General features: G+C 43.3%; 3 protein-coding genes, 1 long non-coding RNA gene, 3 other non-coding genes and 1 pseudogene across 18 annotated transcripts in view; 6 read left to right on the plus strand and 2 right to left on the minus strand.

Annotated features, from left to right (window-relative positions):
- The first annotated feature begins 30706 nt into the window (after positions 1-30706).
- On the plus strand, positions 30707-35136 carry LOC128125692 (uncharacterized). Its single transcript, XR_008223214.1, has 2 exons — positions 30707-30850; positions 34703-35136. It is a non-coding gene; the product is annotated as an uncharacterized LOC128125692 (long non-coding RNA).
- A 7567-nt stretch (positions 35137-42703) lies between these two features.
- Positions 42704-155328, plus strand: Pik3c2a (phosphatidylinositol-4-phosphate 3-kinase catalytic subunit type 2 alpha). 3 transcript variants are annotated; one of them, XM_052763112.1, is made up of 35 exons: positions 42704-42869; positions 43491-43581; positions 62845-62946; positions 65880-66989; positions 90480-90583; positions 97337-97494; positions 101572-101692; positions 102583-102694; positions 104976-105055; positions 105176-105239; positions 114480-114623; positions 117041-117086; positions 117162-117372; positions 118697-118819; positions 119598-119765; positions 122227-122338; positions 123962-124107; positions 127369-127557; positions 128306-128399; positions 129280-129374; positions 129714-129894; positions 132106-132210; positions 133001-133093; positions 135829-135958; positions 137857-137993; positions 141092-141261; positions 141806-141962; positions 142613-142722; positions 144857-145064; positions 146808-146932; positions 149314-149431; positions 149519-149591; positions 150162-150271; positions 150356-150481; positions 152399-155328. In XM_052763112.1, exons 4-35 carry the CDS (start codon positions 65940-65942, stop codon positions 152579-152581), a joined length of 5043 nt encoding a protein of 1680 aa, XP_052619072.1. In that variant the 5' UTR covers positions 42704-42869; positions 43491-43581; positions 62845-62946; positions 65880-65939; the 3' UTR covers positions 152582-155328. The 3 variants fall into 3 exon arrangements, with proteins under 3 accessions (XP_052619072.1, XP_052619071.1, XP_052619073.1); XM_052763111.1 differs by lacking the exon at positions 62845-62946; XM_052763113.1 differs by lacking the exons at positions 43491-43581; positions 62845-62946.
- LOC128125576 (40S ribosomal protein S13-like) lies at positions 61956-62603 on the minus strand (annotated as a pseudogene).
- On the plus strand, positions 148371-148534 carry LOC128095871 (U1 spliceosomal RNA). The gene has a single exon (XR_008213465.1). It is a non-coding gene; the product is annotated as a U1 spliceosomal RNA (small nuclear RNA).
- A 4070-nt stretch (positions 155329-159398) lies between the features above and the next one.
- On the plus strand, positions 159399-173141 carry Rps13 (ribosomal protein S13). Of its 2 annotated transcripts, none has more exons than XM_052763127.1 (6): positions 159399-159511; positions 159655-159703; positions 159829-159907; positions 160557-160726; positions 161014-161114; positions 173123-173141. In XM_052763127.1, coding segments are annotated over exons 1-6 (423 nt in total). In that variant the 5' UTR covers positions 159399-159488; the 3' UTR covers positions 173124-173141. The 2 variants fall into 2 exon arrangements, with proteins under 2 accessions (XP_052619087.1, XP_052619086.1); XM_052763126.1 differs by lacking the exon at positions 173123-173141 and adding an exon at positions 161750-161838.
- On the plus strand, positions 160361-160449 carry LOC128095701 (small nucleolar RNA SNORD14). The gene has a single exon (XR_008213313.1). It is a non-coding gene; the product is annotated as a small nucleolar RNA SNORD14 (small nucleolar RNA).
- A 23310-nt stretch (positions 173142-196451) lies between the features above and the next one.
- Plekha7 (pleckstrin homology domain containing A7) overlaps positions 196452-288358 on the plus strand; it is a 191176-nt gene continuing 99269 nt past the window's right edge. For 7 of the 9 annotated variants that reach the window (XR_008223199.1, XM_052763114.1, XM_052763116.1 and 4 more), the window contains exons 1-3: positions 196452-196582; positions 196687-196763; positions 196858-196915. Coding sequence is in view for 8 of the 9 variants with exons in the window: in XM_052763114.1 (XP_052619074.1) it covers positions 196500-196582; positions 196687-196763; positions 196858-196915 (218 nt within the window). In the remaining variant the exon portion in view is untranslated. Of the gene's footprint in view, positions 196583-196686; positions 196764-196857; positions 196916-266753; positions 268223-288358 lie in introns of those variants that run through there. The other 2 variants (XM_052763119.1, XM_052763124.1) reach the window with 2 other exon arrangements.
- Positions 288261-288358, minus strand: part of LOC128095757 (U6 spliceosomal RNA) — a 110-nt gene continuing 12 nt past the window's right edge. The window contains exon 1 of the small nuclear RNA XR_008213367.1: positions 288261-288358. This exon is cut by the window's right edge and continues 12 nt beyond it. This is a non-coding gene — a small nuclear RNA (U6 spliceosomal RNA).

A 288358-nucleotide genomic window follows, 5' to 3' on the forward strand; every position in this document is an offset into this window, starting at 1 on the left:
CAAGTTGACAAAGGCTTATAAAGCCTAGCAGTGGTGGTGGGTACCTCTAATTTTGGTATTTGAGAGGTAAAGACAGGAAGAGTCTCCCTCTGCAAGTTCCAGACAGGCATGGTTTATATAGAGAGTTCAGGCCAGCTAACATGGCAAGGCCCTATCTCCAAATAAGGTTGATAAGAGGTTCCTAATGAAAATTTAGCTTTCCATCTAATAGAAGCAGTGACCATGTCAGGTGCCAGTTCAGGGGCCCGTAGACCCTTTCTTGATTTGGAGTTCTGGGGAAAAGGAGGTTGCATTTAAGAGATGGCCTCATATATCCAAGCTGGCCTCACACTCAGTATGTAGCTGAGGATGGCCTTAGACTCCTGGGATCACAGGTGTACACCACCTGTAGCTGGTCCCTACTGTGGGATGGTCTGTATGTCAAATGTGTTGCTGATTGGTCAATAAATAAATCACTGATTGGCCATTGGCTAGGCAGGAAGTATAGGCGGGACAAGGAGGAGAAGAGAGCGGGGAAGTGGAAGGCTGAGGAGGAGACACTGCCAGCCGCCATCAGGACAAGGAAGATGTAAAGTACCGGTAAGCCACAAGCCACGTGGCAAGGTATAGATTAATAGAAATGGATTAATTTAAGCTGTAAGAACAGTTAGCAAGAAGCCTGCCACGGCCATACAGTTTGTAACCAGTATAAGTCTCTGTGTTTACTTGATCGGGTTTGAGCGGCTTGGGACTGGCGGGTGAGAGAGATTTGTCCTGACTGTGGGCCAGGCAGAAAAACTCTAACAACAAATGGCGTCCAACGTGGTGGCAAGAGTTTCCACCTAAAACCTGAGAAAAAAGATTCTAAAACGGAGCTAAAAACAGTTCCTAATTGTCTCTCTCAAATGAGCGGCAGCTGCCGGTTTGAGCTACTGGCGGGTTGCTGGCGTGCGCGCTCCACCTGCAGTATGGCGGGAATGAAGTCTCTGCAAATGGCACATTAAGCTGCATTGTGGATTTAGCCTTTGCTAGTACAAAACAAAAAAAGAGGTTTCTGAGCTACATGCTGCTTGGATAAAAGCATAGACCCACGATAGCTCCCAGAGCTGGCGGTAAGCATACTGCCGCCATGTTGGGAAGCTGAGGTGGGCGGAGCCAGCAGCCACAGCTGCTACAGCTTAAAGCAACAGATTCATAATAAGACAGATTCAGATGTAATAGTTTAAAATGGGTGTAAAATATACGTAGGCTTAAAAGAGACAAAAAAAAAGGTGATATATACAGTATAGAAACAAATACATGGTTTAAAAAAAAAAATAAAGTCTTTAAAGAGACAGTAAAATTAATATAAAAAATAAGCCACGTAGAGATGACTATTACACAGAGAGTCTGGATTGTGTTGTCTTTGGGATTCTTAACTACAGAGAGATATTTGATTGTAAAGGAAGCTGAGTTAAACCAGTATGTATATTTTAAAGATACTTTGACTTCAAAATTTGGATGTAAGGATATGTTGCTTTGGAAAAGAGTCTCTTTTGTTTCCACAGAAAGCAAGAGGCTATGGATTTGTTCCAGAGTAAGATACATCAGGTTTGACCAGCCAAGACCCCCTGAAAGGTCTCCGATGACACCATGGCCCAGATGATCCAACATCCAGAACCGTTTCAAGACAACTGGCTCAGATGATACAGCCTCACGGACTACTCCATGATCCTAAAATTTTCTTTGTTTCCCCAGAAGATACAGCGCCCCCCTCCAGCAGGAAGTAGTAAGAGAAGCTACGCCCAAATTCCCAAATATACCAAGCTGACTTTGAAGATGTGTAAAGGTTAAAACCTTCCTTTTTAAGAAAAGAAAAGGGGAAGTACTGTGGGATGGTCTGTATGTCAAATGTGTTGCTGATTGGTCAATAAATAAATCACTGATTGGCCATTGGCTAGGCAGGAAGTATAGGCGGGACAAGGAGGAGAAGAGAGCGGGGAAGTGGAAGGCTGAGGAGGAGACACTGCCAGCCGCCATCAGGACAAGGAAGATGTAAAGTACCGGTAAGCCACAAGCCACGTGGCAAGGTATAGATTAATAGAAATGGATTAATTTAAGCTGTAAGAACAGTTAGCAAGAAGCCTGCCACGGCCATACAGTTTGTAACCAGTATAAGTCTCTGTGTTTACTTGATCGGGTTTGAGCGGCTTGGGACTGGCGGGTGAGAGAGATTTGTCCTGACTGTGGGCCAGGCAGAAAAACTCTAACAACAGGTCCCAGACCTTATCTTTCTAAACCAAAGAAGCAGACTTCTACTCATTCCAAAGCAACCACCCCCATTCCTAGGCACCGTTCCCACTCCCCTAGCTCCTGACCAGACTTTTCAACCAGTTTCCATTCAACCGCCCGGCTTTGCCTTTATGCCTTTCTCTCTTTCAGGACTGTGCTCAAGCATCTACCCACTCCATCACCCCCACCCTGCTTCCCTCTACCTTGGGCAGGATCTCCGGCTTAAGCAGCAGTAGCCAGTGCCCTTGCTTAATTAGCCTTGGACTAGAGAAAGGCAAACTGAGACAGACATCATTATCCTCTCCTGGCCTTGGTCTAGATACAGAAGACAAAGGAAGCAAATCCCTGGATATGGAGTGCTTGGAGAGCTAGCTAGGGTCTCAGCTGGAAGCTTAGGACAGTAAACACTGAAATTCCTATTGAGAGCAGATGTGAGCAGGGTGTGGTGGCACACACATATAATCCTAGCAATATGGAGCTGAGGCAGGAGGATCATTACAAGTTCCATGGGCTACATAAGGAGACCCTATTTAAATAAATAAATAGAAAAGGAGGAAGTGAGAAGAAAAAGCCTGCAGATGTAGAAGGGAGAAGTGGCAGTTGCTTATACTTCACACTTCCATTTGTGATCTCAGGAGCAGTGGCATTGGTGTCACACAGGAGTAGTTAGAAAGTCAAGTCACCCACCTCAGACCTAATAAATCTAAGTCTTCATGGAATTTTTTTTTAAATCTGTTTAAAGTTGTTTGTTTGAGAAATGGTTTTACTCTGTAGCTCAGGCTGGGCTTAATTAAACTCCTTGTATAGCCCAGCCTGGCCTTGAACTCACAGTAATCCTTCTACCTCAACCTCCCAAGTATTGGGATTTCAGGCATGCACTATCATGCCTGGCATAAGCCTACATTTTTATTACATTCATTTATTTATTTCATGCGCATGTGAGCACCCTCTGACCACAGTGTGCAGGTCCAGGTCAAAGGACAACTTTTGGGAGTTGATTCTCTCCTTCCACCGTGAGAATCCTTGGATCAAACTCAGGCCATCAGGCTTGGTGGCAAGCATCTTTGCCCACTGAGCTGTCTCAAAAGCCTAAATCTACATTTTCACATCCCCACCTCCGGGAATCCTGGGCAGGCATTTTATATTTGTCTCTAGGACTGTCACAGCAACATACCACAGAGTCAATTGTCAGGTCCAACTTCTGTCAGTTAGACAAAAGCCAGCATTCCTCAGGAATCTGGAAAGCTGGTTCCCCTCCCTGCATGGGAACAAACTAGGCCCTCTGAATGTGGGTGACAGTCGTGAGGTTTGGGCAGTATGTGAGGCCACTGGCATTGGGACCAGGATTCATCCCTAGTGCATGAACTGACTTTTTGGAGCCCATTCCCTATGGAGGGATAACTTGCTCAGCCTCAATATAGCGGGGGAGGGCCTTGGTCCTGCCTCAACTTGATATGCCAGACTTTGTTGATTTCCCCTGGGATGCCTTACCCTCTCTGAGGAGTGGATGGGGGGTGGGGGGAAGTTGGGGGTGAGCTGGAAGAAGGGGAAATTTGTTGGTATGTAAATTGGAAAAAAAACTTATGTTAAATAAATTTCTTTATTATGTATACAGTGTTCTTCTTGCATGTAAGAAAGAAAGAAAGAAAAAAAAAAAGCTGGTTCCCCTCTACCACAGGAGCGAGTTCTCTTATCACTGACAGAACTGACAAATGGCTGTCCTTGGTGCCTATTAGCATACCAAAGCACATGCTGACCTCCTGGCTTCCCCTGCTGGCCTCTGGGCTCCCTCAGTATCACAAGTACCTATTTATTACACGTTTCAGAGTCCATGCGAGCATCTTGGCTTTTCTCACCCAACCCCTACCCTAAACCCCAGCTCACAGGCTTCCCTCCCCTCAGCCTCTCGCGTCCTTATAGCCCTGCTGTTTCAGCTATGCGCTCTCTCTTGCTCCTCTCTCTTGGTTGTCTCTTTTTCTTCCTCCCTGGCTCTCCCTGCCCCACCCACTCATGGCCAAGTTCAATCTGATGGCCATGTTCAGGCTACTACTTTCTCTCTCTGCTCTGGACTCTTCCAGATGCCTCTGTCAGTTCTCTCCCTCATACATACATACCTACAATAAAAACCTTCCTCTTAACCATACCTTGGAGTGATCATGTCACCAATAACCTGAACAAGGAGAATTTTCTGGTGGGGGCTTGGAAGGCTGAAAAATCAAAGCTCAGAGCCCGCAGGTTCAGCCTCTCCTGAAGCTTCCCTCCGTGCTCGGTAGATGGCTTTCTCTTTGCTGTGTCTCATGTAGGTCTAAGCCCCTCTTCCATTAGGTCATCAGCCAGATTGGGTGAGTGGCCGCTGACAGCCTCATTTTATCCTAATCACATCCTTGAAGGTCTTTTTTCCAAATACAGATACCTGAGGAAAGGGCTTCAGCATGTGAACTTTGACGATGCTCCAGCACTCTGTCCACAACCACTAAGCTAAGTCTGGATTGATCTGTCAAAGGGGCCCATAGTAACCAGAGCCAAGGAGACAGGCTCAGTCTTTCCAAAATGCACAATCTAAGGCTGCGGAGATGGCTTAGTTGATAGAGTGCTTGCCTTGCAAGTGTGAGGACCTGAGTTCAATCCCTCTCACCTACGTAAAATACATTAGCCAGGTGTGGCAGCACACACCTTTAATTCCAGCACTTTGCAGACAGAAGCAGGTGGATCTCTGTAAGTTGGAGGCCAGCCTAGTCTACATAGTAAGTTCCAGGCCAGACAGGGTTACATAGTAAGAATCTGTCTCAAGAAATAAAGTCAAGGCCGGGCGGTGGTGGCGCACACCTTTAGTCCCAGCACTCGGAAGGCAGAGGCAGGCGGATCTCTGTGAGTTCGAGGCCAGCCTGGACTACCAAGTGAGTTCTAGGACAGCAAGGACTGTTACACAGAGAAACCCTGTCTCGAAAAATTAAAAAAAAAAAAAGAAAGAAAGTCAAATAAATAAAAAAATAAAAGCCAGGCGTGACGGCATGGATTTTTTTTAAGTTGAAATATAATTACATAATTTCCCCCTTCTCTTTCCTCCTTCCAACCCTTTCTATGTACCCCCCACACACACACATACACACTTGCTCTCTAACAAATGTATGGCCTCTGTGTCTTTAATTACTGATGTGTATGTGTGTGACATAATAATGCTATCTGTATGTATTATTTCAGGGCTGACCACTTGGCGTTGGATAACCAACTGTGGTGCTCTTCCCAGGGGAAGACTGTTTCTCCCACTCTCAACATTGCCTGTAGTTCTTTGTCCAGGGTTAAGGTTCCGTGATACCCAACTCCTTCCATGTCAGCATGTCTTTGGTGTCCTTGTTCTGGTCTTCTTTCGGCAGTCATGTTGATGAGCCGTCATGGATGTAGCTTCTCTGACATTTCTAGAAGACACAGTATCGCAGCAAACTTCCTATTACTCAGGTTCTAACAATCTTCCTACCCTCCTCTTCGATAATGATACCTGAGCCTTAGGTAGAGGAGCTGTGTTGTAGATGTGATCACCTGGGCCTGGACACCCATGATCGCTGCTTCTCTGCATTTTGATCAGTTGGAGTTTTCTATAATTGTCTCTATCTTTTACAAAGAGAAGTTTTCATGATGAGGGCTGAGAATTACATGTAACTGTGGATATAAGGACAAAGATTTAGAGTGTAGTTAGGACCTATACTGGTTTAGTAAAGTGCTGGTTATAGATTCTCATCTAAGACCCCTGACTTCACTAGCTCTGGGTTGTTGGCTAGGTTTCCAGTACCCAGATGGTTTCCCTCTTCTTGAGTTGGTCTTAAGTTCAATTAGAGAGTTGTTGGTTACTGTAAGGATTATGTCCTTAATTACATCACTAGCCTGTAAGGGTGTCCCAGCCTAAACAGCAGGTGTGCCCTCTCTCCTTTTCCGCACTCTCTCCTTCTGTATTCCCCCTTCCGCGTGATCTCTCTCTCTCTCTCTCTCTCTCTCTCTCTCTCTCTCTCTCTCTCTCTCTCTCACACTCTCTCTCTCTCTCTCTCACTCTCTCTCTCCCAATAAAGCTCTAAAAAGGTAACTATGGCTCATGATTTTTCCACCAACCAGCACTCTCCTCTGTTGGCAAGGCTGCCGCAGGCGGCAGCCAGTCACGAGCGCCGCCATGTAACCAACAGTTATCACCAAGGTATGAGTGCCACTCTTGCACCTTTGGTGATATTGTGCTGGGGGTGTGGATTTTTTACCCCAATTACTGTAGAGGCAGAGACAGGTAGACACCTGAGGCGTGCTGGCCAGTCAGCCTTGCCTAAGCAGCGGGCACTAGGCCAATGAGACACTTTAGTCTCAAGAAGAGTGTCTAAGGAACAATTCCAGAGTCTGTCAAGCAAACACACAGGTACACAGACAAGTGCTCATCCAGTCAGACAGGGAGCTGTCACTGTCACAGGGCTTATGCCCTGGAAGGCAGATGCCTCTGTTTCTCTGTCGCCTTCCTTACCCAGAAGTTTGGCTCTTCCTCAGGGTACCAAGTGTACCTGGAATGTTTCCCCACTCCTAAATGACCTCGTTTGCCTCTAGAGACTTAACGGAAGCTTTTGAAATATCTCCAACTCTTCAACCTCTGCTTCTGAAGAGCAATCATTTCTCCTGTTTTCCCGAGGCTGAGAACTACTAACTCCCAAATAATAGCTTATAACACAGGCCAGTCTCGTGATCTTATTCAGTCCTCATAATACGCCATAGACACATTATCCCCACTGTACAAATGAGGAAACAGAGCTGTAGTGGTGTTAGGTAACTTGTTCAATACAGAATATTTGGAAATAGGAGGTCTGAATTTGAGCTGGCTCAAAAGCCTGTGGTGTTAGTTCCAGCTATATGCAAATGACCTTTTCGGCTTTTTCCTCAGGCAAGCTCCAAAGCTGCCTTTCCCACTGTTGTCTGTGAACACAGGACTGACTTGTGTTCCTTCTCCTGTGTGTAGTTTATGGGTCACTCGTCAACCTCATCAGTATGATTGCTGTAAAATTTTGTCATCAATTAACTAACATTGAAAGCTCTACCGGTGCTGGGCGATTTAATCTTAACTCCCCACAAGCAATTGCTGCCCTCATAGTCTTCCTATAAATTACTAGGACTAAGCAGAGTGTGGTGGCACTCACCTGTAATCCCAACACTTGAGAGGTAGAAACAGAATGAGGAGTTCATGGTCATCCTTGGTCACATAGTGAGTTTGAGGCTAGCCTTAACTGCATGCAATGAGATTCTGTCTCAAAAGGGAAGCGGGGTTACATCATAATGAAAGAATTTTTGAAAGAAAGAGTGTGGTTAGTATTGTCAACTTTATAATGACTAGAATGCCCTGGGAAATGGGCCTATGGGCATTTGTGGAGATTATCATGATTATGTTAATTGAGGTGAGAAGTCTTGCCCACTGTGGGTTACGCCATTCCCTGGGCAGGGGATCCTGGATTGTACAAATGGAGATAGGGAGCTAAGCCTTAGCATACATGAACTCTTCTGACTGGACACAATGTGATCAGCTGCTCCTGATACTGTGACCTTCCCTCTATGACTGACTGTAACCTGGGACTTTGAGCAAAAGAAACTAAGACAAAAGAAATGTTTGTCACTAGAAAGCAGTCACAGGGTAGTCCCTTGAGATTCCTCATGCAAGGGGAAGTGAAAAGAAAAAAAGCAGCTGTTGCTCTTCTTAGTCAGCTCACTGTGTCAGACTATGGTCCTGAGGGAGCAACAGAGCGTTGGGACTTCCCCTGGTCATTTTGAATTTTAACATGAGGTTATCAGCCTTGACATTCTTATGACCTCTGACCCACCCAGCCTCCCAACACTACATGAGAAATATCCCTGGGTCGGACTGCAGTGGCACACGCCTTTAATCCCAGCACTCAGGAGGCAGAGCCCGACAGATGTCTGCAAGTTCGAGGCCAGGCTCGTCTACAGAGCAAGATCCAGGACAGGCACCAAAACTACACAGAGAAACCCTGTCTCGAAAAACCAAAAAAGAAAGAAGAAAGAAAGAAAGAAAGGAAGGAAGGAAGGAAGGAAGGAAGGAAGGAAGGAAGGAAGAAAGAAAGAAAGAAAGAAAGAAAGAAAGAAAGAAAGAAAGAAAGAAAGAAAGAAGAAAAGAAAAGAAAAAAGAAAAAAGAAATCGCCCTGGGACCACATGGTAGGAGGGGAGAACTGATATCCACATGTTAATCCCACCTGCAAGAATAAGACTACTCCCACAATTGTTAAACCAAATTTGAAGCAAACTTTATTAAATACTGGACAGAAAGATAGACCAGGGCCAGGTCCATACCCAAGATTCCCAGAGAATGGCCCCAAATTACATTAGCCAGAGGCTTATAAAGGCAAAACCTACAAAGTTACATACTTCCCACCGTTGCCCAATCAGGGGCAAGCATACATCCTGACATACTTCCTGTCTCTGTACCCTGCCTACATGTGATCAAGCACATCTTGTGCAGTTGAGACAACCAACTTTGTTTACTGAAGTGAAAACGCACGACTTGTTATCTTACAAGAGCAACAGCCCTCAGCATTCTAGAAAGGTATCTGTCTTTGGGCAAGGAGGGCATCCAGGAAAGAGGCATTTTGTTTTATAGATCTCTTAAGCACAGTAATTAAAGCACAACTTTAGCCCTCACATACACATGCACACTGTGGAGCATGCTGATACATGCACACATGTGAATTTGAGTGTACAAGCACACACACACAAACACACACACACACACACAACCAATCAATAAATAAAAATCAATGAATTTTTTTAGAAGATGGCTGGAGAGATGACTCAGAGGTTAAGAGCACTGACTGCTCTTCCAGAGGTCCTGAGTTCAATTCCCAGCAACCACATGGTGGCTCACAACCATCTGTAATGGGATCTGGTGCCCTCTTCTGGCCTGTAGTCATACATGCTATATACATAATAAATAAATAAATCTTTAAAAAAAAATTTTTTTTTTTTTAGAAGAAATCCCAATGCGGAGATAGAACTTCAGTATGGGCTGTGAAAATATTGCCTTTTGTACTGTTGACTTTAAGAACTTATAACTAGGACTGACACTATTGTCTCAAAGATGGGTGGTTAGTTTGGTTGGTTGATTGGCTGGTTACTCTTTAGCTAGGTTTTGTTTTGTTTTAGTTTTCTGAGACAGCATTTTCATGCAACCCAGGCTGCCTCAAACTCCTTAGGTACTATATAGCCAAAGATGACGCAGAACTTCTCATCTTCCTGCCTCCACCTCCAGTGCTGGCATTACAGGCATTGCCAACACATCCAATTTTATGTGGTGTTGGAGATTGAAGCCAGGGCACTCTGTGTGCTAGACAAGCACTCTATGAACTGAACCACATCCCACGGAGTCATTTTGAAGAAAGGAATGTGCTTAAGCCTCAGTCTCATGTTCTCTGAACTAACAGGAAGTTTAGAGTTGGTTCACTGGGCACTTCAAGCTCTTTCTTTCTTTGAGATCCTGTTTTTTCAGTTTATCTGTAGTTGTTTTCATGTGGAGCTTACTGTTTACTGAGCCCTTCAGCAATGATTGGAGGGCTGGTCTCGAGCAACAGCTAGCCATCTGGGAGTGGGCAGGGCAATCTTGAATTTGTGTCATTTCCTCCTTGGCCAATCTTGCTGTATCCTTGAGCGGAGACTGGGAGGAGATGATGTGCACTTATACACATACAGCTTTATGTGCTACCCTGCAAGTCCAGCAGATCTAAATAACCTCAAGAACACAAATATCTGGAGGTGGTGGCTCTGGCCTGTAATCCTACCACCCAAGATGCTGAGGCGGGAAGATTGGTCTAAGTTTAAGGATAGCCTGAGTTATCTAGTGAGTTCCAGGCCAATCTGGGCTACAAAATGAGACCCTATCTCAAAACACAAACAAACTTAGAGATAATAATAAATTTACCAAAATAATTAAGAAATGATAATGAACTTTTTTGTCTTTGTTCTTAATGTTACATATTTTAAAATCTTCTCAGTTAGTTTGTAACACTGATGTTTACTTAGCAGTGGGGTGACAAGTTTCTGAAAGTTAAGTAGTCAGCACTTATGAATAGATGAAAACCATCTCCAGCATTAATGCTGAAAACCACAGTGTCAGCATTCAGACCCACCTCTTGGAATCCTGGCCAATAAGCAGATAATACCCTGGCCCACCCACCATCCTACGGTCCCTGTCCCTTTAAGAAAGACTCCTCCCCTTTCTCTCTCTCTCTTCCCCCTCTCACTAAGAGGTAGTGCATACCTCCCCCTCCCCCCATCTCCCTCTATCTCTCTCTTTCTCTCTTCCCCCCACCAAATAAAACTCAAAAGTGCTGTCTGCACTGCATGGTGTCTCTGTCTCTCACCTGCCATGGGGCACCTTGGCTTCACCCACCAAGGCATGTCTCTCTCTCTCTCTCTCTCTCTCTCTCTCTCTCTCTCTCTCTCTCCATATCATAACAAGCCCTGCTTGTTGTTCTCTATTAGTTGAGCAACAGTGACAATAAGTGGTCACCGCCAGTGTACTTGTCAGCTTTCCATTACTGTAACAAATACCCCCAATAATAAAGCAACTTCAAAAGAAGAAAGGCTCATTTTGGTTCACATTTTGGAATTTTAGCTCATGATTATCTCTGTTGTATTGGAACCCAGCCTGTAGCAAGGGCATTGGCCGAAGAAGCAATTCATCTCATGTCTGGGAATGAATGAGAGAAAGTGACAATGGTCATAGAACCCCCTCAATATCATGTCCCTATGACCTACCTCCCACTGGATGCATTTCCTAATGTTTGCTTGGAGCCTCTGGCTCGCCCCTGCACAGTCCAGGAAGCCCCATTCCTCTCTCTCCCTCCCTCCCTGCCCCACCTCCCTTCAAACCATCCCCACCCAGAGAGTCTCCAAACAAAGGAAGGCCCCAAAGCCCAGTTCTGCTTCTTGGTGGCTATAGCTACTGCAGCTTCCTCCCTGATGCTGCCAGATGCCCAAGTCCCTGTCTAAGTGCTCGCTCAGCTTTTGACCAGACTTGGGCACAAACCCAGTGTGTGGCAGACATGTCATCACCCCTTGCCCACAATCTATAAAACTTTCCTTTCCTTTCAGGTGTGCGACTTCTCCATCTCTGAGACCGGTGAACCCACCTGGGAGTTGCTTTGCTCTCAATAAACCAGTTGCTATATTTTTTCAATTCGACTTGATCTGGCTTACCTCGGCAGCAGAGAAATGTATTATTTGAGGCAGAAAACCTATTACCTAAAGACTCCATCACTGTCCAGTAGTGCCATGGCTAAGGACCAGATCTTTAGCATATGACCTTTTGGGGGACATTCCATATTTAAACCAGAGCAGCCAGCAAACCTTATTGGCCTAAAAATTAGGAGTTGGTCAAAAATGATTTTGCTGTAGATGGCATTACATTCACAGCTTCCTAGACAAGCCACAAAAGATGATGAAGAAATACTATGCTGGGCGGTGGTGGCGCACATCTTTAATCCCACCACTTGAGAGGCAAAGGCAGGCGGATCTCTGTGAGTTCGAGGCCAGCCTGGTCTACAGAGTGAGATCCAGGAAAGGCACAAAGCTACACAGAGAAACCCTGTCTCGAAAAAAAAAAAAAAAAAAAAAAAAAAGAAAAAAAGAAATGCTATGCAAAAAACACAAAACTCTTTTTGTTGTTTTTTGTTGCTTTGCTGTTGTTGTTGTTCCCTGCCCCCCAGGCTGACCAGGAACTTGTCAAAATCCTTTTGCCTCACAAGCAAGCACCTGGATTACGTGCCTGCATCACACACCCAAGTCTGCTTTCTAAAGTCTGGAGTTCTTGGGTAAACTCCTTTTTCTCTAAACCCTCCCCTACATCCCCCAACACAGCTCAAGTCCTGACTGAGTCCCATAATAAAGTATTCTTAAACCAGGAGCTATGGTGCAGGCCTATAATCCTAGCGCCTGGGAGGTAAAAGCAGGAAGGTCAGGAATTCAAGGTCATCCTCAGTTCCAGAGTGAGTTCAAGCCAGCCTGGGCTACAAGATACCTTGTGTCAAAAACAAAAACAAACGACAGCAAAGGAGTTGTTTCTGAGCCGCCCTATTGTGTATGTCTCCTCCACAGTATGGAGGCCTTTGGCTGAAGAGCATCGACACTATGTGCAGCATATGAAGTCATTGCTGGCTCACTCTGGCGTTTAAACCTTAGGTTCTGCTGTGGCAAACCTGGGTTCAAATCTCTCCTACCCAACCCACCTCAGGCCACTGGGGACAAGCTGATGGGTGACAAGGTCAAGTTAACTAGCACCTCACAATGAGGTGAACTTGACACATCAGGAGCCCTGGGACAAAGCATTTGAGGAAGGGGTTGAATTCAGGTGTCACGGGGGAAGCACAGTTTTGACAGATTCAAAACGAAAGAGGCCTACCTACAGACACACTGAAGGAGGTTGAGATGAGTAGCAGACCGAGAGAACAGGTTCCTCAGATTGCAATGGTGAGGTGGACACGGGCTGTTATGTCCAGAACATACCTGGAAACTCTGAAACTGAAATCCAGGCAGCCTTTTTATTGCAAGTTGACTTAGGACTTCCTGGGGAAAGCAGACTGTTTCCTTTGTTCGTTTGATGGGTTGGGCTGGTTATCTGTTTTTTGAAACAGGGTCTCATATAGCCCAGGCTAGCCTCAGACTTAGAACCTAGTGGAAGATGATCTTGAACCTGACCCTCTTGCCTCTAGCCTGAGGACTAGGAATGGAGGTCGGAACCACCATAGACAGATGTTTCCTTTGATACAATTTCAAACAAATTTTCTAATGTCTATGATTTGAAAAGAAGTAGTCTAAGAAAGGAAAAAGTCAGTAGGAGCGTCCTTAGAACACTGCATGGCTGCATCACCCTTGAGAGAAGCATTAGCCCTTGTTGATGATGCAGATTCTCTCTATCCTCCCACATGTATGGATGACAGGACAGACTACTTTCTCACATCCAGTCTGTGCCTCTCACTGTATTTCCACATCAGCAGCTTGATCTCTTGTACTTCAGCTACCTTAACTGTGCATGAGGGGTGCTAATATCTACTATATAGAATTAGTGTAAGAACTCAATGGGAAATCATTTGTTAAGAGCCTAACATGGTACATAAATACTGTTGGGAATAGGCAAAAAAAAGTACCTTGTCCTAAGTACTACCATTTTGACTTCAGACTCCATTTTACCTGTAGAATGGAACAAAGATCAAGTTCCCAGGTCATTTGGGGAGCTGGGGACTTTCCAATAGCTAACCAACCTCCTCCTTAAACAATAGAAATAGTCTGTTATGCATCTTTAGTTCTCTAAAACATTATGGCTGTTCTTAACAATACAAAGAACAAATGAATCTGATTGGTTGAACTGAAAAGCTTGCATTCTGTGTCAGTTGCCAATGATGGGACACATAGGGAAAGTCCCTAATCTTTGGATTCTGATTGGTGGAAAAATGTAACTGTGACTTGGCACAGATGTTTGTGGGTTTTGTGTTTAAATACTTGCTGCAATGAACATCCGGGACATAGTCAACTCCCGAGTCTGTGCTGTGGTCTCTCTCTTTTTATTTTATTTTTTTTCTTCTTGCTATCCAATTCAATAAAATTTTGCTTTGCATGGACTCTGGTGCCTGATTGGGTTATTTAGGATTCTTGGGCCCTAACAATATAGTGAATTTTAAAAAACTAAACATATGGAAATTATGGAATCAAAATTCTGATTAGGAACACTTAAATATCTCCTGAGGTTCTACAGCTGTTAGAAGTCCCACATGAAGCAGGCATGGGGGCACACAGCAACACCTCTAGAGAAAACAAACAAACAAACAAACAAACAAACAAAAAACAAGCAGGGTATGATGGCACACAGCTACACCTCTAGCACTTTGGAGGTAGAAGCAGGAGGATCAGGAGTTCAAGGTCATCCTCAGACACATACAGAGTTTGAGGCCACCCTGTGCTATACAACTGTCTCAAGACAAAAAAAAAAAAAAAAAAAAAAAAACAAGAAGAATGTGGTGGCACACATGTTTAAAACTAGCACTTGGCAAAGGTAGGCAAATCTCTGTAAGTTCAAGGCCAACCTGGTCCACAGAGTAAGGTCCAAGTCAGCTAGGGATACACAATGAGACCCTGTCTCAAAAAAAGGGAGGGACTCCAATGCACTGCTGTAATGATGTGTAATGTGATGGCCCATTGTTGAGACAGAGACAGAGGCTGAGACCCAGAGCACAGGCTGTTCTCCTTGAGATATACCAGACAACAGCACTACTTACAGATAAGCACAGATCCGATCCTGCCTGTAGTACATCTGAACCTAGGCATCTTTATGTCTTTTCAGCTTAAGTTCATCTAAAGACTTTGTCTCTCCATCAGAATTGCAATATAGTTAAATCTAACTGACGAGCAACCTGATCCTCCTTTCTTGCTGGAGGTGGAGACCTGCCTCCAAATGCAACCCCACATTGCATCCTCTCCGTTAGTTATGAAATTTTCCATCTCTAACTCTGAAGACAAACTAGGCTTTGAAAAAAGTTCATAAACTTTGATTTCACAAAATTCTATCTGAAAGAAAGAATTGCAAATATGTAAAAAGTTTTATGAAAAACATTGATAGAAACATTTGTGTGTGTGTGTGTAGGGGCTGGAGATGGCTCAGCAGTTAAAGCATAGACTGCCCCCCAGAGAACCAGAATTCGAGTCCCAGGATTCATATTAGTAGGCTCACAATTACCTGTGACTCCAGCTCTGGGAAATCCTACTCCTCTGGCTTCTGCAGGCACCTGTACTCATGTGTGTGTGCAACACACACACACACACACACACACACACACACACACACACAGATTTATTAATTTAAAAGCTAGCTGGGTATAGTGGTGCTTGCCTTTAATCCCAGCACTCAGTAGACAGAGGCAGGCAGATCTCTGTGAGTTCAAGGCCAGCCTGGGCTACACAGCGAGTGCGAGTTCCAAGACAGCCAGGCTACATAGAGAGACCCTGTCTCAAAACAAACAAAAAACTAATAAATTCTTAACCAAAAGCAAAAACATTTTTTTTTCAGGTATAGTGGTTCACACCTTTGATTCCAGAACTTGGGAGGCAGAAGCAGGTAGATCCAGTAAGTTAGTGACTATCCTGATCTACACTGAGTGCTAGGCCAGCCAGATAACACAGTGATGAGACCCTGTCTCAAAAAAACAAAAACAAAACAAAACAAAAAATTATTGCTTTTTCTCAGGTAGGGTCTCATATAGCAAGGCTGGCCTTAAATTCCCTATGTAGCTGACGATGACCCGACACTCCTGATTCTCCTGCCTCTCCCTCCCAAGTGCTAGAATGATAGGCATGCACCCACAGAAACATCCGTGATGGAAAAGTTGTTAAGAAGCTTAAACTGCCATAGGGAAGGAACTACCAATGACGGCATTCTGCTGGATGGGCTATTACACAGTCATTTAAAGGCCATTTCTGAGTAACTTATAAGCCCCTAGAAACACACAGAACAATATTGTCAATGGGAGATAGAAAACTGGCTACACATGGTCATACAAGCATCCACAGACAGACACAGAGACACAAGACGAGAAGGAAGTAGATCAAAATGTTACAACAACAGAAAAGTAGCTAAGACATGCCTATGATTATAATACATGTTCTTCTACACGATACTCATTTTAATTTAATTTTTTTGGCTAAACTCAGCAGTGAGATTGCATATTTTAAAGTATACAGAGATGATAGCATAGCCCAAGAAGAGGCGGTATACTTTTCCTTTTAAGACTCATAGCTGGGCCTGGTGTAGCAGGCCTGTAATCCTAGCTACTGGGGAGGACAGGCTAAAAACCTGAAGTTCTAGGTCAACGTATCCAGATCCTATCTCAAAATTAAAATGTTTTAAAACAATATAAAAATGCTGTGTTGTGTGTGTGGGGGGGTGTGTGCTGAGGATATAGTTCAATGGTAGAGTACTTGCCAAGCATGCATGGGACTCTAGGGGCATATCCTAGAACCACACAAAAAGACTATATGTTATAAAAGGTTGATGAACACCTTTTATAACAAGTTTGTTTTTAAGATTCATTTTTTTCATTTTTAATTATGTGAAGGGGATAAGGAGATATGTGCACATGGGTGCAGATAACTGAAGAGGCCAGAAGAGGGCGTAAGATCTGCTGGAGCTGCAGTTACAGGAAGTTGTGAGCCACCCAACATGAGCGCTGGAGATCAAACTCCATTCTCTGTAAGAGCAAACAAGCACTGTAATCTGAGGCGTCTCTCCAGCCCATTTACAGCATCTTATCAGATTCAGAAAATTATAAAAAGTGAGCGGGGCGGTGGTGGCTCATGCCTTTAATCCCAGCATTTGGGAGGCAGAACCAGGTGGATCTCTGTGAGTTCAAGGCCAGCCTGGTCTACAGAGTGAGATCTAGGACAGGCACCAAAACTTCACGGAGAAACCCTGTCTCGAAAAAACAAAACAAACAAACAACAACAACGACAGCCAAAGTGAGCTGGAGCTGATACTGGTTCCTAGAAATAAGAGCTAGAGAAATGGCTCAGTTGGTAAAGTGCTTACAGTTCAAGAGTGAGGACCCGAGTTCTGATCCTCGGTGCACCTATTTAGTCCTGGTGTTCCTGCGGTGAGATGGAGAGAGAATTCCCAGGAACTCTCAGGCCTGTTATCCTGGCGTACACAGTGGTGAACAAGAGACTCTGTGAGAAACAAAACCTGAGGTTGTCCTCTGATCTTCACATGTACGCTTTGATATATGTATATCTGAACTCACACACGTGAGCCTGCACATGCACACGCACACACACATGCACGTGCACACATGTGAAAGAGAGAGATTTAAAAAGAAAAAGTCCTGCAGAATTAATGCCAGATTAGTAAATGTATACATATGCTCTCCAAATGCTAACTGAGCAGAGACCTGGAATTACCCTTGAACTCAAGAACAGAGTTTAAGAAGAAAGGGGGATTGAGTCAGAAAATCAGGGTCTTAGCACCCTTGAGGTGCGGCACCCCATGCCAGCTGTGCGTGTGTTGTCTCCACTGAAGCACTCGCCAGCCTGGAGAACCATGGTGTGTTCTTCAAAACGTGCCAAACTCTAAAGGAAGTTACTTTATAAAGTCAAATACCTTAAGTGTCCATATTTTTCCCCAGTTTACTCAGAATGATTCTGTCTGTTGCTTTTATTTTTAGTTTGGAGACAGGGTCTCCTGTTGTCTAAGCTGGCCTTGAACTTCTGATCCTCATGCCTCAGGGCTGGCATTGTAGGCATGCACCACCAGAGCTAGGAAATCTGTCTGTTATTAAAGAATGCATGTGTCAATGTGTTCTAGCTTTCAGACTGTATCCATTTTAATTATTTTCTCCTTGACACCTTCTACTGTGAGATCACATGTCCTTGCTATCAGTCTTCAGTCTTTTGAGACAGGGTTTCTCTGTGTAGCCCTGGCTGTCCTGGAACTCAGAGATCCACCTGCCTCTGCCTCCCAAGTGCTGGGATTATAGACATGCACCACCGCTGCCCAGCCTCTTTATTTACTTTTTTTAAAGATATATTTAATTTCATTTATGTCTCTGTGTGTGCAGGTGTCCATAGAAGCCAGAAGGGGGTCTTGGATCTCTTGGAGCTGGAGTTACAGGCATTTATAAGCTGCCCAGTATGGGTGCTAAGATCTGAACTCTGATAGAGAAGCAAGTTCTTTTTTGTTTTGTTTTTTTTTTTGTTTTTTGTTTTTTTGACATAGGGTTTCTCTGTGTAGCCCTGGCTGTCCTGGAACTCACTCTGTAGACCAGGCTGGCCTCGAACTCACAGAGATCCGCCTGGCTCTGCCTCCTGAGTGCTGCTGGGATTAAAGACGTGTGCCACCACTGCCGGTCGAAGTAAGTTCTCTCAACTGCTGAGCCACCTCTCCAGTCCTTCTTTGCTTAATTTTTAAATGCATTTTCCACTGTAAGATTTTGGAATCTCCTTTTTTTGTATTTCCCTGGGTTGTGGAGAGCGAAGGCTGATTCATTCATTCCAAGTATAAACTGGTCCCAGGAGTGAGGGTGCTCAGGACACAAAACCGCTTTAGAACTGCAAATGTCACAATAAAACCGAGACAGTCCCAGGCAAACTGAGTTTAACAAGGTGAACCTAAGTTCTGCGAAGTCTTTCATCTGAATTGGGTCATCTCTTTTGTTGTCGCCATTTGGTTTTGGTTGTACATAGCCCAGGCTGGCCTCAAATTCACTGTGAATGAGAAGATGTCCTTGAATCCTCGATCCTCTGCCTTCACCTCCCAAGTGCTGGGATTATAGGTGTGCGCCACTGTACATGGTCTAGGATAGTAGTCATTTGAAATCTTTGATTTTAAATCCTCTTCCCAACTGTGTCTGGATCTTACACACACACACACACACACACACACACACACACACACACACACACACACACACATACACACACACACACACACACACACACACACCCCATATAAATACTTATGAATATGTATCTAAATACCTACACATGTACATGTATACATAAAGGACTGAAGGACACTAAGCTACCAATTGCAGCAAGCCAGAAAAGAAAGTACCAGCCAAGCCTTTGTAATAATGTCAGAGGCTGAAGCCAGGGAAAGCTCTGACTTCCCCCTGAATCCTTCCCCACAAGAATGTCCAGTGGACCATCAAGGATCACGAGATCAGCACAGCCATGCAAGAGCTTGGAAAATATTGTCTTGCTGCCAAGGCACCCCTGGGCAAAAGGCTCTCACAGTTTTTGAGGACCCTCGTAGGGAAGCTTTGGGTAAGGAGCCAGGAGTGGAAAAGTACTAAGTCCAATGGAAAAGTACTGAGTACTAAGCCAGGGCTCAACAAAGGATCTCTAGGAACCCCTCTTTCCCCGTCCCTCCAACAAGGAGGTCTCCACAGACACTTTTGAAGAAATCCCCAGGGACCCTCAGAATGAAGGCTCATGGTCTAGGAATGCAGGCATGCTAAAGACCACAGCCAGCCAGGAAGCCTGAGTGAGTGAGACCTGAATCTCTGTCAGAAGCTCCCTCCAGCAACCACAGTGTGCTGGGCGTGCAAGTCAGGCAAGGGGAAGGACACATTCCGCTGTGACACCCGCCAGATAAAGCCTGTGTGATGGCCTAGAGTCATGCCTGACAAATCACACAAGTTTGGAGCAGGGGTTGAAATCCTTCATTACCTAAATATATCAACAGCCCAGTAGGATAATGGCCAAACACTGTCATTGAGTGGCTAGAGAAAATGAAATGGTAGTTACTTTTTATTACATTAATTTAAAAATAAACACATAAAAGTTATATCAATGTATTTTGTGTGTGTACAGACACTGGTGTGTTTGAGTGTGGATACACACGTACGTAGCACAGCACATGTGAAGAAAACAAAGGACTACTTGTGGGAGTAAGTTCTCTCGTCTCACTACGTGGTCCCAAGACTGAACTCAGGTCATCAGGCTTAGAAGCAAGCGCCTCTATGTCCTGAGCCAGCCATCTCGTTTTGTTTTTTTGTTTCGTTTTGTTTTACTTTTGAGACAGAGTCTCACATATTCCAGGCTAGTCTCAAACTTACTGTGTAGCCAATGATAACCTTGAACCCCTGATCCTCCTGCCTTGGCCTCCCACATGCTAAGATTACTGGTGTCCACAGTCATGCCCAGATTGGCATTCTCTCATACTGTGCCAGGGTGTATATTCAGTATTGGCTCTGCAGAATGCAAGTTAAAAAATCTTTACTAAAATTATATTCAGAACTGTGTCTTTGTTCAGCAAACACATCCTAGCAAATTGTCTTACAGATAGGCTTTCACATGTGAGAAATAACAGACCTGTCATAATCTTTAGTTATTGCTATCCATTGTCCAAATCGAGAGCAATCAGAAGCCACCTTTATAGTAAGCTACAGGTTAAACCACACATGGCATGCCCGTACACAAATAGAGTGCCTCCCTCCATTCAGAAGTTATGTCCTTAAGTTTGCAAAACAAATGCAGAACACTGTGTGTAGCAAGCATACTGCAGTTTGTGTGATAATAGGGAGATAACAGATGTGTGATGTTGTTGCATATAAAATGTACATAAGACATTAATAATTTACTTTGAGGGATAGAACAATGCATTGAGTAATAGAAGTAGAAAACAACTGTTCACTCTTTTTGACCTTTAAAATTCTGAACCATTAAAAAAATAGTAATAAGGGGCTGGAGAGATGGCTCAGCAGTTAAGAGCACCGACTGCTCTTCCAGAGGACCTGGATTCAATTCCCAGCACCCACATGGCAGCTTACAACTATCTGTGACTCCAGTTCCAGAGAATCTGACACCCTCACACAGATATACAGAAGGCAAAAATACCAATGCATATAAAATAAAAATGAATAAATTATTTTTAAAAACCCACAAAGCTGGATGTGGCCCCTCACATCTATAATGCCAGTGTGGAGGAGGCTGAAGCAGGAGGATTGCTGCCAAGTTCCAGGCTAGCCTGGGCTACATAACAAGTACTAAGCCATGAAGACTACATATCAAGACCCTATCCCAATAAGACCAAACAGAGGCCAGTGTGGTGCCTCACACCTGTAAACCCTGAAACACTTCAGGGACAAAGAGGTACTGTGGCAGGTTTTAGGATAGCCTGGGCCACATAGTGAGTTCGAGAACAGCTTGTGCTATATACAGCATGAAATCAGTCTCAAAACAGAGAAATTTTTCTTTGAAATAGTCAAGTTTTTTTGTTTGTGTTTCCTTACCACTCATGTATTAATTCAACGATCCTTGGGCCATGGAGATCTGCCCTGCCTCTGCCTCCCTAGTGCTAGGATTAAAGAGAGTGTACCACCATGCCTGGCTCTACAATAAAATCTGGAGGGAGCAGGGGAGTAACTAATACAGAAACCCTTGGAATAAATAATGAGGATGATAAGATGTCACGACATGAGAAACAGGACCTGGCCACTTATGTGACTCCCAATTCCTCTTTTTATCTCTTTGATCACCAGCAAAGAATACTACAAACAGAGAAGCCCAGCGCCCCCACCCCCAGCATTTTTGTTGTTTTGTTTCTTAATGTTGGTTTTTGTTCATTTTCTTTTTAATCAACACTGACCTGGCTCCCCCTGCTGGTTAGGAAACAATATTAAAAAAATAAATAAAAAATCACTTTATAAACTAACCCATAATACAGTGGTAAGGAAACAAAGCCTGTGGTAGCTTTGAGATTCTTACCAGAGATGCCATAGTGTGACATGGTTGTGACCATGCCATTCTGGAATCTCGATGATGACCGGCTACGTAACAATCAGTTGCCTCATGTATTTGGAGGCAGAGGTGTGGCTTTGAAACCCAAAGTCCGGGACTACAGGCCAGGAAACTTTGAGCATAAATTTAGCCCTGGTGACTGCTGCAAAAGTGAGTGGCCTCTGACAGTTCGGCTGTGCTGTCTCTTGACTATTTTTTAATTTAATGTCTGCATTGTGGGCACCAATATGCTGTCAGTTTCTCATTGCCATCGAATTACTTGAATTAGGCCAGGCATGAGTGGAGACTGGAGAATCTGCACAGTCTAGTGTGCCTCCCTTCCAGGATTTGGGGATGTTTGAGGGACTGTGGGGGATGTCTATGTTATTTAGCATGGTGCCTGACTTACTGTAAACTCTCAACAAATACTCAAACATTTCCTTTTTCCACTATTGAATCTACCGGGGACTGGAGGGTTTTTCAAATCCAGTCAAAGATATTTTTAGATGTTCAGCTTCCACTGGATTGTCCATAACAAGAGAAGAACTAACTTTTTTATTCATCCCTCATCCCAAGTTCTTACCAGTAGACCTAGCAAGCAAAACCTTGTATTCTCAAGGAAATTCATTCTACTCTTTAAAAAATTTTAAACTGAGCTGGGTGGTGGTGGCCCATGCCTTTAATCCCAGCACTCAGGAGGCGGAGGCAAGCAGATCTCTGTGAGTTCAATGCTAGCCTGGCCTACATAGAGTGAGTTCCAGGATAGCCAGGGCTACACAGAGAAACTCTGTCTCAAAACAAAAACAAAACCAAAAACAAGAACAAAAACAAAAACAAAACAAAACAGTCCAGTGTGGTGGTTTGTGCTTGTGATCCCAGCGCTGAGGAAGCAGAAGGGGCAGATCTCGGGGGCTTGCCAGCCAACCTAGCCAAATATGAGATCTCCAGGCCAATAAAGAGAAACAAGGTGGATGGCACATGGGGACACACCTAGGTACACATATACACTCACACACACAAAAATCGCACACACAGATATATACAAAAGTGTGCTGTGAAGCCAAGTATGGGGATATTACACATATTGTAATCCCAGTATGTGGTTGGGGGAGGCAGGAGGATCATGAATTCAAGACTAGTCTTATATAGAAAATGTGAGGCCAGCCTATTACACAAGACATTATCACACACACACACACACACACACACACACACACACACACACACACACACACACAAAAAAAAAAAAAAAAAAAAAAAGAGGAAGAGGAAAATATACTTCCTATGACTAAAAATCACTGGTTCCTAGCTTGCCTAATTGAAGATTACTGCCCAGCTAATAAAAGTTAGCTGTATCCTGCTAATTTTTCTGCACTGTTTCTTGCCCTTGGAGTAGAGGAGAAAAGGCTTCTGAATTCATAAAGAAAAAGAAAGTGTCTATGTGCAGCATGGGTACATACAGAAATGCCCAGTGATGAGTCTTTCAGAGGGTGGTAGACCTCTGTGAGCTTAAGGCCAGCCTGGTCAAATAGCAAGGCCCAGGCTTTCCAGTGCTTCATAGTGAGACCCGGTCTCAAAAAAAAAAAAAAAAAAAGGTGGGGAGCTGGAGGAGCTGAGGGAGCTGGGGGAGAGCTATGAGGGCTGCCAAAGCAAGAACATTCCAGCATTCCAGGCAGAGCAGCAAGTGCTGAGGTTCTTGGAAGATCTGGCAATGAGGAGCGGAAGGAGTGGGAAATAGCTTAGAAAGAGGCAGGAATGGGGCCTCCACTCGGGCGAAGCAATGTTGGCAGCTATACAAACACGAATTCCAACGTCAAACTGATTTTTATGAGACACTCAGTGATAGTATTTGAAACAAGTAGCTCAGTGTCTTTTGCTTAGAAGATCCCAACAGTTTACATGAACTAGATCAATTGGTTTAAGTAACTGGGGTGGAAGCAAGAAGACAAACAGAAGTGGGGCAAGGTGCTAGGTGTTGTGGTGACGCAGACATGTACCTTACACAGTCCTTAGCAATAGCTAGACCTAGGCAGTATATTCCATTCTGATCTTCCAGGGAGGATAAAAGTGGAAAATCCCAACAATAATGAAATTCAGTGAACCCATGACAACAATGAAGTCATTCTTAAGGGAAATGGAGCTTCCTGGTAATAAGATCTGAGAGAAATGGTCCCTAATTATGAGTCACTCTGACACAATGGCCAAAGACTCAAGAACATCCCTGTAATAAACACTACACTAATAAACCACTTTCAGCTCCAGGGATGAATGCTCTAGGATTCTGAGGGCCAACTCTTACAGCCAATTTCATGCATAAAGCCGCTGTGTAACAGAGCAAGCAATCCTACAGAGGCAAGCTAGCCACATGGCTTATTCTAGTAGCTATACGAGGAATAGTTTTCTGAATATCCAGCAAGATCCCTGGGTTAGCTACCCTTCAAACGACCCTCAAGGGATAGTGAAAAAAGTTCAGTAGAGAATCTGAACTTCTCTGTAAGAAAAGAGTGCAGGTGACCCTAGCTGCCAAATAACCCTTGGTTTGACAGTCCACAGAGCTGAAGGTGGGACTGACATCACTTCAGACCAATGACAAGCCTGACAGTCTGGTAGCTGGAAAGAAAAGCCATCCTACTGCCATTTGGACATAGGTATAAGTTGACAAGTACAGCTGGTATGGTGGCTCACTATAGGTGTGAAAAAACCTGAATGGCAATATGACATCAGTTGGGTGTGTAGCGTATGAGTGTCATTCCAGCAGTCAGGAATCAGAGACTAGGGGAATGCCTTAAGTTCAAGGCCAGTCTAGTCTGCATAGGTAGTTCTCCGTCAGACATAGTTATATAGCAAGACCTTGTCTCAAAACTAAAAACAAGTAAGTACTACCACTGCTATTAATAACAGAGAGAAAAGAAAGGAGTTTCACAGCATGTGTGAGGTGATCCGAGGGGTCCAGAAATACACTGAAGCCCGATAATGATAGGGGTGTGGGCCACAACACTGTAGATAGTAGCACAACAGTGAAATCATTTGAAGCTAGAGCTGGACCAGTCAGAAGAAACAAGTTATGTAGAACCCACCTGTGATCCCAGTGAGAGCTAACATGGGCTGAACCTGTTCACTTTGTGCCAGACACTGACTGAAGCACTTCCTGATCATTTTATTTATTTATTTATTTATTTACTTACTTACTTATTTCTTGGAGGCATGAGGCATGTACAATTAGCATTCCATTTCACAGGAAGGGTGAGGACCAGAATGGTAAAAGTGTCTTCTTGCATTCATTTTTGTTTGCATGTGGTGTTGGAGATTGAACCCAGAGCCTCTTGTAGGCTACACAAGCATTCACCCCCAGCCCCCAATATTTTCTTAACTCTATTGGTGTCCCGCTGTGTGCCAGCTACTCTAATGAAGCTCCGTAATCTCAGTGACTAGACACAACAGAGGTCTGTTTTTCTCACATAAGCCTAATAAAGTTAGACTCAGGTTGCTGTCTCTAGTACATTACATCACTCTGAGGTTTCTAGTTTCTATCCTAAAGGTGAAATATATCCAGTTCCACTGGCCAGAATCACCTGTCCACACCTTGGCTGAAAACCACAGATTCACTATGGGTCCACAGGAAAGAAAGATGGCTTTGTCACCAGCCAGACTGTTTCTGTCATGCCAAGTGATCAGCTAGCTCAGAATGTGCTCCTCAGTGAACTTAAAGCACCTTAAGATAGCTTTGTTCATGGCCTTTTGATAAAGGGGAAAGAGAATTATTTGTCCTTATAATAGAAGCATGGCATTATTTGCACTCAGCAGTTACTGTGTTCTTGTAATTACTGGCAGAATTCATGATGGGCCTTCGTTTTTGTTTTAGGGCTCCCCAACCCAGACAATGTATCCAAGGCTGCAGCTACACGCTTCTTATGTAGCTGAGGATGACCCTGAACTCTGTATTTTTAAAAAAATGGCAGCATGTATTACAATTATTTACTTGTCTGGTGTGTGTGTGTGTGCGTGTGTGTGTGTGTGTGTGTGTGTGTGTGTGTGTGTGTGTGTGTGTGTGTATGTGTGTTCATCTGTGTACATGCCTGTGCATCTTTGCCCACGTGTCCACTTTACTTGTGTTTTTATTTAGTTTTGAGACAGGGTTTCACTGAACTTAGTGCTCACCTATTGGCTAGACTGGCTGGCCAGTGAGTCCTAGGGATTCTTCTTTGTCCTCTTCCCCAGCACTGGGATTATAGACATATACTACCTGGCTTTTATTTGGGAACTGGGGATCTGAGTTCAGAACATGCTTGCACAGCACACATTTACCCACTGATTCATCTTCCCACCCTTGTTTGCTTTTGAGACAGGGTCTCTCCAGGAACCCAGACTACTAGCCTTGAAGTCACTATGTAACTGAGGATGACCTTGAATTCCTGATTTTCCTGAGTTTATCTCCTCGGTGCTAGAAAGCCACAGATGCCTGGTTTATCCATATATATATATACTGGTTTTTCAAGACAGGGTTTCTTTGTGTAGCTTTGGAGCCTGTCCTGGAACTTGCTTTGTAGATCAAGCTGGCAGGGCTGCATAGAGAGACCCTGTTTCAGAAAGGGGGAGGGAGGGATAGAACGAGAGAGAGAGAGAGAGAGAGAGAGAGAGAGAGAGAGAGAGAGAGAGAAGAGGAGAGAAGAGAGGGAGGGAGGGAGGGAGGGAGGGAGGGAGGGAGGGAGGGACAGAGAAAGAAAGAAAGAAAAACCAGGTTGATTTTGATTTGCAGATTTACTGGTTGGCCCTGCTGATTTTAGGACTGTGACAAGGCATATATTATGTTTGTAGCACATCATAGAACAAAGATACTCGCTCCAGGATGCTCAATAAAGGAAGACAAAAGGACTGGGGACCCATTATCCTCTCAAAGTAACTGAAGATACCCACCACTTGCTTTTTCAACACAGACTCTTAGGGGACACTAAAGAGCCAAACTTTGGCCCTGGCTTGTTGGATTTCCTACTTAGGTCCTGACCTCCATAGAGTTCTCCTGGTTCATCTTCCTCTGACGTCTCAAAGCACTAATTAGTGACAAATACTCATGCCCATTGAAATGTCATTCACTGGGACAGTGTGATAAGGTGATTCAGGGTTCAAGCAATGGCATCAGCTTGCCTGCTCCAATTGACTAGGTAATCTAAGAACCTTACTTAACTGCCTTGTGCCTCACATCTGTAAAACAACTATTACAATGACTCTTTATAAGGTTTTAATGAAGATAAAATGACTTAATCTAGAAAACTTGTAGTATCCAGCATGTAAGAAGCCTTCGGCAAGGGTTAGCTATTTTTCCAGGTGCCTCTTACAGTGTCTTTATGCTGTGTTGGGGTAGGGCAGTAGAAGAGAGAAAAGCAGGTGGCCTGGGTTAGCTGTTTCTCTTATGAGTCACACCCAGCACATATTGTTACCTCTTTTCTTTTTTGCTTCTATCATTTTGCTTTGTTTAAAGACAGCTAATTCTCTAAACGTGTAACTGCACATATAGTTTATTTTTCTTGTTGCTGTGAGTAAATACCAAGTTAAGAAAGGAAGGTTTAAAATAGATGAAGGAATTATTTATTTTATCTCATGACTTGATATGGTTCATCAAGATAGGGAAGGCATGGCAGTGGGAGTGGCCTGCATCTGTGGCGGCAGAAGCATGAGGATGCTTGTGCATGTTTGGGTAGATCAGGGAGCAGGGATGGATGGATAGCAGTACTCATCAGCCTTTTTTGTCTTCCTCTTTTGTTCAGTCTAGGACCCAGGAGGGTACCACTCATATTCAAGGTGGATCTCTCCTCCTCAGTTGAACCTCTCCAGAAACATACCCACAGACTCCCATCTACACCTATGTCTCCTGATTGTAAATCAAATCAATTTGTCAGTGAATAGTAACAATTACAAGACCATCCCTTCTCAACTTGACATCCAGACAGCTCTGGCTCTCAAAGTCTCTTGGTGAGCTCAGAACACAAAATGCATCTATGTATCCTAAGGAGTCCACTGAGTTGTTGTTGTTGTTGTTTTAAAGATTTACTTATTATACATACAGCATGTATGACTGCAGGCCAGAAGAGGGCACCAGATCTCATTATGGATGGTTGTGAGCCACCATGTGGTTGCTGGGAATTGAACTCAGGACCTATGGAAGAGCAGTCAGTGCTCTTAACCTCTGAGTCATCTCTCCAGTTCCCAAGTCCACTGAGTCTTAACAGTTTCAACACTGTTCAAAAGCCCAAGTTGAAAGTCTGCCCTCAGACTCAAAGTAACTTCTTAATTGTGAACTGTTGTAAAGTCAAAAACATTTTTCCAATATATAGTGGCATAGAACAAATATTTCCATTCCTAAAGGGAAGAATGGGGGTACAGAGAGGAAAGTTCAGACCAAAGCAAGACAAAACCCCAGGAGGGCAAGCCTGAAACGCTGTCATCCACAGCTAGGATCTGAGCTCCTTCCTCTCACCTCTGTAGTCTACAATATACATGGCTTCTCTCTAGTGCCGGCTTCACTCAGGGTCAGTAACTTCTTTGCTGGACATCTGTGTTTCTGACAGTTTCACTGTCCTGTGATCTTCACTATAACTTAGGCATCATCTCCACAGCTTGATATACAGCCCACTCAGGAGCACTATGCAGGGAATATAACCACAACCCTGGTCAATGTTGCCTCCTCCATGGCTCTCTAGAAGTTTGGCACAAGCTTCCATGACCCCCTCACTCTTGCCTCTTTCCTATTTGTAAAACCAGTATCATGTGGACAGTGTCAGGTTCTCCTGACAGCCTGAGGTACAGGCTGGTCCCTTTGGAGCACAGCTGCTACAGATTCTGTGTGCCTTCATAGCTAAACCTGGCTGAAACATTTCCCTAAGCAGCAGTTTTCCCTTTTAAAAAAATCAATTTGTGTGTGTGTGTGCGCGTGCGCGCGCGCAACCACAGTGTACATGTAGAGGTCAATGGGAGTCAGTTTTCAACTTCAACCTTGTTTTGAGGCAGGATCTCTTGTTTCTGCCATTGTGCTGTATACTGGCCCTTCAGCTTCCAGCTGATTATCCTGTCTGTCTGTCTGTCTGTCTTTCCTGGGTTTATCCAATGAGAATGATGGGATTACAGATATGAGACACTGAATCTGGCTTTTTACATGGGTCCCAGGGATACGAATTCTGGTCATAAGACTTGCACAGCAAGCACTCTAGGCTATTTCCCTTTTTTTTTTCTTTTCTCTTTTTTCCTTCCTTTCTTCCTTTCTTTTTTTTTTAAAGCGAAGTTTTACTATATAGCTCAGTCCGGCTTCAAACACAATTCTCCTGCCTCATCTTGAGTATTAGGATTACACCATACCTTACTCAACTTTTTGTTTTTTGTTTTGTTTTGAGACAGGGTCTTCATATGTAGCCTCTACATAGCAAGTTCCTGACTGATCTGGAACTCACGGCCATTCTCCTGCCTTTGCCTCTCATGGTTCTGAAATTACAAGTATATGAACTGTCATACCCAGCTCCATCGTTTTAGTTAGGAAAAAAATAAACTGAGTCAGGTTTGATGGTATAGGCTTGTAATCCCAGTATAATTCCAGTATTTGGAAAGAAGAAGCAGGAAAATCAGGAGTCCCAAGGTCATCCTCAGCTACATAGTAAGTTTGAGACCAGTCCAAACTACATGAGATCCTGTGTCTTTAAAAAAATGAAGCAAAATGGGTATGGTGGCACATGCCTTTAATCTCAACCTTCAGAGGTAGAGAGAGGTGTATCCCTGTGAGTTTGAGGCCACCCTGGTCTACATAGAGGGCTGCAGGCCAGAGCTACAGAGTAAGACTTTATCTCAAAATAAATAAATAAGAAAGAAAGAGCTGGAAAGATGGCTTAGAGGTTAAGAGCACTGGCTGCTCTTCCAGTGGGCCCTGATTCAATTCCTAGCATCTACTTAGTGACTAACAACTATCTGTATCTCCAGTTCTAGGAGAATCCAATGCCCTCATCTGGCCTCCTTGGATGCCAGGCACACATGTGGTGCACGGACACACATCAAGGCAAAACACCCATATACATAAGAATAAAGTAAATAGATCAGGCCTTGGGGTGCACAGCTTTAATCCCAGTCTGGTCTACCTAGAGTTCCAAGCCAGCCAGGGCAAGATAGGGAGGCTGTCTCAAAAAAGCAAAACCAAATGAAGTTAAAAATAAATAAATAAATAAATAAATAAATAAATAAATAAATAATAACACAGGCTGGTGAGATGGCTCAATAAAGGTGCTTGCCAAGCCTGAAACATAAACAGGCTGCCTTTAAAGGAGGCCCCCCCGCCCCTCCCCCAATAGTGCAATTCTTCCTGTTCCATTTCTTCCAGCTGTTCTTGAGCCTCACATGGTCTCCCTGCCCAGACAGAGAAAGCAGGACGCCATGGCCCCACAACCCACGTGCCCTCATGGTGACTCCGAACAAGAAAGCTGGCTGCAAGACCACTGCCAGGACGCTCTGTTGTCTGCATTTTGTCTTGTTCTCGACGAGGCTGCAGAAGCAGTCTGCCAGCTCTTCCTCCTCCTCTTCCTCCTCCTCGTCCTCCTCTTCCTCCTCCTCTGCCCCCTCCCCCTCCTCCTTGTCCCCGCACTCCTTCTTTGAGACAGGAGCTTGTTTTGTAGCCCAGGCTGGCCTTGAACTATGGCTGCTCCTGCCTCGGACTTCCCAAGGGTTACAGTTGCTGCCGGTGGCCCTCCCCCACCACTTTCATGACGCACAGAGTTGATATCCTCTCCTGAAGCACACCAACAGTTGACAGTTCCCAACTTAACTTTATGCTTTATGTAGTAACTCAACTTTTTTCCTTTTTTAATATTTCAATTCCAATACAGAGGCTTCCCACAACTGGCTTACAAAGTAACTCTTTGTGATTCTGACTGGGGGGGGGGGGGGGTGTTAAATAGAAAGAATTTATTTCATTTCTTCATTCAAGTATCAAGCTTTTAACTGAGTATGGTTTCTCTTACCTGTATTGTAATTCCAGCACTTGGGAGGCAGAGGCAGGAGGATTGCTGAGAATCTGAGACCACTCTGGGTTACAGAGTTAAGTTGCAGACCAACCAGCCTTGGCTAGAGAGAGCAAGCAAATAGCTTGTGCTCTGTGCCAGGCACTGCCCTAAATACTGAGGAAGTGGTGAGGAACAAGACAAAGTCCCTGTTGTCACTGAGTTTACTTTCCCATGTAGAAAGAAAAACGACTGAAATTAGAAAACTACAAGGGAATAGTTCTTCCCAGAGTACTGAAGTGATGTTGCACAGATGGGTATTCGATGACTGTTCCACAGTGGTCAGGTGAGTTCTCAGGAAGGAACATTTAGGCAGAGATCTGAAGGATAAAAACGGAGCCAAGAAAACTCAAGGGAACAGCATTCCAGGCAAGGGACTTACTAATACCAAACCGTTACAGCAGGGATGGGAAGGAGGCTGCTCTGGCTAGGACACGGTGGCCAGAGGTAAACCAGCTCTGTTTGCAAAAGGCTTTGGGAACAAAGGGGAGGTTACTGTAGGCAGGATGGGCAGGTTCTGGAGAGTTTGTCTTGTTTCTGTTTTTGTTTGAGACTGTGTCTTGCTAAGTAGCCCAGGCTGGCCTCAAATTCACAGCAATCCTCCTTCCTCAGTACTGCCATGCTCACATTCTCAGTTTATTAGAGACTTTTAATCAGCTGGTGAGAAGATTTGATTTGCTGTTTGGTGGTTTTTTGTTTGTTTGTTTGTTTTGTCATTGTTTTTGAAACTAGATCTCATGTAGCCTGGCTTCCAGCTCACAGCAATCTCAAGCTCACAGCTATCTTTGTGTTTTACTCTTCTGAGTGCTGGGATTACAGGCATGTACCACTACACCCACCTTTTCTGAATTCTGAGTTGCCAAGCATTCAAATACAAATACAGAGTGGACAGTTACAGAAAGGAGTTCAGAGATGTTAGGGACTGGTTACACAGATTTTAGCATCATTGATCCAGGTGTGGTACTTAAAACCATGGGACTTGATGTGGAAAAAAGAGTTTCAACTTGTCTTTAGAGCCCACCTACCATCAAAGGTTTGATGAAGAAGAAGGAGCTGACAAATGACACAGGGAAGCAGAGAAGCTTGGTATGGTGGTGAATGCCTATAACCTCAGCTACCCAAGAGAGTAGCTGAAAATCATGAGTTCAAGGACAACCTGGGACATATAGAAAGACTCTGTCTCAACATTTCAAAAAGGAGAGCTGGGCTAGCTCATTGGCTGACTTCTCTAGCATATGTGTCTCAGTCAATCCCTAGTACTAAAAAACAAAACAGAATTAACTAGCCAGTATATGAGGAAGAGGAGGAGCAGGAACAGCTAGGTGACCCTAGAATCCTTGAAGCCCCCAGAAGTGGTCACAAAATCAAAAGTTGCTGAGTGGTCCAGAAAGACAGGGTCTTAAAAGACATCTCAGGATGTGTAGGGGATGAGGCCCACTCGGGTGAGAAAGCAGTCAGCAAGCATAGGTGATCAGGGGATCAAACACCCTTCACTGGCCTCCACCTGCATCTGCATATATGTGGCATATACTAATACAGACACTTATACATAAATAAAAATGAAAACAAAAACATTTTCAAGAGAGGTTGTGGGGGCTGGTGAGATGACTCAGCAGGTAAGGGTGCTTGCCACAGATCTGACAATCCTGAATTTGATCCCCAGGACCCAAATGGTGGAAGGAGAGAAGCAACTCCCACAAGCTGTTCTCTTACCTTCCGTTAGCACCATGGCTAAAATGCAAAAAGGAAATGGGATGACATATGTGCATGCAGGGTTTTGAATGGAGAGGAGGGTGAATTAGGAAGCTGTGAGATGGGAAGAGTTTTGAATTTTGGTTCCTACTTTCAGAGAGGTTATGATCATGTCTGGCAGAAACAATACTAATGACAAAAACCTTATGGTTGGCTAGGGCTGCTGTAATTCCAGCATTAGGGAGGTGGAGTCAGAAGTTCAGGACACCTAGATGTAGCTCAGTTGGTAGAGTGCTTGCTTAGCATATAAGGTCCTGGGTTTGAACCCTAGCACCATATAAAAACTGGGCATGATGGCACATGCCTATAATCATAGCACTAGGGTAGTAGAGGCAGGAAGATCAGGGGTTCATCCTTGGCTATATAATGAGGAGTTTGGGGCCAGCCTGGGAAATAGGAGATCCTATCTATAAATAAATTTACAAAGTTCAGACATTCAAGGTCATCCATGGCTATATGAAGAAAGCAAGGCCAGCCTGAGCTACATCACACAGTCTCAAAATAAAAACAATTAAGCTTTGAATGGAATCTGTATATATATATGATGGTGAACAGTCAGAACTCACTAGACAGAGGGAACTATAAGTATAAAATTAATTGAAAACATTAAGAATGGAGTAACAGGGCTAGAGAGATAGTTCAGCAGGTAAGAGTGCTGGCTCTCTTCCAGAGTCCTGGGTTTAGTTCCCAGCACCCACATAATGACTTGCAACTAGAACTCCAGTTACAGGAGACTGATGCCCTCTTCGGGCCTGGACACAGGCATGCAAGTAGTGCACCAACAAGCATGCCAGCGAAACACCCATTCATATTTTTTAAAAGATGGGAGTTTTTTTTTTTTTTAAATTTCAGGGCTGAGAATTGAACCCAGGGCCTTGGCAAGCGCTCTACCATTAAGCTAAATCCCCAACCCCAAGATGGGAGGTTTTTAAAGATTAAGCCAAGGAAACAGAATCAGGACTTGAGAAAATGGAGAGATTATAGTCAACCACAGTGACTGTACCTTGCCATTAAAAATTAGAACTATGGTGATGTATTGTGTCCCCAATATATTCTTCACCCTAATAAAGTTTATCTGAGGATCAGAGGAAAAAGCCAGCCACTATAGTAAACATAGAGGTCAGGCAATGTTAGCACATGCCTTTAATCCTATTACTTGGAAGGCAGAGATCCATCTGGATCTCTGTGAGTTCAAGGCCACACTGGGAACAGAGCCAGGCATAGTGGTACATACCTTTAAGCACTAACCATAAAGATCTGGAGGTCTGTACAGACAGACAGGAAGTGACAGAACTGGGCAGCAAGAGGAAATGATGTAGCTGGGTAGAGAGAGGAAGTGGGATGCAGAACAGAAAGACATAGGCGTGGGTATACAGGAAGTAGGTCTCTTTGGCTGAGGAGCTCCAAGTGGTGAGAACGTGGCTGGCTTCTTTCTTCTTTTCTGATCTCTCAGGTTTTAACCCAATATCTGGCTCTGGGTTTTTTTTTTATTAATAAGACCGTTTAGCAATTCGTCTTACATAGGACCCATCATATGGGTTAAATTCTATTAATACAATCATGTGAGAAGTCTACAAACTTCAAGAGCTTTAACTAACTCAGGGGTAGAACACTTGCCTAGCATGCACAAGGCTCAGAAAATTTCTTGTCATTAATGAAAGAGGAGTTTGCCATTTAGTTCAGACTGGCCTGGTGCTTGCTTAATACAGGCTGGCCTTGAACTCATGGTAGTCTTGCCTCAGCCTTCTAAGGATTAAGGCTCTAGTTTGACCAACAGTACCACAAAACCACTAAACAAACAAAAAACTATTCATCACAAATATTTAAATTAAAAAAAACCTATTCATTTTATTGTATGTGTGATTGTTTTGCCTGCAAGCCTGTATGTTATAAGGATGTTAGAAGACCCCCTGGAACTGGAGGTATGAATGGTTGTGAGCTACCATGTGGTGCTGGGAATCAAACCTGAGTCCTCTGAAAGAACAAGTGCTGTTAACCTCTGAGTCATCTCTCCAGCCCTCTATCAATAACTCATAACCTCAACCCTCGGTTAGCAATTACTGAACTCAGTTGAATTTAACAGCAGGACTTCGTTGGAAACAAGTCCTTGAAGGACTGATAAAAATCCCACTGCAACCTTGTATCAGGTCTGGCACATGAGAGTCCTGCACTGTTGGTGTTTTATCTTCATTTTTGTTGATCATTGAGCTTGTAGACAAACACGTCCTCTGTAATCTAAATATACTTCATGCCTCAATTACCAACCTCCCAGACTTTAAAATTTAAAAATGTGTGTGTGTGTGTGTGTGTGTTGCACATGCCATTGCACATGTGTGAAGTCAGAGAACAACTCTGTGGATTCATTTCTTTCCCTCCCTTTACATAGCCTTCAGGGTTTGAACTCAAATCTTCAGGCATGTGCTGCAAGCACCTTTACCTGAGAAAGCTATCTCATCAGTCTGATAAGTGCATCCTTTTAACATTATGTCATATTATTCTATTTCACAGTAGAGTATAACTGATTCAATCCATTTCCCTGTTGATAGACATTAAATTTGTGTATTAATCAGGGCTCTCTAGATGAACAAAACCAAGAGAATACATTTATCCTATATAACATACATATATTAAAAGGGGGATTTGGACCAATGAGATGGCTCATTGGGAAAAGGCACTTGCTGCCAAGCTTGATAACCTGAGATTGAGCTCCAGGACTCACACATTGTCCTCTGACTTCCACACATGCACTATACATGTGTGGGCACACATACATACAAACACCCACCCACATACACAGTAAAAATGTTTCCTAAAACTTTTTTTTTTTTTTTTTTTTTGGTTTTTCGAGACAGGGTTTCTCTGTGTAGCTTTGCGCCTCTCCTGGAACTCACTCTGTAGCCCAGGCTGGCCTCGAACTCACAGAGATCCGCCTGGCTCTGCCTCCCGAGTGCTGGGGGATTAAAGGCGTGCGCCACCACCGCCCGGCATTTTTTTTTTTGTTCCTAAAACTTTTAAAATAAAAGGTTATTTATTAGATTGGCTTAAACGATATGGTTTGGGCAATCCAACAACTTATCGGGGAGGCTGAGACACTGGATGTTTCATCAGTCCCAGACTAATGCTGAAAGCCAAGAGGCTTCCTAAAGAGCCACTGGTCTTCAGTCTGTGTTGGAAGGCTGAAAAAGCTGGGTCCCAGTGTCTAGAAAGGATGGCCATGGCAGCAACAACAGCAGCAAGATGCACTGGGTAGATGAACTTGCCAGCATGGCAGGAAGGCAAAAAGACAAGCAGGAAAAATGCAAAGTTTTCCCCCAGGACCTCCTTTTATCTGGCTGACATCAGAAGGTACACCCCACATTTAAGGTGGGCCTTCACACTTCAAATACCCTAATCAAGAAAAATCCCTTACAGAGCCTAAAGAGATGGCTCAGCAGTTAAGAGCACATACTGGGGCTGGAGAGATGGCTCAGCGGTTAAGAGCACTGGCTGTTCTTCCAGAGGTCCTGAGTTCAATTCCCAGCAACCACATGGTGGCTCACAACCATCTGTAATGAGATCTGGTGCCCTCTTCTGGCCTGCAAGCATGCATGTAGGCAGAACACTGTATACATAATAAATAAATAAATCTTAAAAAAAAAAAAAAGAGCACATACTGTTCTTGCAGAGGACTCTGGTTCCATTCCCAGTACCCACATGGAAGCTCATTTACCATCTGAAACTCCAGTTCCAAGGGATCTGACCTCTGCAGGCAGCAAGCACACAGGTGGTGCACAGACATACATGCAGACAACACACACACAAAACCTGGGAGAGAGAGAGAGAGAGAGAGAGAGAGAGAGAGAGAGAGAGAGAGAGAGAGAGAGAAGAGAAAATCCCTTTGATATCCTTAAAAGAAGAAATTGGAGAGATGGCTCAGTGGTTCAGAACACTTGTTGAACCCCAGTGATCCGTACATAATCCCCTCCTGGTTTTCCCATCTTTGTGTGTTCTCTTTCCATTGAGTATGGACCATGCTTATCCACTCATAAGGAATACAGTATAGAAGAAGTGACAGGATATCACAAAAGTACTGGTTTCCTCACATAGTCTTGTTCTCTTATACTTCACTATTTTTGCGACAAAATATCTTGATAGGTATCCCTGGCTTTTCTAGAACTTGTTGAATAGTCCAGTGGCCTTAAACTTGCACTGATCCTAGGGGAGTCAGCACTCTGCAGAGGCCTTCTCACTGCCTCATGAAGTGAACTTTGATTTTGTCTCCCCCCATTTAAGCCACAAAATGAGACTGACAGCTGAAGCACCAATCTAAGCGATGCTTACCATCCTGACCCAAAGAAACTATGAATATGAAAGGCTTGTTCCTTTTATCTGCTTAGGTAGGGAGTAAATAGACACGAAGGCCACAGATAACTAACAAACCTCCATCTTCCCTGAGTATCTCTCTTGAGTTTCCAAGGTTATTTGCACAGATCTCTATTAATGTTCATCCCATGCTACCCATCTAAGTCACTCCCCGAAACTCGATTGTCTCCAAAAACAGGAACCCTGGCTCAGCCGGCTTAGTATTGACTGTGTCTTATGCAAAGTCCAAAGACAGATATTCTAATTCCCAAGGTAGGCTACTTGAACCTCTCCAGCTCCCAACTAGGGCCTTTTCCTACCACTCCATGAAGTCTTCAAAAAATACAACCCTGAGTATTTGAAAGCTTGAATTCTACAGGGTCTCACTATGCCTGGTTGGCTGGTAACTCACTATTTAGACTAGGCTGACTTAAAACTCCAAAATCCATCTGTTTCCGCTACCCTAGTGTTGAGATCAAAGGCTTATGCCACTACTCCCAGCTAATTTTTCAAAATTTCGCTTCATTTTTAAAAGCTTTAAATTACATGGTGTTTTGTTTTCTTTCTGCATGAGTCTATGCTCTGTGTGTATGGGTACCTAAAAAAGGCCAAAGGTATCGTATCTCCTGGAGCTTGAGTTACTGGCAATTGTGAGCTGTCTGACATGTGTACTGAGAACTGAACTCAAGTCCTCTGGAAGAGGAATACATACTCTTTTTTTTTAATTACACTCATGATATTCATTAATTACACTCATGATATTGATTACATTTGTGGTATTCATTGATTACATTCACAGTATTCATTCAATAACTATGATATTCATTACACTAATTGTATTAATTTATTACATTCATGATATTATGTCCTGATACTACTGTCGGTTTGTGGGGCTTTTCCATCACACAAAACAGAGATTCTGTACTTAGGAAATCATTGCTCTATATTCATTTCTTCTCCATCTTGAGATAATGCCTAATCTTTCTTTCTCTATGAATTTGTATATTCTATATATTTCATGTAATACAATTCTATTGTATTTGTCCTTTTTTTTTTTTTTTTTTTTTTTTTTTTTTGGTTTTTGTTTTTTCGAGACAGGGTTTCTCTGTGTAGCTTTGCACCTTTCCTGGAACTCACTTGGTAGCCCAGGCTGGCCTCAAACTCACAGAGATCCGCCTGGCTCTGCTTCCCGAGTGCTGGGATTAAAGGCATGCGCCACCACCGCCCGGCAGTATTTGTCCTTTTTTTTAATGTAAAAACATTCTATGTACAACTGCAGGAGAAATAATACACAGATAGCTTGGACATTAAAAACAGGTTATAATTCAAAAGTCTAGAGTTATTTGAAACTAGAAAATATTTTCTCTGTAGAAAATAGTAAAAATGATAACATTTCCCAATAAGTCCTTTTGAGCCAGATAATAGCCGAATTATACATATAAATATTGATTAGATTCTGGGATACAGAAGAAACCTATCTTCATCTGTTCAGAGAGCTGTGTTTTACTTAAGTTGTGTAAGTGAGATTCCTATTCATCTTCCCTTTCACTGTTTGATTTATGGCAGACATTTTTCTATAGGCTGGTCCATAATCTAAAAAGATTTTAGTCTCCCCCCGCCCCTGAAAGTACAGCCAACATTTTCTTTCATCAGCTTGATACAGTACAAATTATTATTCTTAGTGAAATGTTTCGCTAAAGCTTGCCCAGTGATTGGGCAAAACCAAAACTTATTATAAGCCACAGTCATCCTAGGGTCCCCCCTGCTAGGTAGCCTCCCTGGTTCTGTGGGTTGCAATCTGATTGTCCTTTGCTTTATATCTAGTATCCACTTATGAGTGAGTACATACCATGTTTGTCCTTCTGAGTCTGGGTTACCTCACTCAGGATGATATTTTCTAGTTCCATTTGCCTGCAAATTTCATGCTGTCATTGTTTTTTACTGCTGAGTAGTACTCCATTGTGTATATGTACCACTTTTTCTTAATCCATTCTTCAGTTGACGGCCATCGAGGTTGTTTCCAGGCTATTACGAATAATGCTGCTATGAACATAGTTGAGCATGTATCTTTGTGGTATGATTGAACAGAGGAATACATACTCTTAACCACTGAGCCACCTCTCCAGTCCCCAATTGTTTGTCTTGAGACAAAGTTGGTTGTAACCCAGGCTGGCCTTTAACTCCTCAGCCTTCTGCCTCCACTTCCCACGTGCTGAGATTACAGTGTATACTATCATTTGACAAGATCTCAAGTTTTAACACTGTCTCTGAGACCCAGCATGAGATGCTTGCTTGTCTCACCAGGGAAATGCCACTTCCCTCTTATTTCCATTGTAACAAGGACACTGGCCTTTCCGTTCCTCTGCTGACTCTCGCTCCCTCAGTGTCTTCGCACACAGTTCCCTCTGTGTAGGTTTCTCATTGTCCCCTTCAATTTCTTTCTCTCCCCTCTCACCTTTTGAGATAGGCTCTCAGGCTGGAGAGATGACCCAGTTGTGTTAAAGGCTAGGCTCACAACCCAAAACATGAGATCATGTCCCGGGTAACTCAGGCTGGTCTTATTTTGTAGCCAAGGCTGGCATGGAACTTCTGATTCTCCTGCCTCCATTTTCTAAGTGCTGAGATTACATGTGTGTGTCACCACGCCCAACCTCCTTAATTTCTACTGGGCCCAATGTCACTTCCTACAGAATGCCTTCCTGCTTTCCATTCTAAACCAAAGAACACTGTAATTTTCCTTCATACTGCTTATCACAATTGGGAGTAAATGATTGCTTAATTGGGTATTTAGTGTTTGTTTCCCATGTGCTCCAAACTCTGAAGACAGAGAAACACTGTCTTGTTGCCCAGTGGATCCTCAGCACAGAGCTGTGTTTGACATATAATATAGAAGGTAAGGGATCAGCATATCCTCCCTATGTTCTCTCACCCACCCACCTCCCCCTGCTTTTTTTTTTTAAATTAAGGCAAACATTTCTTATTACCTCGACAAACTTCATATACTTTTATTGTTTACAAATTTAATATTCTGAGTGTCATTTATCTGTGTCAATGTTATCTGCCATGGGCGATGATTTCTGAGTACAGATATAACTTTAAAAAAAATCGAGCTAGGATTGGAACCCAGGGTCTTATACATGCAAGGCAAGTGATATGCCACTGAGCTACATCTCCAGCCCTTTTTATTTTTATTTATTTATTTATTTTGAGGCTCAGTTTTACTGTGTAGCCTAGGTATTGAACTCTAGCCTCTATCTCTCAAGTACTGGGTTCATAGGTGTGGGTCACTATTGCCCAGCAGGGACCACAACTTAAAAATTTTACAGTACAGTCCCACAGTGGAATCTTCCCGTGTGGTTTGAATACAGCATTATGGAAGGAACAGGCAACAGAACTACTTATTAGTGGCCTTGTTTGTTTGAGGTAGAGTCTTGCTATGTAGCCCAGGCTGGTCAGAATCTTTATATATAGACAAGGGGGCTTCCAACTTGGGGATCCTTTTGCCTCTGTCTGCTGAGTGCTGGGCTTTGAGGTGTGCACCACCATGCCTGGCTATTAATGGCTTTTTAAAGCTCTTTGGTTAATTTTTAGGGGCAGTGAAAGGTTGAAGAGGTTGGACTATGTGGTAAGATCTGCATTTGGACTCTATTATTTAATAGCTGTGTGGCTTTGGGCAAGTTGCTTTTCTCTCTGGTCCTCAAAGTACTCCACTATAAATCAAGGCTATAATAATGGCCCCTTTTCATTCAGGTTGCAGGAGGGATTCAGTAAGATAATACAAAACACTAAAAACAGGGTCTGGTTTCAGGAAATGCTCAATAAATGTCAGCCATTCTTTTCACAGATGGTAAAAGAGAAAGGTTCCCCATTTCTCATTTGGTACTGGAAGAAGTTTGTGGGTGCTATAAAGTTCTCTGTGGGAAGTTAAGGTTGGAGCAGTTTAAAATGCAATGCTACCCCCCTCAGTTCTTTTTTCTTCCTACTTCCCAGTCTTAAAACTGAAACCAGGGGGAGAAAGCAGCTTCTAGCTAGTCTCTAACTGGTTTCAAATGACAGCAGCATGGGTTTGCACTTTCTTTCACCGGTCTGTGTTCACAATGTTTAACAACCGTCATCAGGTGCCATTGTCAGCCAGAGCAGGACGGCTAAGAGAGGGCTACTAGCTCAGCTTCTTGACACCTAGCAATTTGCAATTCTGCCTTTTTTGGAACCCACCTAAATCTTTGCCTTTTCAGTCTATTGGCACTTCCTAGGTGATCAGAGCCTACCAGTAGGACCACACGAAAGTCATAATAAACAAAAAAAAAAAAAGTCAGAACTTCAACAAGGATTTGACTCAGACCAGGGCCAGCTACTGGGATCCAGAGGAAAAATTTCTCCCTCCTTCCCTTCCAGAGAGAGAGGAGAAAGAGGGGAGAGGAGAGAGGAGAGAGGAGAGAGGAGAGAGGGGAGAGGGGGAGAGGGGGGGGAGAGGGGGAGGGAGAGAGGGGAGAGAGAGGAGAGGAAGAAAGAAGAAGAAGGAGGAGGAGGAGGAGAAGAGGAGGAGGAGGAGGAGGAGGAGGAGGAGAGAGAGAGAGAGAGAGAGAGAGAGAGAGAGAGAGAGAGAGAGAGAGAGAGAATGAGGAGGAGGAGAGAAGAGAGAGGACTCAGTGTTTTCTTTGCTAAAGGCACACTCCATTCTCCAGCAGAAGGTAGGAAGCCAGTCCTGAGAGAATTCCTTTTCCTCACCCTTTTAAATCTTGAGGAAGAGCTGCCAAGTGTATAAATTCCTCCTTTGATCAGAAGATAAAGCAGAACAATGCTGTAGAGCTGAGCAGATTCCTAAGGGACATTCTTCTGGGGTGTGTAAGCTTGCTTGGAAGTGCCCATGTACAGAGGAAGGTGGGGTTGGTGGAGAGTTAGGGACTGGGAAGGTGGTCCAGACAGAAGTTGCTCCCAGACTTCCCTGTAGAATAGCTTTTTGTTTTGCTTAGCTAGTACTAGAGATTGAACCTAGACCTCACACATGCTAGTTAGGAGCACCACCACTGAGCTAGTCTCAGTCCTATTTTTATTTTTTATTCGTTTTTGAGACAGGTTCTGAACTGCTGAGTTTAAGTAATCTCCTGCCTTAGCCTCAGCTTGGACTCAGATGCCACATTCTCTCTCTTGGTTTCCCCTTAAAGTAAAACTTCATCCAATCTCCAGAAGTGCAAGCATGTTTATTTAAACGAAACGATCAGAGGTCTCTCCTTCCCTACTATAGGAAAGGAGAAAACGTTGGGAATAAGCTTTTATATTTCAAACCCGAGGAGACACTGCCAGTTTATTTTGCCACCCCTCTCCTCAATAGTTACCGACTGTCCTCTTTTGCAACCTGTAAAACGGGAATAATTTTCTCATCTGCTTCAGTTTTGAACCAGACAGCAGAGGGCTAAACGCTTACAGGCACAATTCCATTCGCTGCTCACCAGAAAGGTATGATTACTATGGGGCTTGGGTGTGATGTCTGGCCGAGCGCTGTTATTATCAGGCTGCCTTCCTCACCTGGCCGAGGCAAGGCTGTCAGCAAACACGGACGAGGACGCGGCACCCATCCAGCCCTTTGCAGGTCCCACGTGATGAGCTGCTAATTACAAACTTCGAAGCACCTGAACGTCCGCGATAAATGCTGGAGGGAATGAAAGATTTCGTCTTGACTGTTCTTTTCTATCTTTCCAATCCAAACTCATCTCCGGGAGGCCTGGGGCCAAGATCGCAAATCAGGCAGCGGCAGGCAGGCCAGAGGTCGTCGGCGCGCAGTGCTGCGAGAGGGCCCGGGAACAAAGGGCGCTTGCGAGCCCAAGGCGGGCCGGGGGGGGGGGGGGGGGGGGGGGCGGGGGGTCCCAGGGTACCCTCTCCGAGAGGCCACAGGCCGCGACCAGACACCCATTCCCCGGGGCAACTACTCCAGCCCGCAACCTCCCCGCGGCTGCCTCGCGGGCCCCGCCTGCGCCCCGCCCACCACCTCAGGTAGGCCGTCCGCGTCAGCCAATCGCAAAGCTCCCAAGCATGGGGGGCGGTGCCTGTGCCATCGGAAGTGACGTGCAGTGCTCGGCTGGCCGCGGAGTCAGTCGAAGCTCTCCTCCGCGGCCGGCTGAGCCAGCTGAGGCGGGGGGGAAAAAACATGGCTCGGACCCTGGAAGGCGCGAAGGCTCGGGTTGCGGTGGAGACCGAGGCTCCCGCAGCGTGAGGTGAGGGGCGGCGGGTGCGTGTGGAGCGGGGCCTGGCGCTGCGCGGCCGCCGAGGGACCCAGAGGGGAGGGACCGCGGCCGCGGTGCCCCTTGGTCGCTCCATCCTCTCTGACTCGTTCCTCGGGCCCCCGTCCCCCACCCGGCGGTCGCCAGAGCCCCGCGCCAGGCCCCTTTGTCGTGAGCCGCAGGGCGCTGCTGTCCCTCAGGGGGAGGGGAAGCCACCCCACGGTCTCCGGGACAGTGAGGGAGCTGCGGCGGCGAGTCCCAGTCTCCGCTCCAGACTGTTCTGGAGAGTGGTTATTGAACTTCTGCTATGGCCTCTTCCTCCTCACTCAGCTCTGTCTTTGGAGCCTCGGGTGGTTCTTTTTCTTTTCCTGGGACCCTTCACCTCCTTACCTTAAAACAAAAATCCAGACTCTACTTGCTTTGGGAATGCAATAACATTTATGTGTATTTTAGCGCATCATCTTTCTGGGAAGGCATTAGAGTGAGAATATTTAACTCTTCCTAGGTGACTGGAGAACAAGAAATAATTGAAGAGGTGGAGAGTACACACGGTAGTTCTTTCCCTGTGTTGTCTTGATAGAAGGTGGAATTCTAATTATTTTATTTTTATTTTAGACAGTGGGTGTTTGAATTGAGTAACACGAAGAAGGAAGCTTCTCTGTTTGAACAAGATTACTTGTTAAAGAGTATCTCAAAATCTTTCCAGGTGGGTGTTAGGAGAAAAACTGCCTTGGGAAAAATTATTGAATGTATGGGAACATCACAGGAAAACAAAACAAAACAAACCAACTATTCTTAGAGGGTTGGTGAAATAGTGTATGGGAAGAGAGGCCGCACAGAGGTCCTGGAACACTGATTCCAAGGAAGACTTTGTACTCTTCCCTCCCTGATGATGGTTCAGTCTCCACAAGAAACTGTTCAGCAGCGCTGCTGTAGATGGAGTTGGTGTGGTTATTCAAGGTTACAAACTACCCTGAAGTGCCTTGGTTTAGATTTTCAAATTTTTGAAACTGTCTGCGTGCTTGACATTCAGTGTTTTGAACACTGGAAAGCACTGTAATTGATAAAGAGATATTTGTTAGCTTAAACTTAGTTCCAAAGTGATTTTAACATAGGTACAAAGTATATAGAGAGCTTCCACAAATTCCATCAGTGTTGACTAACTTAACTCAGAAGCAGTTTGTCTTGGGAAATCGTCCGCTGTCTTGGGCATGGTGGTGCACTCTGTAATTTGCAGTACTTGCCTGCATTGCAGAGCTATGGTAGGAGGGTCAAATTTAAGGCCAGCCGAGGCTACCTAGTGAGACACTGTCAATGAAATAATAATAGAAAGAAGAAAATGTTCTGTTATATTTGCTTTGTGTACATGTTGCTTGTAGTTTAATTTGCAGTCAGACTTTAATCGTCCCAGACTTTTTTCAGTTTCACAGAGCATAAAGGTTGGCATGTTTGCTTTCAGGATTTTAGAAACAACTAACTTTCTGAAAGTGTATTGAGTGTATGATTGTTGCTTCTTCTATTTAGGGTTTCAAATTTTCCATTCAGTTTAATGATGCTGTGTACATTTCTGTGCCCAGGAGTAAATCTGGCACATTGTTTTGTATGTAGTAAGTAGCACATTCAGTTAGTAAATTTGTACCTCAAGACAGTCTGATTTCTAAGAGCTCAGAGTTTTCTCTTATCAGAGATCAGACCAACCCCTGAGATCAGGAGAGGTGCGAAGCACTTCCTTAAAATCCTTTAGCATCACACCTGTAGAGATGAGCCTGAGCTATAGGAGACCCTGTCCCCAAACACAGAACCAAAGCAAAACAACAAAGCTTTGTGAGCTGAGTGTGTAGCTGAGAATTAGTGCTTGCCTACCACAAGGCCCCTGGGTTTGATTCTCAGTACTCTCAGAATGAAGTTGTAATTTGTCTTGCTTTGATAAGACAACAATCTGTTTTACTAATTTGTCATATTCCCAAAAGAAATTTAAGACAGGCAAATGATGTCCCTCCCACCCCCCCCTTAACCCCCCCCCCCCCCACCCCCGTACTAAGAAATGAACCCAGGGCTTAAGCAAAACACTCTTACCACTTAGTTTGGTGGTTTCATTTGACAGTTGTAACTGACTTGGGCCACAAACACACCCTCAGAAACTGGGGAATGAGGAGAAGAGAGAAAGAAAGCAAAGTAGAAGTTGTCCAGTCTACCTGGGAAGACAGTTTAGCAAGTTCTAACACTGTAGTTATAATGACAGTGGTGGATTCAAAGTGCTAAGAAGGATGTGATCTTCTGGGTGGGCTCTGATGAGAAAGATTATGCTCAAATTGAGGCTTACAGAATGAGTTTTCTATTAATGAAGGCAGGATGGGTAAAAGTGATCAGGTCCTAAATTCTTTTCCATTACCTCCAAGTGGTAAGGTAATTGAGCAAAGTGCTTAATAACTGGTATTTATTTGATAATATTCATATACAATGTTCTTTTAGTGGGAATCATGGTCTCACTTGGAAATACTGCCCCAAATAGGTGTCTTTTATGTTGTTCATAGGATTATGGTTGAGGCTAAAAGAAACCTCTTAGTTTTCCTTGCTTATGTAGGAGTCACATTTTTGTTTGCTTGCTTGCTTGCTTTTTTTTGTTGTTTTGAGACAGGCTCTCTCTGTGTATCCCTGGCTCTCCTAGAACTCACCATGTAGACCAGGCTGGCCTTGAACTCACAGAGAACCACCTGCCTCTGCCTCCTGTGTGCTGAGATTAAAGGCAGCATGCACCACCACATCTGGGCCGGTCGATATTTTGTATACTTGGTAATCTTTTTTTGCAATGTTATTTCTTGATTTAAAATTTCAATTTCATATATGTATGTAATATACTTTGATATTTCCACCCCTTCCCCTGTTATCCTCGTTTATCTCTTCCCTGTGAACCTCTTCTTCCTTCCAACTACTTTCATGTCCTCCTTTTTCCCTTTTGTAGAAAAATTTTAATTAGGGTGTTTGCATGAGCATGGATGGGTGGTTATTTACTTGAGTAAAGGCTGCTATCCAGGGGTTGCACCACTGAGGAATATGACTTCCCCAGCCCTAGAAACCATTCCTATAGCTCCTTGAGAGTGGGGTGGGCTTAAAGTTCCCTTCCCAATCTATGATGGAACATTAATGGGCCCAGTCTTATGCAGGTCTTGTGGCATTGCTTCTGTCCTTAATGGTTGCAGCAAGCCATGTCATGTCCTGAAGACTGTTTTACATCATTCTTTCCCATACTCTGGCTCTTATATTCTTTCAACCTCTCTTCCTCAGTATTACCTGAGTTTTGGAGGGATGCTACTGATGTCCTGTATAAGGCCAAGCCCTTAGCAGGGAGTTGTTTTCAGCACATTGACTAGTCATAAGTCTCATTATCTTACATCCTCTGCAAACAGAAGCCCTGATCTACACTGAGAATAGCACTAATTTATATAAACATAAATATCTAGAGGGCAGTTTAATACTGTCCACTTAGCAAAATAACAGTAATAGGTTCCTCTCCTTGGGCCTATGATCTCTATATATCTGCAGTACAAGACATGAATTTCTCTGTGGAGTGGGCCTCAAATCCAATTAGAAGCAGTTGGTTGCCCTCATAACATTTGTGCTAGCTAATTTATGTCAACTTGACACAGGCTGGAGTCATCTGAGAGGAGGGAACCCTAATTGAGAAAGTGCCTCCTCAAGATCTGGCTGTAGGCAAGCCTGTAGAGCATTTTCTTATTAGTGATTGATGTGGGAAGGTCCAGCCCATTGTGGGTGGGGCCACCCCTGGGCTGGTGGTCCTGGGTTCTATAAGAAAGCAGACTGAGCAAGCCAGTAAGCAGTACACATCTGTGGCCTCTGAATCTGCTTCTGCCTCCAAGTTCCTGCCCTGTTTGAGTTCCTGTCTTGTCTTCCTTCAATGATGAACAGTGATTTGCAAGCATAAGCCAAATAAACCCTTTCCTCTCCAATTTGCTTTTGGTCTTGGTGTTTCATCACAGCAATAGTACCCCTAACTAAGACAACAGCAATGCCACTATTGCACCAGTGGGCACATCTTAGCCAGGAGGTTAGTATTATAGCTTACAGGATTCATACCAGAGTAAGAGTGTTGATGACTTTTCCAGTAACCTGCATAATGCCTTCTGACATGGTAAAAAGTAGGTAGCAAGGAGGAAGTTTCCAGCTCAGCTGTAGCTTGATTTCTGTATGTCCTACAACCAGAAGTGTTTGGTGTCTTCAGCAATAGTGTCTTATTACCTTGTTCTGGTTGGCAACGGAGAGCAATAGCAATAGCCTGTATGGGGGGGGGGGGGGGGGGGGGCTTCGTTATCCAACAAACTTACTTACTAAGGGGTATCGTATACCATCCCTGACACTAGGATTTTTGTTTTAATTTTTTGGGACATTATCCACTCAGGGTCTTACTGTGTAGCCCTGGCCTGGAATTTGCCATGTAAAGAAGCCTTAAACTCACAGAGCTCTGCCTTCCCCTGCCTCTTGACTGCTGAGATTAAAGGCATGTGCCACCACACCCAGCCTATGTGTTGTTTCTGATGTGGTAGATTAAAAAAAAAATGAGATGTACACAGAGACATTTTTGACAGTTAAAACGGAAATAAATACAACTGTGAACTGCTTTCTGGATTTCTTTTTCCTTTTGTAGGTAGGGCCTCATGAAGCCTATGCTGGCTTCAGACTGTAGCTGAGGAGGACCATGAAGTCTAGCTCCTCCTGCTTCTATCTACCAAGTGCTAGGATGACAGGCACCACTATAACCCACCTTGGATTTCTTAAAAATTTAAATTCAGCTATTTGGATCTAAAATAAATGGAATTTTAAAAATACGTTTTAAATAAATTTAAAATCAATTTTTGTTGGCTTAGCTCTTGGTATTTATCTCTTAATTTTGAGAATACATTAAAATACTATTTAATCAACATCCTTACTGTTAAACAGTAATACTTTCTGTAAGTCTTACTGTGAGATGCGGTCTTATAATTTAGTTCAGATTGGCTCAGAACTGGAGTAGTCCTCCTGCTCCAGCCTTCCAAGTGCTGCATTATGGACATGAAGTACCATTATCTTATGCAATTCAGGCTGTCCTGGAACTTGTTGGCCTGCCTCAGCCTCCTAAGTGCATGAAATTACAGGCACACACATACCTAGCTTAACAGTTACGCTATAGAAACAATTAAGTAGTGTATAATATGTATCCACTATAATATTGAATCAAGTAGTGTATATTGAGATTTGTTAGAAACAAACACTAGAAGTAGATAGCTTAAACTGGTGGTTGTCAACCTATGGGTTGCAACCCCTTGGGGTGTTGAACAACCCTTTCACAGCATTCATCTAAGACAATCAGAGAACACAGATATTAACATTGTAATTCATAACAGTAGCAAAATTAGTTATGAAGTAGCAATGAAAATTTTATGGTTGGGGGTCACCTCAACATGAGGAACTGTATTAAAGGGTTACAGCATTGGGAACCACTGACTTAGACCAACAATAATAAAAGCCTGATGTTTGCATTGATTGCTGATTATAGCTTAACTAATGCTTCTATTCCTCAAGACCTTATTATTCAAATAAATAGTAAATATTCTTGTCTTCTTGGAGAAGAAAATGAGGCCTAAATATATTTTGACTTATGTAGCATAGTGTCTAGAAGGCACTGCTTGAATCCAGTGCTGGCCCAGTGTTCTTTTCACTGTGTTTTTTAAGTTGGTGTTTTAATGTTCACATGTAGCCTAGTTTTGGAGTGTTTATTAAAAGATGAGCAAGTTTATAGTCCAACCTGGAGAAACCAATTATAATCCATATGACAATATTTTTCTGAGATAGGGTCACAGAGCCTAGGCTGGATTTGAACTTGCTATATGGTCAAAGATGACCTTGAACTCTTGATTTTCCTGCTTCTACTTACCAAGTACTGGCATTGCAGGTATGCACACCTGACCGACCTTCCTTTCTTCCGTCCATCCCTCCCTCCCTCCCTCCCACCCACCCACCCAGCCACTCACTTACCTACCCACCCACCCACCCACCCACCCACCCACCCACCCACCCCACCTACCTACCTACCTACCTACCTACCTACCTACCTACCTACCTTTTTCTTCTTTCAAGAAATGGTCTCACAGTGTAGCCAGCCTGTGCTGGGCTTGAGCTTAGAGTAATCCTATTGTCTCTGCCTCATGAATGTTAGAGTTATATTGTGGGCCACATGTGTCTAAGAAATCATTATTAAAGTTCCACTGCGTAATGAGAGAACAAAGCAAAACCACAACCTTCTTTCCAGGTGAAAGTATATGAAAATGAATGAGAGGAGATCATGCTGATAATGCCTTCTGGTGATGAGGGACTAGAAAATGAGTGATGTTTCAAAAAATGCAGTCTAATTAGGAATCAGGAAAATGCTTTTTTCAAATGTTCTATTTTCAGTTTGGGAGAGTAAGTAAACATGTATGCTCTTCCTACAAGATAAGCTCTGAAGTAGACCTAACTATTCTTAGAAACAAAACCACAGTGCTGTGAGTGGCTGTAACTGCATTGGTTTATTTATTAAGTCACTCTATCTGTTCAGAGTAGAATTTATGACTGTTCTGATAAGCACTTTATAGTTTAATGCATAAATCTGTTTTACACTATTGTGCTAAGTGGAAAAGGGTGATTTTTTTTTTAGCTCCAGGGAATACACAATTTGTACTTTCTCTCTTTTTTTGGAGGGAAGATTCTCACTGGTAACTCAGGATAGACTTGAAGACTCCCCCCCCAATCCTTCTGTCTTGGTCTCTGAATGCTGGAATTACAGTTGTGTACCCCATACCTGGCTTGGAATGATCCACTTTTGTCTGACTAGACCTCCTCCCCTTCCCCTTTTGCATGCTAGAATACTAGATGAGTGCTCTGCCATGAAGTTCTTAGACTAAAAAATTCTGTGTGTATTGAAATGTTTGACAGTGGTTGCTCTTCTGTTATTGTTTTTGAGTTACGCATTCATTCTGTAGCCTAGGTTGGCCTTGAACTCATGGCACTCCTACTGCCCCAGCCTTTTAAGTGCTAGGGTTGCAGGTGTGAACCACCACACCCACTAACTGCAGTTGATTTTCTTTTTCCAGTCATAGCTATTGAGGTATGTTTTAATATATAAAACCCATACATTCATCTAACTAGACATCTGTGCTCCCAAAGAGCACTTCATGGAACATTGAAAACACCAGTCACAGAATTGGCACCACAGCAGCTAGACAGAGAAATGCAGGACTGGGGATCTGGCTTCATTGCTAATGTGCTTGCCTAGCTTTTGTGGAGCTCTGAGATCAAGTTTGGTGGCTCACACCTGTGGTCTTAGTGCTCAACAGATAGAGGCAAAAAGATCAGGAGTTCATGGTTATCCGTTGCTACTTAGTGTATTGAGTCTGGGGCAACCTGAGCTACTAGAGGACCCTGTCAGCAAAAAGGGAGTAGAAAAGAAAGAAAGATTGTGTTCGTTTTGAGTTAGATTCTAGTTTTGTAGATCAGGCTGGCCTTTAACTTCTTGATTCTCCTACCTTAGCCTTCTGAGAGCTAGGATTAAAAGCATGTGAACCTGGACCCAGTGGGTACATGATACTGGGACTTGAACCCAGGGCCCTGTACCTACTGGATAAGAACTCTGCTACTGAACTATACCCTCAAGTCAGTCTCAGTCTTAGATACTCTCTCTGTCTCTGTCTGTCTGTCTGTCTGTCTGTCTGTCTCTCTCTCTCTCTCTCACACACACACACACACACACACACACACACACACACACACACACACACAGAGAGAGAGAGAGAGAGAGAGAGAGAGAGAGAGAGAGAGAGAGAGAGATTTGCTCATTTATAGTTCAGTGGCATTAGTTACAATGCTGTCTATCACCACTGTCTATTTAAAAAAAACTTTTATCACTGCAAAATGAAACTCTGAACATTAAACTGTAACTATTCCATCTTACCAGCCTCTTCTTTCCTTGATAACCATTACTCTACTTTGTTTCTGAATTTCTTTTTTTTAAAATAATTTATTTATTTTTATTTTATGTGTGTTGATTGGTATTTTGCCTGCATGCATGTTTATGTGGAGTTACAGACAGTTGTGAACTGCCATGTGGGTGCTGGGAATTGAACCCAGGTCCTCTGGAGGAACAGCCAGTGCTCTTAACCAGTGAGCCATCTCTCCAGCCCTGTTTCTGAATTTCTTATTCTAGATATTTTCTATAAGTGGAATGATACCATATTTTGTTTGCTTTGTTTGGTTTATTTCATTTAGTATGTCTTTTTTTTTTTTTTTTTTGGTTTTTCAAGACAGGGTTTCTCTGTGTAGCTTTGCGCCTCTCCTGGAACTCACTTGGTAGCCCAGGCTGGCCTCGAACTCACAGAGATCCGCCTGGCTCTGCCTCCCGAGTGCTGGGATTAAAGGCGTGCGCCACCACCGCCCGGCCCATTTAGTATGTCTTTAAGGATCATCTATAGTATAGTATTTGTCATTATTTTTATGACTAGATAATATTCTGTTCTATGCATATACCATATTTTGTATATCAATTCATTGATGGATATTTGGTTATTTCATCTATTGGCTATTGTAAATAATGATGCTTATACTAAGATCGCACACTGTTTGGTCAGCACAGTGTCCTTAAACAGATTGATGTGTAAATATAAATGTCTGTTTTCAGTTCTTTTGAGTAGGAGTAGCATTGCTGGTTCAAACAACAATTATGTTTACATTCTAGAGGAAGCACACAAAAGTGTTTTTCAGAGTGGCTGCACCATTTTGCAACCCTTATCAGCAAAATATGAGAGTTTCAGTTTCTGCATATATGTGTCACTACTTCATATTTTCCATTAAAAAAATTATAGTCGTCGGCCAGGTGGTGGTGGCGCACGCCTTTAATCCCAGCACTCGGGAGGCAGAGCCAGGCGGATCTCTGTGAGTTCGAGGCCAGCCTGGTCTACAAAGTGAGTTCCAGGAAAGGCGCAAAGCTACACAGAGAAACCCTGTCTCGAAAAACCAAAAAAAAAAAAAAAAATTATAGTCGTCAAGTAGGTTTGAAGTGTGTCTGGTTGTGGTTTTGATTTGCATCTCCCTTCTGACTAATATTGCTCAGCATCTTTTCATGGGCTTGGACTTCTTTTTTTTTTTTAAAGATTTATTTATTTATTATATATGTATGCCTGCAGGCCAGAAGAGGGCACCAGATCTCACTACAGATCCTTGTGAGCCACCATGTGGTTGCTGGGAATTGAACTCAGGACCTCTGGAAGAGCAGCCAGTGCTCTTAACCTCTGAGCCATCTCTCCAGTCCAGGCTTGGACTTCTTAGTGTTGGAGCATATCGATGCTCATTTCAATGGTTGGACACCAATACACACACACATATATACAAATATATTCACGCATGCTAGTAAGCACTCTATATCAACTAAGCACATTCCCAGCTTGGCTCAGTTTTTTATTGTTTATTACTGTTCCTTACTTTGTGATTCTTAGTTGTGTTTCTCAGTTTTAATTTTTCTCCTCTTTTAAGCCATGTTGAAAATGGAGGCATATATCATAACATTTAGCACAAAAGGTTTACTGTTATTTGTCATGTTGAAATTTTGGTAATGTCAAGGTATATTTAATGATTCATGTCAAATGAATGAACAGAAAAGTAGTCCAAAGTTCAGCAATTATCTGCACTAAGTACTTCTGTTGGGAAACCAAGTTAGAGTGCAAACTTTGTGGTCAGCATGTTGCCTTTCAGAATAAGCTTCTTTCTGTGACTGTGTCTTCTCTTCCTTGACCCCTCCTACTCATATGCAATAAGACCCTTGTCTAGGCACAGAAGGTTGTTGTGGCTATATTCTGGATGTTCAAAATGTTGCTCTTAAGGGCTGAGAGTGGAACAATGATTAGTGCTTATTAGATTACTGTATAGCCATTGCTTGTTGCCAAGATAGAAGACTTAAGCTCTTTATTAATATACTTATACAAAACATTTTAAACTTTAAAAATATGGCCTGGCAAGATGAGTTAGTGGGTAAAGAAACTTAACCACCAAGCCTGACAACCTGAGTTGGATCCCTGGGATCCATGTAGTGGAAAGAGAGAACCAACTCACAAAGCATGAGCACCCCTACATACCTCATACACACATATGATTTAATTAAAATACAGGTAGGATTAGTTGCTTCCCACTCCATTCTTGAACTTCCATGCTCCTCTCTTTACAGTTTATGTGGCAAGCACTTTATCCACTGAGCCATCTCACTGTCTCTGACCTGGCAGGTACTGGAGTTCTGGAAGTCCTTACCTGCTTTTTCTTCCTTTTGAGACAGGGTTACACTATGTAGGCCTGGCTGGCCTAGAACTCTCTAGGTGGAGCAAGCTGACATTAAAATTATAGTGAACCTCCTGAGTACTAGAATTACAAGTGTGAGATACCATGCTGGCTTTCCCTGTCTTTAAGATCATGAAGAATCTTGGGGAAACTCTTCTTAGTTTTTCCCATGCTTCATTTCGTTTCAGTACTAAAAATAAAAATAACATCTACCTCCCCAGCTAAATGATTTTTTGTTTTTCCATTTCACTTACTGACTAAACTTAGCATGTTCTGTTTAAATCAAATGACTTCTACCATTTCCATTGCCAACATCCTTACTCCAAGTCATAGGTAGTTCCTTCATTTTATCTGCTTATTTGTCTCTTGTGTCTCCCTATTTCCCTCCCTCTTTTTGCCAAGCAACCCATAGCCCTTTCCACGCTAGGCAAAGCTCTCTTCTGTTGATCTATATCCCAAGCTATCCATTTTTGTTTTCATTTGTCCATTTTCTACAGAATAGTAGAGGTTTTTTAGACAGGGTAAATTCATGTGCATAAAGTCTATCTCTGTCTTCCTTGCCCAGGCTGACTTACAACTCTATATGTAAGCTTGTGGGTAGCCTTGAACTTGAACTGGCAGTCCTTTCTCAGTCTCCTCACTGCTGAGATTACAAGTGTGAGCCTCAATGCCAGTGATTCTCAACCTTCCTAATCCTGCAACCCTTTAATACTTTTCCTGTTATGGTGACCCCAAACATAAATTTATTTTTGTTGTTACTTCCTAACTGTTAGGTTGCTACTTTTATGAACTATAAGGTAAATATCCGTGTTTTCTAATGGCCTTAGGCGACCCCTGTGAAAGGGTTGTTTGACAACCCCCTCCCCCAAAAGGGTTGCTACCCACAGGTTGACAACAACTGCTCTATGCCCTGCTGTCAATTTTATTTGGTTCTTTGTAGTTGTCTATTACAAGGGTTATATAATATATGAGCTGATTTTGATTGATCTAGAGTATTTAAAACTTACATAGAGCTACTCAAACTGCAAATAAATAGATAAAATAACTTTGGAGAAGAACCATGACATCTCATCAGCAAAATATGGATTCTGAACACTAACATGATTCTATAGATCTATGTTGTCAGCCTCACTAACAAGCTTGTCCTGTCTCTAGGAAGTTCTTCAGTCCTGCTTCCTGTCTTTCTGTGTTTCAGATCTGCCTTATTGTCTTTATTATTACCTCACCTCTGAGGGCATAATGCCCATAAGACTACCCTCATGTCAAACATGAACTGCACACTGAAAGGCAGAGTTCTCCAAACCACCCTTAGGTTTGATAATCTGTTAGGATACATAAAACTTGCTGAACGCTGTTATACTTGTGGTTAATGGTTTATTACAGGGAAAGGATAGATTAAAATCAACCAAGGAAAAGAGCATGTAGAGCAAAGTCCAGGAGTGTTCCCAACGTGGAACTTCTGGTAGTTTTTTTCCCCATGAAGTCAGAATGTGTTATGCTCTCAGTATCTGTGTGTAATAGTATGCATGGAGTATCGGCAACCAGGGATTCTCACATGAATTTCAGGAACCAGATTCTTTTTCTCAGTATGTCTTCATTACATAGGCATGGTTGGTAGAGTGCCCATGTGGTTGAACTCAGTCTCCAGGTTGAATTTAGATCACACTATCACCCAGAGTTTTTCCTATCCCAAGTCATATAGTTGGTCGTTCTAGATGGCCAGTCCCACTAAGCAATGGCATTCCTATCAGGTATGTCAAAATAGACTTCTTTCTAGACAAGGCTAAATTATTTATACAGTATATAAAATTAAGCTTACTTCAGTCAAGCATGGGGACTAGTGCCTATAATCCATGCACTCAGGAAGTGAAGGCAGGAGAATCAGGAGTTCAAGACCAGCCTGAAATACATGAGATAAACACACAACTCTTCATAACCCTTTACTTTCTTAAAGAATGTACCATCTATGTAATAAATTGATTTGACACTAACTTCACACATCTTACTACAGGTAGTTGTAAACTATTTGACATAGATGCATTGGATATCATAATTTCTCTCTGGGAAGTGAACTCCGGTTGTTTTCAATAGCAGTGCAGACTCTTATGTACTAAGCCATCTCTCCAGTCCTGTGGATTTAATTTAATTTAATGAATTTTTTTTTGAGATAAGGAATCACTATATAGACCAGGTTGGTCTTGAATTTACAGAGCTCTGCCTCTGCCTCTGCCTCCTGAGTGCTGAGATCAATAGCATGTGCCATTACACCTGGTCTGAGTGAAATTTTTTTTGTTGTTGTTTTTGTGACAGGTTTTCATGTAGTCCTGGCTGTCTTGGAACTCCATATAGACTAGGCTATCCTCAAACTCACAGAGATCCTCCTGCTTCTGCCTCCAAAATGCTTTGATTAAGTGTGAACTTTTAGGAGAATGTATTTCAATAAGTCTGTTTCTCATAAAGTCACTGAGAAGCCTTTGGATTTCCCCATGTGTTTTTTTCCAGTCTTTATCTTGACTCTCTAGATTCTGATAATACTGACCATTAGAGCATTTTATTTCTCTATTTCACTATCATTCTTTTCCAGTTTCCTACTATTATTGGTTCTCTAGATTTCTCTTTTGCTTCTCTTTTCATTTTCTACATTCTATGAGGGCAGTATCAATTGCTTTCATGTCTTTAGGTCTTTAGATGCACATAGATGTCACCTAGGTTTTTTTTATCTCTAGCAAAATTGCTCTATTGAACTCAAGGCCCGTTATATCTACTTCCCAAGCAGACATGAAGTATACTTCTCACAGGAGTAATGTATTTTGATCCAACTAAAAGGGATCATATGGCTTTGAAAAACAGCGCATGCACATGATGTTCATGTGCACGAGAAGGAAATGGCTGGCTTACAGTTTGTCCCTTTAAGGTAGCTCCCAGGCTGGGATAGAGAGCTTGCCTAGCACATGTGAGGTCTCAAACTCAATCCCTAGTACTACTCCCAAATCTCTAAAGTTACCAAGATATTTGTTGGTTTACAGCAGACTTTGAGAGCCTGAGGGAGGTGGGTTGCCATGGATTCAAGACCAGCTTAAGCAATACAGTAAAATTTTGTCTCATAAAACAAAACAGTGAGAAGAAAAAATATACAGTTATATTTGTGCTTTGTATAAGGTGTATATTAAATATGTTCCTGTTTAGAACTTGGGTACATCTCAATATGCAAATATTCTAAAATGTGAAATAGTTCTTGTCTCAAGCATTTCAGATAGAGAATAGTCAACCAGTAGTTTGATTTTTCCTGTTTGATCCATTATTTCTTTTTCTTACCTTACTGTACTGTCTAGAACTGGTTAAAATGTTGAATTAAGGTGATAGTTGGCATTCTGCTTTTGTTTATGACCATAAGGAAAACTTCAAGGTTTCCCTTTAAGTATGAGTTGATACCTTCACTAGAGGAAGGAGCTTCCCTTCTGCTCATCACCAGTTAAGATAACTACCATAATAAGCACATATTTTATTTAAAATATGTATTTTGTTTTAAGTGTTTTGCTTTTGAGACAGGTTCTCATATAGCTCAGACTGACCTTGGACTCTGTTATATATAGCTGAGGATGCTGTGGTTTGAATCCCAGCCCCTACATGGCAGCTAACAACCGTTTGTAATTCCAGTACCAAGGGGATCTGATGCTTTCTTCTGGCTGGTATTGGCATTCCATGCATGTGGTACACAGACATACATACAGTCAAAATACTCATACGCATAAAATAAATACATAGCTGAGGGTGATCGTGAACTCCTGACCTTCTTCCCTCCACTTCCTGAGTTCTGGGGTTACAGGCTTGTGCTACCACACTGATTTTAATTTTTTTTTTTTGGCTTGACCATTATTGCCAGATACTTCAGTTTCCTGATGTATATTTATGTGTTACTGTTTTCTTCTCTGATCTTTATTAACCTCATCATCTATTTTACTGTAAATTTTTAAATTTCATAAAATAGTTTCTTAGTTCATTATTTTCTCATTCATGAATTGGAGATATAGTTTGATATGAAGGTTTAGTATAGTTTAATTGCTGTTGTCTCAATAAGAGCAAGTGTATTAGGCATCTTTACTTTTTTATGAACTGCATATTTAGACTCTTTCATTTTACTACATTGTTGTCAATTTTTTTCCCTAATGGTTCTCTGTTATATATTATGAAGATTAATTCCTGCTGTACATTGTAAGTAGAAAATTCTTTCTTCTTGGGTTATTGCTTTCCACAGACATTTTATAGTTAAGTTCTTTATTTTGCTTTTCATCACTGAGAACAGTGCAGGGTGCATATTATGCATCTAGGAAACATCATTGAGGAAGTGAACAAATTTCACGGTGCTTTCCTTTGTCACGTTATTTATTAAAATGTTTATATACCAGACTGGAGAGATGACTGAGTGGTTGAGAGTACTTAGTATTCTTGCAGAGAATTCAATTCAGTTTCCAGCATGTATGTGGAAGTTTACAACCATCTATAACTCCAGTGCTAGGAGATTTGAAATCCTCTTCTGGCCTCTGTGGATACCAGGCATACAAGCAGTATACATTCATGCATGTATGTTGCCAAACAGTGATGTACATGATTAAAAATAAATATTTTTCTTAATGTATGTACCCCAAACATTATGAAAATTTCATATGGGTTGTAGATTTTGAACCAAGCTAGGGAGGCCTTCTGTATGCAGTAGCTATACATAAACTCTGCTCTTATGACTTTTCTTACACCTAAATATATTTTAAAAAAATTTTTTTTGTTGTTGTTTTGTTTTTCCAGACAAGGTTTCTCTGTGTAGAGCCCTGACCATCCTTGAACTCAACTCTGTAGACCAAGCTGGTCTCAAACTCACAGAGATCTGCCTGCTTCTGCCTCCTGAGTCCTGGGACTAAAGGTGTGTGCCACCACCGCCCTGCTTAAAAAATTTTTTATGGCTATGAGTATTTTGCCTGCATGCATGCATGCATGTGCACCTGTTGCATGCCTGGTGCCCTCAGAGACCAAAAGAAAGCATTGGATCCCTTGGAACTAGCATTCGAGCTAGTTGTAAGTCACATGTGGGTTCTGGGAATCGAACCTAGGTCTTATGCAAAAGCAACTAGTGTTTTTAACTGCTAAATCATCTCTCCAGCCACCACCTATAGAATGCGTTGATTGTGAATGCATTCTTTGTGTGTGGGTGTGTATATTTGTGCATGCTTATACAGAGGTGTGTCATGAGCTGCTTTTCTTTTTCACTTTCCCACCTTATTTTGAGGGATAAAAGTTTTTACTGAGCCTGAATCAGGCTCCCTGTTTATGCTGGGTTGGCTGGTTAACAAACTTCTGGTGTCTGTTTATATCCACCCCAATGTTCTGGTTATAGGCATATGCTACCATGCTCAGTTTTGGTTTTTCAAGATGGTTTCTCTGTGTACCCCTGGCTGTCCTAGAACTCACTTTGTAGACCAAGCTAGCCTCAAACTCACAGAGATCTGCTTGCTTCTGCCTCACAAGTGCTGGGACTAAAGGCGTGTGCCACCATGCTCTGCTCCATGCTCAGTTTTTACGTGGATGCTAGGGATTTGAACTCGGGTCCTCTTTCTGAGCGAGTACTCTTACCCACTGAGCCATCTCTCCAGCCATAAATACATTGTTTATAGAATGTTAAGTTTATAATTCTAGAATATTGTTAATTAGAAGTTACATACTTTAAAACTACAAAGGTTATGAAGAGGGCTGGGTTTAGAGCTCAGTGGTAAAGCAGTTGCTTTACATGTCTTTGGTTTGATTTCTTGTGCTGCAAAAAAATAAAAATTATAATAAGTTACTAAAGATAAGATAGCTTTTATGTAGAGACCACAGATTATCTTTAGACTTAAATAAAAAGAAAATCTGTTCTCTTCCCAAATAATAAACATTTTAATTGCTTTTCTGGCTTGAGGAAAGAGTTAGCTGTTGGGAACTGTTTCATTATAATACATCCCATTAATGTGCAAAGGGTATGATGCTTGTTTGCCTTTTTCCCCCCTAAACCTTTCCTTTTAAACTATGATTCTGAACTCTGTGCACATGTGACTAGTTTGCTGGGTATGGTGATGCAGGGCTCTAATCCCAGTAGCACGGACCTGTAATCTCAGCACTTGGAAGAGAGAGGCAGGAGGATTAGAAATTAATCTTTAGCTACATAGTATGTTCAAGTCTGGCCTCTGCTAGGTGAAACTCTGTATCAAAGAACCTAAAACAAAGGTAAACTAGTTCACTTGTGATGAGTAAGTATAAAATAAACATAAAATTTCAAAGATTCAGTACTAAAAGAAGAAAAACCTCTACTCATTTTTATTTTGATTATTTGTAATGTGATAATTTAGATATATTATGTAGCTAGAGTTTTCCTCTCAGATTAACATCCCTCCAATCTCAGAAACAAATCATAAACTAGCACATGTTTCTGAGAGAAATATTAGAAGGCATTATTCTGAGTGGTCACCAGCCATCCATATTATACAAGAACAGGCACAACAACTGATGATCTTCCAAAGACACCAACAGCTCTACCTTTAAAATGGTTAACAGACAAGCCTGTATGGGTCCAGCAATGGCCTTTAACAACAGAGAAACTACAGGCTTTAGAAGAGCTGGTAGAAGAACAGTTAAATGCTCAGCATATTGAAGAATCAACCAGCCCTTGGAATTCTCCTGTATTTGTTATTAAAAAGAAATCTGGTAAATGGAGAATGGTAACAGACCTTAGAGCAATTAACAAAGTAATTCAGCCAAGAGAGCTCTCCGAAAAGGAGCCTACTTCCTGTCTGTTCATCTTTATATAGACTGTCTGTTCTGCCTTCTTATTGGTTGTAAACCCAAACACATGACTGCTTCGTCACGTCACTGCCTGTATGTACAGCCCTCCAGGTCCTTTATGGTATTGAGATTAAAGGCGTGTGTCTCCAGTGTTGGCTGTATCCTTGAACACAGAAATCTACCTGTCTACCAAGTGCTGGGATTAAAGGCGTGCGCCACCACCGCCATGCTTTTGCTATGGCTCTAATAGCTCTGACCCCCCAGGCAACTTTATTTATTAACATACAATTAAAATCACATTTCAGTACAAGTAAAATACCACCACAATATTAGAATAAAATATATTGTTAAAAATATTTCATCCACTTGTTTTTATTAATAAAATTGTTAAAAATATTAAAATGTCATTTAAATTCTGTGCATTCTGTGTCTTCCATTTTCTCTTTTTGTGACAAATTAGTGCTTAATGCCAAAGTCCTTGGCTTCCCTTTTAAATGAGTTCTCCCTTCCAATGAATCAGAGATAAAATATTCTCTTTTTATCTATTGGTATTTCAGTCTTTAACAGAGATGGAACAACTATTTTTAGTTCTCTGTTGCCATATTCCTTCTAGTTTTCAAGATAATTGCCTCTCCCTACTTATTCTAAACCCAACCATGTGATTTTTTTTTTCCCCAGTAAAAGGTGAATTGTTAATAAATGAGCTCTTTTTGCCTGATTTATGTTTTCTAGTTTGAGCTTCTCTTTAATAAAAGGAAGAGTATATCTGGTCATTAGAAATCTGATTGTAGAAGCAAGGGAAAATTCTTGCCCTCAGTGAAATTATGAATGTGCCTGTCATTTGTTTTTTTGATGGTAAATTAATTGATAAATTGTGAATATTATAACTAAATAGCAGTGTTAACTGACTCATGATAGGACTGAAGCAAAATTTACCAGTGCAGGAAAAAATAGTTCAAGAATGAGGAAGAAATTTGATATTTATGATGGATAGATTATGATGATTTAAGCCTATACTGGTTCCAAGTAATTTAAAAGTATATCATGTAAATTAGTAGTGCTTGGATTCATTCCACACTTGCTACCTGCTCTAAGTTTATTTTTATTTTACTTTTTAAATTTATTTATTTTATGAGTATGAATGCTTTGTCTGCATGTATGTATGCATACCATGTGTATGCCTGGTGCCTTGGAGATCAGAAGAGGGTGTTGGATCACCTGGAACTATAGCTATAGATGGTTGTGAATTCTGAAAACCAAACCCAGGTCTTCTGAAAGAACAAGTGCTCTTAACTGCTGTGCCATTTTTCCAGCACCTACCTGCTCTAACTTTAGGCATATTATGTAACTGTGCTTATGTTTCTTCATTTGTGAACCAGAAATATTAGCAATAGAACTTTGTAAATTTTGTGAGAATTACATTGCTTATATACTATGTGACAGATGGCATCTATGTATCTCTAGCTCTACATAGATAGAAATAATGTAGGTACTTAATATGATTTTTATCAAGCATTAGTACTTACAATTTCCATAAATGGGGGGGGGGGGGTGGAGACCAGAAGTCAACCTTGGGTAATCTTCCTCAAGTGCTCTTCATCTTCTTTTTGAGACAGGGTCACTCACTGGAAATTAGCTCTTTAGGCTAGGCTGGCTGACTAGTGAGCACTGGGGATCCATCTACCTGCAACCACCTCTTCAGTGCTGGGATCACAAGCCTGTGCAACCATGCTGGGTTTTTACATGGATGCTGGGGGTCAAACTTAGGCCCTTGTGGCAAGCACTTTACCGACTGAGCTGCCTTCCCAGATTCATAATTTTATTTCAAATAGTGGTATAATCGGTTCCATATCATTGTCATATTAGAATCATGTCTGGGTTTTTTTTTTTTTTTTTTTTTTTTTTTTTTTTTTTTTTTTTTTTTGGTTTTTCGAGACAGGGTTTCTCTGTGTAGCTTTGCGCCTTTCCTGGATCTTGCGCTGTAGACCAGGCTGGCCTCGAACTCACAGAGATCCGCCTGCCTCTGCCTCCCGAGTGCTGGGATTAAAGGCGTGCGCCACCACCGCCCGGCCATGTCTGGGTTTTTTAAGTGATTTTATTGCTTGAGTAGTTAAGACAGATTTATGCCACTAGTGCAGAGATCATGGATGACTCATACTTCCATTTGAAGGGAGGACCTGCTTAGTTTTATGATGACAAGCCAATGAAATTCATCTGTCTATCACAGTCAGGCAGAATTTAGCATCATCATCCTTTCTCATCCTCAAGATGCTTTCAGACAACAACTGCTTTCTTAATCAAATGGTACAGATCCTTAGGAAGATCAGGGGCAAGGCCTTTGAACTTGAGGATTCTTAAAATTTTATTACCAGTTACAAAACAGACCTCTGGCACACCATGAGCCCCTCATGATCACACCAGTTTCTGAGGCTGTCAGGCTTTTCTTGGCCAGTTTGTAAGTCTGATCTTACACTGTCAGATGTCACCTTCAGCTGGGTTGGGGATGTAGGCAGTAGAGCAGTAGAGCAGAGCCAACTGGGACAGGCCCTTCCAAGGAGCCTGCATGCAAATCATGATGGCAACTGACAGCAAAGAAAATTGTGTCTGTTGTTGAGCTACAACCATTGCTTCTTCATTTTCTTAGGTATCTTGTTTGTGTGTATATGACAGTTTAGAAGACAACCTGCAAGAATTGGCTTTCTCTTCAGGAACTGGCTTTTTCTTTCAACCATGTGGGTACTGAGAATTTAACTTGAGTTGGCAGGTTTGGCTGTAGGTACCTTAACCCACTGGCCCTGTTCTTGTTTTTTGACAGAGTCTTGCTATATAGTACAAGCTGGACTGGGAACTCATGGCTGGCCTCCTCTGGAGCTCTCTAGAACATCATCCTTGGTGTTCAGGGAACCACCCATGCTTGGCTAAGTATCTTGAATTGTTAAGATCAGAAAGCATTTAGATGAGTAACAAGACTGACTTGTTTTATTTTTCCTGAAGCTTAAATTTAAATTGTAAATGAATGTCTAGGAGCTTTTAAATTAATTCTTTTGTTTTAGAGTATACAAATAGTGTCAAAAAGTTGATTGACTGAGGCTGGGCGGTGGTGGCGCACGCCTTTAATCCCAGCACTCGGGAGTCAGAGCCAGGCAGATCTCTATGCGGCCAGCCTGGGCTACAGAGTGAGTTCCAGGAAAGGCGCAAAGCTACACAGAGAAACCCTGTCTCAAAAAACAAAAACAAAAACAAACAAAAAAACAAACAACAAAAAAAGTTGATTGACTGGTGTAATTGCCCTATTTTAGAGAATTTTAAAGTAGCTACAGCCTCTGTGATCAAAGGGTTACCGTGAAAGTTAGTGATAAATATTGCATTATATCTTTTATCTGGCATTTTTTTAATTTTATTTTATTTTATTTTATTTTATTTTTTTTTTTGGTTTTTCGAGACAGGGTTTCTCTGTGTAGCTTTGCGCCTTTCCTGGAACTCACTCTGTAGCCCAGGCTGGCTTCGAACTCGCAGAGATCCGCCTGCCCCTGCCTCCCGAGTGCTGGGATTAAAGGTGTGCACCACCACTGCCTGGCTTTAATTTTGTATTTTTAAAATTAAAATGAGGGACATTGAAACATTTTCATTGCAAAAGATTGTATAGCTCCTTCTTTCCTTCCTTCCTTTTTTAATTAAAAAAAACAAGACAATTACTTAGGGGCTAGTGAGATGTCTCAGTGGTTTAAAAGCACTTGTTCTTGCAAAGGACCTAAGTTCCATTCTCAGCACCTGCATGGCAACTCACAAACATCTGTGACTCCAACTCCAGAGGATCCAATGCTTTTTGCTGACCTCCATGGGTACCAGGCATACATGTGGTGCACAAACATACATGCAGGAAAAACATATGGATAAAAATGATAACAATAAAATTAATAAGAATTAAAAGTTTTATTTTATGTGTATGAGTGTTTTGTATATATGTATGTATACCACTTTAGTACCTGGTATACTCAGAGTGCCAGAAAAGGGCATTGGATCCTCTGGAACTAGAGTTACAGTTAGTTGTGAGCCATCCTCTTGGTGCTAAGAATTGAACCTGGGTCCTCCAGAAGAGCAGCCAGTGCTTTTAACCACTGAGCCATTATTCTAGCACCCTTCCCCCATTTTTTTTTTTTGACAGCTCCATGTTTTTTGTTTTCCTTTTCTTCAAAAATAGATTCTTTTCTTCACATAATTTGTCCTAGTTACAATTTCCCCTCTCTCTATTTCTTCCAGTTCCTCCTCATCTCCCCTCCCATCTGAATAACTCCCTTTCTGTCTCTCATTAGAAAACAACATAAAATATAAGATAAAACAAAAACCCATCACATCAGGGTTGGACAAGACAAAGAAATAGAAGAAAAGGCACAGGAATCAGAGGACAGAGTCTCATGTTAACCCAGATTGGCCTTGAACTCATATGTAGCTGTGGATGATCTTGAATTCTTGATTCTTCTGTCTCTATCTGTCTTAATCATATATAATACATATATATATAATACATAATATATATAGTAATATATATATATATATAAAAAACTGTTAAGGAGAAGACTTCAAATAAACTAATTCTCTTTCCTGGATAAAAATAAAGATTTTAAGGTAAGTATAGTATTGATTTAACTGCAAATAAATAGAAGGGTAATCAAAACTGTAGATGGATTTTCCTTTGGGCTTCCAGCTCACACACAAAAAAAATGACACAGAGACTTCTTATTAATTATGAAAGCTCAGCCTTAGCTTAGGCTTGTTTCTAACTGGCTCTGATAACTTAAATTAACCCATTTCTATTCATTTACATGCTGCCACGTGGCTTGTGGCTTTTACCTCTCCTCCTGCATATCCTATTTTCTCTTCATCCAATTAGCAATTCTCTTTTTTCTTCCCAGAGCTCTCTCAGTCTAGAATTCCTGCTTATACCTCCTGCCTACCTATTTGCCATTTAGCTTTTTATTAAACCAATAACAGTGACATGTCTTTACACAGTGTAAGCAAATACCTTGCAACCCAAAACTTTGTGATGAATTGAAGTATGATAAAATATTTGAGTGGAATATTACAACTTTTTATAATTTTAAAACTTGCCCTACTGTTCTAAGCTTTGATACTTTACACATTTTAAACATTTCTGGAGTTTTAAAAAAAGTTTCAGTAAGTTTTTTATAGATTTTGATCAATAAGAGTTGTTTATTTTAAGAAGTTTGTTCTTGAGCAGTGTAATAAATAGCTAAAGATCATGACTATTTTGACTTTTTAGTTGCATAATCATAAGCCCTGCCTTGGAAATATGTGGATGGTGCTTAAAGTCATTTCATGCCAGAAATAAAGCCAGTGTGCCACTGGTAAATGACAGGCGTTGTGACAGCTGACATGAAGCCCCTTTAACTTCACTTACTCTGCCAAGTATTTTGATAACTCAGGAAGTGGGGTAAAGTGTATATGTTTCAGTGTCTTCTGAACCCAACAGTGGATAAGGTGTTAACATGCTTTTCCATTAGAATTTCATGAAACCTTTTATTGTATTTTATTGGTGTGTATTTTTGCAAATGGCTTCAAAAATTAAGTAATATGGGGTAGGTTTTATTTAACTTATTTATTTATTTATTTATTTATTTTTGAAATGGCATGTTACTATGTATCCCTGACTGACCTGGAACTCACTATATAAACCATTCTGGCCTCAAACTCAAAGAGATCTGCCTGCCTCTTCCCCTTAGGTGCTGAAATTAAAGGCTTTTGCCACCACACCCAGTAGGAATAGGTTTAAACAAAATAAATTTGTATTTAGAAAAACTAACTGAGTGTTATGTTTATTTTTATGTATAGATCCTGGTATTTTGGAAGCTATAAGAAAAAAGATTAAGAGGTTTGGTCTGTTTTGTGGACATGGCTCAGATTTCCAACAACAATGAATTTAAACAATGTTCATCTTCACATCCGGAACCAACAAGAACCAAAGATGTGGACAAAGCAGAAGCATTACAGATGGAAGCAGAGGCCTTAGCAAAACTGCAGAAGGATAGACAAATGACTGACAGTCCTAGAGGCTTTGAGCTGTCTAGCAGCACTAGACAAAGAACACAAGGTTTTAACAAACAGGATTATGATCTCATGGTATTTCCTGAGTCGGATTCGCAAAAAAGAGCAGTAGATATTGATGTAGAAAAACTCACCCAAGCTGAACTTGAGAAGATATTGCTGGATGACAGTTTTGAGACTAGAAAAACCCCTGTATTGCCAGTTACTCCTGTTCTGAGCCCTTCATTTTCAGCACAGCTGTATCTTAGACCTACTGTTCAAAGAGGACAGTGGCCCCCTGGATTATCTGGGCCTTCCACATATACTTTACCTTCTATTTATCCTTCAGCATACAGTAAACAGGCCACATTCCAGAATGGCTTCAATCCAAGGATGCCTAGTTTTCCGTCTACAGAACCTATGTATTTAAGACTTCCGGGACAGTCTCCATATTTTTCATATCCTTTGCCATCTTCCACACCATTTCATCCACAAGGAAGTTTACCAATCTATCGGCCACTAGTTAGTCCTGACATGGCCAAACTATTTGACAAAATAGCAAGTACATCAGAATTTTTAAAAAATGGGAAAGCAAGGACTGATTTGGAGTTAGCAAATTCGAAAGCTTCAGTCTGCAATCTACAGGTATCTCCAAAGTCTGAAGACATCAGTAAATTTGACTGGTTAGACTTGGATCCTCTAAGTAAGCCTAAGGTGGACAGTGTGGAGGTGTTAGAATATGAAGAAGAGAAGAAGAATCCAGCTTTGCTAGCAGAGGATCCTTGGGATGCTGTTCTTCTTGAAGAGAGATCTCCAGCAAGTTGTTACCTAGAAAGAAAGGTGAATGGAAAATACCTTTCTGGAGCAACTGTAACAAGAAGCCAGTCTTTAAACATTCGAACAGCTCAAGTATCTCAGGTATAGTCTCTGCTTGCTAACTTCTTAAATTCAGTAGGAAAACAGAGTACATCTTTGTGTGAATCATTTGTTGAGGGAGGGAAGTTTTTTTAATCTTGCTTTTTGTTGCCTCCAAGGCTGCTATGGTTCTTTTGTTGTGTGGCTAAAGATTAAATGTGATTAGGTCAACTGAAAAATTGCTTATTTTTTTTGTAAGACTATAAATAAAAACCTAGTTAAGCCTGTCTAGTAGCACTCACCTCTAATCCCAGCACTCAGGAGGCAGAGGCAAGTGGATCCCTGTGAGTTTGAGGCCAGCCTGTTCTACATAGTGATTACCAGGCTAGCCAGGGCTACATAGAGAGACCTTGTCTTAAAACACAAACAAACAAGCAAGATCAGCCTAGTTGAAGATCTGTCATCACTGAGGTGAATTGAAGATATTCTTGGTCTTTCTGTAATATCTTGTATGTGAACCTTTTTTTCCCTCTTATTTTCAGGGCAAGCAAGGAATTTTGTCTGTCATCCATTATACAAATTTGAACAATTTTCTTTTGTTCTTAATCATGAAAGACACAAAGAAAAACATAACTTCAGAGAGCCAGGAAAAGGGCCATTTAAAGGCTTTTCCTTAAATACCTATATTGATTGATAAAGGAGAAGAATGGAGTGGTAGGGTAAAGGTTATTACTAGTTTATGTGTTTTTTTTAATTCTGGGGTGTTTTTTTAATTAGGATTTTTTTAAAGATTTACTTTTATTTTATATGTGTGGGTGTTTTGCCTGCTTGGATATCTGTGTCTCACATATGTTCAGTGCATGTGGAGGCCAGAAAAGGGCATCAGAATTACAGACAGTTGTGAGACACCATGTGGGTGCTAGGAACTGAACCTAGTCATTGGTAAGAGCATCTAGTGCTCTCCATCTCCATTATTTGAGACAAGTCTCAAACTGGCCTCAAATTTGGAATGGTCCTCCCACTAGAGCCTGCCAAAGTGCTGGGATTATAGATGTGAGACACTGTTGGTTAAGGGGTAACTGGAATAGTATATCTTTGCTCAAAAAAGAGTCAAGCACAGTTAGGAGTTTTCCTTTACAAACAAACCATTCCAAATATTATATCTGTAGATCTCGGAAATGTTTAAGGATGAAAAAAAGCACCCATGCATGGTAGCTCATACCTTTAATATAAGCACTTGAGAAGCAGAGGCTGACAAATCTGAGTCTGAGGTTAGCCTGGTCTGTATAGCAGTTTCCAGGTCCACCAGGACTACATGGTGAGAGTTCGCCTCAAAAAGAGCAGGGGGTGCAATATACTTGAGTGATCATATGGTTATTTGTGTATAGTTTGTTGTTTTGTTTGGTTTTGGTTGTAGAGTCTCTCTCACTGTGTAACACAGGCTGGCCTTGAACTCATGCCCTTCATTCCTCAGCCTTCTAAGGATTGCTATTTCAGACAGGGGCTGATGTACCCAACTATGTGTACTGTTTTCCATAACATTTCACCGTTTACATTCCTACCAGTGACATATATGAAAGTTCAGCTTTCTCTATGTTCCAACACTTAATATTTTTCATTTTTTATGTTGATGATTATTCTTTAATGGCTTTTGTTTGCTTTTCTATGGTACTATGGATCAAACCCAGGGTCTTATGGAAGCTTAGCAAGCTTTCTACCACTGAACTATACTGTAGTTCTCCATTTTATGTTTTTACTGGCCATTTTATCTTTTACTGTCCTTTTGGGGTGAAATACAAACACAAACATTTTGTTGGCCTGTTTGTTTATTTGTATGAGAAAGAGTCTCACTCTATAGAACTCTCTGTGTATCTCCTACTGGCCTCAAACTGTTAGCAATCCTCCTGCTTCAGCTTCCCAAATACTGGGATTACAGGCATAAGTCATCATGTCATGCTGAGAAATATCTATTTAAAATCTTCGTCTACTTCTTTAAAAAATGAATTATTCTGCCGGGCAGTGGTAGTGCACGCCTTTAATCCCAGCACTCAGGAGGCAGAGGCAGGCAGATCTCTGTGAATTTGAGGATAGCCTGATCTACGGAGCAAGTTCCAGAACAGTCAGGGCTAAACAGAGAAACCCTGTCTTGAAAAACCAAAAAAAAAAAAAAAAAAAAAAAGATTTATTCATAGTAGCCTTATTCATAAAGATTCAAAGTAGAAGCAGCCCAGATGTTGAACTGATGAATAGGTTAACAAATGTGGTGTATCTATACTATGGCATATTTTTTTCTTAGAAAAAAATGAAGAAATCCTGATACTTATATAAACCTTGAAAATATGCTAAGTATGGGATTGAGGGTTTAGCTCAGTGGTAAAGTGCTTGAGCAAGGCTCTCTGGGTTTATTGCCCACTAGCAGGAAAAACAAACAAAACTGATTGAAAGAAACTAGATCTAAAAATTCATACATTCATACATCAAATGTCTATAATCTAAGAGTTATTAGGAGTCTCAGTCAGGAGGATTGCCACAAATTCTGAGGCCAGTTTAAATTAATAGTGAGTGCTAGACCAGCCAGAGTTAAGACCTTGTTTCAGAACAAACAACAAAAATCTCCACTGTCCATATATTGTATAATTCCATTTATATGACACATTCTTAAGAGGCAAGTGAGGCTGGAGAAATGGCTCAGTGGTTTAGAACACTGGCTGCTCTTTCAGAGGACCTGGGTTCAATTCCCAGCAACTATATGGTGATCCACAATGGTCTGTAATTCCATTCCCAGGGAATCTGATGCCTTCTTCTGGCTTCTAGAGGTATGAGGCATGCACATGATGCACAACATATATGCAGACAAAGCACCTGTATGTATTAAATGAAATAAGGAATTATGTTATTATTTTGATATAATACTGATATTATAGTTAAGTCAGTTCTTGTAAGATAGATAGATAGACAGATAGATAGATAGATAGATAGATAGATAGATAGATAGATAGATAGATAAATGAATTTGTAAATGGGCCAGCAGGTGGGCATGTTTGTCGCCAAGCCTGATGACCTTGATGATGAAGTTATACATGGTAGAAAGAGATTATATTTCCTCATGTTGCTCTCTAATCTCCACATGCACACTGTAAGTAGTGTGTGAGCACACACCAAATTAATTAATGTAGTTATTTTATATGATTTGTAAATGAAATTACTTGTAACTTTAATATCAAGTGAGGTGTTGTGGTAGGGAGAGTTATGAGTGAAATAAGATTGGCTTCATGTTAATAGTTGTTGAAGCCAGATACCTAGGCATTTTATATTATTTTCCTTTTGTGTGTATTTCAGATTTTCCATAGTAACATTTTATTAGTTCAAAGGAAGGAAGAGAATTACTTTGTTAGAAGCAAAGATCTGGTGTCAGGAAGTTTTAGACTTACTAAGCTCCTTGTTACAGAAGATACTCAAACATGTACTCTTTAGGTCTGCTTGTATGTCATTGTGTCCTGCAAAGTTTAGGCCACTCAATTCTGATTTAGGGTTAGGGTGAAAGAATGTGGAATTTGAGGGGAAAGATAGTTTTTCAAAATTTCTCCTAAATGGTCCTGATGATGCCTGACTCCCTTGGACTCTCTTGATGGAAGACTTGAAAGTTTCCTCATGCCTTAGGAGTCTATGAAGCTGGGAGTAGGGCAAGAAAAATAGCAAACTAGAACACACTGAGAATAGTTTAAGTCCCCTAAACCCATAGTTAGATTGCAAAGACTGGTCACTTTCTAGTCTTTCCTTTGATGAGGGAAGGAGTATGATATTTATTCATGTTTGCCCAAGTGAATCTTCTCCTGCTTGTTTTAAATATTTTTTCCTCTTCAAATGTACCATCAATACTATCCTGATAATTTCTCTATGTGTTTCCCTTCAAAAAGCATCCTCTAGGAATAATGGAATGGATAGTTTCCTAAATATAAGGTTTGTCCCTGTCTGAGCTCTCTGGTCAAGTGGTTGTCACAAACTTCAGGGATTAACTATTGGAACTATTCCACATAAGCAGAGTTTGTTGTTTCTGTGTCTTGTTGGTGACAAGAATTGACCCTAAGGCGTCACAGCTGCTAGGCAAGTGTTCTATGACTGAACTGCATCCCTAACCCTTTTTTTTTTTTTTTTAATTTTTCTCACTCTAGCTCAGGCAGGCCTCAGACTTGTGGCTATCGCTTTCCTCAGCTTCCTAAGTGATTACAAGTGTGAACCATCACACCTGACTTTGGCCAGTGTCAGATGTTTTAAATTAGTTAAATTGGGGAAGGATTAAAGAAAAAAGGAAACAAGTTAATGAGAACTATTGGTCAAAGCCAAGCAGGTAAAAGTAGTATAATTGGCCAGCTGATGAGTTAGAAAAGGAGCCGACCTTGGTAGTTCTGAGCATACACAGCTTGACTAGTAGCACACCATATGCCATGAAGTAGTTTAGCCTACCTGCCAGGCCTTAGAGTAACTGAACCGTGACTGAAGAGGCATAATGTTGTTTATGATTCTTTTGTACCTGACTCTATTGGAGCGTATTCTGAGAGGGATACCAGTAAATGAGTGTCATAAAAAGAAAAGACAGGCCAGGTGGTGGTGGCTCACTCCTTTAATCCCAGCACTCAGGAGGCAGAGCCAGGTGGATCTCTGTGAGTTCAAGGCCAGCCTGGGCTAAAAAAGAAAGGACAGTAGTCTTCAGAATCTTTAGGCATCTGGAAATTGTTGAAAAAATTACATTTTTCCCAGAAGAGGACAGTATTAATTATGTTTAAAGTCATTTTCTTGGATCTGAGGGGATTTTGTTTTGGTCTTTTTGAGGTAGTCTTGCTAGGTAGCCCTGGATGGCCTTGCTATATAGTCCAGGCAGGCCTGGAACTTGATCCTCCTGTCTGTACCTCCGCAGTGCTGGGATTAACAGACTTGCACTACCATGCCTGGCCTTGATCTACATTTCTTCATCTATGAAATAGTTATACTAGGTAATTTCTGAGATCCCTTTTGGGAATGATATTTAAAATGTGGAAAGTTGCCATTTAAAAGAGGATGATAATCTTTTTGGTAGTTTTCTTTGTTAGTGTGATAGTTGTGTCCATGCTAGGGATTGAAGACAGTGCCTTGTACATGCTGTTGAGCTGCATCTCTTAGGAGGTTTTGTATTTTGAATGTATATTTTCAAACTAATGCATAGAATAGGATCCCTGAAAGGTATGGTGTTCCTGTAAAGCAAGATGAAATAGTAGTATACCAAATTTTTAATGCTTTAAATGTTTTAAGTTTTCCTTTGTGCATGTTAAGTAAAATAGTTTGTGCTAGACTTGAATTGAGACAAGTGCTCACTGCTTAAAGTTATATTTTATAGAAAAATCCTAAAATCAAATAAATTCTACTTTTTTTCCCCTGTAAATTGAGAATTTAGTTTAGTATAGTTCAGTATCCCAAAAAGTAGAATATTTTCAGATGGGGAAGAAAATCAAGTAGGCAAGTTTGATATCTAATTATCTATAAGGAATCTATAAATAGCTATTTCATAATAGTGACTCAGGTTGCAAACATAAATATTAGAAGCCTTCAATCAGAGTTTGATGTGCAAACTTACAAATACTACAGAAATGATTTTTTTTATTAAATATTAAAAATTTGAGATTTCATTTACTGTTTATTTGTGCATATGTGTGCATGAGTGTTTTCAGGAGATTGCATATAGGACTACTATATGGATCCCATGTATCGAACTCAAGTGGCTAGCCTTGGCAACAAGCACCTTTACCTTCTAAGTCATCTTAGCTATGCCTTGCTAATTTTTTTGAGATAGGGCCTTGAGATGTAGCTCAGGCTAGCCTCAATCTTTCTCCAGATGTCAAGATCTTATACTGTTTGTGAGATCTTATACTGATTGTACATGTACAAGAAGAAAAGTTGGGGGCTGGCAAGATTAACAACATGAATTTAATACCCAGAACCTGTGTAAAGATTGAGAGAACTGACCCCACAGTGTTATCCTCTGACCTCCACACATGCACAGTTACACTCATACAGACACAGACACACACACACACACACACACACACACACACACACACACACACACACACAGACATCATACACATGCACTGTAATAACAAAAGAAAAGAAAAGAAAGTTTGGTTTATGTAGTCCAAAAGGTAAAGAGAACACCAATAACAGACCAACTTTGGAAGTCATTGGCCTGGGACTTTCACATACTCACAAACATTCATCTATGTCTACTTACAAGTATTTCCTTGCAGCTCATGCTTTCTGTTGGGAAACAGCATTGCAGTGCCTATTCTCATAATTGCTGTGTGTACTTACATGTTCATTTCCTGTTAGAAATTCTGTGTATTACAAACCCCACTCTAAAGGGCATTTTTCTTCTCACTCAGCAGGCTTACTTCCTGTTTCCTCTTAGTGTCTTTTGTTTGGTTAATAATAATCTAAATACTTAAGGGCAGTTTTTGTGTATGACCAAAACCAGGAAAAGGACTAGCATTAAAAAGATCTTTTGGTATTTTAACCTTAAATCAAACTGGTGGTTAATAACTATTTTAGCTAGTTTGAACAGATTTCAGAGATTTTAGTGGTGAGATTAGATGACTTTCATAAAAGGGATTTTGTAAGTAGGGTATGATAATCTAAAATATTTGGATCTAGAGAGATGGCTCCATGGTTAAAAGCATTTGTTGCTCTCCAGAAGACCTAGTTTTTTGTTGAATATTAGTTGAAGATGTGTTATATTATTTATGCTATGGAACTTGTTTTTTTTGTTTTTTTTTTTTTTTTCAATACAAGGTTTCTCTGTGTGGTTTTGATGCCTGGCCTAGATCTCACTCTGTAGACCAGGCTGCAACTCACAGAGATCCGCCTGGCTCTGCCTCCTGAGTGCTGGGATTAAAAGAGTGCGCTACCACACACCCCCCCCCCCAACATATGGAACATTTTTTAATGATGCAAAGATGTGTTGCATTCTTTTATGTTGCATTTGTCTAACTCTGTGAAGCTGTTACTTTGACTGTCTAAAACACCTGATGGTCTAATAAAGAGTTGAATGGCCAATAGCTACGCAGGAGAAAGGATAGGTGGGGCTTGCAGGCAGAGAGAATAAATAGGAAGAGAAATCTGGGAAGAGAGATTGAGAATTGGGAGGAGAGGAGGACTCCAGAGGCTGGCCACCCAGTTACACAGCAAGCCATGGAGTAAGTAAAGAAAGGTATGTAGAGAAAGATAAAAGCCCAGAGGCAAAAGATAGATGGGATAATTTAAGAAAAGCTGGCTAGAAATATGTGCAGAGTGCCTAGGTCAGTTCCATTTAGGCTTCCTGGTTTTTGGTTCAGTCTCTGTGATCCCCGATGAGCCCAGGTTAGTTGATTCTGTGAGTTTTCTTGTGGTGCCCTTAACCCCTCTAGCTCCTACAATCCCTTTCTCTTCCTCTTCTGCAGGATTCCCCATATTCTGCCTAATGTTTGGCTGGCAACATTCTATTTTTAAAAATAAAAATGTAGTTTTATAAATGTGGATACTGGATGTTTCTGAAAGTTTATTGTATTAAGAGTCTAACTTTATATATTATTGGCAGAATGTCTGGCATGAATTTCATTTTATTCCTTTTGTTTATTTGAGGCAAGGTCTCATTATAGCTTTGAACTCACCATGTGTCGGAAGCTGGACTTAAACTCCTGATCTTACCCCTTGTACCTCCTAAATGCTGGGATTATAGGCATGTATCAATGTGCCATTAATTTTCTTACCTTTTTTCCCCTCATTTTTCTCTCATTAATTTTACAGAAGGACAGTTCAAAATGTTCTTATTTTATAGCTGACCACATTTAATAATTTACATCTTTGAAAAATTAAATATAAATTGTAGAGACCCACGGAGGTTTCCTAGTGAGAACTTACTCAGGGTCCGAGAATCTGAGCTTGCTTTACCCAGCAGGGCTGCATAAGGGGATGATTTGACCATGGGCATGGTTACCAGGTATTTAGAAGGGTCTACACTTGGCTGTGCAGTGTACTTTGATCTAGCAAGGGGGAGGTCTTTTGCCCCACCCCTTGGCATTGTTATAAAAAGCCCTTTTGAAGAGGCAGAAGGGGCTGTTGGGTTTTGATCCAGGTCCTCCTGAAGCTATCCTGTGTTTCTGTCTTTCTCCTCTTTGCTATTTTTCTATCTAATATTTTCTTATCCCCCCTCTTCTCTTCATAAGAACCCTGGAAAAGGTGGGAGCTAGCCTCCCACAGATGGCACCAGAACTTGGAACTTGGGTGCAGAGGAAATAAGTGAGAATAGGGAGTACCACTGAAGCAATTGGGCATGTCCAGTTATGAGTTAAGGTTAAAGTGGTGGTATTTTATTCTTTTGGAGCAAAAACTGTATATAGATAAAGCAAAGCGACTAAAAGTTGAGCTGAAGCAAGTAATAAAAGTTAGGCTGCAGCAAGTGTCTCTCTCTAAGTTTTCTCTTTCGTGCTCTCTCAATTTCTGTCTCTAAAATTAAGTGAAAATACAGGGTTAGGTATATGGATATTGTGTGGCTTAATAGGAAGGAATTTCGGGTAAGAGTAGAATTTTTCTACTGCCAGATCTGGTGCACAGAAAACATCATCCAACAACAAGCAGCCACTACAGACTTAGCAGTCTGAGGAAGAGAAGCCGATATGGGGCAGGGAAATAGTAGACATATGTTTGAGTATTCACTTGTAGAGAGTTTGAAAACTAGATAAGTTAAGGTAGAACAGCAATAAGTACAGCAGTTCTTGGAGTTCATATAGGAACTGTGTCCTTGATTTTCCAACTATGGGACTCTGGACTCCTGGGGGAGAATTGGAGTCGAAATGCAACAATATTATGAGGAACATGGGCCAGAAAAAGATTCCAATGGAAGCTTTTGGCCTGTGGGCACTAATTTGGGACAGTTTAGATCTAAGTCCTGAGCAGCAGGGGGGAATTTTCCCTGAGGTGGACACGGACAAGACAAAACCCCCTGTTCCACCAGAGCTGCCACTAGATGGGAGCATTGTTAAAAAATTGTTCAATCGGGGTCAGTTCCCTCTTAGCCATGAAGCTGAGTTTAAGGAGCAAAAGTCTTGGGATGAGACAAGGGAGGAACTGAAGGGCTTGAGAGGCTTAGTAATTTCTTTCTCAAAAACTGGAAGCTCTTCAGGTCTCTCCTTCTCAGAAGGGTACTCATCTTCCTTCTGTAGGGGGCGGAATTAGACTCACCTTGGGAGTCGTCTATCAGAATGGCAAAGTTGCTCATAATTGCCCTGGCGCAAAAGCCTCCTTAACCATGGCAAGCCCTTGCTGCTAGTCCTGCCTTTCCTCTTCAAGCCAGTATTAGAGAAGCAACTAGCAGAGGGGAGGACGTGCGGATTTCAAATGTTCCCCATAATTGAACAGCAGGATGCCCAGGGAAATATCATGCAAGTGCATGCTCAGATTCCTTTTAAACAACTTAAAGAATTAAAAATGGCATGCAATCAATATGGCCCTATAGCTCCATTTACACAAGTGCTGTTAGAAAGCTTTGCTTTAAAGGCCTTGCCTGCCAGGGACTGGAAACAAATGGCCAGAGCTTGCCTGTCAGGTGGAGATTATTTGTTGTGGAAAATCTGGTTTGTGGAGCAATGTCAGGCCACAGTTGAAATAAATTGGGTCCAGCAGATTCCCATTACTTTTGATATGCTTGCCAGAGAAGGCCCTTATTGGGAGACAGATCAACAGTTAAATTTTGATGTGGCAGTGTATGCTCAGGTTAATGCAGCTGCCAAAAAGGCCTGGAATAAGCTTCCATCGTCTAGAAGACAGACTGAGGATTTATCAAAGACAAGATAAGGGCTTGATGAATTGTTTCAGGATTTTGTTTCTAGGCTAGTGCAAACAGCAGGCAGGCTAATTGGAGATTCAGAAGCTAGATTTTTACTTGTTAAAAAGCTCACCTATGAAAATGCTAAAGCTACTTGTCAAGCCACTTTGAGACCTTTTAGAAAGAAAGGAAACATCTCTGACTATATTTGACTTTGTTCAGATATAGGGCCTTTGTATAATCAGGGGATAGTCATGGCCGAGACATTACAGGGAAAAACAGTCAAGGATGTTCTTTTCCAACAAAGAAACTATGGTTCAAGACAAGGGAGAGCTGTTGGACCACCAGGAAGTTGCTTTGGGTGTGGCCAGATAGGACACCAGGTCAAGGGATGTCCTGAAAGGGGAAAAAGCTTAAGGGCAAATAAGAAATCAGTGTTGTGCCTGAGATGCAAAAGAGGGAAGCATTGGGCTAATAAATGTCTATCAAGGATGGATACCCAGGAAAATCCTTTTCAGGGAAATGGATGGAGGGACCAGCCCCAGGCCCCAACAAAGTAGATCTTTGGAGTAATTCTGCAAGCTGTCTCCCAGCAAAGAGATTTATTCAGGCCCTCTACTGAGCAACCAACCCCAGGCAATGCTGGATTAGATCTCAGCTCTTCCATCTATACAGTTTTGACTCCTGAAATGGGGATGCAGGCACTCCCTACTGGTATTTATTATGGACCTTTGCCGGACGGCACCATAGGGTTATTGTTGGGAAGAAGTAGTACCACGATGCAGGGGGTCTTTGTTTCTCCTGCAGCAATTGACACTGATTATGTGGGAGAAATTAAGGTAATGACTCATTCACCTAAGGGAATTTCTGTAATATAGACAGGCCAAAGACTTGCACAGTTAATTTTACCTCCTCAGGTGCAAACAAGAAATCCAGTTAAAAGTGATAAGAGAGGAGAAACTGGATTGGGTACAAGCCATAGGTCCACAGCATCCAGAACTAACTTTGTTATAAACGGAAAAAGTTTCTCAGGTCTTTTAGATACTGGTGCAGATCTGTCTGTTATCACTGCTAGTCAGTGGCCTTCCATGTGTTCAAAGATGGAAACTTACAGAGCTGAAAGGGTTTGGTCACACTCAGTGTCCTGAGCAGAGTAGCAATGAACTCTCCTGGAAAGATGAGGAAGGTCATGAAGGAACTTTTTGGCCATACATTGTCCCTCACTAGCCTGTAAATTTGTGGGGTAGAGATGTTATGAGCTGTATGGGAGTCTATTTGTATAGCCCCAATACACTCGTCACTAAACAGAAGATTCCTGACCAGAAGTTAGTGATGGTCAAATGTCATCCTTGCTCCTACAGAAAGGGCTAATAGGGATGGATTAGAGTATTTTTAGGAAGGGTCATTGAGCAGCCTGTACTCCATGCAGATTCTATAACTTGGAAATCTGACCATCCTATGTGCATAGATCAATGGCACCTAACAGAAGAAAAAATACAAGATGTCCAGCAGTTAGTACAGGAACAGTTGGGTGATGGCTCTTGTATATTATTAAAGGACCAGCCTTAATAATATACTTCCCAGGGGCTCAGAAGAGAAACTACGAACAGTGAGATTTATTTTCGGGAAAAGAATCTCAGCACACTGAACTTTTTAGTCTATTTGCTTTAATTCCTCAGGGATAAAATCCTGTCTACATAGCTTCAATTCTCGTACCTAGCTCCTTTCTTGCCTGATTTCTCTCTATATTTATCTACTTTCCCCTCTAAGTTCTATCTTAATTCTCTCACCTTAATTCTGCCTCATTTTGGTCCTTCTCATCTCATTCTTACCCAGCTAGTAATTCCCCATCTGGCTCTTCCTCATCTTCCATCTCGTCCACAAGTTCTTCACTCCTATCTTCCTCTCCATCTCCTTATATCTCTAAGTCCTCTCAATTCTCTGAGGTGTTCAGTTATAAACCCAAACAATGGCAATCCTCTGCCAGAGCATGGTCACCAGGCTTGAATTCTTATGGGGTCAGAAAGGCAGGTAAGAATTTTCCTCAGGCAGTGACTGTCAGGCTTTCTTTTACAACCAGAAAACGGAGTGGTTAAAGAAGGAGGTCAATTGAGAGCTAATGATCGGTTAGTATATCAAGAAGGGGATCTGTGTGCTCAGTCTACATTCCTAGAAGTGGTTAGGTAAGAATTTATGAGTCTATTAGTAAAGCTGTAAGAAAGGAAGGTCTCACCCTAAATTGCACAAGAAATAAAGCTGTCCGCCTGACCTAGGAGACAGGTATTGTTTCGTTTGGCCTTGGATGCTTAAGTCTGTTCTTAGTACAGAGGTATCTCTGATAAGGTACTTCTGTCCCTCCAGGGATGGTCCCGGCCAGATGCTGCTAATGACAGTAATTACAGGGAGACTTGAACTGGGGTTCTGGCTGTGCATAGCTGTCAGCGCAGAAAGTTATCTGAATATTCCATTAGTAGAGGGGAAATGGTGCCCAATAAATGATGAAAAAGCTACAATAGCATGAGAAACTCATAGGAGGAAACGGCTAATAATCAAAAGCCAAATATCATCAAGGCTCCTTGAGCCTCAGCTTGACCTCTGGAAGGCCCTTGGCTTCTTCCAGGTATTAGCTTTGTCATAATCAACTGAAATCCTACTTCATATATTTTTGTGGCTTGTAGCAGGTGGCCATATCGAACCTTCTAATTCTCCCTGGAATTCTATTTTCCTGATCAAGAAGAAATCAGGGAGATGGAGATTATTACAGAATTTAAGGAAAATTAATGAGACCATACAGACAATGGGAGCTTTGCAGCCTGGATTGCCTACTCCTACAGCCATACCAGAAGATACTTATAAAATTATTTTAGATTTGAAGGATTGTTTTTCTACCATCCCTTTGGTTCCCCAAGATTGTCAAAGACTTGCATTAAGCATTCCATCAGTTAACTTTAAAGAGCCCATGAAAAGATTTCATTGGAAGGTTTTGTTTGCCCCAGGGAACAGTCAGTAGCCCATTATGTCAGAAATTTGTGGCTCAGGCTGTCCAAAAGGTTAGAGATCAGTTTCAGCAAGTTTACATTATTCATTATATGGATGATACTTTGCTTGCATATAAAGACAAAGAAATTTTGCTTGACACCTGTGGATAGCTGTCTTACTCATGCAGGGTTAATTATCACTCCAGAGAAAGTGCAAAGACAGCTACCTTTTCAACATCTAGGATATATATTATACCCTAAGGAACTAAGACCTCAAGAATTGGAAATAAGAAAGGATAGGTTAAAAACTTTGAATGATTTTCAAAAGTTATTAGGGGACATTCAACGGTTGTGACCTTATTTAAAATTATCTAAAGGTGATTTGGAACCTTTAAGTGATATTTTAAACAGAGATAGTGATCCTAATTCACCCAGACAGTTAACTGAAGAAGGTAGACAGGTTCTTTTTTTTTTTCTTTTTTAAGATTTATTTATTTATTATATATATGTATGACTGCATACATGTATGCATGTATGACTGCAGGCCAGAAAAGGGCACCAAATCTCATTACAGATGGTTGTGAGCCACCATGTGGTTGCTGGGAATTGAGCTCAGGACCTCTGGAAGAGCAGTCAGTGCTGCTAACCTCTGAGCCATCTCTCCAGCCCAGAAGACAGGTTCTTTTGCAGGTTGGGAATACTATTTAGTATCACCAAGTACGTCATATTAATTATGATCTACCTTGGCATGCATATGTCTTGCCCACTAGACATACTCCTACAGCAGTATTAGGGCAAAATGGTCCTCTTTTATGGTTGCATCTTCCTGTTTCACCAGCTAAAGCATTAAATCCATGTTATGAAGCTGTAGCTTGTTTGGTACAGAAAAGCAGGATTGAATATAGACATTATTTTGGTAAAGAACCAAGTGTAATCAGGGTTCCTTTTACGAAACAGCAAATTGATTGGCTTTTTCAAAATAATGATTCTCGGGCAATTGCCTTTTCTTAGTTTTTAGGTCAAGTTGATAATTTCCAGTTGATCAATTGTTACAGTTCACTCAAATGCATTCATTTATATTTCCTAAGATTGTGATGAAATATCCTGTAAGAGATGCTATGCTAGTTTTTACTGATGGTTCTTTCAATGGGAGGGTTGTTTATCTTATCAATGGAAAAAACTACGTAGTACAAACAACCCTAGCTTCAGCACAGATAGTGGAATTATGGGCAGTGAATATGGTTTTCAGTTTCTTATAGATAGTTCATTTAATTTATATACAGATAGTCAGTATATTTTTAGAGCTCTTCAAGTTATAGAAACTGTTCTGTGTTTAGGGACTAGTAACAGTCAAGTTAGAATGCTGTTTCAACAAATTCAAGATGCTATTCACCAAAGAAAGCTACCATGCTTTATGGGTCACATTAGAGCTCATTCCAATCTTCCTGGTCCTTCAGCTGATGGTAATGCAACAGCTGACAAATTATCACGGATGATTGCCTTATCCCAAGTAGAAATAGCTCAACAGACACATGCTTTTCATCATCAAAATAGCAAAAGTCTAAGAAAGCAATTCAGTTTTACCAGGGAAGTTGCTCGACAGATACTTAAACAATGTGGGGTGTGTCCAAAGTATTTTCCTGCACCTTACTTGGGGGTAAACCCTCGAGGCCTTCTTCCTAATCATTTATGGCAAGTGGATGCCACTCATATTTTGGAATTTGGCAAGTTAAAATATGTACATGTAACCATCAACACTTATTCAGGGTTTTTAATGGCTAGTGTGCAATCTGGAGAAGCTACAAAGCATGTAATTGCTCATTGCTTGAAATATTTCTCCTCTATGGGGATACTAACAATTATTAAAACTGATAATGGTCCTGGATACAGTAGTAAAGCATTTCAAGAATTTTGTTTCCAATGGCAAATTGAGCATAAAACAGGCATTCCTTATAATCCTCAAGGACAAGGCATAGTGGAAAACCCATGGTAATCCCAAGATGCAGCTTCAAAAAATGAAGAGGGGGGAATTGTACCCTCAGTCACCACATAATGTATTGAATCATGCTCTTTTCGTTCTGAATTTTTTGAATGTGGATGTCCATGAGCAATCTGCCATGGATAGATTCAGGCATGATGGCACTTGAGCAACCTTTGCTCAGGTGAAATGGAATGATCCTTGCTCAGGATTATGGAAGGGTCCCAACCCTGTTTTAATATGGGGTCGAGGGCATGTTTGTGTTTTTTCACAAGATGAAAATGAAGCTTGATGGATGCCTGAGCACTTGGTGCAGTGCATGGAACAGAGAAATGTCAGCTCTGATGATACCGTAGCTGCTGACAATCCTCCAGAGGAGCTGAAGTGAGAGCAGCTGAACCAGTGTTCTTGATCCACTGATGTTCCATCCTGCAGTCTGGGGAAAGCAAGGGACTAAGGGGGCCCTCTAGACTGCTGAGAAGGAGTTTGGGACAAAGGTTTTGTCACCATTTGGTATTCAAGGACTGAGACTGTGAAAGCTGGAATGAAACGGAGCCCAGAGCCACATCACTTCTGGTTGCTAGCAGTAAACCAATGTGTGGCTCCTTTAAAAGACGGTTTCCCAATTCCTACTAGCTGAGCAGAAAGCTTTTTTAAGAGTTACAGCAGCTCAGTATGGTAATTCTACCTTTGCCCTAGGGCAGCTCTCCTAGGGAAAGCCTCTGTGGCTGAGAGTGAAGCTTCAGAGATGCTTGTTTGAACTAAGTTGAGTTGTTACACTCAGGGGAGCTGCAACAAATTGGGACTCCTCATATTTGGAACTGTTTGCCTAAAAGTCATTACGACTTGGATTGCTAAAAGGGACTTCAGGGCAGCTGACAAGCCAGGCCCTGATATTGGTCGTCAGTGGAACTTTAAGACTTACTAGAACTGACTTTTTTGAGCGTTTGCAAACCTCAGAAATGAAACTGTTTTGAGTTCACCTACAATTTTAACTGTGGTGACTCATGATTCATGTACCCTCTGTCTTGTTGGAAGAAAATGTAAATAATTCTGTTAAGAGATCTCTTTTTGAATGTTTGCTAAAGTTTGTAAAGTGTAAATAGTCCTATGGAGAGTTTGCTTTTGGATGTAAGTTTGTAAGAATTGTAAATATGTATAGTAATATTCATGCTAGAATTATGTTAGCCTGTTGATATTAATGAACCATGGTTTGGTGAAGCTAAGGGAGTCTTTAGTTTTGATGCAGTTTCATCAGGAGTTTATTGATTTATTTGATGTATCAGCATCAAGAGTTTATTGATTTAAAAAAGGACTTGATGCAGCTAAGGCTGTAATAGACATCTTAGAACCATTCCAAAAGGACATTCTATCTTGATCATCCTCTACTCCTTTACTGGGGGGTGTGGCAGCCATAGCGATTGCTGTGGTTGTTCCAGCTACTTGCAGGTGCTTAGTGGAGACCTGAATCAGTTCTGAGTTCTGAAAGCTCTGTACTTTCCCCTGCCAGAGTCAGAGATGGGTAAAGTCCTTCTTGCTAGCTGCCAACCTAAGACAGAGTATGCTTGATGGAAAGTGTATCTCCATGATGGGTAAGGCTGATTAGGGAAGAAGGACTACCTAAGGCAGGCACAGGCTATCTGAGGGGTCTGAGGGGCCCTTTAATATATTAAGAAGGGGGAGTTGTAGAGACTCACAGAGGTTTCCTAGTGAGAACTTACTCAGGGTCCGAGAATCTGAGCTTACTTTACCCAGCAGGGCTGCATAAGGGGATGCTTTGACCACGGGTGTGGTTACCAGGCGTTTAGAAGGGTCTACACTTGGCTGTGCAGTGTACTTTGATCTAGCAAGGGGGAGGTCTTTTGCCCCACCCCTTGGCATTGTTATAAAAAGCCCTTCTGAAGAGGCAGAAGGGGCTGTTGGGTTTTGATCCAGGTCCTCCTGAAGCTATCCTGTGTTTCTGTCTTTCTCTTTTTTGCTATCTTTCTATCTAATATTTTCTTATCCCTCGCTCCTTTTCATAGGAACCCTGGAAAAGGTGGGAGCTGGCCTCCCACAATAAATAAGGAAGCAATGCATTTAGTTCTGAAGAATAACTAATATTCTTAGAGTGCATTTACTACTACAAAACTTAGTGCTTTTATCCCACTTAATTTCTGAGTAGTGTGTCAGGAACTTCAAAACTCATGTGGCATGAAGCTCTCCCATACAATATCTTACATTATCCTTTTTTCTTTCTTGTGCTTTAAAAAAAAAAAAAACAAGATCTCAGTCTGTAGCCAATACTGGGCTGTTTACTTACTATATAGCCTGGGCTGACTTGTGCAGTCCTCTTGCCTTAGTCTCCCTAGTGCTTAGATTATAGGTGTGGACCACTAGGACTAGCTTCCCGCTTAATACTTTTTTGTTGTTTTGAGACAGGGTCTCTCTATTGGCCAGGAACTTTTTATGTAGACTGTGATGGCCTTGAACTCATAGAGCTCTACTTGTCTCTGCCTCTCTAGTGCTGTGAGTGGTGAGATTAAAGGCATGTGCCATCAGGCCCAATCCTTACAGTATTCTTGAGACAACTTTTTGTTTGTTTGTTTTGTTTTGTTTTTCAAGACAGGGTTTCTGTGTAGCCCTGGCTGTCCATGAACTTAACTCTGTAGACCAGGCTGGCCTCGAACTTACAGAGATTCACCTGCCTCTGCCTCCCAAGTGCTGGGATTAAAGGTATATGCCACCACTGCCTGGGGAGACAACATTTTTTAATCAGAGAATATACTGATAAATTTTTGTGCTAAATACATCCCATTTTGGGCCAAGTGCTCCTAGGTCTCTTACTCTCTGCACATTGTCCAGTTGTATGTGTCTATGTTAATTACCATCTACTGCAGGAAGCTTCTCCATGGAAGGTTAATCACTTCACTGATCTATGAGCAAAATGTCATTAGATGTTGTTTTATTGATGTGTTTGTTTAGCAGAATAATAATGATAGGTTTTCCTGTAGGACCATGACCTATCTAGTCTTAGGCCCTAGGCCTCATTCATAGTGTCTGGTACGGGTTTCATCTCATGGAAGAGGCCTTAAATCCAATTTTTTAAAAAAAGTGACTGGTTACTTCCTTTACATTCATACCATTGTTGCATTAGTAGACATATCTTGCAGGGTGGTCACTGTAGCTCATAGGTTTTTTTTTTTTTTTTTTTTTTTTTTTTAGGTTTTTCGAGACAGGGTTTCTCTGTGTAGCTTTGCGCCTTTCCTGGAACTCGCTTTGGAGACCAGGCTGGCCTTGAACTCACAGAGATCCGCCTGGCTCTGCCTCCCGAGTGCTGGGATTAAAGGCGTGCGCCACCACCGCCCGGCGCTCATAGGTTTTTTTAGCTGAGAGAAATAGATAATTATTTTTCTCCTCCAGTAGTGTGTACATCACCTTCCAAGACTTTGACCACTAGTCAGTAGGGGTGAAGCTTCCAGTTGAGTACCAGCTCCATCTTTCCATGTTCTCTATGATTCAAGTATGTGGTGTCTTCAGCAATAGGTTGTAAAGGTAACCAATAGCATTGTCAATAGCCTGTGCTGTTTCAGGGAAGGGGTGTCTACTCGGACTCCTTTGGCCAATGTTTCAAAAAGATGTAACCTATTTAATACTGGGGATTTTATTTGGGAACATATGATATCTTGAAGTATTCTTGGAGTATTCTCTCCCATTTCTGTCTTTTATCTTGATTGGGGCGTGAACTGCTCAGGTATCTGGGCAGACATTATTCTGAGAATGTCTACTAGAGTATTTTTGGGTGAAGCTAATGCTTGAATTGATAGACTTGATAAAGCAGATTGCCTGCTTTCTGTGAATAGATCTTAGCCAACCAGTTGAGGGCACAAAGACTAACCCCCTGTCTTAGTCAGTGTTCTATTGCTGTGAAAAGACACCATGACCAAGGCAACTATTATAAAAGAAAACATTTAATTGGGGGCTTGCTTACAGTTTCAGAGGTTTAGTTCATTATCATCATGGTAGGGAGCATGGCAGCACACATGGCACTGGAACAGTAGCTGGGAGCTACATCCTGATCTGCATGCTGAAAGAAAGATACTGGACTTGGTATAGGTTTTCTTGAAACTTCAAAGACCACCCCATAGTGACACACATCCTCCAAGGCCATTCCTACTCTAGTGAGTCCACACCTCCTGATCTGTCTTATATAGTGCCACTCCCTGATACCTAAGCATTCAAATAAATAAGCCTATGGGAGCCATTCTTATTCTTATGTGGTGCACAGACATACATGTTAGCAAGACACCCATACACATTAAATAAATAAATAAACAAACAAACAAATAAATAAATAATTTAGAATATACATTGTGTTATAAGTATTAGTTATTTTCAGACCAGTTAGCCCATACACATTAAATAAATAAATAAATGAATAAATGATTTAGAATATACAGTGTGTTATAAGTATTAGTTATTTTCAGACCAGATCTCTAAAGAACTTGATCCAGAAGGGGGATCAAGATTGAAAACCTGAGTTTTCTGGCTTGAGTACCAGAAAAGAAAAGTCTTCAAGATTAATGGAAACAGAGGCTAGTTGATGCTTTGATTGTTGGTGTGACACTTTGGGATATAGTGGGACATGTCTCAAAGGGATAAGTATAAAATTGTGCTGTTCCAGAGAGAGGGAAGGACTCAAATGGCTGCATGTGGTGGCACATGCCTACAACCCCAACACTTCTGAAACTGAGGAAGAGGAGGATTATAAGATTGAGGCCAGGGGCTGGAGAGATGACTCAGTGGCTAATAGCACTGGCAGCTCTTCCAGAGGTCCTGAGTTCAATTCCTAGCAACCACATGGTGGCTCACAACCAGTTGAGCACTCATATACATAAAATAAATAATCTTTAAAAAAAAAAAAAAGATTGAGGCCAAGCTGGGCTATATAGTGAGACCCTGCAAAACAGAAACAAAGTTGATGTTAACATCTGAAGTAGCCTAGGTAGCATTATTATTTTTTTAACCCATTGTGGACATTAAACTTTCTTAATTGTATTATTATCTTGATATTGTTTCTTTCTAGTCAGTTGAAATTCAGTGGCTTAATGAAAAGAAGGGCCTCATTAATAAAAGTTATCATGAAAAATACACACTTTAATTAAAAAGTCTAAGCATGTCATTAAGGAGATTGGAAATCTATTCAACAGAGCAGGTTTCATGTCATTGTCTCAACAAAGGCCACAGTATTGTTTTCTAACTTTCTCTGGTTTGTTTTTGAGGAGGTTTTTTTTTTTTTTGGGGGGGGGGTGGATATTTGCTTGTTTTGTTTTTGTTTTGTTTGATTTTGAGACAGTTTTCTAATCTCAGGCTATTCTCAGACTTACTGTGCTCCTGAGGCTGGACATAAACCTCCGATCCTTCTGCCTCTATCTCCCAAGTTCTAGCAGTTAATGCCCCCTTCCTCAAGTGCTTCCCCCTTTTTCAGGGAGACTTTTGAGTGTGAATCTAGTCTTCCATATCCCCTCTGTAAAAACAAGTTATAATAGTACCCATCTATTGAAGCTACTTGATAAGCAAATAAATGTGTGTGGATTTTTTATAGAAGAGTCTGATAAAAAGAATCTGATAGAGTACCTGTCAGTATTTGTTACAAGTTATTTTAAAAATAATACTAATAATTTAAAAAGCTAGTTTTATAGAATTAAATATTAATGAAAGTTGCTGCTACTCTTTTTAAGATTATTGAAGAAAGCACAGTTTCTTAAATTCTTTAAATGTTTTGTGTGTTTTTGGAGGAAGCAAAATATTCAACAAATTGAACTGATTGATGGTTGATACCTTTTCAGCTGGGTGTTAAATTCTAAACAAACACAAAACTCAGTTTGGTGCTTGTTCTCCAGAAGGTTTTCATATCAAGACTCAAAACAGGATGTGATGGTAGAGGCTTTGGTTGAGACAGAGCAGTTAGAGGTGTGGGGGTGGAGCTAGAAAGACAGCTCAGTAGAAAGTTCTTGGTCTACAAGCATGAAGACCTGAGTCCAGATTCCCCATCTACAAAACTGGCTTGTAACCCCAGTGTGGAGCGGCAGAGATTGCAGAAGTGAGCACTACTGCTCTTACATGGGTGCTGAGGACCCAAACATGGGTCATCAGGCTTGGAGAGTGGGGGGTGGCATCTGGAGCAAGGGTCAGTCAGATCTCAAATCTTTAGAGAACTGAAGTCTTGTCTGTTACAGTGCTTGTTTCTGTAACACAAATTAACAGTGTTAAAGAAAACAGTGGACTTCTGGTCCAGTGAGAGATTCTGTCTCAAGAAAAAAAAATAAGATGGAAAATGATTGAGGATGACATTGACCTCTGTTCTCAACATGTGCATGAGCAGGCATGCACACACACATGTATATGAGTGTGTCAAGAGCTGGGGCGGGGGTTACTTACTTTATAGTAAGCATATGGAAGTGCTATTCACTGTGCCCTGAAAACTTGATAGGTTTTGTTTTTTTTTTAATGTTATGAGGGAGATGAGGAAGACATTTTTAGCAAACAGAAAGTTCAGAGCCAGGGTAAGTCCCATTGTGTTTTGTATGAACAGGATATGATTCAATCTAACTGCAGCATAGAAGTCAGTGGAAATGTTGGACAAGTAAGGTTGGAGTAGACAGTGGCTGACTTAGTTTAAGGACAGATTTGCATTTTTTAATTTAAATTTAATGTAATTTAATTTTGTGTGTATGTTCATGTGTGTGAGCCACCTGTACCATGGTACACATGTACCAGAGCATGTAGAGGTCAGCAGACAGCTTTAGGTGTCAGTTCTCACCTTCCACTGTTTGAGACAGTGTTTCACTGCTGTGTACACCAGGCTAAGTGGCTGTGCACTTCTGAGAGATTCTCAGCCTCCACTTCTCATCTTCCCACAGGGGCTCAATGATTACAGAAATGAATGCTAATGCTTTCACCTGGGTGCTGAGGATCTAAACTTGGATCATTGGGCTGGGGGGAGGCAGCATTTTACCCATTGAACCGTCTGGAGCAGAGATCTCAATCTTTAAAGAACTGAAGTCTGTTTGTTATAGTGCTTGTTTCTATAACACAAGTATGTTATTGATATTTGCAGATTGGTGTCAGTATAGCAGCGAAGTTGTGCTAGTTCAGTTTTCCTAGCATGTTATTATTTCGTTGCAATCATGAACAAACTTTTCTTACAGTTTATTAGAGACCTTTAACAATATAACAGGTTTTATGAAAACACTGAATATCCTGCAGAAGATTCCTCTTTTAGTGAAAATACAGTTTCAGAAGTAGTTCGAAGTCCACAGTATTGACCTGGTGAAACTAGTGCAAAGCAGCTGTGAGGACATTAGCCTTGGAAGAACTTTTGTCTGCTGCTTCATTGAGATGCCTACGTCCTCTATTATTTGTTCATTATTCAGCAATCTTCAAGGGAGTAAATGCCCTGAAGAACTTCCATCACAAAACAGAAAGAAAGACAGGCTTCAAGAGACTGGAGAGCGTAAATTGAGGGGTGGATGAGGATGAGTATTTAACTGTTAGGTTTGTTTTGGTATATTTTTGTCGTTTGAGACAGGGTCTCACTCAGGGTTCCAGATTCTTCTGCCAGTTGAAAGCCACCTTGCCTAGCTGTGTTAGGAATTTATAAAGATCTATTTTTGTCTTAGTTAGGTTTTTTTTCCCATGTTGAATAGTCTATCTTAATTATGTTTCCCAGGAGCTTTGCTATTTTTACTTGTGATTTTGTATATTGCTCCCCTCCTCACCAAATATACATATCACATTCTAGCAGTAAGGTCTCTGGCACCATTTAAACAAAGAAAACTCATAAAGTAACTTTAAAAAAGTATTTATTGACCTTAAAAAAATTTTTTTTTTAAGTTTTTTTTTTTTTAAATGTAATTCACACACTTTTATACCTTTTTTTTTTTTTTTGGTTTTTCGAGACAGGGTTTCTCTGTGTAGCTTTGGAGCCCCTCCTGGAACTCACTCTGTAGCCCAAGCTGGCCTCGAACTCACAGAGATCTGCCTGGCTCTGCCTCCCGAGTGCTAGGATTAAAGGCATGCGCTACCACCGCCCGGCTATTTTTTTTTTTTTTTTTTTTTTTTTTTTTTTTGGTTTTTCGAGACAGGGTTTCTCTGTGTAGCTTTGCGCCTTTTCCTGGAACTCACTGGGTAGTCCAGGCTGGCCTCGAACTCACAGAGATCCGCCTGGCTCTGCCTCCCGAGTGCTGGGATTAAAGGTGTGCGCCACCACTGCCCGGCTTCATAGGCACCAAGATCATTGAAAGCTATGGACTTTTGAAGTTTATGTGCTGCTTATTTGTTTTACATTTATCTGAGTGTGTGTGCACGAGCACAAAAGTCAGCAGACAGTTTTCAAGAACCACTTATCTCGTTCCACCATGTGGGATTGAGCTTAGGTCTCTGTGCTTGGCAGCAGGTACCTTTACTTGCTGAGCCATCTTTCGGTTCCATTTATTTATTTGTATTACTCATTTATTTATTGGCATGTATGATATTGAACCCAGGTTTGTGCTATCTCTCTGCCATTGAGCTAAGACAGGAGGATCACTTAAAGTCTGAGGACTGCCTGAGTTATAGGATAAGATGTTGTGTTAAAGAAAGCCACTTTAAAAAGCTCTGCTACTTAAATGATTATCTTACCTCTGTAACTTTGTATAGCTTCATAAACCTAGTTTGTGAGGTACTACTGTGTAGCAGCATTTTAGAGATCTTTCACTTTTAAAATAAAACCACTTTTTTAATTACAGAAAGACCCAAATGGGACCAGTAGTTTGCCAACTGGAAGTTCTCTTCTACAAGAATTTGAAGTACAGAATGAGGAGGTGGCAGCTTTTTGTCAATCCATTATGAAGTAAGGAATTTTCTTTATAAATTACCGATTCTTTAAATTAAAATGGTCATTCAAAAAAATACTTCATGTCTCGAAAAAAAACAAACAAACCAAAAAAAAAAAAAAAAATGAGAGCTGGGCAAGGCAGAGGCAGCGTATTTCTGAGTTCCAGGCCAGCCAAGGCTACATAGGAAGATCTTGTCTCAAAAAAAAAAAAAAGCCGGGCAGTGGTGGCGCACACCTTTAATCCCAGCACTCGGGAGGCAGAGGCAGGCGGATCTCTGTGAGTTCGAGGCCAGCCTGGGCTACCAAGTGAGTCCCAGGAAAGGCGCAAAGCTACAGAGAAACCCTGCCTCGAGAAACCAAAAAAAAAAAAACAAAAAAAAACCCAAAAAACCCAGAACAAAACCAAAACAAAACTTGCTACTTCATGCCAATCCTAAAATTTTTTAAGTTTTTTTTTTTTTCTTCATGTGGCTAAAATTTTGAAGCAGTTAATTGGCACATAATCACAGGCCATAGATGAATCTAGATCTTTACTTGTTGGGCTTCTAAATAAGGCTGAGAGTGGATCTCTGGTCCTCTTTTAACAAGTGAAAATCTGGGTTGCATGTGTTTCCACACACCTAGAAGGTGCCTTCTTTTGTTTTTAGACAAACTTTCATCTTGCCAAAGAAAATATATTTTTTGTTTTTGGAGACACTGTTCAGTTTGTATCTCAGTCTGGCCTCAAACTCTTAAATCTTCCTGCCTCAGCCTCCTGAGTTCTAGGTTTACAGGCATACATAAGTATGCCCATTTTCTCACAAACTTATCTAGCATTCAGAAGGATATTCTACTTATTTAATAAAAATATATTTTATAAATAGTAGAAAAGTATAGCTCTTAAATATTTTCTCACTCTTGTATGTCTTAGACAGGATTGATTTTTTGTTTTGTTATTGCTGTTTCAGAGATGGGGTCGCTAGCCCAGGCTGGCCTCATAGTCTTCGGTAGGTGAGGATGATCTAGAACTTTTTTTTTTCCAAGACAGATTTGTAGACCAGGCTGGCCTCAAACTCACAGAGATCCATCTACCTCTGCCTCCCAAGTGCTAGGATTAAAGACATGTGCCACCATTGCCTGGCTGATCTTGAACTTTCAATGTTCCTGCTTTCACCAAGGACTAGGATTACTTATAGTCGTGAGCTACCACTTCCAGTTTTATGCAGTGCTGGGGATGGAACCCAAGGCTTCAAGCATGTTAGGCAGGTTCTCTACCAATGAAGAGCCACATTTTCAGCCTTTGTACCATATTCTTTATAAATAGAAAAATTGAGATTCCAAGGAAATACCCTAACAAAGCCTTTTCTGCTGTCAATACAGCATCACATCTTTGCCACTGGTTAAATGTTTCTTTCCATTACATGAAAAGAAATGAGTTAGGGCGTCTGTTCCATTCTACTATGGGTTCTGGGGATCAAACTCAAGTTGTCAGGCTGTGCATCAGACACCTGTCTGCTAAAGTATCTTGCCATTTCTGTTTTGTTTTGTGAAACAGGGAAGGCTCTCACTCTGTAGCCCCTGCTAGGCTGCAACGTACTATGTAGGCTATATGGTCCCTGAACTCATGGCATACATTCCTTCTGCCTCAGCTTCCCCAGTGCTGAGGTAACAGTATGCATCAGCACACCCACCTTGAATTCACTTTTTTTTTTTTTAAATTTTGAAATAGGGTTATTCATTATATATCCAAAGATGACCTTGAACTTGGATCCTTCTGCCTGTACTTCTCAAATCCTGGGAATACAGATCTGTTACCAGGCTTAAATTCACAATTTACTCCTCTCTTTAGACCCTTCAGATTTTCTGTCTTTCCCTTTCCTTTCCTTTCTTACCATGCTCATCCTCCATATGATTTAGCTTCATTTTTTTTTCCTATTGTAAATGGAACTTCTGAAGACAGGGAGCATAGCCACTGACTCCATGTTTTTACTAACAGAGAGGAAAAATGAATCTTAGCCAGTCAAACAGAGATAAGTTAGGTAGAAGACTGGAGCAGCAAACTTCAAGGCAGAGGACAAAATCTGCTCTCTCATGCAGAGAAAGTGATCCCACCAAGGGATTTATTCTGAATCCAGAGCCGCCTTCAGTAAAAAGGTCTTCTTTTTAAGCAGGTCATGGGTACCCCCTGCCAGATCATTTTTGAGTATATATGCCATTTTGGTTAATGATTTAGACACAATCTTTTACCTTAATGCTTTGGAAATAATGTTACCTTTCTTACATAGTTTCTTTTTTCCCCCAAACAAGTACTATATGGTTTCTGTTATTGTTTTTTTTTTAAGTACTACATTTAAACTTTGCAAGTCGAAAGACTAAGCTCTTTATGATTTGCATTTTGAATCATAGAGCTATTTTCACAAACCCCCCAGCTTAGCTAAGTGATTACAGTAGTCCTTCCTTGACTAGAATGGCTATATTCCATAACGCCTCAGTGGATGTCTGAAACTGAATACTGAGTCCTATGTAAACTCTGCTTTGTAAAACATATGTGTCGGAAAAAAATTAATTTATACAGGTCATTCGATGGCTCAATAGGTAAAGGTGCTTGCCATTAAGACTGATAACCCAAGCTTGATTCCTGGAACCTAGTCCCTCAGGTTGTCCTCTGGACTCCACCTATACGCCCCCTTCCCACATAAATTAATTTGCTTATTATTTTATGTATGTGAGTGTTTTGGCTGCATGTATGTAAGTATACCATGTGCATACCTGGTGCCAGAAGAGGGCATTGGATCCCTCCTCCCCATAAGAGTGCTGGGAATCGAACCTAAATCCTCTGCAAGAGCAGCAAGTGCTTTTAATCACTGAGCCAACTCTCTAGCCCCATCATATTAATTTTTTTAAGTAAAAAAAAAAATAGTAATTTATAAGTGACAGCAGTAACCTACCATCAATCTTAGCAGCCTGAACACATGATTTTTTTTTTTTTTCTTCCCTTATTGGGTCAAGATTTTTTTTTTTTCTTTTTGCTAAAAGACCATAGTTGACAGGACAGTAACTACAACTGAATAAGAATGCTGCTGTATTTATTTACATGTATACATATTTATACTCAGTGTCTTATTTAATATGTAACTCCAGATGGACCAAATAGAAAATGAGTTCTTATTCTCTGATTTCCAGTAATACGTAGTATGCTTGCAGCAACTTTCAGAACAGAGGTTTCTGAAGCCATGTTCCAGGAATTTTTCTTTTTGCCCTGGAACCATGGAGACTCAGTACGTATATATGTTCCTCAAGTGGCTTCTTGGCTCTCTTCCCCACTCCCCTTTTGAGACAGAAATTGGCTTTGTATCCCAGGCTGGCCTCATAATTTTCTACAATGTGTGACCCTTTGGGGATTGAACCCAGCATGTACACAGCTGCCAAGCTACATCCGTAGAACCTAGTTTGTGCTTTTTAAAAGTCTTCTAAAAATTATCCATGCCATCATTTTGATTCAGCTGTGAAAACAGCATCAGACTATTAAGATGCTGTGTGTGCTTACAGCTGAAATTACAGTATAGCAGTTTTAACAATTCAGTGCCAGTTCTAGGCCTAGGCTTTTTTTGTTTTTATCAATGAAATTAAAAATTGAACTAGTGAAGGTCTTTTACTTTAACTTGGGGATGCCTTTCATTATATTTGTTTCTTTTTCTTGATAAAACTTACTAAATCTAACAGTTGTGGTCTAGAGAAAAAAATTTTTAAAGAATGTTGATGTAGTAGGCTTGTTTTGAAATAATGAAGATTAAACCTCTAGGGCACTAGGTATGGAGTCTAGCGCCGAGCTCCAGCCCAGGCCTGTGGTTACTACTGTTTCCTCTATGTTTCTCTAACACAAAATGAGAAATGCCTACATTTTCTTTGTATGTGGTTCACATCTCATGCCATATAATATTTTATTATCGAGGAATGTTATACAGAAAAAATTTCATTGCAGCAATTTCATATATGCAAATAACATTGAGCATACCCCTTCCTCCCCATAGTATCTTAATTCCATGACATCCCATATGTTTTCAAAGCTTGACTTCATCTTTGAATTAATAATTATTTATTAGGCACTGTCTCCTCCAGTCCAATCTCATCTTGAACTTGCCATAGAATTAAGCATGATGTTGAACTGCCAACCCTCCATTCTCAGTCAGTTCTTAGATTGGTTAACTATATGGTTAGATATATCTATCTTATGAGTTCTTTTTCTTAATTTATTTTTTTGAGACAGGATCTCTCTGTATAGCCATGCTGACCTAGAACTCTCTTGGTAGACCAAGCTGGCCTCAAACTCAGGGATCTGCCTGCCTCTGCCTTCTGAGTGCTGAGAGTAAAAGTCCAGCTTTATTTCATGATTTTTAGCAAACAGTACATATTCGAGAAATCAACAGATTTCTGGGAAGAAAACTTATTTATTAAGGGATGAAATGGAGATCACACACTCACTTATACAAAATGAAGTGACACGATTGCCTCTTGTCTTCCAGGGAAAGATGGGGAAAGCTCTAGACCAGGTCACTGAACAGTGTACCAGGAAGCCTTCCACGCCCAAGAGCCAGCAACCCCCTCCCTCTTCCCCTTTTAAGAGGTCACGTAGGCAGGCAAGAAGCACCACCTCTATCGAGCCAGATAGCCCAAGGTCGTGGGTAGAGGGAGTACCCACTACACAGTATAATGCCAAGTATGTGTGAAATAATAAGAATAAGCCATTGCAAGCTTACTGTTATGAAGGGATAAGCTTGGCACCAACTAAATATCTTACAGTATCCATATGTGAAGATAAAGTTCCAATATCAATTCAGCTTATATCACTTTGAACACATTTCATCTTTTTAAAAGAATTATTTGTAAATTTTGTGTATATAGTTTGTATGTAGTTATGACATGTGAGTGCTGGTGCCAGTAAAGGCCAGAGACATTGGTTCCCCTGGAGTTGGAGTTGTAGGTAATTGTGAACCACCTGACATAGGTGTTGGAAATCAAACTTGGGTTCTCTGCAAGAACAGTATAGACTTTTAACTGTGAGCCATCTCTTCTGTTCTGTATTTTATCTTTTTAATATTAGATCCTGTGTACGTGTCTTCTAAGATCACAATGTAGAAACCACATTTATTCTTTCACTGATTCATTTATTTTATAAGACGTTTACAGTATTTGTTATGTAGTAGGCACTAAGTGGTTTATAAACTTATTTTACATGTTCTTATGACAACTCAGGGAAATAAATGGTCATATTACTCTGAAGCAAGAGAATGTCAGTAACTTAACTGCATTTACACAGCTAATAAATAATAAAAACAAGGATCAAACTCAGGTAGTCTGACTTACAGGTTTTATATTGACTGTTGAATTTGCTCTTGTCATCTCAAAATGTTTTATTCTGTATGTATTCCTTGAATAGTTTAATATCCGTAGAAGCACATAGTTGGTATTTCTAGCATGCATTCCATTTAAGGCCTCATGAAAAACAGATGTTTGCTAAATATATAGGTCAGTGGTAATGGCCTGTGTGCCTAGCATGTATGAGGCCTTGGGTTCAATCCCCACAAATGCAAAAAAGGTAGGAAAAAAGAAGAAAAACAGATGAGGTGAGGGGACTGGAACCTTTTATCAACCTCCAGGAAAAGGCAGTTACTGGGGCCTGTGAAGTTGACAGTATTAAATCTACCCTTTCTTAAAAATGTTTATTGTGTTTATTTGTCCGTTGTGTTATGCTTATGTGTGTGTGCGTGAGTGTGAGTTATGTTTGGGTGGACATACCATGACAAGTGTGTGAAGGTCAGAGGACACCTGGCAGGAGTAAGTCCCAGGGATAGACTCAGATTTTCAGGCTTGATGGCAAGCACTGGCACACACCGAGCCATTTTACTGTCTCCTTCTTCATAATGGCAGTCATATCTGGAGATGAGCCACATACTACATTCATGTATTTACACATCTTACTGTGTTGTTCCTATGAATACCTTAGCATGTGACCCCTAACTTTCCTTTTCTTTCTTTCTTTCTTTCTTTTTTTTTTTTTTTTGTTTTTTTGTTTTGTTTTGTTTTGTTTTGTTTTAAGAAGAGAGGGTTTATCTGTGTAGCCCTGGCTGTCCTGGAACTCAGTGAGATCTGCCTGCCTCTGCCCCTCGAGTGCTGGGATTAAAGATGTGCGCTGCCATGCCCAGCTTGACCCCTAATTTTTAAGGTACCCTTGTAGCACTGTAAAGGCCTTGTAGCTCTATGAAAACTCATTTTCTATTTTTCCTTGTCTTATAACCACAAACAATGTTTATAGGGGAAAAAAAAGTCCTGCTTAGAAAAAAAAAAAACCAACTTTGAAAAGATAGAAACTTTTTATTCCTCTGGTGTTTACAATTTTTAGTTAAATTTTTCATGTCATCAATAATTCATTTAAAACAGACAGACCACTTTATGTAATTGCTTTGTGGAGGCTAAGAATCTAAAGCAGAGAACCTCATTTGATGCCAGCCATCTCTGGAATGCCTAGATCTTGTTGACAGTATTACCAAAGATATCCTGGCACTAGTTAATGTCTTTTTCCTTGGTTCCCCTTCATTTAAAAGGCACATGCTGCTCTTTGGAGTTTTAAGAGTTCATTCATTCATTTCCATTCTTATGAGCTGCTCTGGAGTTGGACAGAAATACAAAATTGAGTAGCTGAAAGCATGTAAAGCCTTGTTCAGGGCTCTCAAATGCAGCTTTAAAAACAACAACAAAAAGGGTATTAAATATCTTCTTTCTTGTGAACAGATTGAAGACCAAATTTCCATATTCTGATCACTGCACAAATCCAGGCTATTTGTTAAGTCCAGTCACAGTGCAAAGAAGCTTGTGTGGAGAAAATGCCAGTGTGAAGGTTTCCATTGAAATTGAAGGATTTCAACTACCAGTTACTTTTACATGTGATGGTAAGTTGCTTTGACTGGAAAGAATATGCTTCAAATGTCAGTATATACTTTCTCTTCATAAATCAAATTTGTTATCATAAGGTATCATTTAAAAACATTTGCATTCATTTGGGAAGTTTTCTGGTTAAGTGAACCAGGTCACAGTAGGACTATTTCTCTGAGTATAATAAATTGGTTCTTAGCTAAGGCCCAAAAGCATTAGCTATGAAAGCTAATTATACTTTTCCTCTGCTTTTATGGCAAGAAAAGTGCTTTCTTACAGAGAGCTGTTAGTAACAGGAACCTCTAGATCACTTCTTAATCTCTGAAGGGAAGGTAGTTCTCCCTTTGGTGTTAGTTTTCCCTTCCAAGTGTGGGTAAATATCCTCTCTAGATCTGTGTCCTGGATGTCTGTAGCAGGCTCTGTTGCTGTTTTGTTGTTGTTGTTGTTTTTGGGTTTTTTTTGTTGTTATTGTTTTAACATTGGCTTTGTTTTAGTTTATAGTGTGTATTATTTAAGTGGGACTTGAATAGTTGAGTAAATTTCCTATCCCTAGTAATTTAGCCTAAAACTGAAGCTTTGTTTCCTTTAATGGTTGTAACTAGCATTTTGTCCAAAATTTGTCTTCTGGTTTTGTACTTTTGGAAAGCCCTTTGAAAAAATGTAAATCTGAACCAAAATGTTAGCCAACTATAACAGTCATGCTTTAATTTCTAAAGGAAAACTTACTCCTTTTAAGTCATTTAAATTTGGTAAATGGTAAGAATATTAAATTTTTCAGGAGTCAAAGGTGCTTATGTATTGTGAATGTCTATTGGTTAGTCATAAATGAATATTTACAATGTATATCTCTATTAAGTGAAATTAGGCCGAGGGCATAGATCAGTGGCACAGTATTTGCCTAGTATAAATAAGGTCTTATGTTGAATCTTTATAACTGGAAAAAAATTTTAAGCATTTTATAATAGAAGTATAGATTATATATATGATCAGATTATATGTTTTTATTTGTTTTGGGCCTATTCAAAATAGAGTTGTGTTACATATTTTAGTACATAAAAGCTTTTGATACCAAGTCACCAGTTTTCAATTACTTTAACAGCAGGCTTATCTTTTAAAAGTTGAACAGGTTGCCTGGCTGGTGCCTCATGCCTGTAATCCCAACATTTAGAGACTGAGCGAGGAATGCTATGATTTCAAGACCAGCCTGAGTTACAGTGTCAGACTCTGAGAAGAAAAAAGAAACAAGAGTTGAACATAGAAGTTTTAAGTATAAAAATAGATGATTTAAAAACTTTTATTTGGGGCTGCAGAGTTGGCTCAGTGGTTATGAGCACTTGCTGCTCTTTCAGAAGACATGGGTTCAATTTTCAGCACCCACATGGTTGCTCATTGTTAAACAGAGCTAATAGAGGCTATGGAGCCCTTGAAATGTGGCTTCAACTCCAGTTCCAGGTGATCTTACACTCTCTTCTGACCTCTGCTGGCACCTGGCATGCATGTAGTGCACATACATTCATGCAGGCAAAATACTCATACACTTCAAAATAAATATATCTAAGAAAAAAATGGAAGCTTAAATTTTCTGTTCATTGTCATATTAGTAGCTCACCTTTGCTAAGAGTAAGACTGCCTACTTATTTGCTTTGTTTTTGTTCTTCATTGGAAAATTCACTCTACAAATATAGTGAGTACAAGAAAAAAGAAGTAGTAATTCTTTTTTCCTTATAATTTGTTTAAAGACACTGTTCTCTAGGTACTGCCAGCTGCTGTCCTATTAAAGGAATCTGTAATATGGGTATGTCTTAGGGTTTCTATTGCCATGAACTCTTATAAAGGAAAGCATTTAGCCAGGCGGTAGTGGCGCACGCCTTTAATCCCAGCACTTGGGAGGCAGAGGCAGGCGAATCTCTGTAAGTTCGAGGCCAGCCTGGGCTACAGAGTGAGTTCCAGGAAAGGATCCAAAGCTACACAGAGAAACTCTGTCTCAAAAAAAAAAAAAAAAAAGGAAAGCATTTAATTGGGGCTGGCTTACAGTTCAGAGGTTTAGTCCATTATTGTCATGACAGGAAACATGGCAGTATGTTGGGGAATATTATTTTAAAGTGTGTTGCATTTTTTTCCTACAGCTTTTGTTAACAATTCAAAGATGTGTTTGATTAAATAAAATTAACCTGCAAGCAGGAGGCTCATTCAGCAAGTAGCTGACAGGAAGTGGTAAGGAAAAACGACGTATAGCAAGGGTTTTTTTTAAGTGGCTGCAGGGAGAAAGACACTGGGTTTTTTGGAAGTCTCCAGCAAAAGGAGAAGTTTAGCTGCTTGCTATTTAGCCTCTCTGGGTGAGCAGAATTCCACCTAAACCATTGAATTGTGAGTTCTTTAGATTTAAAGTTTCCCTCAGTAGCTGTGAATGAGTGGGTGCCTGAGAGAACAGTCTCCTCAAGTTGTGGCCCTTGCAGCCAAACCACTGCTGGTAGCAGTAGTGTTGCAGTCTCTGATTAGGACAGCCACTGCTTAAAGGGTAGTCACTGTAGATAATAAAAAAACAGATAACAGCAGCAGTGTGCAGGCAGACATGGTCCTGGAGAAGGAGCTGAGAGTTCTACATCTTGATCCATAGGCAATAGGAAGAGACTGTGTGCCACACTGAGGATAGCTTGAGCATATAATATCTCAAAGCCTGCCTCCACAGTGGCATACTTACTCCAACAAGGCCACACCTCCTAGTAGAGCTAGTCCTGAGGGCCATGGTGGTGCACACCTTTAATCCCAGCACTGAGGGCAGTGAGAAGGCAGATCTCTGTAAGTTTGAGGCTAGCCTGGTCTACAAGGTGAGTTCCAAGATAGCAAAGGCTTCATGAAGAGAAACCCTGTCTCAAAAAACAAAACAGGACAAAACAAACAAAAATCGTGCCACTCCCTATGGGTCAAGCATTTAAACACATGAGTTTTTGGGTGCCATTCCTATTCAAACCACCACAGGATATAACTTTCTTTGTTTAGGCTTTCACTGCCTAACAGTAGAGGCTGTGGAGCCCTTGAAATATGGCTCATCTGTATTGTTAAATGCTGTAGATCCAGAATACACACTAGAGTTCAGAGCCTTAGGCTAAAAAAGTAAATAACAGTGTAAATAAATACTGATAATGCTAAAATCATATATCTACATAGTTTATTTATTGTTTAAGATAGTCTGTTATGTAGCCCAAGCTAGACTAAACTCATGATCCTCCTGCCTCTAAACTGATATTCTTGATATATTGGACTAAATAAAATATATTACTAAAATTAGCTTTGCAAGGGTGGAGTTATAGATTAGTTGGTAGAGTGCTTGTCTCAAATCTCTGAGATAGGTTTAATTCTCAGCATCACATAAACTAGGCATAATGGTACACACCTGTAATCCCAGCCCTTGGGATGCAGAAACAGAAGTATCCAAAGTTCAAGATCATCCTCTACTTTATAGTGAGTTCTGGGCCAGCCTGGGCTACATCAAAACCTGCCCCCCCCCAAAAAAAAAACACACTCACATCTTTTTCTTAGAGCTTATTTCCAAAATTAGCCTCAGTGTGGCTAATAGAAAAATTTTAAATGGCTGAGTGTGGTGATGCAGACCTTTAGTCCCAATACTTGGGCAAGAGGCAGAGGCAGATGGATCTCTGTCTTTTTCTTTTCTTTCCTTTCCTTTTTAATGTGTATGAATGTTTTGTCTATGTATCTGTTCACCATTTTGCATGCCTAGTGCCCTTGGAGGCCAGAAGAAGGCATCAGATCCCCTGGAACTAGAGTTACAGCTGGTTGGGAATTGTCATGTGGGTGCTGGGAATTGAACCTGAGTTCTTTGGAAGAGCAACCAGTGCTCTTAACTGCTGAGCCTTCTTACTAGCCCCTCTGTGAGTTTGAAGCCTGTGTGGTCTACAAAGTAAGCTCCAGGCCAGCCAGGGCTATATAGTGAGACCGTCTCAGAGAAGAATTTAAAGTGATATATGTGACCTACAATTGGATATGCATTATATTTCTGTTATACAGTCTTCTCTTAGATTATAAGTAATATTTAGAGGTAAGCAAAATGAAAATGACAACTAACTCTCTTTCAGTGAGTTCTACTGTAGAAATAGTTATAATGCAAGCCCTTTGCTGGGTACATGATGACTTGAATCAAGTGGATGTTGGCAGCTACGTTCTGAAAGTTTGTGGTCAAGAGGAGATTCTACAGAAGTAAGTTTATTTACTTCCTTATGACTACTGAATGGTATCTTTGGAAATTTTATTCTTAATGCTTTAAATTAGAATTTTTTCAATTTAGATTTATAACCTAAAAATATTTTTGGATGCCGACATGGTGTCACATGCCTTTTAATCCTAGCACTTGGGAGGCAGAGGCTCCGAGGTGGATTTCTGTGAGTTCCAGGCCAGCCAGAGCTACATAGTAAAACCCTGTCCCTAAATTCATTTATTTATAAAATATAAGAAATATATTTGGTTCTATTGTTGAAACTAGTGTTGAGATATGCTGACTCTAAAATAGTGATGGGATTTCAGAAGTAAGAAAGGTATGATACTCTCTTAAGTTTAGTAGCTTCATATGCTAAAAGTTGTAGTCAGTTGGTTAAAAGGGAAATAAAATAACCTCCTAAAAAGTCAGTAGTCACATTTGTAGACTCCATTCTTCTTTGCAGAATGCAGTTACTATATGTGCGCACGTGCACATACACACACACACACACACACACACACACTCTCACACACACACACACACACACACACACACACACACACACACACACACACAGAGAGTCACTGTTACTGTCTTTTACTTGCCTGAAGTAATCATTACATGAACTTTAGTAATTTACTATAGCTTACAATTAGTCCAATTGTTTTAAAGATCTAGGCTTTATACTCCTATCTGCCTCTGTATCTTCTTTCATCTTCACTGACTCACATAGAAAAATTCCTGTCTAAATGTTCACAGTTGGCTTAAAAATAATGTGTTTCACCATTTTCTTCAGTTTTTCATATAGATGCAATTTGTGTTTTACTTTTATTGTCTATAACTTGTGATTTGAATAGAATAATATCGATGGATAATTAATGTATTTTAACAGTAATCATTGCCTTGGAAGTCATGAACATATTCAAAATTGTCGAAAATGGGACACAGAGATTAAACTACAGCTCTTGACCTTCAGTGCAATGTGCCAGAATCTGGCTCGAACAGTAAGTGTGTATAAATTGCATTTAGTGAATCAATAATTCTGAGAGTTGAGAGATTTTCAGTCTGTATGTTTCCCATTTTTTCCTGCACTGGGCTGGGTTGACATATTTGTTGTTTCAAGAAGGAGTCCTCTCAGAAGCTCTTTAGTCATGGAAGTTGAGGTAGCACATTTCTCAGATCTAGAAGTATAAAATGGAAAAGCAAAATGAAAAAATGGAAGTTTGTCTTTTTCTTTCTTTCTTTTTTTTTTTTTTAATGAGAAGGAGATAGTCTCCTGTATCTCAGATTGGCTTTAAACTCACTATATAGCTAAGGATCACCTTGTGCCACCATGACGACCAGTTTTATGCAGTGCTGGAGACTGAGCTGAGGACTTTATGGCAGTCATTCTACTAAATTTGGTACATTCTTAGCCCTTGATTTTTCTTTTCTTTATTTCTTTTTTTTTAAAGAAAAAGCTAAGTTTACCTAGTTCCCTGCAAGAGTGCAGCAGCCATGGGCAGTAACAGAAGAACTGCCTGGCCAAGTCTTATATTTAATGGTCTTACACAAGAGTGAAAATTTCAGGGTTAATTAAGAGGGAACAAAGAAGAAAGGGGTATTGAATACTAAATAAGGGTTTTCAGTTTCTCTTGAATATGTTTGCATAATGTGGAATGTAGGAGAGACTAGTGCTTTTCTCATTGGTGGTAAGCAGAGAATGGGACAAAACTTACTGAGGAACAAAAAAGCAGAAATTCAAACGATCTTGTTTCCATCTAGTTTTTACCCAACCTCTTCCTCCATTGATTATTTGAGACGGGATCTTGCTACATAGCTCTGGCTAGCCTGGGGTTCCTAATATAGACCATACTGACCTCAGATTTGCTGCCATCCCTGGGTTACAGTGTACATTATCTGGCCAAGCTTAGTTTTTGCTTTATTTGTTCATCATAAACTAGATTGAGGAACATTTATCTTTTCCATTTTTTAAGAAATTTATTACATATGTTTGTGTGTGTTTGTGTGCTCAAGTATGCCATGGTATGTATGTGTTTAGGTCAGAAGACAATTTGTGAGAGTTGGTTCTTTCTTTATACCATGTTAGTCCCAAGGATGGAACTTGAATCATTAGACTTGGGGACAAATGCCTTTACCCTCTGAGCCATATTGTTAGTGCTGTAAAATATGAGTTTGTGGCTGGGTAGAGGACTCTGGGGTTAAGAGCATACTGGTTGTTCTTCCAGAGGACCTAGATTTGATTCCCTGTATCCACGTGATAGGCCCACAATCATATATAACTTCAGTTCTAGAGGATTAGCCCACGACCATATGTAACTTCAGTTCTAGGGGATCTGACACCCTCGTCTGACCTCTGAGGTCACCAGGCACACACATGATCCACAGATGCAGACGAAACACCCATACGTATAAAACTTTAAAAGTATTTTTAGTCAGATTTGATGGTATGCTTCTATATAATCCCAGCAAAGAGACAGAAGGGACAAGAGTTCAAGACCAGTTTGAGCTACATGAAACCCTCTCTTTAAAATTAAAGAGGCTGGGGGTGGGGTGGAGGGAGTTGGCGATAGCTCAATGGATAAAGTGATTGAGGGTTTGAGTTGGGATCCCCAGTACCTGTAAATAGCTGAGTATGACAGCATTTCCATAATTCCAGCACTAGGGAGAAAAACATTGACAGATCTCCCAAGCTGGCTGACCAGCCAGTATAGCCATTGGATTAGCTCGAAGTTCAGTGAGAGAGCTTTTCCTCTCTCAGAACATAAGCTGGAGAGCAACAGAGGAAAACATATGACACTTACTTCTGGCCTCTGCATGTGCATACGTGTATACACATATGCAAAAATAAATAAATAATGGAGCATTTAAAGATTTATTTAAATGTTTTCCTGTGGGTATGTATGTGGACCTCATGCATACTTAGTGTTCATAGAAGCCGGAACTGGATATCAGATCCCTTGAAACTGGAATTGCAGATGATTGTGAGCCACCATGTGGGTCCTAGGAAGCAAACCCAGGTCCTCTGCAACAACAGCAAGTATCTTAATCTCTGAGCCGCTCTCCAGCCCCAAATAATGAAACATTTAAAGCAATTAAAATGAATTTTTCTTACTATGACTAACTTTTTGAGTCAATTATAAATAGTGGTTTAGATAGCATTCTGTCTCCAGTTCCCAAAAATTAGTCTAAAGATTTCATCATCTATTTAACTATACTTAATTTCATAGAATGACCAAAGAATTATTGTTCGATTCTTAAACATGTATGTATGTGTTTATTTAGGCAGAAGATGATGAAGCACCTGTGGATTTAAACAAATACTTGTATCAAATAGAAAAACCTTATAAAGAAGTCATGACAAGGTATAGCATTTAAAGCATTCATTTGTAGATTTTCAAGCTTTGTTTGGGGTGTGAATATATTTATTTTCTGTGATCAAAACAACAACTGTGATATAAAGAAATACCTGTTTTTCATTTCAGACACCCTGTTGAAGAACTCTTAGATTCCTATCACAACCAAGTGGAACTGGCTCTTCAAACCGAAGTAAGTTTTAGTATAAGGACTTAAAGATTGTTTCTGTTTTCTCTGAAGTACTCATTTTAAAATTAGATTAAATGTTTTAAAACTATATTCTTGGGCCGGGCGGTGGTGGCGCACGCCTTTAATCCCAGCACTCGGGAAGCAGAGCCAGGCGGATCTCTGTGAGTTCGAGGCCAGCCTGGTCTCCAAAGCGAGTTCCAGGAAAGGCGCAAAGCTACACAGAGAAACCCTGTCTCGAAAAACCAAAAAAAAAAAAAAAAAAAAAAAAAAAACTATATTCTTGGTGTTAGCCACCCACATGGCGGTGGGTGGTGGGTAGTGAGAGCTTTAGAAAAAGAGGAAGCCCAAAGCATCAGAATTTAAAAGCATACTTCAGCTCCAACCAGCATATAAAAGAAAAAGTCAGAAGAGAAGACATAGCAATAGTTAACACCTTTCCAAGTCCTGAGTTAGAAAAGCAGTAAGGCCCAGATGAACCAAACTCATAGGAACTGTCACTGGTAACTTTTTTTTTTTTTTTTTTTTTTTTTTTTGGTGGTTTTTGGTTTTTGGTTTTTGGAGACAGGGTTTCTCTGTGTAGTTTTGGTGCCTGTCCTGGATCTCGCTCTGTAGACCAGGCTGGCCTCGAACTCACAGAGATCCTCCTGGCTGCCTCCCAGTGCTGGGATTAAAGGTGTTTGCCATTGCCGCCCGGCCAGTCTTCCAAATTATTTGCTTTTCCTTCTGTAATCCTCCCTGCCCCCGGATTACAGAACCAAAATAATTTAGAAATAATTCCCTAAATGTAGTGATGTGTCCTGGGTTATATCCTGGAACAGAGCAGGAAAAGGGGTTGGTGGGAACACTGATACAGCTGAGTAAGTCTAGCGTTTACTTGTTTTTATGCCATTGCTCTAGTCTTCATTTTGTCAAGTGCATCATGGTTATACAAGCTGCTGCTTAACTGGTTTATATGGGAACTCTCTGTACTATTTTTGTAACTTCCTATAATTCTAAAATTATTCCAAATGAAAAGTTTACTTTAAAAGTGAAAATAGGACCAGAAAGCAGATGTCAAATTAAAAAAAAAAAAAAAAAAAGGCAAAAAAAGGCTTTTAGAACCAGGTAGTAGAACACATCTTTAATCCCAGCACTTGGTGTAGCTAGAGTTTGTTGTTAGAGTTTTCCTGCCTGACCCACAGTCAGGACAAATCTCTGTCACCCGCCAGTCCCGCAGCCTCTCAGACCCAACCAAGTAAACACAGAGACTTATATTGCTTACAAACTGTATGGCCATGGCAGGCTTCTTGCTAACTGTTCTTACAGCTTAAATTAATCCATTTCCATTAATCTATATCTTGCCACATGGCTCGTGGCTTACCGGCATCTTCACATGCTGTTTCTCATCATGGCGGCTGGCAGTGTCTCTCTGACTCAGCCTTCCACTTCCCAGCTTTATTCTCCTCTTTGTCCCGCCTACACTTCCTGCCTAGCCAATGGCCAAACAGTGTTTTATTTATTGACCAATCAGCAACATATTTGCCATACAGAGCATCCCATAGCAACTTGGAACCAGAGGCAGGTGGATCTCTGAGTTCAAGACCAGCCTAGTCTACAGAGTGAGCTCCAGGAGGGTGAGATCTTGTCTCAAAAGAAAAAAAAGTTAAAAATTATAAACTATAAAGCAAAGTGAGGTTTTTTTTTCAGCTTTATTTACTCATTTTTTTAAATGTATTTATTTTACATACCAACAGCAGTTTCCCCTCCCTCCTCTCATCCTGTTCCATCCTTCCACCTCCTTTCTACTCTTCCCACCCCCATCCAACTCCTCAGAAAGGGTAAGGCCTCCCATGGGAGTTAACAAAGCATGGCATACCAAGTTGAGGCTGGACCAAGCTCCCCCCCCCACCCCCCCCACCCCCGCATCAAGGCTGAGCGAGGTATCCCACCATAGGGAATAGATTCCAAAAGGCCAGCTCATGTGCCAGGGACAGATCTTGGTCCCATGGCTAGGGACCACAAACAGACTAAGCTACACAACTGTCACCCACATTCAGAGGGCTTAGATTGGTCCCTGCAGGCTCCCTAGCAGTCAGTCTAGAGTCTTTGAGCTCCCAAGACCTTGGGTCAGCTGTCTCTGGGTCATGATCTTGACACCCTCCCCTACCCCCACTCCACCCCCATTCATATAATCCCTCCTCCCTCTCTTCAACTTGACTCCCAGAGCTTGGCCCAATGCTTGGCTGTGGATCTCTGCATCTGCTTCCATCAGTTATTGGATGAAGGTTCTATGATGACAATTAGGGTAGTCACCAATCTGACTACAGGAGAAGGCCAGTTCAGGCACCCTCTCCACTGTTGCTAGGAGTCTTAGCTGGGGTCATCCTTGTGGATTCTTGGGAATTTCCCTGGCACCAGGTTTCTCCCTAACCCCGTAATGGCCCTCTCTATCAAGATATCTCTTTCATTGCTCTCCCTCTCTGTCCCTCCCCCAACTTGGGCATTCTGATCCCTCATGTTCCCATCCCCCTCCCACCCCCAACCCCTTCCCTGACCCCAGTTTACCCAAGAGATTTCATCTATTTCCCCTTCCCAGGGCGATCCATGCGTCCCTCTTAGGATCCTCCTTGTTACCTAGCTTCTCTGGGGCTGTGAATTGCAGCCTGGTTGTCTTTTATGAGTGAGTATATACTGTCTTTGTCTTTCTGGGTCTAGATTACCTCACTCGGGATGATTTTTTTCTAGTTCCATCCATTTGCCTGCAAATTTCATGATAACATTGTTTTTTACCGCTGAGTGTACTCCATTGTGTAGATGTACCACATTTTCTTTACCCATTCTTTGGGTGAGGGGCATCTAGGTTGTTTCCAGGTTCTGGCTATTATGAATAGTGCTGCTGTGAACATTGTTGAACAAATGTCTTTCCTGCACATAGCTCCTGAGTGCATTATAGGCATGTACCACCATTCAAAGACTTACCAAATTCACAGAGCTCTACCAGCATCACCCTAGTCCAGTTTTAGAGCATTTCCGTGTACTGATTTGCAGTCACCCCTCTTTCCAGTGCTAGCCTCAAATAATCACTGAGCCAATTCCTGTCTCTTTCATAGTTTCTTCTTCTGCACATTTCTTGTAAATGGAATGTAGTGATTTTTCTGTGTTTTGCTTTTTTAAATACCAAACCCTTTTTTGTAGTATCTATTTGTGGTTTGTACCTTTCAAAAAAATTTTTTTTTGCATTGTGTAGTATGTTGTATGATATAGTGTGTGTGTGTGTGTGTGTGTGTGTGTGTGTGTGTGTGTGTGTGTATATATGTATGTGTGTGTGTGTGTGTGTGTGTGTGTGTGTGTGTGTGTGTGTGATTTGAAAGAAAATGACTCCCAAACAGAGTGGCAGTATTGGGAGGTGTGGCTTTGTTAGAGGAAGTGTGTCACTGTGTAGGCGGGGCTTTGAGGTCTCATATATGCTCAAGCCATGTCCAGAATTGGAGCTCACTTCCTGTTGCCTGTGAATCAAAGATGTAGAACTCTCATCTCCTCCTCCAGCACCATGGCTACTTGCATACTGTCATGTCCCATCACCATGATAATTGACTGAACCTCTGAACTGTGAGCCACCCAGTTAAATTATTTTCCTTTATAAGAGTTGTTGTGGTCATGTGGTCTCTTCACAGCAGTAGAAACCCTAAGATTGTGTGTGTGTGTGTGTCCCAGAACTGAAGTTAAAGTGGTTGGGAGCCACCTCACATGGGTGCTGGGAACCAAACTCAGGTCCTCTGCGAGAGCAGTACACTTTCTTAACCCTTGAGCCATCTCTACAGCCCTACACCCACTTTTTTACATGGATGCTAAAGATTCCAAACTCAGGTCCTCATGCTTGCTCAACAGGCTTTACCAACTTAGCAATCTCCCTAGCCCTACCAATGGTTCCTTTTTATTGAATACTATTCCATTGAATGGCTGCAGCACATTTTGTCTGTACAATGTGTATAACCTGCTGTAGAGAACATACCACCTATCAGTACTAATGTTTATCAGTCACTGGCCATCAAGGCAGTGTACTAGATTGTTTTGCTTTTGAGGTGGGGTCTCATTTAGCCCCAGTTGCCTGGCCTTGAATTCTTGCTCTTCATGCCTCCACCTCCTACATATTGAGACTACAGACTTGCGTGCACATGTGTATACACACAATTGAACCCAGGCTGACACATGCTGGCACTTGGCTGGAGCTGCATCACTAGCTTCTGTGCTAGCTGCTTGAATAAGAAATCTAAATAATCATTAGTGAAAGAGCAAAAGATGGTTTATCCTTTTTAGTAAAAGGATTCTTTTCTTAAAAAAACTTTAATTTTTAAATTATTTGTTTATTTTATGTGTATGGTTGTTTTGCCTGCTTCAGTGTGTGTTCACTGTGTGCATGCCTAGTGCCTGCGAGTCTCGAAGAGGGTGTTGGATCCCTGGGGACTGGAGTTACAGACAGTTGTGAGCTGCCATGTGGTTACCAGGAATCAAACTCAGGTCCTCTAGAAGAGTAGCCAGTGCTCCTAACTGCAGTGCCATCTCTGCCAGCCTATAAAAGAGGATTCTAAGGCCAGAATTGACATACAGTAGCTCATATACCAAATCCAGCCTGCTGCCTGTTTTTATAAAGTTTTTGTCTCTTATTTATTGTCTGTCTTCACCCTTAAAAGGCTAAAATTGAATCTCACCAGAGGATGACTCACAAAATAGAAAATATATACTTAACTAATGTTAATTTGTTTGCTTGTTTTGTGTTTGGTTTGGTTTTGAGACAATCTTGATATTGCCTCCTCAGACTTTTAAGTCACTGTAATAGATGTTGTATTAGTTAGGGTTTTTCTTGCTGTAAAGAGACACCACGACTACAGCAACTCTTATAAAGAAAACATTTAATTGTGGTGGTGGCTTATAGTTTCAGAGGTTCAGTCCATTATCATGACAGGTAGTATGGTAGCATTCAGGCAGACATGGTACTGGAAAAATAGCCAAGAGTCCTATATCTTGCAGGCAACAACAGGAAGTCGGCTGACAGTCACACTGAGGGAAGCTTGAGCAAAGGAGACCTTAAAAGCCTGCCCCCACAGTGACACTTCCTCTAACAAGGCCACACCTTCTAATAGTGCCACTCCCTTTGGGGGCCATTTTCTTTCAAACCACCACATATGTCTATCACCATGCTTGACAATTAGTAGCTTAGGGGATGGCAGTAGTAGGGGGCAGGGTTTTCCTGTCCTTGTTATATAGCCTTGGATGGCCTGGAACTCACTGTGTAGACCAGGCTGACCTCAGACTTTTGACTCTTACCTTTGCTTCCCAAGTACTGGTGTTACAGATAAATGCCACCATACCTGGATACTTAATGGTCTTTTAAAGAAACTTTGCTAGTCTTTATGGGTTCAGAAGTTACAGATGTAAAAAAGCAATTGCCATGACTGGGCTATAGAGAAATGAACAGTTTAGGACATATTAGGATAAAGCCTCTCCCTAGACTCTTTGAAGAGTATATGGCTACCACAGGAAGATAGAGGCTGTCCATGGTAAAGAAACCTCCCAAAGAACTTTAGCCAGAGCTGCCAGCTAAAAAGAACATGGTCTGAGGGTACAGGTAGGGCTGGTCCTTGAGAACCACTGAGTTCTCACAGTGAATTGAAAGAAATGAATAAATGCATACTGGACTGGAACCCAGCATGGAAGTGTCTATCCCTTTTGTTCGGTGGTTAAAGTGTCCTTTTAGTGCCCTCTAGTGACAAAAAAAATGTTATCGTGAGTTTAGTTTCTGGCTCTACAAAGCAGAGTAAAAGAAGGGTGGGTTTAGAACTATTGGACTATGTTAGAGTAATGGAGGGTAGTGCAAGACAGTGTCACAAGCCTTCAAATTGGAAAGGTTTTTACATGAAGGTGAGTTAAAAGAAACAAATATAAATAACTTGAAAGTTGATCTTCAATTCAGGTCCCGAGAACTGCACAGTAATTGGGTAATTAAGAAAATGAGATGAGGGGCTGGAGAGATGGCTCAGAGGTTAAGAGCACTGACTGCTCTTCCAGAGGTCCTGAGTTCAATTCCCAGCAACCACATGGTGGCTCACAACCATCTGTAGTGAGATCTGGTGCCCTCTTCTGGTGTGCAGGCATACATGCTGTATACATAATAAATAAATCTTAAAAAAAAAAAAAAAAAAAAGAAAATGAGATGATCTCACTTACGCTTGAAGGTGAAAGGAGCATTTGGCTTATGGTAGCCAAGCCTCAATAATAGAAAAAAAAATACTAAAAGGGAAGATGCAGTGCTTAGTTGCAGCCTTTCATAATACTTAGTATAAAAGTATAGCATGAATATTTTATGAATCTTTAAGCCGTGTATAAGGCACAGTCACAGTAACTCAGGAGGAAGAGAGAGGATCCCTTGAGCTTATGAATTTGAGAACCAGTCTAGGCAATATAGTGAGTCCCAGCCTAAGAGAAGGAAGAAGGATCTATGAATGTGTTTGTTGCTCAAGTTTTTAAAACTACATTTTGTACATGAGTATCTGTATGTACAGGTGCATGTGTATGTGCAGGCCAGAGGATAACCTCAGGCATCATTCCTCAAGCATGTTGTCCACTTTTCCTTTGAGCCAGGGCTTGAGCTCACCAAGTAGGCTAGTATGGCTGTCTTAGTTCCTGTTGATTGCTATGAAGAAATACCATGACCAAGGCTACTTACAAAGGAAAGTATTTAATTGAGGGCTTGCTTACAGTTTCAGAGGGTTAGCCCATGACTGTCATGGGGAGCATGGCAGCAGGCAGGCAGGCAGGCATGGTGCTGGAGCAGTAGCTGAGAGCTCACATTATCTACAAGTTGCAGATAGACAGAGAGAATGAGACACTGAGCCTGATGTGGGCTTTTGAAACCTCACAGCCCATTCCAGTGACACACCTCTTCCAACAAGGCCATACCTGCCAATCCAATAGTCCACCATTCAGGAACCAGACACTGAAGTATATTAGCCTATGTGTACCATAAACATTTAAACCACCACAGTGGCTGACCAGGTAGCCTTGGGTTCACCTATCTCCTCAGCTCTGGGATTATAGTCATATACCACTATGCCTAGCTTTTTTTGTGGGTTCTTAGGGTTGAACAAAGATCTTCATGCTTGCAAGGATTGCACTGTACTGACTGAGCTATTTCTGTAGCACTAAAAATTTATGGCTGACACATAATAATTTCATATATTTATGATATATAATGTGATATTTCAGTGCATGTATAAAATGAGTAATGATCCATGCCAAGGCAAGGTACTCCAGCAATCCTGTCACTACACAGCCTGGAGAATTTATACATTTGAGGTCAGCCTGGGTTATATACTGAGACATTGTCATAAAAACAATAATTAGTTAACTAATATACGTAATGATAAAGGCAGAGCTCACCCCGGTGATATACTTCCTCCAACAAGGCTGCACACTCCTTTCCAACAGTTCTACTCCCTAGTGACTAAGCATTCAAATATATGAACCTATGGGGACCATTCTTAGTCAAACCACCACAAGTGCCTAGTACCCACATCAGGTAGGTCACAACCACCTGTCAGATCCAACACTCTCTTCTGGCCTCTGCTGATACACATGTGGCATTCACTTACATGGATATACAACACACACACAAATAAAAATAAATACAAATTTTTTTAAGTGGTGAAGGACCTCAGCATGGTCTCCGATGGCAAAACAGACCATCAAAATCAACACAGCCCTCTGCCACAGCACAGGCCACAGACACCATCTATGGTCCGTGCTGTCGCTAGATCCATGTAGAGGTCCATGATCCATGCTCCCACTGACTGAAGGGCAGTGGTGTTGATGGCTACAGACTTGCAGTTGAGAGTCTGGAGGGCTCCTATGATGGCCCCTACCCTCCCCCATGCCCAAGGGAGAAAAATAGCTTAGACAGGAAGCCATCCAAAACTCTTAAAAATTATGATAGGGATGCTGAGGTCTAGCTCTCCACAGTTGGGGATGGGGGTGGACCTGGGAGGACTGGGATATGGATGTGATCAGGGTACATTGTGTGAAAGTGTCCAGATGGTCAGTAGGGATACTGTGTTGGAAAAAAGAAAAAGGAAGGAAAGGAGGGAGGAAGGAAGGAAGGAAAGCAAGCTGACCCAGCAATGCTACAGCAACCTTATTTAAAAAAAAAAAAAAAAAAAAAAACTTAAGGATTTCTTATTTTGTGGTTTTTTTTGTTGTTGTTGTTTTTAAGATTTGTGTGTGTGCATGTGCATGTGGGGGTGCACATACCTGCATGCATGTGGAGTTCCTCAGAGCCAGTTATAGGCATTTGTGGGATGCTCAGCTTGTGTGAGTGATGGGATCCAAACTTAGGTCCTTATGACTGAGTAAAAAGGCTCTTATTTTGTTTGTTTGGTTGATTTTTGTTTTTTTAGGCAGGGTCTCTCTGTGCAGCCCTGACTATTCTGGAGCTTGTTATCTAGACCTCAAACTCAGAGATCATCTGCCGCAGCAAGGGCTCTTAACCACTGAGCCATCTCTTTAGCCCCTTGAGAATTTTCTGTTTATTTTGTTTGTTAGAATTTAGTGTTTTTGGTTTTTCGAGACAGGGTTTCTCTGTGTAGCTTTGCGCCTTTCCTGGATCTCGCGCCGTAGACCAGGCTGGCCTCGAACTCACAGAGATCCGCCTGCCTCTGCCTCCCGAGTGCTGGGATTAAAGGCGTGCACCACCACCGCCTGGCAGAATTTAGTTTTTAATGCAAGGTTTTTTGGTTTTTTTGGTGTGGTTTTTTTTTTTTTTTTTTTTTTGCAGAAGAGAAGGTTGTTTTCAACATGAAAATTATTTCCAAGTGAGAATTTAAAAGATAAATCTACTTGTACTTATTTTTTAGATTTATTTCATTTTAAATGTATGAGTATTTTGCCTGGATATATGTATGTATACCACATGTGTGCCAGATCTAGTTTTAAAAAATGATTTAGTAATCTGTTCCTAATTTGTTTTCTTTTAATTCTAATATGAAGTTAGTAGCATTTGCACATGAATAGTTGTGTCAAAGTGAAAACTATGCCTTGCTTTAGTACATTTCACAATATACCATATAATTGAGAAGCTGTCTCATTTATTTTCTTTTTCAGTAGAGAATATCTATTCTTAGAATTGTCAAAAATATCTAGCTTCTGACTTCATCTTTGACATGGGTCCCACATTGTACTTAGTTATTTTTATTTTACTTTTCATTTTTAAAGAACCAGCACCGAGCTGTCGATCAAGTAATTAAAGCTGTAAGAAAAATCTGTAGTGCTTTAGATGGGGTGGAGACCCCCGCTGTTACAGAAGCGGTGAAGAAGCTAAAGCGAGCAGTTAACCTTCCAAGGAACAAGAGTGCTGACGTGAGTATTTATATGGGCTTAAGTGACTGCCTGTCACTTCAGCAGGAGGATGCTCGCCTCTTGGTAGACAAAATATTGTCATTTTAACTTTGGCTTTTACTTTTGAGTTTATTGAATTGCTTCATTGGTGAGGTAGGGATTCCTTGCTGAAATGATGGAAGAGCTTTGTGAACATTGTCATCAAATAGTGGGTTCAAATTGCTTTTCTTCTATGGGTGAGGCCTCTGGCAATTTAGAGAGCCTACAGAGAGAGTAGTGGCTGCCAGTCCTCTCTTAATGGAAATGTCCATGTTCATTAGTCATGCCCTTGTCTTGTGGAAGTGGCCTTGCCTTAGAAGCAGCCAGATGTTGAGCCTTCTATTATGCTATATGTCAACTTTTAATAAAACCCTGATAATTCCTTCCATGGGGCCTTAATAAATTTAGTCCATAGAAACGTTTATGTCTTTGATTGGAAGGAGTAAAGAAAAAGTGAATCTCACAAGCTACTTTACATTTAAAGGAGAAGCTATGTCTTTGGCCTGCTCCTCTGTGTCTAGATGCTCACAAGTCTACTCATTTTGAAAGAAATTCTAGCTACATGATACTCTTTGGGTTTCCTTTTTGTTTTCTGTTTGTTTTATTGTTCGTTGGTTGGGGTTTTATTTTGGGGGTGACTATCAGTCACCATAGACCCTAATGCCTGAAGTGGCTGTTCTTTTTTTTGGTTTTTTCGAGACACGGTTTCTCAGTGTAGTTTTGGTGCTTGTCCTGGATCTCGCTCTGTAGACCAGACTGGCCTCGAACTCACAGAGAACCTCCTGGCTCTGTCTCCCGAGTGCTAGGATTAAAGGTGTGCGCCACCCCACCCGGCTTCCAAACTTTTTTTTTTTTGTGGCTGTTCTTTATACTCCTTTATCAAATGAAGGAGCAGTAAAGTGTAGTTGAGAGAGGAGTATATCTTAAATAATTATATATAAGAATTTCCTTCAATCACCAAATGGTAATAGAGTTTAGATACTGTTCTTTAAGTACATCACTTTCATGGTAGTGAAAAATACTGTACTGTTACAAAATAATTATTCAATTCATTTAAATGAAAGGATTGATTTGTTCTTTTTCCATAGTAAGTTTTAGGTACTCTGATTTGTTTGACTTCTTGAGACAGAGTCTCATATTTTGCAACTTACTATAATTTAGCCAAGGAAGTCCTGGAACTTCTGTCCTGCTTTTATTCACAGGTGCTGAGATTGTAGGCATGAACTACCATGCTTGCTTTTTGTTTCTTTCTTTGAACCAAGGTCTCACTCTGGCCCAGGCTGGCCTTGAACTTGCTATATTCCTCCTTCCTCAGCTTCCCAGATGCTGTAATTACAGGCATGAACTCCCACTCCAGCTTGCCTTAATTTTCTTAATATTAAAAATCATTTGTTGTCAGGCATAGTGGCCCATACCTTTAATCCCAGAACTTGAGAGGCAGAGGCAAGCAGATCTCTGAGTTCTAGGCTAACCAGGGCTACATAGTCTCAAAAAGAAAAAAAAAGGTTATGTTTACTTAGGTTTATGTTTTCACTTTTTGTTTGTTAATTAGTTTGCATTTGTGTGTGTTTATGTGGGTATATTCACGTGATTCAGATATTCATGTGAGTATATGCATATGAGTTGGGGATGGGCACATGTCCGTGTGGAGACTGGAGGTCCACATCATGTATCAACTACTCTCCACTCCTTTTGCAGAACCTAAAGCTCATCAATTTAGCTAGATTAACTGGCCAGTGAGCTCCAGGGTCCACTGTCTATCTCATACCCTCTCACTCCCCTGTGCTAGCATGATAGACTAGCTTTTAGCTGGGTGCAGGGGATTTTAACTCATGCTTCTTGGCAGTTATTTTATGGATTAAGGCATTTTTCATAGCCCTTCATTTCTTTGCTTACTATTTTAGTAATTTTTCAGACATGTTCGGCAGATTTCTTCTGAGAAGGGTTTCTTTGACATTTAAAGAAATGTATCAAAAGTAAAGTTTATTTAAAACAAAAGCAAAGGGGGCTGGAGAGATGGCTCAGCGGTTAAGAGCACTGGCTGCTCTGCCAGAGGTCCTGAGTTCAATTCCCAGCAACCACATGGTGGCTCACAACCACCTGTAATGCGATCTGGTGCCCTCTCCTGGCCTGCAGGGATACATGCAGACAGGAAATTGTATACATAAGAAATAAATAAATCTTTAAAAAAAAAAAAAAAAAAAAAAAAAAAACAAAAGCAAAGGCCCAGTGTGGTGATACACTCCTATTATCCCATCATTTTGGATGTGAATCAGGAGTTTAGCAAGTTTGAGACCAACCTGGGCTACACAAGACCTTGTCTCAAAAAAGGAAGAAAAAGTAAACATTTTATATTAAATTATGGTCAATTTCTGACTAATTGATGTATGTGTATACAGGTGACTTCGTTATCTGGAGGAGATACTAGCAAGAACTCAACTAGGGGTATGTCTTTAGATTCTTTATATTTTGGCAGTGATTTTTGCTTTTTCAGAGAATTAACACTTTGTTTCAATATAGGCTCACTGAATCCTGAAAATCCTGTTCAAGTAAGCATGGATCACTTATCGGCAGCAATTTATGATCTTCTCAGGCTCCATGCACATTCTAGTAAGAGTTCTGCAGTCTGTCCTCAAAGTAGCAGGAGCATCAAGGAAGCGTGGACTGCAGCAGAGCAGCTCCAGTTTACTGTCTATGCTGCACACGGAATTTCCAGTAACTGGGTGTCAAAGTAAGTAGCTGCTTAAAGGACATGCACAGCTGTACCCAGAACCTACGCTAATCTTAATTTTCTTTGTTTAAATGGATGATACAAAGATCATTGAGTACCCTTGTACCTTTGTGGTTTTAATAAAATTATAGAGCTATCTGAAGTTATTGTAGTGAAAAACATCATTTCTATGACATGAAAAAAGAGCAAAAGAGCCAGGTGTGGTGGTGTACCCAAGAGGCAGAGGCAATCTGATCTTTGAGTTCAAGGCTAGCCTGCTCTACATACAGAGCTAGCTCCAGGATAGCCAGAGCTACACAGAGAAACCCTATCTCGGGGACAGGGAAGGCAAGAAATATATGATGAAACTGACAAGCAAAGTGTTATTTAAAAGATGAATTAACTTAAGATTGCTGGGCTCTTCTGCCTTCCCTTTACAATCAAGGTAATTTGAAACAGAATGTAATGGGACTAGAATTTGGGCCCCATCCCCCATTAATAGCTCACAGTCTACTAATTGCTAGTCTTTGAATTCTACAAGAGCATATTTCTTCTACTAAAGTTTTGATAAAGGTTTTCCTCTTTTGCTTTTTTTTTCCCTTTTGTCAATATCTTTTTTTTTTTTTTAAGATTTATTTATTTATTATGTATACAGCATGTATGACTGCAGGCCAGAAGAGGGCACCAGATCTTGTTACAGATGGTTGTGAGCCACTATGTAGTTGCTGGGAATTGAACTCAGGACCTCTGGAAGAGCAGTCAGTGCTCTTAACCTCTGAGCCATCTCTCCAGCTCCTTCCTTTTGTCAATATCTTTAAAGCATAGCATTTTGGGGGGCAATTTTAATTTATTTTGGAATTAATATAAACTTAAAAGTCTGAAATGAATATTTTTATTGAAATAGGTTCATAATGGCTTAGTGCTATAAAGTCTCATGAAGAGTTACCAAACAAAAATTCCACTTGAATAAAGCTTCAGATTAAAATGATGGTGTGACTTGAAAGTGATTTTTGTTTTTGTTGTTTTTTTTTTTTCTTTTGTTTGTTTGTTGGTTGGTTGGTTTTGGTTTTTTGAAGCAGAGTAGTCCTGGCTTATTTTACTTGAATGTCATTACAGTCCCCTTCAGACCGACACTTAGGGGCATATGCTCCCTCTCTACTCCTTTTGTTACACCTCTTCTTTGTTTCTGTAGAATTTGCAAAGGTTAAATTTCAGATGGATTTTAAAAAATAAAATGAATGGTGACCAGTTTGTTATAGTTTGTTACTTGGGGAAAAATTACTAATGTACTTGTATTAGATAATTATTGCTAACCTAGAAATCAAATTAAGCTTTCTTTTCTTAGTTATGAAAAATACTACTTGATATGTTCCCTGTCTCACAATGGGAAGGATCTTTTTAAACCTATTCAATCAAAGAAGGTTGGCACGTACAAGAATTTCTTCTATCTTATTAAATGGGATGAACTGTAAGTGGAATTTTTTGCTTTTATAATTATTTCACTGTGCCCTGTTCTTTAATTTTTCAAATGTATACATTATTTTATATTATTATCTCCATTGAAACCCAATAAATTTTTACTAATATGTTAAAATATCTTCTACACAAAATTCTATAAAACAAACTGAAATTAACATGAAAAATTCTGAAATATTCCTTTAAACCTCTATATTTTAACATTGCAATGACGTGGTATTCTTTCTAGACTTTGTATTGCCAAAGATAGAAATTTACCCAGAACTCTCGAAGCGGTGTTTAATAAACTGCTTACTTAGGTGTTTTACTATATACTAACACTGTACAAGAATCTAGCTCTTGATTAACAGACAGCCAAGCTAAATCTTAAATCTGTGTACATGATGATATTCTGTAACATAAATGTTTTTAAATACTGTTTTTATTTTTTAACAGAAAACTCATAATTATTTGGGTAAATAGCTAGTTACAGAACTAAGGTCTAATTTTATTTTGTCTGATTATCGAACTGTGTATCTTTAGGTACTTAGACATTTTTACAGAAAGAACCATTACATTTTTGAAGTTTTATGCTGATAATGAAATTTAAGACTTAACAATACAAGTTAGCCATACTTGCTACTTAGCTAAAAGTTACTCAAAACTATTGTTTTATAAGTGAAATAAAACACTTAAAATTAACCAGTCTTCATTAAATGATTACTAAGCCTCACTTTTAATTTGATTTTTTTTTTAACACCAATGAATATTTTTTTTTTTCTGCCCCATAGAATCATTTTTCCTATCCAGATATCACAGTTGCCATTAGAGTCAATTCTTCATCTTACTCTGTTTGGAATTTTGAATCAGAGCAGTGGAAGTTCACCTGATTCTAATAAACAGAGAAGGGGGCCAGAAGCTTTGGGCAAAGTTTCTTTAACTCTCTTTGACTTTAGACGGTGAGTATTACTGAATTGTGATAGTGAGTTCTAGGACACATCTCTGCATCATACACAGGCTAGGGATGGGGTGGAAACAGTGACACACATGAGCTTTGAGGAAAGCAAAGCAGTTACTCTGCTGTAGTCTCAATGCAGTCTGGAGGATGGTAGGCAGAGGATGGCTTGCCACTTACTGTTCCAGGGAAAAAGCAGTATTCAACAACAGTTGTTTCTGTAAAGTATATTATGACAGAATGCCATGGCTCTATCAGTTTTTCTTGATACTAATAGAACTCTATTTACCCTATTTCCTGCCTTTCTCCATTTTCAGAGATGTGACAGGATTGAACTATTCTGACTCACTAACCAGTCCTTAATGTCATGGGCCCTTGGTCTAAGAATTCTAAACATCTTCCTGTGGACAGTAACCTATTTGTGCAGGTGGAGGCCCAAGTACAACCATGATTGCCTTCATCCAGGACACCATCCACCTTATTTCTGAGGCATAGGGTCTCTCATTGCCTGGGGCTTGTCAATTAGAGATCCAGGATCCCACCTATGTCTGCTTCCCTCAGCACTGGGATTGAAAGTGTACACTGGCATACCTAGTTTTTCTTTTCTTTTCTTTTTTTCTTTCTTTTTTCTTTTTTTAAGAATTTATTTATGTATACATTGTTCTGTCTGCATGCCAGAAAAGGGCACCAGATCTTATTATAGATGGTTGTGAGCCACCATGTGGTTGGTGGGAATTGAACTCAGGACCTCTGTAAGAGCAGCCAGTGCTCTTAACCTCTGAGCCATCTCTCTAGCCCCCTAGCTTCTTAATGTGAGTTCTAGAGATCTAACTTAGGTTCCTATGCTTATAGGGCAAGCACTTACCAACTGAATCATCTCCTACCTGAAATTGTTTGTTTTTTGAAAAATACAAAATAGTTTAAAAATGAAATAATGTAATGACAGTTTGTAGTTTATCCCCTGGAGTCACAAGTGGTTGTGAGCTGCCCAGCGTGAGTCCTAGAAACCAAACTAAGGTCATCTGGAAGGGTAGCAAGTGCTCTTAACCACTGAGCTATCTTTCCAGCCTTTATACATTTATACATAAAAAGTTTTAAAGATTAATCTTGGAAAAAAGAAATTTTACCCATGTAATGATTTATCAAAGTCTGTAAGTAAATGTTTTCAGTACACCATAAGTTGGTAGTTGAGGGTAAGGATCAGCATATATGAGCCCCACTGCCTTTTTTTTTTTTTTTTTTTTAATAGTGTATGTGTGTGGAGGTAAGAGAACAGTTTGCAGGAGTCAGTTCTCTCCTTCTACCATGAGAGTCTTTGGAATTGATTACAGGTTGTCAGCCTTTACATGCTAAGACATCTCACCAATCCCCAATGCCTATTTTTAATATGTATTTTGTTACAATATATCATATAACATATTCACTTACCTATTATTCATAGCCACTTTGTATTACTGTAGCCAAATGGAGACTTTGTAACAGAGATTGCTAGTGCTGAGATGAAGCGTGTACGACCATGTTCAGCCTTTTAAATTTTATTTATTCATTTATGTTTAGGTATGTTTATTTCACTTTATGCATATGAACATTTTGCTCATATGTGCGTCCGTGTACCATGGACTTGCATGGTGACTACAGAGATCAGAAGAGTGTTGGATTCCCTGGACCTAGAGTTACGGGCAGTTGTGAGCCACCGTGTGGGTGCTGAGGATTAAACCTGGGCCCTCTGCAAGAGCAACCAGTGCTCTAAGCCACTGAGCCAACTCTCTAGCCCTTAATTTTTATTTAATTTTTTTTTCAGGTAGGAAGTTACTACGTAGGCCAGACTTATGGTTCTCCTGCTCCAGCCTCCTGAATACTGAAACTACTAAAAATTTATTGTTTAATCTTTTAGAGAAAAAAATTTATTGAGTAGTGCTCAAATATAACTTACCTCAAGTGATTTGTGTGTCAATGCAAAGCAGTTACTGATTTTCTTGGCGTGTACTTCTTATTCTAAGGGTTAAAATCAGGATGCAGTTCTGCAATCCCAAACCCTGACCTTGAAGTCACAGTCTCTCAAGAAAACTTTGAAAGTAATTTTTTTCACTTTCCTTTTTACAGGATGTTTTGGGGGACAGTGGTTGTCCTTATACCGTCTATGTTCTGTCCTCAATGCCATTCTTTCTAAGATGCATTTTTTTAGTCTCCCTTTCTTTGTTCCCATCCCACACTTTAATAGTTTTAATTATTTCTTTTCACTTATTTTACATACTGACTACAGCTTCTCCTCCCTCCTCTCCTCTGATTCCCTCCCCCCTTAATATTTTACCTAACTTCTCAGTACAATATGACAACTGACTCCTCCTAATATGTTCTTAAAGGCTATACTGTTTTTACTAATATTTTAAGTTGATTATCATGATGTATTGTGAGTTTGGGATTTTTAAAATGAAAATCACAGTATTCTTTTTGTGTTCATGAAGGTTTTTAACATGTGGAACAAAACTTCTCTACCTTTGGACTTCATCACATACAAATCCTATACCTGGAGCAAGCCCCAAAAAAGGCTATGTCATGGAACGAATTGTGCTACAGGTAATGGTGGTTCTTGATACATGGAGAGGCTTCACTGTGAATGTCTTTGTAAAAAGTGTTTGTGTAAACCATTACTTGGGTTGTTAGTAAAGAAGCCTGATTAATCTTGTTTTAATTTCAGAGGCTGTCTCCAGTTTCAGTGTTATAAAACCATTTCCTAGGCCCGCTCTCCAGTGTGCTGTGTAGCTGGTGTGGGACAGGGCAAAAGATCTTAATCTTCAGATCTAAGGTTTTGTTTCCTTCAGTATCATTAATCATTCTCCACTGGAATGATCATGATTAGATGACCTTAATTTTGGTTTTTCTATGCATAAGTTAAATAAGATAGGCTTTAACAAGATTTCTCATGCCCTTTCAAAATTAAAGTGCCATGAATTGTATTGTTTTCTAATTTGTCAGCTTTTAACGTCTAGGATTGTGTATGCTAATAATGTGCTTCCTAGTAATTAATTTGCATTTCTATTCTCAATTTTGCTTCGAATAATCTAAGTTAAAATGTCAAATAAAGGGATATTAAACAATCTGCTTGTATTTCAGGGCAAATGTCATATTAGAAGTCCACCAGATAATATAATTATAAATTGCTTAAGTGGATAATATAAGCAAATTAATTTTAAAAATAATGATGTCTTTCATAAAATTACATTAAAATCTATAACTGAAGCTTACTCTGGTGGTGAGGACAAGGGAGAGCTGGAGAGCTGACCAACCCTGCAAACTATCCAGGCCCTGAACCAGGGTTTTGAGTTGGCCTACCCCAACATCTACCCCATCTGTGATCTGCTGGAACACATGAAGGGGTTGGTTCTGCAGACCCAAAGCTACAGGATCTCCATGATACAGGGCAACAACAGAATATCCAAGAGGAGTCCCAGTGAGGGCCCAGCATCAATAGCATAGCAGAAACCAGAGGCTTCGAACCAGACCAATGACTCTTTGCAATGAACACTTGCAAGTAAAGATACATGGACAAAGGGTTTACTGCATGACTCACTGTATCACAATGCAGCTGCCTTGATGAGATTATTTTCCTCTTAAATTTTATTTGCTTTTATTTTAGGGGGGAGGTTGCAAGAGCAGAGTATGGATACAAAGAGACAGGGAAATGAATAGGATCGAGATGCATGATGTGAAAGACACAAAGAATAAATAAAAAGAAAGTTTAAAAAGAAAAAAAAATTCCAGTTTCTGAAAGAGTAGAACATGCCCTGTATCTATCTCAAGAAATATGTACATGCTTTTGAGAATGACCGACTGTTGGTAAAAGAAGAAAAGAGAAAAGAAGCACCAGCTTTATACTTAATATAAACTTACCTAGATTGTTTTGAAAACTCAGTTTCCTGAAAGACAAAGATGCTAATAGGAAAAGTGGATTATAATTGGGCATTGGTAGTGCATGCCTTTAATTGCAGCATTCGGGAGGCAGAGGCAGGCAGATCTTGAGTTCGAGGCCAGCCTGGTCTACAGAACAAGTTCCAGGATAGCCAGGGTACACAAAGAAACCCTGTCTCAGAAGAAAGAAAAGAACAAACAATAACAACAACAACAACACACACGCACACGCACACACACACACACACACGCACGAACACAAAGCTCAGTGATTTCTGTTAATTTTTTCAGGTTGATTTTCCTTCTCCTACATTTGACATTGTTTATACATCTCCTCAAATTGATAGAAACATTATTCCACAGTACAAGTTGGAAACACTGGAGAATGATGTAAAGGGAAAACTTCTGGATATTCTTCACAGAGACTCATCATTTGGGTATGTTTGTTTATTCTTTCTTGGGAATCTCCTGTGGTGTAAAGTTCAGGTTAATGGCTTAATATTACAGCCCATGATTTAGAAGCGCTCTCAATACGGAGGAGGCTGTACAGGGCTGAGAATGCAGCATGATGCGGAGGAGGCTGTACAGGGCTGAGAATGCAGCATGATGCGGAGGAGGCTGTACAGGGCTGAGAATGCAGCATGATGCGGAGGAGGCTGTACAGGGCTGAGAATGCAGCATGATGCCAGCGCTGCCAATGAAAGACTGTGGCTACATACAAATCAGGGAATTATACAATGTATTTCTGTAATGCATGCGTGTGTAGCCATGTGGAGAGAGGTCAACAGGGGTGGGGGTTTTTGTTGGGTTTTTTTTGTTGGGTTTTTTTTTGGATTTATTTATTATGTGTACAGTGTTCTGCCTATATGTCTGCCTGCAGGCCAGAAGATGGCACCAGATCTCATTATGGATGGTTGTGAGCCACCATATGGCTGCTGAGAATTGAACTCAGGACCTCTGGAACAGCAGCCAATGCTCTTAACCACAAAACCATCTCTCCAGCCCCCAGGGTGTCTTCCTCTCTGTCTCTTTAACTCATTTCTTTGAGACAGACTCTTACTGAACCCGGAGCTTGCTGAATGACTAGGCTGGCTGGCCAGGGAGCTTTAGGGGTCCTCTTATCTCTTCATTCCCAATACTGGGGTTACAGATGCATACTGTCACACCAAAGTTTTATGTTAGTACTAGTGGTCTGATCTCAGGTCCTCATGTTTGCACAGCAGACACTTTATCCACTGAGCCATTACCCAGACCATTTTTACTATATGTGTGTACATGTATGTGCATATAGAGTACAGACGTCAACATTAAGTATCTTCCTTAATCACTTCCCTTCTTATTTTTTGAGACAGGGTCTATGACTGAATCTGGAGCTTGTCAGCAAGTTGAATAGACTGGCTGGCCACCAGGCCCTAAGAATCTACTTGTCTCCACCTCTAGTACCAGCTATTTTAAAACAAAACATATCAGTGCTAGGAATTGAATTCAAGTCCTTATACTTGGGTAGCAAGCACTTTCCCAACTGAGCCGTCTTCCAGTCTTTCCTGTATTATCAAAGCAAACGGGCTGAGAGATAGATTTATAATAGGTACCAGTTGATTAATTTGCTTAACCTATAAAGAACCTTTTCATAGGCCAACAAGGTTGTGCTTGCCAGTCAAGGCTGGTCACCTGAGTTTAATCTTACAGCATACATGAAAGTGAAAGGAAAGCACAGACACCAAAAGTTATCATCTGACTGCCACACATGCTTCATGGCATACATACCCAAGCATACTTTGTATACACACACACACACACACACACACACACACACACACACACACACACATACACACACAGCCAATAGATTTTTTAAAGAACCTTTTATGTCAGTAAACAACTAAGTAGTATCAGAAAGGGATGAACAGGAAGTTCTTTGGGAAAGAACTTTAATGCCTCTCAGACCTCTTAGAAGACAAACCCTTAGTAAAAATTAGATATAAATTAATATGTCATATCTTATATCCAAGTGGCAAAAATTTAAAATCATCATCCTATGAAGCTAGGTTGAAAATACATTTACACACAGAGAATTATTTTATGGGCAAGATATTTAAAGGCCACATCTCTTTTGAAGAGCAGTTTAACAAAATCTGTAGATGTTATAATGTGTATACACTATAAGCCAGCAGTACTGCTTCCTAGCGTAAAGTAGAGAGAACCCTCATATTTCCTTATGGAAACCAAAAATGTTCTTTATGATACTCATTTGGGTTGCTAAAAACTGATGGTTAATGTCTGTTGATGGAAATTATATTATCCAGTTAACAACAGTGACTATTAAGGAGAATATATCTATACATATTAGTACATTATATACTAGATGGAGAAACCAAGCAGCAGATGAGGATAATGTTACCACCAACACAAAGGAAATAAAATCTAAAACACCCATGTGGATAGTTCTGTATGACTAGACTATCTCTAGAAGCATAGCACTTGCTTGTCTGTAAAATTAGGAAGACTTCTGTCTAAGTTAGGGTTACTGTTGCTATGATGAAACACCATGATCAAAAGCAAGATGGAGAGGACAAGCTTTATTTGGTTTACACTTCCATATCACTGTTCATCACTGAAGGAAGTCAGGACAGAAATTCAAACAGGTCAGGAACCTGGAGGCAGGAGCTGATGCAGAGGCCATGAAAGGGTGATGCTTACTGGCTTGCTCCTCATGGTTTGCTCAACCTGCTTTCTTATAGAACCCAAGACCACCAGCCCAGTAATGGACCCACCCACAATGGGTGGGGCTGTCCCTCATCCATCACTACTTAAGAAAATGCTCTATGGGCTTGTAATTAACTATAGCTTGTGTCAAGTTGACTTAAAACTAGCCAGCACATCTTCTTTAGGTGCTTTTTGTCACATTTGTGGGATTTTTTATCCTGCACATGAGATGAATACTTTTCACAGATATGCTATATGCACAAAGATGAGTGGGTGAGCCAGATGTGCTGTTGCACACCTGTAAGCCTAACATACGCAACGGAAGCAGGAGGAACAGGAGTTTGAGGCCAGCCTGGGCTATATAAGAAACCACCTCAAAAAGAATGAGTAAGCGAGTGGTTGAACTCTGAGTTTGAGGCCAGCCTGGTCTACATAGTGAGTTCCAGGACAGCTAGAGCAACACAGTGAAATCCTCTCTCAAAAAAACAAAAATAAAAATAAAATGAATAATAAAAGTGAAATATTTCATGAACATGTCATTGAACTTAACTCAATTTGTCCATAAAAATTTTTTTTCCACTTTTACTGTTTCTCAATTCAACTGTCAAATATTTCCCTAAAGATTCACGGCAGCATTTATTTTCTCCATAGCATTTGGTTTTACTTGTGTGGATAGAATCCTTGCTGTCTTATAGGGTGAGCACTGCTCATTCAACTCTTGCTTTGTAGTGCCTGGCATCTTGTTGGAATTACCCTTCACTTTAACAGCTATTGTACTTTTGTCAAGGCAGAATAATTTCCATCTCCAAATGAGGGTAGATTAGTGATGTTTGCTGTACATTGAATATTTCTGTTTCATATTAGTGTTAGCAGTATTAAATACTAGTCACTTGTCACAAATGAATACATTTCTTCTTTGACTTTTTAATTATTGAGATTATAGCTATGTCATAATTCTACTGAGAAGTAATTTAATTCTATTATATATGCAGACTTTCTAAAGAAGATAAGCTCTTTTTGTGGGATAAACGCTATTATTGCTTCAAACATCCAAATTGTCTTCCTAAGATACTAGCAAGTGCCCCAAACTGGAAATGGGCTAATCTTGCCAAAACTTACTCATTGCTACACCAGTGGCCACCATTGTGCCCGTTAGCTGCATTGGAGCTTCTTGATGCAAAGTAAGTCCAATCAATACATTTACTTGATGTTTTATTGTCAGATTTTACCAGCAATGTGTTATGCTGCAGGGGTACTTCACTTTTAACATAACAGCAGTATAAGATAATGTAAATGTGTACATGTAATTTATATAAACATAATCTTTTTTTATTGAAATGGTCAAGAAAGCATTTTGTACCATTTAAAGCATACCTAAAGAAAGAATTAAGCAAAAAAAAGAATTAAGTATCTAATTTTGAATGATACATTAATATTTTTATTGATTATTGTGTAATTTATGATTATTTTAATAATTATATAATTGTAATAATTTATGGGGACAAAATTGATTTTTAGGAAGCTAGAGTTTTGAAATAATCTGGGAACTGAATCTGTATTTATACAGTAAGTTTTTCCTCCTTTAGAAAAAAAAAGTTATTAAGGGAAAAGTGGGAGGGTAATAGAAAGTAGAAGAGGAGATAGTAAGAATGGAAGAGTTTAAGTGGGGATTGTCAACCAGAACTCAGTATGTATGAAAATTCCATTAGGAACTTCCTATGTAGACTAGGCTGGCCTTAGACTCAGAGATTGGCTTGCCTCTGCCTCCTAAGAGTTGAGGCTTAAGGCATGTACTGCTACACCAGCACTTTGGTTTTGAGTAAGAGCCATTTGAATCCTCTTTGTCAGGGACAGACTAAAATTCTGTTTTCAGTCAATGCAGTTGCATTTGCAAGAAATCACTATTACATATCAATTTTCTGATTCTAGATTTGCTGATCAGGAAGTGCGATCCCTAGCTGTGAGCTGGATGGAGGCAATTAGTGATGATGAACTAACAGATCTTCTCCCACAATTTGTACAGGTGGGAGTTTTTACTAGACTACCTTGTTTCCTACTCACCCACCCTAGTTTCAGTTAGTAGGGAACTGGCTATGGGACCCTTTTCTCTTTTAAAATGCCATTGCAGTACAGCAGAAATGTTGGGGGCACTGTGTGAGAATATAGTATGATTCCCCCATTACTGTCATCCTCCTCACTTGAGTATGGCATAGGTAGTATAGCATATGACCATGGGAACTTGTTATTTTTAGACTTCTTTTTTTAATTTCTCAAGACAGGGTTTCTCTGTGTAGTTGTCTCTGGAACTCACTTTGTAGACCAGTCTACCCTCAAACTCAGAAATCTGCCAGTCTCTGCCTTCTGAGTGCTGGAATTAAAGGTGTGCACCTGGCAATTTTTAAGAATTTGCCAGACTTGTGCTTTTTTTTTTTTTCCCTTGCTTTGCCAGTGAAACATAGTTAATAAATAGATAGTATTTCTGTTGATTTCAATAATGTGGCCTATATTCATATGATTTTTATTTTTTGAAACAAGGTAGCTCTGTGTAGCCCTGGCTGTCCTGGAACTTACTTATGTAGCCCAGGCTGGCATTGAACTCACAGAGATCCAACTGCCTCTACTTCTTGAGTGCTGGAATTAAAAGCATGTGTCATCACGCTCAGCCCCTATAGTAATGTATTTTTTTAAAATATTTGTTTATTTGCAGTATTATGGATTGAAGGAATGGCATTGCTTCTGCTAAGCAAGCTTTCTACTACTGGAGTATAAAACCTAGCTATTTCATTTCTTTAAATATCATCTTTTCACCAATGAGTAGTATTTAGTCTACATATTTGATGCTTTTATCTGAACAATTTGGTATGGTTTGACTGCTAATAACTCTTATTTCCTCTTACACATAGGCTTTGAAATATGAAATTTACTTGAATAGTTCACTAGTGCGCTTCCTTCTGTCCAGGGCGTTGGGAAATATCCAGATAGCACATAGTTTGTACTGGTAAGATTTAAATTTTAAGTGCCTCCTTTTGTAGATACTGACAGAGTTGACATAATTGCTAAATATAAACAGTGTGCTCATGATACTTGCTGTGGGTAGCCAGTTGTGTAGTGAATCTATTATTTTAAGAAAGCTGAAATTTTTGTCTTTAGAAATAAAATCAAAATTAATAAAACTGAGCAATATTTGAACATCATGGCCTTACAATAACTAATGAACCTTTTCTTGCTTATATGACTTAATTTTCTGGATATTCAAAATAAAACTTGTTAAGCTGATCTTTGAGGGAGCTTCATCTAGTTCTCAGACGTGGCTGACATAGTATTTTTGTTACATTAGGCTCCTCAAGGATGCTTTGCATGATACACAGTTTGGAAGCAGATATGAGCATGTGTTGGGTGCTCTCCTCTCAGTAGGAGGAAAAGGACTCAGAGAAGAGCTTTCTAAGCAGATGAAACTTGTACAACTTTTAGGAGGAGTGGCAGAAAAAGTAAGACAGGCTAGTGGATCAACCAGACAGGTATGTACCCATGCAAGAGAACACAAGTGTTGTTTTGTTTTTGAGACAAACCTCTCTCCATGCCTCAGCTGGCCCCTGTATCCTCCTGCCTAAGCCTCCTGAGTGCTGCAATTGCAGATGTCTGCCACTATACTTGGGCAGTTGGAATTTTGATAAGAACTATGTTGAATCTATAGATCAATTTTGAAAATATTATGATTGTAATAATGTACCTTTATTTTATTTATTCATTTATTTTATTATTTAGGTTTTTTTTTAGAGACAGGGTCTCTATAAAGCCCTAACTACCCTTGAACTCACTAGGTAGACCAAGCTGGTCTCAAACTCACAAAGATCCTCTTGCTTCTGCCTCCCAGTGCTGGATTAAAAGTGTTCACCACCACACCACGCCTATTATTATAAGATAATAATATATCTTAATTTTTGAATTCAGCTTGTCTTCCAATTCATGAACACAGAGAAGAAAAATGTTTTTCTATTTAAATGTTATTAAATTCTTTCAAAAATTGTTCCTGTTTTTGTTTTGTTTTGTGTTTTTGAAAATGTTTTTTTTTTACTTTATCTTGGAGAATTCTTGTCAGCCCATACAGTTACACTTAACATTCAGTAGGTACATACTGTCACAAAGTATTTAGAGTATTATATGTGAGCCTCCATGAACATTGTTTATATATTTTCCCTTTTCCAAGTAATGCTGCTGTGAACATTATTGCCCACATACATTATTGCACACATCTTTACCCATCTTCTAGCATTTCTTCTTCTTCTTTTTTTTTTTTTTTTTTTTTGGTTTTTCCAGACAGGATTTCTCTGTGTAGTTTTGGTGCCTGTCCTGGATCTTGCTCTGTAGACCAGGCTGGCCTCAAACTCACAGAGATCGGCCAGGCTCTGCCTCCTAAGTGCTGGGATTAAAGGCATGTGCTACCGCCACCCGGCTTCTTCTTTCTTTCTTTTTCTGTTTTGAAAGGATGGGATCTTACTATGTTGCCCAGGCTGGTCTCAGACTACTGAGTTATCTTGCAGTCCTGTTTCAATCACCCTAGTATCTCACTCTGTAGATACATGTCACTGCTCCAGGCTTGCTTTAGTTTCTTTATGGAATATTCCTATGGGCAAATTAGTCGAGTTAAGAGCTATATACATTTTTAACTATAATGACTTCGTTAGATTGTTTTTTCTAAAAAGCCACACTGGGCATGATCTGCAGAGTGAGTTCCAGTACATCCAGAGCTATATAGTGAGACCCTATATTAAAAAATAAAATAAAGGGTAGATATTAGGGGGTGGCCAGTGGTAGGTTTCCCATGACCTGGTAATGACCCCACACCCTTGTGTATATGGCATTCTTATTTGGACTCAGTGAGTTATATAGGAAAAAAGAGAGTTCATGATGTTGGGAGGGACGTGTGTTAGGGGATGTAGGAGGAGATGGATATGAGTAAGATACATTATACCATCTACATAGATGAAATTTTCTAAGAACAGATCTTCAGTGCTAGAAGATGGCTGTCAGTAAAGTGCTTGCAGCACAAGCTTGAATTTGGATGCCCAGTACCCTCATAAAAAGGCAGCCTCATGGTACCCACCTGAAATCTCAGTACTGGGGAATCAAAGATGAGAGGATCCCTGGGACTCACTGGCCACCTAGCCTAGCCAAATCATTAAGTTCCAGGTTTATTGACAGACTCTGTCCAGAAAAATAAAGTGAAGAGTGATTATAGAAGACACCACCATTTGTTGAAGGCCAGTCCCAACCTGTCTAAGGGTTCTTGGTGGGAGGAATGAGGAAGTATTAGATAGAAATATAGACAGAGACAATGAGAAAGACAGAGACACAGGATAGCTTCGGGAGCATCCTGTGTCAATACCCAGTTGCCCCAAGTTTAATCATGATGGGCGTTTTATACATCAGCAAGGGGAAGAGCAAAAGACGCCCCCATCTCAAGGTCAAGGTATAAAGTACCAAGTGTAGACCCTTTGAAACACCTGTAACCGTGCTTTTGGCCAAATCATCCTATTATGCAGCCCTGCTGGGCAAAGCAAGCTCAGACTTTCTGACCTTGAGTAAGGCCTTACTCGCGAGCCTCTGTGGGCCTCCACAACCATTGACCTGTGGCCTCCATGAGTATATACCTGCATACATATATTCATACTCAGAATGAATAGATCTTCATTTTCATGATGTACTTATAGAGGCAATCTCTTCCATAGGTGGTCCTCCAAAAGAGTATGGAACGAGTACAGTCCTTTTTTCTGAGAAATAATTGCCGTCTTCCTCTCAAACCAAGTCTAGTGGCAAAGGAATTAAATATTAAGGTAACACAATACTCTCAAGTTCATATAAGTATATCAGTAATGCACCAGAAGAAGAGTTCCTTAATGCTAGTGAGGATGAGACCTGTAGTTTGTAAGTACTAGGAAAGGGTGCCATTAGATCTGTTTTTCAGCATATTTTTACCTAGTCAGTATTCCTGAAAGACATAGTGTCAAGTTTTTGTTTTTGTTTTATTATTTTGGGTTTTGTTTGTGCTCTTAAATTAGGGTTAAGGTCTTACACTAGATTTTTGCATGTATTATTTTAAGGTAAGATTTTGTAGCTCTGTGGTAGAGCACTTGTTTAGCATGTGCAAGGCCCTGAGTTCAATCACCACCCCACAAAAAATAAATAGATAAAATGTGATTTGATCTAGGCCATGAGATTATTAAAGTGTTAGTATTTAATTACATAGGTAATGAATTTCACCAGTACATATGTGAAAGTGGAGCTCTCATCCCAGATCAGGATGAGTATCACACAACTGTTTTCTCCTGAGAGGTTCAGATTACTTAGAAGTTCAGGCAGGCATTCAAGGCTTTTGCACCAGGTTTTTAAGTTTTTGTTTTTCTGCGTTTATAGAGTAGCTGTTTAACTGATATATACTGTGTTTAAATTTCAAGAGCTATTTATATATCCATATTATTGACAGATCATGTAAATTAACATCCATTGTTTAATTTGCTGTAATTTAAAGCAACAGATGAAAAGGAAAAATATCAGGGACAGTAAATTCAAAATTCGCTTTCATGCTGGTGTCAACCTTTCTAATGATCAGTGTTGCGTTTGCAGTCATGTTCTTTCTTCAGTTCTAATGCTATGCCTCTGAAAGTCACAATGGTGAATGCCGATCCTATGGGGGAAGAGATTAATGTCATGTTTAAGGTAAGATGACTAGAGGTATTCTGTGGGTTTTGTCTCTTGGGTTCTTTCATGGGGGATTGGTTTGGTTTGGTTTGGTTTTGAGACAACGTCTCTCTATATAATCCTGACTATCTTGGAACTTGCTGTGTAGACCAGGCATTGAACTTTCAGTTAGGTACCCATGTGCACTACCATTCTAGGCTTTCTCTTGGGTTTTGTTTTTGTTTTTTAATTATGATTTCTCTGTATTGCCTGGTTAAAGACCTGGGCTCAAAGGATCCTTCTCCTACTTGATTTTCCCAAATAACCTAGGGCTATACTATGTATTTGCACCATGTGTCCAATTAGGTCACTGAGGGAAAAAGACAGCTTAAAAATTCTTTATTCGAATTTATTAAACATTTATTCAATATTGAAGTTGAATCAGTAATATTTAAGACGGTGATACACACCTGTAATTCAATCCTCAGGAAGACCATAAATTCTAGGCCAACCTCGACTGTGAGACCCTGTCTAATAAAAAACAGACCAACAGGAACAATTTGAGTAGTTCTATAAAATTATTACTGGCATAAAATCTTCCCAGATAGGACTGGGGACAAATGCAGCCCTTGGCCAACCTGGTCACAACAGGCAGGCATCCCTAGGTTTGCTAAGCTGCAAAACCAGAAAGAGGGACATTACTTAGGGGATTGTTTGTATGAGACAGCATGTCTGACCTGGAACCCTGGATCATCCTGTCACAGCTTCCCATGTGCTGGGATCATAGGGGATGCCACCATACCTGACTATTGGTTTTTAGAAACAGAAATTACCGGGCTGGAGAGATGGCTCAGTGGTTAAGAGCACTGACTGCTCTTCCAGAGGTCCTGAGTTCAATTCCCAGCAACCACATGGTGGCTCACAACCACCTGCAATTAGATCTGGTTCTCTCTTCTGGCCTACAAAGACACATGCAGGCAGAACACTGTATACATAATAAATAAAATAAATCTTTAAAAAAAAAAAAAGAAAGAAAGAGAGATTACATGTGATGCACAAGGACTGGAGTATTAGAAAATAATCTATTACCTGTTGAAATTTTGTGAGTTGTGATTATAATGTATAAACCTTGAAGAAAGAATGGAGAGTTCTGGTTAATTCATTAAGTTGATTAATTGGAGGTTCATAAAGATAGCTTAAATTGAACCTTCTTTGATAGATACAAATTTCTTTTTGTTTTACTGATATTTGTGCCTTTTCTTAAAACAATATCATCTATTTTGCCGGGCGGTGGTGGCACAAGGCCTATCCAGTTCCAGCATAGGCTCACAAAAAAAAAAAAAAAAAAAAATTTTAATGATAGACATTTTACAAGTTGTCTTAATATTTGTTAAGGCAAATCCCTCTAAATCCTTTTCATAATTTTCTTGGCTTACCTCAAAGATATATTTATTATTGTGTTAAAACTGTACCTCAGCCAGGTGTGATGGTATACATGTTTAATCCCAGCACTGTAGAGGCAAAGGCAGAAGGATCTTTTGAGTTCAGGGCCAGCCTAGTCAGTATAGCCAGTTCCAGACCAGCCAGGGCTGTAGACTGAGACCCTGTCTCAAAAGATAATAACAATAAAATAAAAATAAATTATGTAATCCAGTTTTAAAAAGAAAATGAACATTTGCTGACATTCCAGTTAGACTTATTCATTTGGGGAGGACTAATATTTAGATTTATTTATTGTATGTGTATGAATGTTTGTCTGAATGTGTGTACATGCATGCTGGAGCCCTCTGAGATCAAAAGAAGGCATGGGATCTTCTGGAACTGGAGTTATGGACACTTGTGAGACACCATGTATAGGCGCTGGAAACTGAATCTAGGTCCTCTGCAAGAGCATCAAGTGATCTTAACCTCTGTATCATCTCTCCAGCCCCAAAAGGACTAATATTTTTAAGTGACCTTTTATATTGAAATGATTGTCAATTTATAGACAATTATAAGAAATTACCTAGAGATTCTTGTTGACCTCTTATATAACTGTAATGTAATATTGTAGGCAGAATATTAGCATTGAGACAGTCAAGAAACAAACTATCACAGATCCCTGTGATTTCGTTTTTGGTTTGGTTTGGTTTTTGAGACAAGGTTTGTCTGTGTAGCCCTGGCTGTCCTGGAACTTGCTCTGTAGACCACCTCAGAGATTCCAGTGCCTCTACTTCCGGAGTGCTAGGATCAAAGGCATGTGCCACCACCACCTGGCTTCCTTTTATTTTTTAATTAAAGGTATTTTACATACTCTAAAATTCAACTTTTTTTTTTCCTTCCTTGTTTTTTCAAGACAGGTTTTCTCTGTGTAACAGTCCTGGCTGTCCTGGAACTCAACTTTGTAGACCAGGGTGGCCTTGAACTCACTGAGGTCCACTTGCCTCTGCTTCCCAAGTGCTGGGATTAAAGGTGTGCACCACCGGCCACCCCAATTAAAATTCAACTTTTTAAACATACTGTTGAGCAGAGTGTAGCTCAGTGGTAGAGTGCTTGCCTAGTGTACACATGGCCGAGGACTCAGTCCCCAGCATCTCAAAATTAATTAAAATGTACTCTTCATGAAATGGAAACCGAAAGCGTTTTAAGTAAGTTTCTCTAGGACACCACAGAAGAGTACAGTGCACTCTGAAAATCCCTTCTCTCTGTGCATGGCCTTACAAACACCCCTCAGATCTTAGAGCGTGTAACAAGTGCTTGGGGAAAGGTACCATTTTTATTTCCTTGATTTCAAGGTTGGTGAAGATCTTCGGCAAGATATGTTAGCTTTACAGATGATAAAGATTATGGATAAAATCTGGCTTAAAGAGGGACTGGATCTAAGGATGGTGATATTCAAATGCCTGTCAACTGGCCGAGATCGAGGTAGGTCTGTTAGTGGGGTCTTGATATCTTACTTTTGTCTCATGAGCGTAGCTTATTGTTGAACTTACTTTTGGTTGTATACTTACAGGTCCTGGTGCAGGCTTACTGGGGTCTCATTTATTTACATTTAGTATTATTTGTTGATTGGATTATTTATGATCAAATCCTTTTAAAAGCAACTACAAAGCAATGGGCAGTGGTGGCACACTTGGGAGGCAGAGGCAGGGGGATCTTCTGTGAGTTCAAGGATAGCCTGGTCTACAGAATGAGACCTGTACTGCAGCCTGGACTACAGAGTGAGTTCCAAAACAGCAAGGGGACACAGAGAAACTCTGTCCCCAAAAAACAAAAAAAATAACTACAAAGCATTTAATAGAATTACTAAGGAAAACAGCTCAGTAGATAGTCCTAATAAACACTTTGTAGTAACCAGAAGTGTAGATTAATTGACCCAATAAGGACTTTTAAGCCAACTTTGGGTTCATTTGAAAGAATGATAAACGGCGCTGGTGGTGGCACTGGTTGCCAAGAGAAAAGGTCAGGAGGCATGGCCACAACCACCTAGTAGCAGAGCTTTATTAGGAGGAAGAGGGGCGGGAGAGAAGAACCAGGCCTGGGGGAGACAGAACAGAACAGAGAGAGAGGGTGGGGTCTGAGTCACAGCTCTTTAAGGTACAGGTGGGCTTACAGAGCCACACCACACATACGCAGACTGCGTGACCACACCGCGCTTCTTGATCACCAGAGCACACTGATGACGTAAGACACAAGACCCCTTGTCTGGCTCCTGAACTGCGCATGTACGGTCATGCAGCTGGAGTGCAGCAGAATCCTAACATCATTTCCTTAGAATAAATAGTGATAATGAGGTTTTCTTTTTCCATGAGAGTAGATTTTTTTTTTTTTTTTTTCTTGGTTTTTCGAGACAGGGTTTCTCGGCATAGCTTTGTGCCTTTCCTGGAACTCACTTGGTAGCCCAGGCTGGCCTCGAACTCACAGAGATCCACCTGCCTCTGCCTCCCAAGTGCTGGGATTAAAGGCGTGCGCCACCACCGCCCGGCCGAGAGTAGATTTTTATTTTGTTACTCAGTTGATAAATTTTTCAGTTTTACTTTGCTATTCATGTGTGTTGGGTGGGGTAGGCACACATGTATGGAGGTCAGAGGACAACTTTCAGGAGTCAGTTCTCCTCTCTGAGTTCTAGGGATTGAAACCAAGTTGTCAGGCTAGCATGGACACTTACCCACTGAGCCACCTCAACCCTCAATTGATAAATTTTTGAAATAATAACTGATAACCATTCATTATTTGATTTATTTTACATGTTCATAAATGACACCACCATCTTGTTTGGTTTTGGTTTTAGCTTTGGTTTTTCGAGACAGGGTTTCTCTATGTAGCTCTGTACTAGAATTCACTTTGTAGACCAGGCTTGCCTGGAACTCACAGAGATCCACCTGCCTCTGCCTCCCAGTGTTGGGATTAAAGGTGTGTGCCACCACCACCTGGCATTATTTTTATTTTACTTAATTTATGTATATGGGTGCTTTGCTAGCATGTATGTTTGTGCACTATTCAGTGTTTGGTATCTGCGCATGCCAGAAGGGGGTATCAGATCTCCTCCCACTGAGGTTATAGATAGTTGTGGACTAGCTACCATGTGAGTGCTGGGATTTGAATCTGCTTCCTCTGGAAGAGAAGCCAGTATTCTAAACTGCTAAGCCATCTCCCCAACCCTTGGGTGCTTTTAAAAAATAAAATAACAATTTGGTTGCTCACATTTTTCATCATGGCTTGCCAGATTTGGTGTCTTCTTTCAAGGACTGAAAGCTATAAATATTTTAGAGACTTACTTTGGGAGCACATTTTCACACAGCTTGATACTTTGTTTGTTAAAGGCATGGTGGAGCTAGTTCCTGCTTCAGATACCCTCAGGAAAATCCAAGTGGAATATGGTGTGACAGGATCCTTTAAAGATAAACCGCTTGCCGAGTGGCTGAGGAAATACAATCCTTCTGAAGAAGAATATGAAAAGGTGATCAGCATGGTTTTTTATTCTGAAGAACTTTGTCAAAATATATTATGAAAACTATTACTACTTCTCTCAAGACCTGCTATGGTGTTAATATGGCTTAAGGAAGACCATGGTTACTCTGAATGGTAACCTAAGAAGACTCCAGCTTCGTTTAGTTTCAGTTCCTGTTTTTAGCAGCTGGTGAAGAGTCATGCTTTGATACGGCATTTTTCAAACCACTTTGTTTCTGTTGTTCCCTCCTCTCTTCCATGTCCTCTGCTCCTTTGTGCTCTCTGTTTGAAAAGACCCCAGTTTTAATGTCATTTAGATGCCAAATTTAGGTTCCAATAATGTATCATTTTTATAGATATTAAAGTGCTGTCCTATCTGTTGACTTGTGAAGGAAAAGCAAGAGAATTTCATGCTTTGAGGGTCTTTTAGAATGGTTTAGTTAGACCACTCCTATTTTTTAATTCTTTTTGACAAGTTCTCTCTTCATAGTCCCTGTTGTCCTAGAACTCACTATGTAGACCAGGCTTCCCTTGAACTCACAAAGTTCTGCCTGCTTCTGCCTCCCTAGTGCTCGGAGTAAAGGCAACCAGGTCTGTCGCCGTTTTTTAATATTTTGTAGTCTTGGGAAGCAGTATGGCAGAAGACAATACTTATTCATTTTACTATTTACTTGTGATTTCTGATGAAATGATGACCCAAAATGATTGTTGAACAGTGTGCACTAAGCACCTTCTTTGCATTTGACTAAGAAGGATTTTAGTGCAGTAGAGTCTATTGCCTGTGTTGGATTCTGGCTTTGCTACCTCTGCAATTACATGATCTTGACAAACACTGAAGTCTTGTTGTATCTTAGTTTCACTTGTCTGTAAGATAGCATTAATCTTAATACCTAAGTTACTGATTTGTGGTGGGGTTTTTAAATAAGTAGTTGCATAGAGAGAGAGGTTGGTGTTAAGTATTATATAAACATTTTGCCATTATCGTCATTATTGGCAATTGTTTCTGGAGAATTGTAAAATAAAATTACCCACAAAGACCAAAGAATTCACAAAGACCAAAGAATTGTGCCACTTAGAAATCCAGTATTTGGGGCTAGAGAGATGGCTCAGCGGTTAAGAACACTGGCTATTCTTCCAGAGGTCCTGAGTTCAATTCCCAGCAACCACATATGGCTCACAACCATATGTAATGAGATCTGGCACCCTTTCTGGCTTGCAGGCATACATGCAAACAGAGTACTATATACATAATAAATAAATAAATCTTACCAAAAAAAAAAAAAAAAAAGAAATCTAGTATTGGGGCCAGGTGGAAATGGTGCACACCTTTAATCCCAGTACTGAGGAGGCAGAGGCAGGTGGATATCTGTGAATTCAAAGCCAGCCTGTTCTACAGAGCTCATTCCGGGACAGCTAGGGATGTTACACAGAAAAGCCCTGTCTTGAAAAAAAAGAAAAGAAAGGAAACCCAGTATTTTGCTAGTATTAGCATTGTAGTACAAACCTGCAGTCCCAGTCTTAAAAGATTGAGACAGGAGGATTATTAATTTGACTGGAATACAGACTCTGTCTGAAAAAGAAGAAAATAATTACAGTATTTTGAGAATCAATGGACATGCTTTAAAATACTATGTGCATCTTACATGCTGTGTGTCCTTCTTTGTTATGCTAGTAATCCCCAGGAATGGCAAGCCTAATTGAACAAATGGAGCTAACCTTAGGGCTCTAGATACAGAGGGAGTCATCAGATGCTAACACAGAACCACATTAGTTGTGTTATTGAATGTTTTAAGATATAAGTTGACTTTTTTGTGTTCTTCTACATGCTAAACAATGGCTTACATATACTCTTAGCCCCTGACCTGACTTACTTTTAAAATTATGTTTATCTGTGTGTATGGTTTGTGTGTGCCCTCACGTACCTCTGGAGGACAGAAGAGAAAGTATGTTTTTCAGCACTTGGGAAGCAGAGGCCGGTGGATCTTTTGAGTTCTAGGCAGGCCTGGTCTACAGAGTGAGTTCCAGGACAGGGGTACACAGAGAAACCTTGTCTCCAAAAATAAAAATAAAACAAAAAATTATATTTTCCATGCTAGGGATTGAACCTAGAATTTTGTGTATACTAGGCAAGCACAAGATTAATTTTTGTCCCCATGATACCCTCCTCTACACACAGGATACTTAAAAGCTGGTCATGACCTATTCATACTTTGTTGTTGTTTTTCAGGACCGGGTTTCTCTGGCTGTCCAGGAACTCACTCTATAGACCAGGCTGGCCTTGAACTAAAGATCCAAGTGCCTCTGCCTCCAGAGTGCTGGGATTAAAGGTGTGCGCCACCATCGCCCAGCTTGTACTCTTAAATAAGAGACTGGTAGGATCCATACCTAGTGAAAGACAGGATCTAGAGAGATTCAGTAGTAGTTACCCTTTAGAAGGGTATTTAGCTTTTGAAATATGAAAAGGCTGGCTTTTATTTCCATGGCCCAGTGGGTATGCTGATGCTATTTAAGAGAAGTTTGCAGTTTTTGTTTTTTATACCTTTGAAATTTTTTTGTCCTTGGGTTTTTGGGAAATGATCTCATTCTAACTGGCCTGGAACTCATAGCAGTCCTCCTGCCTCTACATCTTTTTTTTTTTTTTTTTTTTTTTGAGACAAGGTTTCTCTGTGTAGCTTTGGAGCCTTTCCTGGAACTCACTCTGTAGCCCAGGCTGGCCTCGAACTCACAGAGATCCTCCTGTCTCTGCCTCCTGAGTGCTGGGATTAAAGGTGTACGCCACCACCACCAGGCCTGCCTCTACTTCTTGAGTGCTGGGATTATAGATGTGAGCTACCATATCCAGCTCTGCAAATACTGTTTTTAAAGAGTGATGAATTGGACCTGATGTGGTGGTGCATGCCTTTAATCCCAGCACTCGGGACAGAGGTGTCAGATCTCTGAGTTTGACGACAGCATGGGCTACAGAGAGAGTTCCAGGACAGCCAGGGCTACATAGTGAAACCCTACTCCTCCCGCCCCCAAAAGTGATAAATTATTACTGCACACAGGCAAACTCTGCCTCCTTTGAGACAGTTCTTTTTCTAACATAATTTTATGTCTTTATTATAGGCTTCCGAGAACTTTATCTATTCTTGTGCTGGATGCTGTGTAGCCACCTATGTTTTAGGCATTTGTGATCGGCACAATGACAACATAATGCTTCGAAGCACAGGACACATGTTCCACATTGACTTTGGAAAGTTTTTGGGCCATGCACAAATGTTTGGAAGCTTCAAAAGGTACTAATGTTGTTACTGTTGTCGCTAAAGGGACATGTTCTAGGCCTTGTCCTCCTGCTGTGTTTTGCCTTTGACTCTTTTTGAACATAACTGGGAATGAAAAAGGCCCTAAAGATGACCTTACACATAGTAGACAAAACTAGTGTGCATGCACTCTGTTGAAGTAAATGGGCATGTATTCTATTTAATATAGTTCGTGGTATCTGGTGGAAATGGTTCCATTTGTATAATGGTAATGAATATAAATTTTCCTCTGTATACTTTTGTAACCACTGTTGAATCTCTCTTTGGGCATATAGATTTATAAGTAATCACTCTTGTGAAAATTCCATATTTAAGTTCTGTCCCAATGCTGAAGTTGCTATGTAATAGTTTTCCTCAAAATGTGAACATTCAAGGATTAGGGACAGTCAAGACTGTCTGGTGCAGTTTCCTATTTGAAAATTATTGTAGCTCACATGGTTTATTTAATAACTTTTAGCAGCAGTAGCAGCATTTATTTTGAGTACGTTCTGTAAATATGCTCTGTGTGTGCTTTCAACAGGGATCGAGCTCCTTTTGTGCTTACCTCTGACATGGCATACGTCATTAATGGGGGTGAAAGGCCCACCATTCGTTTCCAGTTGTTTGTGGACCTCTGCTGTCAAGCCTACAACTTGATAAGAAAGCAGACAAACCTCTTTCTTAACCTTCTCTCACTGGTAACTGTTCTTTACTGACGTTGAATTGTATATTAGAGCCTCTATGTTTTGATAATTTAAACAGGATGTTTTTTGCTTTTGTAATAAATTTGGCTATAGTCAGAGTTGTCAAAATTTTAATGCAATATTTTTAGACTACTGCTGTAAGTACTCACTGTCTGATTCCACTAATTAAAAACTACAAGAAGTCAGGAGAATGGTGACCCTAGAATGCAAAGTAGTAGTAACTGGAGCTTGAAAAGGGTATTGGCTGCTGGTGAGTGAGTGTGCATTTGTGTCTCTAGATCTAATATATTCAGGTGGCAAACATTCACTAAGCTGTATACTCAGGATTTCTGCACTTCCTCGGATAAGTAGCACACCTAAGTAAAAAGAACAAATACAACAACAACAAAAATGCTGTAATTATTGTGACTGGAATTGTTATAGTAAATATAGGCCTAGGAGAGAGATCTGTATTTTATGTGTTCCATTCCATAAATGGACTTTAGTTCTGCAAGGTATATGACTTCATTAACTTTACTTTTCTGATTTGTAAGATTCACTTAGATAACCCAAGACATTAACAAACTCAAGTGTATGATAATTTTTGTTCTTTAATTCTAAATGCTTAACCAAGAGAAATTTTAACACTTTTTTTCCTTCTACAGATGATTCCTTCAGGGTTGCCAGAACTTACAAGTATTCAGGATTTGAAATATGTTAGAGATGCACTTCAGCCCCAAACTACAGATGCTGAGGCTACCATTTTCTTCACTAGGTATGACATGTTTAATTGTGTCAAAATACAAAGGGCTAGGGATGTAGCTCAGAGGTAGAGTGCTTATCTTCTCCTCTGTAAGATCCTGGATGTTACGGTGGGTGATGGTGGTGCACACCTTTCATCCCAGCACTCAGGAGGCAGAGCCAGACAGATCTCTGTGAGTTCAAGGCCTGGGCTACAGAGTGAGATCCAGGAAAGGCTCAAAGCTATACAGAGAAACCTTGTCTTGAAAAATTAAAAAAAAAAAAAAAAAGGATCCTGGATGTTCATTCACCAGCACTGAAAGATAAAAAGTTACTAAAAGTTGCAGCAGTGCTTAGAAAAATGTTTATTCCTTTCAAAGTGTAATCTCAAGGTTATTTAGTATATGATTTCCTTGGTGAAATGAATGATAAGCAGCACTGGTTACGGTGCTGGTTACCGCGCAAAAAGGTCATTGTCAAGACAGAACCCAGTATTAGTTTTAACTGAGCTTTATTTGTGGGGGTGGGGAGACAAGAACCAGGCCTGGGGAGAAAAGCATGTGCAGAGAGAGGGAAGGTCAGGGGAGGAGAGCAGAACAGAAAGAGAGAGAGAGTGTGTGGAGTCTGAGTCATGGCTCCTTAAGGCACAGATGGGCTTACAGAGCCACGCCACGCATGCACAGATTGTGTGACCATGCTGCGCATATGTGATCACCAGCGCATACTGATGATATAAGATGCAAGACCCTTTGCTTAACTCCTGAACTGCACATTTGCAGTCATGCAGCTGGAATGAGGGCAGAATTCTAACACTTGGGATGCTTCCTGCTTATAAACAAAACATGTTTTCCACAGTTATGATAATGTGCTTTTTAAGATCTCTTTCTGAAATGATTTTTTTTTCAAGATTCTACCGTAATAGCTTCTATGGATACCACAACACAGCAGCAAACTGATACACTAGCATTGTAAACTATTACTTCATGGAAGTATTTGAAGTACATGCTGATGAACAGCTAGCATTTGAATGTCATTGTTGCTTTCAATAAAAACAGATCTTCTTGGCAAACATGTTCTGAAGACCCAGTGACCATGTTCACTGACTTCTGCCATCGTGTTTTCTCGACAGGAAGAATGAGCTTACATTCACGTGTCCTTTTTTCTCCTGCCCTCTTCCTCTCAGTGGAGAGGAGACATAAAGCACTAACCTGATCTTTCCCAGAGTCAAGTTTGGTGGAAATGAAGAAAGCTGACTTTTCAATGCTTCTCAACTTAACCCAGTAATTTGGGTGTTCATAGTTTTTATGGTGGTGGTTGTTCCCCGTCTTTGGGGCTACAAATCGAACCCAGGGCTGTGCACTTGCAATCATTTTACCTCTGAGCTAAATCCTCAGTCTTTTGTGGGTTTTGTTTTAGTCAGTGGTTCTCCATGCCAAGCAAGTGCTGGACCACTGAACTACATCTTAGCCCTTCAGTATGTTTCTGAGTCTTGTTGCTCCTTTGGTGGTCTAAACGTCTTATTATCCAGGCCTACCTTACGAAGTGCTTTTGCAAACTCCATCCCTTCAAAATTTCCTTTCCTAATTGTGATCATGATTATCTGAGGGAGTCTTGTTACCAAATTATTCTATGCTGTTTAGTAAAATTTTTTAAATGTGGATTAAAATAACAGTCATCTTTTTAGTAATGCAATAATCATCTTCTAGTTCTAGTAGCACTTTGGTCTTGGACCCCATATGTCTCAAGAAATCCAAACATTATTTCTTTCTTGCACTAAATATTTTTTTGTTGGAGTGAGATGTATTTTAACAGTTTTCCTTTGGCCCAAAGAAAAAGAGAGTCCTTGGCAGAGTGAAAAATCTACTTAATAATTTACCTTTTGAAAGCATTTTTATTATTTCTTGTGTGTGTGTGTGGTATATACTGCCTGCTTGTATGGAGAGCAAAGGATAATAATGTGTGGAAGCTGATTCTCCTTCTACATGTGGGTCCTGGGGATTATTAGCCTTGGATCATTCTGCTTAGCAGCAAATACCCTAGCCTGATGAACCTTCCCCAGAGCCTGCCCCTACTTACTATTTTAAGAGAAATTTCATCTTTTATTATCTTGAATTTAGCATGTATCTCCATAAAAATTTACTATTAACAAGTTTCTCGTTATTTTGCAGGCTGATTGAGTCAAGTTTGGGAAGCATTGCCACAAAGTTTAACTTCTTCATTCATAACCTTGCTCAGCTACGTTTTTCTGGTCTTCCTTCTAATGATGAACCCATCCTTTCATTTTCACCAAAAACATACTCCTTTAGACAAGATGGTCGAATCAAGGAAGCCTCTGTTTTCACATATCATAAGAAATACAACCCAGATAAACACTATGTAAGTTTGTCCAATATGTGTAGATTATCATGTATAAGGTTTTTGTTGTCTTTCATACTTTTTTCACTGACTGCTGAAATTCTAAACATTTAATCTGTTTGTGCATGTTGCTTCCATGGATGGTCCAAAAATAAGTAAATATACTAAAGAATTATTTTAATTTGATTTTGTTTGTATTGTTAAATTTACTTAAAAATCATGAGGGTCAAAATACATTCCTTTTTTTAGTGTCAGGGTATTTTCTTATTCTCTTTTCTTGGTTTTAAAGGTAAATCTTGCTTGCTGAAACAGATTTAACCAATCCATTCAAAAAGTCTTTAGCTCCCATCAGGGCATGGAGATGCATGCCTTAATCCCAGCATTCAGGAGAAAAGAGGCAGGCACATCTTTTTGAGGCCAGCCTGATCTGTATATATACCTAGTTCCCGAACAGCCAGGACCTTGTCTCATAAACCAACCAAACAAACAAACAAAAAAGTCTTAAGTTCCCATTCCACTTTTATGTACAATATTTTTCTATGTTTGTGTCACTGGGAATCAAACCCAGGGCTTTCATGACTACATAGCATTCATTAAACACACACATAAAGCTTGTTTTCTGTTTTTTCTGTGACTGGGTTATCATGGAACTCTCTGTGTAGACCATGCTAGGCTCAAACTCAGAGAGCCACATGCATCTGACTCCCAAGTGATAGGATTAAAGATTTTTGCCACCAGGCCTTCCCAAACCTTATTTTTAAACAAATACAGGATTTGTATTGGTTTTTCCACACTCTCGTGGCTATTATTATTCACCCTTGTGCTGTTTTGTTTTTTCTTTTTCCTCCTCTTTTTCCATGCTGAAAGCCCTGGGTTTGATTCCCAGTGACACATGCCCAGCGTCTCAGGCATGCTAGCCATATGCTGTACCACTGAAGTACATCTCTGTCCTCCATATTAAAATTTTTTTTAGATATTTTTTTAAATCTATGATAAATAGATTTTTAGAAAGCTATTTTACTTTTATTTTAACTATTTTATTGAGGTTATATTGCCATTGGTTTATAATGGCACTGGAAAGTATACTAAGTTTATATACACATGTGCACACACATGTGCCTCTGGTTTTGTATGGATATACCTGACTCTTCTTGCAGCAGTATTCAAAGTAACTTATAATAGTTGAAATATCCAGTAAAATATGTTCCTTTAACTCACACCTCATAATTTTTTTTTTTGCCTTTTTTCTATTTACTTACTTTATCTTTTTTTTTTTAAGATTTATTTATTTATTATGTATACAGTGTTCTGCGTGCATGCACCCCTGCAGGCCAGAAGAGGGCACCAGATCTCATTACAGATGGTTGTGAGCCACCATGTGGTTGCTGGGAATTGAACTCAGGACCTTTGAAAGAGCAAGCAGTGCTCTTAACCTCTGAGCCACCTCTCCAGCCCTCTATTTACTTTCTTAAATCTTAAACCTTTTTCCTTTTTGTTGGAAATGCACTAAGTATATATGTTTGAGAAGTACATTGTAAACATGAAAATAAAAGTGTTCACTCTCAAGTTTTTATTTGAATCTTCCAGTCGCTAAGTTCAGTCTCAAATGCAATTGTGTGTGCTATACAAATACAATGTACTCTATTCACTGTTACCTACCAGTGACGTGTATTACCAAGGTTAAAAGCACCTGTACTATAAAGTTTTATATCAGGAAAGAAATGTTATTACAATGTAATGTGCCTATCATTGATTTCTTTTCAGATTTATGTAGTCCGAATTCTGAGAGAAGGACACCTTGAACCATCATTTGTATTCCGGACATTTGATGAGTTTCAGGAACTTCACAATAAGCTCAGCATTATTTTTCCACTTTGGAAGTTACCTGGGTATGTTCTTATCCTCGCAAAAATTCATCCTTACTTTCCTATGTAGAAACTATTTGTTTTTACATGTAGGTGGGAAACTTTGGTTAACATTCAGTTACAATTCAGTTGCACTTAAAATAATAAGTACCTCATACAGTACTGAAGGAAGATAAGGAGCTTGAATTTTGTATTGAATGAGCATGTGACTCAAATCTTAAAGCTAGGCTTGGTGGCACATGTACCCAGGAGGCAGAGATGAGAGGACACTTTAAGTATGTAACTTAAGTATCCATTGTCTTTTGATTTTTTTTTTTTTTTTTTTTTTTTTTGGTTTTTCGAGACAGGGTTTCTCTGTGTAGTTTTGCGCCTTTCCTGGAACTCACTTTGTAGACCAGGCTGGCCTCGAACTCACAGAGATCCGCCTGGCTCTGCCTCCCGAGTGCTGGGATTAAAGGCGTGCGCCACCACCGCCCGGCTGTCTTTTGATTTTTGAGACAGGGTTTCTCTGTGTAACAGTCCTGGCTGTTCTGGAACTCCCTATGTAGACCAGGCTGGCCTCGAACTCACTGAGATCTGCCTGCCTCTGCCTCTCAAGTGCTGGAACTAAAAGTGCACCACCACTGCCTAGCATATCCATTATCTTAAAAACCAAAACAGCAAACAAGGTATGAGCCTTTTTGTCACCTTGATTGTGCAGACACAACACGGTATCAGCTAAGATAATGGAATATTGGTTTTAAAAAGTCCCATGCTACAGCTGCAGCAGAAATCATCCATATGAGCCATACTGATCTCCTGTGATAAACAATAAACCTGAGGTCAGATTTTATGGCTCAGCTGGTAAAGGCTCTTTCTTCCAAACCTGACAACTCTGACCTCAACATGTGCCATGGTATAACACTGACCCCTTGCCAGTTTCCACTGAAATTCTTAGATGTAATCATCTTTTTTTTTTTTTTCTTTTTGAGACAGAGTTTCTCTGTATAGCCCTGGGTGTCCTGGAACTCACTATGTAGACCAGGCTGGTCTTGACCTCAGAGATCCACCTGCCTCTGCCTCCCAAGTGGTAGGAGTTAGGGCATCTGCCACTACTGCCTGGCAGATGTAATAATCTTAATGCTTAGCTTTTTTTTAAAGAAAATTTTTTGTTTTAAATTGTGGTGTGTGTGTGTTTGCTGTGTTGGTGCCTGCAGAGGCATCAATCCCATAGAGCTGGAGGCTGTGTGAGCTGACTAGTGTGGGTGCTGGAAACCGAACTTAGGTTCCCTGCAAGAGCAGTAAATGCTCTTAACTACTGAGCCATCTCTCTTGCCCCTAGTGCTTAGCTTTTTATCCGAATCCTTTTGTAAATCTTCAGATTTACTGTAAAGACCAGCCTTTGTAAGTCCTCAGATTTACTGTAGCTTAAAGACCAGTACCTTTCCTTTGCCATATTCTTCTCATATAAGATTTCAAAATCATACTTACCTGGCAGGGGAGATACCATGATCACGAAGGTGGTTTTCCCAGGGCGAGGCTTATCCATTGCACTCCGGATGTGCTGACCCCTGCGATTTCCCCAAATGCGGGAAACTCGACTGCATAATTTGTGGTAGTGGGGGACTGCGTTCGCGCTCTCCCCTGTCCAAAAAAAAAAAAAAAAAAGATTTCAAAATCATGGAGGCAAATGGGTATCAAAGTATGTTACTACTGGGTGTAGATCTCTTTGAGTTCGAGGCCAGCCAAGGATACATAGTGAGACTTTGTCTCAAACAATATATAAAGTTTGTTACTGTGTGCACTCTCACTTTTTTGCCATCGCCAAAATAAGAGTTGAGATAATTGTATTTGGCACCTGATTTAGGGCCTGTGTCATTGTTTGTGTATTTTATTTTATGATTATTGAGTAATGATTCTTTTAGAGATAAGATCAGGTAAATATTGTGAATGATTAAAGTTGAAACCAAATAACAGAAAATTAGTAACAAATACAGGAAACTAGTAAGGCATGCATCTTTTTCTTTCCTTTTTTTTTTTTCTTCCCAGGAAGGGGGTTGTTGAGATAGGGTCTCATGTAGCCAAGGTTTGCCTGGAATTTCCTATATAGCTGAGAGTGGCCTTCAACACCTGATCTGCCTTTCCTACCTCCCAAGTGGTACTGGGATTATAGTCATGTGCCACTGTGCCCAGCCAACACATGCATCTTGATGCCAAGACTTATATAAAGAAAATGAGTAATTTAAACTAGTTCATCCCCAGTGTTTTGAATCACACGGGCAAAAATAAAATAGATTAAGACCCCACTTTTGTATCTTAGGTATATAAAAAAAGTATATTTCTAAGTAAATATTGTGCATGATGCTCTACAAGTACTTTCTGATGAAATAATTTAAATCCCATTTGTTTTTGTTTTTTTTTTGTAGCTTTCCTAATAGGATGGTTCTAGGAAGAACACACATAAAAGATGTAGCTGCCAAAAGGAAAATTGAATTAAACAGTTATTTACAGAGTTTAATGAATGCATCAACAGATGTAGCAGAGGTGACCTTCCAATATAAGTAAATAACATATTCTACTTTTGTGTCATGTAATATTTAACTAATGAACCTTTTTTCTCTTCAATCTTAGTGTGATCTTGTTTGTACTTTTTTCCACCCCTTACTTCGTGATGAGAAAGCTGAAGGAATAGCTAGGTCTGCAGGTAAGATTATACTTTTTCCTTCTGGTTGATAATTCATGACTTTAGTGATGGGGTGGAGGTGGATGTGTGTAAGGGCACATGCATGTGTGTAGAGGCCAGAAATTAACTTTGGGTGTCTTCAGGTGTCTATCTTGAATTTTTTTTTAAAGATTTATTTTATGTGCATAAATGTATATATGTACCATGTACATGCCTGCAGAGGTCAGAAGAGGGGGTTAGATCCCCTGGAACTAGAGTTATGGATGGTTGTAGCTACTCTGTGAGTGCTGGGAATCTAACCCAGGTTTTGTGTAAGAGCAATAAATTCTCTGTCTCTGTCTCCCTTCTTCCCTCCCTCTCAACAGGTTAGTCTTTCTAAGCCAGTCTATGTCTAGAGAAACTTAGCATTCCTAATTATTATCTTGTGATTACCAAAAAAATAAAAATAAAATAAGTACAAAATAGTGGCGTAAGAGGTTTACTTTTCCTATCCACTTCCCCTCACTGTACCCTCATGGCAGCAGTTCTTTTATTGAAGTGTGAACCATTGCAGGCACATTGAGATAAAGAGGAAAGTATTTCTGTTTTCAGGGACAGGTCCCTTCAGCCCTACTGTGGGCCAAATAGGAGGAGCAGTGAAGTTGTCTGTGTCTTACCGAAACGGCACCCTCTTCATCATGGTGATGCACATCAAAGATCTCGTGAGTGGCTACAAATGATGACTGTAAAGCAAATCTGTACCTTGGTAGAAAGCATTACTGTTAAGGAACTGCTTTTCTTTATAGGTTACTGAAGATGGGACTGACCCAAATCCATATGTCAAAACATACCTGCTTCCAGATACCCACAAAACATCAAAACGTAAAACCAAAATTTCACGTAAAACTAGGAACCCAACATTCAATGAAATGGTAAGCTAAACTCATTTCTCATAATTTTTTTAGAATTTTGTTTTGAAATTTCAATGTTTTTATTTCTTTAAGATTTATTTATTTTTATTCTATGTGTATTTATCGTTTTGCTGTCATGTATGTAAGTGCATTGGGTGTGTGCCTTATACCCATAGTGGCCAGAAGAGTATGCTGGTTTCTCTAGAACTGGAATTACAGGAAGTTGTGAGTTGCCATGTAGGTGCTGGAATTGAACTCAGGTCCACTGCAAGAGCATCCAATGCTTTAACCACTGTGCCATCTTTCTAGCCCTTCCCTGAATGTTTTATTCTCTTAGTAATCCTCTTACAAAAACAAGTGTTAGCTGAACAGTAGAAAGTAGAACTGTGACTGAGATACTCAAGGCCAGCTAGCAGATCCATAGCCAGTTAAAACCTGCCAAAGTCCCCTCACCTTGCTCCCTTGCTTAACTATTTTTGGACACATTATTTATGGACCTTAGCATTTAGTTTACACACACACACACACACACACACACACACACAAATGTCTGGATACAGATTGGAAGACAACTTGAATTTTTTGCTTGGTTTTCTTTTTTTGTTTGTATGTTTGGTTTCGAGACAGGGTGTCACTGTGTAGCTCTCTCCTGGAACTCACTGTGTAGACCAGCCTGGCCTTGAACTCACAGAGATCCACCTACCTCTGCCTCCTGAGTGCTGGAATTAAAGGTGTGTACCACCACACCTGGCTTGACTACTTGAATTTTTATCAAGATTATCAATTTATCAAAACCTGTATAAAAGCCAGGCATGGGGCTCAGCACTTAAGAGCACTTGCTCTTTCAGAGGACTGGAGTTCAGTCCCCAGCACCTATATCAGGGGGCTTAAAACTGCCTGTGACTCCAGTTTCAGGGAATCTGACACCATCTTCTGGCTTCCTCAGGCACCCACACATGTTTGACATATATATATATAAATTTAAAAAAATAATGAATAAAATTTAAAGAGAAAAAAGCCAGGTGGGCTGGTACATTCCTGTACTTTTAGCTCTTTAAGAGTCAAAGCAGGAAGATTATAATGTGTATTCAAGGTCAGCCTGGATTACATATTACAACTGAGGTCAGCCTAGGCTATCTGGATACAGAGACCCTGTCCAAAAACATACACACACACACAGAACCCTCTAGAGGGTCATTCACTCTTTTAAAACACATGCAGTACTTAACCAAAGAACACTTGGTGTTATACTATGGTCAAGACCAAGGGATGCAAGAAGTGTTCTTGTGGCTGTTTTAGTCAAACAGTGAGAAGATCTAGATTAAAGAACTATTTCTCAGAACTTACTGTGAAGCTTTGTGGGAAAATACAAATTTTAAGTGCTGAGATGAGGATTTGAAGTAGCAGGAGCTTTGAGCACTGCAGCTCTGCAGACTACACTTTTGACTGTGGGTTTGTGTCTCCTTGTGAATAAAAGTTACCACTTCCTGGTGTATGGCATTTAATAGACCAGAAGAAAACAGCGAGTTTTTAATGTTTTTGCAAAATAATTATAACATTCTATTTTCCAACTTGCTTTCCTTTCATCCTCTTTTTTCTCCAGCTTTTAGATCATCTTAAGGTAATCACCAGGTAATCTCTTTTCCTTCCCCATCACTTCATCCCACAGAAACCATGTCTGGAGATTTGGGGATTTTTGTTTGTTTTGTTTTTTGACAATGATTGATCCTGCTTGATACAATCTCTTCCTTAAACACTGACAGGAATGATAGTTCAATCCAGTAGTGCAGAAGTTAAAAACCTGCTTCTGATCCATTGAGACAGACAAGCCCTGCTTCTGTACTCAGTGCCATTCATTATATCACTCTTTGACTGCTGTCTTCATATTTTACTGGAAGTATTCCAAGAAACCAAACCTTATCATTTTTTCCCCTCTAGCTTGTGTATAGTGGATACAGCAAAGAAACCTTGAGGCAGAGAGAGCTTCAACTGAGTGTGCTCAGTGCAGAATCTCTGCGGGAGAATTTCTTCTTGGGTGGAATAACCCTGCCGCTGAAAGATTTCAACTTGAGCAAAGAGACAGTTAAGTGGTATCAGCTGGCTGCAGCAACGTACCTATAAACCACAGATTTCTGAGCTTTGGAAGCAAGGAGTTATAAATGTATGCACATGTGTGTACACACAAACACACACACACTTGGGAACTTTGTATATTTTTTTATATTTGGGCAGAAATTATAAACTTAATATACTTGCAGTGTTTCAACACATCTCTTGGACCAACTGTCACATAACTAACTTTTACAGATTCGGGGAAGCCATTGCTGTTTTGAAGTCATTCTGCTGAATACTACCAATCCCAAACTTAATACATAGTATAGAGTAAATCCTGAAAAAGACTTTGAGATAATACTGTGTCATTTCGACCACCTCGTCTGCATTCTTCCCACACAGACACAGCAAATCGGTTTTCCTGTTATGCACCTCACAGCCTTTACCACTGTGTATGCTCCCAGACACCAAAGGAAAGATGTAGCTGCTACTCAGCAGGCTGAAAAGCAAAGCACAAATAGTGGGCAGAATGTTAAGAACTACTAAGTAGTTTACACAAGTAGAGAAAAAAAAAACTATTTTTATTCATTGTTAAAGCCTTTTCAGAGTAAGTGCCAAGCGACGGAGTTGTAAATAATGGTGCCTTACTTAACTTTCTATGCTTCATTGGCACTTCATTTCTGATTAAAGAGTAAGTAGTTTTCACTCATTTTCACCTTAATGAGGACAAAATATCAGATACATTTACTAATGGTTTTCCCACAAAAATATTTTCTCTACTTCTGATTGTGACTTAGTTATTTTAACTATTAAGCTATTTGATTTAATGTTTGTTGCTCAGTAATTGAATGAGATTCATTGATATAGTTGTATTCTAAATTCTATCATCATTCCATTATAATCCTACATTTATATGCAGGAGTGTGAACTGAAATTGGAGTTTCACTTCCATGTATTTATTGTACTTTACTTATTAAACAAATGGAAATTGTTTGTGCCCATTTTTGTTTTGTAAGAGGCCCAGGATAAGGACTGTAGGATCCAGACTGAATTTTATTATAGACATTTATGGAAGGTGTTGTGTAAACTGTCCTGTATTTGTAAACATTGTACATTGACATGAAAGAATTATTTTCTGTAATACAAGAAAATTCAGAACTACAAGAGAGTTTGAAGTTATTATGGGTAACCATTAAGAATAAGATTCATTTTTATTAGTTTCTCATTTCAGACATAACTTTGTTTAGTTCTGGTAAACATGTAAATACAATAAATTTCATGGTTAGAACAGAAATTCATATATTTTTAGAATGGTAATAGAGATGTGGCGACTCTGGTAGTCATGAGAAAACTGACAAACTACTTAAAGAAGGGTACCAAGAAAGGACAATCTGGATCAGTTTGCTAGAATAAAATTTTTATGAAGTATACAAAGTGATTAGCAGAAATGATGATGCTTACAGAGCTAAATTAAGAGTCAAGGGTGTTATCATTGGAATAGATTTTTGAGGAAATCAAAACTTGAAATTTTTGGTGCCTAACACTACGGTCCATTTATAGGGAAACCTATTAGCATAGTATATGAATTTTTTTATATTAAAGTGTGCTGTCTACTTGTTAAATTAATTAAAATGAAGATCAAAGCACCATTGTTTGCTTTTTCCACAATTAACATTTCCTTAAATTGTTTTGCAGATGTAAGTAGCACTACAATTTTTTATTTCTTTTGAGAGAGACCGAATTCCATTCCATGAGTCACCTATTTGCTTTTTTTAAAAGATGCTATTTGTAAAAGGTTGTCATTCATCAGACTTGGTGTAGACTTTTTTTGTGATCTGTTACAGCGTATCTAAGCACAAATAATAGAACCAGAAAAGGTAATGTCACTTTTCAGTGACAAGAAATCTAATTCATATCTAAAAGTATATATTATGGTTAGTACTGTATAGTTAAGAATTCAGAACAAAAGGTAATATTTTCTCTTAATTTAACTCAATCTGTGCCTCTTTTGGTCATTAGAACACATATATTTTAATATAAGTTATTTCTTTGTAAAATGCTAATCTTCAGCCCATACCAAAAACTAGCGATGGGGAGGAGAGAGTAGCCTCTTTGCACTACCACTGCAGTCAATTATAAATCAGCTCGCTTTCTAAAAACTTTTAACACTTCCCTTAAAATAAATCTGAAAAACAAAACTCTAAACTGGCCAAGACACTAATTTTTATGTGTAATCACATTTACAACTACCTTTGTCAAGTAAAGATCATCTGTTACATTCAAGTCCTGTGCTAGAACTCTTCGTTCTTGCCTGTGCTCTAGGATCTGAAGATAAAGGTTCGTCCCAAGAACCTGTTTTCTCTGAGGGATCCACTGAGAACTGGCACCAATGCTTTTCAGTACTGTGTTTATGTGAATCAAGTTGTTAAAGCGTGTATATCTTTTTTATATATTCTTTTTTTTTTCAAATTAAAGTTGTATAAAAGGTTCAAAATCTTGCCTTAAATTGTTTAATTCTTTCTAGGACTCATGAATTGTGGCATTTAAAAAATTCACTTTTGATAACTTGGATTTAAAAAAAACAAAACACTGAAGCCTGCTATTTTAATACACATTTATTTACATGCTGTTTACTAGCAGTGCAAATATGGATGTGATTACTGATATCATCTGTAAGAACCAAATGCTTTAATTATATCAGCATAGTAAGTGAAGATGTATAATATTTTTATTAATACTTGGAATATATTCAGTGGGTTGAATGTGACTTCATAACTATACTACAATTATATTAAAATATTTCTGGAATAAAGTAATTCAGCTGTCATTTCTTTCCTTGTTTTAATATTTTGGTTTCAAACTTTTATAACACAGTGTTCTTTTCATCTCACCCAGGAGTTTGTAAAGTTTAGTAATCAAGAATTTCAGATATGATCTGTCAGACTTCCCTAAAATGTCTAAAAAGGGAGTTTGAATTGATATCTGAGTGTGATTCTTTGAAGATCTGGATATCATTTTGCTATAGCCCATCATTATTCCTAAGATGTGAAATTTTCTGTAGATGTGGTTCCTGATCTCTGGTTGTAAATGGATGTTTCTCTCCCGCCCGCCTATTCCCAAATACCTGGCAGCCGCTTCCCAAATAATTGACTTGGAGGCTTAATATAATTATAAATGCTTGGCCAATTGTTACTATTGTAACAATTGTTACGATTGTTACTAGCTAGCTCTTACATTTTAAATTAACCCATATTCCTTATTTATGCTCCGCCACGTGGCAGTACCTTTATTAGTGTGGCATGTTCATCTCTTGCTCCCTCTGTGTCAGCTGGCAACTCCTGACCCCACCCTTCTCATTCCCATCATCTTTAGTTTGGTTGCCCACCTGTACTTCCTGCCTAATGTCCAATCAGCATCTTTTTTTTTTTTTAAGATTTATTTATTTATTATGTATACAATGTTCTGCCTGCATGTGTGCCCGCAGGCCAGAAGAGGGCACCAGATCTCATTATAGATGGTTGTGAGCCATCATGTGGTTGCTGGGAATTGCACTCAGAACCTTTGGAAGGGCAGCCAGTGCTCTTAACCTCTGAGCCATCTCTCCAGCCCCAAAAAGTTGTTTTGTTTTGTTTTAATGGTTGTTTACTTCAATGAAATTACAACCTTTTTTTTTTAAGATTTATTTATTTATTATGTATACAGTGTTCTGCCTGCATGTGTCCTTGCAGGCCAAAAGAGGGCACCAGATCTAATTGCAGGTGGTTGTGAGCCACCATGTGGTTGCTGGAAATTGACCTCAGGACCTCTGGAAGAGCAGTCAGTGCTCTTAACCACTGAGCCATCTCTCCAGCCCCCAATCAGCATCTTATTAGCCAATGAGAGTAATACATATTCATAGTGTACAAAAAGATTATTCCACAGCATCTGGTAGTTTACTTAAATAGTAATAGAGCAACAGCCACATTGTAGGCATAGCTCACAGAACAGTGCAAATTCTTAACATCATACACACTTTTATTCCTATGATCGTAAAACTGTTCTCTATAATGTGAAAACAGTCTAAACACCCTGAAAGAACCATTAAAACCAAATCTTCATGCTGCCCATGAAAGATGACTTATGTAGGCTTATTCTGTGAAATAACTGAATGCCTGCCTAACTTTGTGCCAGACTGCTTGGGGGTGCTGGAGTTCAAACCGTATTGTAGGTAGGGGCCTGGAGAGATGACTCAGTGGCTTCCTGCTGTTGTAAAGGACTAGAGTCTGGTTCCCAGTACAAAGGCACAGCTGCTTATTACTCACTCTAGCTCCTGGGGATCCAGTGTGTAGCTAGAGTTTTCCTGCCTGGCCCACAGTCAGGACAAATCTCTGTCACCCGCCAGTCCTATAGCCGCTCAGACCCAACCAAGTAAACACAGAGACTTACATTGTTTAAACTGTTTGGCCTAATGGCTCAGGCTTCTAGCTATCTAGTTCTTACATCTTAAATTAATCCATTTCTATAAATCTATACCTTGCCACGTGGCTTGTGGCTTACCAGCATCTTCACATGCTGCTTGTCAGGGCGGCGGCTGGCAGTGTCTCCCTCCACTTTCCTGTTCTCTCAATTCTCCTCTCTGTTAGTCCTGCCTATACTTCCTGCCTGGCCACTGGCCAATCAGTGTTTTGTTTATTGACCAATCAGAACACATACAGAGCATCCCACAGCACCAGTGTTTTCTGGCACAGCCACATATGCATGTAGTAATAATTCTTTAAAAATCTTGGAGGCTGGAGTGATGTCTGAGGGGTTAAGAGAGCTTATTGCTCTTGCAGGACTTGTGTTTGGTTCCAAGAACCTAGGGCAACTAAGAATTCTGTAACTCCAGTTCCAAAGGATCTGATACCCTCTTCTGACCTCTGGGCACTGTAGGTACTGTGGTGCAAACATACATACATACATACACACACACACACACACACACACACACACACACACACACACACAAAATTTAAAATATCTTAATTTTTTTTCAGGTAGACAACATGTTGCTATTTGTAGGATCAGAAATGTGCCTGTAATGTTTAGAAACAATGGCAGAGTAGGAGGACATGAGGCCAGGGGCCTAGGTTTTATTTCAAATGCATTGATAAAAGTATAGAAACGGCCCCTGGGATGCTCAGTAAGTAAGAATGCATGCTGTGCACTGACATCCTTAGTTTTGATATCCAAAGCCAGGTGAAAAGATTGAACAGACTCCACAATGTTCTCTTACATATCCCATAGTCATCACTTTTTTAAAAACTTTTTTGTATTTTATGTAGGAGTGCTCTGCATGTGTACCTGCACGCCAGAAGAGGGCATCAGATAGTTTTTTAGAAGGTTGAGAGCCACCTTGTGGTTGTTGGGAATTGAACTCAGAACCTCTGGAAGGGCAGCCAGTGCTCTTAACCACTAAGCCATCTCTCCAATCCCCCCACCACCACTTTTTTTAAAAAGTTTTTTAAAAAAATTTAGAGGGATTTTCACAAGAGCAATGCATTTATCTGACCACTAGGTGGCCAATAGAAAGTATATAGAATGGGGTGCCATTTAAGCTGTCGGAGAGATGGATAGGATTGGGGTACCCGTGGAAACAAGTGAATAGATCATACATTTTTGTAGTGAGGTGTGTTGGGGTGACTCATGGAAATGAGAAAGAATAAAGAACCCTGCATTTGTATTTTGGACAAACGTGTGAAACTGAAAGGCTCTAGCTTAGGGATGGCGAATTGACGCCAAATTTGATGTACGGGTGGCATATCTGGGCTGAAAGTATGACTCTGGTTAATTATTCAAATATATCTTTGCAGCTGGGCGGTGGTGGTGCATGTCTTTAATCCCAGCTCTGGAGGCAGAAATAGGTGGATCTCTGTAAATTCCAGGCAAGCCTGGTCTACAGGCCAGCCAAGGCTGCACAGAGAAACCCTGTCTTGAAAACAAAAATCAAATATATCTTTGCTAGGAAAAATACAAATTTGGTTCAAGTTCCCAATGTTTTAGAAAAAAATTATTCAACTAGTGATGGGTTAAAATAATGCAGTTGGGCATGGTGGCTCACACCTTTCATCTCAGCATTGTCTATTGAGGCAGAAGCAGGAGGACTTCCGTGTTTTTTAGGCCGGCCTTGTTTACAAAGCAAGTTTCTGGACAGCCAGAGCTACATAGACCCTGCCTCCAAAAATAATAGATAAATAAATAGAAACCCAGACTCAAAAAATAATAAATGGCGAGGGGGAAGCACCAATGTTTCAGTACTATGTTTTTTTAAACCTCTCGCCCGTCACTTGTCACCCATTCTTGGAACGCACAATGGTGGACCCGCACTAAGTCATCCGTAAAAGGTCAATTCCCTAGGTATTCCCTTTCCCCCTCATCTTCTCGAGGCGTCTTTCCTAGTCCCCAACTCTTCTCAGTCGGGTCCGCGGCTCAGCGCTCCTGTGCAGACGGCAACGGCACAGGCAGCGAAGGACAGGCCGGGGCCGGTCTCCAAAGCCTAGGGTTAGCGATCTAGGGAGGAGGGGTGGCTCCGGCTGCGCGGAGGCGCTGCGGTCTCTTCGATGCAGCGCTCATCCCCCACCGCTCGAGTCCGGGGCTGGTGAGGGAGCCCTGAAAAATCGCTGACCCCGCATCTTAGCCAAGTCCTCCAGCCCAGGGCTCGAACCCGTGTTAGGTTCCCTCAGAAAAGGATTCCTACTACGGGTTAGCGGATGACTTCCGGCTCTGCCTGAGAGCCGGACCAGAGACAGCGGAAACTGGACCCAACTAATGAATGAGGTGTGACATCCGCCGCAATGCCCTCTGGGACGCGTAGTCACGCGGACTCCTGTGGCCGCGCCGTATAGCCCCGCCCCGCGTGAGGGGAAGCGTAGACGCATGACGTCACTTCCCGCGTGTGGCTTGGCTTCCTGCGCCGTTTCCTACCTCGTTCTCTCTTTGCTGCCAGACCTCCGCCATCATGGGTCGCATGCACGCTCCCGGGTGAGCCCGCGGCGCCAAGCCGGGTTGTGGGGCTGGAGCTGGGGCGCGGTGCAAGGGGAGGAGGATGCGGGGTGCGGGTGGGGAGACGGCGGGGATGTTTGAGCCGCGGGCCGCCACTTCACTCCCTATGCTTCTGTTCTCAGGAAGGGCCTGTCCCAGTCGGCGCTGCCCTACCGCCGTAGCGTCCCCACGGTGAGTAGAGGCTGAGGGTTGGAGGGCAGCATGGGAAGGGATCTGTGTGCGTGAGGATGCGGCCCGAGGTGGAAGGTTGCCGTCGTGCTTGCTTATGCTGAGGCCGATTTCTGTTCCATGTACAGTGGCTGAAGCTGACGTCTGACGACGTGAAGGAACAAATTTACAAACTGGCCAAGAAAGGCCTGACTCCCTCCCAAATAGGTGAGTGTTGATGTAGTCTCTAAATGCTGCTCTCGGGTCATCTGGAAAGACAAATGTGTCTAGTCCCTGCCTAGAAAACGCTTTTTCCTTGCTTCCACAGCTAAACGAGGAGCATCTGGGATCGAGTCACATCTAGCTATGAATTGTCTCTAAGCTGCTGTGACTTTGTACAAATGGCAAATAATTTGTTTCTGTTAAGTGGGTCTGGGGCCTAGGATAACTGGTCATAGAAGGAAAACATCCTCGGTAAGACTTAGAGTATGTTACAGCTATGGGAAAAAAACGAATTTAAAATGGACTCAAGCTAACTAGAAGGGATTTGAGATTTAAAAGGAATAACATATATGCAGTTTTAAAGATTAGTATAAACAAACGTTAAGCTGGTTTTAGTTCAGACCAAATATAAAGGTAGAAATCTCATTGGTTCCTTTGGTCAGCTATGTTCTAGCAGACTCACTGTGATGATGGTGTTCCAACATTCGCGGTTTCCACCAGAAGGGCTTCCTCCATGTTGGGTAGACCTTCCTTGGATGTCTGAGTGAGCTTGCAAGCACTCTTAGGTTGGCTATTTGCAGAAATTTGGAGAGTCTTGCTACCGGGGCTTTATCACATGCTCAAGTTTGTGTTAGAAGTTACCTGCTTTTTTCAGGTGTGATCCTGAGGGACTCGCATGGTGTGGCGCAGGTCCGTTTTGTGACTGGTAATAAAATCCTGAGAATCCTTAAGTCGAAAGGCCTTGCCCCTGACCTCCCTGAGGATCTGTACCATTTGATTAAGAAAGCAGTGGCTGTCCGAAAGCATCTTGAGAGGAACAGAAAGGTAAGTGAGGATGCAAACCTAGTGTTGTGTAGCAGTGCTTGTTCTGGACTTCAGGAAGAGTGCATTTGAGTTTAATTCTCCCGGGTGGTTCGGAAGAGTGCATTTGAGTTTAATTCTCCCGGGTGGTTCTGGGTACCAACTAGTCAGCATTGTAGTTTCCTTGGAATGGGTAGTTTGGTTTTTAGTTCCCCTAATAAAGAGACCCTGTTTAAAAAGCTTAACCTAACTATGGAAGGTGTTGAGTTACTTTTTCGTGGTGGTGGTTTTCTTAAATCTCTTATTTTTAGGATAAGGATGCTAAATTCCGCCTGATTCTGATAGAGAGCAGAATTCACCGGCTGGCTCGTTACTATAAGACTAAGCGGGTCCTCCCACCCAATTGGAAATAGTAAGTATATGCATTTTTGTTGGCAACAGTCAGCCAGGTAGTATGTGTATGTATTGGTATTTGCTCCACCCAAGGTTGGCGGAGCAAATACCACTACAGTAGTAGGTAAAGGGCTTGGTGGTAGATATTTTGTCTTTCTGGGTCCTATAGTTGAGCACCATTTCATCCCATCCCTGTCATAGTAATGGGAAAGCATGCATGGTTGATACATATTCAAATGGCAGTGTTCAATCAAAATGCTATTTAGAGTTGGGTGTAGAGGCAGACTGGTCTGCATGAAATCCTGTCTTTTTAAAGGAAGAAAGAAAGAAATGTCACTTATAAAAGCATAGTTGGCAGATTCTGGTTTGACTTAGGAATGGTCCTTCCCACCACCATCACCCCTCATGGATTGCTCGCTCTGACACTCATCCAAAGCTTCTGCCAGATGACCAGTTCTTACTTAGATGTCTGGTTGAGCTTTGCCATTCATCCTCCTGTTTGAATCTGTGAGCTTTTGGGGTCTCGCTCAGTTTGGTGCCTTGTGTGCAGTTAGGTATTTTAGCTGTTTGGGGAAAGCTCTGGTAGCAGAGGGAGTTGTGAGTGGATCCCAAAGACTAGTATTAATTCCAGTTTTCCCTTTTCCTTTTTTCCAGTGAGTCATCCACAGCCTCTGCTCTAGTGGCATAAATTCTTGTGTACACAGCAATAAAATCACTTTGAATAAATTCGTGTTTTGTGTTTCTTTTCAGTGTTTATCTTTTTTTTGATGGGGAAGTGTTTTGGCAAAGTTACTGATCAGAGGGACAGAAAGCTTGAGTCTGTTCAGTTGGTTTCCCTGGCCCCTACTACTAGTCCAGCTGGTTGTAAATACTGGTGGGCTTTGCTATCTACATGTGGGAGAACTGGAAGACACTAGCAAGTGGGAATGCCTTATATGGGGGGGGGGGGGCACGCACAAACATTTGGGTCCTCTTGATAGATGTGTCAGCTGTTAACCATGGTTAGCCTCAGAAGTGTGCCCGGCATTGTACACACTACTATGCTGGCTGGGAGAGCTGTTTGGTCTCCCTAGGGGGATCTTGAGGAATTGCTACTTTTGGAATGAGTTTTTTATTAAGGTGTGTGTATGTCTGCATCTGCATACATGGCTGCATCACAATCGTGCAGTACTTCCAGAGACCAGAAGAGGGTGTTGGATCCCCTGGGATTGGAGTTAAAGAGGCTTTGAGTTGCTTTGGTCCTGGGAACTGAACTCAAACCCTGCAAGAGTAGCCAGTGTTCTTAACTGCCTAGCTATCTCTCCTGCTCCTGGGTTCTGTGTGTGTGTGTGTAAAACCAGGTGGAGCCAGGCGGTGGTAGCCCACGCATTTAATCCCAGCACTCGGGAGGCAGAGCCAGGTGGATCTTCGTGAGTTCGAGGCCAAACTGGTCTACAGAACGAGATCCAGGAAAGGCACAAAGCTACACAGAGAAACCCTGTCTCAAAAAAACAAAAAACAAAAAAAAACCAGGTGTATCTCTGAGTTTGAGGGCAGTCTGGTCTAAATAGTGACTTCCAGGATACACAGGGTTACACAGAAACCTTGCCTCAAAAAAAACCAAACTATATTTGTATATTATAATATGTGTAATATATACTTGTAATCTTATTGGTAGGCCATTGAAATTCAATTTTTTTTGTCATTCAGTCCCTTGAGTGTAGACAACAGGATGGAGTCAAAATTCACTTCCAGAAATAGCGTTGACACTTAGAGATTGTATTTAGGAGGTAAAATCTCAGTCTCAAATTATTGTAGGCTGAAAATGTTGCCAGAAGAATAACCATGCTATGATAAAACATTGAGCCTCAGGACCAATGACACAGTTCGGTAGGTTAGGGCACTTGACACCAAGTCTGGGAACCATTTGGTGGAAGGAAAAAACTACCTTTGAATTTAAAATATGGGTGCACACAAATATTTAAAAAAACTATCACACACTCATCTTTGTGACTGGGATGAAGGGAGGTGTAGGTCTAGGCACTGTAATACATTACTATGTAAGAGTTGCTTTAATGTGCAGGCACATGGAGATAAAGTACAGTGATAGTGGATGAGACAGCCAAAGCCTACCAAGGAATAAAAGGTGTGTAGCATGTATAGCATGGATGCTCTAAACATCCTGAGCAGGACAGTAAGATTTAATCACATAATTAAAATAGCAAGTGTTAGCTTTTTTTCCCCTTGAGATGGTTCTCAAGGAACACTGGCTGGCCAGTGGACATCTGCCTGCCTCTCCCTTCTAAGAACTAGCATTAAAGACACTACTGAGCCCATCAGCATTAGATTTTAAATGGATTAATCCTGGAATGTTCAGACCACATAAATTACCTTTGTTAAGTTACTTCACTTAACATGCCCCCTAGTGACAGCATTTCATTCTTTTTTTTTAATTTATTTATTTTTATTTCACATACATTGGTGTTTTGCCATGGGTGTTGGGTCTCAGGAACTGGAGTTACAGACAGTTGTGAGCTGCCATGTGGGTTCTGGGAATTGAACCCGGGTGCTCTGGAAGAGCAGTCAGAGCTCTTAACCACTAAGCCATCTCTCCAGCCCCCAGCATTTCATTCTTAAAGTTGAATCTTACTAAATGAACAGTGCAGTTTAAAAAGTTACATTTTAATCTCAGGGTTTGGGAGGCAGGCTGTCCAATGCGTTCAAGACCAGTCAGGGCTACACAATGTAACCCTGTCTCAAATTTTTTTAATTTTTTCATTTTTGCATCTCCCAGTATTTCCATCTGTTCCTTCTACTTGCACATTGACTGAGTCAGGGTCTCAACTGTAGCATAAACTGGCCTGGAACTTTTATGTAGACCAGGCTGGCCTTAAATTTACAGATTCACTTGTCTGCTTTCTGAGTGCCTCTCCCAGCTAATCTTTAAAAGCATTTCATATTTGTAACATCTACTTTGACACAGTTGGAAACAGCATGTACACAGTTACTTGTCCAAATCTGTTGTTAGAATCTAGAACTTGTTTTCTTCAACAGTTGTCTTCCTTTTGAGAAAAAAAAAAAACATATCTGCTATTTACCCTAGACAAAGCTTAAAACAGTCTTTTTTATTTGTCTTTTTTGTTTTTTCAAGACATGGTTTCTCTGTGTTGCCCTGGCTGTCCTGGAACTCAATTTGTACACCAGGCTGGCCTCCAACTCAGAGATATGCTTGCCTCTGCTTCCCAGGTGCTGGGATTAAAGGCATGCGCCACCATCACCCAGTAGAAAACAGTCTTGTTTTTATAGCTCCAGGTTCATGAAGAAGATAACCATTTCCAAGGTTTGTATTTGTGTCATGTTACGCTTTATTGAACTATTTAAAGTGAACTACTGAGTCACTGGCATTTAGTGTTACCTTTGGCTTCCCTGCAATCAAATATGCATGCTCTGTGTGTAAGTACAGGCATATGCATACTACTTTGTTGTTATTGTTTTAGAGACTGGGTTTCACTGTGTGTTCCTGGAACTCCCCCTGAAGACCAGGTGTGGCAGAGTCTTATTTCTTGCCCCTGTACTGAGCACTCAGTACAGGCCTTTGAGCTGCTAGGTGATTTTCCTTTCCAGCTTTGCATCTTGATGTAAGATTGCTGGTCTTACTATATAACATTTTATAGTCATAAACCAGGAGGCAGAGGCAGGTGAATCTCTATGAATTTGAGGCCAGCCTGGACAATATAGTGAGTTCTAGGCCAGCCAAGGCTACATAGTGAGACCCTTTCTCAAAAAAGTAAATAACAAATGGCTGGATGATGGCTCAGCAATTGATCACTTACAGGGGTTTCGTTCCTAGTAATCCTGTCCAGCAGCTCATAACCACCTACTTGCAGTTCCAGGGGATTGGATACCTTCTGCTGGCCTCTGAGCACCTGCATGTGTGTGTGTGTGTGTGTGTGTGTGTGTGTGTGTGTGTGTGCGCGCGCGCGCGTGTGTGCAGGATTCCTACCTTCTGCTGGCCTCTGAGCACCTGCATGTGTGTGTGTGTGTGTGTGTGTGTGTGTGTGTGTGTGTGTGCGCGCGCGCGCGCGCGCGTGTGTGCAGGATTCCTAAAAATTTAACAGTTGGCTCTTGTGAGCCTGTAGAAGCCAGCTCCAGCATACCACCGCTCAGAGTTTATCTTTCTTTCCTGAATGCTTTTTGTAGAGGCCTGTATCATTAGTGCTGTATGTGGTCATCCTAGAAACACACCTCTGAAGCTGTCCTTGCCTCTTCAGTATTTCCTCTGAGTTCCTCTTAGCTATTTTTTAAAAAGTTTTATTAGACTGTGCTGGGCATGGTGGCACACGCCTTTAATCCCAGCACTTGGGAGGCAGAGGCAGGTAGATCTTTGTGAGTTCAAGGCCAGCCTAGTCTACAGAGCAAGTTCCAGGACAGTTAGGGCTACACAGAGAAATCTTGTATTGAAAAAAAAAAAGGTAGAGGATAGTCTCCAATGTAGTAACCCGTAATTACCTGCATGAGGTCCTGTTACAGGCGTCCTACAGGATTATGCTCTCATTTCAGCTGTAGGTGGCCTATGTTGCTGCTCTTGTGAGCATTGACCCAATGCCTATAACTGCTTGTAATTTGAAAAGTCTCTCACATTTATTGTTTCTTTAATTTTATAACTTGCCCAAAAACTGACTCCAGGCTATTTTTGGAAGGAGGCTAGATCTAAATTCATTAGTGAAAAAATTTGCACTCATTTTAATTTGTAAATTATATTTATGGATTTAGTTACATATTTATTGTGTGTGTGTGTGTGTGTGTGTGTGTGTGTGTGTGTGTGCATACATGTGCATGCCAAGGTGACTGGAGAGGCTAGAAGACAATTTGCAAGAGTTGGTTTTCTCCTACCATGTGGGTTGCAGGAATTGAACTCAGGTTGTTAGGCTTGGTGGCATGTGCCTTTACCTGTTATGCCATCTTGTCAGCCCACCCCCATTTAAAAAAGTGATGTGCTTATTTTTATTTTATGTGTGTGGGTGTTTTGCTTCTATAAATGTCTGTGCGCCACATGTGTGCAGTTCCCGTAGAGGACAGAAGAGGTTGTTGGATCCTCTTGGACTGAAGTTACAGACAGCTATGATCTGCCATCAAGTGATATGAGCTGAATCCCAGTCCTCAGGAAGAATAGTTAGTGCTCTGAGCCATCTCCAGCCCCAGCGCACCCCCATTTTAAAGACAATAACATCGCCAGGGCCAGGTGTAGTGATGCATGCCTGTATCCCAGTCCTCAAGATACAGAAGCAGGAGGAGTACAGCAAGTTTGAGACCAGCCTGATCTATAAAGCAAGTTCTAGGCCAGCCAAGGCTACATGAGAGAACCCTGTCTCAAAAAGCCCAGGAAAGGCGCAAAGCTACACAGAGAAACCCTGTCTTGAAAAACCAAAAAAAAAAAAAAAAAAAAAAAAGCCAAGATTTAAAAAAAAAAAAAAAAAAGATGATGAAGATGGAAAAACTGAGACTCAGGAAAGTAATTCAGACTCGAACTCAGCCTGGTGGTGGTGGTGGTGGCACATGCCTTTAATCCCAGTGCTTGGAATTAATTTAATCCCAGTACTTAGAATTAAAGAAACTCTGTCTTTTAAAACACCCCCCCCCAAAAGACTCAAGTCACTGAAATGTTTAGAGTTCCTATCATCATCTTTATTCTTATGATTCTTTTTGTTTTGATAAAGAAGAATATCTGGTGCATGCCTTTATCTCAGCACTCATGAGGTAGAGGCAGGTGGATCTCTGTGAGTTGGAGGCCTGCATGGTCTGTAGTTCCAGATAGTGAAAGCCTGTCTCAAACAAAACAAGAATTATAAATATTCTTTTGGGGTGGGGGCTGGTTTTATTGTTTTGGGTGTTGTTGTTTTTCAAGACAAGGTTTCTTGTAGCTCTGGCTGTCCTGGAACTCACTTTGTAGCACAAGCTGGCCTTGAACTCACAGAGATCCACCTGCCTCTACTTCCCAAGTGCTGGAATTAAAGGCATGGGCCACCACTGCCCTGCGTTTGTTTGTTGTTGAGACAGGGTCACATGTACTCCTGAACTATGTAGAAGGGAATAAAGAACTGATCGTCTTGTCTCCATCTTCCAACTACTGGGATGCAGGTGAGTGCCACCATACCCAGCTAGGTCCCTTTGGTCTGGGGAGGTGGGGTCCTGGGGATGGGATCTAGAGCCTTTGCATAGTGTACCATGTTGTACTGCTGAGCACCTCTGCCCCCACTGCTCTCTCGGGTTGTCTGTCTGATGTTACTAAGGGTACAAATGAGAGGACTCTCTCTGTAGAAATGGGGTTGCTTTTCAGCTCCCTGCTGGGGCTGTTTCTGGCATTGCAGCCTTAACCACAGTCCTTCTTACACCATTATGTGCTGCTGTGGCTACAAACCAAACGAAATATTTAGCTGAACTCCCAAGTGGGCATAGTGGTCCCTCCTTGAGTGTCAGGCAGGGCCATCTGGGGAGTCTGAGCTGTGGCTAATACTTCAGTTAGAAGTAAGGTGGCAGGGGCTTTGTCACAGCTGTCTCCATAGGGTTTTGTTTTTTGTTTTGTTTTGTTTTGTTTTCTTATTGCCAATAATTCCTTTAAATCTCTGTGGGGTCTAGAATTGTGAAAGCAGTCCATTCACTCAGCAAATGTTTCTAAGCTTGTCACTTTTGTGACGGGTGTGCTTCAATGAGCAGCATTTTAGGACCTGGCTGCATAGCTAATTAATTCAGCACATTTATTGGATGCCTGCTATAAACAAAGCTCTATGTAGATGCTAATAATAAGATGATCACAAGCGAGTGTGTGCCTTAGAAGGTTCATAGACTGCTGGACATGGTGGCACACACCTGTAATCCCTGCATTTGAGAGGTACAGGCAGAAGAATCAGGAGCTTAAGGCCATTCTTGACTATATAGCTATTGAAGGCTACTCTGGTAATGAAAGACCCTGTCTCAAAAAACAACAACAAAAAAAACCACTCAAGACTAGTTGGGGTGTGTTTTATTCATTAGTGTGTGTGTGTGTGTGTGTGTGTGCCTCGTGATGTGGAAATGAACTTCAGAAGAACGGTGAAAATACACACTAAGAAAAGACCACAGAGCTTAGAAGCCTTCAGGGGGACCATCGGGTCCTGAAGGACACTGGGGAGGGGAGGGTGCACTCCAGGCAAAGAGCCTCCTGTGCAGAGAGAGCTGCAAGAGCAAGAGCGGAGTGTGGAGAAAGGAGGGGCGGTGAGGCCAGTGGTCACTTTAGTTTTGCTCTCTAACGGAGAGAAAAGCTAAAAAGGAGCTCACTCCCAAAGGGCTGGGCCTGACTGCTGCTCGAAGCGGTACCTGGAGGCTGTCGGCAACAGGCCACAGTCCTTTGCTGCTATAAGCACCAGTAGGGCAAGAAGTGCCAGGTTGCTTCCTGCAGCCTGGGTGGGCATAAACAGTCACTGGGGGCCAAAGCACAAAGAGACAGGCTGAGGGACAAGTGGGCCCCAGCAGCTGCCTGCTTGGGTCGGTCCTCTCAGATGCCTGTTCGGAGCTCCTCAGGACAGGAAGGTCAGAACTTGGGAGGAATTCGGTTTCACTACTGGGAAGTATCCTCCCTCTCCAGCCCCAACAGGCCTAATGTAAACACCCCTTCACCGGACAGTAGTGAGTGGAGAGCTAATGTAAACACCCCTTCGCCGGACAGTAGTGAGTGGAGAGCTGGAGGGGCACCTTGCATCAGGAAGCCTCCGTCTCCCAGGGGTTGCTTTTCTCTGGTCCTGACAGTAGTGCGTGTGAGATGAACAGGGCTAAGGGGACAGTGGCCAGAGGGTGCTGGGGTGCTTAAATCTGCACCAGACAGTGACCTGCATGCTGGAGTCCAGGCCTCTGGGTTGCCTCTGTGGTCCCTTATAGGGGTACTGTGGACTTGGAATGCTATGCCTGATTGGGGAAATCAGGACACAGAGTGTGCTAAGGCTGCCTCAGCCTGGGTCCCACTAAGCCAGCATCTCCTAGAGAGATGGCACTTTCAACTGCTCTGGGACTCTGTCCACAAGACTCTACAGCATTGCTCAATATGGTGTTTTGAATGAAAAATGTCTCCCATAGGCTCAGGCATTTGAACACTTAGCCCCCTGTGGGTGTCGGTATTTGAGGAGGGTTAGGAGTAGCAGCCTTTCTGGAGGAAGTATGACACTGGGGGCAGATTCTAAGAGTATATAGCTTCCTCCTGTTTCCAGGGCCTCTCTGCTCCTACTTGCCAGTGTGATTGCAGCTTCTGGCTCTGGCCAACTGGGCCTCCCTGACAGGATAGACTCTAACCCTCAGGAATCATAAGCTCAAATAAATTCTTCTATAAATTGCCTTAATTGTGGCATTTTATCACAGCAACAGGAAGGTAACTAATACCTCTTCACACCCGCCCATGTGGTTTTAGCAGTGAGTATTCTTCAAGGAAGACTGATTGGCATTAGAGCCCAGACAACCTTCCCCTGCATGTCTCTCACTAACGTGCTTCAGGGTCTGAATTCCAATCACTGGAGAAGCACAGAGATGTCCTAGAGGAGCTGGTACCTGTTTGAGGGCTGAAAAAACAAACCCAATAATAGGTTCACAGACCCAAACTGAGTGCAAATGTAAGCTCTAATGCCAGTACTAACTGAAGGACTGTTGTTTATAACACTGTTTCCTCCTCAGAAGCACTCCCCACCCGGCCTCATGTTTAGGCTTCACGGATTACATCTGTAAAATCCCATTCCATTTGAGCTGAAGCCTGTGCTGCAGAAATTAACAAGCTTCTCTTTACCTCCACTTCCTTTTCTTTTTTCTTTCGTTTTTTTTTTTTTTTTCTAGAGCTGAGGACCGAACCCAGGGCCTTGTGCTTGCTAGGCAAGCGCTCTACCACTGAGCTAAATCCCCAAAACCCCCCCCCTTTTCTTTTTTCTTTATTTCTTCCTTTTTCTCTTAAGTCAGGATCTCTTGTAGCCTCTAATTTATAATTAACAGTCAAGGATAACTTTGAAGTTTTGATTCTCCTGCCGCCTCTCTACTCCTGCTGGATGACAGGCGGTAGGCTTTGAGCTACCTGGGAGCCCAGCAGAGGGCAGCGGGCATCCTGGCCCAAGCCTCCTTTCAGGCTCTCCAGTGACTGACCCAGGGCATTCTCCTGGAGGAGAATTAGGTTCAGTACTCATGAAGAGGGGTATAAAGCATCTTGTGGGCTTGGGAGAAGATGACCGGCACAAAGCTAGAGAAACAAGAATTAATACCCGGAAATGTGTGGGAGTGGAAATAGAATGCCAGGCCAGTGTAGGCAGGGACTGGTGTGCGTATGCGCTCATTGAATAGTGCCTGACACAGCAACACTTAGTGAAACTCAGGAACTTGGTACTGCTGAGGGAAGAAAGTAAGGACAGGAGACAGATGTAGGTGCTTCAGTGGAGGACAGAAAAGAAAGACAGACATTTTTACTGACTGAACACCTCCTAATACCACTTGATAATAAAAAGGTATTTCAATTCATATTTTTGTTATTTTTTAATGAGAAAAGTTGTATATGCTATGTCTAAATATATTTAAATATGTCTTTAGTAATTCTTTGAGAATTTCATGATTTGTTTTTAAAATAATAATAATTGTTATTCAAGGTCATCCTCAGCTACATCCTGAGTCCAGGCCAGCCTGGGCTGGGCTAAATGAGGAGAAAAAAAAAAAAGATTCATCCATTTATCTTTCTTTCTTTCTTTTTCTTTCTTTTCTTTTTTATTTTATGTGTATTGGTGTTTTGCCTGCATATATGTCTGTATGAGGGTGTCAGATCCCCTGGAAATGGAGTTACAGACAGTTGTGAGCTGCCATGTGGGTGCTAGGAACTGAACCCAGGTCCTCTGGAAGAGTAGCCAGTGCTCTTAACTGCTGAGCCATCTCTTCAGATCTGCTGCCCCCACCCCCTTTTTGAGACAGGGTCTTACTATGTATCCCTTACTGTCCTGGAACTTGCTCTGTAGACTAGGCTGGCCTCAAAACTCACAGAGATCTGCCTACTTATGCCTCCTGAGTGCTGGGAATAAAGGGCACCATGCCTTGCTCTTGCATATGCTTTTAGAAATATTATGTACATATACCTTGGTGGGGCATCTGATGCCTCCTGCTTCTCCAGTCTTTAGCAGCACTGTTCAAACTGTGATCTGTGACCACCTTCAACAGTCACCTTATTACTAACAAGGCAGAATCTCAGGTCTCACACTGATCCCCAAAAACAGAGAAAGAGAATCTGTATTTTAACTAAGTGTCCTAGAATTCTGACACCAGTTAAAAGTATGAGACGTAGTTAGTTGGTGGTGGTGCACACCTTTAATACCAGCACTTGGGAGGCAGAGGTCAGCAGATCTCTGAGTTTGAGGCCAGCCTGGTCTACAGAGAAAGTTCCAGGACAGCCAAAGCTACACAGAGAAACGCCGTCTTGGGGAAAAAAAATGTATGAGACATATTGGCATAGTGGGTTAGTTACTTTCTTGTTGCTTAGTCTCTAGCCCAGGGTAGCCCTTAACTTACTCCATAGCTCAGGCTGGTCTTGTCCCTCAGCCTTTTGAGTGCTGGGGTTGCAGTTATAAGCCATCACACTCAGACCGTAAGAGTTCATTGTATATTCTGTATGGTTTGTCAGATAAATCCACTTTTTTTTTTTTTTGGTTTTTCGAGACAGGGTTTCTCTGTGTAGCTTTGTACCTTTCCTGGAACTCACTCTGTAGACCAGGCTGGCCTCGAACTCACAGAGATCTGCCTGGCTCTGCCTCCCGAGTGCTGGGATTAAAGGCGTGTGCCACCACTGACTGGCAAATCCACATTTTTCTGTGGTCTCTGTCTTTCAGGGTCTCTCTCTCTATACAGCATCAAATTTGAGATAGTCCTACCTTGTCTTCCATGTACATTCTGGGATTATGGGATTACAGGCATATGTCTTCATTCCCCGCTTTGTCCTTTTCTTTTTTTTTAAATTTTTATATTTTAATTAATTAATTAATTAATTTTATTTATTTTTGGTTTTTTCGAGACAGGGTTTCTCTGTGTAGCTTTGGTGCCTGTCCTGGATCTCATTCTGTAGACCAGGCTGGCCTTAAACTCACAGAGATCCGCCTGGCTCTGCCTCCCAAGTGCTGGGATTAAAGGTGTGTGCCACCACTGCCTGGCAAATTTTTATTTTTATTTTATATGCATTTTGCCATGGGTGTTGGGTCCTCTGGAACTGGAGTCACAGACAGCTCTGAGCTGCTATGTGGTTGCTGGGAATAGAACCCTGGTCCTTGAAGAGCAGCAGTCAGTGCTCTTAACCTCTGAGCCATCTCTTCAGCACCCTCCCTCCATCCCCCCCTTTTTTTAAAAAAAAAAAAAAAAAGCTGATGGCCTCTTAAAAAATTTAACTTTATTTTATGTGCATTGGTGTGAATGTGTCAGATCCCAGGGAACTGGAGTTACAGATGGTTGTGAGCTGCCATGTAGATGCTGGGAATTGAACTCGGGTCCTCTAGAAGAGCAGCCAGTGCTCTTAAACATTGAGCCATCTCTCCAGCCACATGCCCAGTCTTTTAAAAAATATTATTATTATTGTATGTGTATGAGTGTTTTGCCTGCATATGTATACCATGTGTGTGCCTGGTGCTCACAGAGATCAAAAGAGAATATTAGATCTTCTAAAACTGGAGTTATACACAGTTGTGAGCTTCCATGTGGATGCTAGGAACCGAACCCAGGTCCTCTACAAGAGCAAGTAAGTGCCCTTGTAACTGCCAAGTCATCTCCAGCCAGGCTCTTTTTTTTTTTTTTTTTGAGAGGGGTGGGGGGTGCGGGAGTGGGAGGTAGGGGGTGTGGGGGGTGAGGGGAGGGTTTAAGACAGGGTTTCTCTGTGTAGCTCTGGCTGTCTTGGAACTCACTCTGTAGACCAGGATGGCATTAAAGATGTGCACCACCACTACTGCCCAGCTCTAGCCAGGCTTTTTAATAAAATATTTATTTTATATGTATATGAACTTGAGTGTTTATGTGTGTTTGCAGGTGCTTACAGAGAACAAAAAGGGGCATAGGATCCCTTGGAGCCAAAATAAAAGGTGAGCTGCCCCATGTGGATTCTGGGAACAAAACTCAGGACTTCAGGAAGAATGGTAAGGAAGTACTCTTTAAGATTTATTTTTATGTATATTGGTGTTTTGCCTGCATGTATGTCTATGTGAGAGCACCGTATCACCTGGAACTGGAGTTACAGATGGTTGTGAGCTGCCATGTGGGTGCTGGGAATGGAACCCAGGTCCTCTAGAAGAGCAGCCAGTGCTCTTAACCACGAGTCACCTCTCCAACCCCTTGCTCCTTTTAAAAGTGATCCTAATTCCTGTTTCAGTTGAATGCACTTGAGCTGTGGGAAGCAGCAGGGAGCCCAGACTTCCCAGTGGCTTGGGCTGCATGTGTCCACAGTCATCTTAGGAACTCTCTCTTGTGGTGGTATTTTACTTGTACTGAAATGTGATTTTAATTGTATGTTAATAAATAAAGTTGTCTGGGGGTCAGAGCTATTAGAGCCATAGCAAGTGCATGGCGGCGGCGGTGGCGCACGCCTTTAAGGACCTGGAGGGCGGTACATTCAGGCAGTGACAAGGCAGTCACTTGTTTGGGTTTACAACCAATGAGAAGGCAGAACAGCTAGACTATATAAAGACACACACAGGAAGTAGGTCCCCTTTTCGGAGAGCTCTCTTGGCCGAAGAGGATCCCTGAATCAGGAAGGGTGAGGCTCTTAGCTCTGACCTCTTGGCTTTCTTCTCTGAATTGGCTCTGTGTTTCTTATTTAATAAGACCGTTGGTTACATCTACACTCTCTAGTGGCTGCTGCTCCTCCAAACTGAACAGTGGACTTTTAGATGGAAACTCTGTTCTCTTTCCCCTCCTGCTGCCCCATCCTCTTCGTGTCCTCTTCTCTTTCCTAGCTCCCCCTTTCTTCCTTCTTCCCCTCCACTCTTCTCCCTACCCATATCTGTGCTCTATGCTAGGAATTGAATCCAGGCAAGTGTTCTATCCCTGAGTTTCCCAGCTCAAGATCAAAATCTAAAATATGCCCAGGCTCACAGATGGAAAGAAAATGTCCAGCACATAGGGGTGAAACCGTCCTTCCTTAGTAAAGAGTGTTAGCTCCATAGGGCTCCCAGACATATTATTTAATCCTCTCTTTTCTTTCTCCGTACTAGGGATGGAACTCAGAGCAGCAGGCATTCCTGACAAGCGCTCTGGCACTGAGCCTTAAGTACCTCTTTGTGAAACATTATTACTCCCATTTTATAAATGTAAGTGTATGTCTAATAATGGTGGGATAAAGACTTGAGAATGTGTGCCTGTGGTGGTTTGAATGAGATGTCCCCCATATCTAGGGCATGTGAATACTTGGTCCTCAGTTGGTGGGCTGGTTTGAGTAGGTTTAGGGGGTGTGGACTTGCTGGAGGGAGTATGTCCCCAGGGGCAGGCTTTAAGGTTTAAAAGCCTTGTTCAATTTCCAGTTTGTTCTCTCTGCTTCCTGCTTAAGGTTTAAGATGTGAGCTCTCAGCTGCTGCTCCAGTTACTGTAGCACAATCCTAATTAGTCTTATCAATAAAAACCAGGAGTCTAATATTGGGGTAATAAACTGAAAGATCAGAGAAGCAAAGGAGCAGCCACTAGTGATGTCTTACCTCTCCAGATCCTCAGACTGAAAGCAAGGCCAAGATCCTGTTTCCACCCACTTTATATTCCTGTCTCCACCTCCTGAATGCTGGGATTAAAGGCGTGAACCTCCCAAGTGATTGGATCAAAGGTGTGAGCCACCACTGCCTGACCTCTATGGTTAACTAGTGGCTAGCTCTGCCCTCTGATCTCCAGGGAAGCTTTATTTGTCAGAACACAAACAAAATATCAAACAATATTTCCCCCTCTTTGTCTAAATACAGTTAAGTACAATAACTATAGGCAAGAATTATATTAACAATGTCCAGTCCATTTGCATTTGACAAATTCAGAGAAAATACTCCATCATCTATCCTGTCTTGGTGAGTCCAAAGTGTCGTACCTAATTAACTTTCTATCCTAAATTATATTACCACATTTCTATATCCCCACTTTTCATTTTACAACAAGATCTCTAAATCTAATCTCCTTTGTTCAGCATTTTTCTTGACCATTACCAATAACAACTTGCACCCAATCTCCCTTAAATGATAAATATCCATGACTCATCTTTTGGGAATGTGGGCACAGTTCTCTAGACTACTTTCTCCTGATTGAGGGCACTGGTAATCTTTGGGGGACTCAGAAAATTCAGGATCATGGTCAAATCCTGACTGGAGAATTCTATGAGGCTGGATCATCTCAGCCAGCCACCTTGAAGCATCCTGGATGTAGAACTCAGAGAAAACCACAACAGAGGCGCTCTGAAATGTTGGGTCATCTGGGCCATCCACTCTCATCGGAGATTTTTCAGGGGGTTTTCTTCAATCAAACCTGATTTTTCTTAACCCAGAATAAATCCAGAGCCTCTCATTTCCTGTGGAAATAAAAGCAGAATCTCTTTCCCAAAGTAACATATCTTTTGACTTAAATTTTGAAGTCAAGTTATTTTTATTTATTTTATTTTGGTTTTTCGAGACAGGGTTTCTCTGTATAGCTTTGCGCCTTTCCTGGAACTCACTCTGTAGACCAGGCTGGCCTCAAGAACTCACAGAGATCCGCCTGGCTCTGCCTCCTGAGTGCTGGGATTAAAGGCGTGCACCACCACCGCCAGGCAAGATATTTTTAAAATATATAAATTGGCTTGATTTAGTAGTTTTCACAATCAAATGTCTCTCAGCAGTTATCATTTGCCCATTAACAGTCAAAAAATCCAAAGACAACACAATAAAATGTGAGTCCAGACTCTGTATTTTCCATCTTTATGTGGTTTATCATATTTTTTTATTACTCTATTCCCTTTTAAGGACTTTACTATTATTTTTAAATCATTTTTTAAATCTATGACTGTTTCTAACCTTTCTCTTCTCTCTCCCAAGCCTATGCACATTTTTCAAACATACTGTGAACCATTTACAGTTTTTTTTTTTTTTTTGGTCTGAAGCTGTCTTTATTGCATATCTCTACCTTTTTCTGAACACATGAGCCTTTAAACTACTAAGTGGTGTGGATGGATAGAACCTCCACCTCTGCCCTGGTGACTGGCTCTGCCCTGCCTGGTTCCCTAAGAGCCCAGCTTCATGGTAGAGGCACTAGCGAGAGCCATGTTTACCTCCCCAACTCTGGGAAGCTTCTGGGTCCATGCTGCCATTGAGCAGCATACTGCCTGCTGCTCATAAACCCCATTTAAGTGTTTGATAGCAGGGCCTCTTTTTTTTTTTTTTGTTTTGTTTTTTTGTTTTTTGAGACAGGGTTTCTCTGTGTAGCTTTGCACCTTTCCTGGAACTCACTCTGTAGCCCAGTCTGGCCTCGAACTCACAGAGATCCGCCTGGCTCTGCCTTCTGAGTGCTGGGATTAAAGATGTGCACCACGACCCAGGTAGTAGCAGGGTCTCTTAAAAGAGCTGCAACATAATTTTTGCCCCGAGCACTGAGTCAGGAAGCTGTCTCTTAAAGGAGCTACACCTCTGCTTGCAGCTAGCAAACAGAACCTACCCAAGAAAAAGCAGCTACCAAGAAGCCAAGTTTTGACTTTGTTTTTGTATGTTTAGAATCCCTTTTAAAGCCTTTTCAGGCTTTATGTGGAAATTCTTGCCCCATGTTGGGCGCCATATGTAATGCGATCCTAATTAATCCTATCAATAAAAATCAGGAGTCAAATATTGGAGTAATAACCTGAAAGATCAGAGAAGCAAATGAGCAGCTACTAGTGATTTCCTTTTTTTTTGGGGGGGGAGGTTTTGAAACAGGGTTTCTCTGTGTACCTTTGGTGCCTGTCCTGGATCTATCTCTGTAGACCAGGCTGGCCTCAAACTCATAGAGATCTGCTTGGCTCTGCCTCCCAAGTGCTAGGATTAAAGGTGTGTGCCACCACTGCCCTGCCCCACTAGTGATTTCCTATCTCTCCAGATCCTCAGATCTAAAGGGGGGCTGAGATCCTGTCTCCATCACCTTATATACCTGTCTCTACCTCTCAAGTGTGCATGGATTAAAGGTATGAGCCTCCCAGTGCTGGTAATGAAACCATAAGCCCAAAATAAAGCCTTCCTTTATTAAAATGGTCATGATGTTTTGTTTTATATAATTTATTTAAACTTATTTTATGTGCATTGGTGTGAAGGTGTAAGATGCCCTGGAACTGTAGTTATAGACAGTTGTGAGCTGCCATGTGGGTGTTAGGAATTGAACGCAGGTCCTTTGGAAGAGCAGCCAGCACTCTTAACCACTGAGCAATCTCTCCAGCCTGGTCATGATGTTTTATCACAGCAGTGGCAAAGTAACTAATACAGTGTCCATATGACTTGTTTAAAAAATAACCTTTAGGAAAAAGATTTATTGTGGGAGCCCACAGAGATCTGAGCTGGCTTTACCCAGCAGGGCTGCATAAGGGGATGGACTGACCACACGCATGGTTACCAGGTGTTTGGAAGGGTATGCACTTGGCTGTGCTAGGGGGAGGGCTTTTGCTCCACCCCTTGGCATTTCTATAAATAGCCCTTTAGAAAGAGACAGAAGGGGCTGGCAAGTTTTGATCCAGGCCCTCCCGAGGCTATCCTGTGTTTCTCCCCTCTATATTTCTCACTTCTCCCTACTCAACAGTACCCTGGGGAAAAAGTGGGGTTGGTCCCCCACAATTTATTTATTTTATGTGTAGAAATGGTGTCAGAATCCCTGAAACTGAATTTACTGACAGTTGTGACCTATCATGTGCATACTGGTATGTGAACCTAAGTTGTCTACAAAAGCAGCCAGTGATCCATCTTTCCAGCCCACCACGTGATTCTTCATCCATGACACTTATGACCACACTAGACTGTGCACAAACAGAAAATGTCCAGCAAATACCATAGCAGGGTTTGTTTTTAAGAACAGTTACTGGGGGCTGTAGAGATGGTTCAGCAATTAGGAGTATGAACTGCTCTTGCAGAGGACCTGAGTTTGGCTCCCAGCACCCATATTAGGTGATTCAAAACTTCAGCTGCTCCAGAGGATCCAACAGTCTTCAAGATGATGCCAGTACTTACATGTACATAATTAAAAATAAAAACAACTGAGGGCAGTGAAGAGTGCTTGCTCTCCTCCAGAAGACCCAGGTTAGGCTATCACCCACATTAGGTAGGGGCTCCAGGAATCTGACAGCCCTTTCTGGCCTCCACAGGCACCACGCTCATGTGCACACATACACACAAACACACACCAGCACATAAATCTTAAAAACATAAAAAAAAAAGAATGTTCGCTGCTGCCGTTGTTGCTGTTATAGCAATGGTGGCCACCGCTGCTACTGTTTCTGGGATTACCATTTCATAATTGCTTACTACAGCTAGCACAGTGGAGACCCTGGCAGCAAAAGTAGCTACCACAGTTAGTTAATCTTTCATTCTATTGGGCATGATAAATTTAATTCAATAGTTATATACATTTCGATTGGCTTTGAAAATTATAAATTTATAAACTCAGTTCCATTTGCTTTTGGGATACCATCTTACAAGGACTCCATTTTGCAGTAAGGCTCGTTAAGGAAGGGAATGGCTCAGTTGCCTTTAGCCTACTGGCTCTGGGTGGGATAGGACCTCTGTTGGTCTTTTCTGTGTCAAACACACAGATTGCAAGCCCAGTGCCACTTTGAGATCTTTGGCAGCAGTTAACTCTGCAACTCATACAGGATTGAGCCTGTATGATAATGAGTATTCAGAGAGGGGTAATGCCTGGGGGGTGCTCACCAACCTAAGACAGAGCACCTGTGTGGCCTGAGCAGGCGTCTCCATGACGGGTAAGGTGACCTGCTGATGTCCCACGCAACCTAAGTCAGAAGCTCATTTTTTAGTAAAAGGGGGACCTGTAGGGTTCTGGCCCCTGTTTTGGGTAACTGTTGCCTTGCTTGCTGACCTTGACCTTGATATCCTCCCTATGTTAATTCCCTGCTGGGTTCCACCCTCCTGAATGCTTAAGGGAAGTTCCTTGTCTGTGTATCCTACATAATGGGCGTTAACAGCTTAGATGCAAGATTGTAAAACATCATAGGGAACTTCTGCCCTCCGGGGTTCTCCCATTGTGCTGTAAGCCTGTATTTAAGACCTCCTCCCTCCTTCAATAAACAGCATTTGGCATTAAAAAAAAATAAAAACAAGAAAAAATGTTCACACATTGCTGATTTCCATTCTTTTTTTTTTTAATTTATTTATTTATTATATATACAGTGCACATATCCCTGCAGACCAGAAGAGGGCACCAGATCTCATTACAGATGGTTGTGAGCCACCATGCGGTTGCTGGGAATTGAACTCAGGACCTTTGGAAGAGCAAGCAGTGCTCTTAACCTCTGAGCCATCTCTCCAGCCCTGTTTTTTTTTTTTTTTTTTTTTTTTTTGTTGTTGTTGTTGTTTTTCGAGACAGGGTTTCTCTGTGTAGCTTTGTGCCTTTCCTGGATCTCGATCTGTAGACCAGGCTGGCCTCGAACTCACAAAGATCCTCCTGCCTCTACCTCCCGAGTGCTGGGATTAAAGGCGTGCGCCACCACCGCCCGGCGCTGATTTCCATTCTTTAACAGACTTCAGACATGGTGATGGTACCATAAAATACCATCTAGTGACACTATAGTCATCTTATTTTGTAGAAGTCACTCTAAGATGTTTGTACAGGATGAAATGAAATCACTCAAAGATGTCTGCAGACAGCATCCTTTTAGGTAGCCCAGGCTGCCTTAAACTTGTAATCTTCCTGTCTGAGTCTCTGTAGTGCTGGGACACAGACAACTACCTACACACCTGGCTCCAAGGTCACCTTTCTTATGACCTGTCTCCAGTGTCTAGCAAGGTATGGCTAAGACTTTCAATTGTGTTCCATTGATTCCCACGAGAGAGCAGCTGCAAAGCAGGACCTTTTATATGAAAAGGCATTAGGGACTTCGGTTTTGTCTAAAGTGCTTCCAAAACAGTCATTGGACTTCGTGGACTGTGCATTGGTGATGTGTGCAGATGATCTGGGCATGGTGCTCTGGAATCTGTAGTCACTGAAACAGTGTGACAGACAGCACATACTGCACAGGATCACAGCTTGAAGAACTCCAGGACTACTCCACTCTCCTGTACAATGTGTCACACTTATGTTTTTTTAGTTCCTTGTGAATCTGGAAAGCTGCCTGACTCATAAGCAGAGAAGTGACAACAGAGTATACCAGCCTGCTAAGAGGTGTCTGGGGCTCTCAGCTTTCTCTTTTCCTCTTAAGAAAGAATGGTCTAGAAGACGTTAGGAGGGTCTGGAAAGGCAGTGCATGCTGGATGTGTACCTGTGGAGGAGTAGGGGAAGGAAGGGAGGGGAACCTCCTTGGTCAAGAACAGGGCACCAAAGAAGCAAAGCAGGGTACGGAGGATGTCTCTTGAGTGATGGCTCCACAGAGCCGGCGGAGCATGATTGGAAAAGGACAGGGCCTAGTGGGAGGAGGTTCCTCCAGAATGCTTTTGCTGACAACATTGGATACATGAGGCAACTTTAAGATGAGAGGGAAGCCAGCCTGGTAGAGGACACCTTTAATCCCAGCACTCAGGAAGCAGAGGCAGGAGGATCTCTGTGAGTTACAGGCCATCCAAGACTACATAGTGAGAGCCTGTGTCAGTCAAACAAACAGGTTAGAGGGTAGAAGTTAGGAAGTTTGTGTTCACTGTCTGCTTCAGGGAGCTGACTGCTATTGGCTGGAAGGAAGTATGCAGCTAAGGAGGTACCATGAGAAAGAGCATCCTTTAAAAAAAAAAAAAAAAGCCTGGTTTTAATCTTTGAGGCTTATACTGCTCATATGGGAGGATGCTCTTGTTCACAGGAAATCCATCTTTTTGTTTTGTCTTGTGGGGTGGGGATTGAACCCAGGTCCTAACACTAGCTAGTCAAGCTCCCTACCTCAACTCATCCCCAGCCGTGGAAATATATACAGTATTGGGGATGGGGTGGGTTAGGTGGTCCCAGGATATTATGTGGGCAATGTATGTGTAAAAAAAATGAGAAAAAATTTTTCTTTATACTTTATTTATAATTGAAAGAGAGAAACAGACACACACACACACACACACACACACACACACACACACACACACACACACAGAGATTTTAGCTTTTTGCTGAACCTAAAAGGAAAATGAATGCAGAAGGGCAGGAAAGCTGAAACTGGAGGAGCTGCAGGAAGACATGAGGACACACAATCTTCACCTTAGCTAATTAATTTTTGGAGATAGGAGTCACCATGTAGCTCTGCCAGACCTTAACCTCCTTGGCTTAGGCAATCTTCCTGCCTCAGCCTCCCATATAGCTAGGATTAAGGAGAAATCATCCCCCACACCCTCCCCTCCTGTATCCTTTTTCTCTTTCTAGTTCCCCAGAGAACCCTGACTAAGATTCTTATTTTCTTACTCTTTCCTCCCTTATGTGTCTCTGACTATTGGACTAACACAACAGTTTCTTAGGAAAGGGTAGGATTTTGTATTTTTCTAGATAGGATCTCATGTGTCTTGGCCTGGCCTTGAACTTTTGTGTAGCCAAGGAAGACCTTGAACTCTGGATCCTTCTGCCTCAACCTCTTAAGTACTGGGATTAGGTATGTGCTGCCATGCCTAGGGTTTTTTTTTTTTTTTTTTGTGGTGCCATGGATTGAAACCAAGGCTTCGTGCAAACTAGGCAAGCACTCTCCCAACTGAGCCATGTAAAGGGATTTTAAATGAAAAACGGCAACAGAAATACAGCTGATCACACCAGAGCAGTGAAGAATAGCACATTGCCTGGGTTGAGAGCTGAGACGACCTTCAATAGGACTGATTCACGACAGTGGGAACTTTCAAATCTTCTAGGAGAGCTTCACAGCAGGTGTGAAAGGTGGGGGACTTATTGGGCACCTGGCAAGGGACAGCTCTATTTGTGTCCTATCTTGAGGCTTCCACAGTGATTGTATCCTCTTGTCTTCCCATGTTGAAAAGACTCATTCCTAAGTCCTTGTTCCCCTAGTGAGAGCTCCAGATGTGGGAACCAGGATGCGTGGGCCAACAAAGATCTAGGATTTTGCAGTCTGCTACCATGCCCCACAGTTTGGTGAGGAGAGAAATATGTGGAGTCACAGGGCTGGGCAGACTCTAAAGCCACCAGGCTGTGCTGTCCCTAGATAGAAAGCATACCTTTCACATACAGTAGTGATGGATTATTGCTTACCTGGAAGTAGAAAATTTTCTCACACATATTTGGTTGACACAATCATGTTTTTGTTGTTTATTTGAGACAGGGTCTCACTATTGCAGCTCACACTGACATGGAATTCAAGATCCTCCTGTCTCAGTCTCCTGAAATTACAGCTGGAATCACAGCTTTGAGCCGCCATGTCACTTCCAAGTCACATTTGGACTCACGTTTGAACATGGATTACTGTGCACTTAAGATAATGAGACAGTGCTGGGCTCAGCAACAGAGTCCAGCACTAGGCCCGGTAAAGGGAAAGAGACTTTGGGAAGAAAACTACATTTACCATAGTTGGTGATTTGTCCTGAGACAGTTATGTAGGCAAGGGCTCACAGAAGCTATCTTGAGAGGGGTCCAAGCCTAGACCCCAGCTTCTCAAATTGTGGGTCATGATCTCATGTGGAGTTGAATAACTCAGTCTGAGTGTCATAAAAGGGTGGAAACAGTAAAAGGTTTCTGAGTACAGAGCCACCAAAAATTAATTTAAAACCAAATGTGTAGTAATTCTGAAGTGTGTCTGCAAGCTCTTGCCCATGTGGCATCATGTGACCTCACCACAGCCTTGGTTCTGCTGCGGGACAATGCTCTCGTACACTGTAAAGATTTGTCACTTGAATTGGTTTAATAAAACACTGATTGGTCAGTAGCCAGGCAGGAAGCATAGGCAGAGCGACCAGACTAGGAGAATTCTGGGAAGAGGAGTCAGGAGTTAGGAGTTGTCAGCCAGACATAGAGGAAGCAAGATGAGAATGCCATACTGAGAAAAGGTACCAAGCCACGTGGCTAAACATAGAGAAGAATTATGGGTTAATTTAAGTGTAAGAGCTAGTTACTAATAAGCCTGAACTACTGGCTGAGCATTCATAAGTAATATTAAGCCTCAGAGTTAATTATTTAAGAAGCAGCTGCCGGGTATTTGGGAACAAGCAGGTGAGAGAGAAATTTCTGCCTACATTTGGCACCCAACGTGGGGGTACATAATCCACATAAAGACTAAAAAAGCTTAAAAAAAAAAAAAGGATTCTAAACCCAGAAAAAACAGAGTCAACTTCTTGGTAACCATCTTTTCTCTGGTAGGTTCTGTTTTCTGGCATCGAGCAGAGACACAGCTCCTTTAAGAGATGGCTTCCTGACTCGGCATTAGTGGTAAAAACCATGTGGCTCTTTTAAGAGGCCCTGCTACCAAATACTTAAATGGAGTTTATGAACAGTGGATGGCACACTACTTGGTGGCAGCATGGACCCAAAAACTTCTCAGAGTTGGAGCGGTAAACATAGCTTTCAGAGCTGGTGGTAAATGTGCCTCCGCCATAAGACTAGCTTCTCAAGGAACCAAGGATTGGGGCAAAGCCAACCACTAAAGCCACAGCTTTAGTCCTAGCCATGCCCACATAGCAGCTTAAATGCTCATGTGGTCAGAAAAAGATAGAGATATGCAGTAAAGACAGATTAAAAAACAAAAACAGAAAAAAAACTCTAAGCAGGTTACATGTGTTAAAAAATATACATAGGCTTGGGAGACTAAAGAGAAGGTACAGATAGTCGTAAAAAGAAATACATAGTTTTTTGTATAGTTTTAAAATAATAAAGTCCTTAAAAAGGGAGTGAAGTAATATAAAAAAGTCACATAAGCCGGGCGGTGGTGGCGCACGCCTTTAATCCCAGCACTCGGGAGGCAGAGGCAGGCGGATCTCTGTGAGTTCGAGGCCAGCCTGGTCTACGGCGCGAGATCCAGGAAAGGCGCAAAGCTACACAGAGAAACCCTGTCTCGAAAAACCAAAAAAAAAAAAAAAAAAAAAAAAAAAGTCACATAAAGATGGAAAATACACAGATACACAGAGAGTCTGGATACTGTATGTTATTGTGTTGTCTTTGAATTATTTGACAGCTGAGGAAGGAGCAACAGCTGCTAAGAGACATTTGATTGTAAATGTTGCTGAATTAATCCAACCTATATATTTTTTAAATGTCTTGATTTCAAAATTTAAGTCAAAAGATATGTTACTTTAGAGAAGAAGTTATACTTTTGTTTCCACAGGAAATGAGAGGCTCTAGATTCACTCGGGGTTAAGAAAACTCAGGTTTGTGAGGAAGACTCCTTGAAAAATCTCCACTGGGAATGGATGACCCAGATGATCCAATGTTTCAGAGCACCTCTGTTGCAGTTTCCTCTGAGTTCTGCATCCAGAAAGGCTTCAAGGCTGCTGGCTGAGATGATCCAGCCTCATAGATTACTCCAGTCAGGCCTTGACAGTAATCCTAAACTTTCTCAGGGTCCCCATAAGATTAACAGTGCCCCCAATCAGCATTAAGTAGCCTAGAAAACTATACTCACATTCAAAAAAACAGATTATGGATGTTTGTTTTTGTTTAGGGAGTTTGGTTACAAATTGTTATTGGTCATAGTCAATCTCTTTCTTTCTTTCTCTCTCTCTCTCTCTCTCTCTCTCTCTCTCTCTCTCTCTCTCTTTCTTTCTTCTTTTTTTTTCCTGAGATAGGGTTTTTCTGTGTAGCTTTGCGCCTTTCTTGGAACTCACTCTGTAGACCAGGCTGGCCTTGAACTCACAGAGATCTGCCTGGCTCTGCCTTCTGAGTGCTGGGATTAAAGGCATGCACCACCACTGCCCGGCTTCAGTCTCTTTCTAAAAGAAGAATGGGGGATATGATACAGAAATGATGGGGGAAAATGGTAGATTATTAAATCTACTTTAATCCAAAAAACAACTGTTAATCTTACATATTTTACACAGTATGAATTTTAGTTTATTGATACAAATTTAAAGTTAATTTTGTTAAACTATATGTATATTTCTACTCTTGTTTAGGTTATTATGTTTATGTAGCTCATTTAAAATGTAATATATAATTAAGAAATACAGATTAATAGTCCTTTATAATAGCACACTTATAGTCATGTTAGATATGTTTTCAAGGTCATACATATATATATATATATATGTATATATATATATATATATCAGATGGATAGGCAATCTTCAAACACTTCAAAGACCCACAGAATATGGCATTTAAAATGTTTTAAGAACTTAGACTTTTCTCAACAGTGAGACATGTCTGCTCCTGACAGCACCAGTTACTTCAAGGAGGATGATGGGCATTGAAAAAACTCCATATGTAGTTTGTTTTCTTTATGGCAAAAGCTAGCCATGTGGGCAAAGAAAGTGCCCTTGCCTCGACTGCTGACAGTATGCTGTACAAGCAGGACACAAAAGAGACTGCATAACTTTGCCAAGACAAGGTGGCAAAAATCCTGCTTCACAGATAAGTCTGTCATATATGGTAGTCCTGTAGGGTGAAGATGGATGGATGCCCCAATGTTGCAGAGGAACTTTGGGCGACTGTCCGTGCAGCCTGATGTCCCTGTCATTAGGCAACATTACATCTTTCTGGAGTCTTTGATGGAGTTGAAGACTAAGTAGTTATAATTATAGTTTTCCGTAGTTATAATAGAAAGTAAATTAGATATAAAACTTTAGACTCACCAAGATAAGATAGATAATTAAGTATTTTCTCTAATTTTGTCAAGTGCAAATGAGTTGGATATTGTTACTATAATTCTTACTTAATAACTGTTTTTGTTTTACTATATTAAGGTGAAAACCTTCCTTTTTAATTAGACAATAAAGTGGAAATACCGTGGGATAATGCTCTTGTACACTGTAAAGATTTATCACTTGAATTGGTTTAATAAAACACTGACTGGCCAGTAGCCAGGCAGGAAGTATAGGCAGGGTGACCGGACTAGGAGAATTCTGGGAAGAGGAAGGGTAGAGTCAGGAGTCACCAGCCAGACGCAGAGGAAGCAAGACGAGAATGCTGCTCTGAGAAAAGGTACCAAGCTATGTGGTTACACATAGATAAGAATTATGGGTTAATTTAAGTGTAAGAGCTAGTGACTAATAAGCCTGAGCTACTGGCTGAGCATTCATAAGTAATATTAAGCCTCAGAGTCAATTATTTAAGAAGGCGGCTGCCGGGTATTTGGGAACAGGCAGGCAGCAGAGAAACTTCTGCCTACATGGTTCTGAACACACATCATGAGCACTTTGAACTGTGTGTGCCATCATGCCATGCAATGCCAACCAACACTGCCTGAAACACTTGGTTCAGAGCCAAGGCTACTGAGTTATGAACTGCAGTGTTGCTACTGTACATGCTGTTCTCTGCTCTGAGAGAGATGTAATGGTTTAACCATGGGAAACAGAGACTTTAATTTTTTCCTAGGATTCATCCCTCAAGGTGCAAGTGTCAAAATAGCGTATCTTTGGGTTGTATTGTGTTAGAATATTTGATATAAAATTTTATTTTAGGGAATTACAACCATCCATAACTCCAGTTCCAGGGGATCTGATGCCTCCTGTTCTGACTTCCATGGGCACCAGGCATGCATGTGGTACACAGACATACATGCGCACAAAACATTCATACACATAAAGAAATCTAAAAAAAAAAATTTATTTTACATGTAAAGGTGTTTTGCCTGCATGTATTAATAGGTTTTCTGTATCCCAATAATAGGTTTCTCTGCCGATGCAGTAAGCCATATCAAACAAAACTGAAAAAGTATAACAACAGGTTTATTTCAGCAAGGCAACTCCTGGGCGGGTTCTCCAGTCCCTGAGATCAAGGCTGGAGAAGCCATATGCCCAAACTAAAGCAAGGAGCTTATTTAGGTAGTAAGCAAGGGGAGATGACATGTCCACCACAATCTGGGTTTATGCCCAAGTAAGGTCAAAAGCTGACCACTTTAGGTGGGGACTTGGGCGGCTGGCAACTTCAGGGGAGGAAGCTGCAGAAGCCGCCAAGAGTGCAGAACTGGGCTTTTTGGTGCCTTCCCTTTGTTCAGAGATTCTCTGAGTGGCTAGTTTGGAGAGAGACAGAGACAGGAATGGGGCTTTCTGGATCATGCAGAGGCAAGCTGGAGGTTCCAACCAAACAGGTATGTGCTCACAAAGGCCAGCAAAGAAAGTTACAGATTGCCGAGAGCTGCTGGTAGCAAGGACTTTACCAGAGGCCGTGAGAGTATACAGCAGGTGACATCTAGTGTTCAACAGGTGGACCTACCAGATGAATAATTCTCTGTAGGGGAGCCCCACTTAGCAAAGCCGTGGAGTTACTGACTGTAAATGACTGGTTGCTCCTGTCCGTAATTTCTCTCATGTGCCACTGCATTTCTTCCCTAAAAACAGCTATGAGTATTCTCCCCACTGCTTGTATATTTATCCCATGAAAATATGCCATCCTTTGGGCACAATTATAGCTGTGGATGGTCAGGAAGATGATTTCTGCTTAAGCTGTATTATTCTGATGAATAGAAATAATACCAGAATATTTTTCTTAATTGACAGAGGAAAGTAACAGTATATTCTCAGTCACAAAGACAGCTAATTTTAGATTTCAGAACAAATTAAAAATAGACTAAGCTGCCCCTGCAGAAAATACACAAAGACAAGATCCCAGGCGTTTATTGTTAAATCAAGGTCAGGCTTGAAGCAACTTTGGTAGACATAACCCCCTGTAATAGTTGGCTTTCTGCACGTACTCCCAACCTCAGTTTATGTTACAGGCTCAAGGTTCAGCCAACTAACTGTTATTGTTAAGTCCTGAATTTCAGTGTTACTTTCCAACTGTGAAAGAGCTATGTGCATGGCCAAGCATTACTTACTGGCCAGTCAATGTGACCTACATAGCCTGAGAGACACTGTGTGACTTATCATGTGTTATAAGAATGGGTCAGACCCTGAAAATGTAACACATAATTATCCAAAGTAGGGCAGAGAAGAAGAAGAGGTGTTGAAGTGTGTGTGTGTGTGTGTGTGTGTGTGTGTGTGAGAGAGAGAGAGAGAGAGAGAGAGAGAGAGAGAGAGAGAGAGAGAGAGAGACAGAGAGAGCACTGAGTGAGGGATGTAGCTGAATAGGCAGAGAGAAAAGTGTGACAGATGAAAAAGGAGGGGTGTGAATGTATGTGTGTGTGTGTGTGTGTGTGTGTGTGTGTGTATGTGTGTGAGCATGAGAGAGCTGCTGTGTAAAGAGCTGTACAATGTGAATGAGTGTGTATGGGTGTGTAAAGGGAGCTGAGGAGAGAAGATGAGCAGGTAGGCAGGAAAGACAGCAAGAGATTTTCAGAGAGGATTTTTTCAAGATGAAGTGAAAGAGTAAGTTACCATCAGAAAGTGTGTGTTTCCTTATTTACCCCTCAGATAGAAAAAGTCTAGCCCTTTTGCATACCCTGGTGCTGCCTGGAGGATGGCTTCCCAGTTAGCAATAACAGATGGTTGTGAGCTGCCATGTGGGTACTAGAATTGAACCTGAGTCCCCTAGAAGTTCAACCAGTGCTTTTAACCACGTGGCCATCTCTTTAGCCCTGGAATTTCTGGTTCTAAAAACTGCTATTTGAGTTCTGACTTAGGTTTCATAACAAAATCATTAAATGAATTTTGGCTTGGGATTGGGACAGAATTTATAACTTCTGAAAAGGTCTTAAATATCATTCTCTCAGTTTGCATTATGAATTCATGTAAAGCAGCAGCAACAACTATAAATTCACACTATCCTTAAAAACATTGTGGATTCTCAGCCAAGATGGAATTTTTATATAAAAATAAATAAGCACACCCATCTCATTAGTATGCAAATTCATCTTTGTCTTTAATAAATACTAAAATTATAAGTATACCAAGTAATCACTTTAAAATAAGTTTATGGCCAGGCAGTGGTGGCACATAACTTTAATCCCAGCACTCTAGAGTCAGAGGCAGGAGGATCTCTGTGAATTTGAGGCCAGTCTGATCTGTAGAATGAGTTCCAGGTCAGCTAGGGCCAAATACAAAATAAATCAATAAGTAAAATAAGTTTATGACTTATTACCAGTAAAATTTTTATTGTATATCTATCTTATATATCTATGTATTTGGTGCTGCATAAAAATGACTCAGGCAAAGCCAGGCAGTGGTGGTGCACACCTTTAATCCCAGCACTCGGGAGGCCAAGGCCAGCCTGGTCTACAGAGCGAGTTCCAGAACAACCAGGACTGTTACATAGAGAAATCTTGTCTCGGAAAAACAAAACAAAAACAAAAACAAAGAAACAAACAAAAATATTCAGGCAAAAGGGGTTGCAAGTATAAAAGTTTAAGAAGCCCTGGACTGGACTTCTTTACATACTAAGCCATGTGGCTTTGGACAATCTACTTACCCTCTCTGAGGGCTTCAGTATCCTCTTCTAAAAACAGAGACAAAAACTCTTATTTTGTCCACCTCAAAACACTCAAACTTCTATGTGTTCGAGCTATCTTAAACCGCATCCCCACAGGACCAGCTCAAGTACTGTTAAATGAACTCAGGTGAAGAACATATAGAAATATTTAATTTTCATTATTTGTTTTTCTTACTCAGATTTCCATGACCAGACATGGGCTGGTGAAACATCACTTTTTATTTGGATTAATCCCATCAGTCTAGGATGGAATGACATGGCCTCTCTGAATCCAGACTTAAATGTCAACTCTTAGCCTCTAAAGGGCCTCTCCTTAATCACAGAGAGGGAAATGTGAAAAAGTGTGTAGTGATTCTCAACTAGCTGTGCATTAGAAATACTTGGGGAGGGCTCAATAACACCATGGTCACTCAACACCACCAGTTGTTGGTGAGGTCCAGGCAGTTTTTTGTTTTTGTTTTTTCTAAAACTCCCAGGTAATTCTAAGGGGCAGTAAGGTCTGTATCTATACAAAGAAATGATCCACAAAGGTTATGTTTTCTGGCTGTCTGTCTCTCTCATTGTATTGGGGACGGATCAGGGACCCATATATGCTAGACAAATACTTTATCACTGAGCTAGCTCCTCAGTTCCTACACTTTTTTTAGGGGGCAGAGGTGCAGTATGATACAGGGTCTATATAGCCCAGAGTGGCTTCAAGCTCCCTAGGTAGTCTGGCTTTGAACTCTCCATCCTCCTGGCTCCACTTTCCAAGTGCTTGGGTTATGGATGTGGAACACCATGCTGGACCTGGTGTGCGTTCACATAGAGAGGACATTTCACCTCAGAGTGTAGATCAGCTGCAACTCATGTGTCAACAGCTACCGTCTGGGGTATGCAGAGTTAGAATATACAGCATAAATTGTTTGTCAACAATTTGCTGGGTTATGTTACTAGTACTTGCAAGAGTTTCTACCTCCAGAGTGATAGCCCAGTGGTTAAGAGCAATTCCCTATTCTTCCAGAGGACCTGAATTAGAATTTGAGCATCCATGGCCTCCATAGGCATTCATACCCACATATTTTAAGAAGAAGAAGGGCCGGGCGGTGGTGGCACACACCTCTAGTCCCAGCACTTAGGGGGCAGAGGCAGGTGGATCTTTGTGTTCAGGGGCAGCCTGGTCTACACAGCTAGTTCCAGGACAGTCAGGGCTACACGGAGAAACCCTGTTTTGAAACAAACAAACAAACAAATATACAAAAACAAAACAAAAAACAACACCAAAAATAAAAGAAATTCTAAATTTTACAGAATATATGTATAGACTTTACTGTTGTTTTTAATATTTATACATTTAAATATGAAATGAAGTTGAAGTTGTCATGCATCATTTCTCTGCAAAGTTCTGTGATTTTTCACCATCATAGTTGTGACTTACACAACTATTGTTTTATTATTGTTGTTGTTTTGTTTTTGAGACAAGGTCTTGAAATGTAGCCCAGGCTAGCTTGAATTCTGATTCAAGCCTGATTCTCCTGCCTCAGCCAGGCAAGCGCTATCAAGTGATCACTGAGTTACCTCCCCAACCCTTCGTTGCTGTAATTTTAAAAAATAAAATATTTTAGATTACATTTAGGGGACTGGAGAGATGGTTCAGTGGTTAAGAGCATTGCTGTTCTTCCTGGGTTCAATTCCTAGCACCCATCGGCAGCTAGCAATGGTCTATAACTCCAGTTCCAGGGGATCTGATGCTGGCCTCTGCTTTTTGTTGTTTTTACTATTTGACTCTTTGGGGACCTACCACCCAGCTCCCAAATAGTCACATGGAGACTTATTCTTACTTATGAATGCCTGGCCTTAGCTTGACTTATTTCTAGCCAGTTTTTCTTTTCTTTTTTTTTTTTATTTTTTGAGACAGGCTTTCTCTGTGCTGCCTTGGCTGTCCTGGAACTCATTCTGTAGACCAGGCTGGCTTTGAATTCACAGAGACCTGTCTGCCTCTGCCTCCCAAGTGCTTAAAGGCATGCGCCACCACTGCCTAGCTTTCTAGCCAGCTTTTCTTAACTTAAAGTATCTTGTCTATCTTTTGCCTCTGAGCTTTTGCCTTTCTCTATTTTTGTATATTTTTTCTTTCCTTCTTATTCTGTGTCTGACTAGGTGGCTGGGTGGCTGGTCCCCAGCATCCTCCTCTCCTTCTTTTCTCCTTTCCTCACTCCTCTCTCTGCTCTTTTTCTCCTTTTATTTATTCTCTCTTCTCTGATAACCCTGTCTAACCCTCTCCTGTCTTGCTATGGGCCATTTTGCTCTTTATTAGACCAATCAGGTGTTTTAGGCAGGCAAAGTAACACAGCTTCACAGAGTTAAAACAAATGCAACATAAAAGAATGCAACACATCTTTGCATTATTAAATAAATGTTCCACAGCATAAACAAATATAACACATCTTTAACTGCTGTGGAATAATCCTTTTGTACACTGTGAAGATTTGTCACTCCAACTAGTTTAATAAAAAGCTGACTGGCCGGTAGCCAGGCAGTAAGTATAGGCGGGACAACCAAACTGAGAATGCTAGGGTGAAGAAGGGCAGAATCAGAGGAGTCGCCAGGAGACACAGAGGGAGCAAGACATGCCGGAGGACAGGTAAAGCCACAAGCCATGTGGCAGCATATAGATCAATGGAAATGAGTTAATTTAATGGGTTAGTTAGTAATAAGCCTGAGCTACTTGCCAAGTATTTATAAATAATAAGTCTTCATGTACGTTATTTGAGAACTGGCGGGTGGGAAAGAAAAGTCTGCCTATATTCAACTAATATTCCACAACAGGCTTCTGGCCTCTAAGGTCACTGCATGTATATGGTACACAGACATAGATGCAAAATACCCATACACATACAAAATAAATCTTCTTTCTTTGTTTTGTTTTTGGAGACAGGATTTCTCTTTGTAACAACTCTGGTTGTCCTGGAACTTGATTTGTAGGCCAGATTCGAACTTACAAAGATCCACCTGCCTCTGTCTCCCGAGTGCTGGGATTAAAGGCATGGGCTACCACCACCCAACCAAAAATAATTCTTTAAAAAATTAAACTGCCAAACTGAGTAGCTAGATCACCTTACACCCCTGCTAAAGTATCTGAGGCACAGTTCCTCTGCACACTCACTAGCCATCCAGTTATTATTTATTTGTACTCTTAATAATGTTTTACTTTTTTTTTTTTTTCAAATGAGCAGGGCGGTGGTGGCACACATCTTTAATCCCAACACTCAGGAGGAAGAGGCAAGTGAATCTTTGCAAGTTCGAAGGCAGCCTGGTCTACAGAGCAAGTTCCAGGACAGCCAGGACTATACAGAGAAACCCTGTCTTGAAAAGAAGCAAAATAAAACAAAACAAAACAAAAGATTAAAAAAAAATAAAACAAGACAAAAAAAAGATTTAAAAAACTGTATATAGGTGTCTTTGCCTGCATGTATGTCTATGCACCATGAGCATGCAGTGCCCTCAGAGGCCAGAGAGGGCATCAGATCCCATGGAACTGGGGTTTGATGGTTGTGAGTGGCCATGTGGGCTGGGAATCAAACTTGGGGTCTTCAGATGAGCAGACAGTGCTCTTAAACACTGAGACATTTAGCCATCTCTCTAGCCCCCTGTTTTTTGTTTTGTGAAACAGGGTTTCTCTATGTACTCCTGACTGTCCTGGAGCTCACTCTGTAGACTAGGCTGGCTTTGAACTCAGAGATCCACCTGCCTCTGCCTCTCTAGTGCTGGGGATTAAAGGCATGTGCCACCATGACCAGCACTAATGAATTTTTAAAATCAATATTGGGTATTGGATTTTGAGAATGCTGTAAAATCAAATGTGATTTTTTAAGGCTGACTTTGCTCTTTGAAAACTTGGTACTAACATCTCTTTTGTTTGCTTTTGTTTTTTCAAGACAGGGTTTCTGTGTAGCACTGGCTGTCCTGGAACTAGCTGTTTAGACCAGAGTAGCCTCAAATTCAGAGATCCACCAGCCTCTGCCTCTCGATGCTGGGATTAAAGGCACACGCCACCACCACCCAGCTGGTATGAACATTTTTTTTTAAAACTAACTAGCACTTTGGCTTTCTTTTTTTAATTTTTAAAAATGATTTATTTCTTTTAATTTTATATGCATTGGTGTTTTGCCTGCCTGTATGTCTGTGTGAGGGTGTCGGATCCCCTGGAACTGGGGTTACAGACAGTTGTAAACTGATATGTGGGTGCTGGGAATTGAACCTAGGTCCTCTGGAAGAGCAGCCAGTGCTCTTAACTGCAGAATCATCTCTCCAGCCCCTGTTATTAACATCTTGAGATCCACCCACATGGCTGTGTGTCAAGTTTTTGTTGTGAAGCCAAATTCTGTGGTATCAGAGATAGACTGGTTATTTAACCACCCACCCTAGGAGGCCATTTTTAGTTTTTGCCCTTATAGACGAAGCTGCTGTAAATGATCATACACATATTTTTATGAGGAAATAAAAACATCTAATTTTCTGGAGTAACTCCTCATGAGTACACTTTCAGAGACATATGGTAGCACATGATTAAAATATTTTTTAAAAATATTTTTTATTTTATGTATATACATTTTGCCTGCATGCATTCATGTGCACCACATGTGTGCAGTGTGCTCAGAGTTCAGACGAAGGCATAAGATCCCTTGGAACAGGAGTGCAAAAAGGTTGTGACCCACCAAATAGGTACTGGGAACTGGACCCAGGTCCTCTTCAACGGTAGTATGCACTTTTCAACCGTTGAGCCACACCGAAGGGATGTAACATTTCCTGCAGGGTATCTCCTGGTGGTGGAGTTGCCTGGTCAAAGCAATGTGTATTTACTTGTAACAGCTGCTGCCAAATTGCCTTCAAGGAGGCAGAATCATTTTAAAGTCCCAGCAGCAATGAACAAGAACGTTTTTGTTTTTTTTTTAATCCAATCCAACATCTACAAAATAGAATTTCACCGTAATTTTCATTTGTATACTTGATATTATGCAATGGTCAATTATCTTCCCATTTACTTAAAAGTCACTTGTGTTTCATTTCTATTAACTGTATGTTCATATCCTTGCCCATTTAATATATTGTTTTTAAATCAGTGTTTAATAACAAAGATGCTATTTTTCTATGTTCATTTGGTCAAGAACTGGGTCAGAGACAGAAGACCCTGCATCCCCAATCACACAGCAACTCTCTCCGTATTAACTGCTGCAGAGGAAGGATCCCTTTACGCTCTTCCTAGCACTCCAAACCCCTCCCACAGGTCGCCCTGCCCTCGGCTAGGTTCATCTGGCCTGCTCCAGCTGTGCCTCCTTCAGGGTCCATCCTACCCCCACCTCTCTCATTCCGGTGCCCACTCTGAGTCACACTCTGAGGTCAGCCTCTTCAGACCTGCAGCTTGTGTCCCTGCAGTGCTGGCCTGACCCTTGCCCAGGAGCCTAGCTTCCTGCTCCACCCACTTGCTGTGTGACAGGACAGGGTGTCTGAGTGTTTCCCATTCTCCAGTCGAGGAGTTACTGAAAGCATGCGCCAGAATTGTTCAGGCACCCAGGCCCCTGTAGTTTGGGGCAGACCAAGGCCCCTTCTCTTTCCAGTTGACACATGTAGTTTTTGGGAGAACAAAAGAGTAAACACACAAATGTCAATTAGGTGCAAACAAGTGAGTTAAGGGAGCAGAAGGGTCTCCTTTGCTCTGGGGGTTCAGGGGAGCTCCCCCAAGAGTTGAATACTTAAAAGAGGTGTTACAGACTGCGGGCTGACAGCTCTTCCAAAGCGAGAGCAGGGAAATCCAGACAGCACCTCTTTTTTGTCACTTGTGAAAACTGAAGGCAGAAGCAGCCTGTGATCCCTGCAGCTTCAGATGTGTGGGGGCATGGAGAGGACCAGTTTGGTCCTGGCCCATGTCCCTGCTGTGGGCTGGGGAAAATGAATGCAAGATTGCCCTAGCGGTTACTAGAGCACCCATTGTGCGCCAGGTTCCAAGGAAGCTACTCCACCGACTCTACACACAGCTCCTCCTAGACCTCATTCTTTACTTTTTGTTTTTTTGAGACAGTGTCTCATAGTAGCCCATGCTGTCCTGAAACTCTCTTAAGCAGCTTTGGCTGTCTCCCGACTCGCAGCAATCTTCCTGCTTCAGTCTACCAGAGCTAGAATCACAGGCAAGCTTTTCACTTATTTTCCAGAAGCCTTGGAGGCTGCTCCGGAATCCTGAAGGAAACCTGTTCGGTGTTCCTAGGCTAAGAAAGAAGCACACTTCCGGGGAAAAGAAGTTTCGGAGTGCAGGACGGCTGGTTTTCCTGAAGCAAGGGTGTGCGGGAGGGGGGGGGGGCGGGGGGGGGGGGGGAGGCAGTCTGCTCCATCGCCCGCGGGTCTCGGGGACAAAGGCTGAGGGGCCCAGCGCTCCAGCCGGCCCCTGCCCCAGTGAACTTTGGAGTTACCGGCTGCGACCTCGGGCTCAGGCACCAGACCGCAAGTCACCAAGGCTGGGAGCCCACGCTGCAGCCAGCACAGAACACGGTGGGGAGCATCCAAGTCGCTCGTGTCCCTGCCCCTTCCCACTCTTTGCCTCGCTCTTTCCAACTTCTTGGACCCCTCCCCACGTTTTGTCCCTCCCCTCCCTATCCCCATCGAACTCCTTGCCCCCCACTTCTTGCTACTCCAGCTCCCTGTTTCTTGTCCCTCCCACTCTCTGTCCAACTTCACGCACCCCTATCTCCCACTCGCCCCGCCCCGCCCCTTGCCCCGCCCCTTCACCCCTCCCCCCTCCCGCGGCCTGGGGCTCTGGTGCTGGGCGAACATGGCGGCGGCGGTCGGGCGGGACACCCTACCTGAGCACTGGTCGTACGGCGTATGTCGGGACGGCCGCGTCTTCTTTATCAAGTGCGCGAGGGGCGGCAGCACTCGGGGCGGGTCGGGCGCTGGGGGGCCGGGACCCGGGGCGGGCGTGGGGGGCGGTGGCGCTAACAGGTGCACGTCTCCCGCAGTGACCAGCTCCGCTGCACGACTTGGCTGCACCCGCGTACCGGCGAGCCCGTCAACTCGGGTCACATGATCCGCTCAGGTGGGCCCGGGGACAGCGGGGGAGGGGGGGGTTGACGGGGACGGGGGGCGCCACGGCCGCGCGAGTTTGACCGACTTCTCTCGCCTTCCCGCAGACTTGCCGCGCGGCTGGGAGGAGGGCTTCACGGAGGAGGGCGCCAGCTTCTTCATCGAGTGAGTAAGCCCGCATCGCGGCCGCACCTGACTCGCTCCTCCGCAGCCTTGGCGGGCTGGGCGCTCGGGGTTTGTGTGCCCGAAGGTGGCGGGCTCGGGGACGGCTGCGCACCGGGGTTCGCAGCGCCGCAGGGGGCCTGGCCCGGTCCCGCCCGCTCGCCGGCCCGCGGCCGAGCCAGCCAACTCCACGGCTCCCGGGACACGCCTACCCTCGGGGCAAGCGTTGGGCACAGTGGCGGGTGTCAGGGAGTAGGGCTCGTGTGGCTGGGGAGTGTGGCCTCAGGGCTTGGGCGTGGGGGAGGGGGAAGAGGGGCCGCGACGCTAGTGGAAGGTGGTGTCTGGCCGCGCTGGCTGGGATCGCCAAGGAGAGTTGGAGCGCGACCCCGGCGGCTGCATCCTTGCTCCTCAGGGATGGGATGGGGGTGGGGCTCCCGGCCAGCCAATGAGATTCCTGGAACTCTAACCGCGAGTCTTCGGCGGGCGCCCAACGCCGCCGAACGCGGACTGCCGGCTCTGCCTGGGCTAGTAGAGTGGGAGCTTTGGCGCCCGAGCCGCGGGGTGCTGCTCCACCAGTTACTCTGGGTCTGTTGGGCCGTGTGGATCTGCTCTCGAAGCCATGAGGGACATGCGTACAGCCTTAATCGTTTCCGCTCGGGGAAGGTGCCTGTGTTGCCGCGTTCCTCACTCTGCTACCTGTGGTTCTTGGGAGTCAGAACTTGCCTTTGATCCTTTGCCCCACTGGCATAGAGTAGGAGCTCCGGTAAATGTTTGTTTATCGAATGAATGAACTAGCCAAAGGTCTTCCGGCCGGTGGTTTGACTGGCACTTGGTGTACTGTGGGGGACCGTGATTCAGAATTCATTTCTACACCAACTTGGAAACACTGTTTAGACCTGGATCAGAATATGTGAAGAAAGTCATTGAGCCTCCTTCCCCGCTTGGGACTCTTGTGTAGTGGCTGAGAGTGATGGATGAGATTTATGGAAGGGAGGTGCTCACTGTTTCTGCTCGCTGATTTGAAGCCCGCAGGAGGAAAGGAAACAAAGAGTGAGCAATAATAATAGCGGGTAGCAGCGACTGCTGTGCAGAAAACTAACACGAGAGGATGCGATTTGGAATGATTGGATGACTTGTTGGATTGGAAGGTCGTGATGACTTTTTCTGAGCAGGTGACATTTGAAGTTTGAACGATGAGAAGGATCCTTGCTGTGATGACCACTAGGGGCAAAACATTTAAGAAAAAATGTTTTAAGACACAAAACCCTTCAAGTTCAATGAGCAAAGAGGCTCGTGTGGCTTGAAGGTGACCAAGGGAGAGTGGCACTAAAGGGGGTCACAGGTAGGGAGGTAAATGATGAAGCTGAACCGAGGTAAATGGCTGATAAGCTATATTCTGAGCCCAGGGAGAACTCAAAGGTTTTTAAACGGAAAAATAGCATGCTATGCTTTGCAATTTTAGGAAGAATGGGGACTGCGTGGACAGCTGTGCCAGGGAGGCAGGGGAGCAGTAGGAGGCTGTGGCTGTGGTCCAGAGAAGACTCTAGTGGAGAGTGGAGCACAGAAATGGAGAACAGTCGTTAGATTCAGGCTGTGCTTTGGATGTAGTGTTTACAGACCTTTCTAACGGATTGGATGCTGTCTGAGAGAAAGAACATTCAAAGATGACTCATAGGGACATAGTTCATAAAGTGTTTGTCACACAAGCATGAGGACTCTTGTTAGATCCCATAAAAATCCAGTGTAGTCACATGCAGTTTTAATCCTAGCTCTGGAGAGGTGGAGACAGGAAAATCTAGGGCTTGCTGGCCAGTCATCCTAGCCTAATCTGTAAGCCCAGGTCCCAGTGAAGGAGCTGTCTCAAAAAACAAGGTGGACATCTGAAAAACAACACATGAAGTTGACTTGGCTTCTGGCTTTTATATTCACAGGTACACACATACATACACATTCATGCACATGTGCACCTGTACACACAAGAACACACAAGTACACATGTACACACTCACACATGCACACAGATGACTCCTAGAGGTGAGAGTACCTGAACAGGTGGTGTCCATATCTTTCAGAAGGCTAGGGGAGAAACAAGCTTGAATAGATGATTAAAAAAATAAAGATGTATGCCAGGCAGTGGTGGCACACACCTTTGATCCTAGCACTCAAGAGGGAGAGGCAGGCAGATCTCTGTGAGTATGAGGCCAGCCTGGTCTACAGAACAAGTTCCAGGACAGCAGAGAACCCTGTCTTGAAAAATAACAACACACAAAAAGATCTTATTTTGCTGTTTTACACTTAAGATAGGAATATAGCATATAGATCAGTGGTTCTCAACCTGTGGGTCGTGACCCCAGGGGGGTATAAAAACCCTTTCACAAGGGTCACCCTAAGACCAGTCATCAGAAAACATGAATATTTACATTATAACTCATAGTAGGAAAACATGGATATTTACACTACAGTTCATAACAGTAGCAAAATTACAGTTAGGAACTAGCAATGAAAATAATTTTGTGGTTGGTGTCACCACAACATGAGGAATTATATTAAAGGGTCTCAGCATTAGGAAGGTTGATATAGGTGTATGAATCTGAAGCTTGGGGTTGAGAGTGAGAGAGGTTTGCAGATACCCCATTTGTAGATAACTGTTGTATGATGCCATGAGGAGTAGATGATGTCATCAAGGACAAGTTCAGACCAAGAAGTTCTGTCCTGGTTTGCTTTCTGTTGCTGTGATAAACACCATGACCAAGAGCATGGTGAAGGAAATTAAGGAAGAAAAGGGTTTATTTCAGTTTATACTTCGGGTCACAGTTCATCAGTGAAGGAAGTCAGAGCAGGAACTGAAGCAGAAGCCTGGAGGAAAGCTGCTTATTGACTCACTCTGGCTTGCCAGCCCAATTTTCTTATGTTCACCTGTTAAGGATAGTATGGTCCACAGCAGGCGGGCCCTCCCACATCAATCACCAATCAAGACAATTTCCCACAGACGTGCCCACCAGAGGCAATTCTTCAGTTGAGGTTCTTTTTTTCCCAGGTTATTCTGGTTTGTGTCAAGTTGATTATAGAAACTAACTAGTACAATGTTCTAAGCCTGGGGACGTGCAATGTTTGAGGTTGGTAAAGAGGTAAACTTAAGAGGAGAGACTGAGAAGGTAAGAAGATGTGTTGTAATCGCACGTTTCCTGTCCCGACCATCAGGTCCCAAATAACTGACTCAGAGGCTAAATATGAATTATAAATGCTCAGCCAATAGCTCAGGCTTGTTACTAGCTAACTCTTACATTTTAAGTTAACCCATATTCCTTATTTATGTTCTGCCATGTGGTGGTACCTTTATTAGCATGGCATGTTCATCTCCTGTTCCCTTTGCTTCTGGCTGGTGACTCCTGACTCTGCCCTTCTCCTTCCCATCATCCTTAGTTTGGTTGCCCACCTATACTTCCTGCCTGGCTACTGGCCAATCAGCATTTTATTAAACCAATTTGAGTGAGAAATCTTTACAGTGTACAAGAGAATTATTCCACAGCAGATGTGTAGTCACAGGAACCTCTAGTACATAGATGACTGGAACCCATGGCAGAGAAAGTAGGTAAGAGACACCTGTCCAGGAAGGACATCACATCTTCCTGGGAGTTTTATTGCAAAGAAGAGTCCAGACATTGGCTGACAGCTCGGAGTGTGTGGGTTGAGGGAGGGGTTTTCTCTTTTCAGGGGAAGATTGTACAACATCTTTTGTTCTGGTGGGAGAAGGAGAAATAGATGGTGTAGGTAAGAGACTGGGCAGTTACTGGAGCAGAGTTTCTGTGGAGGCGAGAGGGAGAGGTCCAGGTCTGTATTGCAAGGTCACCTATTGGGGTAATGAGGAGAGGTTGTGAGCGGTTTGCAGTACAGTCTTGAGCTGGGATTTGTGCAGTCTGTAAGACACCAGGCTGTTGTCCCTAGCGTCCGGCTTTCATCCCTGTTGTAACTCTTCTTTGGTAATTCTGTCCCCCCATCTGAATCCTCCCATACTTTCTGCAAGGCCTACCCACAGCAACGTTGATAGTGGCTTCCACCCTCAGAGGCTGCTGGTGTCTACATGCTGGGATCCCGTGGTAGCTGCTGTGTTTTCTACATGATAATTTCTGAAGAGGCCTCCAGATTTGGGACTAATTATCTTCCTCCTTGCCCCACAACCCATGAAGTTTTGCATTTATATGCTTTCTAAAGAATTTGTGTTTTTTTTAAACAAGTTATTACATTCTAAGAGTGTGTGGGTTTTTTTTGTGTGTGTGTGTATGTGTATGTGTGTGTTGGTGTGCCATAGTGTGTAATTGGACATTTCCTGTCCCAACCGCCTGTTCCCAAATACCCAGCAGCCACTTCCCAAATTACCACACAGAGGCTTATATTAATTATAAATGTTCGGCTGATAGCTCAGGCTTATTACTAACTAGCTCTTACACTTAAATTAACCTGTAATTCTTTTTGGTTTTTTCGAGACAGGGTTTCTCTGTGAAGCTTTGGTGCTTTTCCTGGAACTTGCTCTGTAGCCCAGGCTGGCCTCAAACTCATGGAGATCCACCTGCCTCTGCCTCCCGTGTGCTGGGATTAACGGCGTGCACCACCACTGCCCGGCAACCTGTAATTCTTATCTATGTTTAGACAGGTCGCTTGGTACCTTTTCTCAATATGACATTCTCATCTTGCTTTTCTGCATTTGCTGGCGATTCTCTGACTCTGCCCTTCTTCCCAGCATTCTCCTAGTCTGGCTTTCAAGCTCAATCTCTTTCTGCCCAGCTATCAGCCAATCAGCTTTTTATTAGCAAATGAAAGTAATCCATATTCATAGTGTAGAAAAGGATTGTTCATAGCAGTAGTGTACTGTGGGGTGTGTAGAGGTTAGAGGACAATCCTGGGGAGTCTGTTCTCTCATTTCATCATGTGGTTCCTGGAGAAGGGAGATCAAACTCAGGTCATTGTCAGGGTTTGTAGTGAGTACCTTCTGCTTGCTGAACCATCTGCCTGGCCCTGCATGCTTTCTTAGACTGAGAATTTCTGGATTTGTCAATAAAGTCTGAGAGATAGAACAGAGTCATGGCTGAATGTTTTCCCAGTGGACAGGAAAGGTGTGTGGTATTTTCAGGATGCAATGATTGTTCCTGGTACTTAACAGAGGTATTTTGTTTTTCTTTTAATTTTTGACAAAGCCGTACATGTTTGCCTTAGTTTCTTTCCTGTCGCTGTGATCAAATGCCTGGACAGGAATAATTTATTGAAGGAAGGTGTCTTAGTCACTGTTCTATTTTGTGAAGAGACACTCTGACCATGAGCAACTCTTCTAAAGGAGAGCATTTAATTGGAGACTTGCTTACAGTTTCAGAGGGTCAGTGCATTATTTTCATGGCAGGGAGCATGGGGCAAGCATGGCGCTGGAGCAATAGCTGAGAGCTACATCCTGATCCATAGAGAGAGGGCCTGGGCCTGGCATGGGCTCTTTACTCCCACACATTTCCTCCAGGAAGGCCACAACTCCTAATCCTTCTAATCCTTTCAAACAGTTCCACTCCCTGATGACTAACTATGCAGAAATATGAGCCTGTGGGGGCCATTCCCGTTCATATTGCCACAGAAGGGCTTATTTTGGCTCACAGTTCAAGGTCACAGTCTTTCAAGGCTGGGAGTCAATGTGACAGGAATTGAAGGAGCTGTTCACACTGTACTAACAGGAGGAAAGCGCTTGTCCCACTGGCTTTCTGCTTTTCCAGCCCAGGAATAGTGGTTCTGGCTTTTTTTGGGGGGTCTTTCTGTTTCAATTTACTTAATCCCAATAATCACTCACAGGCATGGTCACAAACTAACACAATTTGAATGAATAAATAAATCACAGATCTTCCTGGAAGCATGTTTCCCAGATAATTCCAGATCCTGTCAAGTTGTATAATGTGCTCTGATCATATTCGTCCCCCATTATTCTTCCTACCCACTCCCATTTTCTCTGGATCCCTTCTTCCTCACAAGTCCCCTCTCCTTTCATGGTTTGGTTTTTGTTTGTTTTTTAATTTCTTTGGAATATGGAGGCATGACCCCAGGGAATAGTACATACTAGACAAGTGTGTTCCCTCCAAGCCTTGCCCCCAGTTTTCTGAGACAAGATCTTGCTGTGATCCTTAGATTGGTCTTGAATTCAGAATCCTCCTGTCTCCATCTCCCGAGGCCTAGGATCACAGGTGTATGCCATTGCGTCCTATGTAGCAGAGATTTTAATCTAGAGTCTGTTTCTTGAGGCAGAAAACCCTGAACTATGAAATGTGGATTTTAGTTTATTTCTGCACTTTTGGCTACATTTTGCATTAATGATTCTCCCAACTGCAGGTAAAGTGGTGCAGACATTCCCTTTAAGAAAAGATTTTGTGGCCAGGTGGTGATGGCACATGACTTTAATCCCAGCACCTATGTGCGTTGGTGTTGTTCAGCTTTCTACAGGCCCACATTGGGATGCCAAAATGTCGGCTGTTTTTGCTCTTAGCTCTTTGGGGGCCCTCCACCCAGCTCCCAAATAAATCACACATGAAGGCTTATTCTTAATTATAAATGCCCAGCCTTAGCTTGGCTTGTTTCTTTTTCCCCCCCCTTAATCAATTATTTAATTTTGAGGCAAAACATGTGGCAGTAAGAAGACTCTGATACCATGATTTTCATAATTTACATCCAGAGATCCAAGAAAACACTAATTATTTTGATAATCTTAAAAAAGAAGTTTTAAAAATTTAAACCTGTTTAAACTATTAGTCATTATAACATCTTTAAAAAGAAATCATGTAAGAAGTTGACTTGATTCTGTAGCCTCTTGTGTAGAGTAAATGGAATAAGAATGTGGAAGAGAAAACGTGGGAGTACTGTTGTGTGTGACTATGTGTGATGGCAGGCTCGCTCTTTTGTCGTTTATGGATGGAGCACACTGTAGAGGCAAGTCCTTCTATTTTAAAGAGAGGTTCAGAGGTGAAATGTCACAGTGCTCACTCCTGTTGGAAACCAGTGCTCACACGCTTGTTCCAGTTACCTTTTAAATAAAAGCCATGGATTCTGAGCTGCCGGTGCTGACAGTCAGTGCTAGTGTTTGTGGGGTACTTACTAGGAACCAGGCAGTGGTGTAAGCCCCACATAGCATCTCCTTCCGTGCTCAGCTTGGCTTGTTTCTTGCCACCTTTTCTTAACCTAAATTAGCCCATCTACCTTTTGCCTCTGGGTTCTTTCCTTTTCTTATTTCTGTATATCTTACTTTCACTCTACTCCATGGCTGGCTGTGTAGCTGGGTGGCTAGCCCCTGATGTCCTTCTCCTTGATCCCTCTTGCTCTTCTTTTTCTCCTCTCGGATTTCTCTCTGCCTGCCAGCCCTGCCTATACTTTCTCCTGCTTCACTATTAGACCAATCAGGTGTTTTAGACAGGCAAAGTAACACAGCTTCACAGAGTTAAACAAATGCAGCATAAAAGAATGCAACACATCTTTGCATCATTAAACAAATATTCCACAGCATAAACAAATGTAACATCTTAAAATAATATTCTATAACACATTGGTATTTTGCTTGCAAATGTATGTCTGTGTGAGGGTGTCAGATCTTGGAATTACAGGTAGCTCAGCTGCCATGTGGGTGCTGGGAATTGAACCTGGGTTCTCTGAAAGAGCAGTAGTCAGTGCTTTTAACTTCTGAGCCACTTCTCCAGCTCCCTTTCTTCTTTTTTTTTTATGATTCATTTATTTTCAATTTATATGAATTGGTGTTTTGCCTGCATATATAGCTTTGTGAGTGGATTGGATCTGGAGTTGTGAGCTACCATGTGGGTGCTGGGAATTGAACTTGTGTCTTCTGGAAGAGCAGCCAGGGCTCTTAACCATTGAGCCACCTTTCCAGCTCCTGGTCTTATTGATACAAGGTCTCACTATTATAGCTCTGGCTGTCCTGGAACTCACTTTGTAAACCAGGGTGATCTTGAACTCACAGAGATCCACCTGCCTCTGCCTTAGTGCTAGGATTAAAGATGTGTGCTTGGCCTTAATCTTTTTTTTTTTTTTTTAAGACAGGCCTTGCAGTGTAGCCCAGGCTGACCTTGAACTTTGTAGCTCCCTAAGAGCTAGTTAAGCTAGTTAAGCACCACATGATGCAAACTTCATCTTCTTGAGTTCTTGGAAAATCCAGGAACTGCTATTGCTATTCATAGCTGTTGTCTGGTTTATTTACAGCTGTAGCCCAGCTGGCCCGGAACACATAATATTTCCCCTGCCTCAGCTTTCCTAGTGTAGGATTATAGGCACGTATCACCGTACCTAGCTTTTTGTTTCGTTTTGAGACATAGCCTCATGTAAAGAACCTAGGTGTTCAAGCATGTTAGGCAAATATTCTCTCACTGAGTTGCCTAGGCTAGCCTTGAACTTGCAATCTTGCCTTAGTTTCCAAATAGTTGGGATTTTACAGGTCTGAGCCATAGGCCCAGCTCTAGGGCCACTCTGTGAATGATCCTCCTGCCTGAGGCACTTATGTAATGGGGGCTGGAGGGTGGGGGGACAGGGACACCACACCCTGCTCAAAGGCTGCTCCTTGAGGGCAGACCTGTTCACTCTTTCTGAGGTTTGGCACTGAATCCATCTGTCCTTATTTATGGAAGAGGCTATGTCCCCAAGAAACCTTGGGTGATCATTAAGTAGTCCAGTCTTTTAAAATTCCTGGCTAGAGAGGAGACTTGTGTATGGAACAGAAGCAGGGAAGCCAGGACTGGGCCTGTTGGGGCTGGTGTTCGGACCCAGGCATCTTGGATGTAGTTACTCATTGTCAGCAGCAACACTCAAAGCAGGAACCTGGCCAGTGGAGGCTCAGGCAGCCTTTTCTGGCTGCTTGGTCTCTTGAGCTCAGCTCTTCACATCTGGGGATTTCCTCATGTATTGGCAATTGGACTAGACCCCCCTCTTTCCTTGGCTTCCCTTGGCATCTTCTGACTTTGCTCCAAGGTCCTGACAGGGTCCAGCTGATTACACAAGGTGCCACCTAGCTTCAGGTCCTCCAGCCTTATCTTCCAGGACTTGTGGGGCCATCCTGTGCAGGTGCCATTCCCTAGGTAGTAGACTTGGGAAAGACACACTGCAGACTTGGAGTGAGCTGTTTTTTCATTGTTTCCCCAGTGCTGGGGCAGAGCCAGTAACATAGCTTGCAGGTCCCCCATGCAAAATGGAAAGGAGGGAGGTGCCATTGAAAGTGCTGGAGTGAAATGGGTGTGGCGGCACATTAATCTTAGCACTTGGGAGTAGGAGGTAAGGCCATCAAGAGTTCAAGGTCTTCCTTGGTGACACACTGAGTTAGAGCCCTGTCTGAGCTACATGAGACTCTGGGCTATTGGCGTCTTTGTCTCCAAAACACAATGGCAAAACAAAACTGCAGTATAAGACAGTGTGTTCAGCCAGCAATTCCAGCATTCTGGAGGTGGAGGCAGGCGGGTCCAAGAGTTCAAGGCCATCTTCAGATATATATTGAATTGTAAGAAGCCAGCCTGGGTTATTTGAGCCCTCTTGTCAAACAAAAGGAGACAAATCAACAAACCTACATTATAAAACTTGTTCCTTTTCCATTTTTTCCCCCCTAGACTTGTCATAGTTTTTAAAATATGCTATTTCATGTCTTTTTTTTTTTTTTGAGACAGTCTTACTGCATAGCCCTGGCTGGCCTAGAATTTACTACGTAGATCAGGCTGACCTTTCAACTCACAGAGGTCTGTCTGCCTTCGCCTCTAGAGTGCTGGTATTAAAGGTATGCATCACTGTTTCCTGGTTTGTTTAGTATCATTCTAAGTAAAGACAAATTTAAAGTATATATTATATGTTTTATAATTCATTTCTATTTATATAAAATATAAATATTGGTTTAAATGTAGATATCAGGTCATTCACCTCTGATGCTGGATGACTCATCAGCACCATGCCCTACTGTAAAGCATAGTATAGGAGTGTGCAGGCTCAGGACCCTCTGGACAGAGTGAGGTGAAGGGAGGCCAAGTGGTGCACAGGGAGAAGCAGGGAGAGCTGGGCTAGGGGAGAGCGTGGCTTCTAGACTCCTTCAGAGACACCCTGCTGCAGACCATACTCAGTTTTTAGGATGCGCCTTTTACCTGCAACACCTCATTTCTCAATCAATTTAAAGAGGCAGTGAAGAGAAGCCCAGATGTGACAGATGTCAAGGGGGAAGTCCCTATTAGCTAGAAGGCCTTTTAGGAAAACTATTGAAACTTGGACACAGCATTTCCAGAACTTTATTTCAAACCAGAAATTGACAGTTTCACAATGAATTATGGGTGCTAAAGGCATACATGTATTTGAAATGGAACTCCTGAAGCCTCATTGTTGAAGGGCAAGCAGGTTCTCCCACTTGGCTGGTTTGGGTATAATCCCACACTTTACCTTGCACTTCCTGGTGGCTTTATCAAAGGGGAAAGCCAGATCATGGATTTAGTTAGCACTGAGTCTGTGGGAAAGCACTAACACTGAGTGTTCTGTAGAAAGCTGGAGGAAGGATTTAAAGCTGTGGTTTGTATCACAGTCTCAAAACAGGCCCTCCAAAGAGCTGGAGAAACCTCTAAGAAAAATGATTAAAGCTGCTTACGGCTCTTGACCCATGGGGGAGCCAGTTGCCCCTGCAGCAGGTAGGTCTGTGCATGAAGAGGGTGGGTGTGAGTCTCTTCTGCGTTGATGAGTGCTGGAGGATGGGTAACTCAGAGGGAGAATGCTTGCCTAGCATGCCAGCGAGGCCTGGGTTCCGTCCCCAACACTACAAAAGAGAAAATAATAACCACCACCTGCTGTGCCTCACGACAGTCCTTCCCTTCTCTTCACATATTAAGGGGACACATTTCGAACTTCTTAGGGTTTTGGAAAGAAGATTATGAGCAGGAAGCAGGAGGGTGGCAAATCTCAGATCTTCCTGGGCTACAGAGCAAGTGAGTCCAAAGCCAGTTTGTGCTATTTCGTGAGACTGTGATTCAAATGTCAAAGTAAAAAGAAAAGGATTGGGGTTTCCTGCTCAGTGGTAGATCATTGTATGGCATGTGCAAGACTCTAGGTCAAATCACAGTTTTGGAGGGTGGGCAGCTGGGGGCACCGGCTAGGTTGTGGGATAGTGGGTGACTTATTGTGATGTCCACTCCAGCTCAGCATCTCGGACTGGCATGGCGTTGTGAGTAAATATTGGCAGAGGGAAGAGTCTGGAGGAATATGGTGGTGTTTGCCTCTTGTCACATGGCTGTCAAAACATTTGCTTTTTGACTTCTGGGAAAGAGAAGCATTTTGAATGAACATTTTTATTGTCTGCAGAGTGTTTCATGAACATGATCTGGTTCAATTCTTACCATTATTTTATTTTGGCTGTTGAAATTTGACTCATAGGGTAAAGTGATTTTCCTACAGTCACTATTAGTTCAACCTTTCTGGGCTCAGGGGAGAGGCCTGGAGGTACCCTAGCGTGGGCTTCTCAGACACAGGGACCACAGACTTAATGACAGAAGGGGACATGTAACCACAAACTTAAGGACAGAAGGAGGTCTGCTTTCCTCGGAGACTGGGGTGCAGAAAATGTCATGCATGCAGATTTCATTTTTGCTATGCTAGGGAGGGAACTCAGGACTTTGGGATTGCTGGGCAAGCTCTCTACCACTGAATGACTTCCCAGCCTTTGGTTGTCAAAACAGGGTCTTACTGTGAGTCCCAAGCTGGCCTCACTCCTGATACACACATACACCAAGTGCTGGAATTACAGGCCTGCACCACCACACCTGGCTTCTGTAGACTTTACAGTTGATTCATCCTCTCCCTTACCTACCTTGGGATCACTGCTTTGGTAAGCTGTATCGGGTCTACTGTGTGGCTTTGCATTTTCCCAAATAGAAACATCAGCCCCAGGAGGTGCCAGCTTCTCTCCAGAGTCCTAGGTGACAAGGAAGTATGGGGAGACCAGTCATTGGTTTTCTGTTCTCTCTGGGTCTTAGTCCCCAAAACACTGTAAGTGCCTGGAGGAAAGCCACACCAGCAGCTGCTTTGGCCTCGGGCCCTCCCTCCCTCCCTCCCTCCCACCCTTCCTTCCTCCCTCCCTCCCACCCTTCCTTCCTCCCTTCCTCCCTTCCTTTCTTTCTTCCTTCCCTCTCTCCTCTCCCTCCCTCTCCTTCTCTCCCTCTCTCTTTCTCTCCCTCTCCCTCTCCCTCTCCCTCTCCCTCTCCCTCTCCCTCTCCCTCTCCCCTCTCCCTCTCCCCTCTCCCTCTCCCTCTCTCTTTTGACAGGTCCTTCCTATGTAGCTGTGATTGTCTTGAAACTCTCTAGATTGACTACACTGGTCTTGAACTCACAGAGTTCTCTGCCTCTGCCTCTTGAGTGCTGGGATTAAAAGCATGTGTCACTTTGCCAGGCTTGGGTTTTCGTTTGGACTGAGTTTGCTTGGCCTGAGTTGTACTAGACTACCTCTCATCCAGCTTGCTCACAGCTACTTGCCACCTGGGAAGCCCAGAGCACAGCCAGGTCCTGCATCCTGTAGACAGTGGCTAGGTGTGTGGATGTGGTGACACCTGTGGGAAGAGGCAGCCTTACCACCTGGATGCAATCCCAGCTGGGCACCAGATGCTCTCTGACCTTGGTGAATTGCTGACTCTCTTGAAGCTTACTTCCCCAAAGGTTCAGTGTTGCTAGTGTGAGGATTACATGAATTACTTTTTTTTAAAATTAATTTATTTTATTTTATATGCATTGGTATTTTGCCGTGGATGTCAGGTCCCCTGAAACGAGTTAGACAGTTGTGAGCTGTCCTGTGGGTGCAGGGAATTGTGCATGGGGCCTCTGGAAGAGCAGTCAGTGCTCTTAACTGTTGAGCCATCTCTCCAGCCCTGCATGAATTGCTTAATGGAAAGGGCCCATGTCTGATGCAGAATAAATGCCAGTCAGCTTGAGCTCCTGTACAGCCATTCACACAGCTCAGAGAAGGGGTGAGAGCGGGAGTGCTGAGTCCTGGTTGCCTTCGGCTAGTCCAGGGGAAGCTTGATGTGCTTGGTACCCGCTGCCTGAGTTAGTAGCATGTCAGCTGCAGAACTCAACTCAAAATTCATTTGGATGGATAAAATTAGAAAGCCATTTAGTACTAAAAGGATGTCTTTAGTTCTGGGAAATGCATACTGAAATGTTTGCTCTTAAGTGGTTATGGGGGAAAGTGTGTTTGTGTGTACGAGGTGGGGGGGGGATGATGACAGTATGGGACACAGTGTTAACAGTGGCTGAGTCTGGGTGGGGGTACCCGGGGACACTTTATATTGTTCTTTTGCAATATAAAATATCTTTTTTAGCTAGATATGGTGGCATATACCTTTAATCCCAGTACTCGGTAGGCAGAGGCAGGCAGATCTGTGAGTTTGAGGCCAGCCTGGTCTACAGTGTGAGTACCAGGACAGCCAGGGCTACACAGAGACAGGGTTTCTCTGTGTAGCTTTGCGCCTGAAACCCTGTCTTAAAAAAACCAAAAATAAATAAGTTAAAAAAAACCCTTTTAGTAGATTATTTATTTATTTTATGCATATGAATATTTTTCCTTCGTTTATATTCGTGCACCACATGTGTGCCTTGTGCCTGCAGCGGTCAGAAGAGGGAGTTGGATCCCCTGGAACTGGAGTTCCAGTTGGTTGTGGGTGCTAGGAACCCAGCCTAGGTCCTCTGGAAGAGCAGGTGTTCTTCAGCTGCAAACCATCTTTCTAGCCCCTTTACTCTTACATCTTTTACATACACTTACAGTTATTTCAAGTAAAGAGTTAATTACGACAGACATTTTGGTGCATGTCTGGACTTCCAGCACCCAGGAAGCTGAGGCAGGGGCATCAACGCTGTGAGTTTGAGCTCAGTCTGGCCTACATAGCAAAACCCTGTCTCAAAACAAACAATCAATCTAACTAAATAACAAGCATACAAAGAACCCTAAAGCAAAAACCCTCAACAGCCCTTTTGTCTGTAAAGGGCCAGGCTGCCTGAGGTTACAGGTACTTGCCTAGGCACAGGGGTCTAGGCTGCAAGTGCCCAGGGTGGTGTGGCAAGTCTGGGGTCTGTCTCCTTCCTAGACTCTTGGAGGCTGTATGAATGCTGCTCCTTAGTCGGGCAGCCACCTGGTATCAGCCTTGGCCACTGGAGAACAGACAAGTTGTCTGGTGTTTTTCAGATCATAGGTGTCAACGTCTGACGCTTTGCAGCTAACCACACATTCCTTCAAGAAGCAGGCATTTCAACTGTCATTTGTACAGCTCGGGCATTTGAGGCACAGGTGGGGAGCTAAAGACACCAGAGCATCAGTTGGGACTTGAACCTGAGTCATCCTGGCTCCAAATTTAGTGTTGTTTCTACCCTGGCCCATGGTATCTCCTGGCTCCAGTCACCACCACTCCTTCTCTGTACTTTTCCGGAGGATCCCAAAGCAGAAGCATCCTGGGCTTCCCTCAGAAAGACTCCACTGGGGGAAAAGTGAGTGGAGCTGTGGTCCTCAGGCAGGTGAGACTGTGAGTAGATCCCTGGTGCTCTGGAGGTGTGTGGGTGTGTGGCTCTCTTCATCTGGACTATCACCCCCTCCTTAATCCTTTCTTCCTCTCCTTTTCCCTCCTCCCCAGATGTCAACTGACCCAGCTTAGGAACTGATGAGCCTCTTAAACCCGCTTAAAGAGCTGTCTTTCAGGGCCTGCCAGAGAGCATGTCCACACCCCAGCCAGTCCCAGCCAGTCTCAGGGGCTCTCCTGCATTTCCTATCTAGACCTGACAGCTTGGAGCTAACATGCACTCTCCTGTGCCTCCCAGGAACCCACTCTACCACATAGGAATGTAGTGTGGGTAGAGGACCATTCCATCCTGTGCCCAGGGCCATTCCATTGCTGCCTGGCCTTCCTGTGGGCCAGGACCAGACAAGGTCTCAAAACTGCCATATTTGTGTTATCTCCATTTGTAAACTGAGTTGGCCATAGTTGTTCTGGGCTGTGAAGAGGTGAGTGCCTCATTAGAGAATTTAACCAGAGGCTGGGTGGTTTTGGTGGAGGAGTCATCTATTTAGTCACCAGAAGCTGGAGGGTCTTTCTTCACACTGGGCCCTATGGACAGAGACGGAGGACATTGTACCCCCTTCCAGCAATGCCCAGTGCAAGGGCAAAGAGGACCCAGACCGGTTCCAGTCTGGGTGTTGGGGGTGGGGCTCTGAGAAGAGGGACCTTCAGGGAAGACTGAGGAAAGCAGGCAGCTGTGGAGCAGGCCAGTGGTGACATGTTCTGGGGAGCAGGTGGTGTGGGTCACAGCACCTGTGTGAGGAGTGGAGGTGTTGGGTGGGCCCTGGATCAAAGCCTGCAGTGGCAACTTGGCTTCAGGAAAGAGGGCTAACAGGGGGATGAGGGGGCATTGCCCAAGGGGCTCCCACTGCTGGGTCTGAGTCTGAGCCTCACAGTGGTTGTAGAACAAGGATGCTGGCCTGGGGATGCAGCTTGATTAGTGCAGCGCTTGCGCAGTTTGAATGCAGCCTTGGGCTTGACCCCAAGCGCTGCATAAACCTGGCACGGGTGGCACACATCTGTAATCCTTGCACTACGGAGGTGAGGGCAGGAGGACCAGAAGTTCAAGGTTATCCTTGGTTACACAGTAAGGTCAAGGCTAGCCTGGGCTACATGAAACACTGTTTCAAAAAGAACAAATCAGCGATGCTATAGTCTGAGTGTTGACTTAAAACCCTGATTCTGTCTCTAGCTTGGGCCATGTCAGTCCCTGTGTCCGCATGTTTCTTTAGCTAGAAAGTGGGGGCAGTGGCTTCGTGGACCAGCTAGAGCAGTGTGCATGCTGAGAATTAACCCTTACCATTGCTACTTGGTTAGTTCTGAGAAGGAAGTGCATTGCTAGGAGAGGTGCAGTAGCGTTGGCGAAGGGGCTGGTGTTCTGTTCTTGGGGAAGTCTCCTGGGGCCTGACTAGGGAGGAAGATTTGTGCCTATTTGCTTTTTCTTTTCATTCTTTGTTCTTGTTGTTTAGATAGGATCTCATTTTGTAGTCCAGACTAGCCTTGAACTCATGGCAGTCCTCCTATCTCAGCCTCCCAAGTACTGGGACTGCAGGCTTGCCAGCATGCCTCACTGAGAACTGTGCTTTTGTATTGAGGCTTGTCTGTAATTGGAAGCTGAGCACTAAATGATTGGTGCTGAATACCAAAGAGCGGTTATTGATCTGGGAAGAGTTGTGTGGCTGTGTCTATCCAGAGGGAGCGTGAACAGGTTTCCTGGGCTCGGGATTGGTCTGTGCTTTCCACTCCCTGCTCTCTGTGCTACCCTCGTGGAAGGCTTCCTTGGGGTTCCTGCTTCGACTGTGGGGCAGAGCATCTTGCTCATTTGGGGGTAGGCAGTGACTTTGGTGTCTGTATTAGACACACTTAATGAGGTGTTCGAGCTAGAGCCTCAGTCTAAAATGTGGATCTAAGTCTCTGGGGGCAGAGCTGGGAACCTGCCCAGGTGCCGCAGCTGATTCTCGTGGTGCTGAAAGCAAAACCACATCTAGCTTCAGCTTCTGCATCTGCAGGCGGTGATGCTCTTTTCCTCCCGGTGTCATTTGAGAAGGAAAGTGATAGCCTAGCTGCAGGTCCGTGCCCAGTACATTGTAGGCCTGTGGGCATGTGTCTTTCATGACAGAAGTTCATCCATCCCAATCAGTCAGACAGAGCTGGGTGAAAGGTCTTAGGGGGGCAGTGGGATACAGCTGTCTGTCAGTGCCCACGTTTTTGCTCAGAGGAAGTTCTGGGAGCAGGAGTCTGGTCTTGTTTCCTCCACGGAGGTGGACTGTACCACTCTTGCCTCGGCCAAGGTGAGGCTGCCGGTCTCATAATGATCTGGTTGGTCTTAAAGGTGACCATAAAGTGGGGACTATGTCTTCCTGAAGGGTGTAGTCTCTCACCTCAGAAGCCACAAGTACTTAAAGATTCTCTGAGGGCAGAGGAGGCCTGGCTAGGGGCAAGCAGACTGCAACTCAGAACCAGGGATGACTGTCTTGTGTGGGAGACTAAGTGTGCCAGCAGATGGTGGTGATGGTAAGTGACAGTACCATACTGCTCTCGTCATCTCTCAGCTGGTCCTGGGGGATCCTGGCAGAAATAGGGTGGTGACTCTGTGTCCCAAATAGTTCTGCAGTTCCCCGTGGACAGTGTCAGGTACAGGGTCAGTGTTCAGCCAGATAGATATGTAGGTTTGCCGATTTAACCTTTGACCTGTCTCTCCAGAAATAGGCTGTTTCGAAGGAGGAGAGTGGGTTTAGAGTTGGGAGTAAGTAAGACTTTGTGAGCTGAGGTGGGAAGAAGGATCAGAGCCCATGGTCAGGGTTCAAGGGAGGAGAAATGCCTACCTAGCCTGGCTAGGGGTGTGCTCAGCAAAGTATTTTTCTTAGCACGTTTTGAGCTAGGATTTAGAAAATAATAGACAGACGGCTGCTGTGAGCTAAATATCTATAATCACTGTACCCATGGATGCATTTTTAAATGGAACTGGTGGCACCTAAAATTACATCCATTTATGTAAGCTTTGAATAATTACGTTTTTTTCTCTTTGAGGTATAAGCGGGAGCTGGAGAGAGCTCAGCTGGCCTCTCTGGGCTGGCTGCCTTTGGTTTTTCCAACCCTCCTCACCTGAGACTGTAGATGTGTTTCTGTGTTTGGCACCAGATGGGTTCTGAAATGTAGAGGACACTTAATTCTTTGGGTGAGAGGAAAGTAATTAGCTTCAAGTTCTGAGAACAGGTATTTAAATTAGAACCCATAGTGTCCCCTTTATTCTGAAAGAAGCATGGGTGGGATGTGCTCAAGGCTGGAAGGTGATGCTGTGTTGAGGATGATCTTGGCATCTGAAGAGAGGGCTGTTGGTACTGGCTAGAACAAGCAGGAAGTTTTCAGAGTTTGTTCTTAAAAGTGAGCTATACGATGGGTAGCAGGGCTGGTACCCCAAGAAGCCAGTTGGTTTTCTTAAGTCCTAATTTACTTATTTTGTGTTTCTGTGGGGTTTTGTTCTTGTCTTATTTTATTTCGAGACAAAGTCTTACTATGTAGTGTGGCTGGCTTGGAACTCCCTATGTAGACTGATCTGGCTTGGGACTTGTGGTCAGTCCTCCTGCCTCTACCTCTTGGGTGTTGGGATTACAGGCTTGCAGCACATATCTTCTTATTTGTTTATTTTACCTATGTTTGTCTGCACTGACATGCACACCAGACTTAACAGAAACAGCTCTTTTAATCATTATCTGATTGACTGCTGTTTTCAGACCCACATGGAGGCACAAGGAGGCCAAGGGATTGATGCCTTTTATTTGTGTCATCTTGGCCCTTTCCCTGCATGGCCTGCCTCCACCGAGCCCTGACAGTCGGGGACTGCAGAGGCCGGGGCGATTTGTTTCAGAGAAAACTCTCAGACTGTACAGGTTCACTTAGAGAGGACAGGGCCTGGCAGAGAAGGAAAAGGTGAAAGAGGTGAATAACACTCAGGGAACAAACTGGGGGCCTTTTGTTGAGGGCGCTTCCGGGAAGAGCCCCACTCTGGCAGGCATTGCCACCTCTCCCCATAACAGGTGGAGAGTGGATGAGTTTCTGGGCTTTGTGGGAGTGTGGAGAGGGGGCTGGCTTTTGTAGAGGGCATGAACTATGCTACACTGGGGGCCAGAGCCTGGCCAGGCAGCCCTGGGGTCTTGGCCATGCTGCCCTCTGCCTGTCACATGCCAAGTACCAGGTGTGAAGGGTACAGGAAAGCTGCCAGCTGTTTAGGTCACCTCTCCCATATCTGGCAGGCTGAAGGTTCTCACAAGAAGAACAAGGTCTGGAAGAGGAGACAGCCTTCCTAGTTCGTGTGTGTTGCTTTGGCTATCTGTAGAGATGGAGTCTCTTTCCCCAACCCCACCTGAAGTGGAGATAGGATTTCAAAAATAATGGGTCCATGAGATGGCTCAGTGGGTAAAGCTGCTTGCCATGCAAGCCTGAAGAACCAGGCTTGATCCCTGGAACCCACGGAAGGGTGGAAGGAGAGAACTTTCTCTACAAAGTTGTCCTCTGACCTCTCCATGTGTATACACACTCACACACACACCCACACACACACACCCACCAAGAAAATAAAGCTAAAGTGTATCCCCAGGGGGAGGGTCTGCCCTCATGTAGAGCTTTCCTGCTATCTGTGACTAGGCTTCGGGAGTCACTTCGGAGGTCATTGCTCAGCAGCTTGTCCAAGGACACTTGTGGGAAGAAGGCTGTGGGGTGAAGCAGGGAGAAGGTGGTGACTTTCCTGTCCTAACCCCTTCTTTTGACAAGGGGCTGGTGATGGGGTCAAAGCAGAAATGTCCTGCCTCAGGGGTGGAACTCAGGGGACCCCCCAGGTTCTGATGCGCCTCTTATGGGGAAGAGGCTTAGCAGGCAGAGGCCTAGTTGAGCTTGAGGTTGGCCTCTGCAGGGTCTGGAACCTGTGGGTAGGTGGGCATGCATGGGTGGGGGTATACATATGGGAGGTTATACATGCTTGTGTGTGCAGTTGGGTGTGGAGGTTAGAGGTCAGCCTTGGGTGTTGTTTCTCAGGAGCCATCCACTGTTTTATTTTGAGATAGAATTTCATTGCACTTGGCCTGCTGCTTATGCTGAGCTGGCTGGCCAGTGATCCCCAGGGATCTTGCTTATTTCTGCTTCCCCAGTACTAGGTTTAGGTTTGTTCCACCATACTCAACCTTTTCCCTGGGCACTGGGTATAGAACTCAGATCTAAACGCCTGCATAGCACATACTTACTGCCTTAGCTCTGTCCCCAGTGCCATCTTGTGTGTGTGTTTCGACAGGGTCTTACTGTGTAGGCCTGGAACTCACTATGTAGATAGGCTGGCCCCGAACTCTCAGAGATCTGCCACAGCTGGGATTAAAGGGGTGCACCACTATGCTGGCCTTTTTAAAAAGACAGGTTTTCACTCAGTAGTCCAGGAGCTGTAGTCAAGCTGTCTTGGAACTCACGGCAGTCCACCTGCTTCAGCTACTGAGTGCTGGGATTCTAGGTGTGAGCCATGATGCCAGGCTCAGGCTCATTTCCATTCACTCATATTCATACTCCCCACAGCCCTCCTGTCTTGTTGACCGGAGAGCAAGTTGGGGAGGAAAGCGTTATTTGGCTTACACTTTGAAGCGCTGTTCATCATCAAAGGAAGTCAGGACAGAAACTCAAACAGGGCAGGATCCTGGAGGAGGCCGGAGCTGATGCAGAGGCCATGGAGGTGTGCTGCTTACTAGCTTGCTTCCCATGACCTGTTCAGCCTGTTTTCTTTCTTTCATTTTCTGTTTTATTTTATTATTATTTTATTTATTTATTTGGTTTTTTGAGACAGAGTTTCTTTGTGTAGCCCTGGCTGTCCTGGAACTTGCTTTGTAGACCAGGCTGGCCTTGAACTTGGAGATCCACCTGCCTCTACTTCCCAAGTGTTGGGATTAAAGGTGTGCACCACCACTGCCCAGCTCAGCATGCTTGCTTATAGAACCCAGGACCACCAGCCCAAGGGTGGCATCACCCACAATGGACTGGGCCCTCTCCATCAATCACTAATTAAGAAAATGCCTTACAGTTGGATCTTATGGAGGCATTTCCTCAATTGAGGTTCTCTCCTTTCAGATAACTCTAGCTTGTGTCAAGTTGACATAAGACCAGCCAACATATCTGCTTCCTCCCTTTCTTTTATATGTAGCGCTGGCTGGCCTGGAACTGTCTATGGAGACCAGGCTGTCCTTGAACTCGTAAAGGTTTGCTAGCTTCTTCTGTCTCTGAGGTTAAAAGCTTATGTCACCATGACTGGTCTGCCTCAAGTTCTTGACTTTCTTCTTCCTGGTGGGTGCCTCAGTCTCCCTTTCCTGTCTCTCTGAGCTAAGGTGGTTCTCTGGGCTTCTGTTGTTTGCCTCACTGTAGCACTCCTTCCCAGTGGAAAGTCTGCTGGGCCTGGTGTGTGCTCAAATGGGAGAGGAGGGACCACTACTCAGAGTGCCTGCTCCCCAGTGCCAGGGGCCGCAGCCCGACTTGGCCTTACACCAGCTTCAGCTGGCTTACTCTAGACTTCAGGTAGCGTGGCTGCGGGGTCATGAGAGAGCACCTGGGCTCTGGAACTTGGGTGAGTTATTAAGCCTTTGTAAAATGGGGTGAATGTTGGTATCTTTCCCAAGAATCGTTTGCCTTGATTAAAACAGGATAATATGGGGCTGGAGAGATGGCTCAGAGGCTGAGAGCACTGGCTGTTCTTCCAGAGGTCCTGAGTTCAATTCCCAGCAACTACATGGTGGCTCACAACCATCTATAATGAGATCTGGTGCCCTCTACTGGTGTGCAGGCAGAACACTGTATACATAGTAAATAAATAAATCTAAAAAAAAAAAAAAAAACAAAACCCCAAGGATAATATGGCCAAGGGTGGTAATGTTCTCTTGGAAGGCTGAATCAGAAGGATTGTGAGTTTAAGACTACCTTGGGAAACATAGTAACACCTTGTCTCCAGAAAATTAAACAAAATACGCTCCCAAAGGCAACAACAAAAGAGTGTGGGGTATTAATGCCCAGAACACAGCAGTATTGTTTAATACACTTGGCACTTATTTGTATACGCAGGCGGTTTATCCTCTAGTAATTGTGCTGCCCCAGATGTATGTGGGAGATTCCTCAGTTGCTTGGCTTGGATCCCACAGGCCTCCTATCCTCTGATATCCAAAGATCACCTGGATGTTTTGTCCAGCCAGTTAGCGTCTTAGTGATGGGCATTTTCTAGACAAGAGCATCCGTTGTCCTGTCAGATTTAACCAAGTGGATAAAAGGTCCCGTGTCCAGGGCTGCATCCTAGTTGTGACCTTGGCTGTTACCACTTGTAGAGGCAATCTGAGCATAATTTGTAGCACAAGTCATGTCTTACCTGAGCCCTGCCTTCCTTCCCATGGCAGGGATAATGGGGAGCTAGAGGGGAGGTTTGAACTTGGTTTAGCATTTCTTTATCCACCTTTGCTGTGCCTCTACTAAGTGTCCAGGTAGCTGGTAAATCAAGTTATTCATTCAGCTTCAGGTGAAGGGATGGACAGAAGGTGTGTGGTGAGGCCCAGGGTAAAAAGTGTGGGTGCTGCACGGAGGGAAGTGCCTAGGAGGGAACAGGCTGACTAGTCAGGGAAGCTTTGGGTCTCCAGCTAGGGTGGCAGTGAGGACTGATCCAGCATTTGTCATTACGGGTCTCTTCATGAGGTGGACTTTCACTGAGCCCTTGATGTGTGAAGGCTCAGGCCCGGGCACTGTGAGCATCCAAATGAGAAGAGTCAGCATCACTGGACAGAGGTTAGGAACACAGGTTCTGATGCAGGGTTGTCTGTGTGTGAGGCCCAGCCCTGCCACTCCCTGGCTTGTGGTGTGATCAGGTATATATTCTGGAGCCTCAGCTTCCTTCTGTGTGAAATAGCAATAATGATAAATGTGGTGGGGTTTAAATGAGCTAATGTGGCATACTCAGGAGGGTCTTGAGTATAGAAACTATTTGTGTGTTCTGGCTCTTTATTAGTACTAGAAGGTCGGTTCAAGGTAGATGTTTTGTGTGGGTTGTTCACTGCTATATGAGTGCTCCCAGAAACTTCTGGAACATACATAGCAAGCACTGGGTTAATGATTCACAGCACCACTGGTGTGCCCAAGGAGCCCCGAGCCTGGGCTAGATGGGACACAGCTATGTCACCAACTAGAGGACACCATGCAAGTGATTTCATAAGGGGAACCTGGGAACTTTGGTGGCAGAGGGCAGGTCAGGGAAAGCTTGGGATGCTGGTCAAGCCCCCAGACTGATCTTGAAAAGTATGTAGGGGCTTTTGGGGATCTTGGATGTTGGAGGAAGGGGATGAAGGTTGGGTTGAGCCACATGAAGCATGTCATACTGGTGACACGGGAGAGTGGAGACTGCAAAGTTGGTCACTTAGAGGAGTTGTAGCTGCATCCTGTGCATCATGAGGCTCCCTGGAAGGGCTCTAGCAGGGGTGTGACCAGGCCTGCCACTGGAGGAACATGGACTATGGGGGATGTAGGGAGTGTGGAAGGTGGTTGTCATTCTAAGACAGCTCATGCTGACGCCCACAGGGTGGGGCTAGTGGAAGTAGGTGGTGTGTGTGAGACTGTGCCTGGCAGGTGAGGCCTCGGAAGCAGAAAGCTGGTAACATATACCTTGCTTGGCAGCACTTCTGTCTTAAAAATAGAAAGGACAGAGATAGAGAGGGGTAGTGTGCTTGTCCTAGGGGTGGCCTAGTTAAAACCTGACTCCTGGCAACATGACAGCTGTCCTCACCTTCACTCACAGGCCAGTACCTTCCTCTGCACTTCCTCTGCCACCTCCTGCCCTTCCCTCCTCCCGGCAGAGGAATGGATTGAGTCCCTAGAGAGGCCTCTGTAGTCTAGGCGCCATATAGAACCCTAGTTGAGATCTGTGCTGACTTCTAGTCATCCCTTCTGTGTGTGTGTGTGTGTGTGTGTGTGTGTGTGTGTGTGTGTTGGGGGGTACTGTCTGCAAACAGACGTTGCTATTTTGCTTGTGCACAAATGACCAACCACGGGGGAGTAAGGCAGGGTGGCCTACTAACTAGCGTTCTGTACCCAGTGAGTTCTAGGGCCCTATACATTCTTGAGGTCACAGATGGTCCCAACTGTGCTTTTGTGTGTTCCTGTAAGCAGCTGTGCTGTGTCTAGGTGATATGATTGAGCATCTAGGGCATAAGAGCCAGAGGGTGCACGTGGACTTTATAAGTAACGAGAGTACTTTTCAGTGAATTGTACAGGTCAGGGAGGAATATGCCATCAAAGAGCAGCTGGCTGTGGAGTGAGAAGCCTGGGCCGCCTTTTATGGGGTCTAGAGGAAGAAGGAGTTTGGTTACTATGGGTGTAGTTTGGGTGGTTTGTTTCTATCTTTCTCTCAACATGCTGAGTTCTGGGCCTGGCAGGGCCATGCATGAATTCGCTGTCAGCAGAGCTTATCAAGGATGGGGTGGAGGCTGCAGGTTGTAAATGCCCTCTGCTGCTGTTCTGTTCAGAGTCCCTGAGTGTCATTGTCCCACTTCTGCTTGGGGTGTGGCTTCTCTAGGGTCCTCAGGAGAGGATTTAGAGCATCTCTTCAAGCTCAGATCTCATAGGTTCCTAGAGTAGCCAGATTACGTGTGAGGGAACATGCTGGGCTAGAGCCAGAGTCAGAAATCTTGGCTTTGAGCCTTGGCATTGCCTCCTGGAGCTGTGTGAACTCCAGGAAAGCCCATAGTTACTGGGAAAGGCTTTGCCAAGGTGAGCAGGCACAGACAGACACAGGCTCCAGATAAGTGGTCCCAGGTCCACTATAAGTTTAGCTCATGCCCATTACCTCAGGGCTTGGTCAGAGACCTTAGAGATGTATTGTGATCACCTTTATTGTTATTTGGTTTTGTTCTGTCTTTGTAGACTGGATCTCATCCAGCTCAGGCTGGCCTCACACTCACTAGCTGACTTTGGGTTTGGACCCTTGATCCTTCTTCCTCAAGGGCCCACTGGGATTACTCACTTGTGACTTTTCAGGAGGTGAGGGACTCTGCTCCCGAGGCCAGCTGAGGGAAGGAGGCAGGAGAGACTGGGGCTGGGGTCGGGAGGGGAAAACCAGGAAGCCTTTACCAAGGAAGTTCTGTGTGAATGTGTCTCAGAACTTGGTCATGCAGGGAAGGGGGCAAAGGTTATCACAGAATTAAAAATCTGAGAAGTCAGGGGGTCACAGGGTAGAATAATCTGGGAGAGAGAAGACACTGGAACTGGCATGGAACCTCCTAAGGTGTGGGAGAGGGCCCCTTCTGCTTCCCACCCAGTGTTTGCATCCCTCGGGTGTCTAAAGGTCAGATTTACTAGAGTGCTCTGGTCAAACCTGGTCATAAACAGCAGAGAGGTTCCTGGAGGCGGTTTCGCATTCTCTTCATTCTTTATATGAGCCTGAGGGCCAGAGAGGGGCAGGTGGCTTCCCAGAAGGGCTGGATCCGCCCCAGTTAGAACCTGGCTTCATCCTGGGCTGTTTGCACCACACCCATCTATAAGGTAACCCCTGTCCAGGCCTGGTCAGCCCCAGCGTTTCCTGGTCCACCCCACCAGGCCCTTCAGTCTTAGGCGGAAAGGGTAGAGGAAGCAACAGTCTTGTTTACCAAAGGGCTGGTTGGACAGGTCTACTTTGCAAGGTTAAAGGCCAAAGGGGAGACCAAGGTTTCTCTGCTGGTTTCTGGTGGTGGGTAGGTGGAGGGGGGTGGAGGCAGGCCTGAGCCAGCCACCAACTAGGAAACTTTTTGCTTGGGTGACTGCCTGGTGGTGCCTGAGGTTTTTCCAAAGAATGGACCCTGAACACAGAAGGCTGAGCAGTTTCCAGCTCTCATATTTTTTTCCTGGACAGTAGGGCCTGGAGAGATTAGGGCATACGCAGGAGGGTGGAGGAGGCCACCAAGTTTCCCATTTGAGGCAGTTAATTTGATGGATTGCAAACCAGCTCCTCCTCCCTCCCGATCCTCCCTGGCAGTGGGACTGGCTGATGGTGTATGTGATGGTGTTCTCCCCTGCCCCAGCTCCTGTGGTACCTGCTGGGGAGTTCTACTTGGTTCAAATCTGAGTACACAGTAGGTGCTTTCTGAAAGCCTTGAGTATCTGATTGGAGCCTTTCTAGGAAGTATTACCTGGAGGATCTCCCGGTGTTTATAGGTACAACTAAGCCTCGGCAGTGAGCTCACCTGCCCAAGGTTACTCATGTCGCTGGTGACAGCTGGGACTCTAGCCAGGTTCCTCCACTGCACTTGCCTAGTGTGTTCAAAGGGAAAGTGATGTACACAGTGAAGGACTCATGAGGTTTTTCCTAACTTCCTCCTGCCCCTGCTTGTCTTGGGGATCCCTGTCAGCATCTCCCCTTGCTGGTTTTGCAGCATCCTACAAGGGTACTGAGGGCTACACTTTGTTGCACCCCCTACCCCCACCCCCATGCTCCTGCTGGGCACTGCAGTGGTGTCTGAGAACTGGCTTGCTTTGTAGGACGACTTTGTAGCTGCATTTCTCTTTCTGTTGGTTTTTTCCCATTTCTGGTTCAATTTTGTATGTTAAGATTCTGTTCTTCTTCCACATGTCAGTAAGCGTGAAAGGTACTACATAAGCAGGGTGTAGAGAAATCACAGTGTAAGGACATAGCAGGTGCCCAGGGGTGGCTGGCTGGCTTATTCAAAGCTCCTGCTGTGTGCCAGCCAGCTTTGGGCAAGGTACTGGTTTTCTATGATAGATGAGGCATCTGCCTGAGGAGCCGATTTCTTCTTAGAATTAATCTCACCCTGTCTGGTCTAGATCTTGGCTGTATAGACCATGCTAGTCTCAAACTCACAGAGATCTGCCTGCCTCTGTCTCATAAGTGCTGGGATTAAAGGTGTGCACCATTCGTCCAGCTAGAATTATTTTTTTTTTTAGAATATAAATAAGTAGGTTTCACTGTGGCCTTTTTGAGGGGAGGAGCAAGGTTCCATGTATCCCAGACTAGCCTTAACCTTGAACTTCTTTCTGCCTCTTTGACGGTAGGGTTACAGGTGCATACCAATATACCAGTTTACATGGTGCTAGGACTCAAACCCAGGGTGTCATGCATACTAGGCAAGCCACCTTGGCGTTTTCATACAAACAGGTCCTCATTCTTTGTGTCCCTGGCCCTGTCTGAGTTTCAGTTTCCATTTGTAATCAGCATCTAGGAAGAATGCCTTCCTTACTGGTCATTGGTCCACTGACAGAGCTTTATTGACTTCCTGTGGCTACCAAGCATTGTTGCAGAGGTCGGGCTGGGACAGTGTAGTAATCCACCAACTCTGCTCTTTGGGCTTGCTTTGTAGTGGAGAGAAAGAGGATAAATTAAATGGTTACAATGTATGGTTGGAGGAGTGCAGGTGTGTGAGGTGGGGGTTGGTGAGCAAGGAGGGCGGCGCTTGGGAGGAGAGGACTTGAGGGAGGCCTCTAAGGAGATGGCATCTGGGTGTGGGGAATAGAATCTAGGTCTTGTGGAGGATCAGCCAGTGCTCTTAACCACTGAGCAATCTCCCCAGCATCCCTTGCTTTTAGTTCTTAAACAGTCTTTCTCCATCTTCTCCTTTACTCACCCCCAGCTCCTTTAGGGGAGAGTTTCCCAAGAAGCTTTGTTTGCTTCTTGCTGTGTTACTTGGAGCAACACCCTGGGTGGGAGGCAAGGGAATCTTCTCGAAGCACAGGGGGCCAAGAGGCAATACCACATTTTCAGTGATGCAGAATCCTGCAGTTCAAGGTGGTTGAGCATCAGTGGTGCTGTCGAGCTTATACTTGTGCCTGTGTGTGAGTGTTGGGGCAGGGAGGGGTGAGGCTGAGAGGTAACAGGTGGCCCAGAGCACGTGGGCTCCCTCTTCTGCCCTGTGTGCCTGAAGTCAGCAGACTGCCTGGGAGAGTGGGTTTTAGAGCCCTTTGTTTGGGCACCACCGCCATGGGTCTCACCCATAAAGAGCTCTGGGTTTCCAAGGCCCCCTTCTTTCCTTCCTACTCTGGATGGTGTTACTGATTAAACCTGTCCTTGGAACCTGTACACATAAAGTCAGGACAGGCCAGCATGTTGGATGTGGACATTCTGTTTCTGGACTCGGTGTGAGTTAGCAGGACTCTAGGCCCTTGCCTCTGGAGCACCCTTTTCCTGGGTTCTGTGGCCCTGGCTAGCTGGCTGGCCTTCTGCCCCTTGCTTGGCTGGACACACAAGCCTGTCTCTGCTCTGCAGGTTGTTTGATGTAGGCAGAGTCTGCATTAATAGGAGCCTGGACTTGAGCCCTTGGCCAAACATTCCAAATTCTTTGGACATAAAGATTTTCTAAAGGGGCTTGGGGCCTTTCCAGGGCTTCACAGTTTGTGTTTATATCCCGTGCAGATTTCTGTTTGGTTCCTCAGAGTCCTTTTCCAGTATCCCGAGGGAGGCCTGGTTGGGTCACTGAGACTCTTCTCTCAGGCTGGCCTCACCCCACTGTTATATGGAGTGTCGGCCTAGCAGCGCCTGTCCTTCCCCGGTGCCATGACGCTGAAGGGCTGAGGGTGGAGTGGGGCCTTTTGTTGTGTTTTTAAATAAGGGCAACGTGGGTAAACAGAGCAGCATTTCTGCTGCCGTCGGAGAGGGCCAAGACCCCACATTCCGGCTCCATGACGACAGGCTGTGGGCAGCGGCAGTTGAGATGGACAATGGTGGCTCTGTTGAAGGCTGAGGCTGGGCTCTGAACAAATGCATTTTAATTGAGCACTTTCCACCCTGAGATCTGTGGGGATCTGGTGGCCCACTCCTCGCCCGTTCATTTTGTCTTTGCAGCTTCAGGGCCAAGTTATTGCAGCCCCCTCGTTCCCTTCCTAGCCCGGGCTGGCTTGTGTTCCACAGTGGTAAGAGAAAGGCTGGGGTGAGGGCCAAAGGGGTCTAGTGACATCCCTGTGCCCTGGCTGGCTTGAAAGTTAAATGAACTAGGTTGGAATCCTGGTGGCAACGTTTCTCAGCTATACCCTGTGCCTCAGTTTCCTCATTTGTAAATTATGTAGAAGGACATGTCTCCCGTGGGCTGGGGAGATGCTCAGTTGAAGTGCATGCCATGCAAGCATGAGGGCCTGAGTTCGATCCCCTAGAACTTTTTGAAAAAGCAGGGTGCCATGCTTGTAGTCCCAACACTGAGCATGTAGGGCAGGTGAATCTCGGTTTGCTAGCTAGTTGTCAGTCTAGCAGAATTGGTGAACTTCAGGTTCAGTGAGAGACCTTGCCTCAAAAAATAAGGTGGAGCCAGGCGGTGGTGGTGCACGCCTTTAATCCCAGCACTCGGGAGGCAGAGGCAGGTGGATCTCTGTGAGTTTGAGGCCAGCCTGGTCTACAAAGCAAGTTCCAGGACAGTCAGAGCTGTTACACAGAGAAACCCTGTCTCAAAAAGCCAAAACAAAAAACAAAAACACACACACACACACACAAAAAAAGAAATTAGCCGGGCGGTGGTGGCGCACGCCTTTAATCCCAGCACTCAGGAGGCAGAGGCAGGTGGATCTCTGTGAGTTCGAGGCCAACCTGGGCTACCAAGTGAGTCCCAGGAAAGGCGCAAAGCTACACAGAGAAACCCTGTCTCGAAAAACCAAAAAAAAAAAAAAAAAAAAAAATTAAAAAAAAAAGGTAGAGAGTGATTGAAGACACTTGACATTCCATCCTACTCCTAACCTTTACATGTACATGTGCACACAAATATGTGTCATCCCCCCATGCCTACCGCAGGATTATTATGAAGATTAAAGAAGTTTAACAGAAAATTCTGAGGATAATTCCTGGACTCCAGTAAACTCTATAGCTGCATTTCTTTTTGCCATATGCCATTTTAGTGTTGCCAACATTTCATTTACCTTAGGAGCTCCAGAGCACCGAGGACAAGCACAACATTCCCACCAGAATGCAAATTTGATTTCATTATTTCCTTGACTCAGACTGTTTCAGGGTGTCTCATTGACCTCTCTGCATAAGAACTCCTTTTGTTAAAGGCCCACTGCATGCTGAGTACACAAAACCTGCATTTATTGAAGACCTACTGCATGCTGAGTACATGAAACTTGCATTTATTGAAGACCTACTGCATGCTGAGTACACAAAACTTACATTTATTGAAGACCTACTTCACGCCTGAGACTCTCATTTAGAGACTGAGACCCTTTGTCATGTGGCTCTATTTTGCTCATTTTCCACCCTCGTTATCCTAAGCCCAAACCAAATAAGAACACACGTGTCTCAAAGAACAGCTTTTTTTCCAGACTCATGCTCAACCCGCCATCTGCCAGGCTTGTCCCCATTGGACTCATCTGTACAAAAGCCCACTTGCCAGGCTCTGTCTGTGGAATGAAATCTTTGCATCCTGTCTCCACTGTGCCCTGTGGCCCCTAGACATGCTTAACAGCAGCTGGTCCCAGGGAAGTCAAGCTCCTGTGTTCAGAGCATGGCAACCCGTGTCTAGCTGCAAGGAGAGCCCCACAGATACAAGCCTCTTGCCACCCTGGTTCTTCCAAAAACCAAGGAAGTTTCTGTTTGGATTTTATTCTTTCTTAGGCTTAACTAGACTGAGTTTCTTTAGGGGAACCAGTAGTTGAGAATGTTTAGGATGTGAGTGGGATCTCACACAGGCCATGGTCCTGCCGTTCCTGTGGTGATTGGTGTTACTATATTTCATAGCCACCTTTACCTCCTTCCACTGTTTATGGCAGAACCTCTTGTTTCTCAGCCTCTGGGTACACCTCTTATAGTGACAGACACAGGGTGGCCTCAGGAGATGTGGGGATCTGGCCTGTGTGCACATACCTGTTTGCTGCTGGAGGTCTTGTCTGCTGTGAATGGGCTGCCAAGTAGCCAAATGAGGGGAAACACTTCATGCCAAACAGCCAGGAAAAGTCTCTGCTCAGGGGCAGGAAGTGACTCCTCTAGATTGCTGGTTTTATGGGGCCAAATTCTCAAAGATTATCTTGAAAGTGGCTCCTATTGGAAACAACAGCCATGGTGAGGGGCCCGAGGAAGGTAAGAGGGGAGTGTGGGAGAGTGGCCAGGGAGCTGTGACCATGGGCATAGTTCCTGCCGCCTGGGTTCTGATTATAGGAGAGCCGGGCATCATCCGTGTTGTTAGTGACTAACTCACTGACCTTGAGCAGTTGGGCCTCCACTTCTGTACCCATGAAATGGAGGACTCGTATAGCTGTGCCTGCCTCTCACAGGTGGCTTCAGGAGTTAAGGATCATGCGTTCTGGAAGATTTGTCTGTATCTGGGTCAGTCACACTGGGTGCAACAGCTGTGTACCTAAGGATAACTAGAATATGGTCTTTTCTGTCTTGAAGCCCAGAGATGACAATGGGATTGGGCAGTGTGAGTGGACGGAGACACACTACAGTTTGCTGAGTGCTTTGATAGAGGCATGAAGAGGGGGCTGTGGCCCTTAGCTCTGAGAGGTCAGTGCAGCATCCTGGAGGAGACTTTCAAGTAAATCATAAATGGAGGGGAATGCTCACAGCAAACAGGCTGTGGAAATCTAATGAGGGGTGGAGCTTGTGGGGCATGTGGGGAATGGGCTACCCTAGGACCAGTCTATGGGTGGAACAGAATGACCAAGGCCCCTGTAGCAGGGTGGGCACAGATGTGTTCGAATGTGTGCACGTGTGTGTGGAAGCCATAGGAGAAGACAGGGTGGGCACAGAGGTGTGCGAGTGTGTGCACGTGTGTGCGTGGAGGCCAGAGGAGAATCTCAGGCATCATTCTTCTTCAGGTGCAGTTCACCTTATTTTTAAATTTGTATTATTTGTTTATTTTGAGACAGGGTCCCTTATTGCCTTGGGACTTGCCCAATAGGCTAGACTGGTTGGCCAGTGAACCCCAGGGATCTGCCTGTCTCTAGCTCTTTAATGCTGGGTACGTTGCATGCCACCTGCCTGTCTTGTTTTTAATGTGAGTTTTGTGGATCAAACTCAGGTCTCCTGCTTTCAAGACAAGTGCTTCACAGAGTGAGTGTTTCTTCAGCCTGTGTAACTTCTGTGTCACTGGTGCTGACTGTTTTATGTCTGATCACTATGGAGTGTTGGGGCCTCCATGCACCGCCCCTCATTTTCTTCAAGGAACAGGGGTTGGTGGCTGCTAACTAGTGCCAAATTTAATTAAGAACTATGGAGGGAAGGCCCGGTTCAGCACTAGCTTATGCTGAACTGTAGGTTGACTTCGCCTCCCTCTTGTAAACACAGTCAGTGTCTGGCCCATAAAGAGGCCTTTAAGCCCCAGTGTTAACAAAGACTTCTTCTAAACCTTGCTTGAGTGGGGCAGGAGCTTTGTTTTCTTCTGCATTAGGAGCCAACTGGCAGCCAGGGGATGAGGTGTGCCTGCTGTCCAACCGGTTTTCTGTGTGTGTGTGTGTGTGTGTGTGTGTGTGTGTGTGTGTGTGTGTGTGTGTGTGCAACACTCAAGCCGAGGGGCTTTGTGGATGGCAGAGGGGAGTGGAAGGTTTTCCTTCATGTGTACTAGAGGCTGGGCACCTTGTCTTATCTCCATTCATCTTTGGGAGATGAAGGAATATGTTGCTCTAAATGGTGGAGCCAAGATCTGCCCTCAGATCTGTGTGCTTTATACTAGCTGCCAGTCATCTAGGGCAGGGACTGGGCCACATCCAGGGAGGTGAGTACTCCTGCAGTGAGGGTGTGGTCTGGGCATGATGGGCAGTCAGATATTCCTTTATATCTGTGTAGATAGCAGGTCCTGAGGGGATACAGAAAAGAAGCCAGGATGATACTGTATTTGTGTGCTCAGCCATCTGGTTGAAATCACTTGTTTTATCTGGAGTGATAGGGCAGGGGATGGGGTGGTATAAATAGAAATTCAGAAAATAGGAGGTGGAGGACATCAGTGGGACAGCTGGTGGAACCAAGGAGTATTGGGAAGGCTTCATCAAGGTGAGGAGTAAGCAGTGGTTAGAGATGGGAAGCCTGTGTTAACACAGGGTTCCTGAAGGTGAGGCTTGGGTGCTGACGGACGAGTTCCACCAAGTTCTCTGGGAGACAGGGAGCTGTTGGGTGTTTTTGACGGGTTGACCCATCAGCAAACAGTCTCCAGGCAGTGTATCTGGAAGGGGAAGGGAGGAGGTGAGCTAGGACATTTACTCAGCTGTGGTATTAGGGATGGGAAGATGGGGACACACTGGCTGATTTGGACTGTAGAACCATAAGTGTTGCCCCAGTAAGCAATGGTCTTCAGAGAGAGCAGTTTGCTACCTCCAAGTGTAATATTAGCTCTGTTTCTTTTTTCTTTTCTTTTCTTTTTTTCCTTTTTTTTTGGAGACAGGGTTTCTTTGTGTTGTTTTGGTGCCTGTCCTGGATCTCGCTCTGTAGAACAGGCTGGCCTCGAACTCACAGAGATCCACCTGGCTCTGCCTCCCGAGTACTGGGATTAAAGGCATGTGCCACCATCGCCCGGCTGTTAGCTCTGTTTCTTTTTTTTTCTTTTTTTTTTTTTCGAGACAGGGTTTCTCTGTGTAGCTTTGCGCCTTTCCTGGAACTCACTTGGTAGCCCAGGCTGGCCTTGAACTCACAGAGATCCGCCTGGCTCTGCCTCCCGAGTGCTGGGATTAAAGGCGTGCGCCACCATCGCCCGGCTGTTAGCTCTGTTTCTTAAGACAGGATCTTAGAGAATACTCTGGACAGATGAGCTGGCCAGAGGCATGGAGTTTAGACATCTACTCCAACCCACTTAATTTAGAGGCAAGGGAAATGGGTGTTAGACAAGTTGGGGCATTCCTTCCTGCTGTTTGTCATGTTCTCTGAGGTCTCCATGCTTCCAGCACTCTTGTCCCATGCCATCTTGGCTTTGCTTGTGTGGCTGAGCCAGCCTTTCCAGACTGCCTGCTATCTTGGGTAGGAGAACGGTGGGTGAAAGGGGACTCAACAAGCAGGGATGGAGCTTAGTTGGAAAGTTCTTGCCTAGCACACACAAAGCCTTGGATGACTGATCCTAGCACTCAGAAGGTGAAGGCGTGGTCATTTTTGGCTACATAAGGAGTTTGAAGTCACTCTTGGTTGCATCAGATCTTGTTTCAAAGGACCATGGGGGTGGGGGTGGGGGTGGGGGGTAGATGGATGAGTAACAAGCCACATGGAGGCACCTGGCAAAGATCCCACATTAGGGGTTCAAGGCAGGTTTGACTGGCCTCAAGCCTTCATCAGTTCCTCTATGGTGGTAACTTTCTCATAGGCCTTATTTCTGAAGACTCAGTTTATGAGGGGCAAGATGCTGCTACTTTTGAAGGCTTTCCTTTGGGTCCCCTAGCTCTGGCTAAGCAGTCCATGGTGTGGCTGCAGGCTCAGGTCCATGGTAAGTGCTTGGGTTTTCAAGAGTATCAGCGAGGCGAGCAGTGACCATTTGTATCTGCTGGGCTGAGCCTTGAATGAAATAGGTCCCAGAGGGGAGACCTAACAGCACTTACCAGCTGGAAGATTCTGCCTGGAAGCTGGGAAGGTCGAGAAATTGTTTCTTTACTGAAAATATTTTTTAAAAGAGTGTTTGTTTTACAAGGTTATTCATGTTCCTTGTAAATTTAGGCAATGTAGATAAGCAATAAGGAGAAAAAATACAACAAGATACTGTGTTATCCCATTTTTGTTGACACATGCCCACTGACACACAGATCAAGCCCTAACAAAATGTCAATAGCAACCCAGTCATGGTAGCTCACATCTATAATGCTGGCATCTGGTAGGCTAAGGTAGAAGTATCACACGTTTGAGGCCAACTTGAGCTATGTAGTGAGCTACAGGCAAGCCTGGGCTACAGAGTAGGATGCTGCCTCAAAAGCAAAAAAAAAAAAAAAAAAAAAACAAACAAAAAAACAAATCCACAGTGACTGTTTCTGAGTTAACAGATTAACAGATTACAAGGCTTTTTTTTTTTTTTTTTTTTCTCAGCTCCTCACATAGCTACAGATACTACAGATACACGCACCATGCCTGGCAGCATTATAATTTTATTAGTGAAGCTTGAAATTGATTGAAGCCCCCATTACTATCGAATCGTGATAAATACTTTGCCCACCTGCTACATCTGCTGGGAGACCACTGACTTCAACTTAGACTTCATGTGGCTGTTTTGAGTCCAGAGAATCAGCCTGTTGAGGTGCTTCCCCTCTCTTTATTATTCTCTTCTTTCAGTTTGGTCTCATCGTGTAGCCCAGCCTGGCCTCCAGCTATAGTTGAGTATGACCTCAAATTCCTGATCCTCCTGCCTCTAGTTCCCAAGTGCTGGGAGCACAGACAAGCGGCCACACCACACCTTGATGTCTTGAGCCTCCGTCTATACTCTGCTTCCTACTGACCCCACTGAGTCCCGTGCTTCTGTATTCTGGTGACAGGCTGCCAGTGACCTTGAGGGGATGGGGATGGGAGATGGGGGAGACTGCTCCAGGTGGTCAGCTGCTTCAAAAGAGTGAATCTCCTCCCATCACCTGCCACCGTCACCCCCACCAAACCCCTATAGTTTTCTTCCCTTGGCCCATGAGTGCAGCATGCTGAGTTTCTGGTATATCAGAGGCCACCAAGAAGGATATATCTTCTTAAATTCCTTTTTTGTTTCTCTCTTCCTCTCTCCCTCTTCCTCTCTCTCCTTCTCTTCTTTCCTCTCCTTTCTCTTTTCTCAACAGGGTCTTGCCATATAGCTCAGGCTGGCTTCAAATTTATTATCCTCCTGCCTCAGCATTTAGAGTTGATTATAGATGTGTGCCACTGTGTCTGGTCACAGTCAACTTTTCTACTGAGGCCCCAAATGGACAAGTAGGAAAGATTCACTAGGCATTACAAATCTCCAGGCATAGGAGGCTGTGGGAGGTCTATAGTAGCAAGCCATAGTAACTGCACAGCTAGACATGGCCAGGAGCTGGCACACATGCTTCTGAGACATAGCATGAGTTGTGTGAGGTGTCGAGCAAAGGACTGGAAGTCTCTGAGCTTAGAGTTTGCAGGTCAGTCCTGCTGCCCGTGCACACAGGCACTCATTCATGACGAAGGGGCATGGGCGTGCCGGGTGGCTTTGGGCTTTGTGACTTTTTTAAAGACTGGGAGCAGTGTCATTCAGCTGCTAAAACAGTTTTCTTTCTTGGTAAGCAAGAAACACAAAGCAGCCCTTCAGAAAGGGGTGGGCAGGAACTTCTGGCCCTGTGTCGAATTAATATGATGCAACCCCAGGGCTGCCTGGCAGAAGCAGAGTTGGACAGCAGTACCCAGAGGTCTCCTGGGGGTCAGGGCAGTGATAGGAGCCCTTCCCTGGAAGGCTGTGAGTCCACAGATGGCCAAGAGGAAGGAGGGCTGCTTCAGTCCCTGGCTTGCTGGGCTGGAGCTGGAGCAGCCTTTTACCTATAGCCCATGGGTCTCCTGGAACACCTTGAATGCTGTAGGCTGTCTAGATCTGCCTCGAGCGGTTCCTCTCCTTGTGTCTGGAGGAGGGAGAGGCAGACCTCTGTCTAATGAGTGTTGCAGGAAGGAGGCCACCTCACCCCAAGGGAGGCTTGGGAAGCCCCTTGGTGCTCTACTCCTCCCTTCCTTTAGCACCCAGTTGATGGCTTTTCAGTGGAGCCTACCTAGTAGCTCTCCTTCCTCTGCCCACACCAGGTCATGGTTGGAATTTTGGGTTAGCTTGGACTAATAGCATTCTGTTCACTCCCTTCCCTCCCTTTCTCCATCCCTTCCTCTCCTCTTCTTTTTGCCTCTTTCCTGTATGCCCCGGAGGCCCTAAGAGAGGCTGAGTGCTGGTTAGACAGGTATTGACTTCCTCATCTTCAGATGACACCTTTCCTGGGCAGTAAACCCAAAGATGGAGAGTTGACACTAAGGTTGGTTGTGTGTGGAGGGAGAGGCAGGAAGTGGCACATCTGAGTATCAGATGGCAGTGTCCAAACCATCCTGGTACAAGTGTTTGTCTTGGCTACTCTGAGCTGTGGGCTTATCCATCCATTCAAGGACCTGATTTGGAGAGTGCCTGTGTATTGGGGAACAGGTATGAGTGGTGGAAAGTGGACAGAAGGTTTAGGCTTTGGGGCTTTTTCTCTAGGACTTGGGGTGCTTTGGGGGCAGTACTCCCTGGGGCTTGGGGTGCTCCCTAGCAAGATTGATGAATGCTGTACTGCAGCTTTAAGGGCTGGAGGGCCTGTGGCCCTAGCAGAGCTTCATTATCCCCTCCCTTCCCACCTGGCCAAGGTTCAGGGTGACCAGTACCTGCCAGATCTTGGCCACCCAACTTAGGATTTTTGAATCACTCGAGTTGTTTGTTTGTTGTCTTTGCTACAGAAAAACAGAAGCATGCTTGGGAAAGCCTGATATCAGCTGGGGTGGACTGGGGGTCTGGCTGAGGCTTGCCCTGATAGACTGCTGTTTAGAGGGTCGCTGGAGAAATTATGCTTTAATGAGAATGCTCTTTCCTAAACTTTAACTAGCAAAGCCACTGAAGCATTTGCAGTTAATAATGTACTCGGCGAGTTGCTGAGCTGAAATTTAACAGCCGGTTTAAAAACACAAGGTAGGGAATTTAACAAATAGGGCACGGAGAGAGCACTGTGTCCTGGAGTGATTTCGGTCTCTGACTTTGTGCTGGGAGGTGGTTATCCCGACTCCTTGTATCTGAAAAGTAACAGTGTTCAACCCAAGCACAGATAGATAAACCAGGGAACTGTTTCAGGACTCAGTGAAGCCAATTGCTGCAGCTCTTCCCAGAGGGGGGCAGTCCAGGGAAGGAGGCTTTGGTGGAGGAGGGAGCCAGGATCCATGATGTCCCTGCTGTGGCAGGCATGGGCAGCAGTACAATCCTGGGGCCAAAGCTTAGGATGTCCCAAGCAGGGTGTGGCTGGCCCCATGAATAAAGCAGGGAGTGGAGTTACTGCTCAGATATCTGAGATGACAAAGTCCTTCTGAGGAGTTTGCTGTAGAAAAGAGAAAAGATTAAAAAAAAAAAAAACTGAATGGAAAATTTAAGGGAACTGAAACAAAGGCTCCCCTTGGATTCTGAACCATGTGTGTCACTGCCAGAGACGCGCCAGTGGGAAAGGTCTAGGCCATCCAGATTATACTCTGGGTCTTGCTTCACACTCTGGTTAGTGACTCCAGGTGCCTCTAAGCCTTGCTCGCTCTTCCTGGGACCCTGATGGCCTTGTGGTTTATAGTGTGAAGTCCCAAGGTTGGACTCTGACTTGTGTCTTTATCTCTCAAGATATATACATTAGTAGTGACTTAGTACTGTGCAGCATGAGCACGTACACATGTATATACTTACTTATACATCTATACATACACAAACTCATACACATATATATTTACATACACGCATGCATACACCCTCATGCATTGACACATGCATAGATGCTTACATATATATGGAACACACATGCACTCACTCATGCTTCTACACACTCACAGTCATACATGCATGCATACACATGTACACACTCATGCTTCTACACATATGCATATTCATACATATGTACACATGTGCACACACACACCTCTGTCCTGCCATGAGTTGATCTTCACCAGCTTCAGATTTTTCTTCAGCCTTTCTGGATACCTTCATTCCTATATGTTTGAAAGACTAGCATGTCACAAGTAGGCACTGCTTTTGTGTGAACTTTCTCACAACGCCTCTGTGAAGTAAATGCTGTTACCATAATGTCATTGTTTTTCAGATGAAAAAAAAGAGGTAGAAAAAGAACTAAAGATGCTGTGGCTTGTGCGTGCATTCCCAGCACTCTGGAACTGAGGCAGAAGTATTGCTGTAAATTGAGGCTAGCCTAGGCTACATAGTGGAGTTTGAGGCCACAACAGTTTGTAGATATCCTGGGTGCGAGAGAAAGACTGTTTCCTGGGACTTAAGTACAACTCAGGGTGTGGAGAAGAAATGGGTTCTCATGTATTACTGTAGGAGTATAAACTAGGGCAGCTGCTATAGAAAACAGTTTGGGGCTCCTCAGACATCTAAACTGGCTCATCATGTGATCCAGCAATTCCACCTCTAGGTAAGACCCAGAGGAATTGAGAGCAGGGCTCAGGCAGTTAGCTGTCCACTGGTTCTCTTGCAGTAGTTGCTGTAGCCCAGAGATGAAAAGGGTCCAGGTGTACACTGGCAGATGAACAGATAAACAAAATGTGACATCTACATACAATTGCATGTTACCTGCCCCCCCACACAAGAAGGAAATATGTCACATATGCCACAGCATGGATGAATGCAAAGACATTATGCTAAGTGGAATAAGCCAGTTACAAAAACACAAAGAGCAGACGGCTCCATGTATCCCAGTCATGTAGAACAGTAAAATATGTAGAGACAGAGTGTTTTAGAGGTTCCCAGAGTTGGTTGAGGCAGAGATGGAGAGCTGGTGCTTACTAATGGTAACAGCACCTGTCTTGTCTAATGGAAACGTAGAAATAGTGCTGGGCTGGGGCTGGAGTAATGGCTCTGTGGTAAGAGCATTTGCTACTTCGAACAGGGCCTAGGTTCGCTTCCCTGCACACACAGGGTTCCCTCAACTCATACAGGTACATGCACATACATATGAATAAATAAATCTGGGGAGGTGGCTCAGTGGGTCAAATGCTTACTTGTGTTTACAATGTCTTGGGTTCAGTCCTGGACTATATAAACTGAGTGTGCTGTTGCAGGCCTGTACTTGGGAGGCAGGAGGGTCAGAAGTTCAGGGCCATCCTTAGCTACATAGAAAGTTCAGAGACCATCTAGTCTACATAAGAGCATGTCTCAAAAAACAAATGCCAGGTGGTGGTCGTGCACACCTTTAATTCCAGCACTTGGAAGGCAGAGATAGGTGGATCTCTGGGTTCAAAGCCAGCCTGGTCTACAAAGTGAGTTCCAGGACAGCCAAGGCTATACAGAGAAACCTTGTCTCAAAAAAACTCTGTAACATCAGTTACAGAGCCTTGTAACTGATGAAGCTTAGCACCAAGGGGTCTGGGCTATAGCGGAAGGCCATGTCATTAATTCTTTTGTTCAGATGTGGAACAGCTGCCAATCAGACGCCACAATGTCCCTATTCCTGTGGACACTTTCTGCCAGACACCAGGGCTGCTAGAATCGGACACCTGTGGCCACACCCTGGACATTCTGGTTGGCTGTACCAACAGCTCTCCTGTCTCCCCAAGGGGAAATGGCCAAGATTTAGGCCACTAAGTACAACCATTTGTCCCCCTTCTTGTCCTCTTTCCCCTTGCAGAGGATTGCAGCATCGGCGCTGTAACTGTGGTCAGGGATGGTTCCCCGATGCTCCATGTCAGAGCTCTGATATTCAGGAACATGTGCTGGGGTCTCTGCAATCCTGAGGGAGGACAGAAGTGTCTGTGGAGTTAAATTTAGTGCTTAGCATATGGTGGGTAAGAAAAACCCTCCCTTTACCTCCACCATCAAAGATGAAAGAAAAAGTCCTAAATTAAACAGGGTATGAGGTATCTACAGGTACCTCACCAAACTGGAACACATACCTCTAAAAATAAAAGGTGCTGAACTCTGGGAAATACAAAAAAATGGCTGCTTGGTCAGGTGCTTGATCCTCGATTTTCCATGCCTGCCACCCCTTGTTGCAGTTCTGGGCACACAAGAGGAAGCTGATGATGCCTCAGCCCCCTCCTGGGAGGCTGGGCTGGGAACAAGGCCTTTGGACCTGGGTAGGCATGGGAGGGTGGGAGTGGGAATACTGCCTCCAGGTGTCTCCAAAGACCACAGTGGTTTTCCCTGCCTCTCCTCACCCCTTCACGGGCTGAACATTCACTTTGATTGTCCAGGGTGGGAGGAGCAAGCACAGCTATTTCTCTTTACCTAGTGCTACTCAGTTTCCACGGGGCCCATGGCTGGCCCACAGTTTTGGTCTTGTGGTTGTTTGGTTTTTACTGCTCCTGGTTGTTAGGCAGGCTAGAATGCCAGAAACATCCTCACAAACACAATTGCTAGGCCACAGCAAGGTGCCTGGCAGAACTGAGTCTGCAGGGAGAGAGGGTCTCTGGGTATTTTGGGAATGCTGTGTGAAAGCAGTAACCACACTTGAAAGAGCGAAGGCACTTCCTGCCCTCCCTGTTCGTCTCTAGGGGTCTTTCAGCAAACAGCCTCCCAACAGCCCCTTAACTGGACCCTGTGGCAGTGTCCACTTAAGAGTAACAAAACAAAACCAACAGTGGCTCACTCCTGCCCAAAGCCACACCCTACAAAAGGGGGTCAGGCTGGGATGCAGGCCCGACATTGTTTCCAGGCCTATGCAGCTTAGGTACGAATGCAGAGTGGGGGCTCAATTCCACTGCTCCTATTTGGGAAAGGAGGCAGAGTAAAGGTTAACTCACTTGCCCCCCTTATTCCCTTGTGGGGCTGGTGTCAGGCAGGCTTTGTGTGGTGCACAATTTCTGCCTGGTGCCTTTGGCCAACCAGAACACACTCATGAGCACCTGTCCTACAGTAGACCTTCCGGCGGCCTTTCCTCCTATAACACCGTGGCAGTGAGGAGGATGTTGCTGTTCCCAACATAGTGTGTGTGTGTGTGTGGGGCGGGGGCTGAGACTCTGAGAGGTGAATAAGTTAGGCTGCCCCAGTTAAATAGCTAATAATGGCAGAATCTTATTTGGATGTCAGGGATGACTGAGAAACCTGTGGTCTTGCCACCCTGGCCCAGGAGGGTACAGCAGGGAGGCCATGGACCTTTTAGTCCTGGCTCTGCTAACAGCTGGTCTTCTGTGATGATGCCAAGGAGGGTCGGAGGACCAAGGCTGAAGCGGCACCTGACCTCTTCCTGGGAAGATGCTGTGCTGGGCAGAATAACAGCTGTGGATGTCCCCTTCGGGTGTGGCCAGACGTGGGTGTGGGGCCTCTTTTCTGGGCCACTTCTCTGTTCTCCGGTTGCGTGCAGCTGTAACTGTAACCACCCCGGAGCGCTGGCTGCCTGGTGGGAAGCTGAGGCTCAGTGCCTTTGCGGGGCCAGCGCAGGTGTGAGACGCAGGTGTGCTTCTCCCCTGAGACTCAGCCTCGGGTGAGCCCCTCACAATGCAGGGACCTCCTTAAGAAGCTGGGGTGCCTTCTACAGCCTTTCCGGCCAAGCTGCTGGGATTCTGCCTTTTATCTGGATCCTCGGTAGTCCTAGTGAGTGGCTGAGAGATGACTTGGGAATTGGGTGGTTTGGGGACCTCAGTGAGAAAGGTTTTCTGAATGACTCAATTTTCCTAAAACTTGAGAGCTTTGTGTTTGGGGTCGGGGGAAGCTGTACCCAGAAAATGAGAAGGGGCAGTTCAGAGAATGAACTTCTTCAGCCCAAGACCCTGAGGGCACAGGGACAGTGTGCCTGGAGGGATGGAGGGCAGCTGCTTTCTGGGTCTGTCGTCTGGAGGTCAGTCCAAGGCCATGGGGGCTGTAGTGGTGAAGGGAAGCCGGAAGTTTGAGAACGGGTGTGGGTTCACGGAACTGGCAGGTTCTGGAGGAAGAGATGCTTCTCCATCCTTGGCTAGGTCGTGCGTTCCTCACTGTCCCCATCTGGATGTTGGGGGTTAAGTTGACTCCAGGCTTTGGGAGACCTCAGCCTTGGGTGTAGCTGTTACACAGCCATTGTTGTTGATATTTATTATTTAAGCACCTCTCCTGTGGCTGAGCAGCCTCCTGGTGGAGGGTGGAGTATCTCTTGAGCTGTGGGCTCCCTTTGCACCCTGTTTTTCTGAGTTTGTAGGTTGCACCTGCCTTTGCTGGGGGACACGGCTCCATTCCTCACATGAGTTAGCTTCATGTGACTGAACAGCTTTCCCAGATCCGCCAGGAAATTCTTCCCTCATCTTCTGACTGATTGTAGCACCATTTCCTTCATTTTGGGGTGCGTGTCTCCCCCACTCCAACCCTTCACTCACCTTGAGGGCTTAGGTGGCCCTCACCCACACTCCCATGGTGCCAGGCACTCAGCTCTCAGGAAATAAGGACTGGGGCATTTGGAATCTAGTGTGTTGGTAACTTCTTGGCTCATTCCTGTTTCCTGGGTGCCTGTGCTTCTTGCATTGGTGCCTAATGCTTGGCGACAGCAGCAGGCTTAGGGCTGGTGGGACTTGAGGCTGTGAGCTGGTGACAGGAGCAAGCATGTGTGTTCTGGTCAGAAGGAAACAAGTTTCACACCTTGAGGAAGGGACTGAAAGGATGTGGCTCAAGGAAGTGGGAAGCCAAGAGAACAGGATGGCATGGAGGAGATCTGGAAGTGAGGAGTGTGGGTTCTACCCTTGTGGGACAGTGGAGGGGCCTTGTCAGTACTAGTGCTCTGGTCCCGGAGGGTCCTGGGGAGAGCAGAATGGAGCTCAGGTGGCTCCTTCCCTGGCTTTGGCCAGTGTCAGGCTCCGCCCTACTGCACCTGGGCGTCCCCACCTCCCAGAAAGGACCACAGCTCCCTCCAGGAGCCAGGTTTGTGGGAGAGCTTGAGCCAGGAACCACAGGCTGATAAAGATGTTTTTCATTCTGGGGGCGTTAATTAACACAGATTAGATTTCAGTTGAGTGGGCCTTTTGTTGCAGAAGCCTTTCTAATCAAGATGGTTTCGGTACTTCTGTGGTTTCTCAGAGTCAATTCAGGTTCATTACCTTGGTCTGTTACTGCCCTGGGCATTCAGACCCGATGTTATTACTTATGGTCAGTTTTTCAAGCTTGGTTTTCTCCTGGGCTGACGTCTCCCTCAGATATCTACACCCAGGAAGGATGCTGGGCCCGGAATAAGGGAACTCAGGCATGTAGGCACACTGCTTGGCTGTGAGATTTCATTAAACATTTACAAACATGTTTTCTGCAAATTCCTGACATAATCTGGCACAAACACGATGGGATTTGGATTCTCTTCCTCTAGTCATGTTTATTAATAATTCCACCAGCTCCCACTGTGTGGAGAGAAAGTGGAAAGTCATCAGAAGTGGTACTGAGGATGACAGACTGAAGTGGGAAAGGGGACGGTGGCTGGTGGCCTGTCACCGAGAACAAAGGAAAGAGCTGGGGGCTGGGCTGGACCCTATCACCAAGCCTTGATTCTTCCACTGCTGCTTGGGCCTCCACCCTGTTTCCTTTTCACAACTTCTCTGTGGTTATGCCTGCGAAATTCTAGCAAGTTCAGAGGGGACAACAAACCATCCATCATCATCCAACTACCCAAGATCATGAGAACCAAAATTTTGCGTTTTTCCTTCTAGATTTCCCCCCCAGGCATTTAAAGTAGGATTGAGGTCTTCATGTTTTCCATGTAAAAATCTTAGAGAATAGTTAGTTCTTTTTCTTTTTCTTAAACATTTTTTTTAGATTTATTTATTTATTATGTATACAGCATATATGACTGCAGGCCAGAAGAGGGCACCAGATCTCATTATAGGTGGTTGTGAGCCACCCTGTGGGTGCTGGGAATTGAACTCAGGACCACTGGAAGAGCAGTCAGTGCTCTTAACCTCTGAGCCATCTCTCCAGCCCAATTTTTTTCTTATTATAGAAATAATGCATGTTTGAGTTAGGCATTGATGGTGTACATTTATAATCTCAACACTTAGGAGGCTGAGGCTGGAAGATGGCAAGTTTGAGGCTAGCCTGGGCTGTACAGCAAGACCCTACGTGAACAAAACAAAAGAACTAATATATATGTGAGCGTGGAAACCAGGAGGGAGGAGCACAGAAGCAGAAGCACAGTTCTGCTGTGTCCCCTGGGGACAAGCCCTTGGCCGTCCACATACTCACAGATGAGCATAGTTCCTCTCCTTCCTGCCGGGGCCACGCCTTTGCACCCTTCCCCTCCTCTTATTATCTGATAAATGTGTCAAGGCAGAAATTCTCTTCTGAGACATGAACTTTAAAAAATAATTTACTGAAGCTGGAGCGATGGCTCAGTGGTTAAGAACCCTGGATGCTCTTCCAGAAGACCCAGGTTCAATCCTAGCACGTTCATGGCAGTTCACAGAAGTCTGTAATTCCAGTTAGTTCCAGGAGATTCTGCACCCTCTTCTGGCCTGCACACGCTGCACAGATATACATGCAGGCAAAACCCCTAAATGATGGTGATGTTGACAGTGCTGACAACCACGAAGATGCTAAATCGAGGGCCAGCGAGATGTCAGGTAAAAGCACTCGCCATGGAGCCTGACCTGAGTTCAGTCTTTGGGCCCCACGTGGCGCAAGGAGAGCACTAACTTCTGTAAGTTGTCCTCCAGCCTTCCTGTGTGCACTGTAGCATACACATGCGTGAACACACACACGGACAAAATACATAAGCCAGCAGAATGGCACACACCTCTAATCCAGCACGTAGGAAGCAGAGGCAGGTGGATCTCTGTGAGTTTAAGGCCAGAAAGTTCCAGAGCAGTTGGGGCCACATCCATAGTGAGGCCTTGTCTCAAAAAACAAAACAAAAAACTCAAATAAATAGTAAGTAAATAACTAAAAATAATCTACTGAGGTGCTGGAGAGATAGTTCACTAGTAAAGAGTGCATAGTGCACATGCAGAGGACCTGAGTTTAGTTCCTTGCACCCACATGGGGCAGCTCACTATTGCCTTGAACTCCAGCTCCAGGGGATCTGGTACCTTCTTCTCCTTCTGCACTGACATACATATACCCTCCTCCCTAACAGCCACATAATTAAAATATTTTCAAAATCACCAGGCATGGTGTTTCACACACCTTTAATCCCAGCAGAAGCAGGTGGATCTTTGTGAGTTCAAGGCCAGCCTGGTCTTCATAGTGAGCTCCAGGACATAGACCCTGTGGTTCCCCCCAACACACAAATTTTTTTGAAGTCTTCATTGAGATGAAATTCATGTAATATAATAGTCTCATTTTATTTTTTAATTAAAAAATTAACAACCATCTATTTTATGTATATTTGTGTTTTGCCTGAGTGTATGCCTTTGCCCACGGAGACAAGAAAAGGGTATTTGGATCCCCTGAAGCTGGAGTTACAAATGGTTGTGAGCCACCATGTGGGTTCTAGGAATCAAAGCTGGGTCCTCTGCAAGAGTAGTCAATGCTTTTAACTGCTGAGCCATTTCTCCAGCCCTGTATTTAATTAATTAATTAATTAATTTGTTTGTTTGTTCATTTTGCTTTTTTTCAAGACAGTTTCTCTGTGTAGTCCTGGCTGCTCTGGAACTCACTCGGTAAACCAGGCTGGCCTTGAACTCAGAGGTCCACCTGCCTCTGCCTCCTGAGTTCCGGGATTAAAGGCATGCTCCCCATCACCTGGCTTTAGTTTTTTGTTAATGCCTGTAAGTTATAATGTGCTTAACACATTTGTTGCCAAATACATTTTTATATCTCAGCTTATGTATCCTATCCCATATGCGTTTTGGTTTGAAAATGATGGTTGCAGGCTCTTGCACAAATGCATGTGTGCTCACTCACTCCCTTCCTGTCTCATTCTTCTTCCCCCACTTCAACCCCCTCCCCATCTCTAACCTTTCACTCCTTGTTGTGATGTGGAAAGTCTTATCTCCTTTGTCAAAGCACTTCCTTAGCAAGGGTGACTAATGCTGGCCGGCACCAGGAAGGTGACAATGGCCACTTTGCACAAAGGTAGCACTTTCCTTCCACTTCCAGTGTTTTGGGGGTGTGTGGACTGTCTGGTGGCTCATTGTGTTCTTTAAGTGCAGCATAGCTTTTGCACAGATAGGTAACAGTATATGTTCCAGAGACTGGGTGGTCGTACTGCTTCCTGTCTCTCGCCTGGGTCAAGTCAAGGCTAGAGTTAGGCTGGCTGTGGTGTCCTGTGCGGACAGATTGGGGGTTAGGGGTACAGCCAGGAGGTGACTATGGATCTCCCACAAAAGAATTTCCCTTTTCCACATCACAGACCTGGCTTATATGTAATTAAAATAGAGCCATCTCTGAACCTCACGGAGGCACTGTCCTGGGGTCAGTAGAGGGAGCCACTGAGGTGGCTGATGGGAGAGTGATGAGCTATGGGTCTGATGTTTGTTGTGTAACTTGACCAAGACTTTCATTTCCTCTGGGAGTCCACACTATCAGTGGGTGGTGACTTGTCCTGGAGGATTGCAGCTCTCTAAAGAACTGCATGTGGGGCCATGACTGATACCTCTTCCCTACAAGCCTAGCACAGTGCTGGTGCAGGGTGAGCATCCAGTGTGTGTGTGTGTGTGTGTGTGTGTGTGTGTGTGTGTGTGTGTGTGTGTGTGTGTGTGTGTGTGTGTACCTGAGGGAGGGGGGTGAATGTGGTCAACACATTCCTATGACAAACAGTAACCAGATTTCTGTGAGTGAAGCCATTTCCTAAAACCCCAGTCCGCTTTTTGAGCGGCTGTGTAGTTCTCTGGACTCTCCATGCATCTAGGTGCTAGAGTATTTCTGTTCACCTTATTTGGACTTGAGAGTTTGAGATGGATAAGAGTCCATCATGGCTGGAAACCATGGCAGCAAGCTGCAGGCATGACAACAGGAGCGGGAAGCTGAGAGCTCACAGTTTGAACTACAAGTTGGAAACAGAGCAAACTGGAAGCAGGCAAGGCTTTTTACTCTCAAATCCTACTCCAGTGACTCCCTCCAGTAAGGCTACACCACTGAAACCTCCCCAAACAGCACCACCAATGAGACCAAGTTTTCAAATGCCTGAGACTATGTGGGACAGTCTCATTCAAAGGACCACAGCCTCTAACCATCTCTCCTATAATCTCACTGAGGTGACCTTCATCTTACATAGCCAGGATCATCCCTTAGCCCTTCCTCCCTTTACCCCATTCTAGAACTTTCTGAAGTTATCTCTACTATCTTGTCATTACCTAGCTCATGTGTGATATGATCTGAACCTAAAATCACAAACTCCTGTCAGGATTTTCTTTGTTTCATTGACTCTGAGCTCAAGTGTATCATTGTTTCTCCTGATATGCTGAAGCAACTGACTTACTCAATTCAATATCCAACCAAACTGCTTCTGTATGCCAGGCCCTGTGGTGGATGCCGAGAAATAAAAATTATGTCATGGCTCCTCAAGATACACCTACATGATAAAAAGAGGAAACAACCATAAGACAGAAAGTGTCCCCATGAAGATTTGTATAGAATTGGATGAGAGGGGGGCAGCGTGCCCCATGGGGGAAGGAAGAGGGAATGCTGAGCGGGACAGAGCCAGCAGTTGAATGGACCCCATGGTGGATAGAAAGGTGCCATGGGAAGGGTAGCAGAAGGGTGCTCCTCCCTCCCTTTCTCCTTCCCCCACATCCTCTCTCCTGAGGGTCTGTTACAGCCTACACCCTAATGGCTCACTACGAGTTTAGATTTTCCTTTTTGTAGGGTGATGTCTTGGTTAGGGTTTCTATTGCTGTGAAGAGACATTTATAAAGGAAAACATTTAATTGGCTGGTTTATGGTTTCAGGTTTAGTCCATTATCTTCGTGCTGGTATGCAGGCAGACATGGTGCTAGAGAAGGAGCTAAGAGTTCTACATCTTGATCTGCAGGCAACAAAAGCAACTGTGTGCCACGCTGGGCGTGGCTTGAGCAGAGATGAGACCTCAAAGCCCACTTGTACTGCGACACATTTCCTCCAACAAGACCACACCTACTCCAACAAGGCCACGCCTCCTAATAGTGCCACTCCCTATGGGCCAAACACTCAAATACATGAGTCTGGGTAGGGACATACTTATTCAAGCCACCACAAGTGCCTAGCATAATGTTTTTGTCTGCAACAGTTTTGAGAAATATTTGAGTAAGTTTTCAAACTCTATCCATGCAGTTAGGGAGGTACACATGTAGAAATGATTTCTATAAAAACAAAACAGAAGCTGGGCAGTGGTGTCGCTTGCCTTTAATCCCAGCACTCAGGAGGCAGAGGCAGGTGGATCTCAGTGAGTTCAAGGTCAGCCTCGTCTACAAAGTGTGTTTTAGGACAGTGAGAGCTGTTACACAGAGAAACCCTGTCTCAAAAAAAAAAAAAGGGAAAAAAAACAAAACACCAAAATAAATAAATAAGCAGAAGCCAGGGATAGGGTGGGCGAGTGGTTAATACATTGTTTTTTGTTTGTTTGTTTTGTGTATGTAAGTTACATTGTTTTATTCCCTTTCCAAATAATGTTCTGAGTCATTTCTGTTTCTGTGACTTTTCAAATAATCTTAGAATTTCATTAATTCTTTTTGTTTTGTTTCTTTTGAGACAGGGCTGACATAGCCCAGGCTGGCCTCAAACTTTCACAGTAGCCAGAGATGACCTTGAACTTCTGATCCTCCTGCTCCTGCCTCCTGAGGGCTGGGATTACAGTGTGCTTCACTGTGCCCGCTCATGGTTTATGTGGTGTTGGGGATGGAACACAGGGCTTCACCGGGCTAGATAAGCGCCTACCAGTTGAGCTCTGTCTCCAGCCCTCATGGTACTGATTCTTTATTCTTCAGTAGTGTCAAGTAAGAAGACTTATGATTATGTTTTTATTCAGTAACTCCTGTTATTATTAAACTGTGTAAGACCAGGCATTCTGCAAGCCCCTTTTAGCCTGTGATGTTCTCTCTGTGCTTGTGTTGAAGTATGCTTTTTAGCTGGCACAGCCCAGAACTTCCAGTCTGACTCTGATGGTGTAGATACCTCTGTGTCGGAGGGGTCAATTTCTGAACCTTGTCCAAGACTCTCGGATTGAATCAGTTTTGTAGTCAAGTACATCTTACTGTTTTATGAACTCACTACAGACCTTAACTCAGCTTCCTGGAGCTGGAAGGGGAAGGACACAGACTAGCTTTCTTTACATTTTCCTGCAGAGTAAGCAGGACTTTGGTATACTTGAACAGGAAAATAAAACTAGAACAACATGTTCCTTTGCAGACAACCGGGTGAGTTTAATCCGGTTAAACTAATTAGCAAAGAGTTTGTGTTGAGCCCTAAATGAAGTGCTAGTTACCCACACATTAGCGTTTAATCAGCCCAGCGCACTTGGTGTGAACTTTGTCAGTGTGAAGGCTATTGATGCAAAAATAGATGGAGCGTAAGATGACAGCTTCATATCAGGGTGTGTGTGTGTGTGTGTGTGTGTGTGTGTGTGTGTGTGAGAGAGAGAGAGAGAGAGAGAGAGAGAGAGAGAGAGAGAGAGAGAGAGAGAGAGAGATATCGAGATCCCAGGGAGAAGTTTCATTGCTTTCAATTTTTAAAATTTTATTATTATGTGTGCATAACATGCAGACATGGGCATAACACACATGGAGGTCAGAGGACAGCTTTGTGGAGTTCCTGCTCTCGTTCCACTGTATGTGGGTTCAACCTCAGATTGCCAGGCTTTCCCTGAAGGGCGTGTCTGGTGGAGGCTGCCCCTCTTTATTCAGCAAAGGTTAACTGATCATGTCACCTCTCCTGTGCTGGTGGGGAGGCCGACCTGAGCAGTGAGGCTGCCTGGGTTCCTGTCCTTGGACCCTACTCTAGCTGAGTGACCTCAGGTATATGACCTAATGCTTCTAGGCTTTGTTTATCAAAACCATCATGACCTCTGTGAGGTGGGAAGGGTTAAAGAAGTGGTACAGAATTCCCAGCGTTGCATGTGGCAAGTAGGGAGTACCCAGGAGATGTTATTTAAAATAGCGAAGGGATACTGGGGTAGAAACAGAATGCTTTCCAGCTCTTCAGGAGCTGACAGTTGTGTGTGGGAGGCAGGCATGGAAGGGGTGATTTCTCCATGTGTGCTGAGTGCCAAGAAGGATTCACCAAGTGTTGTGAGAACGAAGAGGCAGGGGGGTAAGTAGCTGGGAAGAAGTGAGCATGGAGCTGAAAGGGAAGATATATATATAGATATAGATATAGATATATTTAGATTTATTTACCTGTATGAGCACTTTTGCCTGCATGTATGTGTGCACCGTCTGCATGCCTAGTGCCCCTGGAGGTCAGAAGAGGCACTGGATCTCCTGCAACAGGAACTATGCATGGTTGTGAACTGCTATGTGGGTTCTGGGGACCAAACCCAGATCTTCTGGAAGAGCAGAAAATGTTTTCAATCACAGAGACAAAAGAAATCTAAGGGTAAGGGTAGGCATGCGGGTCTGATGCCAGATTATGGGGTGAGGACAGGCATCACCTAAGGTGTCTGAGAGACCGTGATGAAAGTCCAGTGGCACTGGACACCTCATTGTGAAGGGCCCTGTGGACCGTGCTTAGGGACCAGGACTCTTCTACACCAACATATTCCCCTTCCTTGCACCCCTTTCTTTCTTTGTGTGTTTTTGGGTGTGTACATGTGTGTGCGGGAGCACATGTGAATATGGAGCCAGAAGTTGACATTCGGTGTCATCTTCTCTACTTTGCAATCAATCGTGTTCTTTTTTTTTTTTTTAAGATTTATTTTATTATTTTGTGTGTCTGGGTGTTTTGTCTGTGTGTGAGTGTCTGTGCAGCATGTGGGAACCTGGTGCCTTAAGAGGACAGAAGAGGGCTCTATATCCTCTGGATCTGGAGTTAGAGATGGTTGTTAGCTTTCATGTGGATGCTGGGAATCGAACCTGGGTCCTCTTCAAGAGCAACAAGTGCTTTTAGCTGCAGAGCTAACTCTTCAGCCTCCTCCATCTTTTTTGAAATAGTTTCTTATTGAACCTGGAGCTCACCAGTTCAGCTCGGCTGGCCTGTCAGCCAGCTCCAGGGATCTGCCTCTCTCCACCTTCTGTGCACTGGACCATAGATGCATGCTCCCCGCTTTCTACATGAAGGCCAGTGATCAAACTCAGGTCCGCATTCTTGCAAGGCAACTGCTATTTTACTAACTGAGCTATCTTCTCATCTCCCAAGCTGCCTGCCTACCCGTCTGTCTGTCTATCCATCTATCTTCCCCCTCTCTCTGTCTGTCTGATCTATCTATCTATCTATCTATCTATCTATCTATCTATCTATCTATCTATCTATCTATCTATCTATCGTGTGTATGTGTGAGTGCACACACAAGTGTCTGGGGAGATGGGGAGTGTAGGGAGGGATATGTGTGTACCATGGTACCTGTGTGGAGGTCAGAGGATAGCTTCCAAGAGTCAGTTCTCTCCTTCTACTGTGTAGGTCCTGGGGATCAGACTCAGGTCGTCAGGCTTGGTGGCAAGTGCTTTTACCTGCAGAGCCATCTTGCTGGCCCTGTCCTTTTGATAATAGTTTTCATCACCCACTTGTTGAAAATACAGTAGCTCTGTCAGTGTTCACCAGAGATGCTTAAAATACTCCACTCCCCAGGTCCAGACTGTTCTTCCATGCTTCACGGATAACTGGCATAGCTACATCTTGAACAGGACTACCTAGTCCTCTCACTTTTCACATAGAGTTTGGGAGTCTGCAGCCCTCATTTGGGGTAGGGTTTTAACCCTTAGAAAGCACAATGGCAGTGTAGGAAGTGCTTGTGACCCTGTCTCCTCTGTGTGGCACTGTGTATTCTGCAGCCCACGCACAGCAAGTTGTCAACAGTGAGTTCTCTAATGCTGTTTTCTACAGAAACCTCACTTCAAAGCCTGGAGCCTTCACACTCCCTGACTTGCCATTTCCAAATAGCAGTGAGGAGACTTTGTGGGCAGGTTCGTGGCATCCCTAAGTTCCAGATTCTAGGAGCCTGTGGGAGGCCCTTAGAGTGTAAGTCCTTCAATACATCAGAACAGGTGCCACAAACAGCTCACACCCTGTGCTTTCCAAACCCTAAATGCAGCCAAGCCCAGGGCCGAAGTTCTTTTAGTCTTTGCTTTAAGACTTGTGTTATCCTACTATATGATACGAGGTAAGGAAAGAAGGCTTCATACCATCAGGAGAGCTCAGGCATAGGGGTCTTTGGCAGGAGACACATCCATTCCTCTTTTGGACTGGGTATGCATGACTGGATTGTCTGGAAGAAGGAACTGGAAGGAAGCCCAGAAGGGTCAACCTTGGGCTGGCTCGACATGCATGGCTTCCCAGGCTGCTGTGGCTTGTCCTTTAGCCTTTAGTAGGACTGGGCCCGGGAAGCCAGCTGCCCTCATGGGGAAGAGCTGTGGCCACCACTGTGGGTTCCTGCTGCCCCCATGAGAACATGTTTGAAGGGAGTGACTTCCCCCCTGAGAGAGGACAGATTGCAGTCGGGGAGGGAGGTTGGTATCATCTGCTGTGATCAAGCTGGGGGCCCTAGAGCAAGTTGTGCTCCCCGACAACAACGTCAGTATCATCAGGTGCCTGGATAAGTGGACAAAGCAGTAGGCATCCTACAAGGCCAGAATAATAAGGAACCAACTTCCCAGGACTGCTAATCCTGTTCAGGTCCCTCGGGAGCAGCATCCAACCTTCTCCTGAGTCCATTCAAACTGCCCAGTGTGGCTGATGCTGCACTTGGGTGCAGAGTCTTTTCCCAAATCTGCTGCCTCTCCCCCATGTCCCCTTGCAGTCCTTCATGCCCAGAGAGTTCCAGACACCCATGGATGAGGGTTTTTAGCCTGCTCCCTGCTCAGAAATATGATGGAGCCTCCATTTGCAAAGCTGATAATGTCTGACTGTCTAGCCCCTTTCTCCCAGCAGGCATCCATTGTGTAGCCCATTGGTAACTGAGACAATATCAGAATCACCTGGGAAATTCCCCCCAAATCCATCCATCTGCCATGCATCTCATCTCTCCCTTCCTTCCTCCCCACTTAGAAATCAAGCTCTAGAGTGTAGGGGTACATGTGAAAGATTTGCCATTCTCCAAGGACTCTTGAGACTGTTGGGGAAAGTGGACAATAGTCAGGTGTGTGTGTGCTGTGATACCAGAGAAGGGGTGTCTGTGTAAAGGCAGGGAGTCTGCTATGGATGCTAGAAAAAAAACAAAAACAAAAACTAGTGAATCTATGTATTAGGAGGAGTAATGATGATTTTTGTATTATGGAGACCTATTTCATGTTAAGTTTGATGGATCGACCAAAAAGTATTAGCTGGTTGGGTATGATAGTGCACTCCTTTAATCCCAGCACTTGGAGGCAGAGTCAGCCCCAGAGGCCTCATTTCTTTTGGGAGGTGCAGGGAAAGCAGAGTCTCAATATGTAGCCGAGGCTGGCCAGAAACTCCTTTGTAGACTAGGCTGGCCTTCAAGTCACAGAGATTTGTCTGACTCTGCCTCTTCAGTAGTGGGACTAAAGTCATGTATGACACCCAGCTAGAGTCCTTTGACACCACCAGCCTCCAAGGATGGAAGATGAAATGGAGTATCTAAGACTATCTGTGGAAGAGAGTCGGTGCTCAGCTAATACTGGCTATTGATTGTGGCAATTATTTTCAAAGGAGGAGGTATTTTCTCCAGGATCCTTGGAGGAGATACTGCAGCTGTGTAGTAAAATGTCTTCAACACTTTGCCTAGCATGTATTCAGAGTTTTACAATCCAATCTGTCGTATCACGCCTCAGCATAAACAAAGAGTTACTTCAGTTTATTGAATGAAGTCCTAGGTGGGAGAACTCCTACGAGATAAGTCACATTGCATTTTAAGTGTTTTTTAAATTATCTTTTATTGTCACATATTCACTGTACATAGTGATGGGTTTCATAAAGGCATTTTCATACAAATACATCAGGTACCCTGCCCCCTCTTTCCATTTCTTCTTGTAGACCAGAGGTTCTAAACCTTCCTAATGCTGTGACCCTTTAATACAGTTCCTCATGTTGTGGATGCTGTGGGATGGCCTTCTGTATGCTGTGAATGTGTGTTGCTCTCATTGGTTGATAATAAAACAGTTTTGGCCAATGGCAAGGCAAGATAAGGCTAGGCGGTACAATCAAACTGAGGACAGAGATGAAGGAAGGAATCGAGGCAGATGCTAGACATCCGCTGAGGAAGCAAGACATGTAGAAAATGAGGTAGCAAGCCATGAACCATGTGGCAAAGCGTAGATAAGAAATATGGGTTAATTTAGATGTAAGAGCTAGCTAGTAATAAGCCTGAGCCATCAGCCAAACATTTATAATTAATATAAGCCTCCTGGTAATTTGGGAAGCGGCTGCCAGGTATAACTGGATGTACAGGACAGAATGTCCCGCCTCCGGTTAGAGTGGAAGGATGACCTTGACCCTCCAGATCCTCCCTGGCCTGCACCTCCCAAGTTCTGGGATGACAGGTGGCTCATGCCACCTCCTCTAGCTTAGCAGTTTGTATTTGAAACGTCTCGGGTAATTGTGCTTTTCTGGCTGTTTGGGATCCCTGGACTCTGAGCTTCTGGGCTTCCCTTCTGCTGGTGCTCCTGGGTGATCTGGTCACTGGCCCTTGCTGTTTAAGGATCACTTAAGGTCCACTGGGCATGAGTATCTGATGAGAACTGGTGTGCAAGCAACTCCCCCATGTGGCCTCTGAACATGAGGGGTTACCAGTTTTTCTACTTGGTATAAAATCCCACCTTCCCAGTCTTGCTCCTGCCCCAGAACTCAATCAGGACCACACCAGAGCTATTATCATTTAAGCCTGCAGTTGATCTGACAGGATTTAATGTTGTAAAATTAGGAATTTGGCTCAGCAGCAAATTCTTGATGTTCAAAAATCCTCTGACTTTGGGAATGTGGCTCAGTTGGTAGAGTGCTTGTTTGGTATGCATGAGAACAAGCCCACACCTCTAATCCTAGTACTCAAGAAGTGGAAGTAGGAGAATCAGCAGTTCAAGCCAGCCTGGGCTACAAGAGACCCTACCTTTAAAGAAAAAGAAGTGGGGGGAGGGGCCTGGAGAACCGGCTCAGCAATGAAGAGTATTTATTGCTTTTGCAGAGGACAAGGGGTTAGTTCCCAGCACCATCACTGAGTGGCTCACAATCACCTGTAACTTCCGCTTCAAGGATTCCATGCCCTCTTCTGGCTTCTAGGCACCTCTGCACTTGAGTGCGTGTGTGTATACACACACATATGCACGTGCGTGTGTGTACACACACGAAATAGAGAAATGCACATACACATAAATAATAAATAATAAAATAAATCTTAAGAACAAAAAGCAGCTTGTTGTTGGTTGTTTTTGCTCTTTGCTCTTCTGAGGGGCCTGCCACCCAGCTCCCAAATAAATCCCAAATAAATGCCTGGCCTTAGCTTGGCTTAGTTTCTAGCCAGCTTAAATTAACCCATCTACTTTTTGCCTCTGGGCTTTTCCCGTTCTCTAACTTCTGTAAATCATAACCTTACTCTGTGGCTTGCTATGAAGCTGGGTGGCTGGTCCTCGGAGTCCTCCTCCTTCTCTGGCTCCTAGATCCTTTCTCCCAGATTTCTCTTTCTATATATTCTCTCTGCCTGCCAGCCCCACCTATCCTTTCTCCTGCCTTGCTATTGGCCAGTTCTTCATTAGACCATCAGGTGTTTTAGACAGGCACTGTAACACAGCTTCACAGAGTTAAACAAATGCAACATAAACAAAAGTAACACACCTTAAAATAATATTTGACTACACACATATATACTGATAAAGCTAAAAAAGAATCTTTTTTTGTTTTGAGGTGGCAGGGTCTCTTTGTGTAGTCTTGCTTGTCCTGGAACTCTCTATGTAGATCAGACAAACCTTCAACTCACAGAAATCCTCCTGCCTCTGCCTTCTGAGTGCTGAGATTAAAGGTGTACCACTGTGACTGGCAGTTGATCGTGTTTGCTGTGCCCCTGGTGTTACTGAGTAATGTTTGGTCCGCAGGGTCTTGGTCTCTAGGACTGCTTTGGAAAGGCAGGTTTTTAATTTGAGGAAGGCATCCAGAGCAGCTATTCTGAGTCATTCAACTTAACCTTGAGCATCTGCAGTGTTATTCTTTGAAGTGGGAATTTTATGAAGTCTGATTTAAAGGGGAGTTAGTAGTTTCTACTATTTTAAAGGACTTTAAGAGTCTTCTACCGTCTCTGGGAGGAACAGGAAGATTGCCTAGGTGGAGAAACTGCTTTGCTCAGATGGAAGCTTTAGCACAGTGCTCTAGAGCCTTTTCAGAATTTGTTTTTATTTCATGTATGAGCATTTTGCCTGCATGTATAAGTATGTGCACCATGTGTGTGCCTGGTGCCCTCAGAGGTCAGAAAAGGGCACAAGAAACCTTGGGACTGGAATTGCAGCCAGTTGTGAGCTCCCCTGTGTGTGCTGTGAACCTGGGGCTTCTGCCGGAACAGCCAGTGCTCTTCTTGTCTGAAGAGCTCTCTTCAGGCCCCAGGCTCATTTTAAAACTGCGGCTTGGGGTAAAACGCCGTGAGTTTCTGATGCCCCATCTTTCTTCACTCAATCTGGCATTCAGTTGCCCTCTCTTAACCTGTTTTGGGATTACAATGGGAATGCCACCTGAGCACTCCCTGCAGTAGGATGAGAAGCGGTCATTCAGTGCTTACGTGGCAGCTGTGAGTGGGGACCACCATTCTGTCTGCCTGTCAGGTGCCCTAGCACTCAGAATTCTCCTCCAGAGTGGCCACCTGTTATGTGCTCTAGGCAGGATGGGAAGAAGAGAGAAATAAAAGGATACCAGAAGTAGAGAAATTATTGCCAGTAGAAGCTAGGCCAGAGATCAGGGCCCCTGCCATTAGCTGTTCATATATCCTTAAATGAGTCCTGTAGCCTCAGGTCTTCCTTCTGAGATCTGGCTAAGGATCAGTTCTGTATTTTCAATGAAGGAGAGTCTAAACCCTGGAGTTTGAAATTTAATTTATCCATGTGACTTTGGGAAAGCCACGTAAGCATGATGCCTCAATTTTCTTATCTGTAGAATGGGGATAAGGAGGGTTAATTGAGCTCATACATGATTTTGTTCTATGTTTTTGGTTTGTTTGTTTTGTTGAGACAGGGTCTTTACATAGCCTAGGCTGTCCTGGAACTCGCTCTGTAGACCAGACTGGCCTCGAACTCATAGAGATCTGCCTGCCTCTGCCTCTCAAGTGCTGGGGCTAAAAGTTTGCACCACCACATCTGGCTTGTTTTTGTTTTTGAGAATGGATCTCATGTAGCCCAGGCTGACCTCTACCTCTCTCTCTAGCCAAGGATGACCTTGAACTAATCCATGTGCTTCCGCCTCCTAAGGGCTGAGTTTATAGGCATGGGCTGCCATGCCTGGTTTGTGTGGTACTTGACCTTGAACCTAGGGCCTCCAGCATGGCAGGCAAACACTCCACCAGCTGAGCTACATCCCTAGCCCCTGAGCTATGTGAGGTCCCTGAAGGAGTGAGATCCTAGAGGGCAGAAAACTTCTGTAAACTGGTTCATTCAGCGACTACAGTGTACCACAGGTCCTCTTTCAAAGCTGCCCTCAGCACAGCAGTGAACAAAGCCGCAGAGTCCATTAGCAGCAGTTCTCAACCTGTGAGTCGAGACTCTTCAGGGTCGGACATCCTGTATATTAGATATTTACATGACGATCCATGACAGTAGCAAAATTACAGCTATGAAGTAACAACAAAATAATTTTATGGTTGGGGGTCAACACAACACAAGGAACTGTATTAAAGGGTCACAGCATTAGGAAGGTTGAGAGCCACTGTGTGTGTGTGTGTGTGTGTGTGTGTGTGTGAGAGTGAGAGAGAGAGAGAGAGAGAGAGAGAGAGAGAGAGAGAGAGAGAGAGAGAGAGAGTGACTTCCACACAGGAACCGTGGATACTTCTTTTGGCCTTTCACCATGGTGGCTTTATTTTCTGTATATTAGGCTTTGATATGAGTTTTTTTTTTTTGTTGTTGTTGTTGTTTTTTTTTTTTTTTTTGGTTTTTCGAGACAGGGTTTCTCTGTGTAGTTTTGCGCCTTTCCTGGAACTCACTTTGTAGACCAGGCTGGCCTCCAACTCACAGAGATCCTCCTGCCTCTGCCTCCCGAGTGCTGGGATTAAAGGCGTGTGCCACCACCACCCGGCTGAGGTTTTTTTGTTTTGTTTTGTTTTGCTTTGTTTTTGTAAGATTGTACTGTTAAACAGAACAGAATAGAAACCTATTTATTTTTTAAAATCAAATGTAGTTTTGTGTGTGTGTGTGTGTGTGTGTGTGTGTGTGTGTGTGTGTGTGAATGTCTTCCTTGTTGATCTCTGCCTTATTCTCCCTGCACCCCCAGACAGGGTTTCTCTATGTAGTCCTGTCTTGGAACTTGAACTTGCTCTGTAGATCAGGCTGGCCTAGAACTCCCAGAGATCCACATGGCTCTGCCTCCCGAGTGCTGGGATTAAAGGAATGCACTGCCACAAACGGTGAACAGTAGCTGCCTTATTCTTCTGAGTCAGGGTCTCTCACTGACTGGTAGACTGGTTGGCTAGCAAATCTGTGATCCCCCGGTCTCCCCAGCCCAGCCACCAGCACTGGGGTTCCAGGTGTACACTGTGGAGTCCAGCCTTTCACATGGGTGGTGGGGATCCAAGCTCAGGTACTCATGCTGGCATAGCCCCAAGCCTGGGTTTCATACCTAGTTCACCCCTCACCTTTTCTGTACCAAGCAGGTTCCCCAGAACTCAGAGGCCTTCTTTCTTCATGCATAAAAAGGCAGCCAATAATACTGTACAAAGGAGATCTGAGAGCTAGATGCTGTGTTCAATGAGCTGACACCCATAAGCCTTTGGCATGTGCTGGATTCATAGCACGTGCTCTTAAATACTAGCTGCTTGCAGCACCTCTGGTTCCAGGGGTTCTGAGTCAGTGGCTCAAATTGGAAGCTCCACTGGTTTCTGGAAGGGAAACCATGCTGTCTCCTCTCCGTGGTCTTGTGGTTCCAGAGGGCCTTGGAAACAGTCTCCTTTGGAGGAATACAAGACTCGGGCTGTCAGGAGACCTGGGCTTTCCTGAGGGTCATCAGCGGAGAGTGTCCCAGCTGGATCTCACTCTGGGTGTCCTGAAGAGGATGAGCCTTGACCTGTGCTTCTGAAGGCTGCATCATCTCTGATTTTATGGATATTAACATTTAACCCAGCTGTGTAAAGACACGCTGTGGGGGGGGTACCAGTTTCTGATGGGACCACGTGTGTTTCTGAAGGGCATCTGCAGTCTCAGGTGTGTGTGTTTGTCACTTTGGCCTTGCTCTTCAGACACTTTTTTTCTGGGTGTATTTTTTTAAATTAATTGTTTCATTTTTAGTCAGTTTACAAAATAATGGGTTTCGTTACACCATTTTCATGCACTTGTATCATTAACATCGTACTTTGCTCACATCCGTTATTACACTCTCTGGGCTCCTTCCATTTTGTTTTTAAGAGAGTCTCCCGATGCAGCCTGGGCTGATCTTGAGCTCTTGGTCTTCCAGTTTCAGCCTCCTGAGTGTTGGGATTACAGGTGCCCAGCCTTAGTGGCGTTGCTTCTTGGAGCCAGGCAGTAGGTAGAGTTGGAGAGAGAGATGCCACTTCTTGGTGGAATGCTTTACCCAGGGTGCAACTGGCTGCTGGAGCTTCTGAGGGTTAACTCTCTTTCCTGAAGAGATCCCAGGGGCTCCTGAAGGAGCCAGCAAGTGTCTACAGCTCTGGGAAACCACAGGGGGCTTTTAATTCTGCTTCAGTCAAGTTGACCACCTTGGACTTGCCAATGGAAAGTGAAAAATACTGGATTCCTTTGCGCGCTCTCTCTCTCTCTCTCTCTCTCTCTCTCTCTCTCTCTCTCTCTCTCTCTCTCTCTCTCTCTTTCTCTCTCCCTTTTTTTCTTTCTTCACTGCTAGGGACCAACCTTGGGGCCTAGTGTACCCTAAGTAAGCACTCTACCATGGAGCTGTATCTCTGGCCCATGCTATCTTAACAATGATAATTATCTTAATTTTAAACACAATTATGTCAGGCTGTTTATTTGCTTGTGAACGAGCATTTGCAGATACAAACCCTCTGAGAGCCAGCAGGGGGCAGGAGAGAGGAGATTCTTCTGTCCAAAATACCTGTCCCCTCCTGTGTGCCATGCAAAGGAGCCAAAAACACCAGGTGGAAGAACCTGGTTTTGTACCATGGGCCAGCAGGGTGAATGCTCAGCCCCACAGAGAAAAGCTCTAAGCTCTGGGGCTTTAGGAAGGAGACAGACCCATACAGGCCATTTTCCTAGTGGCCCTGTCCTTAGTTCTCCCTGCCCAGCCTGTGTTTGGCTTGGTCCACTGGGCCTGTCTGTAGTCTCCTGGTTTCTTCTTCTCCTGCCTTATCTGGGTCACAGCAGATCTGGGTGCTGGTGTAGTGCAGCTGGTCTTCACCACAGTCAGTTAGCTCTCTGGGCAGCTCCTTCACCTCTCTGGTCTCCTAGGGCAGAGCCTGCCCTTTGTTCTTTGCTTTATGTGACCCCATGTGACTGTAAGTCCTTGGTGACTGATTTTGGTCCTGTCTTCTCAGAAAAGCAAGGCCCTTTCAAGAGTACACACTCCCACTAGCCCAGAGAACTCTATCTCTGTCTCTCTGTCTCTCAGCTCACTTTAACCCCTCCTCCCCTCACCCCCCCCCCCCAAGTTCCCTTCCTAGAGTACTAATAGCAGTAACAACTCCAGGAGTAGCGATGTGCCCTCACATGGCCTGGTTCTGAGGTGGCATGCTGTGCACATTACCTCTGGTTGCCACAGGTGGGGAGACTGAGGCACAGAGGGGGAACCAGCTGGCTGAAGGTCACAGCACCAATTGGAACTGCTCTGAAGATTGGCTGGCTGTAGCCTGCTTCTCTCCTTGCCGCCTGCTCCTTCTGAGCCTCAGTCACTGCTTCTTATCTCGGGGCTACCGCAGCAGCTCAGAGTCGGTTTTCCATGGCTGCTTCTGACAGCTGCTTCATTCCAGCCCTTCTCCGGTCCGGGGAGAGGAAAGCCCACACCTGGGGCTGGCAGAGTCCTCAGAACTCATTCTCCCTGGTCTCTGCACATGGTGAATGTGTTTATTGCTCTTGTCACACCGTCTCCTGAAGTGCAGGCACATTAAGGATGGATATTATTTTCATAAAAGCCACTGGGGAGAAAGGGAAAGGAAAGACAGAGTTTGGGTATCTGAAGGAATAATTGGATTTATCCAGTCATTGTGGGGAGTGACAACATGCCAAGAAGTGCATTTGATGGTGCTTGTGGGTCTGGATTTGTCAGGCATGTGTTTTTAATTACTTTGTCTCTGTTGCCATTATTTTAATAGAGACCTAATTTTGAGAATGGGGTTCATTATTTAATTAAACGTTATTCAGCAGCGTTGGCAAATGAGCCGCTCCTGTTGCTCAGTGCTGCCCCCCAGTGTGTGCTGCATGGATTGTCAGGGTTCAGAAATACCAGGCAATAAACATACATTTTAAATTCCATCAAGCGTCAATTAATGCTTCTACAAGGATGCCAGGACTCAGGACAAACATTAGCATCTGTCATCACTGTGTGCTCAAGGAGTGCCAAGACACTGGTTCCAGTGACTTCTAGTGATTCACAAATGCCAGGCAAAATCCATCCTTTTCCTTAATTCCCTGGAGAGTGAGCCTCGTCACAAACACGTGTGGCCTGCACATGGGACTGGAATAATTGCTGCCTTTGGGTTTGTTAGAGAAGATGAGTCCCTGAGGAAGAAGGGCCCTGGTGGTGTTGGTACATAAGACGAGGTGTTTGTTTCTATCTTTGGTTTGCTAGGCTTAAGAAGGGTTTTGGCTCGAGACCGTATTGAGAAAATGTCATAATTTTTATGTCTGCAAAGTTGTGCTGCCAGGCTGCTGTTGGCTTCACGTTTGCCAGCTTGTGTCTGCGCTCAGGAAGATTCTTGGGAAGAGCAGCAGGCTCCAGAAGAAGACAGGCAGAGCCCAGATTCATCCGAGGGTAGATTCCGATTGAGTCTGCTTGCCTCCCTGCAGTGACTTTGACAGGTCCCACTGGAAGATGAAGTAGACTGTGAACTGGTGACCTTGTGTGAGTGGCAACAACCACAGTCACCACACACATGTAGTGATCAGTGTTTATCTCTTTCCACTAGATGACTGTTGAGGTAGTTAAGGAGAGGGAAGAGATAAGAACAGAGGTGCTAAATATAAACTCATCTTTTTTGTTTGTTTGTTTATTGGTTTGAGACACAGTCTCCCTGTATAGACCAGGCTGGCCTTCCAGCTCACACAGATCTGAACAGATCTGACTGCCTCGGTCTCCCCAGAGAGTGTCTGCCTCCACACCCTGTTCCAGACCTGTTTTTTTTTTTTTCAAACATAAAGAGATCAAAGTATTAGCGTATCTTACTTATTAATTGGGGTATTTCCTCCTTCTAATCTTTAATTACTCTCTGCATAACCAGCTTTCATTGATGAAATGGTTCTGACAGCATGACGTCCGGGACTGTGGCAACTGAGCACTCTTTGTTCATTTATTTCTTCATCCTGTTCCACCATGGATTCTAAGCAGCTTGTGGGAAGGGGTAAAAATGACTTAAAAAAATTACACAAGAATGTCCGTCCACTTAGGAGATGAAGCCCTGGGCCCTCGAGAGCAGGGGCACAGGAGGGTGGGAGTAGTACCATAAGCAGAAACACGCCCAGTTTTGGAAGGCTGTGTGAAAACATGGCTGCCTGATATGCCTGCCAGTCCAGCTGGATCTCAGAAATTGTGCTCCCCACTACCCCTTCCCAACCTCTAGCACACTCTCTTTTCCGGAGAGCCCAGGAGGCGCCAAGATGAAATTGCTTTATCTGGCCTCGTGCTGTGACCTGGGTGACTTCAGGCATTTGGAAGGGGCCATTTCGGGGAGCTTATTTTAAGAAACGTTTTATTATCATGACACTCAAGCCTTGCAAGTGGCTCCAGGACCTCACACTCCGGTGGGCTGCAGTGATAAGGGGACCAAACAAGGGAGTGTTGATGTGGAAGGGATGCTGGGGTGAACGCTGCTGCCTTCTGGAGGTCATCAGGAAGCATGCTGCTGCCCAGGCTCCTGGGAAGCTGGCCCAGAGCATCCAGCTGAGATGCAGATCTTGCTGGGTCACAAAGGTAGGCTGAGCAGGTGCTGTGAGCCTCTGAGGGAGTCCTTGCTTGGAGAGCCCCTCTCCTCACCTGCTCTCTGTTTGCCATCTCCTGCTGCCACTCACTGCCCCCGTGACCTCCACCCCACATCCACTAGACATGTCCAGCTCATAAAGCCTTGCCCCATCCTCTCAGGTCATAAAGCTGACCTCCATTCTCAGCCAAGGAAGTAGCCTTGGTTCTCCTTTACCTTGTTCCTGTAGTAAATGCCATTGGTTCTAGTTTCAGGCTGCTGGGCCAGTTCCCAGCCTCTCCCACAGCACACTGCAGGGGCCTCGTGGCCTCTGCCTGCTTTTCCCCACTGTGTGTTGTCCCTGGCACTGCACTCAGGCTGCCCTCGAAGACTAACAGCGATGGGTTAGTTTCCTTATTTCACTATGCCTTGGTTTTGTTGTCTGTGAAATCAGGGCAGCAATAGGGCTCATACCAAAATGCTTTCAGGAGGATTAAAGTCCTTCACATACACAGAGTTCTTAGCGCAGCCCAGAGCACACAGCTAAGCACTGGATAAATAGTGGATTTTTACTGGTTGCCAATGATTTCTAGGCCATTCTCTGTATAGAAGCTACAGAAACTTTTGTAAGAAGCAACTTTGATCTTGTCTCTTATAGCCCATCTCCTGGTTTGGAAGAGAATTGAATTTCCACTAGGTATTACATGGCCATAAGCATCTCTCACTATTGTGACTCCCCAGCCTTATATTTTATGGCCTTGTCCACAGGCCACCAGATTCCCCTGCTCATGCTTTTTCCTTTTCATGAACACCCTTAGTTTCTTCCCTCCTCTTTTCATGCTTGGACCAACCTTCTTTAGAGCTTGGCTCAAGTGCCACATCTTAGGCCTTTGCTGATGCTTCCCTAACCCCACGTGTGGCTGCTTTATAGTCTTTACCTGCCCTTCTCTGTTCTGACACTACTGTATCTTGGGTGCTTTCTGGGCCTTCCTTGGAGAAGCCCTAATTAGTCCCTACCAATGACTGAATAATGACACCACCACTTCTTTCTCTAGATTTTATTATTATTATTATTATTATTTTTGTTTTTGTTTTTTTGTTTTTTTTTTTTGTCAGAGCTGAGGACTGAACCCAGGGCATTGTGCTTGCTAGGCAAGCGCTCTACCATTAAGCTAAATCCCCAACCCCTTATTTTGTGTTTTGCCTGTATATGTCTGTGTACCACATGTGTGCCTGGTGCCTGAGGAGGTGATGAGTCTCCATGTAGGGAATTGAACTCGGGTCCTTTGCAAAAACAAGTGCTCTTAACTGAGCCAATTCTCCAGTGTCCATCACAGCCAATGCTCAGTGATGCCATCACTTCTTATTTCCTGCGTCCCATACACTTGCCCAGTTCTGTTATTAAATCCTTATTACCCCACAGTAGGAGTAACTTTTTAAATCTTGTTTTGGAGTTGAAGAAATGGGAATCTAAGAAGGAAGAACAATTGATACCAGGTCACACAACTGTGAAGAGAATGAGCCTAGATTTTACTCAGGTCCAAGTCTGTGGACTTTTTAGATAACTACAGTGAGATGAGAGAGTTCTTCCCTGGTTATGGGCGCCAACTGGAACCATCCCCATTTAAAAGTGAATAGTCTTCCCTTCCTGTGTTTTTTGAGCATCCATCATGCTATAGTCTTGTGTGGGGTTAGAACTCATAAGAGGTACCCGCTAGATTCTGTTTAGTTTTGATTGTGAATTGATCCAAGACTACCTGGGTGATCACTGCTAAGGGTGGTCTGTGTGTTAAACTAATTTTTTGAAGTTTAGAAAGTCTCTTAGTTGGGCTCCAAACTGCAGGCTGCCAAATCGGGGGAGGGGTGGTGGTGGTGGAACTATCCTACTGCAGACTCCAGCTGGGAATAGAACTAAGTGCTAGAGAGCAGCACCCACAAGGTCCTGGACAATTTGAGCCCGTCACCACCACATAAATACTCAAACAAGCAACTAAATAAATAAATAGAACAAGGGCTTGTTTCTGGGTTCACTTTAGACTTTTTATTTTAGATTCTCTTAGAGTAAGTCCCTGGGAACCAACCTTGGGTCTCCTGCAAGAGCAGTAAGTGTTCTTAAGCATTGAAACATCTTCCCAGCACCCTTAATTATTAATTTTATCAGAACTCAGGCTGGAGAGATGGCTCAGTGGTTAAGAGCACTGACTGCTCTTCCAGAGGTCCTAAGTTCAATTCCCAGCAACCACATGGTGACTCACAGCCACCCATAATGAAATCTGGTGCCCTCTTCTGGCCTGCAAGGACACATATAGGCAGAACACTGTATACATAATAAATCTAAAAAAAAAAAAAAAAGAATTAAATGTTTAATTTTTTTTTTATCAGAACTCTTTATTTGGGTGGCTTTTGGTCTCTGACTATGGAGCAGGAAGACGTTTCACCCCAGGTCCCACATCTCATGCATGTTGGCTTCCTTGGTCATGTGTTTAGTGTGTCTTCTCGTCTGTCCTGGGGCCAGCTTTCTGGCCCACCTGAAGCTACTTTCAAAATTCAGGATTGGTTTTTGTTTTAATACAGAGTCTCTCTGTATTGCAGTCCAGGTTGATCCGGAGCAGCTCCTGATTGCCCAGCTTTTCCTCCCAGCATGCCTGGATCACTGGCTTCGGATCATCAGCCTGATGTTGAGTTTGTTTTTGTTAACTTCCTTCCCAGAAACGGCTCTGGACTAATCAGAGTTCCCAGCATTAATGCCTCTGCTTTCCTCCCCTCTGTTCTCTCTCTAAACAAAGACTTCGTGTTTTAATAGGCACAATAACAGTAAAATTAGCTTGATTAGGCTCCAGGTGGATTTAAAATGTAACCTAATGGCATATCTGCCTGGCTTGGAAGTCATGCATTTTATTTTGTGCACAGGATGTGAGTGTCACAGTGACTGGGGTATGGAAGGATGATTGAATTAAAGTGGCCATCTTTAGATCCTGCCTCATGGTTTTTAGCCTATTAAAACTGGAGAAACGTGGTCCATCCACCTGCCCTCTGTCCTTGATGTGTGTTATACCGCAAGCGTTAGCACAGTCACCCTCCGCCTCTACTCACTCCTCCGGGAACCTTCAGGGTTCTTGGAGAGCTCAGAATGGGAGGTAGGGCCTCTGAGATGGCTTAGCAGGCAAAGATACCCGCTGTCAAGTCTGGCAACCAGAGTTCAATCCCCAGGACCCCCGTGGTGGTAGGAGAGAACTCATGCGGGCAGTTGTCCTAGCTTTCCTCATGCACATCATGGCACACATGCCCTTCTCTCGAATAAATAAGTGTAAATTTATTTATTTATTGCTTGAGACTGGGTTTCTCTGTGTAGCCCTGGCTGTCCTAAAACTAGCTCTGTAGACCAGACTGGCCTCGAACTCACAGAGATCCATCTGTCTCCTGAGTGCTGGGATTAAAGGTGTGTGCCACCACAGCTAGTAGCTCCCTTCTTTCCCTGCAAGTCCTCGTGTATGCTTTCCTTAAGTAGCAAAGCCCCATGCTGGGGTGCTAGCTACTCCATCTAAGTGCTTTTTCATCTCTACTAAGAGGAAGCAGAGGCACAGAGCACCTGCCTACTTATCAGCCAGACCTGATTAATGTGTGACTTGTGTGTGTGCGTGGTGGCCCCAAAAGGCCTTGGAAAAGCAGGGGTTTTGTTTCTTCCTTTGGATCAAAGGTGTAGGCTTTATGTTCCCTGAGCTCACTAGGAACCCAGAATATCACACCTAGCATTTGAATAATATAGTAATTAGCATACAGTGGTAATATTTGGGAGCAGGGACAGAACCTTTTGCCCCTGGTCATGGCTGCTTCATTTTGGAACCTTTACTAAGTTTCTGGGCATTGTTATAAGCACAGCCCAGGAGGTAAATGTAAAAATAATTTTCTTGCCAGTTTTTTTCTGTGTGGTATCCTAGCGACAATGGTCTGGCTGTCCTTGGATGTTGGGGCACTGGCTAGGATAGTGTCGGCACTGACCAAAAGGAGGGATATGAAGGGCACAATCCGAGTTGGCCTTTTAAAAATCAATGCAGCGGCTGGAGAGATCACTCAGTGGCTAAGAGCACTTGCTGAGCCTCATCCTGTAGCCCGTGCTGATCTTGAACTCATAGCAATCCTCCTGCTTCAGTCTCCTAAGCTTTGTGATTACAGGTACGCACTACACACACCTGTATTTTTAAAGGTTTCCTAAATTTGGTTATTTTTAAGCAGTCATTTTATGAACTGATCATCAAAGTAATATATGTTTATTGTCAGACAAGTTAGCAACACCAGAAAATCTCAAGGAAGAAGATAAAAAGCCCACCATAGTTCTGACATATTGGCTCAACACCTTGCTTGTCTGCTTTACTGAACCATATGCTGAAATCAGACATACCCCGTACTACCATGGACAGTAATTTGTGCACACTAAAGTTTGAATACCTGTGAGCTAGAAGGATAACTGACAAATCTCTACAAGAAGGCTGGGGGCAAAATGATTCCTCTTTTAAGATTAAGATCCAATCCCCAGTGGCCAGTGTGTGCGGGTGAAGATGAGCTGTATTCCTGTTTGCCCTGAAGGTTTGTTCCATTCTGCTTTTACAGCTCTAATATGGGCTAATAGATTTACTTGTGAGGCTCTTGTGCCATAGCCACCATATACTTGCCGCAGGGCGTGGATGAAGTCAGTTATTAAGAAAAAGGAGCACCAAGCAGCTCCATGGAAAGTGCTTCTCCCCCCCCCACACCCCCCCACCCCCCGGTCAACACATGCACAGTCAGGATCATCTGCCTTAGAATCTTTTGTTTATTCTGCAGTAAATATTCTATGTGTATTTCACTGCATAGCCCAGGCTGGCCTCAGGCTCACAGAGCTCTGCCTGCCTCTGCTTCCTGAGTGCTGGGATTTTAAAGGCATGTGCTACTGTGCTTGGCCCCAAGTAGATCATTTTCAAACTTGGCCGTGTTTTACTGTAAGGATGTATCACATTGTATTAGCTAGTCTCTTGTGTGTTTAGGTCATTGTAATTATGTACTGTTATGCAAATGGTGACACCAGTGAGTGCATTTTGTGGATAAATAACTAACTGTAGAGCTGATGGCTCACAGAAGCTGAGTGTTTTTAAGGCTTTTATTTCATATTGCCAAATTGTCCTCAGGACATTGTACACATCCTACAATAGGTCTGTCTATTTCCCTGCACTGAACTAGAAATTATTCAAAGAATCTTCCACAGCATTCCTGTTCTTTAATTTTGGATGGCCCAGGGTTTCTGTTCATTGCTTGGCCAATTTGGGTGAAGAATTTTATTTTAAGTGAGGCTGGAGATAAGTGAATACCGGTGACTGACTTCTTGTGGCAGGCTGAGCTTGCTATCCATTTTTTCAAACTGTCCTTGGTAGACATCTAAAGACAGTATAGTAATACTTAAAGGGCACATACAGTTTTAACAAGTGAATTTGGTATGATTTTTAAGGTTTCTTTCTTTTTCTTTTTAAATTTCTTTTTAATTTTTGTATGTGTATAGGTATTTTGCCTGCATGTATGTATACTACAGGCATGCCTGATGCCAGAGAAGACTGAAAGAGGCCATCAGATCTCCTAGAACTGGAACTGGAGGCAGATGTGGGTTTAGGACTTGAACCCAAGCCCTTTGGGGAAGTAATTGGTGCTCTTTTCCACCCCCCAGGACAGGGTTTTTCTGGGTAGTCCTGGCTGACCACAAACTCAGAGATCTTCCTGCCTCTTGCCTCCAGGGTGCCAGGATTAAGGGCATGCGCCACCACCTGGCACGGTTGGTGCTCTTTGCCATCTTTGCAGACCCACTGACTTCATTTAGTTTTGTATGCATGTATGTGTGTGCTCGTGTGGTGTTGGAGGCCATTTCTAGGTTTCCTCTGGCTTTACCCAGCAGGTCTGCGTAGAGAGGATGATTAATTAGACCACGGGCCTGAGTGCAGATGTCTGAGATGGTCTGCACTAGGCTGTGCTGGGGGGAGGTCTTTTGCTCTACCCCTTGGCATTCTTTAAATACCCTAGGGCAGAGACTGTCGAGGCCCGATGGATTAGGATATGGGCCCTCTCGAGGCTATTCTGTATTTTCTATCTTTCTCTCTCCTTGTAACTATTATTTCCTGCTGCTTCCACTCGAGTGCTCTGGGGAAATGTGGGGTGAGTGATGGCCCCCCACAATGTAGAGGCTGGAGGTTGACACTGTACTCCACCACATATATTGAGGCACCTTACGTATAACCACACTGAACTGGGAGGTTCCTGATTCAGCTAGTCTAGCTAGCCAGTTTGCCTCCAGAACCTCGTCTTCACCTCCTCAGCCCTGGGATTATAGGCAGGCCATGACACCTACCCAGCATTACATGGGTGCTGGGAGTTGGAATTTAGTTCCCACTAAGCCAGCCCTTCGGTATGATTTGTGATTTGGAAAATAGTTTACTGTCTTATATCATAGAGGCGACGGAAAACAGCATTTGTATATTTATCCAAAGGAGATACGAGTTAAACAGCTCTTGGGAGAAGCATTGTCCTATCCCATCCCTGCACTGTAGAGACTAGAGAGCAAAGGTGTTTTTAAAGGACCTGGAGCCATGTGTGAAGGTTCCCAAATCTGCTCAGTGTTTGCTCATTGAGGTGAGACAGCCGTGTTCAGGCAGAGATGAGAAAGCACTTGAAGGTCTCAGGACCCATAGGTAGACTGTTTTCCAGGACCTGTGGGCTGCCTGCCCCACACACCCGCTGGACAAGATTCTCAGGCATGGAGGCCCACTTCTGCCCAGTCATCTCCACCTGTTGATTACCAGTGTACTTCCTCCTCAAGCCTCTGCAGCTGGGGCACCTCCTCAGGGAAGGCTTTCTTGATTGCTGAGTCAGTTTGGGGTCTCCTGCCTAGCGGCCTGCGAGCCCTGTACTTTTGCGTGACCACTGTAACGAGTTTGTTCTGCATTTTAGCTCTCATCCAGACTAGACTATCCCGGTTGTGAGTGCAGGAACTTTATCTTCTCGGTGTAGTTGAAGGCACATTCTAAGCCTTATTTTTATTTGAATATTTAGATGCTAATGAATGAATTAGAAGTGTGTGTGGGTTGCTGGGCGGTTCTGTTTCCGACTGCGTGCAGAAGCAGAAGAGAAGTCCCTTATTACCAAGGACATTGAGAGAAGAAAAACACAGTTGGGGCTGCCAAAGCCAGTGGGTATGGTGTACTTCGCTGGTGCCTGTCAGTGGACCCCTAGGGTATGGGGGTCAGCAGCCACATCCAACCAAGCATTCTTTCCTGGCTTACCGGAATCAGCTGGGCAATCCCCTAGGGGTTGGTTGTTAAAGTCGAGCTTCCAGAAACATTGTGCGGAAGAAGAATTCAAGGTCAGGGCTCTCAGAGGGTTTTCGGCGGCGCGTGGACATCACACCACGTAACCTACAGCCTGGTTCTTATAGTTGATGGGTGCTTGGTGCAAGGGTTTGGCAGAGCTATTGGTGGCTGGCTGGGCGCCAGAGAGCCGCAGTGGTGAGGCCTGAGGTCCTGCCCTCCCCGCGCGCTTGCTTCCCTCCCCTCCTCCATCTCAGCCTCCTCCAGCTTGCAGCATCCTCTGCAAGGGAAGGAATGTGCCAGTCTGGGACGCGCCGTCCTGGCCGCGCGGCAGCACCTAGGGCGCCCTCTGGACTGCCAGGGGCCGGCGTCTGGCTCTGCGCGGCGCGCTTGGGTCGGCGCTGATGTCAAGTGGGTGTGGGCTCTTCGCAAAGGCCCCGGCGAGGACGAGGAGGGCGCACGATGTGCGGTGGGCGCTTGGAGGAGGCCCAGCCACGTTCCGTGGCCCAAAGCTGTTGACCGGTGGACCACTGGGGCCGGAGCGGGCGCATGGAGCCTTGGCGCTGCCCGCCCCGGGATGCACGCCCCGCCACCCTGGAGTGCTGGGGAGAGCCGCGGGCAGCCTGCAGGTGTGTGCACGCACGAACTTTCTCGGGCAGGACGCGGGGATCGTGGGCTGCGGTCTGGTGCTTTGTGTCTGGGCGCGGTGGGTTAAGAGAGAATTCAGCGGGCCCCTAGCTTCTCTCCTCTTGGGAAGGGCGCGCCGGTAGCTGCCCAGCAGGGTTAAGAATCGCGTCTCCAAGTCCTGCCTGTGTTCATGGTAATAGGATTCTCTCTCTGCAGACAGTTCGGCTTTCCAAAATCGCCGGTGGTGCGTGGGAACTGAGAGGCCCCAGAGGTGTGGGAGCTGCAGGTCCGAGGCAGGCTCTGAAGGAGGCAGGAGGTGGCTAGTGGTTCTGCACCGGGTGGGCGGATGATCCCACCTCCCCGCCCCCCCAGAGCCTTTCCTTGTACACTTTCTGGAGAGTGAAAGCCTGAAGCTGGCTGTGGAAAGGTCAGGGGTCAGACCCTCATGAGTGACATCTCAGGTGTCAGACACATCTTCCTGAAAGAAGGCAGGGCTTTTTTCCAGGCTCCCTTTGCACCCCAAGTCCTGAAGCCCGGGGTTCTAGGGCTAGGGCTCCGGTCCTGTCACTCATCTTTCTTGGCAACAGCAGCTCCTGGTAGGCAGGTTAATTATTAATATGTATCGGCTGGCGACAGAGACTCTGGAAATGAGATTGGTGGCTCGCCCCCACCCCCCACCCCCGCTTGCCGTTTTAGTCCATAATACTGCAGTGTATTTCCAAGGAGAATGTGGGCATTCTCCCAGGAAACCAGTATTCGGGAGGGAAAAGCTTTTCCTCTCTGTGGGACAACCAGACTCCCTAGGGAGGACAGCAAGCCAATATTCCTTCATTTTTATCTTTTTTTTTAATTAACAGTATTCACCTTTTCTCCGCCTTTGGAAACCAACTGCACTCTAACACCAGACTGAGCTCTTTCAGGGCGCACCTAGAGTTTGAGCTGCAAATGCTGCCTGCAATGCCTGCACTCTACAAGTGCCTCTGATGCCGCTTTGAGAACTTGGGTCTGTAGGAGGACCTCTGGCAGGACCCTGACAGCTGGTTCCCAACCTGTGCCCCCAGTAGACAAGAAGACAAGCCTAGGTGTGGAACTGTGGGGGCGGGGTGGAGTGAAGCTCTCGCCCTCAGGCAGTTTCAGTTTCCTTTTGGCCCCGGCAGGAGAGCATGGGTTCTGTCACCCAGCACGAGGTGTGCAGTGCAGCTTTGGGTATTTCTCCCTGGGCCCCAAGGAATGGAAGGGGAGGAGCCAGGCTGCTGCCAAGGGAGGCTGCGGACGTGAACGAACTCTGGGGATAAATGGAAGTAAGCGTAAGGGGAGTTGACACCTTCAGCCTTCCTTGCAGTTTTGAGTCTTGAGACCTGGGAAGCTGTGATGGACTGCTTTTCCTGCTTAGGAGAGTGCTCGGTCTGGTTAATGAAGGGCCCAAGAACCGGTGCAGTGCGTGTGATGAGTGCGTGTGATGAGAAGTGGAGGGCAAGGAGGCCAATTTCAACTCTGCCTGCAGGCTGTCTATCAGGTGACAGAGGCTCTGGAGCAGGCCTCGTACCCTCTACACTCCAGTTTTCTGAAGACTTCCTCAGGAACTTGACTCATTCTGTTCCTCTTCCCCTCCACTCCGTGTGCTGGCCAGGCCAATGGCTGCTGAGACAGAGCTATCTCACCCCAGTCTTTCAGGCAGAAATAGAGGGCTTGTCTGTAAGGAAACTGCTTCCCTAATATCCTGGATAATTGAGGAAACTGTACCATGGGTTTCTTCAGCAGGGCCTGCTGTTCTGTACACTCTGGGTACCACTGCCAGCACCCAGGAGCGTTGTCTGTCTTCTCCAGTGGTGACCCAGGCATTGGTGCTGTGTAGAGGGTTTGGAGGCACCTCTGATTGTGAGCCGTTTTTCCTGTTTAGGAAGTTGACCCAAATACACTGTCTAATAATGCCGCTGTCCGTGTCTATTCAATATTCATTGATAATGGCCCCATCTCTGCCTGGTGAAGCCATCCAAGGGGATTCTGTAAAGAGACAGTGAATAGTAGTATCCCCTAGGCACTGTCAGTTGAATGGGAAGGGACCAGGGATTGGAGGGTTTCAGGGAAAGCAAAGCGGTTTTCAGGAAGGCTTTGGGATTGTGGGATGGGTTGTGGGGTCAGAGGATATGACTATTTGGAAGTGTCCACATGTTGTGTGCCCCACCCTCCGCCATCTTGCTCCTTGTCTCTACTCTGAGTGGAACAGATAGACTTGAGTCCAGTAGCAGCTGAGGCCTCTGCTGGACACTGACTCCAGGAGCCTCTGAGGGCAAGAGAGGAGTGCTCTGAAGGTTTGTTCTGAATCAGGTGATAGGGAAAAAGACTCTAGCAGTCATGTTTGCAAAATTATAAAGATCCTCTGGGGATTGCACTGTCTCTTGTGAGGGGCAAAGGGCCCCTATTCCAGGCCTGTGTGCTGTGGGCATGCAGAAACAGGGAGAGAGAATGAGGGGTTGATTGAGGCTGGGTGTGTGTGTGTGTGTGTGTGTGTGTGTGTGTGTGTGTGTGTGTGTGTGTTTTCTTAGCGGACTTGGGTTTGAACTCAGTCTCTGCTCTGTGTCCTTGAGGCTGAGTCAGTTTCTTCACCTGTGAAATAGGGGTAAGGAAACCCGACTCAGGAAAGACACAGCTTTTGTGATCTAATGGGATCCTGTGTGTGAAAGTGGCTTGACATTCTGTGTTACATGGGGCTGTGCACCTGGTGCTGTTGGACTCTTCTTGTTGTGTTGTGTCACTGAATTCTCAACAGTTTTAGAGGCAGATGCTATTGTTCACATTTTATTGATGAGGAAGTTGAGCTGTTAGGAATTATGTGATTGCCTCTTAGAAACCGTCATTTGAGAGTTTCTGAATTCAAGTTTCCTCAAATATGTTTGTGTACCTTTCTTCACTGACCTGTCCTGTGGCTGTAGACAAAATCAGGCATAAGTTGTAAAATAAGTGGGATGTTCCTATTGGCCCCTTGTTCTTTTGGGAATCTCTCCCTTCCCATCATCCCAAAAGCTCTGGAGCTAATGAGCGTAACACGTGCTTGTCTGTGACTTTTGAATGTCTCTTGTGTGGGACTCTTGCCTCTAGCGCTCACTTTTAAGAAGTTGCCATTGGCTGGGGAGATGGCTTGGTGGTAAAGTGCCTGCTGCTCAAGCCTGAGGACCTGAGTTCAGATCCCAGCACTTACTTAAAAGCTGGGTGTTACTTCAACTTGGAGGAAGGAGACAGGCTGATACTGGGGCTCTCTGGCCAGCTTCTCCTTGAAAACAGCCAGCCCTGGGTTCAGTGAGAGATTCTGTCTCAAAAGATAAAGTGAAGAGTCTTTGATGAAGATGTTGACCTCTAGCCTATATAGCCATATGTACAGGTGAGTGCATCTTAACACACACATGTATACATATGTACCATATACATAACACGCGCGAGGGAGAGAGAGAGATTTAAAAAAAAAAAGGTTATCTCTTTGGTTTGGTGTTGGGCAGGACAAGTTTGGTTTGGTCTGGTCAGAGCCAGCCCTTGGGCCCAGCACTTCCAAAGGTCCCAGCTCTCTGACTCTTCAATGAATACTTCTGCCTCATTTTGCCTTTGCTTCCCACGTTCTGCCAGTATGCACTGAGGTTTGAAGTTCCCAAAATATTAGAGGAAAAAAAATGTCAGAAAGAAGAAAGGAACAGAACACCCTGGGAAAACAAGGGCTCACAGCTGGTGGTGTTTTCAACTCAGAATTGCTCATTACCAGAGTTATGCTCAGCCTCCAATTTGTTTTTGTTAGTTTGGTAGCTTGCTCATAAGCAAAGGCTGCAGCCTTTTGGGCCATTCTCTCTTTTAATGGTTAAAGCAACATTAGGGAGGTGTGACATGAAGCAATCAATTCTGGTTTGGAAGGAAAAGTGAAAGCAACTGGTAGGACTCCAGGAGTCGGGAAGTGAAGAGCTCTAGCAGGCACAGAGATTCCACAGTGTGTTCCTGAAGCCTCTGCCCCACAGCAGCCTGATGATGTCTGTCATCAGAGCAGGTGGCATTCCCTTCATGCCTGAGGCCAGGTGCCTACATGTGTGCTGCTAACATATGGTACTCTGTCCTAGCTCAGCGGCAGGCAGTCTTGCTTAACAGTTTTAATAATTCTTCTTTTCAATTATGTATTATAAAACTTAATTATTACAAGAGAAGATAAAAGGGAAGAACTGTGGATGAGTCTGGAGATAAGCACTTTGCATTTTGGTGGAGTTTTTAAAAACTTTTTCTCTTAAGGAAGTGGGGCATTTGTTTTTTGTCCGGCGAGATTAGGTCATTATTATCCTTGGGCAGATCTGATTTTGTGCCTTGGAGCAGGCACTCTTTCTATAAGCCTTGTCTCCTTACGGAGTCAGGTCACCCAGGTGGAGAGAAAGATGAGCAAGACATTCAGGGCTGAGTCTAAAGAATTTCTCTGCTTGGATTATTGTGCTTTTTTTTTGGGGGGGGCACTTGATAATTCATGTCAGACTATTGAAATTGGAAGGGATGGAAACGCTTTGACTATTGCCTTTATTAATAGGGGAAACTGAGTCTCAGACCTGACTAGACAATACAGAGCATTTCTAGTTGATCCAAAACATCCAGAACTCAGGCTCCCCCGACTCACCCATGTTTTGAGGTTCAGTGCAATGGGGTCATACAGGGGTGCATACTTTTAGTTTTAACAGTTGCATGTATTAGGGATTTTTTTTTGCATGGATTTGAAAAACAATTCAGCTAAAACTTTAAACTCCTCATTTGGCAGTTATTATTACTTTGGATGTGGCTAGAATCTGTGCTGTCTATTTAAAGAAAAAAGTGGAAGTACAGGTTGGACGGGGCCTTGGCTGAGATTTCAGAGGCAGTGTATGGGTGGGGTGTGGTAAGCACTCTTCCAGTGACAGAGGGACTTGCCCAGCTGGCTTTAGTAACTTAAGGGACTGGAAGAAGGAACTGGCCCTTAGTGAACACATTCTACTTGCTGGGCGTCTTACCTATGAGTCATTGAGAACAGGCTTATTGGTATCCAGAAAGCTCCTAAGGTCCATAAAGCCCAAGGTCAGAGAGGAGGGGGGAAATGGAGTTAGGGTTCAGCTCTCAGCCTGCTCCAGCTACTCACTTTACCATTTAGTTTCCCACAGGTTGTGTGCTGGGGACCCAGCCATCCTCTTGTCTGAGCTCTGATGCCTGTTAGGATCTGACTTCTTCAGTACCAGGCTCAGGTGGCAGTGAATGAGGCTGGGTTGCTAGGTTGCCATCATAGCCCGTTAATTTAAAGCTTCATTTTGTTAGAATTTCAAAGACTGGAATTTATCAAATCTGACTCATGCATTTAAGCGATAGAGCACTTATCCTGCTGCCATTTGGCTTGTGTTCCCATTGTGGTGATGCCACATGGCTCCAGGAAGAGGTGGTCTGTGCCTGTCAGTTTCTCTAAAGGGCAGTTGTTACATGAGTTTTGAGAGTCATATGTCCGTGTTTTCAGCATTCAGAGAATCAACCAGAGCCCGTGCACCTAGAGCAGAGGTAGAAGGTAAAGGAGGTGCGAGCTGTTGCCTCTGTAGCTGAAGAAACCCAGAGCTGCAGGCTGTTGAGGGGAGCAACGTTCACAGTCTGCTTTGGGGATACAGGCTAGAGGTCTAAGTTTTGTTCTCCTCCTAGCCCAGCCAAGAAAGTGCGGCCACTTACTGGTGTCGTGTCCCAGTGAATAGAGTACCTTCTTACAGTGGCTAGTTCATAGCACCAGCACTGATTAAAGAGTTTTCACTGTGGTGTTTCCATAGTGCCTGCCACCATGATTTCATCGTCTTAAACATGAGGCAGTCACTGACCGTGTGCTACATACACATAGATGCTGTGACAGCCGGACCAAGTGGACCCAAGATGTCTGGGTTCTAATCCCAGAGCCCATGGATTTGCTGCCTCTCTTGGTAAAGAGAGTTACAGGTGTGAGGAAGGGAAGGGCTTTGGATTACCGGGTGCCTAGACAGTCAGAACGGAGAGAAGGAGGCCTAGTTAATGGTGGAGGCTGGAGGGATATGGCTCTGAGTCTGGGGCCATGGGTAGCCCAGGAGGCTGACAGAGGTCAGAGGTGGGTTTTGCCCTTGCCCTTCTGATAGCCTGTTGATGCCCATTGAAGCAGATTTTGTATTTGTGATCACTAGAGCTTTACATGCACGAGTGTAAGTGTGTTGGGTGTGTATGGGTGAATGTGTTTTAGTTACTCTCCTGTCAGTAGACCTTTGTCTGTACTTTGTCCATAGAGGAATTCAGGTTTGTTTATGAGAAAAGTAAGGTATGTAGTAAATTACCTTTTAAAAAAATTTAAATTTAATAAAATTAAAATTTTAATTTATTATTATTTTCATTATTATTTTCAGATAGAGTCTTAGTATGCGGCCCAGGTTGGCCTGAGATTCACAATCCTGTAGCCCAGTGGTTCTCAACCTGTGGGTCACGACCACTTTTGGGGAGGAGTCAAATGACCCTTTTACAGGGTCACATATCAGATATCCTACATATCAGATACTTACATCATGATTTATAACAGTAGCAAAATTGCAGTTATAAAGTAGCAACAAAAATAATTCTATGATTGGGGTCACTGCAACATGAGGAACTGTATTAAAAGGTTGTAGCATTAGAAAGGTTGAAAACCACTACTCCAGCCTCTACTTCCCAAGTACTATAATTACAAGTGTGTACTTCATGCTCAGTTTATTATCCATTAAAATACTGATTTGTCATGCCTGGGGTTGAGTGCCTTTACCCACTGTGCCACCTCTCCAGCCAGCCCTCTAGTGTCTGTATGTATAGATGTCTAATTTATTTAGTTTATTTATTTAGTAGTCATACTTATCAGTTCCCCTATTTACAGACATCCAAATTGTTTTCCTTTTTTTTTTTTAAGCCACTAAAAAGAAGCCATGAATTTCTCTTCTCCCTCTTGAAAAATATCTCATACTCACACTTTAGCCTGGGTGGGCTTTGAACTAATGGTGCTTCCCTTCTCAGCTTCCTGAGTGCTGGGATCACAGACATACACCAGCCACAATCAAATTCTTGTGATAAACACTTAAATTTTTAAATTAATTATTTGTGTGTGTCTGTACATGTGCATGTGAGTGCAACTGTGGAGACTAGAGGAACTGGATCCTCATGGAGCTGGGGTTCTAGGTGCCTGGGAGCCAGCCACTCAATGTCCTCTGTAAAAGCAGGGCTGGCCATTAACCTCAGAGCTATCTCTCCAGCCTTGTAAATACTTTTTGTCACATTGATTTCTAAATTCTGATAAGTATCCTTCCCAACTGAAAAAAAAAATGTTTAGGGTGTGTGTGTGTGTGTGTGTGTGTGTGTGTGTGTGTGTGTGTGTGTGTAGAGGGTGTATGGGCCTCCACCTGACATGGCGATATGTAGAGGTCAGAGGACATCTTGTGTCAGTTGGATCCATTGTTCCACCATGTAGGTTCTGGGTATGGAACTCGGGTTGGGATTGTGGCAAGTGCCTTTGCCTGATGAACTGTCTCCCCAGCCTAGCCCTTTATTTATATATTGCGGATTCCTGTCCTTCTGTGACATTGAACACAATTTAGAAGAGATTTATTTGTTTGACTTATGTTGTGGGTTTGTTTTGTTTTGACAGGGTTGTGTTCCACACCTGTGGCTGGCCTGGTACTAGCTGTATTGCCCAGGCTGGTCTTGAAATGTCTGCAGTCTACCTGCTTCAGCCCCCGAGCGTTGGGAGAATGGGTGTATGCCTCTGTCCCCAGCCTGGTTTAGTTTTGTAAGGCTTCTTCTCACTGGATTGTGCCATTTGTGTGGTCTTTAGGTAGTTTGTTGTAGCATCACATGAAACAGTAGACAGATACTGCGGACTCAGCAGTGAAATAGCACAGTCAGCCCTGCTGTGGGATGGTCTATATGTCAAATCTGTTGCTCTGATTGGTTGGTAAATGAAACACTGATTGGCCAGTGGCCAGGCAGGAAGTATAGGCGGGATTAACAGAGAGGAGAATTGAGAGAACAGGAAGCTGAGTGAGGGAGACACTGCCAGCCACCACTATGACAAGCAGCATGTGAAGATGCCGGTAAGCCACAAGCCACGTGGCAAGGTATAGATTTATGGAAATGGATTAATTTAAGATATAAGAACAGTTAGCAAGAAGCCTGCCACGGCCATACAGTTTGTAAGCAATATAAGTCTCTGTGTTTACTTGGTTGGGTCTGACGGCTGTGGGACTGGCGGGTGAGAGAGATTTGTCCTGACTGTGGGCCAGGCAGGAAAACTCTAGCTACACAGCCCCCTGCTGTCAAACAGCCAGTTTGATCATTGTGAGGCCCTGGTTGGACTGTACATCTGGGCTCTTAGGAGCCCTGAAGGATGGGTTGGGAAAAGGAGGCAGAAAGATCCTTACTACAACAGGAAGAGTGCATTCAGGGTCCTCTAAGGAAGATCTGAAAGCAAGACGGGGGCTACTGGCCATTCCACACGGACAAAGCTGCCTCTTCCTAGGGTGATGTAACCCATCCCTCAACTTCTTGGTCCCGTTTTCAAACAAAACCTGTGCTCCTAATCTGTAGGAGACAGTGGGGCTGAGATCTGAACCCAGGCCTGGAGCCCAAGTTCTCAATATGCCTCTGTGAAAAGATCATGGAGCCCAACGTAATAGACTTCATCTTGTAGAGTGTGACCCTTGGAGCAGAACAGTCCTCAGCTTCATCAAGAACAGCTGTGGGGGGCTGGAGAGGTGGCTCAGGGGTTAAGAGCACTGGCTGCTCTTCCAGAGAACCGGAGTTCAATTCCCAGCAACCACATGATGCCTCACAACCATCTGTAATGAGATCTGATGCCCTCTTCTGGCCTGCAGGGACACATGCAGGCAGAACACTGTATAATAAATAAATAAATAAATAAACCTTTTTTTTTTTTTTTTTTTTTTTTAAAGAGTAGCTGTGACTATGTTTAGAGCTCTCCAAGAGGTCAGACCTGTTGATGTTGACACATGCTCTTAGAAGAAGGGGTTGAGAAGTACCCCTGGCCACTTACCTCAGAGTCTAGACCTTCCCTCTTCTACCTCCTGGCCAGCTCTATGTGATTCTAATCAAATTGTAGCCTTGTGTTCTTGGGAGGAGCTTAGAGCAAGACAGTAGGTTAGCTGAAAGGGCCTCTGTCATTACAGCTATGGGGAGATCATCCATGCTGGGGTGGCACTTATATGTGGTACCGATGCTTTGGGGTCACTTTGTCCTGTAAGTCAGCCCAGTGACTTAGGTGGACTTGCTAGACTTGTCTTTTGGCACAGTTGGGGTCCTATAGAGAGGGGCAGACACTTGTTTGCAACTTTTCAGGACGAGTTTCAGCAACACTGCAGTTCTGGTTCTAGGTTTGCTTCTTCATAGATTCAGAGAAGGTCAACCTCTTCAGCCTCAGTTTCTCCATCTGTAGGAAGGCTGAGGGGTGTGCCTGCTTCAGATGTGCCTTGAGTGGGAAGGGGATCTTGTTCACAGGATCTGTGAACTCCAGGACACGAGCTGCTCATATACCTCCAGAGAGGATGCTCACAGGGAGCCCCACCTCTTGATGGCTCAGCATCCTTCAGTGTCCTTGAGGAGGGTTGAGGGACTTGGCCATAGTCAGCCACAGAGGTGATCAGGGAGGGCTACTGATCTCTCTCCATGGACAGTAGCAAGAGAGAGTGAGGCTGCCTTCTGAGAAAGTCAAGTAGGAAAGTTTAGAAGAGAGGTGTGATCTACAGCGTGCTCTGCTGTGGCTGAGGAGGACACTTTTCCTGACTTGGGGAGCGTGGGCAGAATTTTGTCCCAGCCCTGCCACTTAATATCCTTTGGTGTGACTTGTGGCAAATGGCCTTGAATTTCAGAGTCGCCATTTTTTTTTTAAATGGAACTAAGCCAACAGTTTCTACTTTGCAGACTGTGGGTGAGGCCTGCGGTGCCCCTGGCTGCACTGGGCAAGCAGTTGGCAGGGGCTGACTCTGACTCTGGAATGTTCTCAGGGTTGCTCCAGGAGGCCCTGCTCAGCAGACCCCTCTTCCCTCCCCTGCTGTTCACCCTCACACTGGGTGAGATGAGCAGAAAGGGCTGGACAAGAATTGGGAACCCCGGACTCTCTTGAGGAGTCCTGTGCCTCCCAGTGGAATGGCTCTGTGCGGTGTCCAGGTGCTTCATGGGCACGCCAGGCTGTTCTGGAAGGCAGATTGTGTTTGTCTTGCCAAGTACGGGATCGAGTGTCAGCGTTTTGCTTTCTGGGAATAATGGCTGTGTGGATGAGGTGGACTCACTCATAGAGCTTTGTCAGAGACCAGCTCTCCTCTTTCTCTGCTTTTTCCCACCTTGGGAATGCTTTCTGATTATTCTTACTTTACAATATTTTGGAAATACCCAAAAGAGAAGAAAGTCAGAATGTATACCTCCACACCCACAGATAGTTACTGCCAATCATGGCAGCTGTTTTTTCTCCCTGTGTGCCTGGTCTTCCTGGGCTGAGTGCTGGGGTTAAGGGCGTGCACGATAGGCCCAGTCCTCCCCTCCCCTCAGTGCTGGAGATCGAACTCTTGCATGTCAGCTGGACGCTCTGCCACAGGCCTGCACTACAGCGCCTCTGTTCTTTTCTGAAATGCACAGGTACATATTTTGGCAGAGCACAGCTTTTAATGAGTCTCACACACTTGTCACCCTCACAGCCAGGTCATCACAGCCTTGAAGCATTTCATCTACTTTATCATGGAGGTTGGTGTTCCCTGTTCAGTAGACCTTTTTCTCCTGAAGTGCATAGAACATTTGACTTTTTTCTTCTATTTCCTTCAGTCCTTTGAACTTGATTTTCTAGTTCAAAGATAAGTATATTCAGGTGCATGTCAGCGGTGAAGTGGCTCTTGGCAGTCAGGGTGAGGCCCCTGCCTCTGACCATTGTGCACTGATGCTGCCTCTGTGTTACTTACCCCCCAGTCCTGGCAGACAGGACAATCAGCCTCTTGTGGCTTGCCAGTGAAATTTAAGTAATGGGTCAGCCTTTCCAATGCTTCCCTCTTAGTCAGGAAGTTCGCCCGTGAATCTAACCTAAATCTCATCTGCTGCATTTTAAATCCTCACCTGCTGCTGGTTCCTCTCAGTGAAGTGGAGCAGAGTAGAACTGCACAGCATCTTCCAGCAGTCCATCTTGACTCCAGCCACCAGCCTTATGTTACCCTGGAGGAAACTCGAGGGGCTCTGGCTAATGCTGTCACGACTGGGAGGGCGCTCTCCGCATCAAGTTGCCACTGATAACACCAGGTAGGGTTTCTGCATCCCAGAGAGGCCATCCTGTAGAGGCCATCGCCCAGACCTCCCTGCCCTCTACAGAGTTTGTGGGGCAATTATCACGCAGAGCGATGCATGACGCAGCGGGTCCATCAGATTCAGTCTCTGGGAAAAGATGTGATTGGGGCAGCTGATGGAATTGTCTCCAGAGCTAGTTGACTAAGCTATTGGTGTACATTGAAGGATGACCCCCTAAAGGGAGGGGCATCAGGTTCATTCTGGTCTCGGGACAGCTTTTGCAAATACAAGAGGCTGGGTGTGGTCTGGGCTACCCACCCTTGCCAAATAGCAGGGCCACCTTTCTTAGCCAGTGTCCTTTATCAGAAGACACCAGCTTTCTATCCAGAGAGGAGCATGCTAATTTGGAAGGGAGATGACATGCAGGAAGCTGCAGCTTCGTGGGCAGCCAGAGCACCCTTGGTTGCCCACTTGTGCATTTTAGAATTGACTGGTGACAGCCCCATCAGGGTGGAGCCAGTGTCTGAGGATGGAGTCCAGGACTGGAGGCCCCCAGCCCCTGCGGGGGGATTACCTGCTGTAGGAGGTGGAACCAAGGTCCTCAGGGATCTGGCCCAGGCTGCCTGGCTTCCTCTAGCTGCATGCTGCCCTTCCCTTCCTCAGCACCAGCAGATCCACTTCCTTGTGAATACCCTGATGCCTGGGTGACTGAATAGTCCTAAAAGGAGATGCTTAGCTCTTACAATGTGCTGTTCCCTCCATTGGTGCCGGGCACAGTATAATGCTGGGCTGAAATAAAACCAGCACCTCAGAGGCAAACCAGTGTCTTGTGTGCTCCCACCTTAACCAGCCACACCAGACTGTTTCTCCTCCTTTCAAGAGCATGCCTTTCAGCCTCCTTTCATTGCTAGCCTGGATTCACTTTGATGCTGAATGTCCCTGGTGCTTAGCTCCAAGTTGGAGCCCAAGATCCCCACTGCAAGGTTTGCGCCCACAAATGCTATATCTCTGGTTATACTTAGAATCCCTGAGTTAGATGCCCGGGACCTGGTGTGGAGGCTCTGTTTTGGATGGGAGTATCATTTAAAAAAAAAATTGTACAGATGGTCCTAATGCCCTCCAATTCTCCTAAAGTTAGGAGTAAGGCATGCCTGGCACATCCCATCAGCACTGTCCTTTATGGGAAGACAAGCATCTGAAAACCAAGATGCCTGCCGCAGAAGTTTGTTTCATATCACCTTGGGAAGCGGAAGGGAGAATGATAGATGAGCACATGCCCAGACTTTCCTGAGTTGGGTCAGCTCGCTGGGATGCCTTTGTGGAGATCCTGTGCAGGCTGTGCTCCAGCTGTGTCCCTCTGCCTGGTAATTGAGCAGGTGATGTGGGGCAGGATGAGGATGCTTAGCTCAAGTCAAGAGATGAAAAGGAAAAAGTAGGATATACATTTGCCTCTGTGTGGTTCTTCAGCCAGGGCCTGGAATCTCCTCCCTCCATTTTTCTTTTCTTTCTTGTTTAGCTCTTTGGACGTTAGGATAAAACTGTACTACCAGACCATAAGTGTTTGATCTGTGCCTTAGAGAAAAGACCAGTCAAAGGATTGGGTGCCTGCAGCGTGGCACTCTTCTACCCTGAGGCTCAGGTCAGCCAGCTTCCTGGAGAATGTTGTGGGTACCTTTCCCCAAAGGAGTTAATGGGGGCAAGTCACTGCTGGGGTGGAAAAAAGACCCTTTGCCATGCTTGGGTGTGTCCACAGTGTCTTTCTGTGACTAGCTCATGGCTGTTCTCCATGGCTGGAGCATCCTTCCTCACCCTCTCTGGGTGCTTGTGGCTGGAGCTTTGCTCTGTGAGGGCTGTTTTGGTGGGGCAGCTGCTCCTTTCATCTGCTGGGCTGCCTTCAGCCCTCTCAGCCTTGCAGAAGCTAGTACTCCCTAGAGAAAGCCCTTGTCACCTCTAGGCTAGCCAGTGTTCCCCAGACATGCAAATCTTGCTTAGAAAGATTAGGAGTCACCTGCTCACCTGCGCCATTCGGACTGTAGTTTGCTGATTACCTGCAACCGATGTCTTGGGTGATAGTGACAGCTACAGAATTTCTAGGAATCAATTTTATATTTTAGTGAGACTCCAAGGCCATTGCCTGGGCACAAGAACGTTTGAGAATTACTATGTCACATTGCCTCCCCTTCCCATCTTGTTTTATAGTAAAGAGATGCAATGTGGTTAACTTGCCCAAGAACCTGGAAGGCTAACACCATCACATCAAATTTGCATAGTGTTCATACCTTTGAGAAGCCTGGCCCATCTTTCTTCTGCTCTAGTTTGCTAGAAACAGATTATTCCCTGGTGTGGGGAGCTGTCCTCTACACCAAGGAATGGCTTGTGTGTGTGTATGTATGTATGTATGTATGTATGTATGTATGTATGTATGTATGTATACACACACACACACACACACACACACACACACACACACTAGTAGCCCCTCCTACTTGTAAGTATGAAAAATGTCTCCAGTGTTGCCAAACATCCTCCGGGTGCAGAATCATCCCAGTCAAGACCACTAGTTTCATGGGAGAAGCTGTGGCTTGAGCTGCTCCCTGACAGCTTTATGTTTAGGGATTTTACTTTTGTAATTTGCATAATTGGCTTCTTTCCAGCTTGGCTAATGTGCAGTGTTACACACATAAATAGAAGTCACACTGCCTATGAGCTCTCCTCTCGTCTGCATCTTGGCCCATGGAGGAAGGCATAAATCAATTTGGAAAGACCTCTTGCTTTGGCTTCTAGTCTGTGTCTTCTCTGCCAGCCCTGTGCTTCCCAGCTGTGCGATCTTGAGCAAGTTGCTTAACCTTCTATGGTGCCTTGTCTTAGCTGATTATGATGAAAAAAAAAATGTTTGTTGTCAATGAGAATGAAGTGACACCTTGTATGTGGAAATGTTTATAAAACATTACTCATCTATTAAGTGGCAATGATAAAATTCAGGTCTAATTACCAGCACTTGAGATTTCTTAGGTTGAAAAGTACAGATCTCAGCATAGTGATTCTAGTTGTGAATTGGCCAAGTATATTACCCTTCATCTTCTGCCCATGGAGTTTTAATCTTCCCCTCCACCCAGGTGACTATTGTAAGGCCCTCTGGGGCCCATTGTCTTGCAAGACTGGCCAGTTGGTTTTTCCTTTGACTAACAGAAGCCAGTTTTTGTTTTTTATTTTTATTTACTTATTTTTCTTTTTTGTGGTGAGTTTCTGAAGGGCTGTCAAATGTTTTACGAAAACCAAGCCACTGACACCTTTTCCTTTGGTGTGACTGGCGCTCACAGAGGGTCAGATGAGAAGCCAGCAGGAGTCTGCAGAGATGCTCCTAGGTGAACTCGGAGCAGAGAAAGCAGCCCAGAGGTAGAAACATCTGAAGTGTCACAGGGCAGGGTGGGACAAAAGCCCAGGTGCTGCAGGTTCTAAGGCTCTGGTGTGACATCTGCATATTCTAGCTGCTGCATCAGATGATGGGGTGGGTCGGGAAGGACATGCAGGCTGCTGTCGCTGCTTTCAACCCCTTCAAATGTTGCTCTCTAGGTCTTGTGAACCAGTCTTACTCCCAGTAACTTATGGATGGAGTTTTATCAAAATACACATAACACATGCATGATTGTCTTTGATTCTTAGAACATCTCAAAAAGGAAAGGCAAGAACACAAAAGGGTTCCAGTTCCTGTGAGGATGCCTGGCAAAAATAATGGCCAGAGGAGCTGAAATCTTCTTTTCATTTTTCCCATACCTTCAAACCTTGTCCCTTGGTGTCTTAGTTAGGGTTACTATTGCTGTGATGAAACAGCATGACCAAAGGCAGTGTTGGGAGAAAAAGCTTTATTTGGCTTACATATCTTGAATCCTAGTCCACTGAGGGAAGCCAAGGCAGGAACGCAGACCTGGCAGGAACCTGGAGGTATAGAGGAGTGCTACTTACTGGCTTCTTCCTCATGGCTTGCTTAGCCTGCTCTCTAATCAAACCCAAGACCACAAGCTCAGGGGTGGCACCACTCACAATGGACTGGGCCCTCTCGCCTCAATCACTGATTTAAAGCATGCCCTGCAGGCTTGCCATATGCCCAGTCTTCTGGAGGCATTTTCTCAACTGAGGTTCCCCCATCTCAGGTGACTCTAGCTTGTGTCAAGTTGACATCAAAACTAGCCAGCACATTTGGCCAGTTTCTTCTACTGAGAGTTGCTCTGATAATGTGACTATCATATTAATGAGTAGTATGAATGATACTTATTGTTGAGTGTTTGTGCCAATGCATGTGTGGTCAGCCATTATTGCACACCTCATTTCATCCACCCAGACACCTCACAGAGAAGGCACCATGCTTTCTCCATTTTAGAAGTGAGGAAACAGGTTGATGGCGTACTCAAAGTCACCCAGTAGGAGAAATGAGAATCGGATCCCGTCAGTTCATGAAGCCTAAGTGGCCTCATTCCTGCCCTGCAATTAACAGTGCCCCACCTGCAGTTCCGCCCACTCACCAGTAGATGCTTATAGGTTCCTATGGTAGTGTGCCTGGGTTGCTGTTGCAAAATGCTGGGTGGCTTAAGCAACATAAATGTATGTTTTCAGCCTGGAGGCTAATAGTCAAGGTGTTGGTATGTTTGTCCTCAGAGACCTGTGTCCTTGGCTTACAGACTGCGGCCACTCAGTGTCTAGTTGTCAGCTCTTCTTCATCTCGTCGGAGTCCTGTCATATGCATTAAGACCTGTTTGTTTTGAGACATGGTCTCACTGTGCTGTCCATGCTGGTCTCAACCTTTCCCCTTGCTCCAGTCTGTGAGCAGCTGGGTCTTCAGGTGCCATTGTCATGCCTAGTCCAGGATTCAGTGACCTTTTGAATATTCAGATCTGCCCTCTGAATATATGACTATATTCTAAAGTCCTGGGGGCGGCGGGGCAGTGGGGGGGACTTCAAACATGAATTTTGTTGGGGGACATGGGTCGACCCACAGCAGTCCTGTTTGTCAGGTAGCCATTTTGATGGGTGGCACCCACTTGCTAAGCTGCTCTTTGACCCCTCGCAGTGCTAAGAGCCTGAGAGAAGGGCTGCTGCTGACCCCAGGAGCCTCAAGGCTACCTGCTGTCAGGAATGACACCTTTATCCACAGGGACTGCATCTGCCTGGACAAACCTGTAACCTTCCCTATTGTGGAGTGGAAGTCAGGCCTGCCTTGGATAGATGAAATACTTCCTATTGGAAGTGCTGAGGCCAGAGGACACTCCTGTCATCCAGCACTTGAGAGGCAGAGACTGGATGATCTCTGTGAGTTCAAGGCCAACTTGGTCTACAGAGTGAGTTCTTGGACAGCCAGGGCTACATAGCAGTGAGACCTTGTTTTGGAGAACAGGGGGAAGAAGATGAACTGTAAGCTCTGATCTCAGGGGTCTGACTTACACCCAGTGCTTGATCCATGGCCCCCAGGGGTCTGGGGAGTAATATAGAACTGGGTAAAGCCCACCACTGAGAACTGACCCTCTCAGCCTGATTCTCCAGGGGTTTTTCTGCTTCTCTGTCCACTTGGGGGACATGCTCAAAAGAGTTGCTGGCGGCCATTTCTTGCAGATGCAGTGGACTGTGCCCTGCTATCCCTCCAAGCAGCCCACTAGAGGTGGGAGTGGGAGGGAGACTGAGATTGCCCAAAGGGAAACTGCCTAACAGATGCTTTGGGTCCTGGTGACCTTGAGGAAAGTGGTTTAAACTCATTTTCACTAGGATAGAAGTTTGACTTCAGTGTAGAAGATGTAGGAGAATAAAGAAATTGGGGGCTGGTGCAATGGCTCAATGGTCAAGAATGCTCTTTACAGAGGACCCAGGTTCAGTTCCCAGCACCACATGGCAGCTCACAGCTATCTGTAACTCCAGTTCCAGGGGAGTTATACTCGTACTCTTCTGGACTCTGCAGGGACCAGATATGCAGGCAAAATATTCATATGCATAAGACACTAAATTAAGAGAGAGGGAAAGGGGGGGGTAGAGGAAGGGGTGGGACACTAGAGAGATAGCTTAGTGATTAAGAGTGAGAAATGAGCCGGGCGGTGGTGGCGCACGCCTTTAATCCCAGCACTCGGGAGGCAGAGCCAGGTGGATCTCTGTGAGTTCGAGGCCAGCCTCGAGCGAGATCCAGGAAAGGCGCAAAGCTACACAGAGAAACCCTGTCTCGAAAAACCAAAAAAAAAAAAAAAAAAAAAAAAAGTGAGAAATGTTCTTTCTTACAGAGGACCTATATCAGGTGGCTCACAGCCATCTTTAACTAAAGCTCTAAGGGATACCATGCCTTCTTCTTGACTCTGTGTACCTGCACTGAATATACACCATTAAAGAAAATCTTGGTTTTTGTCTGTTTATTTGTTTTTTGTTTGTTTTAAAGAAGGAAAACAGACTTGGGGATACACAACATACTCTTAGCACTTAGGAGGCTGAGGCAGGAGAATTGTTGTGAATACTAGATCAATCAGGACTACATAGCAAGACTCTGCCTCAAAAACTTAAAATAATAAAACAAGTAAATAAGGAGGTGAAGCACCCATGTTCATTTCACTGTATGTGCCTTCTAGAGCTTCAGGAAAAGGCTGGGAAGGCATCCCTGTTTAGAGTAGGTGTACCAATATGGTGCAGTGTGGCCAAGTGCAGGGCACAGTGGGCAGGCTACCTTCAGCCACCCTGTGCACACAGTCCCCATGCTTTCCCTCGCTGTGTCTTCCACACTTGTCTAAACATTTCATGTACTCCCCCATTTGAAAGGCCAAAAACCTTTGCAAGCAATATGTGCAAAATGTATTTATGAATTTTAATTCTTACATAAATAACAGGTGGCAGAACACCAAATTAGTATCACTGGTGGTGGTTATGGGTAATTTACATCTTTATGGTTCCCCTCCCTCCTTATTCCATTCCTTCCCCTTCTTATTTCTGTCCCTTCTTCTTCTTCAGGACCCCCAGTGTCCCAGGCTGGCCTCAGGTCCCTGTGTAGCTGATGATTCTCCTGCCTCTGTTTTCCAGATGATGGGATTACAGGTGTGCACAGCACTCCTGGTTTATGTGGTACTGAGGGTCAAGCCCATGGCCTTGTATATGCTAGGCAAGCCCTCTGCTAACTGAACCACACCTCCGGTCTACTTTATTTTATGAATTTTCCACAGTGAGCGGGATCTTCACAGAAGCAGGCAGAAGAGATAGTATCCATAATTTCAGAATTTTAGAATTAACATTCTTGATCTGCTTTTATCCATTCATTTCTTATATGTCATAAACATAATTGATATGTGTGAGTGCATGCGTGTGTATGTATGCATGTGTATTTTTATTTATTTGACAACTTCATGCATATACATAATGCATTTTGATTCTATTGTCAGACACCCCATTTCCCTCTCTGGTCCCCTCATTCCCTCTGGACCCCTTCTTCCTATCAACCTTTCCCACTACTGCTGTGTATTTTATTTTATTTCTTATGATTCCTGGAGTTTAATTAGTGCTGCTTGTGTGAGCATGGGTAACTCACTAGTGGCTATAACACTGAGAAAAATGGTTCCCCCTCTGCCATCAACCAGCTGCCAATAGCTCCTCAGTTAGGGGCAAGGCCTTGGATCCTTTCTCTCCCATCTTGCTGGAGTGTTGACAGGCTTGATCTTGTGCAGGTAGCCACAGCTGCTGTAAGTTCATAGTGTAATGGCCATGTCCAGTCCAGGCAGTGTTTCACAGAGCTCCTCCCCAGCCTCTAACTCTTAAAATCTTTTCATTGCCTCTTCCAGGATGTCCCCAGGCCTTGGTATATGTGTGTGAAAGAGGGAGAAAGGGAAGGAGGGAGGTGTCCTGTTTAGGGCTGATCACTCAGCAGTCACTTAGTCTCCGTACTTTGACTAGTTATGAGTCTCTACGAAAAGAAGCTTCTTTGACCAAAGTTGAAAAGCTGGACTAATCTTAGGGAATAAACATAAACATTTAGAAGGCAATTTAATAAATGGCCATTTAGAAAATATTGGTAGGTCGCCCCCCAGCAGTTATGGTTTACAGAATCAGGCATGAATTCCCGTCAATGGAGCAGGTCTCAAATCTAATCAGAAAGTGGTTGGTTACCCCCATAGCAATCATGACACTATTGCGACAGTGGACCAATCCTACCTGCCAGGTTGGTGTTTGTGGTATGCAGGATCCACTGCTGGGTAATGCACTGATGGCTTCTCCCCATCCAGCAGCCTGCTGGCGCATTCCAGCACTATGGAGGCTTGACCACAGGGAGGGAGTTTCATCTCAGTTATAGTTTGATTTTTCTATGTCCTGCAGCCAAAGTATGCGGTGTCTTCAGCAATAGGGACTTGCCATCTAGGAGGCAATGTTTAAGATACAATACAGATATTGCTTGGTTTTCATTACATAAACATTTAAGCTGGGGATCTGTAGATCAGACAATCAAATAGAAACACCATGTTTGGCATAGCCCTCTTCTGAGGGTCAGACACGTGGATAATTTCCATTCTTTCATGGTAAAAACAGTGTAAAACCATACTGACTAGCTTATGAAACAGACTATAGAAATGTCGATCTGGAAAAAAATTATGGTGGAATTTGAGGTTTTATATTCTGATGAATGGGGATATTGTAGGCACCAGTTCTTGCTTGTGTCTAGTGAATGAGGAACATAAGTAAAGCAATGTATTCCTATAGAATTGTAGGTAAATTTAATAAATGTTAACAGGAAAAAAAATGGAGGTTTTTTTAAATATGGAACACTTCACAAATTTGCATGTTATCCTTGTGCAGCAGCCATGCTAATCGTCTTTGTATTCTTCCAATTTTAGTATATGTGCTGCTAT

This window comes from Peromyscus californicus, unplaced genomic scaffold (genome assembly GCF_007827085.1).
Source record: "Peromyscus californicus insignis strain IS unplaced genomic scaffold, ASM782708v3 Scaffold_4__1_contigs__length_199733344, whole genome shotgun sequence".
Classification (NCBI taxonomy): Eukaryota; Metazoa; Chordata; class Mammalia; order Rodentia; family Cricetidae; genus Peromyscus; species Peromyscus californicus.

Bases quoted from the DNA above. Each gene is read 5' to 3' on its own strand.
- Pik3c2a (XM_052763112.1), top strand. From the start codon at position 65,940: ATGGCTCAGATTTCCAACAACAATGAATTTAAACAATGTTCATCTTCA. The intron at 122,339-123,961 runs GTAATGGTGGTT...TAATTTTTTCAG, and splicing joins TGGAACGAATTGTGCTACAG to GTTGATTTTCCTTCTCCTAC. The intron at 142,723-144,856 runs GTATGACATGTT...GTTATTTTGCAG, and splicing joins GCTACCATTTTCTTCACTAG to GCTGATTGAGTCAAGTTTGG.
- Rps13 (XM_052763126.1), top strand. From the start codon at position 159,489: ATGGGTCGCATGCACGCTCCCGG. The intron at 159,512-159,654 runs GTGAGCCCGCGG...TTCTGTTCTCAG, and splicing joins GGTCGCATGCACGCTCCCGG to GAAGGGCCTGTCCCAGTCGG. The intron at 160,727-161,013 runs GTAAGTGAGGAT...TCTTATTTTTAG, and splicing joins ATCTTGAGAGGAACAGAAAG to GATAAGGATGCTAAATTCCG.